Raw genomic sequence first — 288,358 nt, 5'->3', positions numbered from 1 at the left:
GGGACAGAGGGAGCAGTAATTTGGGGTATGCCGCTGTATATCCCTACCGATTAACTCAGTGCCCTTACACTCTAGCCTGACGATATGCCCGTGCACCCACCCAGCCTGCTGGAGCATGAAGCCATGCTCTGCTTATGGGTTTGATTGCTTGTTGTTAGGGACTGTACTGTTGGCCTCAGTGCCTTCTGGGCCAGGGTTGCAGCACCACCTTGCTGCAACGTACGGCAGTGCGGTCACTGGTAAAGGACAGGATTGGGCTCAGGTGTGAAGGCCTCTGTGGTTGAATGTCCTGGCTACACGGCCTTGCGAATGAAGAGTGGCTTGGGGTGGTGTGCCAAGGGGTGAGTCGGTGCCTGGGGAGCTGAAGAGGCAGCAGGGAAGGAGCGGACGGGAACGGACTCTGACCAACCCATTGCTGCAGCTGACTCACTGTGTAAAGAAAGTGAGTTTAAGAAAAGACAAGAGAGAGGAAGGTGGGAGGAGGGTGGAGTGGGGGTGGGGGGGGGGGTGGTGCAAGGGGTGGTTGGGTGAGGGTCCTGAGCTGAGATTGCCCGTTCAGGGGCTTTCCTGTGAGTATGCCACGGGACGTGCTGAGAAACCTCTGCCAATTGGTGAATCAGTTGCTGAGGCTCCGTACCTGCAAGAAGGATCTTACTCTGGAGTGTTTGAACAAGCAGAGGCTTGCTGTGAGTCACAGCCTGTAAGTAGGGATCGCCGCGCTCTCCTGGAGCACACTCCCATAGCCAGGTGCCGAGTGGTAAGTAAACGTTCTCTCTCCTTGCAACACATGAGGCGAACGGAAAATGCTTGTGATGTTTGGCGGAACAGAGTGCAGGGTTTGGGGGCGGGGAGTGGGGACTGCTGAAGTCCAAGGACTGCTACACGAGGTATCTGTGCTGCAGGTTTCCAGAGTCTAACAAAGGGCTGGAAATCAGTTTGCTCCGTCACTGAGTGTGAATCGCTGTGAGTCACGGGCTGGTGTTGGGAGACAGGAATCGCCTGTGTGTAACTGCCCCCTTCATGGGGTCACTTTACACGGCGCAGCAGCGTCAGGCTCCAGGGGAGGGGGCGTGGGGGGGGGGGAGGGGCGGGGGTGTTACTGTACCTCCAGTCAGACACCCTTCAATTGCATTCAGCTATCAGGGGAGGGGAGTGACTCCAACATCATTTTCTGAGAGTGTGTCAGTATTTACAGGGGGTCCCCGGGAGTGTGTCAGTATTTACAGGGTTCCCCAGGAGTGTGTCAGTATTTACAGGGGGTCCCCGGGAGTGTGTCAGTATTTACAGGGGGTCCCCGGGAGTGTGTCAGTATTTACAGGGTGCCCCAGGAGTGTGTCAGTATTTACAGGGGGTCCCCGGGAGTGTGTCAGTATTTACAGAGGGTCCCCGGGAGTGTGTCAGTATTTACAGGAGGTCCCCAGGAGTGTGTCAGTATTTACAGGAGGTCCCCGGGAGTGTGTCAGTATTTACAGGGGTCCCCAGGAGTGTGTCAGTATTTACAGGGGGTCCCCGGGAGTGTGTCAGTATTTACAGGGTGTCCCCGGGAGTGTGTCAGTATTTACAGGGTGCCCCCGGGAATGTGTCAGAATATACAGGGGGTCCCCAGGAATGTGTCAGTATTTACAGGGGCCCCCAGGAGTGTGTCAGTATTTACAGGAGCCCCCAGGACTGTGTCAGTATTTACAGGGGGTCCCCAGGAGTGTGACAGTATTTACAGGAGCCCCCAGGAGTGTGTCAGTATTTACAGGGTTCCCCAGGAGTGTGTCAGTATTTACAGGGGGTCCCCAGGAGTGTGTGTCAGTATTTACAGGAGTCCCCAGGAATGTGTCAGTATTTACAGGGGATCCCCGGGAGTGTGTCAGTATTTACAGGGTTCCCCAGGAGTGTGTAAGTATTTACAGGGGGACATCGGGAGTGTGTCAGTATTTACAGGTAATATGTCTCTACTTATCTCTAGAATAACTCCACAAGGCCTAGTGCTGTCTGGTAATATGTCTCTACTTATCTCTAGAATAACTCCACAAGGCCTAGTGCTGTGTTTTAACTACTTTGACCTTAGTCTCTTTATTGTAACTGAGAGTGAGGCAGCAATGTGGTGACCAGCTTTTTATACCACTCCTGCCTGGGCCTCCCACAGTTACACCCTCTAGTGGTACCAGCATAGTATGTACAGAGTATACATATATGACAACATTCCCTCCCAGAGTCTTTGATGCGAGTTAGTTACAGGTTGAGGCGATCCGGAACTCTGCGCTCCCTGGTTGATTGTCTGAGTGTCACTTCTGGCATGGGTGAGTTGGTCGGGCCACTGCTGTCTTGCAGCGCTGTTGGTCTGACTGGACTGTCGGAGATGGTGGGGTCATTCTCGTGGTTGGCAGCTAGGTCTGTTGTTGATTGGGTGTGTGTAGGTAGATTGTTGAAGGTAAGGTCCTCTCCCAGTAGTTCCTGGTTACCTGTAAATCGCAATTTGGTCTGATCCTAATGCTTTCTGCACGTTTGTCCGTTAAGCAGTTTGATAACAAACACTCTATTCTCCTCCTTGGCTAAAACAGTGCCAGCGACCCATTTGGGACCATGACCGTGATTCAGCACAAACACCGGGTCGTTTACAGCACTGTCGCGTGATACAGCCGTGCGATCATGGTACATGTTTTGCCGATAATGTCTGGTTTTCACCTGATCGTTGAGGTGAGGGTGGACTAAGGAGAGCCTGGTTTTGAGTGCACATTTCATTAGTAACTCCGCAGGGGGGACCCCGCTAAGCGAGTGGGGTCGTGTCCTGTAATTGATCAGCACCTGGGATAGCCGGGTTTGTAAGGAGCCTTCTGTGACGCATTTCAAGCTCTGCTTTATGGTTTGGACTGCCCGCTCCGCTTGGCTGTTGGATGCGGGCATGAACGGGGCAGACCTGACATGCTTGATGCCATGTGGGTCATGAATTCATTGAATTCCGAGCTGGTGAACCAATGACCATTGTCGCTGACCAGAATGTCAGGCAAGCCATGGGTGGCGAACATAGCCCTGAGGCTTTCAACGGTGGCGGTGGACGTGCTGGATTACACGTGCCAGTATTGCACATTCGATCCACTTAGAGTAGGCGTCCACTACAACGAAGAACATTTTTCCTAGAAAGGGGCCTGCATAATCTATGTGGATCCTGGACCATGGTTTTGAAGGCTAAGTGGAGCCTCCCTGGGGGCATTGCTCAATTGTGAGCAAGTGTTACACTGGCGCACACACGACTCCAAGTCCGAGTCAATGCCAGTCCACCAGACGTGGGACTTGGCGATAGCCCTCATCATGACTATGCCTGGGCGGTCACTCTGTAGGTCGCGTATGAAGGTTGCCCTGCCTTTTTTGGCAGGACGATGCGGAGACAATCCGATTGGATGGACATTTCATCTTTACGACGGTGAAACGACTTTATCTCGTCTTGCATTCCTCTTGGGACCGCTGACCAGCCCCCATTGAGGGCGCAACTTTTTACAAGAGATAACACGGGGTCCTGGTTGGTCCAGGTCCTGATCTGGCGGGCCGTTACGGGTGACCCTTTGCTTTCGAAGACGTCCATGACCAGGCACAGGTCTGTGGGCTGCGCCATTTCCAACCCGGTGGTGGGCAACAGTAGCATCGGCGCAGTTCTCAGTGCCTGGCCTGTGGCGGATCATATAATCGTAGGACAACAGTGTTAGTGCCCATCTTTGGATTCACGATGAAGCATTGGTGCTTATGTCTTTGCTTTCCGAAAACAGTAAGATTATGGGCTTGTGGTCGGTTTCTAACTCGAACCTGAGTCCGAACAAATACTGGTGCATTTTTTTTACCTCATAGACACAGGCCAAAGCCTCCTTCTCGACCATACTGTAGGCTCTTTCGGCCTTGGATAGACTTCTAGACGCATATTCAACCAGTTGGAGTTTGCCCGCTACTTTTGCTTGCTGTAAAACACACCCAACACCGTATGACGACGCGTCACATGCTAAAACTAGACGTTTGCCTGGGTCATACAATACAAGCAACTTGTTTGAACACAGCAAGTTTCTGGTCTTTTTGAAGGCAGCCTCTTGATTTTGACCCCAAACCCAGTCGTCTCCTTTGCGTAGCAACTTGTGCAACGGTTCGAGCAAGGTGCTCAACCCTGGAAGAAAGTTACCGAAATAGTTGAGGAGTCCCAGGAACAAGTGCAGCTCCGTTACATTTCGTGGTCTGGGTGCATTCTTGATGGTCTCTGTCTTCAAGTCCGTGGGAATTCTACCTTTGGCGCCAGGAAGACACACTTGGATCGTTTCAACCGGAGTCCGACTCTGTTTAATCAACTTAAAACTTCTTGCAGGTTGTGCAGGTGTTCGGTGATGTCGCTACCAGTGATTAGGATGTCATCCTGAAATATAACGGTGCGTGGAACCGATTTTAACAGACTCTCCATGTTCCTTTGGAAGATGGTTACAGCCAAGCGGATCCTGAACGGGCACCTGTGATACAAAAACAGTCCCTTGTGTGTGTTAATGCACGTTAATTTTTTCAACGACTCAGCCAGCCCCTGGGTTATGTAAGCGGAGGTTAGATCCAACTTGGTGAACGCCTTTCCCCCTGCTAATGTCGCAAAGAGATCATCAGCTTTGGGTAGCGGGTACTAGTCCTGTAATGAAACTTGGTTGATCGTTACCTTGTAGTCGCCGCAGATTCTGACCGTGCCATCGCTCTTAAGTACCGGAACGATCGGGCTGGCCCATTCGTTGAATTCAACTGGTGATATGGTTCCCTCACGTTGAAGTCTGTCCACTTTCTCCCTCATCATGTAAGGGACCGCTCGAGCCTTGTGATGAACAGGTCATGCCTCGGGGACCAAGTGGATCTGTACTTTGGCACCTGTGAAGTTGCCAGTGCCTGGTTCAAATAAGGATGGGAACTTGCTCAGCACTTGAGCACAGGAAGCATCGTCCACTGAAGATAGTTCTCTGACGTCTTCCCAGTTCCACCGAATCTTCCCCATCCAGCTTCTGCCAAGCAGCGTTGGCCCGTCGCCTGGTACAACCCACAGTGACAATTCGTGTATTTCTCCATCATAGGATACTTTTACGTTCGCACTGCCGATAACTGGGATCAGTTCCTTGGTGTAAGCGCGCAGCTTTGTCTGAATCGGGCTCAGCTTGGGTCTTTGTTCTTTGTTGCCCCACAGCCTCTCAAATGCCTTCTGGCTCATAAGTGACTGACTCGCCCCGTGTTCAACTCCATGGAAACAGGAATGCCATTTATCTTGACTTTCATCATCATGGGGGACTTTTGGGAGTGAAGGTGTGCACCCCGTGCACTGCTCCCTCGGGCTGAGTCGCCTCTGTAGCTTGTACTTTATGATTCTTGCTGGATCGGAAACCTCCTGCCGACTCCTCTGCCACGTTTTGAGTCGCAGTTCTTCTGCACATTCGCTGTGGGTGGCCCTTTTGGCCGCAGCCTTTGCACACATAGTGATAGGTCCCCTTACTATACAGTATAAATGTACACGAGGCCCATGCTTGAGAGAAGGTCAGTCTATGACCTGTCCTTTATTCCTTAGCACTCCAAGTGATGAAGGTGGGTGGAGCTTCCCCTTTTGTACCTGAAGGCCCAAGTTAGAAGTGTCTCCCACCTAGTGGTCATTGTTCTCTCAGTGTACAACTTAGGTCAGATTATACATGGGTTACAATGCTGGTTCAATACATGATATCACCTCCCCTCAAAAGTCTTATTGGGATCACAGGTTGAGTCTCTCTGGTGGTTTACGCTCTCTTGTAGACCGCCTGAGTTGGGGCTCCGGATGTTGGGCGCTGGCCTGAGTGTCTGCTGTTTGCGGTGCCTCAGGCCTATCCAGACTGCCCACAGTGACTGGGCTCTCCTCCCTTTGGTTCCTGTGTTCGGTCACCTGTGGTGGAGTGAACTCTACATCGTGTTCTTCCTCTGCTTCTCCTATGGGGTTGCTGAACCTCCTTTTTGTTTGATCCACGTGTTTGCGGCAGATTTGTCCATTGGTAAGTTTAATTACAAGAATCCTATTTCCCTCTTTGGCAATCACAGTGCCTGCGAGCCATTTGGGCCCTGCAGCGTAGTTGAGGACAAAAACAGGATCATTTACATCAATACATCGAGCCCTTGCATTCCTGTCATGGTGTTCATATTGTGGCTGGCGCCTGCTCTCGACAATTTCTTTCATGGTGGGATGTGTAAGGGCTAACCGGGTTTTGAGCGTCCTTTTCATTAGCAGCTCTGTGGGTGGAAACCCTGTGAGCGAGTGTGGTCGGGATCGATAGGACAACAGGAGGCGTGATAAGCGTCTTTGTAGGGAACCCCCTTGGATTCTGAGCATCCCGTTTGATTATCTGCACTGCTCGTTCTGCCTGGCCGTTTGAGGCCGGCTTGAACGGTGCCGTTCTGACATGGTTAATTCCATTGCCTGCCATGAAGTCCTGGAATTCAGTGCTTGTGAAGCACGGGCCATTGTCGCTGACCAAGACGTCCGGTAGACCGTGGGCGGCGAACATTGCCCGTAGACTTTCTACCATGGCAGAGGATGTGCTTGAATTTAAAATGTTACACTCGATCCATTTGGAGTAGGCGTCTACTACAACCAAAAACATTTTTCCCATGAAAGGACCTGCGTGGTCCACATGGATGCGTGACCAAGGCTTGGCGGGCCATGGCCGGGGACTAAGGGGGGCTTCCCTGGGCGCATTGCCCAGCTGGGCACACGTGTTGCACCTGCGAACACAAAGTTCCAGATCTGCGTCCATCCCTGGCCACCAAACGTGTGACCTGGCAATTGCCTTCATCATGACTGTCATGTATCTTACATTATTATATATAACTGTATCCCAACATGCTATACATGACTGTAATAAGATATGACCTGTAACCATCAGCATACCTTACCACCAGGGGTGCACTTGCAAGAGACAGGTATATAAGGACAGGTCTCAGGCAAGTGCAGCATTCCAGAGCTGTGAAATAAAAGGTGCAGGTCCAGAGTGACCTTGACTTCACTACATGCCTCGTGTGAATCTGTACTGAGGGGACAGGACTTTACAGTGGCGACGGGTTACGGGATTACAGAATCCACAGAATGGCGAACAACGGATCAGATGAAAAGTACAATGCGGGAGACAATTGGGAGGACTTTATAGAAAGGCTCCAGCAAAGCTTTGTAACCAAAGACTGGTTAGGCGACGATAAGGCAGACAAGAGAAGAGCCCATCTCTTGACCAGCTGTGGCTCGAAAACACGCTTTAATGAAGGATCTGTTGGCACCTGAGAAACCATCAAGCAAGTCATTTGAAGAATTGAGCACACTGGTAAGAGACCACCTGAAGCCAGCGAGCAGCCTACACAGGTTCTACAACTACAGACACTGTGTGGGCCAGAGCATACCCGACTTCGTGGCGGAACTTCGGAGGTTGGCTAGTTTATGTGAGTTCTCCGATGAACTGAGGAGAGAAATGCTGAGAGACTTTTTCATTGAAGGAATAGGCCACACAGGCATATTCCGAAAGCTCATAGAGACCAAGAACCTGACCTTAGCGGCAGCAGCACTGGTTGCACAGACATTCTTGGTAGGGGAAGAAGAAATGAGGTTGATTTACAATGCAGGTATGACAACTAATGAAATAATGGAACAAGGAGTTCACAGCATTAGAAAAGCTGCTACCTCCACACACAGACAAAACCAGCAGAACAGGCTTTCAACAGCAAGCAGTGGCAACAGAAGCCATCAAGGGCCACAGGAACGGCTGTTCACACCTCATCAACCCACAATGCGAGCAATCAACAACAAACTGAGAGAAGCTCAAGAGAGATCAGCCAGACGCAGCTCATTCTTTGCAAGCAGTCTGTGCTGGAGGTGTAGGGGTGGGCACTCATCAAGGGAATGTCGATTTCAGCAGGCTATTTGCATGAACTGTGAATATACAGGGCATTTGGCCCGCATGTGCAAAACAACGGCAGCTCGGCTGATATACGAATCGGATGGGTCGGAAAGCGGACCAGAAGACGGTGGGGACAGTACCCGAGTCACCGATGTACAGCGGGTCAACACGATCAATGGCCGCTGCTCCTACGACAGGACGCCTCCTATAATGATGAGGGTCCTACTCAACGGGATATCTGTCAACATGGAGCTGGATACAGGAGCGAGTCAATCTCTCATGGGCGCTCAACAATTTGAACAACTGTGGCCGCATAAAAGAGACAGACCAAAACTCACAAGGGTCGACACCAAACTAAGGACCTATACCAAAGAAATCATACCAGTCCTCGGCAGCGCCATGGTCTCTATCACACACAAAGGGACAGTGAACCGACTTCCCCTGTAGCTTGTCCCCGGAGACCCCCCAGCACTGCTGTGGAGAAGCTGGCTGGCAAAACTAAACTAGAAATGGGATGATGTCCATGCCATGTCATTAGAGGAACGGACCTCCTGCTCAACAGTTATAAAGCGATTTGAACATCTCTTTCAGCCAGGTGTGGGCACTTTCAAAGGGGCAAAAGTCAAAATCTACATCACATAGGATGCTAGACCGGTCCATCACAAGGCCAGAGCTGTACCCTATGTGATGAGGAAAAAGATTGAATGCGAACTAGACAGGCTTCTGCGGGAAGGCATTATATCACCTGTGGAATTTAGCGACTGGGCAAGTCCCATCGTCCCAGTCATGAAGCCTGATGGATCCGTACGAATCTGTGGGGACTACACATCTACCATAAACAGAGTCTCCCTACAGGACCAGTACCTGCTGCCCAGAGCAGAGGACTTATTTGCCACATTGGCTGGAGGTAAACTTTTCTCAAAATTAGACCTCACATCTGCGTATATGACGCAAGAATTGACCGAGGAATCCAAGCTACTCACCATCATCAACACACATCGAGGCCTTTTCATGTACATTCGATGCCCATTCGGCATCAGGTCGGCAGCTGCCATATTCCAGCTCAACATGGAGAGTCTGCTCAAGTCCATCCCGGGGACGGTTGTATTTCAAGACGACATACTTATCACGGGCATGGACACCGACTCCCATCTCCATAATTTGGAGGAAGTACTAAAGCGGTTGGATTGGGTAGGCCTACGAGTCAAGAAATCCAAGTGCCTGTTTCTCGCACCCGAGGTTGAATTTTTGGGCAGAAGGATTGCCGCTGATGGAATCCGCCCAACAGAGTCCAAAACAGAAGCAATTCACCTGGCACCCAGGCCCCGGAATTTCTCAGAACTGCGCGACTTTCTCGGGCTACTCAATTACTTTGGGAACTTTATGCAGAACTTAAGCACGCTGCTGGAGCCTCTCCGCGTGCTACTCAGGAAGGGGTGAGATTGGTTTTGGGAGGACGCCTAGGAACACGCCTTCAATAAGGCACGCAACCTTCTGTGTTCCAACAGTGTTTTGACTTTCTTTGACCCAGGTAAAAAGCTAGTTCTCACATGCGATGCGTCAGCGTATGGGGTCAGGTGCATTTTGCAACATGTCAATAGTGCGAGCAAATTACAACCCATAGCTTATGCCTCCAGGTCACTTTCGCGGGCGGAGCACGGGTATGGAATGGTAGAGAAGGAGGCGCTCGCGTGCGTGTATGGTGTCAAAAAGATGCACCAATACCTTTTCGGGGCCAAGTTCGCATTAGAAACCGACCACAAGCCCCTCACGTCCCTCCTATCTGAGAGCAAGACAATAAACGTCAATTCCTCGGCGCGAATTCAATGGTGGGCACTCATGCTGGCGTCCTACGACTATACTATAAGGCACAGACCAGGCACAGACAACAGTGCCGACGCGCTCAGCAGGCTACCCCTGGCAACCAAGGAAGGGTCTGATGAACAGGACTGTGAGATAGTCATGGCAATCAATGCCTTTGAGTCCACAGGTTCGCCCATGACAGCTCGTCAAATCAGAGCCTGGACGGCCAGCGACCCCACGTTATCCTTAGTAAAAAGATGTGTCCTAACCGGTGACTGGGCAGAGGCTCGCATTGCCTGCCCCGAGGAATTAAAACCCTTTCACAGGCGCATGCATGAGCTATCACTACAAGCAGACTGCCTGATGTGGGGCAGCCGAGTAGTCTTGCCTCTGTGAGGCAGAGAGGCATTTATCCGGGAGCTCCACCGCGAGCACCCGGGGATCGTTCTCATGAAGGCCATAGCCAGATCCCACGTCTGGTGGCCTGGTATTGACGCGGACTTGGAGCTCTGCGTCCGAAGGTGCACCATTTGTGCCCAACTCAGCAATGCCCCCAGGGAGGCTCCACTGAGCCCCTGGCCCTGGCCTACCAAACCGTGGTCGCAGGTGCACGTAGACTATGTGGGCCCATTCATGGGCAAAATGTTCCTCGTAGTTGTCGATGCATTTTCAAAGTGGATCGAATGCACCATTTTAAACTCGAGCACAACCTCCACCACTGTGGAGTGCTTCACCAGCGCAGAATTCCAAGACTGTATAAATGACCACGGCATAAATCACGTCAAGACGGCACTGTTCAAGCCGGCCTCCAATGGCCAGGCGGAGAGAGCAGTGCAAATCATTAAACAAGGCATGCTTAAAATCCAAGGTCCCACACTGCAGGGTCGCCTGTCGCGACTGCTGCTGGCATACAGATCTCGTCCGCACTCATTGACTGGGATCCCCCTGCGCAACTGTTGATGAAAAGGACTTTAAAAACAAGGCTTTCATTAATCCTCCCAGACATGCGCGAAATCATTGCGGCAAAGCGCCATAAGCTGACTGAATACCATGACAGAAATTCGAGGGGGAGATGGAATGAGATAGGGGACAAAGTGTTTGTACTAAACTATGGCAGGGGTCCCAAATGGCTTGCAGGGACAGTAACGGGCAAGGAAGGAAACAGGCTACTGGTAGTACAAATGGACAATGGCAAAACCTGCCAGAGGCATGTAGACCAAGTCAAAAGCAGATTTACCAACAACACTGCGGAACCAGAGGCAGACTACAATGTGGAACTCGCACCACACCTGGTGGACAGACAGAGGGAACAATCTGAGGAAAGGGCAATCGCAACAGACAGCCCAGGCGAGTCAACAACAATCACACCAATCGAAACAGGCGAGATACCAGCAACCACACCCAAAGGAAAACAGACACCAAGGCAAACAACTGAACCACAACTCAGACGCTCCACGCGAGAGCGTAGACCACCTGAGAGACTGAACTTATAAAGACAATAAGACCTTGGGGGAGGGTGATGTCATGTATCTTACATTATTATATATAACCGTATCCCAACATGCTATACATGACTGTAATAAGATATGACCTGTAACCATCAGCATACCTTACCACCGGGGGTGCACTTGCAAGAGACAGGTAGATAAGCACAGGTCTCAGGCAAGTGCAGCATTCCAGAGCTGTGAATAAAAGGTGCAGGTCCAGAGTGACCTTGACTTCACTACATGCCTCGTGTGAATCTGTACTGAGGGGACAGGACTTTACAATGACAATTCCCGGGTGCTCATTGTGGAGTTCTCTGACTCCTGGGACACCCTGTAAATACTGACACACTCCCGCGGATCCCCTGTAAATACCGACACACTCCCGGGTATCCCCTGTAAATACTGAAAAACTCCTGGCGACCGCCTGTAAATACTGACACACTCCTGGGACACCCTGTAAATACTGACACAATCCCGGGGACCCCCTGTAAATACTGACACACTCCTGGGACACCCGGTAAATACGGACAGACTCCCGGGGATCCCCTGTGAATACTGACACACTCCCGGGGACACCCTGTGAATACTGACACATTCCTGGGACACACTGTAAATACTGACACACTCACGGGACCTACTGTAAATACGGACACACTCCCGGGGATGCCCTGTAAATACTGACACACTCCCAGGGACACCCTGTGAATACTGACACACTCCTGGGACCCCCTGTGAATACTGACACACTCCCGGGGACACCCTGTGAATACTGACACATTCCTGGGTCACCCTGTAAATACTGACATACTGCCGGAGACCTGTAAATACTGAGACATGCCCAGGGACCCCCTGTAAATACTGACACACTCCTGGGACACCCTGTAAATACTGACACACTCCCGGAGACGCCTTCTAAATACTGACACACTCCCGGGGATCCCCTGTAAAAACTGACACACTCCTGGGACACCCTGTAAATACTGACACACACCCGGAGACCCCCTGTAAAAACTGACACACTCCTGGGACACCCTGTAAATACTGACACACTCCCGGGGACCCCCTGTGAATACTGACACACTCCTGGAGACACCCTGTGAATACTGACACTTTCCTGGGACACCCTGTAAATACTGACATACTGCCGTAGACCCGCAGTAAATACTGACACACTCCCGGGATACCCTGTAAATACCGACACAGTCCCGGAGACCCCCTTTAAATACTGACACACTCCCGGGGATCAACTGTAAATACGGACACACTCCCGGGGACACCCTGTAAATACTGACACACTCCCGGGACCCCCTGTGAATACTGACACACTCCCGGGGACACCCTATGAATACTGACACATTCCTGGGTCACCCTGTAAATACTGACAGACTGCCGGAGACCCCCTGTAAATACTGAGACACGCCCAGGGACCCCCTGTAAATACTGACACACTCCTGGGACACCCTGTAAATACTGACACACTCCCGGAAACCCCTTGTAAATACTGACACACTCCCGGGACACCCTGTCAATACTGACACACTCCCGGGGATCCCCTGTAAATACTGACACACTCCCGGGGACACCCTGTAAATACTGACACACTCCCGGGATACCCTGTAAATACTGACACACTCCCGGCGACCCCCTGTAAATACTGACACACTCCGGGGACACCCTGTCAATACTTACACAATCCCGGAGACCCCCTGTTAATATTGACACACTGCCGGGTACCCCCTGTAAATATTGACACACTCCTGGGACACCCGGTAAATACTGATACATTCCCGGGGATCCCCTGTGAATACTGACACACTCCCGGGGACGACCTGTGAATACTGACACACTCCCGGGGACACCCTGTAAATACTGACACACTCCTTGTCACCCTGTAAAGACTGACATACTCCTGGAGACCCCCTGTAAATACTGACACACTCCCAGCGACCCCCTGTAAATACTGACACACTCCTGGTCAACCTGTAAATACTGACACACTCCCAAAGACCCCTGTAAATACTGTCACGCTCCTGGGGACCCCCTGTAAATGCCATCACAATCCCGGAGGACCCTGATAATACCGTCACACTCCCGGAGATCCCTGTAAATACTGACACACTTCCGGAGACCCCCTATAAATACTGACACACTGCCGGGGACCCCCTGTAAATACTGACACACTCCTGGGACCCCCTGCAAATACTGACACACTAGCGGGGACCCCCTGTGAATACTGACACACTCCTGGGGATCCCCTGTAAATACTGACAAACTCCTGGGACACCATGTAAATACTGACACACTCGCAGGAATCCCCTGCAAATACTGACACACCCCAGGGGAGCCCCTGTAAATACTGACACGCTCCTGGGGAACCCTGTAAATAGTGACACACTCCCGGGGCACGCTGTAAATGCTGAAACACTCCTGGGGACCACCTGTAAATACCATTACACTCCCGGGGACCCCCTGTAAATACTGACACACACCCGGGGATGTTTTGTAAATACTGACACACTCTCGGAGTCTCCCTGTAATTACTGACACACTCCCAGGGATGCCCTGTAAATACTGACACACTCCCGGGGACACCCTGTAAATACTGACATGCTCCCGGGATTCCTGTAAATACTGACACACTCCCGGGGCACCCTGTAAATTCTGACACACTCCCGCGGACGCCCTTTAAATACTGACACGCTCCCGGGATCCCCTCTAAATTCTGACACCCTCCGGGGACCCTCTGTAAATACTGACACACTTCCGGAGACACCCTGTAAATACTGACACACTCCCGGGTCCCCCTGTGAATACTGACACATTCCTGGGACACCCTGTAAATACTGACGCACTCCCGGGGCACCCTGTAAATTCTGACACACTCCCGCGGACGCCCTTTAAATACTGACACGCTCTCGGGATCTCCTCTAAATTCTGACACACTCCCCGGGACCCTCTGTAAATACTGACACACTTCCGGAGACCCCCTGTAAATACTGACAAACTCCCGGGGACCCCCTGTGAATACTGACACATTCCTGGGACACCCTGTAAATACTGACACACTCCCGGAGACCCCCTGCAACTACTGACACACTCACGGGGACCCCCTGTAAATACTGACACACTCCTGGGACACCCGGTAAATACTGACACACACCCGGGAATCCCCTCTGAATACTGACACACTCCCGGGGACCCCCTGTGAATATTGACACATTCCTGGGACACCCTGTAAATACTGACACACTCCCGTGGACCCCCTGTAAATACGGACACACTCCCGGGGACGCCTGTAAAAACTTTCACACTCCCGTGGATCCCCTGTAAATACTGACACACTCCCGGGGACACCCTGTCAATACTGACACACTTCCGGGGATCCCCTGTAAATACTGACACACTCCTGGGGACACCCTGTAAATACTGACACACTGCCGGGGTCTCCCTGTAAATACTGACACACTCCTGGAACACCCGGTAAATACTGACACACTCCCGGGGATCCCCTCTGTATACTGACACACTCCCGGGACCACCTGTAAATGCCGTCACAATCCCGGAGACCCCTGAAAATACCGTCACACTACCGGAGATCCCTGTAAATACTGACACACTCCCGGGACCCCCTGTGATACTGACACACTCCCGGAGACCACCTGTAAATACTGACACACTCCCGGAGACCCCTGAAAATACCGTCACACTCCCGGAGATCCCTGTAAATACTGACAAACTCCCAGAGACCCCCTGTAAATACTGACACATTGCCGGGGACCCCCTGTAAATACTGACACACTCCTGGGACACCCTGTAAATACTGACACAGTCCCGGAGACCCCATGTAAATACTGACACACTCCCGGGGATCCCCTATAAATAGTGACACACTCCTGGGGACACCCTGTAAATACTGACACACTGCCGGGCCCCCCTGTAAATACTGACACACTCCTGGGACACCCGGTAAATACTGACACTGTCCCGGGGATCCCTTGTGAACCCTGACACAGTCCCGGGGACCCCCTGTAAATACTGACACACTCCTGGGACACCCGGTAAATACGGACACACTCCCGGTGACACTTTGTCAATACTGACACACTACCGGGGACCACCTGTAAATACTGACACACTCCCGGGTATCCCCTGTAAATACTGACACACTCCCGGCGACCCCCTGTAAATACTGACACACTCCCGGGAGCACCCTGTCAATACTGACACACTTTCGGGGATCCCCTGTAAATACTGACACACTCCTGGGGACACCCTGTAAATACTGACACACTGCCGGGGACATCTGTAAATACTGACACACTCCTGGGATAACCGGTAAATACTGACACACTCCCGGGGATCCCCTGTGAACCCTGACACACTCCCGGCGACCCCATGTAAATACTGACACACTCCTGGGACACCCAGTAAATACTGACACACTCCCGGGGATCCCCTGTGAATACTGACACACTCCCGGGGACCCCCTGTGAATACTGACACATTCCTGGGACACCCTGTAAATACTGACACTCTCCCGGGGACCCCCTGTAAATACTGACACACTCCTGGGACACCCTGTACATACTGACACACTCCCGGAGACCCCCTGTAAATACTGACACACTACTGGTCACCCTGTAAATACTGACAAACTCCTGGGACACCCTGTAAATACTGACACACTCCCGGAGACCCCCTGTAAATACTGACACACTACTGGTCACCCTGTAAATACTGACACACTCCCAGAGACCCCCTGTAAATACTGATACACTCCCGGAGACCCCTTGTAAATACTGACAAACTCCCGGGACACCCTGTAAATACTGACATGCTCCCGGGATTCCCTGTAAATACTGACACACTCCCGGGGACACCCTGTAAACACTGACACACTCCCAGGGATGCCCTGTAAATACTGACACGATCCCGGGTACACCCTGTAAATACTGACAAACTCCTGGGACACCCTGTAACTACTGACACACTCCCAGGTCTCCCCTATAAATACTGACACACCCCAGGGGAGCCCCTGCAAATACTGACACGCTCCTGGGGAACCCTGTAAATAGTGACACACTCCCTGGACACGCTGTAAATACTGACACACTCCCGGAGACCCCCTGTAAATACTGACACACTGCCGGGGACCCCCTGTAAATACTGACACACTCCTGGGACACCCTGTAAATGCTGACACAGTCCCGGAGACCCCCTGTAAATACTGACACACTCACGGGGACCCCCTGTAAATACTGACACACTCCCGGAGACAACCTGTAAATACTGACACACTCCTGGTCACCCTGCAAATACTGACACACTCCCAGGTATCCCATGTAAATACTGACACACTCCCGGGGACACTTTGTCAATACTGACACACCCCCGGCGACCCCCTGTAAATACTGACACACTCCCGGGGACACCCTGTCAATACTGACACACTTCCGGGGATCCCCTGTAAATACTGACACACTCCTGGGGACACCCTGTCAATACTGACACGCTTCCGGGGATCCCCTGTAAATACTGACACACTCCTGGGGACACCCTGTAAATACTGACACACTGCCGGGGACCCCCTGTAAATACTGACACACTCCTGGGACCCCCTGTAAATACTGACACACTCCCGGGGACCCCCTGTGAATACTGACACACTCCTGGGGACCCCCTGTAAATACTGACAAACTCCTGGGACACCCTGTAAATACTGACACACTCCCAAGGAACCCCTGTAAATACTGACACACCCCAGGGGAGCCCCTGTAAATACTGACACGCTCCTGGGGAACCCTGTAAATAGTGACACACTCCCGGGACACGCTGTAAATGCTGACACACTCCCGGGGACCACCTGTAAATACCATCACACTCCCGGGGACCCCCTGTAAATACTGACACACACCCGGGGATGCTTTGTAAATACTGACACACTCTCGGAGACGCCCTGTAATGACTGACACACTCCCAGGGATGCCCTGTAAATACTGACACACTCCCGGGGACATCCTGTAAATACTGACATGCTCCCGGGATTCCTGTAAATACTGACACACTCCCGGGGCACCCTGTAAATTCTGACACACTCCCGCGGACGCCCTTTAAATACTGACACGCTCCCGGGATCCCCTCTAAATTCTGACACACTCCCGGGGACCTTCTGTAAATACTGACACACTTCCGGAGCCCCCTGTAAATACTGACACACTCCCGGGGCACCCTGTAAATTCTGACACACTCCCGCGGACGCCCTTTAATTACTGACACGCTCCCGGGATCCCCTCTAAATTCTGACACACTCCCGGGGACCCTCTGTAAATACTGACACACGTCCGGAGACACCCTGTAAATACTGACACACTCCCGGAGACCCCTTGTAAATACTGACACACTCCCGGCGACCCCCTGTAAATAATGACACACTCCCGGGGACACCCTGTCAATACTGACACACTGCCGTGGACGCCCTGTAAATACTGACACGCTCCTGAGACACCCGGTAAATACTGACACACTCCCGGGGATCCCCTGTGAATACTGACACACTCCCGGGGACGCCCTGTGAATATTGACACATTCCTGGGACACCCTGTAAATACTGACACATTCCTGGCGACCCGCTGTAAATACTGACACACTCCCGGGGACACCCTGTAAATACTGAAACACTCCTGGTCACCCTGTAAATACTGACACACTCCCGGAGACCCGTTGTAAAAACTGACACACTCCCGGGACACCCTGTAAATACTGACACACTCCCGGAGACCCCCTGTAAATACTGACACACTCCCGGGGATCACCTGTAAAAACTGACACACTCCCGGGACACGCTGTAAATGCTGACACACTCCCGGGGACCACCTGTAAATACTGTCACGCTACTGGGGACCCCCTGTAAATGCCATCACAATCCCGGAGGACCCTGAAAATACCGTCACACTCCCGGAGATCCCTGTAAATACTGACACACTTCCGGAGACCCCCTATAAATACTGACACACTGCCGGGGACCCCATGTAAATACTGACACACTCCTGGGACCCCCTGTAAATACTGACACACTCGCGGGGACCCCCTGTGAATACTGACACACTCCTGGGGATCCCCTGTAAATACTGACAAACTCCTGGGACACCCTGTAAATACTGACACATTTGCAGGAATCCCCTGCAAATACTGACACACCCCAGGGGAGCCCCTGTAAATACTGACACGCTCCTGGGGAACCCTGTAAATAGTGACACACTCCCGGGACACGCTGTAAATGCTGAAACACTCCTGGGGACCACCTGTAAATACCATCACACTCCCGGGGACCCCCTGTAAATACTGACACACACCCGGGGATGTTTTGTAAATACTGACACACTCTCGGAGACGCCCTGTAATTACTGACACACTCCCAGGGATGCCCTGTAAATACTGACATACTCCCGGGGACACCCTGTAAATATTGACATGCTCCCGGGATTCCTGTAAATACTGACACACTCCCGGGGCACCCTGTAAATTCTGACACACTCCCGCGGACGCCCTTTAAATACTGACACGCTCTCGGGATCTCCTCTAAATTCTGACACACTCCCCGGGACCCTCTGTAAATACTGACACACTCCCGGGGCACCCTGTAAATTCTGACACACTCCCGCGGACGCCCTTTAAATACTGACACGCTCCCGGGATCCCCTCTAAATTCTGACACACTCCCGGGGACCCTCTGTAAATACTGACACACTTCCGGAGACCCCCTGTAAATACTGACACACTCCCGGGTCCCCCTGTGAATACTGACAAATTCCTGGGACACCCTGTAAATACTGACACACTTCCGGAGACCCCCTGTAAATACTGACACACTCCCGGGTCCCCCTGTGAATACTGACAAATTCCTGGGACACCCTGTAAATACTGACACACTTCCGGAGACCCCCTGTAAATACTGACACACTGCCGGGGACCCCCTGTAAATACTGACACACTCCCGGGTATCCCCTGTAAATACTGACACACCCCCGGCAACCCCCTGTAAATGCTGACACACTCCCGGGGACAACCTGTCAATACTGACACACTTCCGGGGATCCCCTGTAAATACTGACACACTCCTGGGGACACCCTGTAAATACTGACACACTCCTGGGACCCCCTGTAAATACTGACACACTCCCAGGGACCCCCTGTGAATACTGACACACTCCTGGGGACCCCCTGTCAATACTGACAAACTCCTGGGACACCCTGTAAATACTGACACACTCGCAGGGATCCCCTGTATATACTGACACACCCCAGGGGAGCCCCTGTAAATACTGACACGCTCCTGGGGAACCCTGTAAATAGTGACACACTCCCGGGACACGCTGTAAATGCTGACACACTCCCGGGGACCACCTGTAAATACCATCACACTCCCGGGGACTCCCTGTATATACTGACACACTCCCGGGTCACCCTGTAAATAGTGACACACTCCCGGGACACGCTGTAAATGCTGAAACACTCCTGGGGACTACCTGTAAATACCATCACACTCCCGGGGACCCCCTGTAAATACTGACACACACCCGGGGATGCTTTGTAAATACTGACACACTCTCGGAGACGCCCTGTAATTACTGACACACTCCCAGGGATGCCCTGTAAATATTGACACACTCCCGGGGACACCCTGTAAATACTGACATGCTCCCGGGATTCCTGTAAATACTGACATACTCCCGGGGCACCCTGTAAATTCTGACACACTCCCGCGGATGCCCTTTAAATACAGACACGCTCCCGGGATCCCCTCTAAATTCCGACACACTCCCGGGGACCCTCTGTAAATACTGACACACTTCCGGACACCCCCTGTAAATATTGACACACTCCCGGGTCCCCCGTGAATACTGACAAATTCCAGGGACACCCTGTAAATACTGACACACTCCCGAAGACCCCCTGTAAATACTGACGCACTCCCGGGTATCCCCTGTAAATACTGACACACTCCCAGCGACCCCCTGTAAATACTGACACACTCCCGGCGACCCCCTGTAAATAATGACACACTCCTGAGACACCCGGTAAATACTGACACACTCCCGTCGATCCCCTGTGAATCCTGACACACTCCTGGGACACCCTGTCAATACTGACACATTGCCGTGGACCCCCTGTAAATACTGACACACTCCTGAGACACCCGGTAAATACTGACACACTCCCGGTGATCCCCTGTGAATCCTGACACACTCCCGGTTACCCCCTGCGAATACTGACACACTCCTGGGACACCCTGTCAATACTGACACACTCCCGTGGATCCCCTGTAAATACTGACACACTCCCGGGGACACCCTGTCAATACTGACACACTTCCGGGGATCCCCTGTAAATACTGACACACTCCTGGGGACACCCTGTAAATACTGACACACTGCCGGGGACCCCCTGTAAATACTGACACACTCCTGGCACCCCCTGTAAATACTGACACACTCCCGGGGACCCCCTGTGAATACTGAAACACTCCTGGGGACCCCCTGTAAATACTGACAAACTCCAGGGACACCCTGTAAATACTGACACACTCTCAAGGAACACCTGTAAATACTGACACACCCCAGGGGAGCCCCTGTAAATACTGACACGCTCCTGGGGAACCCTGTAAATAGTGACACACTCCCGGGACACGCTGTAAATGCTGACACACTCCCGGGGACCACCTGTAAATACCATCACACTCCCGGGGACCCCCTGTAAATACTGACACACACCCGGGGATGCTTTGTAAATACTGACACACTCTCGGAGACGCCCTGTAATGACTGACACACTCCCAGGGATGCCCTGTAAATACTGACACACTCCCGGGGACATCCTGTAAATACTGACACACTCCCGGAGACCCCCTGTAAATACTGAAACACTCCCGGAGACCCGTTGTAAAAACTGACACACTCCCGGGACACCCTGTAAATACTGACACACTCCCGGAGACCCCCTGTAAATACTGACACACTCCCGGGGATCCCCTGTAAATACTGACACACTCCCGGGATCCCCTGTAAATACTGACACACTCCCGGGACACGCTGTAAATGCTGACACACTCCCGGGGACCACTTGTAAATACCATCACACTCCCGAGGACCCCCTGTAAATACTGTCACGCTCCTGGGGATCCCCTGTAAATGGCATCACAATCCCGGAGGACCCTGATAATACCGTCACACTCCCGGAGATCCCTGTAAATACTGACACACTTCCGGAGACCCCCTATAAATACTGACACACAGCCGGGGACCCCCTGTAAATACTGACACACTCCTGGGACCCCCTGCAAATACTGACACACTAGCGGGGACCCCCTGTGAATACTGACACACTCCTGGGGATCCCCTGTAAATACTGACAAACTCCTGGGACACCATGTAAATACTGACACACTCGCAGGAATCCCCTGCAAATACTGACACACCCCAGGGGAGCCCCTGAAAATACTGACACGCTCCTGGGGAACCCTGTAAATAGTGACACACTCCCAGGACACGCTGTAAATGCTGAAACACTCCTGGGGACCACCTGTAAATACCATCACACTCCCGGGGACCCCCTGTAAAGACTGACACACACCCGGGGATGTTTTGTAAATACTGACACACTCTCGGAGACTCCCTGTAATTACTGACACACTCCCAGGGATGCCCTGTAAATACTGACATGCTCCCGGGATTCCTGTAAATACTGACACACTCCCGGGTCACCCTGTAAATTCTGACACACTCACGCGGACGCCCTTTAAATACTGACACGCTCCCGGGATCCTCTCTAAATTCTGACACCCTCCGGGGACCCTCTGTAAATACTGACACACTTCCGGAGACCCCCTGTAAATACTGACACACTCCCGGGTCCCCCTGTGAATACTGACAAATTCCTGGGACCCCCTGTAAATACTGACACACTCCCGGGGACACTTTGTCAATACTGACACACTCCCGGGGACCCCCTGTAAATACTTACACACTCCCGGGTATCCCCTGTAAATACTGACACACTCCTGGGGACAACCTGTCAATACTGACACACTTCCGGGGATCCCCTGTAAATACTGACACACTCCTGGGGACACCCTGTAAATACTGACACTTACCTGGGACCCCCTGTAAATACTGACACACTCCCGGGGATCCCTGTGAATACTGACACACCCCAGGGGAACCCCTGTAAATACTGACACGCTCCTGGGGAACCCTGTAAATAGTGACACACTCCCGGGACACGCTGTAAATGCTGACACACTCCCGGGGACCACCTGTAAATACCATCACACTCCCGGGGACCCCCTGTAAATACTGACACACACCCGGGGATGCTTTGTAAATACTGACACACTCTCGGAGACGCCCTGTAATTACTGACACACTCCCAGGGATGCCCTGTAAATATTGACACACTCCCGGGGACACCCTGTAAATACAGACACGCTCCCGGGGATCCTCTGTAAATACTGACACACTTCCGGAGACCCCCTGTAAATACTGACACACTCCCGGGTCCCCCTGTGAATACTGACAAATTCCTGGGACACCCTGTAAATACTGACACACTCCCGGAGACCCCCTGTAAATACTGACACACTCCCGGGTATCCCCTGTAAATACTGACACACTCCCGGTGACCCCCTGTAACTAATGACACACTCCGGGGGACACCCTGTCAATACTGACACACTGCCGTGGACCCCCTGTAAATAATGACACACTCCTGAGACACCCGGTAAATACTGACACACTCCCGTCGATCCCCTGTGAATCCTGACACACTCCTGGGACACCCTGTCAATACTGACACACTGCCGTGGACCCCCTGTAAATACTGACACACTCCTGAGACACCCGGTAAATACTGACACACTCCCGGTGATCCCCTGTGAATCCTGACACACTCCCGGTTACCCCCTGCGAATACTGACACACTCCTGGGACACCCTGTCAATACTAACACACTCCCGGGGATCCCCTGTAAATACTGACACACTCCCGGGGACACCCTGTCAATACTGACACACTCCCGGGGACCCCCTGTAAATACTGACACACTCCCGGGTATCCCCTGTAAATACTGACACACTGCCGGGGACCCTCTGTAAATACTGACACACTCCTGGGACAGCCGGTAAATACTGACGCACTCCCGGGGATCCCCTGTGAATACTGACACACTCCCGGGGACCCCCTGTGAATACTGACACATTCCTGGGACACCCTGTAAATACTGACATATTCCTGGGGACCCGCTGTAAATACTGACACACTCCCGGGGACATCCTGTAAATACTGAAACACTCCTGGTCACCCTGGAAATACTGACACACTCCCAGAGACCCCCTGTAAATACTGACAAACTCCCGGAGACCCGTTGTAAAAACTGACACACTCCCGGGACACCCTGTAAATACTGACACACTCCCGGAGACCCCCTGTAAATACTGACACACTCCCGGGGATCCCCTGTAAATACTGACACACTCCCGGGACATGCTGCAAATGCTGACACACTCCCGGGGACCAACTGTAAATACTGTCACGCTCCCGGGGACCCCCTGTAAATGCCATCACAATCCCGGAGGCCCCTGAAAATACCGTCACACTCCCGGAGATCCCTGTAAATACTGACACACTTCCGGAGACCCCCTATAAATACTGACACACTGCCGGGGACCCCCTGTAAATACTGACACACTCCTGGGGACCCCCTGTAAATACTGACACACCCCAGGGGAGCCCCTGTAAATACTGACACGCTCCTGGGGAACCCTGTAAATAGTGACACACATTCCCGGGACACGCTGTAAATGCTGACACACTCCCGGGGACAACCTGTAAATACCATCACACTCCCGGGGACCCCCTGTAAATACTGACACACACCCGGGGATGCTTTGTAAATAATGAAACGCTCTCGGAGACGCCCTGTAATTACTGACACACTCCCAGGGATGTCCTGTAAATACTGACACAATCCCGGGGACAACCTGTAAATACTGACACACTCCCGGAGACCCCCTGTAAATGCTGACACATTGCCGGGGACCCCCTGTAAATACTGACACACTCCTGGGACACCCTGTAAATACTGACACAGTCCCGGAAACCCCCTGTAAATTCTGACACGCTCCCGGGGACCTTCTGTAAATACTGACACACTTCCGGAGACCCCCTGTAAATACTGACACACTCCCGGGGCACCCTGTAAATTCCTACACACTCCCGCGGACGCCCTTTAATTACAGACACGCTCCCGGGATCCCCTCTAAATTCTGACACACTCCCGGCGACCCTCTGTAAATACTGACACACGTTCGGAGACCCCCTGTAAATACTGACATACTCCCGGGTCCCCCTGTGAATACTGACAAATTCCTGGGACACCCTTTAAATATTGACACACTCCCGGAGACCCCCTGTAAATACTGAAACACTCCCGGAGACCCGTTGTAAAAACTGACACACTCCCGGGACACCCTGTAAATACTGACACACTCCCGGAGACCCACTGTAAATACTGACACACTCCCGGGGATCCCCTGTAAATACTGACACACTCCCGGGACACGCTGCAAATGCTGACACACTCCCGGGGACCAACTGTAAATACTGTCACGCTCCCGGGGACCCCCTGTAAATGCCATCACAATCCCGGAGGCCCCTGAAAATACCGTCACACTCCCGGAGATCCCTGTAAATACTGACACACTTCCGGAGACCCCCTATAAATACTGACACACTGCCGGGGACCCCCTGTAAATACTGACACACTCCTGGGGACCCCCTGTAAATACTGACACACCCCAGGGGAGCCCCTGTAAATACTGACACGCTCCTGGGGAACCCTGTAAATAGTGACACACATTCCCGGGACACGCTGTAAATGCTGACACACTCCCGGGGACAACCTGTAAATACCATCACACTCCCGGGGACCCCCTGTAAATACTGACACACACCCGGGGATGCTTTGTAAATAATGAAACGCTCTCGGAGACGCCCTGTAATTACTGACACACTCCCAGGGATGCCCTGTAAATACTGACACAATCCCGGGGACAACCTGTAAATACTGACACACTCCCGGAGACCCCCTGTAAATGCTGACACATTGCCGGGGACCCCCTGTAAATACTGACACACTCCTGGGACACCCTGTAAATACTGACACAGTCCCGGAAACCCCCTGTAAATTCTGACACGCTCCCGGGGACCTTCTGTAAATACTGACACACTTCCGGAGACCCCCTGTAAATACTGACACACTCCCGGGGCACCCTGTAAATTCCTACACACTCCCGCGGACGCCCTTTAATTACAGACACGCTCCCGGGATCCCCTCTAAATTCTGACACACTCCCGGGGACCCTCTGTAAATACTGACACACGTTCGGAGACCCCCTGTAAATACTGACATACTCCCGGGTCCCCCTGTGAATACTGACAAATTCCTGGGACACCCTTTAAATATTGACACACTCCCGGAGACCCCCTGTAAATACTGAAACACTCCCGGAGACCCGTTGTAAAAACTGACACACTCCCGGGACACCCTGTAAATACTGACACACTCCCGGAGACCCACTGTAAATACTGACACACTCCCGGGGATCCCCTGTAAATACTGACACACTCCCAGGACACGCTGTAAATGCTGACACACTCCCGGGGACCACCTGTAAATACTGTCACGCTCCTGGGGACCCCCTGTAAATGCCATCACAATCCCGGAGGACCCTGATAATACCGTCACACTCCCGGAGATCCCTGTAAATACTGACACACTTCCGGAGACCCCCTATAAATACTGACACGCTGCCGGGGACCCCCTATAAATACTGACACACTCCTGGGACCCCCTGTAAATACTGACACACTAGCGGGGACCCCCTGTGAATACTGACACACACCCGGGGATGATTTGTAAATACTGACACACTCTCGGAGACTCCCTGTAATTACCGACACACTCCCAGGGATGCCCTGTAAATACTGACACACTCCCGGGGACACCCTGTAAATATTGACATGCTCCCGGGATTCCTGTAAATTCTGACACACTCACGCGGACGCCCTTTAAATCCTGACACGCTCCCGGGATCCCCTCTAAATTATGACACACTCCCGGGGACCCTCTGTAAATACTGACACACGTCCGGAGACCCCCTGTAAATACTGACACACTCCCGGGGACACTTTGTCAATACTGACACACTCCCGGGGACCCCCTGTAAATACTGACACACTCCCGGGCATCCCCTGTAAATACTGACACACCAACGGCAACCCCCTGTAAATACTGACACACTCCCGGGGACACTTTGTCAATACTGACACACTCCCGGGGACCCCCTGTAAATACTGACACACTTCCGGGGATCCCCTGTAAATACTGACACACTCCTGGGGACACCCTGTAAATACTGACACACTCCTGGGACCCCCTGTAAATACTGACACACTCCCGGGGATCCCTGTGAATACTGACACACCCCAGGGGAGCCCCTGTAAATACTGACACGCTCCTGGGGAACCCTGTAAATAGTGACACACTCCCGGGACACGCTGTAAATGCTGACACACTCCCGGGGACAACCTGTAAATACCATCACACTCCCGGGGACCCCCTGTAAATACTGACACACACCCGGGGATGCTTTGTAAATAATGACACGCTCTCGGAGACGCCCTGTAATTACTGACACACTCCCAGGGATGCCCTGTAAATACTGATACAATCCCGGGGACAACCTGTAAATACTGACACACTCCCGGAGACCCCCTGTAAATGCTGACACATTGCCGGGGACCCCCTGTAAATACTGACACACTCCTGGGACACCCTGTAAATACTGACACAGTCCCGGAAACCCCCTGTAAATTCTGACACGCTCCCGGGGACCTTCTGTAAATACTGACACACTTCCGGAGACCCCGTGTAAATACTGACACACTCCCGGGGCACCCTGTAAATTCTGACACACTCCCGCGGACGCCCTTTAATTACAGACACGCTCCCGGGATCCCCTCTAAATTCTGACACACTCCCGGGGACCCTCTGTAAATACTGACACACGTTCGGAGACCCCCTGTAAATACTGACATACTCCCGGGTCCCCCTGTGAATACTGACAAATTCCTGGGACACCCTTTAAATACTGACACACTCCCGGAGACCCCCTGTAAATACTGAAACACTCCCGGAGACCCGTTGTAAAAACTGACACACTCCCGGGACACCCTGTAAATACTGACACACTCCCGGAGACCCCCTGTAAATACTGACACACTCCCGGGGATCCCCTGTAAATACTGACACACTCCCAGGACACGCTGTAAATGCTGACACACTCCCGGGGACCACCTGTAAATACTGTCACGCTCCTGGGGACCCCCTGTAAATGCCATCACAATCCCGGAGGACCCTGATAATACCGTCACACTCCCGGAGATCCCTGTAAATACTGACACACTTCCGGAGACCCCCTATAAATACTGACACGCTGCCGGGGACCCCCTGTAAATACTGACACACTCCTGGGACCCCCTGTAAATACTGACACACTAGCGGGGACCCCCTGTGAATACTGACACACACCCGGGGATGATTTGTAAATACTGACACACTCTCGGAGACTCCCTGTAATTACTGACACACTCCCAGGGATGCCCTGTAAATACTGACACACTCCCGGGGACACCCTGTAAATATTGACATGCTCCCGGGATTCCTGTAAATTCTGACACACTCACGCGGACGCCCTTTAAATCCTGACACGCTCCCGGGATCCCCTCTAAATTATGACACACTCCCGGGGACCCTCTGTAAATACTGACACACGTCCGGAGACCCCCTGTAAATACTGACACACTCCCGGGGACACTTTGTCAATACTGACACACTCCCGGGGACCCCCTGTAAATACTGACACACTCCCGGGCATCCCCTGTAAATACTGACACACCAACGGCAACCCCCTGTAAATACTGACACACTCCCGGGGACACTTTGTCAATACTGACACACTCCCGGGGACCCCCTGTAAATACTGACACACTTCCGGGGATCCCCTGTAAATACTGACACACTCCTGGGACCCCCTGTAAATACTGACACACTCCCGGGGACACTTTGTCAATACTGACACACTCCCGGGGACCCCCTGTAAATACTGACACACTCCCGGGGATCCCCTGTAAATACTGACACACTCCCAGGACACGCTGTAAATGCTGACACACTCCCGGGGACCACCTGTAAATACTGTCACGCTCCTGGGGACCCCCTGTAAATGCCATCACAATCCCGGAGGACCCTGATAATACCGTCACACTCCCGGAGATCCCTGTAAATACTGACACACTTCCGGAGACCCCCTATAAATACTGACACGCTGCCGGGGACCCCCTGTAAATACTGACACACTCCTGGGACCCCCTGTAAATACTGACACACTAGCGGGGACCCCCTGTGAATACTGACACACACCCGGGGATGATTTGTAAATACTGACACACTCTCGGAGACTCCCTGTAATTACTGACACACTCCCAGGGATGCCCTGTAAATACTGACACACTCCCGGGGACAACCTGTAAATACCATCACACTCCCGGGGACCCCCTGTAAATACTGACACACACCCGGGGATGCTTTGTAAATAATGACACGCTCTCGGAGACGCCCTGTAATTACTGACACACTCCCAGGGATGCCCTGTAAATACTGACACAATCCCGGGGACAACCTGTAAATACTGACACACTCCCGGAGACCCCCTGTAAATGCTGACACATTGCCGGGGACCCCCTGTAAATACTGACACACTCCTGGGACACCCTGTAAATACTGACACAGTCCCGGAAACCCCCTGTAAATTCTGACACGCTCCCGGGGACCTTCTGTAAATACTGACACACTTCCGGAGACCCCGTGTAAATACTGACACACTCCCGGGGCACCCTGTAAATTCTGACACACTCCCGCGGACGCCCTTTAATTACAGACACGCTCCCGGGATCCCCTCTAAATTCTGACACACTCCCGGGGACCCTCTGTAAATACTGACACACGTTCGGAGACCCCCTGTAAATACTGACATACTCCCGGGTCCCCCTGTGAATACTGACAAATTCCTGGGACACCCTTTAAATACTGACACACTCCCGGAGACCCCCTGTAAATACTGAAACACTCCCGGAGACCCGTTGTAAAAACTGACACACTCCCGGGACACCCTGTAAATACTGACACACTCCCGGAGACCCCCTGTAAATACTGACACACTCCCGGGGATCCCCTGTAAATACTGACACACTCCCAGGACACGCTGTAAATGCTGACACACTCCCGGGGACCTTCTGTAAATACTGACACACTTCCGGAGCCCCCTGTAAATACTGACACACTCCCGGGGCACCCTGTAAATTCTGACACACTCCCGCGGACGCCCTTTAATTACTGACACGCTCCCGGGATCCCCTCTAAATTCTGACACACTCCCGGGGACCCTCTGTAAATACTGACACACGTCCGGAGACACCCTGTAAATACTGACACACTCCCGGAGACCCCTTGTAAATACTGACACACTCCCGGCGACCCCCTGTAAATAATGACACACTCCCGGGGACACCCTGTCAATACTGACACACTGCCGTGGACGCCCTGTAAATACTGACACGCTCCTGAGACACCCGGTAAATACTGACACACTCCCGGGGATCCCCTGTGAATACTGACACACTCCCGGGGACGCCCTGTGAATATTGACACATTCCTGGGACACCCTGTAAATACTGACACATTCCTGGCGACCCGCTGTAAATACTGACACACTCCCGGGGACACCCTGTAAATACTGAAACACTCCTGGTCACCCTGTAAATACTGACACACTCCCGGAGACCCGTTGTAAAAACTGACACACTCCCGGGACACCCTGTAAATACTGACACACTCCCGGAGACCCCCTGTAAATACTGACACACTCCCGGGGATCACCTGTAAAAACTGACACACTCCCGGGACACGCTGTAAATGCTGACACACTCCCGGGGACCACCTGTAAATACTGTCACGCTACTGGGGACCCCCTGTAAATGCCATCACAATCCCGGAGGACCCTGAAAATACCGTCACACTCCCGGAGATCCCTGTAAATACTGACACACTTCCGGAGACCCCCTATAAATACTGACACACTGCCGGGGACCCCATGTAAATACTGACACACTCCTGGGACCCCCTGTAAATACTGACACACTCGCGGGGACCCCCTGTGAATACTGACACACTCCTGGGGATCCCCTGTAAATACTGACAAACTCCTGGGACACCCTGTAAATACTGACACATTTGCAGGAATCCCCTGCAAATACTGACACACCCCAGGGGAGCCCCTGTAAATACTGACACGCTCCTGGGGAACCCTGTAAATAGTGACACACTCCCGGGACACGCTGTAAATGCTGAAACACTCCTGGGGACCACCTGTAAATACCATCACACTCCCGGGGACCCCCTGTAAATACTGACACACACCCGGGGATGTTTTGTAAATACTGACACACTCTCGGAGACGCCCTGTAATTACTGACACACTCCCAGGGATGCCCTGTAAATACTGACATACTCCCGGGGACACCCTGTAAATATTGACATGCTCCCGGGATTCCTGTAAATACTGACACACTCCCGGGGCACCCTGTAAATTCTGACACACTCCCGCGGACGCCCTTTAAATACTGACACGCTCTCGGGATCTCCTCTAAATTCTGACACACTCCCCGGGACCCTCTGTAAATACTGACACACTCCCGGGGCACCCTGTAAATTCTGACACACTCCCGCGGACGCCCTTTAAATACTGACACGCTCCCGGGATCCCCTCTAAATTCTGACACACTCCCGGGGACCCTCTGTAAATACTGACACACTTCCGGAGACCCCCTGTAAATACTGACACACTCCCGGGTCCCCCTGTGAATACTGACAAATTCCTGGGACACCCTGTAAATACTGACACACTTCCGGAGACCCCCTGTAAATACTGACACACTCCCGGGTCCCCCTGTGAATACTGACAAATTCCTGGGACACCCTGTAAATACTGACACACTTCCGGAGACCCCCTGTAAATACTGACACACTGCCGGGGACCCCCTGTAAATACTGACACACTCCCGGGTATCCCCTGTAAATACTGACACACCCCCGGCAACCCCCTGTAAATGCTGACACACTCCCGGGGACAACCTGTCAATACTGACACACTTCCGGGGATCCCCTGTAAATACTGACACACTCCTGGGGACACCCTGTAAATACTGACACACTCCTGGGACCCCCTGTAAATACTGACACACTCCCAGGGACCCCCTGTGAATACTGACACACTCCTGGGGACCCCCTGTCAATACTGACAAACTCCTGGGACACCCTGTAAATACTGACACACTCGCAGGGATCCCCTGTATATACTGACACACCCCAGGGGAGCCCCTGTAAATACTGACACGCTCCTGGGGAACCCTGTAAATAGTGACACACTCCCGGGACACGCTGTAAATGCTGACACACTCCCGGGGACCACCTGTAAATACCATCACACTCCCGGGGACTCCCTGTATATACTGACACACTCCCGGGTCACCCTGTAAATAGTGACACACTCCCGGGACACGCTGTAAATGCTGAAACACTCCTGGGGACTACCTGTAAATACCATCACACTCCCGGGGACCCCCTGTAAATACTGACACACACCCGGGGATGCTTTGTAAATACTGACACACTCTCGGAGACGCCCTGTAATTACTGACACACTCCCAGGGATGCCCTGTAAATATTGACACACTCCCGGGGACACCCTGTAAATACTGACATGCTCCCGGGATTCCTGTAAATACTGACATACTCCCGGGGCACCCTGTAAATTCTGACACACTCCCGCGGATGCCCTTTAAATACAGACACGCTCCCGGGATCCCCTCTAAATTCCGACACACTCCCGGGGACCCTCTGTAAATACTGACACACTTCCGGACACCCCCTGTAAATATTGACACACTCCCGGGTCCCCCGTGAATACTGACAAATTCCAGGGACACCCTGTAAATACTGACACACTCCCGAAGACCCCCTGTAAATACTGACGCACTCCCGGGTATCCCCTGTAAATACTGACACACTCCCAGCGACCCCCTGTAAATACTGACACACTCCCGGCGACCCCCTGTAAATAATGACACACTCCTGAGACACCCGGTAAATACTGACACACTCCCGTCGATCCCCTGTGAATCCTGACACACTCCTGGGACACCCTGTCAATACTGACACATTGCCGTGGACCCCCTGTAAATACTGACACACTCCTGAGACACCCGGTAAATACTGACACACTCCCGGTGATCCCCTGTGAATCCTGACACACTCCCGGTTACCCCCTGCGAATACTGACACACTCCTGGGACACCCTGTCAATACTGACACACTCCCGTGGATCCCCTGTAAATACTGACACACTCCCGGGGACACCCTGTCAATACTGACACACTTCCGGGGATCCCCTGTAAATACTGACACACTCCTGGGGACACCCTGTAAATACTGACACACTGCCGGGGACCCCCTGTAAATACTGACACACTCCTGGCACCCCCTGTAAATACTGACACACTCCCGGGGACCCCCTGTGAATACTGAAACACTCCTGGGGACCCCCTGTAAATACTGACAAACTCCAGGGACACCCTGTAAATACTGACACACTCTCAAGGAACACCTGTAAATACTGACACACCCCAGGGGAGCCCCTGTAAATACTGACACGCTCCTGGGGAACCCTGTAAATAGTGACACACTCCCGGGACACGCTGTAAATGCTGACACACTCCCGGGGACCACCTGTAAATACCATCACACTCCCGGGGACCCCCTGTAAATACTGACACACACCCGGGGATGCTTTGTAAATACTGACACACTCTCGGAGACGCCCTGTAATGACTGACACACTCCCAGGGATGCCCTGTAAATACTGACACACTCCCGGGGACATCCTGTAAATACTGACACACTCCCGGAGACCCCCTGTAAATACTGAAACACTCCCGGAGACCCGTTGTAAAAACTGACACACTCCCGGGACACCCTGTAAATACTGACACACTCCCGGAGACCCCCTGTAAATACTGACACACTCCCGGGGATCCCCTGTAAATACTGACACACTCCCGGGATCCCCTGTAAATACTGACACACTCCCGGGACACGCTGTAAATGCTGACACACTCCCGGGGACCACTTGTAAATACCATCACACTCCCGAGGACCCCCTGTAAATACTGTCACGCTCCTGGGGATCCCCTGTAAATGGCATCACAATCCCGGAGGACCCTGATAATACCGTCACACTCCCGGAGATCCCTGTAAATACTGACACACTTCCGGAGACCCCCTATAAATACTGACACACAGCCGGGGACCCCCTGTAAATACTGACACACTCCTGGGACCCCCTGCAAATACTGACACACTAGCGGGGACCCCCTGTGAATACTGACACACTCCTGGGGATCCCCTGTAAATACTGACAAACTCCTGGGACACCATGTAAATACTGACACACTCGCAGGAATCCCCTGCAAATACTGACACACCCCAGGGGAGCCCCTGAAAATACTGACACGCTCCTGGGGAACCCTGTAAATAGTGACACACTCCCAGGACACGCTGTAAATGCTGAAACACTCCTGGGGACCACCTGTAAATACCATCACACTCCCGGGGACCCCCTGTAAAGACTGACACACACCCGGGGATGTTTTGTAAATACTGACACACTCTCGGAGACTCCCTGTAATTACTGACACACTCCCAGGGATGCCCTGTAAATACTGACATGCTCCCGGGATTCCTGTAAATACTGACACACTCCCGGGTCACCCTGTAAATTCTGACACACTCACGCGGACGCCCTTTAAATACTGACACGCTCCCGGGATCCTCTCTAAATTCTGACACCCTCCGGGGACCCTCTGTAAATACTGACACACTTCCGGAGACCCCCTGTAAATACTGACACACTCCCGGGTCCCCCTGTGAATACTGACAAATTCCTGGGACCCCCTGTAAATACTGACACACTCCCGGGGACACTTTGTCAATACTGACACACTCCCGGGGACCCCCTGTAAATACTTACACACTCCCGGGTATCCCCTGTAAATACTGACACACTCCTGGGGACAACCTGTCAATACTGACACACTTCCGGGGATCCCCTGTAAATACTGACACACTCCTGGGGACACCCTGTAAATACTGACACTTACCTGGGACCCCCTGTAAATACTGACACACTCCCGGGGATCCCTGTGAATACTGACACACCCCAGGGGAACCCCTGTAAATACTGACACGCTCCTGGGGAACCCTGTAAATAGTGACACACTCCCGGGACACGCTGTAAATGCTGACACACTCCCGGGGACCACCTGTAAATACCATCACACTCCCGGGGACCCCCTGTAAATACTGACACACACCCGGGGATGCTTTGTAAATACTGACACACTCTCGGAGACGCCCTGTAATTACTGACACACTCCCAGGGATGCCCTGTAAATATTGACACACTCCCGGGGACACCCTGTAAATACAGACACGCTCCCGGGGATCCTCTGTAAATACTGACACACTTCCGGAGACCCCCTGTAAATACTGACACACTCCCGGGTCCCCCTGTGAATACTGACAAATTCCTGGGACACCCTGTAAATACTGACACACTCCCGGAGACCCCCTGTAAATACTGACACACTCCCGGGTATCCCCTGTAAATACTGACACACTCCCGGTGACCCCCTGTAACTAATGACACACTCCGGGGGACACCCTGTCAATACTGACACACTGCCGTGGACCCCCTGTAAATAATGACACACTCCTGAGACACCCGGTAAATACTGACACACTCCCGTCGATCCCCTGTGAATCCTGACACACTCCTGGGACACCCTGTCAATACTGACACACTGCCGTGGACCCCCTGTAAATACTGACACACTCCTGAGACACCCGGTAAATACTGACACACTCCCGGTGATCCCCTGTGAATCCTGACACACTCCCGGTTACCCCCTGCGAATACTGACACACTCCTGGGACACCCTGTCAATACTAACACACTCCCGGGGATCCCCTGTAAATACTGACACACTCCCGGGGACACCCTGTCAATACTGACACACTCCCGGGGACCCCCTGTAAATACTGACACACTCCCGGGTATCCCCTGTAAATACTGACACACTGCCGGGGACCCTCTGTAAATACTGACACACTCCTGGGACAGCCGGTAAATACTGACGCACTCCCGGGGATCCCCTGTGAATACTGACACACTCCCGGGGACCCCCTGTGAATACTGACACATTCCTGGGACACCCTGTAAATACTGACATATTCCTGGGGACCCGCTGTAAATACTGACACACTCCCGGGGACATCCTGTAAATACTGAAACACTCCTGGTCACCCTGGAAATACTGACACACTCCCAGAGACCCCCTGTAAATACTGACAAACTCCCGGAGACCCGTTGTAAAAACTGACACACTCCCGGGACACCCTGTAAATACTGACACACTCCCGGAGACCCCCTGTAAATACTGACACACTCCCGGGGATCCCCTGTAAATACTGACACACTCCCGGGACATGCTGCAAATGCTGACACACTCCCGGGGACCAACTGTAAATACTGTCACGCTCCCGGGGACCCCCTGTAAATGCCATCACAATCCCGGAGGCCCCTGAAAATACCGTCACACTCCCGGAGATCCCTGTAAATACTGACACACTTCCGGAGACCCCCTATAAATACTGACACACTGCCGGGGACCCCCTGTAAATACTGACACACTCCTGGGGACCCCCTGTAAATACTGACACACCCCAGGGGAGCCCCTGTAAATACTGACACGCTCCTGGGGAACCCTGTAAATAGTGACACACATTCCCGGGACACGCTGTAAATGCTGACACACTCCCGGGGACAACCTGTAAATACCATCACACTCCCGGGGACCCCCTGTAAATACTGACACACACCCGGGGATGCTTTGTAAATAATGAAACGCTCTCGGAGACGCCCTGTAATTACTGACACACTCCCAGGGATGTCCTGTAAATACTGACACAATCCCGGGGACAACCTGTAAATACTGACACACTCCCGGAGACCCCCTGTAAATGCTGACACATTGCCGGGGACCCCCTGTAAATACTGACACACTCCTGGGACACCCTGTAAATACTGACACAGTCCCGGAAACCCCCTGTAAATTCTGACACGCTCCCGGGGACCTTCTGTAAATACTGACACACTTCCGGAGACCCCCTGTAAATACTGACACACTCCCGGGGCACCCTGTAAATTCCTACACACTCCCGCGGACGCCCTTTAATTACAGACACGCTCCCGGGATCCCCTCTAAATTCTGACACACTCCCGGCGACCCTCTGTAAATACTGACACACGTTCGGAGACCCCCTGTAAATACTGACATACTCCCGGGTCCCCCTGTGAATACTGACAAATTCCTGGGACACCCTTTAAATATTGACACACTCCCGGAGACCCCCTGTAAATACTGAAACACTCCCGGAGACCCGTTGTAAAAACTGACACACTCCCGGGACACCCTGTAAATACTGACACACTCCCGGAGACCCACTGTAAATACTGACACACTCCCGGGGATCCCCTGTAAATACTGACACACTCCCGGGACACGCTGCAAATGCTGACACACTCCCGGGGACCAACTGTAAATACTGTCACGCTCCCGGGGACCCCCTGTAAATGCCATCACAATCCCGGAGGCCCCTGAAAATACCGTCACACTCCCGGAGATCCCTGTAAATACTGACACACTTCCGGAGACCCCCTATAAATACTGACACACTGCCGGGGACCCCCTGTAAATACTGACACACTCCTGGGGACCCCCTGTAAATACTGACACACCCCAGGGGAGCCCCTGTAAATACTGACACGCTCCTGGGGAACCCTGTAAATAGTGACACACATTCCCGGGACACGCTGTAAATGCTGACACACTCCCGGGGACAACCTGTAAATACCATCACACTCCCGGGGACCCCCTGTAAATACTGACACACACCCGGGGATGCTTTGTAAATAATGAAACGCTCTCGGAGACGCCCTGTAATTACTGACACACTCCCAGGGATGCCCTGTAAATACTGACACAATCCCGGGGACAACCTGTAAATACTGACACACTCCCGGAGACCCCCTGTAAATGCTGACACATTGCCGGGGACCCCCTGTAAATACTGACACACTCCTGGGACACCCTGTAAATACTGACACAGTCCCGGAAACCCCCTGTAAATTCTGACACGCTCCCGGGGACCTTCTGTAAATACTGACACACTTCCGGAGACCCCCTGTAAATACTGACACACTCCCGGGGCACCCTGTAAATTCCTACACACTCCCGCGGACGCCCTTTAATTACAGACACGCTCCCGGGATCCCCTCTAAATTCTGACACACTCCCGGGGACCCTCTGTAAATACTGACACACGTTCGGAGACCCCCTGTAAATACTGACATACTCCCGGGTCCCCCTGTGAATACTGACAAATTCCTGGGACACCCTTTAAATATTGACACACTCCCGGAGACCCCCTGTAAATACTGAAACACTCCCGGAGACCCGTTGTAAAAACTGACACACTCCCGGGACACCCTGTAAATACTGACACACTCCCGGAGACCCACTGTAAATACTGACACACTCCCGGGGATCCCCTGTAAATACTGACACACTCCCAGGACACGCTGTAAATGCTGACACACTCCCGGGGACCACCTGTAAATACTGTCACGCTCCTGGGGACCCCCTGTAAATGCCATCACAATCCCGGAGGACCCTGATAATACCGTCACACTCCCGGAGATCCCTGTAAATACTGACACACTTCCGGAGACCCCCTATAAATACTGACACGCTGCCGGGGACCCCCTATAAATACTGACACACTCCTGGGACCCCCTGTAAATACTGACACACTAGCGGGGACCCCCTGTGAATACTGACACACACCCGGGGATGATTTGTAAATACTGACACACTCTCGGAGACTCCCTGTAATTACCGACACACTCCCAGGGATGCCCTGTAAATACTGACACACTCCCGGGGACACCCTGTAAATATTGACATGCTCCCGGGATTCCTGTAAATTCTGACACACTCACGCGGACGCCCTTTAAATCCTGACACGCTCCCGGGATCCCCTCTAAATTATGACACACTCCCGGGGACCCTCTGTAAATACTGACACACGTCCGGAGACCCCCTGTAAATACTGACACACTCCCGGGGACACTTTGTCAATACTGACACACTCCCGGGGACCCCCTGTAAATACTGACACACTCCCGGGCATCCCCTGTAAATACTGACACACCAACGGCAACCCCCTGTAAATACTGACACACTCCCGGGGACACTTTGTCAATACTGACACACTCCCGGGGACCCCCTGTAAATACTGACACACTTCCGGGGATCCCCTGTAAATACTGACACACTCCTGGGGACACCCTGTAAATACTGACACACTCCTGGGACCCCCTGTAAATACTGACACACTCCCGGGGATCCCTGTGAATACTGACACACCCCAGGGGAGCCCCTGTAAATACTGACACGCTCCTGGGGAACCCTGTAAATAGTGACACACTCCCGGGACACGCTGTAAATGCTGACACACTCCCGGGGACAACCTGTAAATACCATCACACTCCCGGGGACCCCCTGTAAATACTGACACACACCCGGGGATGCTTTGTAAATAATGACACGCTCTCGGAGACGCCCTGTAATTACTGACACACTCCCAGGGATGCCCTGTAAATACTGATACAATCCCGGGGACAACCTGTAAATACTGACACACTCCCGGAGACCCCCTGTAAATGCTGACACATTGCCGGGGACCCCCTGTAAATACTGACACACTCCTGGGACACCCTGTAAATACTGACACAGTCCCGGAAACCCCCTGTAAATTCTGACACGCTCCCGGGGACCTTCTGTAAATACTGACACACTTCCGGAGACCCCGTGTAAATACTGACACACTCCCGGGGCACCCTGTAAATTCTGACACACTCCCGCGGACGCCCTTTAATTACAGACACGCTCCCGGGATCCCCTCTAAATTCTGACACACTCCCGGGGACCCTCTGTAAATACTGACACACGTTCGGAGACCCCCTGTAAATACTGACATACTCCCGGGTCCCCCTGTGAATACTGACAAATTCCTGGGACACCCTTTAAATACTGACACACTCCCGGAGACCCCCTGTAAATACTGAAACACTCCCGGAGACCCGTTGTAAAAACTGACACACTCCCGGGACACCCTGTAAATACTGACACACTCCCGGAGACCCCCTGTAAATACTGACACACTCCCGGGGATCCCCTGTAAATACTGACACACTCCCAGGACACGCTGTAAATGCTGACACACTCCCGGGGACCACCTGTAAATACTGTCACGCTCCTGGGGACCCCCTGTAAATGCCATCACAATCCCGGAGGACCCTGATAATACCGTCACACTCCCGGAGATCCCTGTAAATACTGACACACTTCCGGAGACCCCCTATAAATACTGACACGCTGCCGGGGACCCCCTGTAAATACTGACACACTCCTGGGACCCCCTGTAAATACTGACACACTAGCGGGGACCCCCTGTGAATACTGACACACACCCGGGGATGATTTGTAAATACTGACACACTCTCGGAGACTCCCTGTAATTACTGACACACTCCCAGGGATGCCCTGTAAATACTGACACACTCCCGGGGACACCCTGTAAATATTGACATGCTCCCGGGATTCCTGTAAATTCTGACACACTCACGCGGACGCCCTTTAAATCCTGACACGCTCCCGGGATCCCCTCTAAATTATGACACACTCCCGGGGACCCTCTGTAAATACTGACACACGTCCGGAGACCCCCTGTAAATACTGACACACTCCCGGGGACACTTTGTCAATACTGACACACTCCCGGGGACCCCCTGTAAATACTGACACACTCCCGGGCATCCCCTGTAAATACTGACACACCAACGGCAACCCCCTGTAAATACTGACACACTCCCGGGGACACTTTGTCAATACTGACACACTCCCGGGGACCCCCTGTAAATACTGACACACTTCCGGGGATCCCCTGTAAATACTGACACACTCCTGGGACCCCCTGTAAATACTGACACACTCCCGGGGACACTTTGTCAATACTGACACACTCCCGGGGACCCCCTGTAAATACTGACACACTCCCGGGGATCCCCTGTAAATACTGACACACTCCCAGGACACGCTGTAAATGCTGACACACTCCCGGGGACCACCTGTAAATACTGTCACGCTCCTGGGGACCCCCTGTAAATGCCATCACAATCCCGGAGGACCCTGATAATACCGTCACACTCCCGGAGATCCCTGTAAATACTGACACACTTCCGGAGACCCCCTATAAATACTGACACGCTGCCGGGGACCCCCTGTAAATACTGACACACTCCTGGGACCCCCTGTAAATACTGACACACTAGCGGGGACCCCCTGTGAATACTGACACACACCCGGGGATGATTTGTAAATACTGACACACTCTCGGAGACTCCCTGTAATTACTGACACACTCCCAGGGATGCCCTGTAAATACTGACACACTCCCGGGGACAACCTGTAAATACCATCACACTCCCGGGGACCCCCTGTAAATACTGACACACACCCGGGGATGCTTTGTAAATAATGACACGCTCTCGGAGACGCCCTGTAATTACTGACACACTCCCAGGGATGCCCTGTAAATACTGACACAATCCCGGGGACAACCTGTAAATACTGACACACTCCCGGAGACCCCCTGTAAATGCTGACACATTGCCGGGGACCCCCTGTAAATACTGACACACTCCTGGGACACCCTGTAAATACTGACACAGTCCCGGAAACCCCCTGTAAATTCTGACACGCTCCCGGGGACCTTCTGTAAATACTGACACACTTCCGGAGACCCCGTGTAAATACTGACACACTCCCGGGGCACCCTGTAAATTCTGACACACTCCCGCGGACGCCCTTTAATTACAGACACGCTCCCGGGATCCCCTCTAAATTCTGACACACTCCCGGGGACCCTCTGTAAATACTGACACACGTTCGGAGACCCCCTGTAAATACTGACATACTCCCGGGTCCCCCTGTGAATACTGACAAATTCCTGGGACACCCTTTAAATACTGACACACTCCCGGAGACCCCCTGTAAATACTGAAACACTCCCGGAGACCCGTTGTAAAAACTGACACACTCCCGGGACACCCTGTAAATACTGACACACTCCCGGAGACCCCCTGTAAATACTGACACACTCCCGGGGATCCCCTGTAAATACTGACACACTCCCAGGACACGCTGTAAATGCTGACACACTCCCGGGGACCACCTGTAAATACTGTCACGCTCCTGGGGACCCCCTGTAAATGCCATCACAATCCCGGAGGACCCTGATAATACCGTCACACTCCCGGAGATCCCTGTAAATACTGACACACTTCCGGAGACCCCCTATAAATACTGACACGCTGCCGGGGACCCCCTGTAAATACTGACACACTCCTGGGACCCCCTGTAAATACTGACACACTAGTGGGGACCCCCTGTGAATACTGACACACACCCGGGGATGATTTGTAAATACTGACACACTCTCGGAGACTCCCTGTAATTACTGACACACTCCCAGGGATGCCCTGTAAATACTGACACACTCCCGGGGACACCCTGTAAATATTGACATGCTCCCGGGATTCCTGTAAATTCTGACACACTCACGCGGACGCCCTTTAAATCCTGACACGCTCCCGGGATCCCCTCTAAATTATGACACACTCCCGGGGACCCTCTGTAAATACTGACACACGTCCGGAGACCCCCTGTAAATACTGACACACTCCCGGGGACACTTTGTCAATACTGACACACTCCCGGGGACCCCCTGTAAATACTGACACACTCCCGGGTATCCCCTGTAAATACTGACACACCAACGGCAACCCCCTGTAAATACTGACACACTCCCGGGGACACTTTGTCAATACTGACACACTCCCGGGGACCCCCTGTAAATACTGACACACTTCCGGGGATCCCCTGTAAATACTGACACACTCCTGGGGACACCCTGTAAATACTGACACACTCCTGGGACCCCCTGTAAATACTGACACACTCCCGGGGATCCCTGTGAATACTGACACACCCCAGGGGAGCCCCTGTAAATACTGACACGCTCCTGGGGAACCCTGTAAATAGTGACACACTCCCGGGACACGCTGTAAATGCTGACACACTCCCAGGGATCACCTGTAAATACCATCACACTCCCGGGGACCCCCTGTAAATACTGACACACACCCGGGGATGCTTTGTAAATACTGACACACTGTCGGAGACGCCCTGTAATTACTGACACACTCCCAGGGATGCCCTGTAAATATTGACACACTCCCGGGGACACCCTGTAAATACAGACACGCTCCCGGGGATCCTCTGTAAATACTGACACACTTCCGGAGACCCCCTGTAAATACTGACACACTCCCGGGTCCCCCTGTGAATACTGACAAATTCCTGGGACACTCTGTAAATACTGACACACTCCCGGAGACCCCCTGTAAATACTGACACACTCCCGGGTATCCCCTGTAAATACTGACACACTCCCGGCGACCCCCTGTAAATAAAGACACACTCCGGGGGACACCCTGTCAATACTGACACACTGCCGTGGACCCCCTGTAAATAATGACACACTCCTGAGACACCCGGTAAATACTGACACACTCCCGTCGATCCCCTGTGAATCCTGACACACTCCTGGGACACCCTGTCAATACTGACACACTGCCGTGGACCCCCTGTAAATACTGACACACTCCTGAGACACCCGGTAAATACTGACACACTCCCGGTGATCCCCTGTGAATCCTGACACACTCCCGGTTACCCCCTGCGAATACTGACACACTCCTGGGACACCCTGTCAATACTAACACACTCCCGGGGATCCCCTGTAAATACTGACACACTCCCGGGGACACCCTGTCAATACTGACACACTCCCGGGGACCCCCTGTAAATACTGACACACTCCCGGGTATCCCCTGTAAATACTGACACACTGCCGGGGACCCTCTGTAAATACTGACACACTCCTGGGACAGCCGGTAAATACTGACGCACTCCCGGGGATCCCCTGTGAATCCTGACACACTCCTGGGACACCCTGTCAATACTGACACACTGCCGTGGACCCCCTGTAAATACTGACACACTCCTGAGACACCCGGTAAATACTGACACACTCCCGGTGATCCCCTGTGAATCCTGACACACTCCCGGTTACCCCCTGCGAATACTGACACACTCCTGGGACACCCTGTCAATACTAACACACTCCCGGGGATCCCCTGTAAATACTGACACACTCCCGGGGACAACCTGTAAATACCATCACACTCCCGGGGACCCCCTGTAAATACTGACACACACCCGGGGATGCTTTGTAAATAATGGCATGCTCTCGGAGACGCCCTGTAATTACTGACACACTCCCAGGGATGCCCTGTAAATACTGACACAATCCCGGGGCACCCTGTAAATTCTGACACACTCCCGCGGACGCCCTTTAAATACTGACACGCTCCCGGGATCCCCTCTAAATTCTGACACACTCCCGGGGACCCTCTCTAAATACTGACACACTTCCGGAGACCCCCTGTAAATACTGACAGACTCCCGGGTCCCCCTGTGAATACTGACAAATTCCTGGGACACCCTGTAAATACTGACACACTCCCGGGGACACCCTGTCAATACTGACACACTCCCGGGGACCCCCTGTAAATACTGACACACTCCCGGGTATCCCCTGTAAATACTGACACACTGCCGGGGACCCTCTGTAAATACTGACACACTCCTGGGACAGCCGGTAAATACTGACGCACTCCCGGGGATCCCCTGTGAATACTGACACACTCCCGGGGACCCCCTGTGAATACTGACACATTCCTGGGACACCCTGTAAATACTGACACATTCCTGGGGACCCGCTGTAAATACTGACACACTCCCGGGGACATCCTGTAAATACTGAAACACTCCTGGTCACCCTGGAAATACTGACACACTCCCAGAGACCCCCTGTAAATACTGACAAACTCCCGGAGACCCGTTGTAAAAACTGACACATTCCCGGGACACCCTGTAAATACTGACACATTCCCGGAGACCCCCTGTAAATACTGACACACTCCCGGGGATCCCCTGTAAATACTGACACACTCCCGGGACATGCTGCAAATGCTGACACACTCCCGGGGACCAACTGAAAATACTGTCACGCTCCCGGGGACCCCCTGTAAATGCCATCACAATCCCGGAGGCCCCTGAAAATACCGTCACACTCCCGGAGATCCCTGTAAATACTGACACACTTCCGGAGACCCCCTATAAATACTGACACACTGCCGGGGACCCCCTGTAAATACTGACACACTCCTGGGGACCCCCTGTAAATACTGACAAACTCCTGGGACACCCTGTAAATAGTGACACACTCCCGGGACACGCTGTAAATGCTGACACACTCCCGGGGACAACCTGTAAATACCATCACACTCCCGGGGACCCCCTGTAAATACTGACACATACCCGGGGATGCTTTGTAAATAATGACACGCTCTCGGAGACGCCCTGTAATTACTGACACACTCCCAGGGATGCCCTGTAAATACTGACACAATCCCGGGGCACCCTGTAAATTCTGACACACTCCCGCGGACGCCCTTTAAATACTGACACGCTCCCGGGATCCCCTCTAAATTCTGACACACTCCCGGGGACCCTCTCTAAATACTGACACACTTCCGGAGACCCCCTGTAAATACTGACAGACTCCCGGGTCCCCCTGTGAATACTGATAAATTCCTGGGACACCCTGTAAATACTGACACACTCCCGGAGACCCCCTGTAAATACTGACACACTCCCGGGTATCCCCTGTAATACTGACACACTCCTGGCGATCCCCTGTAAATAATGACAAACTTCCGGGGACACCCTGTCAATACTGACACACTGCCGTGGACCCCCTGTAAACACTGACACACTCCTGGGACACGCGGTAACTACTGACACACTCCCGGGGATCCCCTGTGAATCCTGACACACTCCCGTGGACACCCTGTGAATACTGACACACTCCTGGGACACCCAGTCAATACTGACACACACCCGGGGATGCCCTGTAAATATGTTCACACTCCCGGGGACCCCCTGTAAATACTGACCCACTCCCGGGTATCCACTCTATATACTGACACACTCCCGGCGACCCCCTGTAAATAATGAGACACTCCCGGGGACACCCTGTCAATACTGACACACTGCCGTGGACCCCCTGTAAATACTGACACACTCCTGAGATACCCGGTAAATACTGACACACTCCCGGGGATCCCCTGTGAATCCTGACACACTCCCGGTTACCCCCTGTGAATACTGACACACTCCTGGAACACCCTGTCAATACTGACACACTGCCGTGGACCCCCTGTAAATACTGACACACTCCTGAGACACCCGCTAAATACTGACACACTCCCGGTGATCCCCTGTGAATCCTGACACACTCCCGGTTACCCCCTGTGAATACTGACACACTCCTGGGACACCCTGTCAATACTGACAGACTCCCGGGGACGACCTGTAAATACTTTCACACTCCCGGGGACCCCCTGTAAATACTGATACACTCCCGGGGACCCCCTGTAAATACCGAAACACTCCCGGGGACACTTTGTCAATACTGACACACTCCCGGGGACCCCCTGTAAATACTGACACACTCCCGGGGACCCCCTGTAAATACTGACACACTCCCGGGGACCCCCTGTAAATACTGACACACTCCCGGGGACACTTTGTCAATACTGACACACTCCCGGGGACCCCCTGTAAATACTGACACACTCCCGGGTATCCCCTGTAAATACTGACACACTCCCGGGGACCCCCTGTAAATACTGACACACTCCCGGGGACCCCCTGTAAATACTGACACACTCCCGGGGACCCCCTGTAAATACTGATACACTCCCGGGGACCCCCTGTAAATACTGACACACTCCCGGGGACCCCCTGTAAATACTGACACCCTCCCGGGGACACTTTGTCAATACTGACACACTCCCGGGGACCCCCTGTAAATACTGACACACTCCCGGGTATCCCCTGTAAATACTGACACACCAACGGCAACCCCCTGTAAATACTGACACATTCCCGGGGACAACCTGTCAATACTGACACACTTCCGGGGATCCCCTGTAAATACTGACACACTCCTGGGGACACCCTGTAAATACTGACACACTCCTGGGACCCCCTGTAAATACTGACACACTCCCGGGGATCCCTGTGAATACTGACACACCCCAGGGGAGCCCCTGTAAATACTGACACGCTCCTGGGGAACCCTGTAAATAGTGACACACTCCCGGGACACGCTGTAAATGCTGACACACTCCCGGGGACCACCTGTAAATACCATCACACTCCCGGGGACCCCCTGTAAATACTGACACACACCCGGGGATGCTTTGTAAATACTGACACACTCTCGGAGATGCCCTGTAATTACTGACACACTCCCAGGGATGCCCTGTAAATATTGACACACTCCCGGGGACACCCTGTAAATACTGACATGCTCCCGGCATTCCTGTAAATACTGACATACTCCCGGGGCACCCTGTAAATTCTGACACACTCCCGCGGACGCCCTTTAAATACTGACACGCTCCCGGGATCCCCTCTAAATTCTGACACACTCCCGGGGACCCTCTCCAAATACTGACACACTTCCGGAGACCCCCTGTAAATACTGACACACTCCCGGGTCCCCCTGTGAATACTGATAAATTCCTGGGACACCCTGTAAATACTGACACACTCCCGGAGACCCCCTGTAAATACTGACACACTCCCGGATATCCCCTGTAATACTGACACACTCCCGGCGATCCCCTGTAAATAATGACAAACTTCCGGGGACACCCTGTCAATACTGACACACTGCCGTGGACCCCCTGTAAACACTGACACACTCCTGGGACACGCGGTAAATACTGACACACTCCCGGGGATCCCCTGTGAATCCTGACACACTCCCGTGGACACCCTGTGAATACTGACACACTCCTGGAACACCCTGTCAATACTGACACACACCCGGGGATGCCCTGTAAATATGTTCACACTCCCGGGGACCCCCTGTAAATACTGACCCACTCCCGGGTATCCACTCTATATACTGACACACTCCCGGCGACCCCCTGTATATAATGAGACACTCCCGGGGACACCCTGTCAATACTGACACACTGCCGTGGACCCCCTGTAAATACTGACACACTCCTGAGATACCCGGTAAATACTGACACACTCCCGGGGATCCCCTGTGAATCCTGACACACTCCCGGTTACCCCCTGTGAATACTGACACACTCCTGGGACACCCTGTCAATACTGACAGACTCCCGGGGACGACCTGTAAATACTTTCACACTCCCGGGGACCCCCTGTAAATACTGACACACTCCCGGAGACCCCCTGTAAATACTGACACACTCCTGGAGACCCCCTGTAAATACTGACACACTCCCAGAGACCCTCTGTAAATACTGACACACTCCTGGGACACCCTGTAAATACTGACACACTCCCAGGGATCCCCTGTAAATACTGACACACTCCCGGGGACACGCTGTCAATACTGACATACTCCCGGGGTTCCCCTGTAAATACTGACAAACTCCCGGGGACAACCTGTCAAAACTGACACACTCCCGGGGACCCCCTGTAAATACTGACACACTCCTGGGTATCCCCTGTAAATACTGACACACTGCCGGGGACCCTCTGTAAATACTGACACACTCCTGGGACAGCCGGTAAATACTGACACACTCCCGGGGACCCCCTGTGAATACTGACACATTCCTGGGACACACTGACACATTACCAGGGACCCGCTGTAAATACTAACACACTCCCGGGGACACCCTGTAAATACTGACCCACTCCTGGTCACCCTGTAAATACTGGCACACTCCCGGAGACCCCCTGTAAATACTGACACACTCCCGGAGACCCCTTGTAAATACTGACACACTCCCGGGACATCCTGTAAATACTGACAGGCTCCCGGGATCCCCTGTAAATACTGACACACTCCCGGGGACACCCTGTAAATACTGACCCACTCCTGGTCACCCTGTAAATACTGACACACTCCCGGAGACCCCCTGTAAATACTGACACACTCCCGGAGACCCCTTGTAAATACTGACACACTCCCGGGACATCCTCTAAATACTGACAGGCTCCCGGGATCCCCTGTAAATACTGACACACTCCCGGGGACACCCTGTAAACACTGACACACTCCCAGGGATGCCCTGTAAATACTGACACACTCCCGGGGACACCCTGTAAATACTGACAAACTCCTGGGACACCCTGTAAATACTGACACACTCCCAGGGATCCCCTGTAAATACTGACACACGCCAGGGGAGCCCCTGTAAATACTGACACGGTCCTGGGGAACCCTGTAAATAGTGACACACTCCGGGGACACGCTGTTAATGCTGACACACTCCCGGGGAGCACCTGGAAATACCATCACACTCCCGGGGACCCCCTGTAAATACTGACACACACCCGGGGATGCTTTGTAAATACTGACACACTCTCGGAGACGTCCTGTAATTACTGACATACTCCCAGGGATGCCCTGTAAATACTGACATACTCCCGGGGACACACTCTAAATACTGACATGCTCCCGGGATCCCCTGTTAATAGTGACACACTCCCGGGGCACCCTGTAAATTCTGACACATTCCCGCGGACGCCCTTTAAATACTGACACGCTCCCGGGATCTCCTCTAAATTCTGACACACTCCCCGGGACCCTCTGTAAATATTGACACACTTCCGGAGACCCCCTGTAAATACTGACAAACTCCCGGGGACCCCCTGTGAATATTGACACATTCCTGGGACACCCTGTAAATACTGACACACTCCCGGGGACCCCCTGTAACTACTGACACACTCACGGGGACCCCCTGTAAATCCTGACACATTGCCGGGGACCCCCTGTAAATACTGACACACTCCTGGGACACCCGGTAAATACTGACACACACCCGGGGATGCCCTCTGAATACTGACACACTCCCGGGGACCCCCTGTGAATATTGACACATTCCTGGGACACCCTGTCAATACTGACACACACCCGGGGACCCCCTGTAAATACGGACACACTCCCGGATACGCCTGTAAAATCTTTCACACTCCCGGAGACCACTTGTAAATACTGACACACTCCCGGGACCCCCTGTGTATACTGACACACTCCCGGGGACACTTTGTCAATACTGACACACTCCCGGGGACCCCCTGTAAATACTGACACACTCCCGGGTATCCCCTGTAAATACTGACACACCAACGGCAACCCCCTGTAAATACTGACACACTCCCGGGGACAACCTGTCAATACTGACACACTTCCGGGGATCCCCTGTAAATACTGACACACTCCTGGGGACACCCTGTAAATACTGACACACTCCTGGGACCCCCTGTAAATACTGACACACTCCCGGGGATCCCTGTGAATACTGACACACCCCAGGGGAGCCCCTGTAAATACTGACACGCTCCTGGGGAACCCTGTAAATAGTGACACACTCCCGGGACACGCTGTAAATGCTGACACACTCCCGGGGACAACCTGTAAATACCATCACACTCCCGGGGACCCCCTGTAAATACTGACACACACCCGGGGATGCTTTGTAAATAATGACACGCTCTCGGAGACGCCCTGTAATTACTGACACACTCCCAGGGATGCCCTGTAAATACTGACACAATCCCGGGGACAACCTGTAAATACTGACACACTCCCGGAGACCCCCTGTAAATGCTGACACATTGCCGGGGACCCCCTGTAAATACTGACACACTCCTGGGACACCCTGTAAATACTGACACAGTCCCGGAAACCCCCTGTAAATTCTGACACGCTCCCGGGGACCTTCTGTAAATACTGACACACTTCCGGAGACCCCGTGTAAATACTGACACACTCCCGGGGCACCCTGTAAATTCTGACACACTCCCGCGGACGCCCTTTAATTACAGACACGCTCCCGGGATCCCCTCTAAATTCTGACACACTCCCGGGGACCCTCTGTAAATACTGACACACGTTCGGAGACCCCCTGTAAATACTGACATACTCCCGGGTCCCCCTGTGAATACTGACAAATTCCTGGGACACCCTTTAAATACTGACACACTCCCGGAGACCCCCTGTAAATACTGAAACACTCCCGGAGACCCGTTGTAAAAACTGACACACTCCCGGGACACCCTGTAAATACTGACACACTCCCGGAGACCCCCTGTAAATACTGACACACTCCCGGGGATCCCCTGTAAATACTGACACACTCCCAGGACACGCTGTAAATGCTGACACACTCCCGGGGACCACCTGTAAATACTGTCACGCTCCTGGGGACCCCCTGTAAATGCCATCACAATCCCGGAGGACCCTGATAATACCGTCACACTCCCGGAGATCCCTGTAAATACTGACACACTTCCGGAGACCCCCTATAAATACTGACACGCTGCCGGGGACCCCCTGTAAATACTGACACACTCCTGGGACCCCCTGTAAATACTGACACACTAGTGGGGACCCCCTGTGAATACTGACACACACCCGGGGATGATTTGTAAATACTGACACACTCTCGGAGACTCCCTGTAATTACTGACACACTCCCAGGGATGCCCTGTAAATACTGACACACTCCCGGGGACACCCTGTAAATATTGACATGCTCCCGGGATTCCTGTAAATTCTGACACACTCACGCGGACGCCCTTTAAATCCTGACACGCTCCCGGGATCCCCTCTAAATTATGACACACTCCCGGGGACCCTCTGTAAATACTGACACACGTCCGGAGACCCCCTGTAAATACTGACACACTCCCGGGGACACTTTGTCAATACTGACACACTCCCGGGGACCCCCTGTAAATACTGACACACTCCCGGGTATCCCCTGTAAATACTGACACACCAACGGCAACCCCCTGTAAATACTGACACACTCCCGGGGACACTTTGTCAATACTGACACACTCCCGGGGACCCCCTGTAAATACTGACACACTTCCGGGGATCCCCTGTAAATACTGACACACTCCTGGGGACACCCTGTAAATACTGACACACTCCTGGGACCCCCTGTAAATACTGACACACTCCCGGGGATCCCTGTGAATACTGACACACCCCAGGGGAGCCCCTGTAAATACTGACACGCTCCTGGGGAACCCTGTAAATAGTGACACACTCCCGGGACACGCTGTAAATGCTGACACACTCCCAGGGATCACCTGTAAATACCATCACACTCCCGGGGACCCCCTGTAAATACTGACACACACCCGGGGATGCTTTGTAAATACTGACACACTGTCGGAGACGCCCTGTAATTACTGACACACTCCCAGGGATGCCCTGTAAATATTGACACACTCCCGGGGACACCCTGTAAATACAGACACGCTCCCGGGGATCCTCTGTAAATACTGACACACTTCCGGAGACCCCCTGTAAATACTGACACACTCCCGGGTCCCCCTGTGAATACTGACAAATTCCTGGGACACTCTGTAAATACTGACACACTCCCGGAGACCCCCTGTAAATACTGACACACTCCCGGGTATCCCCTGTAAATACTGACACACTCCCGGCGACCCCCTGTAAATAAAGACACACTCCGGGGGACACCCTGTCAATACTGACACACTGCCGTGGACCCCCTGTAAATAATGACACACTCCTGAGACACCCGGTAAATACTGACACACTCCCGTCGATCCCCTGTGAATCCTGACACACTCCTGGGACACCCTGTCAATACTGACACACTGCCGTGGACCCCCTGTAAATACTGACACACTCCTGAGACACCCGGTAAATACTGACACACTCCCGGTGATCCCCTGTGAATCCTGACACACTCCCGGTTACCCCCTGCGAATACTGACACACTCCTGGGACACCCTGTCAATACTAACACACTCCCGGGGATCCCCTGTAAATACTGACACACTCCCGGGGACACCCTGTCAATACTGACACACTCCCGGGGACCCCCTGTAAATACTGACACACTCCCGGGTATCCCCTGTAAATACTGACACACTGCCGGGGACCCTCTGTAAATACTGACACACTCCTGGGACAGCCGGTAAATACTGACGCACTCCCGGGGATCCCCTGTGAATCCTGACACACTCCTGGGACACCCTGTCAATACTGACACACTGCCGTGGACCCCCTGTAAATACTGACACACTCCTGAGACACCCGGTAAATACTGACACACTCCCGGTGATCCCCTGTGAATCCTGACACACTCCCGGTTACCCCCTGCGAATACTGACACACTCCTGGGACACCCTGTCAATACTAACACACTCCCGGGGATCCCCTGTAAATACTGACACACTCCCGGGGACAACCTGTAAATACCATCACACTCCCGGGGACCCCCTGTAAATACTGACACACACCCGGGGATGCTTTGTAAATAATGGCATGCTCTCGGAGACGCCCTGTAATTACTGACACACTCCCAGGGATGCCCTGTAAATACTGACACAATCCCGGGGCACCCTGTAAATTCTGACACACTCCCGCGGACGCCCTTTAAATACTGACACGCTCCCGGGATCCCCTCTAAATTCTGACACACTCCCGGGGACCCTCTCTAAATACTGACACACTTCCGGAGACCCCCTGTAAATACTGACAGACTCCCGGGTCCCCCTGTGAATACTGACAAATTCCTGGGACACCCTGTAAATACTGACACACTCCCGGGGACACCCTGTCAATACTGACACACTCCCGGGGACCCCCTGTAAATACTGACACACTCCCGGGTATCCCCTGTAAATACTGACACACTGCCGGGGACCCTCTGTAAATACTGACACACTCCTGGGACAGCCGGTAAATACTGACGCACTCCCGGGGATCCCCTGTGAATACTGACACACTCCCGGGGACCCCCTGTGAATACTGACACATTCCTGGGACACCCTGTAAATACTGACACATTCCTGGGGACCCGCTGTAAATACTGACACACTCCCGGGGACATCCTGTAAATACTGAAACACTCCTGGTCACCCTGGAAATACTGACACACTCCCAGAGACCCCCTGTAAATACTGACAAACTCCCGGAGACCCGTTGTAAAAACTGACACATTCCCGGGACACCCTGTAAATACTGACACATTCCCGGAGACCCCCTGTAAATACTGACACACTCCCGGGGATCCCCTGTAAATACTGACACACTCCCGGGACATGCTGCAAATGCTGACACACTCCCGGGGACCAACTGAAAATACTGTCACGCTCCCGGGGACCCCCTGTAAATGCCATCACAATCTCGGAGGCCCCTGAAAATACCGTCACACTCCCGGAGATCCCTGTAAATACTGACACACTTCCGGAGACCCCCTATAAATACTGACACACTGCCGGGGACCCCCTGTAAATACTGACACACTCCTGGGGACCCCCTGTAAATACTGACAAACTCCTGGGACACCCTGTAAATAGTGACACACTCCCGGGACACGCTGTAAATGCTGACACACTCCCGGGGACAACCTGTAAATACCATCACACTCCCGGGGACCCCCTGTAAATACTGACACACACCCGGGGATGCTTTGTAAATAATGACACGCTCTCGGAGACGCCCTGTAATTACTGACACACTCCCAGGGATGCCCTGTAAATACTGACACAATCCCGGGGCACCCTGTAAATTCTGACACACTCCCGCGGACGCCCTTTAAATACTGACACGCTCCCGGGATCCCCTCTAAATTCTGACACACTCCCGGGGACCCTCTCTAAATACTGACACACTTCCGGAGACCCCCTGTAAATACTGACAGACTCCCGGGTCCCCCTGTGAATACTGATAAATTCCTGGGACACCCTGTAAATACTGACACACTCCCGGAGACCCCCTGTAAATACTGACACACTCCCGGGTATCCCCTGTAATACTGACACACTCCTGGCGATCCCCTGTAAATAATGACAAACTTCCGGGGACACCCTGTCAATACTGACACACTGCCGTGGACCCCCTGTAAACACTGACACACTCCTGGGACACGCGGTAACTACTGACACACTCCCGGGGATCCCCTGTGAATCCTGACACACTCCCGTGGACACCCTGTGAATACTGACACACTCCTGGGACACCCAGTCAATACTGACACACACCCGGGGATGCCCTGTAAATATGTTCACACTCCCGGGGACCCCCTGTAAATACTGACCCACTCCCGGGTATCCACTCTATATACTGACACACTCCCGGCGACCCCCTGTAAATAATGAGACACTCCCGGGGACACCCTGTCAATACTGACACACTGCCGTGGACCCCCTGTAAATACTGACACACTCCTGAGATACCCGGTAAATACTGACACACTCCCGGGGATCCCCTGTGAATCCTGACACACTCCCGGTTACCCCCTGTGAATACTGACACACTCCTGGAACACCCTGTCAATACTGACACACTGCCGTGGACCCCCTGTAAATACTGACACACTCCTGAGACACCCGCTAAATACTGACACACTCCCGGTGATCCCCTGTGAATCCTGACACACTCCCGGTTACCCCCTGTGAATACTGACACACTCCTGGGACACCCTGTCAATACTGACAGACTCCCGGGGACGACCTGTAAATACTTTCACACTCCCGGGGACCCCCTGTAAATACTGATACACTCCCGGGGACCCCCTGTAAATACCGAAACACTCCCGGGGACACTTTGTCAATACTGACACACTCCCGGGGACCCCCTGTAAATACTGACACACTCCCGGGGACCCCCTGTAAATACTGACACACTCCCGGGGACCCCCTGTAAATACTGACACACTCCCGGGGACACTTTGTCAATACTGACACACTCCCGGGGACCCCCTGTAAATACTGACACACTCCCGGGTATCCCCTGTAAATACTGACACACTCCCGGGGACCCCCTGTAAATACTGACACACTCCCGGGGACCCCCTGTAAATACTGACACACTCCCGGGGACCCCCTGTAAATACTGATACACTCCCGGGGACCCCCTGTAAATACTGACACACTCCCGGGGACCCCCTGTAAATACTGACACCCTCCCGGGGACACTTTGTCAATACTGACACACTCCCGGGGACCCCCTGTAAATACTGACACACTCCCGGGTATCCCCTGTAAATACTGACACACCAACGGCAACCCCCTGTAAATACTGACACATTCCCGGGGACAACCTGTCAATACTGACACACTTCCGGGGATCCCCTGTAAATACTGACACACTCCTGGGGACACCCTGTAAATACTGACACACTCCTGGGACCCCCTGTAAATACTGACACACTCCCGGGGATCCCTGTGAATACTGACACACCCCAGGGGAGCCCCTGTAAATACTGACACGCTCCTGGGGAACCCTGTAAATAGTGACACACTCCCGGGACACGCTGTAAATGCTGACACACTCCCGGGGACCACCTGTAAATACCATCACACTCCCGGGGACCCCCTGTAAATACTGACACACACCCGGGGATGCTTTGTAAATACTGACACACTCTCGGAGATGCCCTGTAATTACTGACACACTCCCAGGGATGCCCTGTAAATATTGACACACTCCCGGGGACACCCTGTAAATACTGACATGCTCCCGGCATTCCTGTAAATACTGACATACTCCCGGGGCACCCTGTAAATTCTGACACACTCCCGCGGACGCCCTTTAAATACTGACACGCTCCCGGGATCCCCTCTAAATTCTGACACACTCCCGGGGACCCTCTCCAAATACTGACACACTTCCGGAGACCCCCTGTAAATACTGACACACTCCCGGGTCCCCCTGTGAATACTGATAAATTCCTGGGACACCCTGTAAATACTGACACACTCCCGGAGACCCCCTGTAAATACTGACACACTCCCGGATATCCCCTGTAATACTGACACACTCCCGGCGATCCCCTGTAAATAATGACAAACTTCCGGGGACACCCTGTCAATACTGACACACTGCCGTGGACCCCCTGTAAACACTGACACACTCCTGGGACACGCGGTAAATACTGACACACTCCCGGGGATCCCCTGTGAATCCTGACACACTCCCGTGGACACCCTGTGAATACTGACACACTCCTGGAACACCCTGTCAATACTGACACACACCCGGGGATGCCCTGTAAATATGTTCACACTCCCGGGGACCCCCTGTAAATACTGACCCACTCCCGGGTATCCACTCTATATACTGACACACTCCCGGCGACCCCCTGTATATAATGAGACACTCCCGGGGACACCCTGTCAATACTGACACACTGCCGTGGACCCCCTGTAAATACTGACACACTCCTGAGATACCCGGTAAATACTGACACACTCCCGGGGATCCCCTGTGAATCCTGACACACTCCCGGTTACCCCCTGTGAATACTGACACACTCCTGGGACACCCTGTCAATACTGACAGACTCCCGGGGACGACCTGTAAATACTTTCACACTCCCGGGGACCCCCTGTAAATACTGACACACTCCCGGAGACCCCCTGTAAATACTGACACACTCCTGGAGACCCCCTGTAAATACTGACACACTCCCAGAGACCCTCTGTAAATACTGACACACTCCTGGGACACCCTGTAAATACTGACACACTCCCAGGGATCCCCTGTAAATACTGACACACTCCCGGGGACACGCTGTCAATACTGACATACTCCCGGGGTTCCCCTGTAAATACTGACAAACTCCCGGGGACAACCTGTCAAAACTGACACACTCCCGGGGACCCCCTGTAAATACTGACACACTCCTGGGTATCCCCTGTAAATACTGACACACTGCCGGGGACCCTCTGTAAATACTGACACACTCCTGGGACAGCCGGTAAATACTGACACACTCCCGGGGACCCCCTGTGAATACTGACACATTCCTGGGACACACTGACACATTACCAGGGACCCGCTGTAAATACTAACACACTCCCGGGGACACCCTGTAAATACTGACCCACTCCTGGTCACCCTGTAAATACTGGCACACTCCCGGAGACCCCCTGTAAATACTGACACACTCCCGGAGACCCCTTGTAAATACTGACACACTCCCGGGACATCCTGTAAATACTGACAGGCTCCCGGGATCCCCTGTAAATACTGACACACTCCCGGGGACACCCTGTAAATACTGACCCACTCCTGGTCACCCTGTAAATACTGACACACTCCCGGAGACCCCCTGTAAATACTGACACACTCCCGGAGACCCCTTGTAAATACTGACACACTCCCGGGACATCCTCTAAATACTGACAGGCTCCCGGGATCCCCTGTAAATACTGACACACTCCCGGGGACACCCTGTAAACACTGACACACTCCCAGGGATGCCCTGTAAATACTGACACACTCCCGGGGACACCCTGTAAATACTGACAAACTCCTGGGACACCCTGTAAATACTGACACACTCCCAGGGATCCCCTGTAAATACTGACACACGCCAGGGGAGCCCCTGTAAATACTGACACGGTCCTGGGGAACCCTGTAAATAGTGACACACTCCGGGGACACGCTGTTAATGCTGACACACTCCCGGGAGCACCTGGAAATACCATCACACTCCCGGGGACCCCCTGTAAATACTGACACACACCCGGGGATGCTTTGTAAATACTGACACACTCTCGGAGACGTCCTGTAATTACTGACATACTCCCAGGGATGCCCTGTAAATACTGACATACTCCCGGGGACACACTCTAAATACTGACATGCTCCCGGGATCCCCTGTTAATAGTGACACACTCCCGGGGCACCCTGTAAATTCTGACACATTCCCGCGGACGCCCTTTAAATACTGACACGCTCCCGGGATCTCCTCTAAATTCTGACACACTCCCCGGGACCCTCTGTAAATATTGACACACTTCCGGAGACCCCCTGTAAATACTGACAAACTCCCGGGGACCCCCTGTGAATATTGACACATTCCTGGGACACCCTGTAAATACTGACACACTCCCGGGGACCCCCTGTAACTACTGACACACTCACGGGGACCCCCTGTAAATCCTGACACATTGCCGGGGACCCCCTGTAAATACTGACACACTCCTGGGACACCCGGTAAATACTGACACACACCCGGGGATGCCCTCTGAATACTGACACACTCCCGGGGACCCCCTGTGAATATTGACACATTCCTGGGACACCCTGTCAATACTGACACACACCCGGGGACCCCCTGTAAATACGGACACACTCCCGGATACGCCTGTAAAATCTTTCACACTCCCGGAGACCACTTGTAAATACTGACACACTCCCGGGACCCCCTGTGTATACTGACACACTCCCGGGGACACTTTGTCAATACTGACACACTCCCGGGGACCCCCTGTAAATACTGACACACTCCCGGGTATCCCCTGTAAATACTGACACACCAACGGCAACCCCCTGTAAATACTGACACACTCCCGGGGACAACCTGTCAATACTGACACACTTCCGGGGATCCCCTGTAAATACTGACACACTCCTGGGGACACCCTGTAAATACTGACACACTCCTGGGACCCCCTGTAAATACTGACACACTCCCGGGGATCCCTGTGAATACTGACACACCCCAGGGGAGCCCCTGTAAATACTGACACGCTCCTGGGGAACCCTGTAAATAGTGACACACTCCCGGGACACGCTGTAAATGCTGACACACTCCCGGGGACCACCTGTAAATACCATCACACTCCCGGGGACCCCCTGTAAATACTGACACACACCCGGGGATGCTTTGTAAATACTGACACGCTGTCGGAGACGCCCTGTAATTACTGACACACTCCCAGGGATGCCCTGTAAATATTGACACACTCCCGGGGACACCCTGTAAATACAGACACGCTCCCGGGGATCCTCTGTAAATACTGACACACTTCCGGAGACCCCCTGTAAATACTGACACACTCCCGGGTCCCCCTGTGAATACTGACAAATTCCTGGGACACCCTGTAAATACTGACACACTCCCGGAGACCCCCTGTAAATACTGACACACTCCCGGCGACCCCCTGTAAATAAAGACACACTCCGGGGGACACCCTGTCAATACTGACACACTGCCGTGGACCCCCTGTAAATAATGACACACTCCTGAGACACCCGGTAAATACTGACACACTCCCGTCGATCCCCTGTGAATCCTGACACACTCCTGGGACACCCTGTCAATACTGACACACTGCCGTGGACCCCCTGTAAATACTGACACACTCCTGAGACACCCGGTAAATACTGACACACTCCCGGTGATCCCCTGTGAATCCTGACACACTCCCGGTTACCCCCTGCGAATACTGACACACTCCTGGGACACCCTGTCAATACTAACACACTCCCGGGGATCCCCTGTAAATACTGACACACTCCCGGGGACACCCTGTCAATACTGACACACTCCCGGGGACCCCCTGTAAATACTGACACACTCCCGGGTATCCCCTGTAAATACTGACACACTGCCGGGGACCCTCTGTAAATACTGACACACTCCTGGGACAGCCGGTAAATACTGACGCACTCCCGGGGATCCCCTGTGAATACTGACACACTCCCGGGGACCCCCTGTGAATACTGACACATTCCTGGGACACCCTGTAAATACTGACACATTCCTGGGGACCAGCTGTAAATACTGACACACTCCCGGGGACATCCTGTAAATACTGAAACACTCCTGGTCACCCTGGAAATACTGACACACTCCCAGAGACCCCCTGTAAATACTGACAAACTCCCGGAGACCCGTTGTAAAAACTGACACACTCCCGGGACACCCTGTAAATACTGACACACTCCCGGAGACCCCCTGTAAATACTGACACACTCCCGGGGATCCCCTGTAAATACTGACACACTCCCGGGACATGCTGCAAATGCTGACACACTCCCGGGGACCAACTGTAAATACTGTCACGCTCCCGGGGACCCCCTGTAAATGCCATCACAATCCCGGAGGCCCCTGAAAATACCGTCACACTCCCGGAGATCCCTGTAAATACTGACACACTTCCGGAGACCCCCTATAAATACTGACACACTGCCGAGGACCCCCTGTAAATACTGACACACTCCTGGGGACCCCCTGTAAATACTGACAAACTCCTGGGACACCCTGTAAATATTGACACACTCGCAGGGATCCCCTGTAAATACTGACACACCCCAGGGGAGCCCCTGTAAATACTGACACGCTCCTGGGGAACCCTGTAAATAGTGACACACATTCCCGGGACACGCTGTAAATGCTGACACACTTCCGGAGACCCCCTATAAATACTGACACGCTGCCGGGGACCCCCTGTAAATACTGACACACTCCTGGGACCCCCTGTAAATACTGACACACTAGCGGGGACCCCCTGTGAATACTGACACACACCCGGGGATGATTTGTAAATACTGACACACTCTCGGAGACTCCCTGTAATTACTGACACACTCCCAGGGATGCCCTGTAAATACTGACACACTCCCGGGGACACCCTGTAAATATTGACATGCTCCCGGGATTCCTGTAAATTCTGACACACTCACGCGGACGCCCTTTAAATCCTGACACGCTCCCGGGATCCCCTCTAAATTATGACACACTCCCGGGGACCCTCTGTAAATACTGACACACGTCCGGAGACCCCCTGTAAATACTGACACACTCCCGGGGACACTTTGTCAATACTGACACACTCCCGGGGACCCCCTGTAAATACTGACACACTCCCGGGTATCCCCTGTAAATACTGACACACCAACGGCAACCCCCTGTAAATACTGACACACTCCCGGGGTCACTTTGTCAATACTGACACACTCCCGGGGACCCCCTGTAAATACTGACACACTTCCGGGGATCCCCTGTAAATACTGACACACTCCTGGGGACACCCTGTAAATACTGACACACTCCTGGGACCCCCTGTAAATACTGACACACTCCCGGGGATCCCTGTGAATACTGACACACCCCAGGGGAGCCCCTGTAAATACTGACACGCTCCTGGGGAACCCTGTAAATAGTGACACACTCCCGGGACACGCTGTAAATGCTGACACACTCCCAGGGATCACCTGTAAATACCATCACACTCCCGGGGACCCCCTGTAAATACTGACACACACCCGGGGATGCTTTGTAAATACTGACACACTGTCGGAGACGCCCTGTAATTACTGACACACTCCCAGGGATGCCCTGTAAATATTGACACACTCCCGGGGACACCCTGTAAATACAGACACGCTCCCGGGGATCCTCTGTAAATACTGACACACTTCCGGAGACCCCCTGTAAATACTGACACACTCCCGGGTCCCCCTGTGAATACTGACAAATTCCTGGGACACCCTGTAAATACTGACACACTCCCGGAGACCCCCTGTAAATACTGACACACTCCCGGGTATCCCCTGTAAATACTGACACACTCCCGGCGACCCCCTGTAAATAAAGACACACTCCGGGGGACACCCTGTCAATACTGACACACTGCCGTGGACCCCCTGTAAATAATGACACACTCCTGGGACAGCCGGTAAATACTGACACACTCCCGTCGATCCCCTGTGAATCCTGACACACTCCTGGGACACCCTGTCAATACTGACACACTGCCGTGGACCCCCTGTAAATACTGACACACTCCTGAGACACCCGGTAAATACTGACACACTCCCGGTGATCCCCTGTGAATCCTGACACACTCCTGGTTACCCCCTGCGAATACTGACACACTCCTGGGACACCCTGTCAATACTAACACACTCCCGGGGATCCCCTGTAAATACTGACACACTCCCGGGGACACCCTGTCAATACTGACACACTCCCGGGGACCCCCTGTAAATACTGACACACTCCCGGGTATCCCCTGTAAATACTGACACACTGCCGGGGACCCTCTGTAAATACTGACACACTCCTGGGACAGCCGGTAAATACTGACGCACTCCCGGGGATCCCCTGTGAATACTGACACACTCCCGGGGACCCCCTGTGAATACTGACACATTCCTGGGACACCCTGTAAATACTGACACATTCCTGGGGACCCGCTGTAAATACTGACACACTCCCGGGGACATCCTGTAAATACTGAAACACTCCTGGTCACCCTGGAAATACTGACACACTCCCAGAGACCCCCTGTAAATACTGACAAACTCCCGGAGACCCGTTGTAAAAACTGACACATTCCCGGGACACCCTGTAAATACTGACACATTCCCAGAGACCCCCTGTAAATACTGACACACTCCCGGGGATCCCCTGTAAATACTGACACACTCCCGGGACATGCTGCAAATGCTGACACACTCCCGGGGACCAACTGAAAATACTGTCACGCTCCCGGGGACCCCCTGTAAATGCCATCACAATCCCGCAGGCCCCTGAAAATACCGTCACACTCCCGGAGATCCCTGTAAATACTGACACACTTCCGGAGACCCCCTATAAATACTGACACACTGCCGGGGACCCCCTGTAAATACTGACACACTCCTGGGGACCCCCTGTAAATACTGACAAACTCCTGGGACACCCTGTAAATAGTGACACACTCCCGGGACACGCTGTAAATGCTGACACACTCCCGGGGACAACCTGTAAATACCATCACACTCCCGGGGACCCCCTGTAAATACTGACACACACCCGGGGATGCTTTGTAAATAATGACACGCTCTCGGAGACGCCCTGTAATTACTGACACACTCCCAGGGATGCCCTGTAAATACTGACACAATCCCGGGGCACCCTGTAACTTCTGACACACTCCCGCGGACGCCCTTTAAATACTGACACGCTCCCGGCATCCCCTCTAAATTCTGACACACTCCCGGGGACCCTCTCTAAATACTGACACACTTCCGGAGACCCCCTGTAAATACTGACAGACTCCCGGGTCCCCCTGTGAATACTGATAAATTCCTGGGACACCCTGTAAATACTGACACACTCCCGGAGACCCCCTGTAAATACTGACACACTCCCGGGTATCCCCTGTAATACTGACACACTCCCGGCGACCCCCTGTAAATAATGAGACACTCCCGGGGACACCCTGTCAATACTGACACACTGCCGTGGACCCCCTGTAAATACTGACACACTCCTGAGATACCCGGTAAATACTGACACACTCCCGGGGATCCCCTGTGAATCCTGACACACTCCCGGTTACCCCCTGTGAATACTGACACACTCCTGGAACACCCTGTCAATACTGACACACTGCCGTGGACCCCCTGTAAATACTGACACACTCCTGAGACACCCGCTAAATACTGACACACTCCCGGTGATCCCCTGTGAATCCTGACACACTCCCGGTTACCCCCTGTGAATACTGACACACTCCTGGGACACCCTGTCAATACTGACAGACTCCCGGGGACGACCTGTAAATACTTTCACACTCCCGGGGACCCCCTGTAAATACTGATACACTCCCGGGGACCCCCTGTAAATACTGACACACTCCCGGGGACACTTTGTCAATACTGACACACTCCCGGGGACCCCCTGTAAATACTGACACACTCCCGGGGACCCCCTGTAAATACTGACACACTCCCGGGGACCCCCTGTAAATACTGACACACTCCCGGGGACACTTTGTCAATACTGACACACTCCCGGGGACCCCCTGTAAATACTGACACACTCCCGGGTATCCCCTGTAAATACTGACACACTCCCGGGGACCCCCTGTAAATACTGACACACTTCCGGGGACCCCCTGTAAATACTGACACACTCCCGGGGACACCCTGTCAATACTGACACACTGCCGTGGACCCCCTGTAAACACTGACACACTCCTGGGACACGCGGTAACTACTGACACACTCCCGGGGATCCCCTGTGAATCCTGACACACTCCTGGGACACCCAGTCAATACTGACACACACCCGGGGATGCCCTGTAAATATGTTCACACTCCCGAGGACCCCCTGTAAATACTGACCCACTCCCGGGTATCCACTCTATATACTGACACACTCCCGGCGACCCCCTGTAAATAATGAGACACTCCCGGGGACACCCTGTCAATACTGACACACTGCCGTGGTCCCCCTGTAAATACTGACACACTCCTGAGATACCCGGTAAATACTGACACACTCCCGGGGATCCCCTGTGAATCCTGACACACTCCCGGTTACCCCCTGTGAATACTGACACACTCCTGGAACACCCTGTCAATACTGACACACTGCCGTGGACCCCTGTAAATACTGACACACTCCTGAGACACCCGCTAAATACTGACACACTCCCGGTGATCCCCTGTGAATCCTGACACACTCCCGGTTACCCCCTGTGAATACTGACACACTCCTGGGACACCCTGTCAATACTGACAGACTCCCGGGGACGACCTGTAAATACTTTCACACTCCCGGGGACCCCCTGTAAATACTGATACAGTCCCGGGGACCCCCTGTAAATACTGACACACTCCCGGGGACACTTTGTCAATACTGACACACTCCCGGGGACCCCCTGTAAATACTGACACACTCCCGGGGACCCCCTGTAAATACTGACACACTCCCGGGGACCCCCTGTAAATACTGATACACTCCCAGGGATGCCCTGTAAATACTGACACACTCGCAGGGATCCCCAGTAAATACTGACACACCCCAGGGGAGCCCCTGCAAATAGTGACACGCTCCTGGGGAACCCTGTAAATAGTGACACACTCCCGGGACACGCTGTAAATGCTGACACACTCCCGGCGACCACCTGTAAATACCATCACACTCCCGGGGACTCCCTGTATATACTGACACACTCCCGGGTCACCCTGTAAATTCTGACACACTCCCGCGGACGCCCTTTAAATACTGACACGCTCACGGGATCTCCTCGAAATTCTGACACACTCCCCGGGATCCTCTGTAAATACTGACACACTCACGGGGACACCCTGTAAATCCTGACACACTGCCGGGGACCCGCTGTAAATACTGACACACTCCTGGGACACCCGGTAAATACTGACACACACCCGGGGATCCCCTCTGAATACTGACACACTCCCGGGGACCCCCTGTGAATATTGACACATTCCTGGGACACCCTGTAAATACTGACACATTCCCAGGGACCCCCTGTAAATACGGACACACTCCCGGGGACGCCTGTAAAAACTTTCACACTCCCGGAGACCTCTTGTAAATACTGACACACTCCCGGGACCCCCTGTGAATACTGACACACTCCCGGGACCACCTGTAAATGCCGTCACAATCCCGGAGACCCCTGAAAATACCGTCACACTCCCAGAGACCCCCTGTAAATACTGACACATTGCCGGGGACCCCCTGTAAATACTGACACACTCCTGGGACACCCTGGAAAAACTGACACAATCCCGGAGATCCCCTGTAAATACTGACACACTCCCGGGGATCCCCTGCAAATACTGACACTCTCCTGGGGACACCCTGTAAATACTGACACACTCCCGGCGACCCCCTGTAAATACTGACACATTGCCGGGGACCCCCTGTAAATACTGACACACTCCTGGGACACCCTGTAAATACTGACACAGTCCCGGAGACCCCCTGTAAATACTGACACACTGCCGGGGACACCCTGTAAATACTGACACACTTCCGGGGATCACCTGTAAATACTGACACACTCCTGGGGACACCCTGTAAATCCTGACACACTGCCGGGGACTCCCTGTAAATACTGACACACTCCTGGGATACCCGGTAAATACTGACACACTCCCGGGGATCCCCTCTGAATACTGACACACTCCCGGGACCACCTGTAAATACCGTCACACTCCGGGAGATCCCTGTAAATACTGACACACTCCCGGAGACCACCTGTAAATACTGACACATGGCCGGGGACCCCCTGTAAATACTGACACATGGCCGGGGACCCGCTGTAAATACTGACACACTCCTGGGACACCCTGTAAATACTGACACAGTCCCGGAGACCCCCTGTAAATACTGACACACTCTCGGGGACACCCATGTAAATACTGACACACTCCTGGGGACACCCTGTAAATACTGACACACTTCCGGGGACCCCCTGTAAATACTGACACACTCCTGGGACACCCGGTAAATACTGACACACACCCAGGGATCCCCTGTGAACCCTGACACACTCCCGGGGACCCCCTGTAAATACTGACACACTCCTGGGACACCCGGTAAATACTGACACACTCCCGGGGATCCCCTGTGAATACTGACACACTCCCGGGGACCCCCTGTGAATACTGACACATGCCTGGGACACCCTGTAAATACTGACACACTCCCGGGGACCCCCTGTAAATAAGGACACACTCCCGGGGGCACTTTGTCAGACTGACACACTGCCGGGGACACCCTGTAAATACTGACACACTCCCGGGTATCCCCTGTAAATACTGACACACTCCCGGCGACCCCCTGTAAGTACTGACACACTCCCGGGGACACCCTGTAAATACTGACACACTTCCGGGGATCCCCTGTAAATACTGACACACTCCTGGGGACACCCTGTAAATCCTGACACACTGCCGGGGACTCCCTGTAAATACTGACACACTCCTGGGATACCCGGTAAGTACTGACACACTCCCGGGGATCCCCTCTGAATACTGACACACTCCCGGGACCACCTGTAAATACCGTCACACTCCCGGAGATCCCTGTAAATACTGACACACTCCCGGAGACCCCCTGTAAATACTGACACATGGCCGGGGACCCCCTGTAAATACTGACACACTCCTGGGACACCCATGTAAATACTGACACACACCTGGGGACACCCTGTAAATACTGACACACTGCCGGGGACCCCCTGTAAATACTGACACACTCCTGGGACACCCGGTAAATACTGACACACTCCCGGGGATCCCCTGTGAACCCTGACACACTCCTGGGGACCCCCTGTGAATACTGACACATGCCTGGGACACCCTGTAAATACTGACACACTCCCGGGGACCCCCTGTAAATACGGACACACTCCCGGGGACACTTTGTCAATACTGACACACTCCCGGGGACCCCCTGTAAATACTGACACACTCCCGGGTATCCCCTGTAAAAACTGACACACTCCCGGCGACCCTCTGTAAGTACTGACACACTCCCGGGGACCCCTTGTAAATATTGACAAACTCCCGCGACACCCTGTAAATACTGACATGCTCCCGGGATTCCCTGTAAATAGTGACACACTCCCATGGACGCCCTGTAAATACTGACACACTCGCAGGGATCCCCAGTAAATACTGACACACCCCAGGGGAGCCCCTGCAAATACTGACACGCTCCTGGGGAACCCTGTAAATAGTGACACACTCCCGGGACACGCTGTAAATGCTGACACACTCCCGGGGACCACCTGTAAATACCATCACACTCCCGGGATCTCCTCGAAATTCTGACACACTCCCCGGGACCCTCTGTAAATAGTGACACACTTCCGGAGACCCCCTGTAAATACTGACAAACTCCCGGGGACCCCCTGTGAATACTGACACATTCCTGGGACATCCTGTAAATACTGACACACTCCCGGAGACCCCCTGTAAATACTGACACACTCCTGGGACACCCGGTAAAAACTGACACACACCCGGGGATCCCCTCTGAATACTGACACACTCCCGGGGACCCCCTGTGAATATTGACACATTCCTGGGACACCCTGTAAATACTGACACACTCCCGGGAACCCCCTGTAAATACGGACACACTCCCGGGGACGCCTGTAAAAACTTTCACACTCCCGGAGACCTCTTGTAAATACTGACACACTCCCGGGACCCGCTGTGAATACTGACACACTCCCGGAGACCACCAGTAAATACTGACACACTCCCGGGGATCCCCTGTAAATCCTGACACACAGCCGGGGACTCTCTGTAAATACTGACACACTCCTGGGACACCCGGTAAATACTGACACACTCCCGGGGATCCCTTCTGAATACTGACACACTCCCGGGACCACCTGTAAATGCCGTCACAATCCCGGAGACCCCTGAAAATACCGTCACACTCCCAGAGACCCCCTGTATATACTGACACATTGCCGGGGACCCCCTGTAAATACTGACACAATCCCGGGGATCCCCTGTGAATACTGACACACTCCCGGGGACCCCCTGTGAATACTGACACATGCCTGGACACCCTGTAAAAACTGACACACTCACGGGGACCCCCTGTAAATACGGACACACTCCCGGGGACACTTTGTCAATACTGACACACTCCCGGGGATCCCCTGTAAATACTGACACACTCCCGGGTATCCCCTGTAAATACTGACACACTCCCGGCGACCCCCTGTAAGTACTGACACACTCCCGGGGACCCCTTGTAAATATTGACAAACTCCCGGGACACCCTGTAAATACTGACATGCTCCCGGGATTCCCTGTAAATAGTGACACACTCCCGGGGACACCCTGTAAACACTGACACACTCCCAGGGATGCCCAGTAAATACTGACACACTCCCGGGGATCCCCTGTGAACCCTGACACACTCCCAGGGATCCCCTGTAAATACTGACACACTCGTGGGACACCCGGTAAATACTGACACACTCCCGGGGACACCCTGTGAATACTGACACACTCCCGGGGACCCCCTGTGAATACTGACACATTCCTGGGACACCCTGTAAATACTGACACTCTCCCGGAGACCCCCTGTAACTACTGAAACACTCACGGGGACACCCTGTAAATCCTGACACACTGCCGGGGACCCGCTGTAAATACTGACACACTCCTGGGACACCCAGTAAATACTGACACACACCCGGGGATCCCCTCTGAATACTGACACACTCCCGGGTACCCCCTGTGAATACTGACACATTCCTGGGACACCCTGTAAATACTGACACTCTCCCGGGGACCCCCTGTAAATACGGACACACTCCCATGGACGCCCTGTAAAAACTTTCACACTCCCGGGGACTCGCTGCAAATACTGAAACACTCCTGGGACACCCGGTAAATACTGACACACACCCGGGGATCCCCTCTGAATACTGACACACTCCCGGGGACCCCCTGTGAATACTGACACATTCCTGGGACACCCTGTAAATACTGACACTCTCCCGGGGACCCCCTGTAAATACGGACACACTCCCATGGACGCCCTGTAAAAACTTTCACACTCCCGGGGACTCGCTGCAAATACTGAAACACTCCCGGGGACACCCTGTAAATACTGAAACACTCCCGGAGACCCCTTGTAAATATTGACAAACTCCCGGGGACACCCTGTAAACACTGACTCACTCCCAGGGATGCCCTGTAAATACTGACACACTCGCAGGGATCCCCAGTAAATACTGACACACCCCAGGGGAGCCCCTGCAAATAGTGCCACGCTCCTGGGGAACCCTGTAAATAGTGACACACTCCCGGGACACGCTGTAAATGCTGACACACTCCCGGCGACCACCTGTAAATACCATCACACTCCCGGGGACTCCCTGTATATACTGACACACTCCCGGGTCACCCTGTAAATTCAGACACACTCCCGCGGACGCCCTTTAAATACTGACACGCTCACGGGATCTCCTCGAAATTCTGACACACTCCCCGGGATCCTCTGTAAATACTGACACACTTCCGGAGACCCCCTGTAAATACTGACAAACTCCCGGGGTCCCCCTATGAATACTGACACATTCCAGGGACACCCTGTAAATACTGACACACTCCCGGAGACCCCCTGTAACTACTGACACACTCACGGGGACACCCTGTAAATCCTGACACACTGCCGGGGACCCGCTGTAAATACTGACACACTCCTGGGACACCCGGTAAATACTGACACACACTCGGGGATCCCCTCTGAATACTGACACACTCCCGGGGACCCCCTGTGAATATTGACACATTCCTGGGACACCCTGTAAATACTGACACATTCCCAGGGACCCCCTGTAAATACGGACACACTCCCGGGGACGCCTGTAAAAACTTTCACACTCCCGGAGACCTCTTGTAAATACTTACACACTCCCGGGACCCCCTGTGAATACTGACACACTCCCGGAGACCACCTGTAAATACTGACACACTCCCGGGACCACCTGTAAATGCCGTCACAATCCCGGAGACCCCTGAAAATACCGTCACACTCCCAGAGACCCCCTGTAAATACTGACACATTGCCGGGGACCCCCTGTAAATACTGACACACTCCTGGGACACCCTGGAAAAACTGACACAATCCTGGAGATCCCCTGTAAATACTGACACACTCCCGGGGATCCCCTGCAAATACTGACACACTCCTGGGGACACCCTGTAAATACTGACACACTCCCGGAGACCCCCTGTAAATACTGACACATTGCCGGGGACCCCCTGTAAATACTGACACACTCCTGGGACACCCTGTAAATACTGACACACTCCCGGGGATCCCCTGTGAATACTGACACACTCCCGGGGATCCCCTGTGAATACTGACACACTCCCGGGGACCCCCTGTGAATACTGACACACTCCCGGAGACCCCCTGTAACTACTGACACACTCACGGGGACACCCTGTAAATCCTGACACACTGCCGGGGACCCGCTGTAAATACTGACACACTCCTGGGACACCCGGTAAATACTGACACACACCCGGGGATCCCCTCTGAATACTGACACACTCCCGGGGACCCCCTGTGAATATTGACACATTCCTGCGACACCCTGTAAATACTGACACATTCCCAGGGACCCCCTGTATATACGGACACACTCCCGGGGACACCTGTAAAAACTTTCACACTCCCGGAGACCTCTTGTAAATACTGACACACTCCCGGGACCCCCTGTGAATACTGACACACTCCCGGAGACCACTTGTAAATACTGACACACTCCCAGGACCACCTGTAAATGCCGTCACAATCCCGGAGACCCCTGAAAATACCGTCACACTCCCAGAGACCCCCTGTAAATACTGACACATTGCCGGGGACCCCCTGTAAATACTGACACACTCCTGGGACACCCTGTAAATACTGACACACTCCTGGGGACACCCTGTAAATACGGACACACTGCCGGGGACCCCCTGTAAATACTGACACACTCCTGGGACACCCGGTAAATACTGACGCACTCCCGGGGATCTCCTGTGAACCCTGACACACTCCCGGGGACCCCCTGTAAATACTGACTCACTCCTGGGACACCCCCCGGTAAATACTGACACACTCCCGGGGATCCCCTGTGAATACTGACACACTCCCGGGGACCCCCTGTGAATACTGACACATGCCTGGGACACCCTGTAAATACTGACACACTCCCGGGGACCCCCTGTAAATAAGGACACACTCCCGGGGACACTTTGTCAGACTGACACACTGCCGGGGACACCCTGTAAATACTGACACACTCCCGGGTATCCCCTGTAAATACTGACACACTCCCGGGGACACCCTGTCTATACTGACACACTTCCGGGGATCCCCTGTAAATACTGACACACTCCTGAGGACACCCTGTAAATACTGACACACTGCCGGGGACCCCTGTAAATACTGACACACTCCTGGGATACCCGGTAAATAATGACACACTCCCGGGGATCCCCTGTGAACCCTGACACACTCCCGGGGACCCCATGTAAATACTGACTCAGTCCTGGGACACCCAGTAAATACTGACACACTCCCGGGAATCCCCTGTGAATACTGACACACTCCCGGGAACCCCCTGTGAATACTGACACATTCCTGGGACACCCTATAAATACTGAATCTCTCCCGGGGACCCCCTGTAAATACGGACACACTCCCGGGGACGCCCTGTAAAAACTTTCACACTCCCGGGGACTCGCTGCAAATACTGACACACTCCCGGGGACACCCTGTAAATACTGACACACTCCCGGAGACCCCTTGTAAATATTGACAAACTCCCGGGGACACCCTGTAAACACTGACTCACTCCCAGGGATGCCCTGTAAATACTGACACACTCGCAGGGATCCCCAGTAAATACTGACACACCCCAGGGGAGCCCCTGCAAATACTGACACGCTCCTGGGGAACCCTGTAAATACTGACACACTCGCAGGGATCCCCAGTAAATACTGACACACCCCAGGGGAGCCCCTGCAAATACTGACACGCTACTGGGGAACCCTGTAAATACTGACACACTCCCGGGGATCCCTGTGAATACTGACACACCCCAGGGGAGCCCCTGTAAATACTGACACGCTCCTGGGGAACCCTGTAAATAGTGACACACTCCCGGGACACGCTGTAAATGCTGACACACTCCCGGGGACCACCTGTAAATACCATCACACTCCCGGGGACTCCCTGTATATACTGACACACTCCCGGGTCACCCTGTAAATACTGACACACTCCCGGGGCACCCTGTAAATTCTGTCACACTCACGCGGACGCCCTTTAAATACTGACACGCTCCCGGGATCTCCTCGAAATTCTGACACACTCCCCGGGACCCTCTGTAAATACTGACACACTTCCGGAGACCCCCTGTAAATACTGACAAACTCCCGGGGACCCCCTGTGAATACTGACACATTCCTGGGACACCCTGTAAATACTGACACACTCCCGGAGACCCCCTGTAACTACTGACACACTCACGGGGATCCCCTCTGAATACTGACACACTCCCGGGGAACCCCTGTGAATATTGACACATTCCTGGGACACCCTGTAAATACTGACACACTCCCAGGGACCCCCTGTAAATACGGACACACTCCCGGGGACGCCTGTAAAAACTTTCACACTCCCGGAGACCTCTTGTAAATACTGACACACTCCCGGGACCCCCTGTGAATACTGACACACTCCCGGAGACCACCTGTAAATACTGACACACTCCCGGGACCACCTGTAAATGCCGTCACAATCCCGGAGACCCCTGAAAATACCGTCACACTCCCAGAGACCCCCTGTAAATACTGATACATTGCCGGGGACCCCCTGTAAATACTGACACACTCCTGGGACACCCTGTAAATACTGACACAATCCCGGAGATCCCCTGTAAATACTGACACACTCCCGGGGATCCCCTGTAAATACTGACACACTCCTGGGGACACCATGTAAATACTGACACACTGCCGGGGACCCCCTGTAAATACTGACACACTCCTGGGACACCCCGGTAAATATTGACACACTCCCGGGGATCTCCTGTGAACCCTGACACACTCCCGGGGACCCCCTGTAAATACTGACACACTCCTGGGACACCTCCCGGTAAATACTGACACACTCCCGGGGATCCCCTGTGAATACTGACACACTCCCGGGGACCCCCTGTGAATACTGACACATGCCTGGGACACCCTGTAAATACTGACACACTCCCGGGGACCCCCTGTAAATAAGGACACACTCCCGGGGACACTTTGTCAGACTGACACACTGCCGGGGACACCCTGTAAATACTGACACACTCCCGGGTATCCCCTGTAAATACTGACACACTCCCGGCGACCTCCTGTAAGTACTGACACACTCCTGGGGACACCCTGTAAATACTGACACACTTCCGGGGATCCCCTGTAAATAATGACACACTCCCGGGGATGCCCTGTGAACCCTGACACACTCCCGGGGACCCCATGTAAATACTGACACACTCCTGGGACACCCAGTAAATACTGACACACTCCCGGGGATCCCCTGTGAATACTGACACACTCCCGGGGACCCCCTGTGAATACTGACACATTCCTGGGACACCCTGTAAATACTGACACTCTCCCGGGGACCCCCTGTAAATACGGACACACTCCCGGGGACGCCCTGTAAAAACTGACACACTCCTGGGACACCCTGTCAATACTGACACACACCCGGGGACGCCCTGTAAATACTTTCACACTCCCGGGGACCCTCTGTAAATACTGACCCACTCCCGGGTATCCCCTGTATATACGGACACACTCACGGCGACCCCCTGTAAATAATGAAACACACCCGGGGACACCCTGTCAATACTGACACACTGCCGTGGACCCCCTGTAAATACTGACACACTCCTGAGACACCCGGTAAATACTGACACACTCCCGGGGATCCCCTTTGAATCCTGACACACTCCTGGTTACCCCCTGTGAATACTGACACACCCCTGGGACACCCTGTCAATACTGACACACTGCCGTGGACCCCCTGTAAATACTGACACACTCCTGAGACACCCGGTAAATACTGACACACTCCCGGTGATCCCCTGTGAATCCTGACACACTCCCGGTTACCCCCTGTGAATACTGACACACTCCCGGGACACCCTGTAAATACTGACATGCTCCCGGGATTCCCTGTAAATACTGACACACTCCCAGGGATGCCCTGTAAATACTGACACACTCCCGGGGACACCCTGTAAATACTGACAAACTCCTGGGACACCCTGTCAATACTGACATACTCCCGGTGACGACCTGTAAATACTTTCACACTCCCGGGGACCCCCTGTAAATACTGACACACTCCCGGAGACCCCCTGCAAATACTGACACACTCCTGGGCAACCTGTAAATACTGACACGCTCCCAGAGACCCTCTGTAAATACTGACACACTCCCGGGGCACCCTGCAAATTCTGACACACTCCCGCGGACGCCCTTTAAATACTGACACGCTCCCGGGATCCCCTCTAAATCCTGACACACTCCCGGGGACCCTCTGTAAATACTGACACACTTCCGGAGACCCCCTGTAAATACTGACACACTCCCGGGTCCCCCTGTGAATACTGACAAATTCCTGAGACACCCTGTAAATACTGACACACTCCCGGAGACCCCCTGTAAATACTGACACACTCCCGGGTATCCCCTGTAAATACTGACACACTCCTGGCGACCCCCTGTAAATAATGACACAGTCCCGGGGACACCCTGTCAATACTGACACACTGCCGTGGACCCCCTGTAAATACTGACACACTCCTGGAACACGTGGTATATACAGACACACTCCCGGGGATCCCCTGTGAATCCTGACACACTCCCGGGGACACCCTGTAAACACTGACACACTCCTGGGACACCCTGTCAATACTGACACACACCCGGGGACGCCCTGTAAATACTTTCACACTCCCGGGGACCCTCTGTAAATACTGACCCACTCCCGAGTATCCCCTGTATATACGGACACACTCCCGGCGACCCCCTGTAAATAATGAAACACTCCCGGGGACACCCTGTCAATACTGACACACTGCCGTGGACTCCCTGTAAATACTGACACACTCCTGAGACACCCGGTAAATACTGACACACTCCTGGTTACCCCCTGTGAATACTGACACACTCCTGGGACACCCTGTCAATACTGACACACTGCCGTGGACCCCCTGTAAATACTGACACACTCCTGAGACACCCGGTAAATACTGACACACTCCCGGTGATCCCCTGTGAATACTGACACACTCCCGGTTACCCCCTGTGAATACTGACACACTCCTGGGACACCCTGTCAATACTGACAGACTCCCGGGGATCCCCTGTAAATACTGACACACTCCTGGGACACCCTGTCAATACTGACACACTCCCGGTGACGACCTGTAAATACTTTCACACTCCCGGGGACCCCCTGTAAATACTGACACACTCCTGGGCAACCTGTAAATACTGACACGCTCCCAGAGACCCTCTGTAAATACTGACACACTCCCGGGGATCCCCTGTGAATACTGACACACTCCCGGGGACCCCCTGTGAATACTGACACATGCCTGGACACCCTGTAAATACTGACACACTCACGGGGACCCCCTGTAAATACGGACACACTCCCGGGGACGCCTGTAAAAACTTTCACACTCCCGGAGACCTCTTGTAAATACTGACACACTCCCGGGACCCCCTGTGAATACTGACACACTCCCGGAGACCACCTGTAAATACTGACACACTCCCGGGACCACCTGTAAATGCCGTCACAATCCCGGAGACCCCTGAAAATACCGTCACACTCCCAGAGACCCCCTGTAAATACTGATACATTGCCGGGGACCCCCTGTAAATACTGACACACTCCTGGGACACCCTGTAAATACTGACACAATCCCGGAGATCCCCTGTAAATACTGACACACTCCCGGGGATCCCCTGTAAATACTGACACACTCCTGGGGACACCATGTAAATACTGACACACTGCCGGGGACCCCCTGTAAATACTGACACACTCCTGGGACACCCCGGTAAATATTGACACACTCCCGGGGATCTCCTGTGAACCCTGACACACTCCCGGGGACCTCCTGTAAATACTGACACACTCCTGGGACACCTCCCGGTAAATACTGACACACTCCCGGGGATCCCCTGTGAATACTGACACACTCCCGGGGACCCCCTGTGAATACTGACACATGCCTGGGACACCCTGTAAATACTGACACACTCCCGGGGACCCCCTGTAAATAAGGACACACTCCCGGGGACACTTTGTCAGACTGACACACTGCCGGGGACACCCTGTAAATACTGACACACTCCCGGGTATCCCCTGTAAATACTGACACACTCCCGGCGACCTCCTGTAAGTACTGACACACTCCTGGGGACACCCTGTAAATACTGACACACTTCCGGGGATCCCCTGTAAATAATGACACACTCCCGGGGATGCCCTGTGAACCCTGACACACTCCCGGGGACCCCATGTAAATACTGACACACTCCTGGGACACCCAGTAAATACTGACACACTCCCGGGGATCCCCTGTGAATACTGACACACTCCCGGGGACCCCCTGTGAATACTGACACATTCCTGGGACACCCTGTAAATACTGACACTCTCCCGGGGACCCCCTGTAAATACGGACACACTCCCGGGGACGCCCTGTAAAAACTGACACACTCCTGGGACACCCTGTCAATACTGACACACACCCGGGGACGCCCTGTAAATACTTTCACACTCCCGGGGACCCTCTGTAAATACTGACCCACTCCCGGGTATCCCCTGTATATACGGACACACTCACGGCGACCCCCTGTAAATAATGAAACACACCCGGGGACACCCTGTCAATACTGACACACTGCCGTGGACCCCCTGTAAATACTGACACACTCCTGAGACACCCGGTAAATACTGACACACTCCCGGGGATCCCCTTTGAATCCTGACACACTCCTGGTTACCCCCTGTGAATACTGACACACCCCTGGGACACCCTGTCAATACTGACACACTGCCGTGGACCCCCTGTAAATACTGACACACTCCTGAGACACCCGGTAAATACTGACACACTCCCGGTGATCCCCTGTGAATCCTGACACACTCCCGGTTACCCCCTGTGAATACTGACACACTCCCGGGACACCCTGTAAATACTGACATGCTCCCGGGATTCCCTGTAAATACTGACACACTCCCAGGGATGCCCTGTAAATACTGACACACTCCCGGGGACACCCTGTAAATACTGACAAACTCCTGGGACACCCTGTCAATACTGACATACTCCCGGTGACGACCTGTAAATACTTTCACACTCCCGGGGACCCCCTGTAAATACTGACACACTCCCGGAGACCCCCTGCAAATACTGACACACTCCTGGGCAACCTGTAAATACTGACACGCTCCCAGAGACCCTCTGTAAATACTGACACACTCCCGGGGCACCCTGCAAATTCTGACACACTCCCGCGGACGCCCTTTAAATACTGACACGCTCCCGGGATCCCCTCTAAATTCTGACACACTCCCGGGGACCCTCTGTAAATACTGACACACTTCCGGAGACCCCCTGTAAATACTGACACACTCCCGGGTCCCCCTGTGAATACTGACAAATTCCTGAGACACCCTGTAAATACTGACACACTCCCGGAGACCCCCTGTAAATACTGACACACTCCCGGGTATCCCCTGTAAATACTGACACACTCCTGGCGACCCCCTGTAAATAATGACACAGTCCCGGGGACACCCTGTCAATACTGACACACTGCCGTGGACCCCCTGTAAATACTGACACACTCCTGGGACACGTGGTATATACAGACACACTCCCGGGGATCCCCTGTGAATCCTGACACACTCCCGGGGACACCCTGTAAACACTGACACACTCCTGGGACACCCTGTCAATACTGACACACACCCGGGGACGCCCTGTAAATACTTTCACACTCCCGGGGACCCTCTGTAAATACTGACCCACTCCCGAGTATCCCCTGTATATACGGACACACTCCCGGCGACCCCCTGTAAATAATGAAACACTCCCGGGGACACCCTGTCAATACTGACACACTGCCGTGGACTCCCTGTAAATACTGACACACTCCTGAGACACCCGGTAAATACTGACACACTCCTGGGGATCCCCTGTGAATCCTGACACACTCCTGGTTACCCCCTGTGAATACTGACACACTCCTGGGACACCCTGTCAATACTGACACACTGCCGTGGACCCCCTGTAAATACTGACACACTCCTGAGACACCCGGTAAATACTGACACACTCCCGGTGATCCCCTGTGAATACTGACACACTCCCGGTTACCCCCTGTGAATACTGACACACTCCTGGGACACCCTGTCAATACTGACAGACTCCCGGGGATCCCCTGTAAATACTGACACACTCCTGGGACACCCTGTCAATACTGACACACTCCCGGTGACGACCTGTAAATACTTTCACACTCCCGGGGACCCCCTGTAAATACTGACACACTCCTGGGCAACCTGTAAATACTGACACGCTCCCAGAGACCCTCTGTAAATACTGACACACTCCCGGGGATCCCCTGTGAATACTGACACACTCCCGGGGACCCCCTGTGAATACTGACACATGCCTGGACACCCTGTAAATACTGACACACTCACGGGGACCCCCTGTAAATACGGACACACTCCCGGGGACACTTTGTCAATACTGACACACTCCCGGGGATCCCCTGTAAATACTGACACACTCCCGGGTATCCCCTGTAAATACTGACACACTCCCGGCGACCCCCTGTAAGTACTGACACACTCCCGGGGACCCCTTGTAAATATTGACAAACTCCCGGGACACCCTGTAAATACTGACATGCTCCCGGGATTCCCTGTAAATAGTGACACACTCCCGGGGACACCCTGTAAACACTGACACACTCCCAGGGATGCCCAGTAAATGCTGACACACTCCCGGGGATCCCCTGTGAACCCTGACACACTCCCGGGGACCCCCTGTAAATACTGACACACTCGTGGGACACCCAGTAAATACTGACACACTCCCGGGGACACCCTGTAAACACTGACACACTCCCAGGGATGCCCAGTAAATACTGACACACTCCCGGGGATCCCCTGTGAATACTGACACACTCCCGGGGACCCCCTGTGAATACTGACACATTCCTGGGACACCCTGTAAATACTGACACACACCCGGGGACGCCCTGTAAATACTTTCACACTCCCGGGGACCCCCTGTAAATACTGACACACTCCCGGGTATCCCCTGTAAATACTGACACACTCCCGGCGACCCCCTGTAAATAGTGACACACTGCCGTGGACCCCCTGTAAATACTGACACACTCCTGGGACACCCGGTAAATACTGACACACTCCCGGGGATCCCCTGTAAATGCTGACACACTCCCGGGGACCACCTGTAAATACCATCACACTCCCGGGGACTCCCTGTATATACTGACACACTCCCGGGTCACCCTGTAAATACTGACACACTCCCGGGGCACCCTGTAAATTCTGTCACACTCACGCGGACGCCCTTTAAATACTGACACGCTCCCGGGATCTCCTCGAAATTCTGACACACTCCCCGGGACCCTCTGTAAATACTGACACACTTCCGGAGACCCCCTGTAAATACTGACAAACTCCCGGGGACCCCCTGTGAATACTGACACATTCCTGGGACACCCTGTAAATACTGACACACTCCCGGAGACCCCCTGTAACTACTGACACACTCACGGGGATCCCCTCTGAATACTGACACACTCCCGGGGAACCCCTGTGAATATTGACACATTCCTGGGACACCCTGTAAATACTGACACACTCCCAGGGACCCCCTGTAAATACGGACACACTCCCGGGGACGCCTGTAAAAACTTTCACACTCCCGGAGACCTCTTGTAAATACTGACACACTCCCGGGACCCCCTGTGAATACTGACACACTCCCGGAGACCACCTGTAAATACTGACACACTCCCGGGACCACCTGTAAATGCCGTCACAATCCCGGAGACCCCTGAAAATACCGTCACACTCCCAGAGACCCCCTGTAAATACTGATACATTGCCGGGGACCCCCTGTAAATACTGACACACTCCTGGGACACCCTGTAAATACTGACACAATCCCGGAGATCCCCTGTAAATACTGACACACTCCCGGGGATCCCCTGTAAATACTGACACACTCCTGGGGACACCATGTAAATACTGACACACTGCCGGGGACCCCCTGTAAATACTGACACACTCCTGGGACACCCCGGTAAATATTGACACACTCCCGGGGATCTCCTGTGAACCCTGACACACTCCCGGGGACCTCCTGTAAATACTGACACACTCCTGGGACACCTCCCGGTAAATACTGACACACTCCCGGGGATCCCCTGTGAATACTGACACACTCCCGGGGACCCCCTGTGAATACTGACACATGCCTGGGACACCCTGTAAATACTGACACACTCCCGGGGACCCCCTGTAAATAAGGACACACTCCCGGGGACACTTTGTCAGACTGACACACTGCCGGGGACACCCTGTAAATACTGACACACTCCCGGGTATCCCCTGTAAATACTGACACACTCCCGGCGACCTCCTGTAAGTACTGACACACTCCTGGGGACACCCTGTAAATACTGACACACTTCCGGGGATCCCCTGTAAATAATGACACACTCCCGGGGATGCCCTGTGAACCCTGACACACTCCCGGGGACCCCATGTAAATACTGACACACTCCTGGGACACCCAGTAAATACTGACACACTCCCGGGGATCCCCTGTGAATACTGACACACTCCCGGGGACCCCCTGTGAATACTGACACATTCCTGGGACACCCTGTAAATACTGACACTCTCCCGGGGACCCCCTGTAAATACGGACACACTCCCGGGGACGCCCTGTAAAAACTGACACACTCCTGGGACACCCTGTCAATACTGACACACACCCGGGGACGCCCTGTAAATACTTTCACACTCCCGGGGACCCTCTGTAAATACTGACCCACTCCCGGGTATCCCCTGTATATACGGACACACTCACGGCGACCCCCTGTAAATAATGAAACACACCCGGGGACACCCTGTCAATACTGACACACTGCCGTGGACCCCCTGTAAATACTGACACACTCCTGAGACACCCGGTAAATACTGACACACTCCCGGGGATCCCCTTTGAATCCTGACACACTCCTGGTTACCCCCTGTGAATACTGACACACCCCTGGGACACCCTGTCAATACTGACACACTGCCGTGGACCCCCTGTAAATACTGACACACTCCTGAGACACCCGGTAAATACTGACACACTCCCGGTGATCCCCTGTGAATCCTGACACACTCCCGGTTACCCCCTGTGAATACTGACACACTCCCGGGACACCCTGTAAATACTGACATGCTCCCGGGATTCCCTGTAAATACTGACACACTCCCAGGGATGCCCTGTAAATACTGACACACTCCCGGGGACACCCTGTAAATACTGACAAACTCCTGGGACACCCTGTCAATACTGACATACTCCCGGTGACGACCTGTAAATACTTTCACACTCCCGGGGACCCCCTGTAAATACTGACACACTCCCGGAGACCCCCTGCAAATACTGACACACTCCTGGGCAACCTGTAAATACTGACACGCTCCCAGAGACCCTCTGTAAATACTGACACACTCCCGGGGCACCCTGCAAATTCTGACACACTCCCGCGGACGCCCTTTAAATACTGACACGCTCCCGGGATCCCCTCTAAATTCTGACACACTCCCGGGGACCCTCTGTAAATACTGACACACTTCCGGAGACCCCCTGTAAATACTGACACACTCCCGGGTCCCCCTGTGAATACTGACAAATTCCTGAGACACCCTGTAAATACTGACACACTCCCGGAGACCCCCTGTAAATACTGACACACTCCCGGGTATCCCCTGTAAATACTGACACACTCCTGGCGACCCCCTGTAAATAATGACACAGTCCCGGGGACACCCTGTCAATACTGACACACTGCCGTGGACCCCCTGTAAATACTGACACACTCCTGGGACACGTGGTATATACAGACACACTCCCGGGGATCCCCTGTGAATCCTGACACACTCCCGGGGACACCCTGTAAACACTGACACACTCCTGGGACACCCTGTCAATACTGACACACACCCGGGGACGCCCTGTAAATACTTTCACACTCCCGGGGACCCTCTGTAAATACTGACCCACTCCCGAGTATCCCCTGTATATACGGACACACTCCCGGCGACCCCCTGTAAATAATGAAACACTCCCGGGGACACCCTGTCAATACTGACACACTGCCGTGGACTCCCTGTAAATACTGACACACTCCTGAGACACCCGGTAAATACTGACACACTCCTGGGGATCCCCTGTGAATCCTGACACACTCCTGGTTACCCCCTGTGAATACTGACACACTCCTGGGACACCCTGTCAATACTGACACACTGCCGTGGACCCCCTGTAAATACTGACACACTCCTGAGACACCCGGTAAATACTGACACACTCCCGGTGATCCCCTGTGAATACTGACACACTCCCGGTTACCCCCTGTGAATACTGACACACTCCTGGGACACCCTGTCAATACTGACAGACTCCCGGGGATCCCCTGTAAATACTGACACACTCCTGGGACACCCTGTCAATACTGACACACTCCCGGTGACGACCTGTAAATACTTTCACACTCCCGGGGACCCCCTGTAAATACTGACACACTCCTGGGCAACCTGTAAATACTGACACGCTCCCAGAGACCCTCTGTAAATACTGACACACTCCCGGGGATCCCCTGTGAATACTGACACACTCCCGGGGACCCCCTGTGAATACTGACACATGCCTGGACACCCTGTAAATACTGACACACTCACGGGGACCCCCTGTAAATACGGACACACTCCCGGGGACACTTTGTCAATACTGACACACTCCCGGGGATCCCCTGTAAATACTGACACACTCCCGGGTATCCCCTGTAAATACTGACACACTCCCGGCGACCCCCTGTAAGTACTGACACACTCCCGGGGACCCCTTGTAAATATTGACAAACTCCCGGGACACCCTGTAAATACTGACATGCTCCCGGGATTCCCTGTAAATAGTGACACACTCCCGGGGACACCCTGTAAACACTGACACACTCCCAGGGATGCCCAGTAAATGCTGACACACTCCCGGGGATCCCCTGTGAACCCTGACACACTCCCGGGGACCCCCTGTAAATACTGACACACTCGTGGGACACCCAGTAAATACTGACACACTCCCGGGGACACCCTGTAAACACTGACACACTCCCAGGGATGCCCAGTAAATACTGACACACTCCCGGGGATCCCCTGTGAATACTGACACACTCCCGGGGACCCCCTGTGAATACTGACACATTCCTGGGACACCCTGTAAATACTGACACACACCCGGGGACGCCCTGTAAATACTTTCACACTCCCGGGGACCCCCTGTAAATACTGACACACTCCCGGGTATCCCCTGTAAATACTGACACACTCCCGGCGACCCCCTGTAAATAGTGACACACTGCCGTGGACCCCCTGTAAATACTGACACACTCCTGGGACACCCGGTAAATACTGACACACTCCCGGGGATCCCCTGTAAATGCTGACACACTCCCGGGGACCACCTGTAAATACCATCACACTCCCGGGGACTCCCTGTATATACTGACACACTCCCGGGTCACCCTGTAAATACTGACACACTCCCGGGGCACCCTGTAAATTCTGTCACACTCACGCGGACGCCCTTTAAATACTGACACGCTCCCGGGATCTCCTCGAAATTCTGACACACTCCCCGGGACCCTCTGTAAATACTGACACACTTCCGGAGACCCCCTGTAAATACTGACAAACTCCCGGGGACCCCCTGTGAATACTGACACATTCCTGGGACACCCTGTAAATACTGACACACTCCCGGAGACCCCCTGTAACTACTGACACACTCACGGGGATCCCCTCTGAATACTGACACACTCCCGGGGAACCCCTGTGAATATTGACACATTCCTGGGACACCCTGTAAATACTGACACACTCCCAGGGACCCCCTGTAAATACGGACACACTCCCGGGGACGCCTGTAAAAACTTTCACACTCCCGGAGACCTCTTGTAAATACTGACACACTCCCGGGACCCCCTGTGAATACTGACACACTCCCGGAGACCACCTGTAAATACTGACACACTCCCGGGACCACCTGTAAATGCCGTCACAATCCCGGAGACCCCTGAAAATACCGTCACACTCCCAGAGACCCCCTGTAAATACTGATACATTGCCGGGGACCCCCTGTAAATACTGACACACTCCTGGGACACCCTGTAAATACTGACACAATCCCGGAGATCCCCTGTAAATACTGACACACTCCCGGGGATCCCCTGTAAATACTGACACACTCCTGGGGACACCATGTAAATACTGACACACTGCCGGGGACCCCCTGTAAATACTGACACACTCCTGGGACACCCCGGTAAATATTGACACACTCCCGGGGATCTCCTGTGAACCCTGACACACTCCCGGGGACCTCCTGTAAATACTGACACACTCCTGGGACACCTCCCGGTAAATACTGACACACTCCCGGGGATCCCCTGTGAATACTGACACACTCCCGGGGACCCCCTGTGAATACTGACACATGCCTGGGACACCCTGTAAATACTGACACACTCCCGGGGACCCCCTGTAAATAAGGACACACTCCCGGGGACACTTTGTCAGACTGACACACTGCCGGGGACACCCTGTTAATACTGACACACTCCCGGGTATCCCCTGTAAATACTGACACACTCCCGGCGACCTCCTGTAAGTACTGACACACTCCTGGGGACACCCTGTAAATACTGACACACTTCCGGGGATCCCCTGTAAATAATGACACACTCCCGGGGATGCCCTGTGAACCCTGACACACTCCCGGGGACCCCATGTAAATACTGACACACTCCTGGGACACCCAGTAAATACTGACACACTCCCGGGGATCCCCTGTGAATACTGACACACTCCCGGGGACCCCCTGTGAATACTGACACATTCCTGGGACACCCTGTAAATACTGACACTCTCCCGGGGACCCCCTGTAAATACGGACACACTCCCGGGGACGCCCTGTAAAAACTGACACACTCCTGGGACACCCTGTCAATACTGACACACACCCGGGGACGCCCTGTAAATACTTTCACACTCCCGGGGACCCTCTGTAAATACTGACCCACTCCCGGGTATCCCCTGTATATACGGACACACTCACGGCGACCCCCTGTAAATAATGAAACACACCCGGGGACACCCTGTCAATACTGACACACTGCCGTGGACCCCCTGTAAATACTGACACACTCCTGAGACACCCGGTAAATACTGACACACTCCCGGGGATCCCCTTTGAATCCTGACACACTCCTGGTTACCCCCTGTGAATACTGACACACCCCTGGGACACCCTGTCAATACTGACACACTGCCGTGGACCCCCTGTAAATACTGACACACTCCTGAGACACCCGGTAAATACTGACACACTCCCGGTGATCCCCTGTGAATCCTGACACACTCCCGGTTACCCCCTGTGAATACTGACACACTCCCGGGACACCCTGTAAATACTGACATGCTCCCGGGATTCCCTGTAAATACTGACACACTCCCAGGGATGCCCTGTAAATACTGACACACTCCCGGGGACACCCTGTAAATACTGACAAACTCCTGGGACACCCTGTCAATACTGACATACTCCCGGTGACGACCTGTAAATACTTTCACACTCCCGGGGACCCCCTGTAAATACTGACACACTCCCGGAGACCCCCTGCAAATACTGACACACTCCTGGGCAACCTGTAAATACTGACACGCTCCCAGAGACCCTCTGTAAATACTGACACACTCCCGGGGCACCCTGCAAATTCTGACACACTCCCGCGGACGCCCTTTAAATACTGACACGCTCCCGGGATCCCCTCTAAATCCTGACACACTCCCGGGGACCCTCTGTAAATACTGACACACTTCCGGAGACCCCCTGTAAATACTGACACACTCCCGGGTCCCCCTGTGAATACTGACAAATTCCTGAGACACCCTGTAAATACTGACACACTCCCGGAGACCCCCTGTAAATACTGACACACTCCCGGGTATCCCCTGTAAATACTGACACACTCCTGGCGACCCCCTGTAAATAATGACACAGTCCCGGGGACACCCTGTCAATACTGACACACTGCCGTGGACCCCCTGTAAATACTGACACACTCCTGGGACACGTGGTATATACAGACACACTCCCGGGGATCCCCTGTGAATCCTGACACACTCCCGGGGACACCCTGTAAACACTGACACACTCCTGGGACACCCTGTCAATACTGACACACACCCGGGGACGCCCTGTAAATACTTTCACACTCCCGGGGACCCTCTGTAAATACTGACCCACTCCCGAGTATCCCCTGTATATACGGACACACTCCCGGCGACCCCCTGTAAATAATGAAACACTCCCGGGGACACCCTGTCAATACTGACACACTGCCGTGGACTCCCTGTAAATACTGACACACTCCTGAGACACCCGGTAAATACTGACACACTCCTGGGGATCCCCTGTGAATCCTGACACACTCCTGGTTACCCCCTGTGAATACTGACACACTCCTGGGACACCCTGTCAATACTGACACACTGCCGTGGACCCCCTGTAAATACTGACACACTCCTGAGACACCCGGTAAATACTGACACACTCCCGGTGATCCCCTGTGAATACTGACACACTCCCGGTTACCCCCTGTGAATACTGACACACTCCTGGGACACCCTGTCAATACTGACAGACTCCCGGGGATCCCCTGTAAATACTGACACACTCCTGGGACACCCTGTCAATACTGACACACTCCCGGTGACGACCTGTAAATACTTTCACACTCCCGGGGACCCCCTGTAAATACTGACACACTCCTGGGCAACCTGTAAATACTGACACGCTCCCAGAGACCCTCTGTAAATACTGACACACTCCCGGGGATCCCCTGTGAATACTGACACACTCCCGGGGACCCCCTGTGAATACTGACACATGCCTGGACACCCTGTAAATACTGACACACTCACGGGGACCCCCTGTAAATACGGACACACTCCCGGGGACACTTTGTCAATACTGACACACTCCCGGGGATCCCCTGTAAATACTGACACACTCCCGGGTATCCCCTGTAAATACTGACACACTCCCGGCGACCCCCTGTAAGTACTGACACACTCCCGGGGACCCCTTGTAAATATTGACAAACTCCCGGGACACCCTGTAAATACTGACATGCTCCCGGGATTCCCTGTAAATAGTGACACACTCCCGGGGACACCCTGTAAACACTGACACACTCCCAGGGATGCCCAGTAAATGCTGACACACTCCCGGGGATCCCCTGTGAACCCTGACACACTCCCGGGGACCCCCTGTAAATACTGACACACTCGTGGGACACCCAGTAAATACTGACACACTCCCGGGGACACCCTGTAAACACTGACACACTCCCAGGGATGCCCAGTAAATACTGACACACTCCCGGGGATCCCCTGTGAATACTGACACACTCCCGGGGACCCCCTGTGAATACTGACACATTCCTGGGACACCCTGTAAATACTGACACACACCCGGGGACGCCCTGTAAATACTTTCACACTCCCGGGGACCCCCTGTAAATACTGACACACTCCCGGGTATCCCCTGTAAATACTGACACACTCCCGGCGACCCCCTGTAAATAGTGACACACTGCCGTGGACCCCCTGTAAATACTGACACACTCCTGGGACACCCGGTAAATACTGACACACTCCCGGGGATCCCCTGTAAATGCTGACACACTCCCGGGGACCACCTGTAAATACCATCACACTCCCGGGGACTCCCTGTATATACTGACACACTCCCGGGTCACCCTGTAAATACTGACACACTCCCGGGGCACCCTGTAAATTCTGTCACACTCACGCGGACGCCCTTTAAATACTGACACGCTCCCGGGATCTCCTCGAAATTCTGACACACTCCCCGGGACCCTCTGTAAATACTGACACACTTCCGGAGACCCCCTGTAAATACTGACAAACTCCCGGGGACCCCCTGTGAATACTGACACATTCCTGGGACACCCTGTAAATACTGACACACTCCCGGAGACCCCCTGTAACTACTGACACACTCACGGGGATCCCCTCTGAATACTGACACACTCCCGGGGAACCCCTGTGAATATTGACACATTCCTGGGACACCCTGTAAATACTGACACACTCCCAGGGACCCCCTGTAAATACGGACACACTCCCGGGGACGCCTGTAAAAACTTTCACACTCCCGGAGACCTCTTGTAAATACTGACACACTCCCGGGACCCCCTGTGAATACTGACACACTCCCGGAGACCACCTGTAAATACTGACACACTCCCGGGACCACCTGTAAATGCCGTCACAATCCCGGAGACCCCTGAAAATACCGTCACACTCCCAGAGACCCCCTGTAAATACTGATACATTGCCGGGGACCCCCTGTAAATACTGACACACTCCTGGGACACCCTGTAAATACTGACACAATCCCGGAGATCCCCTGTAAATACTGACACACTCCCGGGGATCCCCTGTAAATACTGACACACTCCTGGGGACACCATGTAAATACTGACACACTGCCGGGGACCCCCTGTAAATACTGACACACTCCTGGGACACCCCGGTAAATATTGACACACTCCCGGGGATCTCCTGTGAACCCTGACACACTCCCGGGGACCTCCTGTAAATACTGACACACTCCTGGGACACCTCCCGGTAAATACTGACACACTCCCGGGGATCCCCTGTGAATACTGACACACTCCCGGGGACCCCCTGTGAATACTGACACATGCCTGGGACACCCTGTCAATACTGACACACTGCCGTGGACCCCCTGTAAATACTGACACACTCCTGAGACACCCGGTAAATACTGACACACTCCCGGTGATCCCCTGTGAATACTGACACACTCCCGGTTACCCCCTGTGAATACTGACACACTCCTGGGACACCCTGTCAATACTGACAGACTCCCGGGGATCCCCTGTAAATACTGACACACTCCTGGGACACCCTGTCAATACTGACACACTCCCGGTGACGACCTGTAAATACTTTCACACTCCCGGGGACCCCCTGTAAATACTGACACACTCCTGGGCAACCTGTAAATACTGACACGCTCCCAGAGACCCTCTGTAAATACTGACACACTCCCGGGGATCCCCTGTGAATACTGACACACTCCCGGGGACCCCCTGTGAATACTGACACATGCCTGGACACCCTGTAAATACTGACACACTCACGGGGACCCCCTGTAAATACGGACACACTCCCGGGGACACTTTGTCAATACTGACACACTCCCGGGGATCCCCTGTAAATACTGACACACTCCCGGGTATCCCCTGTAAATACTGACACACTCCCGGCGACCCCCTGTAAGTACTGACACACTCCCGGGGACCCCTTGTAAATATTGACAAACTCCCGGGACACCCTGTAAATACTGACATGCTCCCGGGATTCCCTGTAAATAGTGACACACTCCCGGGGACACCCTGTAAACACTGACACACTCCCAGGGATGCCCAGTAAATGCTGACACACTCCCGGGGATCCCCTGTGAACCCTGACACACTCCCGGGGACCCCCTGTAAATACTGACACACTCGTGGGACACCCAGTAAATACTGACACACTCCCGGGGACACCCTGTAAACACTGACACACTCCCAGGGATGCCCAGTAAATACTGACACACTCCCGGGGATCCCCTGTGAATACTGACACACTCCCGGGGACCCCCTGTGAATACTGACACATTCCTGGGACACCCTGTAAATACTGACACACACCCGGGGACGCCCTGTAAATACTTTCACACTCCCGGGGACCCCCTGTAAATACTGACACACTCCCGGGTATCCCCTGTAAATACTGACACACTCCCGGCGACCCCCTGTAAATAGTGACACACTGCCGTGGACCCCCTGTAAATACTGACACACTCCTGGGACACCCGGTAAATACTGACACACTCCCGGGGATCCCCTGTGAATCCTGACACACTCCCGGTTACCCCCTGTGAATACTGACACACTCCTGGAACACCCTGTAAATACTGACACACTCCTGGTCAACCTGTAAATACTGACACACTCCCGGGGACCCCCTGTAAATACTGACACACTCCTGGTCAACCTGTAAATACTGACACACTCCCGGAGACCCCCTGTAAATACTGACACACTCCCGGGACACACTGTAAATACTGACACACTCCTGAAACACCCTGTAAATACTGACACACTTCCGGAGACCCCCTGTAAAAACTGAAACACTCCTGGGACACCCTGTAAATACTGACACACTCCCGGGGATCCCCTGTAAATACTGACACACTCCCGGGAACACCCTGTGAATACTGACACACTCCCGGAGATCCCTTGTAAATACTGACACACTCCCGGGGACACCCTGTCAATACTGACACACTCCCAGGACACTCTGTAAATACTGACAAACTCCCGGAGAACCCTTGTAAATGCTGACACACTCCCGGGACACCCTGTAAATACTGACACACTCCTGGGACACCCTGTAAATACTGACACACTCCTGGGACACCCTGTGAATACTGACACACTCCCGGGACACGCTGTAACTGCTGACACACTCCCGGCGACCACTGTAAATACCGTCACGCTCCCGGGGACCACCTGTAAATACCATCACAATCCCAGAGACTCCTGAAAATACTGTCACACTCCCGGAGATCCTGTAAATACTGACACACTCCCGGGGACCCCCTGTGAGTATTGACACACTCCCGGGGACCCACTGTGAATACTGACACACTCCCAGGAACGCTCTGTAAATACTGACACACTCCTGGGACACCCGGTAAATACTGATACACTCCCAAGGCTCCCCTGTAAATACTGACATACTCCCGGGGACACCCTGTCAATACTGACACACTCCCGGAGATCCCCTGTAAATACTGACACACTTCCGGGGACACCCTGTCAATACTGACACATTCCGGGGACACCCTGTAAATACTGACACGCTCCTGGGACACCCTGTAAATACTGACACGCTCCTAGGACACCCTGTAAATACTGACACGCTTCCGGGATCCCCTGTGAATACTGACACACTCCTGGGGACCCCCTGTTAATACTGACACGCTCCTGGGGACCCCCTGTAAATACTGACACACTCCCGGGGAACCCCTGTTAATACTGACACACTCCTGGGGCCCCTCTGTAAATACTGACAAACTCCCGGATACCCCCTATAAATACTGACACGCTCCCGGGGACCCTCTGTAAATACTGACACACTCCCGGAGACCACTGTAAATACTGATACACTCCCAGGGACCCCCTGTAAATACTGACACACTCCCGGAGACCACTGTAAATACTGATACACTTCTGGGGACCCCCTGTAAATACTGACACATTCCCAGGGACCCCCTGTAAATATTGACACACTCCCGAGGACCCGCTGTAAATACTGACACACTCCCGGGGACACCCTGTAAATACTGACACACTCCCGGGGACACCCTGTAAATACTGACACACTCCCGGGACACACTGTAAATACTGACACACTCCTGAAACACCCTGTAAATACTGACACACTTCCGGAGACCCCCTGTAAAAACTGAAACACTCCTGGGACACCCTGTAAATACTGACACACTCCCGGGGATCCCCTGTAAATACTGACACACTCCCGGGAACACCCTGTGAATACTGACACACTCCCGGAGATCCCTTGTAAATACTGACACACTCCCGGGGACACCCTGTCAATACTGACACACTCCCAGGACACTCTGTAAATACTGACAAACTCCCGGAGAACCCTTGTAAATGCAGACACACTCCCGGGACACCCTGTAAATACTGACACACTCCTGGGACACCCTGTAAATACTGACACACTCCTGGGACACCCTGTGAATACTGACACACTCCCGGGACACGCTGTAACTGCTGACACACTCCCGGCGACCACTGTAAATACCGTCACGCTCCCGGGGACCACCTGTAAATACCATCACAATCCCAGAGACTCCTGAAAATACTGTCACACTCCCGGAGATCCTGTAAATACTGACACACTCCCGGGGACCCCCTGTGAGTATTGACACACTCCCGGGGACCCACTGTGAATACTGACACACTCCCAGGAACGCTCTGTAAATACTGACACACTCCTGGGACACCCGGTAAATACTGATACACTCCCAAGGCTCCCCTGTAAATACTGACACACTCCCGGGGACACCCTGTCAATACTGACACACTCCCGGAGATCCCCTGTAAATACTGACACACTTCCGGGGACACCCTGTCAATACTGACACATTCCGGGGACACCCTGTAAATACTGACATGCTCCTGGGACACCCTGTAAATACTGACACGCTCCTAGGACACCCTGTAAATACTGACACGCTTCCGGGATCCCCTGTGAATACTGACACACTCCTGGGGACCCCCTGTTAATACTGACACGCTCCTGGGGACCCCCTGTAAATACTGACACACTCCCGGGGAACCCCTGTTAATACGGACACACTCCTGGGGCCCCTCTGTAAATACTGACAAACTCCCGGATACCCCCTATAAATACTGACACGCTCCCGGGGACCCTCTGTAAATACTGACACACTCCCGGAGACCACTGTAAATACTGATACACTCCCGGGGACCCCCTGTAAATACTGACACACTCCCGGAGACCACTGTAAATACTGATACACTTCTGGGGACCCCCTGTAAATACTGACACATTCCCAGGGACCCCCTGTAAATATTGACACACTCCCGAGGACCCGCTGTAAATACTGACACACTCCCGGGGACACCCTGTAAATACTGACACACTCCCGGGGACACCCTGTAAATACTGACACACTCCCGGGGACACCCTGTAAATACTGACACACTCCCGGGGACACCCTGTAAATACTGACACACTCCCGGGGACACCCTGTAAATACTGACATGCTCCCGGGATCCCCGGTAAATAGTGACCCACTCCCGGGGGAACCATGCTGTGACTGGGTGTGGGTGATCGATAGAAAAGGGGTTCCTAATTGTTCATGGAATAAGCAGCTATGTTGTTCCTGGACTGATTAAATTGAGGAACGGCAGTATACGTGAGTCCAGTTTGAGATCTCTTCACCTTTGACACTGCCTTTAATTTAATATCGATAGTTTTAGTCTTTGTGAAACGAGGCCTCGTGAGCAGAGATGTGTTTGAGTAAAACACCATAGTTCAGTGTTGCCAAATCTTTACAAAGATTATCCCTTTAAATACAACCAGTTTAGAGAAGGGCGGCGGGCCACAAGACAGGGCCAGGGAAAAGGCCAAGGGTCACAGTGCAAGACAGGGCCAGGGAAGGGCCAAGGGTCACAGTGCAAGGGCCAAGGGTCACAGTGCAAGACTGGGCCGGGGGAGGGGCCAAAGGTCACAGTGCAAGACTGGGCCGGGGGAAGGGCCAACGGTCACGGTGCAAGACAGGGGAAGGGTGTCATGTATCTCACATTACTGTATATAACTGTATCTTACCATGCTATACATGACTGTAACTGGATATGACCTGTAACAATAAGCATACCTTACCACCAGGTGCACTTGCAGGAGACACTCCATACCTGTCCCACTGTGGTATATAAAAGGAAGGTCTCAGGCAAGTGCAGCACTGGAGAGCTGGAATTAAAGGTGCAGGTTCTAAGTGACCTTGACTTCAGCATGTGTCTCGTGTAAGTCAGTACATTATAGTCAGGACTTAACAGTGGCAACGAGTTACAGGATCACAGAATCCACAGAATGACTACCAATAGCTCAGATGAGAAATACAATGCTGGAGACAATTGGGATGACTTTATAGAAAGGCTCCAGCAAAGCTTTGTAACCAAAGACTGGCTGGGCGACGATAAGGCAGACAAGAGAAGAGTCCATCTCTTGACCAGCTGTGGCTCGAAACCATACAATTTAATGAAAGACCTGCTGGCACCCGAGAAACTAGCAAGCAAGTCGTTTGAGGAGTTGAGCACACTGGTGAGAGACCACCTGAAGCCAGCGAGCAGCCTACACATGGCCAGACACAGGTTCTACAACTACAGACGCTGTGTGGGCCAAAGCATACCCGACTTCGTGGTGGAACTTCGGAAGCTGGCTAGTTCATGTGAGTTCCCCGATGAACTAAGGAGAGAAGTACTGAGAGGCTTTTTTATTGAAGGAATAGGCCACGCAGGCATATTCCAAAAGCTTATAGAGACAAAGAACTTGACTCTAGAGGCAGCAGCACTGGGCGCACAGACGTTCTTGGCAGACGAAGAAGAAACGAGGCTGATCTATACTTCGGGTACGACAACCAACGAGACATTGTGAAACAAACCGCTACCCCCACACACAGACAAAGGCAGGAGAGCAGGCCTTCAACAGCAGACAGTGGCGCCAGAAGCCATCAAAATCAAGGGCCACATGAACGGCTGATCACACCTCATCAACCCACAATGCGAGCAATCAACTACAGACTGAGAGATCAGCCAGATGCAGCTCATCTTTCGGAAACAATGGAAACGGTCTGTGTTGGAGATGTGGGGGAAGGCACTCAACAAGGGTGTGTCGATTTCAGCATGCTGTTTGTCGAAACTGCAACTACACAGGGCATCTGGCTCGCATGTGCAGAAAAACAGCAGCTCGGCTGGTATACGAATCGGAAGGGTCGGAAAGCGGACCAGAAGATGGTTGAAACAGTGCACGGGACGCCAAGGTACAGCGAGTTACCACAATCAATGTCCACTGTTCTTACACCAAGACGCCTCCAATTATGATGAGGGTTATACTCAACGGGATACCCGTCAACATGGAACTGGACATGGGGGCCAGTCAATCCCTCATGAGCGTTCAACAATTTGAACAGCTGTGGCCGCACAAAAGCAACAGACCAAAACTCACAAAGATCGACACCAAACTAAGGACCTATACTAAAGAAATCGTCCCAGTCCTTGGCAGCGCCATGCTCAGTCACACACACAGGGATGGTACACCGACTTTCCCTGTGGATTGTCCCCGGGGATCTCCCAGCCCTGTTGGGGAGAAGCTGGCTAGCAGAACTTAATTGGAAATGGGATGATGTTCACGCCATGTCGTCAGAGGAACGGACCTCCTGCTCAACAGTTCTAAGCCGTTTTGAACATCTCTTTCAGCCAGGTGTGGGCACCTTCAAAGGGGCTAAAGTTAGAATCTACATCACACACAATGCCAGACTGGTCCATCACAAGGCTAGAGCTGTGCCTTATGTGATGAGGGAAAAGATTGAAAACGAACTGGACCGGCTTCTGCGGGAAGGCATAATTTCTCCCGTGGAATTCAGCGACTGGGCAAGCCCCATCGTCCCCGTCATGAAGCCAGGGACACGACTCTCATCTCCACAATCTTGAGGAAGTACTAAGTCGATTGGATCGGGTAGGTCTAAGAGTTAAGAGATCCAAGTGTCTGTTTCTCGCGCCTGAGGTTGAATTTTTGGGCAGAAGGATTGCCGCTGATGGAATCCGCCCAACAGAATCCAAAACCGAAGCGATTTGCCTGGCACCCAGGCCCCGGAATGTCTCGGAACTGCGAGCCTTTCTCGGGCTACTCAAATATTTTGGGAACTTTATGCAGAACTTAAGCACGCTGCTGGAGCCTCTCCACATGCTACTCAGGAAGGGGTGCGATTGGTTTCGGGGGGACGCCCAGGAACGTGCCTTCAATAAGGCACGCAACCTTCTATGTTCCAAGAGTGTTTTAGCATTTTTTGACCAAGGTAAAAAGTTAGTCCTTACGTGTGATGCGTCAGCGTATGGGGTCGGGTGCGTTTTACAGCACGTCAATGATGCGGGTAAATTGCAGCCCGTTGCTTATGCCTCCAGGTCACTTTCACGGGCGGAGCGCAGGTACGGTATGGTTGAGAAGGAGGAGCTCGCGTGCGTGTACGGTGTCAAAAAGATGCACCAATACCTTTTCGGGGCCAAGTTTGCATTAGAAACCGACCACAAACCCCTCACGTCCCTACTATCCGAGTGCAAGGCAATCAACGCCAACGCCTCGGCGCGCATTCAGCGGTGGGCACTCATGCTGGTGGCTTACGACTACAAGATAAGGCACAGACAACTGTGCCGACGCGCTTAGCAGGCTACCCCTGGCGACCACAGAAGGGTCCGATGAACAGGACTGTGAGATGGTCATGGCAATCAATGCCTTTGAATCCACAGGTTCGCCCATGACGGCTTGCCAAATCAGAGCCTGGACGACCAGTGACCCCACGTTATCTCTAGTTAAAAGATGTGTTTTAACCGGTGACTGGGCAGAGGCTTGCGATGCCTGCCCCGAGGAGGTCAAACCCTTCCCTAGGCGCATGCATGAACTCTCACTACAGGCAGACTGCCTGATGTGGAGCAGCCAAGTAGTTATGTTCTTATGAGGCAGGGAGGCGTTTGTCCGGGAGTTCCATCGTGAGCACCCGGGGATTGTCCTTATGAAGACCATAGCCAGATCTCATGTCTGGTGGCCTGGCATTGACGCGGACTTGGAGCTCTGCGTCCGTCGGTGCACCATTTGTGCCCAACTCAGTAATGCCCCCAGGGAGGCCCCCCTAAGCCCCTGGCCCTGGCCCACCAAACCGTGGTCGCGGGTGCATGTAGACTATGCGGGCCCATTCATGGGCAAAATGTTCCTCGTAGTCGTTGAAGCATTTTCAAAATGGATCGAGTGCACCATTTTAAACTCGAGCACCACCTCCACCACTGTGGAGAGCCTGAGAACCATGTCTGCAACGCACGGCATTCCTGACATATTGGTCAGTGATAATGGTCCATGCTTCACCAGCGCAGAATTTCACGATTTCAAAGTTGACCACGGTATAAATCACGTTAAGACGGCACCTTTCAAGCCGGCCTCCAACGGCCAGGCAGAGCGAGAGTGCAGATCATTAAACAAGGCATGCTTAGAATCCAAGGTCCCGCACTGCAGAGCCGCCTGTCACGACTGCTGCTGGCATACAGGTCTTGTCCGCATTCATTGACTGGGGTTCCCCCCGCGCAACTATTGATGAAACAAACCTTAAAGACCAGGCTCTCGTCAATCCTCCCAGATATGCATGAAATTGTTGAGGCTAAGTGTCAAAAGCTAACTGAGTACCATGACCGAAATTCGAGGGGGAGGTGGAATGAGATAGGGTACAAAGTGTTTGTGCTAAACTATGGCCGGGGTCCCAAATGGATTGCAGGGACAGTAACAGACAAAGAGAGAAACAGGCTACTGGTTGTACAAATGGACAATGGCCAAACCTGCCGGAGGCATGTAGACCAAGTAAAAAGTAGATTCACTTATAACACTGAAGAACCAGAGGCAGACTACAATGTGGAACTCACACCACAACTGGTGGACAGACAGGTGGAACAACCTGAGGAAAGGGCAGTCTCAACAAACATCCCAGGCGAGATACCAGCAATCACACCGAACGAAACAGACAGCCCAGGCGAGATACCAGCAATCACACCGAACGAAAAACAGGCACCAAGGCAAACAACTGAACCACAATTAAGACGCTCCACGCGAGAGTGCAGACCACCTGAGAGACTGAATCTGCGCTGATGCACTCAGCAGGCTCCCACTAGCCACTACCGAGGGGGCTACCGAGCATGCTGCTGAGGTGGTCATGGCTGTTGAAGCTTTTGAAAGCGAAGGCTCACCCATGACAGCCCGTCAGATCAAAGTCTGGACAAGTAGAGACTCGCTACTGTCTTTAGTCAAGAAATGTGTCCTGAATGGGGACTGGGCAGCCACGTATGGGGCATGCCCTGAGGAATTCAAACCATTTCACAGGCGCAAGGATGAACTCTCGATTCAGGCCGATTGCCTACTATGGGGAAACCGAGTAGTCATGCCCCAGATGGGCAGAGAGGTGTTCATCTGAGAACTCCACAATGAGCACCCGGGCATTGTCATGATGAATGCAATTGCCAGGTCACACGTTTGGTCGCCAGGGATAGATGCAGATCTGGAATTTTGTGTTCGCAGGTGCAACACGTGTGCCCAGCTGGACAATGCGCCCAGGGAAGCCCACCTTAACCCCTGGTCCTGGCCCGTCAAGTCATGGTCACGCATCCATGTGAACTACGCAGGCCCTTTCATGGGTAAAATGTTTTTGATTGTAGTAGACGCCTACTCCAAATGGATCGAGTGTGACATTCTCAATTCAAGCACATTCTCTGCCACGGTAGAAAGTCTACGGGCAATGTTCGCCACCCATGGTCTACCGGACGTCTTGGTCAGCGACAATGGTCCGTGCTTTACTAGCATTGAATTCCAGGACTTCAGGCAGGAAATGGTATCAACCATGTCAGAACGGCACCGTTCAAGTCGGCCTCAAACGGCCAAGCAGAACGAGCAGTGCAGATAATCAAACAGGGGATGCTCAGAATCCAAGGGGGTTCCCTACAAAGCCGCTTATCATGCCTCCTGTTGGCCAATAGATCCCGACCACACTCGCTCACAGGGTTTCACCTGCAGAGCTGCTAATGAAAAGGAAGCTCAAAACCCGGCTATACCTTATACACCCCACCATGAGAGAAATTGTTGAGAGCAGGCGCGGGTCACAATGGGATTACCATGACGGGAATGCGAGAGCGTGATGTACTGATGTCAATCACCCTGTCTTTGTCCTCAACTACGCTGCAGGGCCCAAATGGCTCGCAGGCACTGTGATTGCCAAAGAGGGGAATAGGATTCTGATAGTTAAATTTACCAATGAACAAATCTGCCGCAAACACGTGGATCAAACAAAAAGGAGGTTCAGCAACCCCCTGGAAGAAGCAGAGGAAGAACACGATGTAGAGTTCACTCCACCACAGGTGACCAAATACCGGAACCAAGTGGAGGAGAGCCCAGTCACTGTGAGCAGTCCGGACAGGCCTGAGGCACCGCAAACAGCAGACACTCAGGCCAGCGCCCAACAACCGGAGCCCCAACTCAGGCGCTCTACAAAGGAGCGTAAACCACCAGAGAGACTTAACCTGTGATCCCAATAAGACTTTGGGGGGGGGCGGTGATGTCATGTATTCAACTGTCTTTGTAATCCATGTATAAACTGACCGAAGTTGTACACTGTGAGAACACTGACCACTAGGTGGTGAACTTGTGGGAGACACTCCTAACCTGGACTTTCAGGTATAAAAGGGGAAGCTCCACCCACCTTCATCACTTGAGTGCTAACGAATAAAGGTTACTGGTCACAGAGTGACCTTCTCTCAAGTATGGGCCTTGTGTGCATTTGTACTGTATAGTAAGGACATATCAGGGGAAGGGTCGAGAGTCAGAGTGCAGGTTAGGACGAGAAGTCCTGAGCAGAGAATGAGAATTGGGGGTGCAGACTGCAATAAGTCGATAGCCTCCTGGGCCATGGGGACCCCGGCTCTGTATGGAGCCTGCGACTGGCCTTTTCCCAGGTGCCCCAATGGAGGGTGTGCCAGCTCTACTCCCTCACTGTACAGGATGTGGAACCACGGCTAGCGTGAGTCACCCGTGAGCATTTCAGTGAAGCTGGGAGCTGCGTGAGTTGGCAGGATGTAGGTGAGGTAATTGCCGGCTTTCTGCAAGAGCCCAGACTGTGAGGCCTGAGTCATGTGTTGCTAATGTAAGGGAGGTGTGTGCACAGGTACGAATCCTCTTCCAAAACAAATGCACTTGATCGGGACACAGAAAAGGAGTCTCGCATTCAGTGAGCACAAGCCAAAAAATAAACTGCGTGTGGCACTGTGGCCAGGGATTGTAAGTCGAGTATTTTCGACTCTTCAGGGATTAAAGATTAATCTCCCGCTGCATGCAGCCCCGCAGAACGATCATGGGGACAGAAACATAAACCGGGGCCGCTAAATTCTCCGATGCTCCTGGTTTTTTTGGTGCTCCAGGTGCCGTTTTGAGTCCAAAATGAGTTTGGCGCTGCTCAGGCACACTTGTGGTCCGTGTCGCGCTGGATGCCATTTTGGCGATGTTGTTAGCGCGGGGCACCCGGAGCGCGTGGAGCTCTGCAGATCAGGCGGTCCGTGATGCCCGTCGGCAGTACATGCTGATTGGACACCAGCGCTGAGACTTTCGACCCCGACGCTGCAGCGAACACCCTCGCTTAACCTGGCACATCTGGGCAAGCATTGAGCAGCAGGAAGCACCCCTCGCTCACCACCCCCACTCAGCGCAGTCTAAACGGATCACCAACTGCTTTCAGGTTCATTGCTGATTGCTCTGTACCAGCTCTTGCTGAGTTTATGGAAGTGTTTGCTGGCTTGTTGTCTTATTTCAAGTTGCTGAAGTGTGCAGAGTCCGAGCCAGGGTGTCCCTGGAGATGGAGCACGCGGTGTCCACCGGTACGCTCGCGGCCTTCCGCGAGAGGTGGGCGCCGGAGGGACTGGAGTGCATCATCACCCCCGGCAACCAAATTTTAATTTGAACCATTTTTGTTAAAAAGTACATTTATTTAATTTGTCGGTTGTAGTGCCCCTTTAATCAGGGGGCACTTGATCTTTTGTTGAAGTGTGCAGGGCATGGTGTGGCTTCTGTCCAGACCAGTTGTTCACCGACATGGGTGCAGTAACAACAAGAACAACCTGTATTTATATAGCCTGTAACGTCCCAAAGTGCTTCACAGGAGTATTATGAGATAATAATTTGACACCAAGAGGCAGAAGTAGAAATTAGCGGCGGTGACCAAAAGTTTGGTCAAAGAGGTAGCTTTTAAGGAGCGTCTTGAAGGAGGAAAGAGAGATAGAGAGACGGAGAGGTTTAGGCAGGGAGTTCCAGAGCTTGGGGCCTCGGCAACAGAAGGCACGGCCACCGATTGTTGAGCGATTATAATCAGGGATGTTCAGGAGGGCAGAATTAGAGGAGCGCAGACATCTCGGGGCGGGGGGGGGGGGGGGACTGGAGGAGATTACAGAGATAGGGAGGGGCGAGGCCATGGAAGGATTTGAAAACAAGGATGAGAATTTTGAAATTGAGGCGTTGTTTAACCAGAAGCCAATGTAGGTCAACGAGCACAGGGGGGATAGGTGAGCAGGACTTGGTGCGAGTTAGGGCACGGGCTGCCGAGTTTTGGATCAACTCTAGTTTACGTAGGGTAGAATGTGGGAGGCCAGCCAGGATTGCGTTGGAATAGACAAGTCTAGAGGTAACAAAAGCATGGATGAGGGCTTCAGCAGTGGATGAGCTGAGGCAGGGGTGGAGATGGGCGATATTACGGAGGTGGAAATAGGCGGTCTTCGTGATGCTGTGTGCTGCAATGGAAGCTGAGATACGGCTATCAGATGCTGCACCGTTGTTTTTTAGGGTGAAATCTTTATTGTCATAGCTTAGCTCTGGTACAAAAAAGTTCTACTGCGAATTACCAGTAAAAAGTTAAATATCATTTGAACAGTTCCTGCAGATTCACAGCGTTCATCTGGTCAGCTTTCAGCCATTCAGAATTTCTGTCCGAGCTGCGGTAGTAAGGATAGCCAATGGTCGCGTAGTGACCGCGCCAGGCCTGATGGTAAGCCTTCCAGTAATGGGCGGGACTTTCGGACTCAGCGGGCGGAAGGTTCCCGTTTTCGGTCGAAGGGCTGGATGCGCCCGGGCTGCTTGCCTCCGTGACACTGGGAGCTCTGGCCGTCCCACCTGCTCTGATCTTGGGCTCACCCTTGGATCGTTTGGTGCTGCCCCTTGGGAGGCCAGCCTTTAACGGAGGCACTCTAAGGACCTTTCGGAAGGCACATGGCAGAAAGAATTGGAAGCGGCACTGCCTTTGAAGCCCCCTCGGCGGGTGGGGGGCGCGGAGGGGGGCTGGAGGGCACGGAGGCTCTCCACACTCAGGTCGGGGCAGTCCTCATGCTTGGGTCCACAAGGGCGCTGGTTAAGTTGCCCATCCTTTCCCCCGATGGAAAGGATGGGCTCCAAGCTCTGCGCAGAGCCCTGTGAAAGGGTGGTGCCGAACTCGTCCGTGATCCTTGACATTGCACCCGGGCTCCCTGGCAGGCCGCTTGTTGTGCATGCCCATCAGCCTTCTTCTGTAGGCTGCCCTATCAAAGTCCTCATCCGAGTCCTCCGCAGCAGAACCCGTGAGTGACCTCGCCCTCCGGGGAGCTGGTACCTGCGTTACCCTTTCCCCCGTGCCCGGGCTGCAGCCCGCTCATGCCCAGCGTCTCACCACGTGCTAATCCCCCGGCTAATCTCGCTTCTAAAGTACGCGGAGCGTCAGTATCTGCGCTGATGGCTGCGAGTGTGAAGTCGAGTGATGACATGTCTTCAGCATCACTTCCTTCTTGCTCTCGCACTTCCTGCTCCTCCACCACTGCCTGGCCAGGTGGCAGTTCTTGGCTCTGTGAAAGGAGGAAGGCACCAGTGTCAGGTTGTGGTGAGGGCTGGGGGAGGGGAAGCAAGTGGTACATAATTACACCATCTGCAGCTTGTAAATCAGAAGAGATTATAAAAACATAAGAAATAGGAGCAAGAGTTGGCCATTTGGCCCCTCGAGCCTGCTCTGCCATTTAATAAGATCATGGCTGATCTGATCATGGACTCAGCTCCACTTCCCTGCCCGCTCCCCATAACCCTTTACTCTCTTATCGGTTAAGAAACTGTCTATTTCTGTCTTAAATTTATTCAATGTCCCAGCTTCCACAGCTCTCTGAGGCAGCGAATTCCACAGATTTACAACCCTCTGAGAGAAGAAATTCCTCCTCATCTCTGTTTTAAATGGGCGGCCCCTATTCTAAGATCATGCCCTCTATTTCTTGTCTCCCCCATCAGTGGAAACATCCTCTTTTCATCCACCTTGTCAAGCCCCCTCATAATCTTATACATTTCAATAAGATCACCTCTCATTCTTCTGAATTCCAATGAGTAGAGGCCCAACCTACTCAACCTTTCCTCATAAGTCAACCCCCTCATCCCCGGAATCAACCTAGTGAACCTTCTCTGAACTGCCTCCAAAGCAAGTATATCCTTTCGTAAATATGGAAACCAAAACTGCATGCAGTATTCCAGATTGCAGGATGAAGGGAATTGGGATATGAGAAGGAGGATTCGATAATAGGGTATGGTCATCTTGCATTGTTTCAGCCCCGCCGCTGACCACGGGGTTAGGGATGGCCACTTTAATAATCTCCAGAACCCTCTCCTCCAGTGAGGTTAGGTCGGCTGGCGCGCCTGTCTCCATGTGGGTGACCCCCTGCTGCCTGCGGTTAAGACCCACCTTGTCCTGCCAGAGAGAGGGAAGTGTGTCAGTGAGTGTGGTGCAGTGTGATTGGGCAATGTGCCTGTCATGGTTGAATAGCTGGCAGTGTGTGCGAGCTGTGAGGTGTGGGCGTGAGGCTTGCAGCAGTGCTCAGTGTGTGAGGGTGAGGTGAAGCTATCAATGTGAGGTATGCATCGTGACTGATAGAGATTGTTGGTAGATGAGTGAAGAGGAGTGATGAATTGAGCAGTGTCTGAGCCGAGTGGTACAGTTGTAAGGATACGGTATTTGAAAATGAATTCACCAACCTTGACCACTCATGTCAGGTCATTAAATTTCTTGCGGCACTGCATTAAGGTCTTCGGGGCTTCACTGCTGGCATTGACTGCGACAGCTATCTACTCTCATTGCCTTCTCAGAGTTTGTCTGGAGCATGTGCTGGCCTCCTGTGGATGGAGGACTTCTCTCGGACTATCCACTTCCTGCACTCAGCCTTCCAGTGCTGTGTCAGAGAATCTCGGAGCGCGCTCTCTGCACCATCAGTGTCACCGTCTTCCTCACGCTCTCTTCCCCAACCACTTCAGGCATCTGCTGCAGCCAGAAGGACCCTCCCCTTTAAGAGGTGCAGGCTGCCTTGATGCACCGCAGGGCGAACCCGAAGCTAACCACTAGTGTGACAGGAAGGGACAGAGTGTATAAACACAAGAGTGCATCAGAAAGTGGGGTCAGAGTAGGGAAAAATGGTAAAAAGACAAAATTTAAAGCTGTTTATCTGAATGCACTTGACAGTCGTAACAAGATAGATGAGTTGGCAACACAAATAGTAATAAAGGGGTACGATCTGATAGCCAGTACAGAGACGTGGTTGCAAGGTGACCAAGGCTGGGAACTGAATATTCAGGGTATTTGACACTTTGGAAGGATAGGCAGAAGGAAAAAGGAGGTGGGGTAGATCTGTTAATAAAGGATGAGATCAGTGCAGTAGTGAGAAATGATATTGGCTCAGAAGATCAAGATGTAGAATCAGTTTGGGTGGAGACAAGAAATAACAAGAGAAAGAAGTCACTGGTGGGAGTGGTCTACAGGTCCCCTAACAGTAGCCACACTGTAGGACAGAGAACAAACCAAGAAATAATGGAGGCTTGTAAGAAATGTACTGCAATAATCATGGGCAATTTTAATCTTCATATTGATTGGACAAATCAAATTGGCAAAGGTAGCTTGAGGAAGAGTTCATAGAGTGTACGGTTTCGGAGAACAATATATGTGGAACCAACCAGGGAGCAGGCTATTCTAGATCTGGTAATGTGTAACAAGTCTGGATTAATTAATGATCTCGTAGTGAAGGAACCTCTTAGGAAGAGTGATCATAGCATGGTAGAATTTCAAATTTAGTTTGAGGGTGAGAAAGCTAGGCCTCAAACTAGTGTCCTGAACTTAAATAAAGGTAATTACAAAGGTATGAAGGTGGAGTTGGCTAAAGTGGGCTGGGAAAATATATTAAAGGGTAAGATGGTAGAAAAGCAGTGGCAGACATTTAAGAAGATATTTCATAACGCTCATCAAAGATATATTCTAGTGAGAAAGAAAGACTCTAAGAGAAGGATAAACCATCTGTGGCTAACTAAGGAAGTAAAGGATGGTATCAAATTGAAAACAAAGGCATACAATGTTGCGAAGGACAATGGAAGGCCAGAGGATTGGGAAATTTTTAGAAATCAGCAAAGGATGACTAAATAAATAATAAAGAGAGAGAAGATAGATTATGACAGTAAAAGAGCAAGAAAAAAAATAGACAGTAAGAGTTTCTACAGGTATATAAAAAGGAAGAGAGTGGCTAAAGTAAACATTGGTCCCTTAGAGGATGAGACCGGGGAATTAATAATGGGGAACAGGGAAATGGCAGAGACTTTGAACAAATATTTTGTATCGGTCTTCACGGTAGAAGACACTAAAAACATCCCAATAATTGATAATCAAGGGGCTTTGAGGGGAGAGGATTAAAACAATCACTATCACTAGTGAAAAAGTACTAGGCAAACTAATGGTACTAAAGGTGGACAAGTTCCCTGGACCTGATGGCCTGCATTCTGGGGTCTTAAAAGAAATGGCTGCAGAGATAGTGGATGCATTGGTTGTAATCTACCAAAATTCCCTGGATTCTGGAGAGGTCCCAGCAGATTGGAAAACCACAAATGTAACGCCCCTATTTAAAAAAGGAGGGAGACCGAAAGCAGGAATCTATAGACCAGTTAGCCTAACATCTGTTGTTGGGAAAATGCTGGAGTCCATTATTAAGGAAGTAGTAGCGGGACATTTAGAAAATCATAATGCAGTCAAGCAGAGTCAGCATGGTTTTATGAAAGGGAAATCATGTTTGACCAATTTGCTGGAGTTCTTTGAGGATGTAACGAGCAGGGTGGATAAGGGGGGACCCAGTGGATGTGGTGTATTTGGATTTCCAGAAGGCATTCAATAAGGTGCCACATAAAAGGTTACTGCACAAGATAAGAACTCACGGGGTTGGGGGTGATATATTAGTGTGGATAGAGGATTGGTGAACAAACAGAAAACAGAGAGTCGGGATAAATGGGTCATTTTCAGGTTGGCAAACTGCAACTAGTGGGGTGCTGCAGGGATCGGTGCTGGGGCCTCAACTATTTACAATCTATATTGATGACTTGGGTGAAGGGACCGAGTGTAATGTAACCAAGTTTGTTGATGATACAAAGATAGGTGGGAAAGCAAATTGTGAGGAGGACACAAAGAATCTGCAAAGGGATATAGACAGGCTAAGTGAGTGGGCAAAAATCTGTCAGATGGAGTATAATGTGGGAAAATGTGAGATTATCCACTTTGGTAGGAAGAATAAAAAAGCAAATTATTATTTAAATGGGGAGAGATTACAAAATGCTGCAGTACAGAGGGATCTGGGGGACCTTGTGCATGAAACATAAAAAGTTAGTATGCAGGTACAGCAAGTAATCAGGAAGGCAAATGGAATGTTGGCCTTTATTGCAAGGGGGATAGAGTATAAAAGCAGAGAAGTCCTGCTACAACTGTACAGGGTATTGGTGAGGCCACACCTGGAGTACTGCGTACAGTTTTGGTCTCCGTATTTAAGGAGGGATATACTTGCATTGGAGACAGTTCAGAGAAGGTTCACTAGGTTGATTCCCAAGAAGAAGGGATTGTCTTATGAAGAAAGGTTGAGCAAGTTGTGTCTATACTCATTGGAGTTTAGAAGAATGAGAGGTGATCTTACTGAAATGTATAAGATTCTGAGGGGGCTCGACAGGGTAGATGCAGAGAGGATGTTTCCCCTCGTGGGGGAATCTAGAACTAGGGGGCATAGTTTCAGAATAAGGGATTGTCCATTTAAAACAGAAATGAGGAGAAATTTCTTCTCTCAGAGAGCTGTGAAAGCTGGGTCTTTGAATATATTTAAGGTGGAGATAGACAGATTGTTGAATGATAAGGGAGTCAAGAGTTATGGGGAGCGGGCAGTGAAGTGGAGTTGAGGCCAAGATCAGATTAGCCATGATCTTATTAAATGGCGGAGCAGACTCAAGGGGCCGTATGGCCTACTCCTGATCCTATTTCTTATGTTATATTGAGTTGGGAGTGGCTTAGCCAGTCACGTGATGTTCACAGGACTCAATAAAGCCCCAGCCAGTTGGGTTCGGGGGATCCACGATGGGGCAGGTGGTTGTGAGCCTGGTGGATGAACTGGTAATGATTGTTAAACCTTTTGCTTTAAACCCAACTAGTTCTTAATAGCGATGTGTTGCTATGGATTCTTAAGCAAGGAACCCATGAAGCAAGTGCATTACAGGAAGGTTTCAAGGAGCCGACTGCCGCCACTCACTGTGTGTCCCTGCAGTATGAAACGCACAAGGCCGAGCTCTCCTGTAGATCAGGTGTTTTTGGCCAATCGCCGCCGATGGCCATACTTGGGACCCCAGACAGCTGCCCACCGAGGGTCAGAGGTCAGTCCGCCCCTGTGACATAGGGGGCATAGAATAAAGGGCCGCACATTTAAAACTGAGATGAGGAGGAATTTCTTCTCTCAGAGGGTTGTAAATCTGTGGAATTCTCTGCCCCAGAGAGCTGTGGAGGCTGGGTCATTGAATATATTGAATAGATAGACAGATTTTTGAGCGCTAAGGGAGTAACATAGAAACATAGAAAATAGAAGCAGTAGTAGGCCATTCAGCCTTTCGAGTCTGCACCGCATTCAATATGATCATGGCTAATCCTCTATCTCAACACCATATTCCCGCTTTTTCCTTTTGTGTCTAGAAATCTATCTATCTCCCTCTTAAATATATTCAGTGACTTCTGTGGTAGAGAGTTTCACAGGTTCACCACCCTCTGAGGGAAAAAATTTCCTACCCCGTATCCTGAGACTGTGACTCCTTGTTCTAGACTTCCCAGCCTGGGGAAACATCCTCCCCGCATCCAGTCTGTCCAACTCCGTCAGAATTTTATACGTAAAAGGTTATGGGGAGCGGGCAGGGAAGTGGAGCTGAGTCCTTGATCAGATCAGCCATGATCTTATTAAATGGCAGAGCAGGCTCGAGGGGCCGAATGGTCTACTCCTGCTCCTATTTCTTATGTTCTAATGTGACCCTGAGCCCCAAGAGCCGAGGCTACACGTCCAATAGAGACGAGCACACATGGGCGCTCTGTGGTGTTCTCACACAGGTCGGGGCGGCCCACTCCCATGTGCTGAGCACCCCCATGCTGTCAGTGGGACAGTCTACACTTTAACAATCAGCCCCTGTAACCCAGCTCCCGGTTAGTCCCTACGAGGTGTGGCTGCACACCTTTGTCTCCCATTGGCTACCATCAGAGGCAGGCAGCCCGAGGAATGTGAGCACCTGGGTATGTTGCTGGCAGGGCCCAGCCCAAGCTGGACCCGTTCTCCCAACATGTGGCTAACCTCAGCCTCTTCTCGTTGCAGCTTAGCTCCCTGGAACTCCCCGTCACCAGCTCGATATGTGGAAGAAGAGGAAAGCCCACCGACTGGAGATTTCAGCTCCTCTCAACTTCCAGCACCGGGTCCACACTTCCTTCGACCCGCAGGGCCGGACATTCATCGGCCTCCCCCAGCAGTGGCAGGGGCTGGTGGCAGACGGCATGAAACGTCCAAAACCCTTGATAGACCCGTCCATGGTTACACCTGTGGAGCCCACACTGAAGGTAAGGCTAGTGGGCACTGGGGGTGAGGGGCACTAGGGGGAGGGGCACTGAGGGTGAGGGGCACTGAGGGTGAGGGTGAGGGGCACTGAGGGTGAGGGGCAGTGGGGGTGAGGGGCATTGGGGGTGAGGGACATTGGGGTGAGAGGCAGTGGGGATGAGGGTGAGGGGTGAGGGGCACTGGGGGTGAGGGGCAGTGGGGGTGAGGGGCACTGGGGTGAGGGGCAGTGGGGGTGAGGGGCAGTGGGGGTGAGGGGTGCTGGGGTGAGGGGCAGTGGGGGTGAGGGGTGAGGGGCACTGGGGGTGAGAGGCAGTGGGGGTGAGGGGCAGTGGGGATGTGGGTGCTATATATGAATAAAGAGTCTGACTGGATACTGTGAGCTCAAAGTAAAGTGTGACCGTAGTCTTTTATTGCAGGTCTCCAGAGTGCCTCTCCAACCTGTGAGGCCTCCTTAAGTACCTGTGCTCCCAAGGGATTGTGGGATCCCTTAAGACTCCAGGGGATGACCCCTCTTGTGGCTATACAAGGTATATACAGGTTTACATATATAACAACACTCCCCCCCCCCCCCCCCCAAGGTCACCAGTGTAACTATTTACAATGTGAGTCGATCTGGGGCCTTTCTTGCCCTGGTTGATCGTCTCGGTGTGAAAGCTGGTGTTGTTGGATCATTTGTTGGGCCCTCGCTGGGCTGCTGTGCAGCTGGCCTTGCTGGGCTGCCTGGTGTGTTGGGTCCTGCTGGGCTGCTATGGTTGATGGGTTCTGCTTCGTGGTCAACCGTGGTGCCGGTTGCCACTGGTGTGTACGTTGGGGGGGGTCAAAGAAGGTAGGGTCCAAGGTGGGTTGCTCTGGATAGTCCATGAATCTGAGTTTGATTTGGTCCAAGTGTTTCCAGTGAATGAGTCCATTTGAAAGTTTGACCCGAAACACCCTGCTCCCCTCTTTGGCCACGACAGTGCCGGGCAGCCACTTGGGACCTTGTCCATAATTTAATACAAATACACGATCATTGACTTCAATCTCGCGTGACACATTTGCGCTATCATGGTATGCACTTTGTTGAAGCCGCCTGCTCTCTACCTGTTCATGTAGATCAGGATGAACTAACGAGAGCCTTGTCTTAAGTGCCCTTTTCGTGAGTAGTTCAGCAGGTGGAACCCCAGTGAGCGAGTGGGGTCTCATGCAGTAGCTAAGCAGGACTCGGGATAGGCGAGTTTGCAGTGAGCCTTCCGTTACCCTCTTCAAGTTCTGCTTGATGGTTTGCACTGCTCTCTCTGCCTGACCATTGGACGCTGGTTTGAACGGGGCAGATGTGACATGTTTGATCCCGTTACGGGTCATGAATTCTTTGAACTCGACACTGGTGAAACATGGCCCGTTGTCGCTCACAAGGACATCAGGCAGTCCGTGCGTGGCAAACACGGCCCGCAGGCTTTCTGTGGTGGCAGCGGACATGCTAGCCGACATTATCTCATATTCAATCCATTTGGAGTACGCATCTACAACCACAAGGAACATTTTACCCCAAAACGGGCCTGCATAGTCGACATGGACCCTGGACCACGGTTTGGAGGACCAAGACCATAAACTTAGCGGCGCCTCCCTGGGTACATTGCTTAACTGCGAACATGTATTACATCTGTGAACGCAGGACTCTAAGTCCGCATCGATACCGGGCCATCACACGCGGGATCTGGCTATCACTTTCATCATTACGATGCCTGGCTGGGTACTGTGGAGGCCATTGATGAAGGTGTCTCTGCCTTTCTTGGGGACCACTACTCGATTGCCCCACAAAAGGCAGTCTATCTGTATCGACATTTCATCTTTGCGCCGCTGGTACGGCTTTATCTCTTCCTGGCATTTCCACTGGGACACCGGACCAGCTCCCATGAAGCACACAATTTTTTAACTCGGGACAGTAAGAGGTCCTGGCTCATCCAGGTTCTAACCTGTCGGGCGGTGACGGGTGATTGCTCACTCTCGAATGCTTCCATAACCATGACTAAATCTGCGGGCTGTGCCATTTCCACCCCCGTGGTGGGCAATGGCAGCCTACTGAGAGCATCGGCACAGTTTTCTGTGCCTGGCCTGTGGCGGATGGCGTAGTTGTATGTGGACAACGTGAGCGCCCATCTCTGGATGCGGGCCGATACATTCGTATTTATCCTCTTACTTTCGGAAAAAAGGAATATCAGTGGCATATGGTCAGTTTCCAATTCGAATTTTAGCCCAAACAGATATTGATGCATTTTCGTTACCCCATAAACACACGCTAACGCTTCTTTTTCGATCATGCTGTAGGCTCTCTCAGCCTTAGACAGACTTCTGGATGCATAAGCAACCGGTTGCAATTTCCCGGATTCATTAGCTTGTTGCAATACACACCCGACGCCGTACGACGACGCATCACATGCTAGTACCAAACACTTACATGGATCATACAACACAAGCAATTTGTTTGAACATAACAATTTTCTAGCTTTTACAAAGGCATTTTCTTGGCTTTTGCCCCAAACCCATTCGTCTCCTTTACATAGTAAGGTGTACAGTGGCTCTAACAATCTGCTGAGACCCGATAAGAAGTTACCATAGTAGTTCAAGAGTCCAAGAAACGATCGCAGCTCCATCACATTCTGTGGCCTCGGTGCGTTCTCGATTGCCTCAGTCTTCGAATCGGTGGGCCTGATGCCGTCCGCCGCGATTCTTCTCCCCAGAAACTGCACTTCAGGCGCCAGGAAAATGCACTTCGAGCGTTTTAGCCTGAGCCCCACACAATTAAATCGACTAAGAACCTCCTCCAGACTCTGCAGGTGCTCGACTGTGCCCCAACCTGTAACCAAGATGTCGTCCTGGAAGACAACTGTGCGCAGGACTGACTTCATTAAGCTTTCCATGTTTCTCTGGAATATCGCCACGGCTGATCGAATCCCAAACAGGCATCGGTTGTATATGAAGAGACCTTTGTGCGTGTTGATGCAGGTGAGACCTTTCGAAGATTCCTCCAGCTCCTGCATCATGTAGGCCAAGGTGAAGTCCAGCTTCGTGAACGTCTTTCCTCCCACCAGCTTTGCAAAAAGGTCATCAGCCTTTGCTAGTGGGTATTGATCCTGCAGGGAGAAACAATTGATAGTTACTTTGTAATCACCACAGATTCTGACGGTGCCGTCTCCCTTGAGGACTGGAACAATCAGACTGGCCCACTCGTTGAATTCAATCGGCGAAATGATGCCCCCTCGTTGCAGCCGGTCCAGCTCGATCTCCACCCTCTCTCTCATCATGTACGGTACTGCTCTCGCCTTGTGATGGATGGGTGGCATCCCCGGAATTAGGTGGATCTGCACTTTTGCTCCTTGGAACTTCCTGATGCCTGGTTCGAACAGCGAAGGGAATTTGTTTAAGACCTGGGCACACGAAGTGTCGTCAGCAGGCGATAGCGCTCAGACGTCGTCCCAGTTCCAGCGTATCTTTCCCAGCCAGCACCTGCCGAGCAGCATGGGACCATCGCCCGCTACCACCCAGAGTGGTAGCTTGTGCACCACTCCATCGTAGAATACCTTTACAATAGCACTGCCGATTACGGGAATCAGTTATTTGGTGTACATTCTCAGTTTCGTGTGAATGGAAGTCAAGACTGGCCTTGAGGCCTTGAGGCCTTGCTGCACCACAATTTATCAAAAGTCTTTTTGCTCGTAATGGACTGACTCGCGCCAGTGTCCAGCTCCATTGACACCGGGAGTCCATTTAATTCAACCTTCAGCATTATCGGGGGACACTTTGTGGTAAATGTGTGCAGGATAGAGAACTAGTTGGCAGACAGGAAGCAGAAAGTCGAATAAACGGGTCCTTTATCAGAATGGCAGGCAGTGACCATTGGGGTGCCTCAGGGTTCAGTGCTGGGACCCCAGCTATTTACAATATACATCAATGATTTAGATGAAGGAATTGAATGTAATATCTCCAAGTTTGCAGATAACACTAAGCTGGGTGGCGGTGTGAGCTGTGAGGAGGATGCTAAGAGGCTGCAGGGTGACTTGGCCAGGTTAGATGAGTGGGCAAATGCATGGCAGATGCAGTATAATGTGGATAAATGTGAGGTTATCCACTTTTGTGGCAAAATCAGGAAGACAGAATATTATCTGAATGGTGACAGATTAGGAAAAGGGGAGGTGCAACGAGACCTGGGTGTCATGGTTCATCAGGCATTGAAGTTTGGCACGCAGGTACAGCAGGTGGTGAAGAAGGCAAATGGCATGTTGGTCTTCATAGCGAGAGGATTTGAGTATTGGAGCAGGGAGGTCTTAATGCAGTTGTACAGGACCTTAGTGAGGCCACACCTCGAATATTGTGTTCAGTTTTGGTCCCCTAATCTGAGGAAGGACATTCTTCCTATTGAGGGAGTACAGCGAAGGTTCACCAGATTGATTTCTGGGATGGCAGGACTGACATATGAGGAGAGACTGGATCAACTGGGCTTGTATTCACTGGAGTTTAGAAGAATGAGAGGGGATCTCATAGAAACATATAAAATTCTGATGGGATTGGACAGGTTAGAGGCAGGAAGAATGTTCCCATTGCTGGGGAGTTCCAGAACCAGGGGTCACAGTCTAAGAATAAGGGGTAAGCCATTTAGGACTGAGATGAGGAGAAATATTTTCACTCAGAGAGTGGTGAACCTGTGGCATTCTCTACCAGAGAAAGTTGTTGAGGCCAGTTCATTAGATATATTCAAAAGGGAGTTAGATATGGCCCTTACGGCCAAAGGGATCAAGGGGTATGGAGAGAAAGCAGGAAAGGGGTACTGAGGTTGAATGATCAACCATGATTTTATTGGATGTCGGTGCAGGCTCGAAGGGCCGAATGACCTGCTCCTGCACCTAGTTTCTATGCTTCTATGTTACCCTGTACACCTCTGTCTCCTTGGTCTGAGGCTGTGGTTCGTCGTGATCCGCCGTGGATCTGTCTTCCTCTGCAACATGGTGGTTTGCAGGATTAGCAGGATTTGCAGCTCGCCTGCACATATGTTGGAGGTGTCCCATTGTTCCACAGTCTTTGCAAACGTACCCTTTGAAGCGGCATGAATGGAAACGATGATCACCCCTGCAGCGCCAACAAGGTGTTAATGGCCTTGCATTCATCACCATTGATGATGAACTCTGAGACATCTGCGGACATGCAACTATAGGCACCTCCCCTTTTCCTAATCTGTACATTGCAATTTGAAAACAACATCACTTTGTTCACAGTACTTGTAGCAGCACTCATGTGCTGAGAGGTTAGCTTAGTATTGTCACTGGTGGCAATGAACGCCTGGGCTATCGCTATGGCTTTACTCAAGCGAAGTATCACTTCATGGCCAATGCCAAGTACAAAGAAGTCTCTGAGCATGTGCTCAAATGTCCTTCAAATTCGCAATGTCGTCTTAGCTCGGCGACATAACTCGTCACTTCCTGGCCTTCAGACCTTTTGTAGGTATAGAACCGGTACCTCGCCATCAGAACGCTTTCCTTCAGATTCAGATGCTCCCGGACCAGTGTGCACAAATGATCGGACGATCTCTCTGTGGGTTTCGCTGGAGCAAGCAGGTTTTTCATGAGGCCATACGTTGGTGCCCCACAGACGGTAAGGAGAATCGCTCTTCGTTTGGCAGCGTTCGCTTCTCCTTCCAGCTCATTGGCCATGAAGTATTGGTCGGTCGCTCCACGAAGGTTTCCCAATCATCTCTCTCCGAGAATTTCTTCAGAATGCCTACTGTTCTCTGCATCATTGGGTTTGTCATCTGTATCTCGTCGCCAGTTATTATATATAAATAAAGAGTCTGACTTGATACTGTGAGCTCAAAGTAAAGTGTGACCTTAGTCTTTTATTGCAGGTCTCCAGAGTGCCTCTCCAGCCTGTGAGGCCTCCTTAAGTACCTGTGCTCCCAAGGGTTTGTGGGATCCCTTGGGTCTCCAGGGGATGAGCCCTCTTGTGGCTATACAATGTATATACAGGTTTACATATATAATAGAGGGTCACTGGGGGTGAGGATGAGGGGTGAGGGGCACTGGGGGTGAGGGGCACTGTGGGTGAAGGGCAGTGGGGGTGAGGGTGAAGGGTGAGGGGCACCGGGGAGGGCCACTGAGGGTGAGGGGTAGTGAGGTTGAGGGGCAGTGAGGGTGAGGGGCAGTGATGGTGAGGGTGAGGGTGAGGAGTGAGGGGCACTGAGCGTGAGGGTGAGGGGCACTGAGGGTGAGGGCACTGAGGGTGAGGTGTGAGGGGCAGTGGGGGTGAGGGGCACTGGGGGTGAGGGGCACTGAGGGTGAGGGGCACTGGGGGTGAGGGGCAGTGAGGGTCTAAGAGGTGAAGAACTGAAGGAAAGGTCAGGGGCACTGAGGAAGACATGAAGGAAGACACAAGTAACCTTCTAATTGTAGTAGGGGACAGTAGGTCCAGTGAGAAGGATATCCTTATTAGGCGGGAAATTGTGTTAGGGAAACTGATGGGATTGAAGGCCGATAAATCTCCGGGGCCTGATAGTCTGCATTCCAGAATGCTTAAGGAAATGGCCCTAGAAATAATGGATGCATTGGTGATCATTTCCAACAGTCTATCGACTCTGGATCAGTTCCTATGGACTGGAGGGTAGCTAATGTAACACCACTTTTTAAAAAAGGAGGGAGAGAGAAAGCGGGTAATTATAGACCGGTTAGCCTGAGATCAGTAGTGGGGAAAATGTTGGAATCAATCATTAAGGATGAAATAGCAGCGCATTTGGAAAGCAGTGACAGGATCGGACCGAGTCAACATGGACTTATGAAAGGGAAATCATGCTTGACGAATCTTCTGGAATTTTTTGAGGATGTAACTAGCAGAGTGGACAAGGGAGAACCAGTGGATGTGGTGTATTTGGACTTTCAAAAGGCTTTTGACAAGGTCCCACACAAGAGATTGGTGTGCAAAATCAAAGCACATGGTATTGGGGGTAACGTGGATAGAGAACTGGTTGGCAGACAGGAAGCAGAGAGTCGGGATAAACGGGTCCTTTTCAGAATGGCAGGCAGTGATTAGTGGAGTGCCGCAGGGCTCAGTGCTGGGACCCCAGCTCTTTACAATATACATTAACGATTTAGATGAAGGAATTGAGTGTAATATCTCTAAGTTTGCAGATGACACTAAACTGGGTGGCGGTGTGAGCTGTGAGGAGGACGCTGAGATGCTGCAGGGTGACTTGGACAGGTTAGGTGAGTGGGCAAATGCATGGCAGATGCAATATAATGTGGATAAATGTGAGGTTATCCATTTTGGGGGCAAAAACGCGAAGGCAGAATATTATCTGGATGGCGGCAGATTAGGAAAAGGGGAGGTGCAACGAGACCTGGGTGTCATGGTTCATCAGTCACTGAAAGTGGGCATGCAGGTACAGCAGGCGATGAAGAAGGCAAATGGTATGTTGGCCTTCATAGCTAGGGGATTTGAGTATAGGAGCAGGGAGGTCTTACTGCCTCACCTGGAATATTGTGTACAGTTTTGGTCTCCTAATCTGAGGAAGGACATTCTTGCTATTGAGGGAGTGCAGCGAAGGTTCACCAGACTGATTCCAGGGATGGCGGGACTGTCATATGAGGAGAGACCGGATCAACTGGGCCTTTATTCACTGGAGTTTAGAAGGATGAGAGGGGATCTCATAGAAACGTATAAGATTCTGACGGGACTGGACAGGTTAGATGCGGGAAGAATGTTCGCGATGTTGGGGAAGTCCAGAACCAGGGGACATAGTCTTAGGATAAGAGGTAGGCCTTTTAGGACTGAGATGTGGAGAAACTTCTTCACTCAGAGTTGTTAACCTGTGGAATTCCCTGCCGCAGAGAGTTGTTGATGCCAGTTCATTGGATATATTCAAGAGGGAGTTAGAGGGAGCTAAGGGGATCAAGGGGTATGGTGAGAAAACAGGAAAGGGGTACTGAGGGAATGATCAGCCATGATCTTATTGAATGGTGGTGCAGGCTTGAATGGTGGTGCAGGCTCGAATGGCCGAATGGCCTACTCCTGCACCTATTTTCTATGTTTCTATGTTTCTATGACAAACTGACCTAATAAAGCGTATTGTGTAATGAGAGGTAATGTGAATTGTTAGCTGGCCTGTCTGGTATCACCCTCAGGGAACATTTCCATCACCAAGGTCTAATATAGTCAACACCATCCCACTGTTTCCTAATTAACATTCCCGATGTACGGTTGAAAAATTTTGTATCTCACTAGTTAATCCCTTGTAAGCTACATCCAGCCTTTATCGTATTATTCTGACATGAATTGAAACACAATCTCTTCCCGGCCCATAACTGTTACACTCCCATTGATAGAGGGTATGAATGTGTGTGCTTGTGGGTCTGTGTGCGAGTGTATTAAGCATGGGTCTGTGTGCATGCGAGTGTGTGAGCTTACGAGTGCATGAGTGCATACATGTGTCTGTGTGTAAGTGTCTGAGTGTGCAAGAGTGCGAGTGTGCGAACGAGTGAGAGAATGTGAGTGTGTGAGTCAGTGTGCGTGCGTGTCAGTCTGTGAGTGTATGTCTGTGAATATATGAATGAGTGTGTGTGTGTGTGTGTGTGCAAATGGATGTCTGTGCGTATGAGCCAGCGGGTGTGTCAGGGTGTATAAGTGTGTGTGTGTGTGTGTGTGTATCTGTGAATATATGAGTGTGTGTAAGTGAGTCTGCAAATATATGTGCGTATATGTGTGCGAGAGTACATGTGTATGTGCGTGAGTCTGAATGTGTGTGTGTGTGAAACTGCGAGTATGCATGTGTGTGAGTGAACGACGTGTGAATCTGTGTGCCTGAACCTGAATGCATGTGTCAGTCAGTGTGTGTGCATGTGAGTCTGGGAGTGTATGAGTCTGTGTGCACACGTTTGAGTCGATGCAAGCATGTGAGTCTGTGTGAGTGTGCGAGCGAGTGTGTGTGTGTGTGTGTGTGTGTGCAAGTGTGAATCTGCGAGTGTGTGAGTGTCTGTGCGAGTGTGAATCTGCGAGTGTGAGTCTGTGTGAGTGTGCGAGTGTGCGTGCGAGTGTGAGTCTGTGTGAGTGTGCGAGTGTGAATCTGCGAGTGTGTGAGTGTGTGTGTATGTGTGAGTGTGAGTGTATGTGTGTGAGTGTGAATTTGTGAGTGTGACTCTGTGAGTGTGTGAGTGTGAGTCCGTGTGAGTGTGAGTCTGTGTGAGAGTGTGTGTGTGAGTGTGAATCTGTGAGTGTGTGAGTGTGAATCTGCGAATGTGTGAGTATGAGTGTGTGTGAGTGTGTGTGAGTGTGAGTGTGTGCGAGTGTGAATCTGCAAATGTGTGAGTATGAGTGTGTGTGAGTGTGAGTGTGTGTGAGTGTGAGTGTGTGCGAGTGTGAATCTGCGAATGTGTGAGTGTGAGTGTGTGCGAGTGTGTGAGTATGAGTGTGTGTGAATATGTGAGTGTAAGTGTGAGTGTGTGCGAGTGCGAGTGTGTGAGTGTGAGTGTGAATGTGTGTGAGTGTGCGAGTGTGTGAGTGTGAGTGTGTTGATTGATTCTGTTTGGGCTGATGAGATCCCTCCCTCACCGGAAAGGTTTTTGCCCTTATTTGGACACGGTTAGCAGGGAAGCATCCCAGAATGTTGTGTGAAGTCTGCAGTGACTCAGCTTGCTTCATACCTGTGGTAGGAGGATTAGGTAAGGATTGGAGGAATGCTCAAGTACTGACACCTCATTGCTCAGTGTGGGATAGCACAGTGTGAGTATGTGTGTGTGTGTGACAGGCTCCAGTAACGCGACACTTACCCCAGTCCAGGAGCTCGGTCCTGTTTAAGGATCAGTACTGAAGTAAGTAACCTCACTTTTACTCCACGAGCAGGGTGGGCACCTGACAATGTGAGTGTGAGAGGAGTGAGGCCAGGGTGTGCGCAGGACATGTGGTGTTTGAGAATCTGGGTCGTGGCCGTGGAGGGTGAATAGTTAATCGCACCGATCAAATTGGAAATTCGTTACCGCCCATTGTGAGGCGTTAATCCAGGCGGAGCGGTAAGTACAGAGCCTTGAAAGGGTTTGCGGCTCCCACTGAGAATTTTGTTGTAATTGAGCCAATATCTGACAGGGGCGGTAAATCAACTGTTACACACCTGAGCTGCGGGGGGTGGGGGTGTGAGGGGGGGGAGCGGGGGAGACTGCGGGGGGCTAATGAAAAAGCTTGCGTTAAATTCTGAAATCCTGGGAAAAGCCGTGTCTTCAAGGCACGGCGTAGTAATGCACCCAGTGAAGTTTTCAAACCGCGCTGTTATGTCTGTCTGTTGCTGCAAACTGGGAGGCTCATGCACCGCGCTGTGTGTAAACGTTGCACTGACTGTGACCCCTGAGGGATGCACTTCCTCATCCCTTTACGTAGCCCCCAGCTAACGACTGTGGAAGGCCGTACCCACTGGTTTTCCAGACCTGATTAGGGGCAGGCGCTAAACGAGGCGGCCGGGCCGAATTTAGCGAGCGGGGCGTTAATGCGGTCATTGTGCCCGACTGAAGCCACGCTCGGACGGATAGTCAGCAGACAGGCGCGAGCGTTTGGCACCCAGTTAGCCCTCAGTGCAATTTTCCAGCGGGCGCTAAACACTGCATGCCCGATCGCTCAGCTATCACGCACGCTTTAACGCCCCTTCTGGCCATTAACTGAGGCACTATACGAATTTCCAACCCTGTGTGTCCTTACAGGGAGAGAAGGTGCTCTCCGTCCCAATCAAACAGCCTCTCCCTGTGGTGGCGGGGGGGAGTTCTCTGTGGGTCGGAGTGTCTCGTGGATGGCCCTGTGTGACTGACATCTGGCAAAGCAGGAATTAATGGCCCAAACTCACTGGGCACTCTCCTCTGGCCACTGGGCACTCTCCTCTGGTCACTGGGCGCTCCCCTCCTCTGGCCACTGGGCGCTCCTCCCCTGGCCACTGGGTGCTCCCCTCCTCTGGCCACTGGGCGCTCCTCCCCTCTGTTCACTGGGTGCTCCCCTCCTCTGGTCACTGGGCGCTCCTCCTCTGGCTACTGGACACACCCCTCCTCTGGTCACTGGTCGCTCTCCTCCTCTGGCCACTGGGTGCCCTCCTCTGGCCACTGGGCACTCTCCTCCTCTGGCCACTGGGCGCTCCTCCTCTGGCCACTGGACACTCCTCCTCTGGCCACTGGGCACACTCCTCCTCTGGTCACTGGGCAGTCTCCTCTGGCCACTGGGCACTCTCTTTCTCTGGCCACTGGGCAGTCTCCTCTGGCCACTGGGCACTCTCGTCTGGCCACTGGGTGCTCCTCCTCTGGCCACTGGGTGCTCCTTTTCTGGCCACTGGGCACTCTCCTCCTCTGACCACTGGGCACTCTCCTCTGGCCACTGGGCACTCCTCCTCTGGCCACTGGGTGCTCTCCTCTGGCCACTGGGCTCTCCTCCTCTCGCAACTGGGCACTCCCCTCCTCTGGCCATTGGGCATTCTCCTCCGGCCACTGGGTGCTCTCCTCCTCTATCCACTGGGCGCTCCTCCTCTGGCCACTGGGCACTCCTCCTCTGGCCACTGGGCGCTCAGCTCCTAATTTGCTGTCACCCGCCAATAGACACATCACCCTGTCAGCGTCAATCTATCCAATCGGAGAGCCGGATTCTCGGTATTGCCTCATAGACTGGACATGCAAATGCAAACTGCCCCCTGACCTTTTGACAATGATCGGATCAGTCATGATCGTATTAAATGGTGGAGCAGGCTCGAGGGGCCGTTTAGCCTACTCCTGCTCCTATTTCTTATGTTTTTATGTACTATGCACGTTTTCTTCCTGAATTGCTTCAATTGTGTTTTTTTTCCCTGAACAGCCCATCGTCCGTGGAAATGCGTCAGGAATCAACGGTTACATCATGGGGCTGCTGTCCGACCTGCAAAGGGTCTCGGTCAGCAGGTCTAACTCCCTGCGGAGAAACACTGTTTGCTCGCCCCAGGGACAAGAGCGCTCGCTGAGGAGCACCGAGGGGAGCAGCACCCAGGGAATGCCGCACAAGCCCCCGAATGCCCCGGGACGTTGGGGCAGACGCTTCTCAAGAGAAAGGAGTAAAGGGGAGGACGGAGATTTCGCGGTGAGGCCGAGCCTGATGAAGTGTTCGCACCGGCAGCAGAACGGGGGGGAGGTCCACAGGAGCAGCTCCACCTACAACCTGTCCATCCCCTCGTTGGAGTATGAGCGACAGAGGACAAATTCTATCCTTCGATCGCCGGGTCCGTCAGCCCAGCCACAGAACGCCCCCCTCCCACCTGACGGGACCTCAGCGGGCCCTCCCTCTCCGCGCGTGGTCAGCAGGTTGAGGCCTGGCAGAAGGAACAGTGTTGGCTGGAGGCCCATGTCCTGCTTCTTCATCCAGTCCAGTTGGAAGCAGCGGACCCAAGAGCAGGGCTCGGGATCGGGCCCGGGGAGTTCCCATGACGGCACCCCGGGGCACCCACTCATCGCCAGTCCATCAGCACACCCCTCGCCAAAAACATCCACAGGGGTCACATCGCCCAGCCACGCTCAGGTAAGGCGATCTGCAACTGATCATGAACCTCAGTGCATCCATTTACCCAACGGGGCATTCCATCTATATGAGGCAGACTAGGTCCACTTACCCTCCTTTATTTCCCGTTGATCTTATTGAAACGTATAAGATTATGAGGGGCTTGACAAGGTGGATGCAGAGAGGATGTTTCCACTGATGGGGGAGACTAGAACTAGAGGGCATAATCTTAGAATAAGGGGCCGCCCATTTAAAACTGAGATGAGGAGGAATTTCTTCTCTCAGAGGGTTGTAAATCTGTGGAATTCGCTGCCTCAGAGAGCTATGGAGGCCGGGACATTGAATAAATTTAAGACAGAGATTCTTAACCGATAAGGGGATAAGGGGTTATGGGGAGCTTGCAGGGAAGTGGAGTTGAGTCCATGATCCGATCAGCCATGATCGTATTAAATGTTGGAGCAGGCTCGAGGGGTCCTATGGCCTACTCCTGCTCCTATTTCTTATGTTCTTATGTTATGTTTGGACTGAGGCATGAGAAGAGATTGTGGCAGACCAGCAGTTAGGGCCCTGGCAAGTTGAATTCAACAAATTTGGTCATTTGTGGGCACCAGGAAAAATGACTATTGCAGAACTCCAACTGATGGTCTTATATGTGACTCTGGTTCTACAATAACAACAGTTTGTATTTATATAGCACCTTTAATGTAGTGAAACATCCCAAGGCGCTTCACAGGAGTATTATGCGCTAAACATTTGACACCAAGCCGCGTAAGTAGAAATTAGCGCAGATGACCAAAAGCTTGGTCAAAGAGGTAGTTTTAAGGAACGTCTTAAAGGAGGAAAGAGCGGTAGAGAGGCGGAGAGGTTTAGGCAGGGAGTTCCAGAGCTTGGGGCCTCGGCAACATAAGGCACGGCCACCGATGGTTGAGCGATTATAATCAGGGATGCTCAGGAGGGCAGAATTAGAGGAGTGCAAACATCTCGGAGAGTTGTGGGGTTGGAGGAGATTACAGAGGTAGAGAGGGGCGAGGGCCATGGAGAGATTTGAAAACAAGGATGATCATTTTAAAATTGAGGTGTTGCTTAACCGAGAGCCAATGTAGGTCAGCGAGCATAGGGATGATGGGTGAGCAGAACCTGTTGCGAATTAGGACACGGGCAGCCGAGTTTTGGATGAGCTCAAGTTTACGTCGGGTAGAATGTGGGAGGCCAGCAAGGAGAGCGTTGGAATAGTAAAGTCTAGAGGTAACAAAGGTATGGATGAGGGCTTCAGCAGCGGATGGGCTGAGGCAGGGGCGGAGACGGGTGCTGTTACGGAGGTGGAAATAGGCGGTCTTCGTTATGCCTCGTGATTGGCCGAACGAGTCACTCAGCTGTAAGCAATTGCTACAGAGGCCCACCACCCTCTTGGAGCTACAAGCATGGGTAGTAAATATGACCTTGTCGCCCACAGCCCGATTAAAAATAGATATTGAAACTTGCGAATGATACCAAATTAAGGAGGCGGGCAAAGTGCACTGAATACTACAATAGGGGAATGGTTAGTGGAGCGGGCAGCTAGATCACAGGTTCAGCTCAATGCAGAGAATGAGTTTACTCTGACCAGGAAAGAGGCGGATTTAGTTCAGGACATAAAGTGGGACAAGTGGACAATGTCAGGGGAAGGAACAGCGAGCAGGAAATATGACATAAAGAGGGAACCAGCACAGATAAACTGGCGAATGAGACAATGCACCAATGGGAAATGTTCAAACAGGAGATGTTGAGGGTATAGACTAGACATCCTGGAACAGCTCGTGCTGTACCTTGAAGCAGCACGTTTCTCCTCTTATATCTTAATACCGCAAGCCGTTCCAGGAGGGCCACGTTTTCAAGGAGGGCGACTGGGTGACGTCACCAAAACCCAGGTCGCCGATTGGAGCGTGGGCAGGAACTTCAGCTGGGCCCAGGTACAGGAGAGGTGCGGCAAAGGGTCAGGGCGGAGGAGCGGCGAGAGATCGTGGCGGAGGAGCGGCGAGAGATTGTGGCGGAGGAGTGGCGAGAGATCGTAGTGGAGGTGTGGCGAGAGATCGTAGTGGAGGTGTGGCGAGAGATTGTGGCAGAGGAGCGGCGAGAGATCGTAGTGGAGGTGTGGCGAGAGATTGTGGCAGAGGAGCGGCGAGAGATCGTAGCGAAGGTGTGGCGCGAGATCGTGGCGGAGGTGTGGCGAGAGATCGTAGTGGAGGTGTGGCGAGAGATTGTGGCAGAGGAGCGGCGAGAGATCGTAGCGAAGGTGTGGCGCGAGATCGTGGCGGAGGAGCGGCGAGAGATCGCGGCGGAGGAGCGGTGAGAGATCGCGGCGGAGGAGCGGCGAGAGATCGCGGCGGAGGAGCGGCGAGAGATCGCGGCGGAGGAGCGGCGAGAGATCGCGGCGGAGGTGTGGCGAGAGATTGTGGCAGAGGAGCGGCCAGAGATCGCGGCGGAGGAGCGGCGAGAGATCGCGGCGGAGGTGTGGCGAGAGATCGCGGCGAGAGATCATGGTGGAGTTGTGGCGAATGGTCGGGGTGGAGGAGCGGCAAGAGATCATGGCGGAGGTGCGGTGAGAGACCGGGGCCCAGGAGCAACGTGATCGGGGCCCAGAAGAGGCGAGGGCCCAGGGGCAGCACGGGCCAGCCCACACTGCGATATGTGTGCACGCACTGGGTCCGTGCAGCAGAGCTGGTCTCCAGTCGTCTTGGATAACCCTTGCCACTGGACCAAGACCCAACTCTGTCAAGCCCGTGTGGTGGCTGGTGTGCAAAGGTCACCACACGTTAAAAAAGTCCATGCACAGGCATCTCCCACCCTTCAGGATGTAGTTTGGGCCCTGGAATATTAGATCCTTCATTGACACATCTGTGAACTCCTCCCTTTTTGGCGTGGAAGCAAGTCTTCCTTGGTACGAAGGACTGCCAAAGAAGAAGAGACGAGACATGTTCCCACAGAATGTGATGGTGTATGCCAGAAACATGGTATAGAATGACAACACGCATTTATATAGCACATTTAACGCAGGAAAATGGCACAAGGCACTTCAAAGGAATGTAATCAGAACGAAATTGGCAGCAAGCCAAAGAAGTGAAGTTAGGGCAGGTGACTAAAAGCTTAGTCAAAGGTTTTAAGGAACAGCTTAAAAGGTGAGAAGGAGGTTATGAGCTGAAGAGGTTTAAGAAGGGAGTCCCAGAGCTTAAGGCCGAGGCAGCTGAAGGCACGGCCACCAACGATGAGGCGAGGTGAGCAGGGGACGCCCAAAAGGCCAGAATTGGGGGAATGCAGAGTTCACGGAGGGCGAGACGAGATTGTAGCGATGGGAGGGGCGAGGCCAGGGAGCGATTTGTAAACAAGGATGAGAATTTTAAAATCGAGGCGTTGCTGGACCGGGAACCACTGTAGGTCAGTGAGCACAGGGCCGATGGGAGAACGGGACTTGGTGCCAGTTAGGACACGGACAGAAGAGATTTTAATGAGCTGATGTTTAAGGAGAGTAGAAAATGGGAGGCCGGCCAGGGGAGCATTGGAATAGTCGATTCTGGAGGTTAAAAAAACATGCATGAGGGTTCTGGCAGCAGATGAGCAAAAGCAGGGGCGGAGATGGGCGATATTACAGAGATAGAGTAGGCAGTCTTGGTGTTGGATTGGATATGGGGTCACAGGGTCACACAGGATGCCTAGGTTGCGAACAGACTGGTTCAGCCCGAGACAGTGGCCAGAGGGGGGCATGGAATCGGCATCAAGGGAACGGAATTTGTGACGGGGGCTTCGGCCTTCCCAATGTTTAATTGGAGGAAATTGTGTCTCATCCAGTACTGGATGTTGGAGAGACAGCGTGTCAACACAGGGGCCGTCAGGCAAAGGGGATGGTGAGGTAGAACTGAGTGTCGTCAGTGTACATGTGGAGTGTAACCTCCTGTATGGCTCAGAGACATGGACCATGTACAGTAGACACCTCAAGTCGCTGGAGAAATACCACCAACGATGTCTCCGCAAGATCCTGCAAATCTCCTGGGAGGACAGACGCACCAACATTAGCGTCCTAGACCAGGCCAACATCCCCAGCATCGAAGCACTGACCACACTTGATCAGCTCTGCTGGGCAGGCCACATAGTTCGCATGCCAGACACGAGACTCCCAAAGCAAGCGCTCTACTCGGAACTCCTTCACGGCAAATGAGCCAAAGGTGGGCAGAGGAAACGTTACAAGGACACCCTCAAAGCCTCCCTGATAAAGTGCGACATTCCCACTGACACCTGGGAGTCCTTGGCCAAAGACCACCCTAAGTGGAGGAAGTGCATCCGGGAGGGCGCTGAGCACCTCGAGTATCATCGCTGAGAGCATGCAGAAACCAAGTGCAGGCAACGGAAAGAGCGTGCGGCAAAACAGTCCCACCCTCCCCTTCCCTCAAGGACTATCTGTCCCACCTGTGACAGGGTCTGTGGTTCTCGTATTGGATTGTTTAGCCACCTAAGGACTCATTTTATGAGTGGAAGCAAGTCTTCCTCGATTCCGAGGGGCTGCCAATGATGATGATGATGATGATGGCGTGTAATCTTCCAATAGTGTTCTCACTGGGTCCACTCCACGGGACGACGGAAGATCAGCATTGGAGGAGGACGGTGTGCTCGATTGTCAAAGGCAGCAGACATTCCGAGAAGGATGACGAGAGATAGTTTATCACAGTCACAGAGGATGAGACATTAGTAAGGGGCCGCTCCAGTACTGTGGCAGGGGTGGAAACCTGATTGGAGGGGTTCATGTGTGCAGTTGCTGGGAAGGTCGGCACAGGTCTGGGAGGCGACAACTCGTTCAAGGACTTTGGAGAAGAAAGCGAGGTTGGAGATAGGGCGGTAATTTGCAAGGACAGAGTGGGTCAAGGGTGGGTTTTTGAGGCGTGGTTTCCAAACCCCCAAAACCAACTCTCTGGTATTATAATAACAGACTGTTTCCAGATAGCATTGTCTCTTAGCGGGTTTTCTTAGAGTAGATGGTAGAATTTAACGGGACGGGGACATTACCCAAGGAGAGGGAACCATTTACAATGTGAGCTAACATGGGGCACCAGAAGGGAAATTGGGTGGTCAGCAGTTTAGTGGTAATAAGGTTGAGGGAGCAGGAGGTGGCTTTCATGGACAAGGGAGATAGGAGAGAAACTAGAGAAAGATGTGAGTTCAGAGCTAGGGCAGGGAGGAACCTTGGGCTAGCTTGGTCTGGTGGGCAAGGGGAAGGTAGGGATGGAGCAGAGGCAGCTAAATGGATGGTTCCAATCTTAGTGACAAAGAACTCCATGAGCTCCTCGCCCGTATTGCTCGAGGTGAGGGTGCTGGAGGCATAAGGGAGGTGACTTGGGAGAGTATTTTCCAGGGGTGGATACAGGAGGAAGTGGGGTTGGGAGAAGGAAGGAGAGTGTGAGTGGAGAGGGATAGAGGGATACAGTGGAGAAAGGAAGCTGGGGTTGGGGGCGGCAGGGGGAGGGGGCTATCTTTGCATTCCAGGATAATCCTGGAGCAGTGAACAGTGTTGGCAGAGGAGAGCAGGGCCTGATGGTGCTGCATGTTGTCCAACCAGATCTGGTGGTGAATGGGTAAACCAGTGTGTGCCGTGAAGGTTCAAGTCTCCGTCCATTGAACAAGGGAGTGAAGATACCAGGGGCTACAGCCCGGTGGGAGAGATTGTTTTGCTAGGACAAGGGCGTCAAAGTTGGAGGTGAGAGAATGATTGAGAAGATCAATAACTGTGGAAGCATCGTGGTGAATGGAGGTCCAACGGTTGGACAGTTGGGAATTTAATAATGCTGTTGTAGGTGATTTGGGAGAGTTTTCTCCAGGGCCGGACACAGGAGGAAGTGGGATTGGGAGAAGGAAGGAGGGTGTCAGTGGAGAGGGATACAGGGAAGTAATCAAAGATGGCCTTGGCTGTGAAGCAAATGAGAGGGTGGTTCATGAATATGGGTCGGAGAGCTTAAGGGAAGACAGGAGGGCAGTGAATTCAGAGGAATGAGAGCTGGGGGAAATGCGATGGAGATTGAAATCACAGAGGACGGGTTGTCGTCCAGTGCAGAGGCTGAGGGAGGAAAGCAGGGAAGATATCTTGGTGAGAAACTTAGCGGGTACTTGAGTGGGTGGTAGAGAACGAGGATTTTAAAGGAGAGGGGTGGAACAAAATGAAATGCTCAAAGGAGGAGAAGTTGCCAGAGGAGTAGGGGGACAGACCATGGTATTATTTAGTGATAAAGACCACACACTGCCCTGCGATGGTCTTGGTGGGGTAAGTGGTAGTAGGTATAGCCAGGTGGGGGGGCTTCATTTAGTGGGGGAAGTGTCACGACCCATCAGCCAGGTTTCCATCAAGGCCATGACGTCGATGGAATCATCCACGATAAGCTGATGGATGGTAAGAGCCTTGTTCAGAAATCATCATCATCGGCAGTCCCTCGGAATCGAGGAAGACTTGCTTCCACTCTTAACGTGAGTCCTTAGGTGGCTGAACAATCCAATACAAGAACCACAGTCTCTGTCACAGGTGGGACAGATAGTCCTTGAGGGAAGGGGAGGGTGGGACAGATTTGCCGCATGCTCTTTCCGCTGCCTGCACTTGGTTTCTGCATGCTCTCAGCGACGAGACTCGAGGTGCTCAGCAACCTCCTGGATGCACTTCCTCCACCTAGGGCGATCTTTGGCCAGGGACTCCCAGGTGTCGGTGAGGATATTGCATTTTATCAGGGGCTTTGAGGGTGAACGGACATTCTGGAGGGAGATGCAGAGAGGGGCGGTGATAGCTGATCACAGGGGCAGCACTGGGAGGGGCGAGTGGGATGGGAAGGAGGTAGGAAAGATTAGCCCCCAGGGGCATGCTGGGCGGGACAATCGGCGAGACAGTAGGATGGGACAGTCGGGGTTGCTGTGCATAAGGAGGCAGCTATGATGGGCCCTTCGCAGGATGCCAAGAGAGCCACAGAGGGAAGCTGTGGGCTTATTCAAGAGGGAGTCAAGCCTGGGACAGCGGCAGAGGAGCAGGGAGATTGTGGGGTGCTGAAGGGTTGGGGTAGCGATTTACGGAGGGAGAGTCCCTAAGAGGGGAGAAATGAAGGAGGCACGATGGGGTGACAGGAAGGTGGGGAGAGAAGTTCCTAAACGGGATCAAGAGAAGACAGGAAAAGGGAGAAGGAAGTAATGGGCTTGGGTTTGGAGATGCAGCCAAAATGTGTACATGACTAGACACAGGGAGACTCATAGGCATAGCAAAGATTCGGATAGATATGGTGGTAAACAGCGAGGTGACAGTAAGAGCGAGTCCAAAGTTAAAGTCAGAGGACCGATGATGCGATGAAGTTTGGGTCCTAGCGATCTAAGTGGAAAGTTGAACCCAGCATGGGATCAGCTTGGAGCACCAACAGGCCGATGCCCAGGTTTGGGGACAGGTCTGGATGGTGAGTGAGCCCAGGACTGTGTAATGGGCAGAGTGTCCATGGCAACACTGCTGGGGGTTTGCAAATGGACAATGGAGAATTGAGGAATCGACCAGAACCCAGGATAGTTTGTTCCAGGGGTCCAGCATGGTGAGCAGTGGCCTCAGTGACCAATACTGCACACTAACGGATCCAGTATACTAGCGTTCCAGTATATAATGAAACAGTATACCAGCGAGCCAGTATACTAGAAGATCTGGTATACTAGCAATCCAGTATACCAGCAGATCCAGTACATAGAGGATCCAGTATACTAGTGAACCCAGTATACTAGAGATCCAGTATATAGCAGATCCAGTATACTAGCGATCCTGTATACTAGCAGATCCAGTATACAGGTAATAGTGATCCAGTATATAGCAGATCCAGTATACTAGCGCTCCTGTATACTAGCAGATCAAGTATACAGGTAACAGTGATCCAGTATATAGCAGATCCAGTATACTAGCGCTTCCGTATACTAGCAGATCCAGTATACAGGGACTAGTGATCTAGTATATAGCAGATCCAGTATACCAGTGATCCAGTATACTAGCAGATCCAGTGTAATAGCAGATCCAGTTTACTTGCAGATCCAGTGCATGAGTGATCCAGTATGTCAGTAGATCCAGTATATAATGAACCCTGTAGACTAGCAATCTAGTATATTAGCAGATCCAGTATATAGTGCATTCAGTATACTAGTGATCCAGTATACTCATGATCCATTATCTTAGCAGATGCAGTGCATAGTGTTATCGGGTATTCTAGCGATCCAGTCTCCTAGCGATCCACTATACTAGTGATCCAATATCTTAGCAGATCCAGTATATAGTACATTCAGTATACCAGCGATTTAGTATACTCATGATCCATTATCTTAGCAGATCCAGTATATAGTGTATCAAGTATACTAGTATATTAGTGATCCAGTACACTAGCGATCCTGTATACTCAAATTGAGAATACTAGCAGATCCAGTATACTAATGATCCAGTATACAGCGGAACCAGTATAAGAGCGAGCCAGTATAGTAGCAGATCCAGTATACTAGTGATCCAGTATATAGCTGAACCAGTGTACAAGTGATCCAGTATACTAGTGATCCAGTATACTAGCAATCCAGTATATCCACTATTCCGTCAGATTCAAGTTGGTTATGGATAAGGACAAGAATAGGCCTGGAATAAAAGTTTAGAATTGGGGAAAAGCTCATTTTGCTAAGTTAAGGAGAGATTTGGCCATAGTGGACTAGAAACAGCTACTTGTGGGTAAATCAGTGTCAGAGCAGTGGGAGGCATTCAAGGAGGAGATCCGGAAGGCTCAGACCAAACATGTGCCCTTAAAGAAAAAGGGTGGGAATAATAATTCTAGAGCCCTCTGGATGTCTAGGGACTTACAGGGGAGGATAAAGAAAAAAAGGGAAGCTTATGTCATATACCGACGGCTAAATACTGTAGAATCTTTAGAGGAATATAGAAAGTTCAGAGGTAAAATTAAAAAGGATATTAGGAATGCTAAGAGACAGCATGAAAAATTCTTGGCTAGTAAAATTAAGGAAAACCCAAAGATGTTCTACAAATATTTTAAGAGCAAGTGGATAACTAAAGAAAGAGTGGGGCCTATTAGAGACCATGAGGGTAATCTGTGTGTGGAGGTGGAAGATGTTGGTAGGGTTCTTAATGAATACTTTGCATCTGTTTTCACAAAGGAAAGAGGCAATGCAGATACTGCTATCAAGGAGGAGTGTGTTATTCTGGATGAAATAAACAGTGAGAGAGGAAGTATTAAGGGGTTTCGCAGCTTTGTAAGTAGATAAGTCCCCAGGTCCGGATGAAATGCATCCCAGTCTGTTGAGTGAAGTAAAAGAGGAACTAGCAGAGGCCTTGACCATCATTTTCCAGTCCTCTTTGGATATGGGCATGGTGCCGGAGGTTTGGAGGACTGCTAATGTAGTACCCTTGTTTAAGAAGGGAGAAAGGGTTAGGTCGAGTAATTATAGGTCTGTCAGCCTAACCTCAGTGGTGGGAAAATTATTGGAAAAAATCCTGAAAGACAGGATAAATCTACATTTAGAAAGGCAAGGATTAATTAGGGACAGTCAGCACAGATTTGTTAAGGGAAGATTGTGATTGACTAACCTGATTGAATTTTTTGAGGAGGGTCGATGACGGTAGTGCATATATACATTGTGTATATGGAATTTAGCAAAGCTTTTGATAAGGTACAACATGGCAGACTTGTCACGAAGGTAAAAGCCCATGGGATCCAGAGCAAAGTGGCAAGTTGGATCCAAAATTGGCTTGGAGGTAGGAAGCAAAGGGTAATGGTTGATGAATGTTTTTGTGACTGGAAGGATATTTTCAGTGGGGTTCTGCAGGGCTCACTACTGGGTCCCTTGCTTTTTGTGGTATACATCAATGATCTAGATTTGAATATTGGGAGTATGATTAAGAAGTTTGCAGACGACACTAAAATTGGCTGTGTGGTTGATAATGAAGAGGAAAGTCATGGGCTGCAGGAGGATGTCAACCTACTGGTCAGAGCAGTGGCAAATGGAATTTAATTCAAAGAAGTGTGAGGTGATGCACTTTGGGAGGGCTAATAAGGAAAGGGTATACACATTAAACAGTAGGCCACTTAGAAGTGTAGATGAACAAAGGGACCTTGGAGTGCTTGTCCACAGATCCCTGAAAGTAGCAGACCAGGTAGATAAGGTGGTTAAGAAGCCATACAGAATGCTTGCCTTTATTGGCCGAGGCATAGAATACAAGAGCAGGGAGGTTATGCTTAAATTGTATAATACTCTGGTTAGGCCAAGCTGGAGTATTGTGTGTCATTCTGGTCGCCTTATTATGGAAGGACGTGATTGCACTAGATAGGGTGCAGAGGAGATTTACTAGGATGCTAATCAGAATGGAGAATCTTAGCAATGAGGACCGATTGGATAGGCTGGGTTTATTCTCATTGGAACAGAGAAGGCTGAGAGGAGACCTCATTGAGGGGCTTGGATATAGTGGATAGCAAGGGCCTATTTCCTTTGGTGGAGGGGTCAATTATGAGGGGTCATAGTTTTAAGGTGGTTGGTGGAAGGTTTAGAGGGGATTTGAGGGGGGGCTTCTTCACACAGAGGGTTGTCGGGGTCTGGAACTCACTGCCTGGAAGGGTGGTGGATGCAGAAACTCTCACTACATTTAAAAGGTGCTTGGATGGGCACTTAAAGTGCTGTAACCTGCAGGGTTATGGACCTAGAACTGGTAATTGGGATTAGACTGGATAACCTCTTGTTGACTGGCGCAGATACGATGGTAAGTACTGCAGGGAATCGAATTCAGCCAGGGTGATCTCCTGGACTAGTTTTGATCGCCTGGAATTTCCCCCAATTTTTTCCTGAGTTTTTATCTGTTTTTTTGCCTCTCTCATGAGATCACATGGCTCCGGTTGGGGTGGAGTGTAGAATGTTTCAGTGTAAGGGGTGTTGCAGTTGTGTGGGGCCGACTGGTTGGGCTGGGTGCTCTTTACCTTTCCGCCATTGTTCATTGTTCATAGCTTTATTTGTAACCTTCAGGGCTGCTGACCAAGGGCTGTATGGCTCTTTGTCGGCAGGCGTGGACACGATGGGCCGAAATGGCCTCCTTCTGCGCTGTAAATTTCTATGTTTCTACATAGTGGATGCAGTATACTAGCGATCCACTAAACAAGCGATCCAGTATACCAGCGATCCAGTTTTCTAGCAAATCAAGTATTCTAGCGATCTAGTATATAGTGGATCCAGTATACTTGCAGATCCAGTATATTAGCAATCCTGTATACCTGTACTAGCATACTAGCAAATCAAGTATACTAGCGATCCATACTAGCAAATCAAGTATACCAGCGATCCAGTCAACAAGCGATCCAGTATACGAGCGATCCAGTATACGAGCGAATCAAGTATACTAGCGATCCAGTATACTAGCAGATCCAGTATACTAATGATCCAGTATATTAGCGATCCATTATACAAGCAATCCAGTATACTAGCAGATCCAGTATATTAGTTATCCTGTATTCTAGGATTTAGTATATAGTGGATCCAGTATACTAGCAGATCCAGTATACTAGTGATCCAGTATACTAACAATCCAGTATACTAGCAGATCCAGTATACAGTGGATCCAGTATACTAGTGGGGTGCTGCAGGTATCAGTGCTGGGACCCCAACTATTTACAATCTATATTAACGACTTAGAAGAAGGGACTGAGTAGCCAAGTTTGCTGACGATACAAAGATGGGAGGAAAAGCAATGTGTGAGGAGGACACACAAAATCTGCCAAAGGACATAGACAGGCTAAGTGAGTGGGCAAAAATTTGGCAGATGGAGTATAATGTCGGAAAGTGTGAGGTCATGCACTTTGGCAGAAAAAAAATCAAAGAGCAAGTTATTATTTAAATGGAGAAAGATTGCAAAGTGCTGCAGTACAGTGGGACCTGGGGGTAGTTGTGCATGAAACACAAAAGGATAGTATGCAGGTACAGCAAGTGATCAGGAAGGCAAATGGTATCATGGCCTTTATTGCAAAGGGGATGGAGTATAGAAGCAGGGAAGTATTGCTACAGTGACATAAGGTATTGGTGAGGCCACACCTGGAATTGCTGGTTAAAGAGGAGATTAATGCAATAGTTAGGAAAGACATTAGCTTGGATGATGTGGAATCTATATGGGTAGAGCTGCAGAGCACCAAAGGGCAAAAAACGTTAGTAGGAGTTGTGTACAGACCTCCAAACAGTAATAGGGATGTTGGGGAGGGCATCAAACAGGAAATTAGGGGTGCATGCAATAAAGGTGTAGCAGTTATAATGGGTGACTTTAATATGCACATAGATTGGGCTAGCCAAACTGGAAGCAATACGGTGGAGGAGGATTTCCTGGAGTGCATAAGAGATGGTTTTCTAGACCAATATGTTGAGGAACCAACTAGGGGGGAGGCCATCTTAGACTGGGTGTTGTGTAATGAGAGAGGATTAATTAGCAATCTCATTGTGCGAGGCCCCTTGGGGAAGAGTGACCATAATATGGTGGAATTCTGCATTAGGATGGAGAATGAAACAGTAAATTCAGAGACCATGGTCCAGAACTTAAAGAAGGGTAACTTTGAAGGTATGAGGCGTGAATTGGCTAGGATAGATTGGCGAATGATACTTAGGGGGTTGACAGTGGATGGGCAATGGCAGACATTTAGAGACTGCATGGATGAATTACAACAATTGTACATTCCTGTCTGGCATAAAAATAAAAAAGAGAAGGTGGCTCAACCGTGGCTATCTAGGGAAATCAGGGATAGTATTAAAGCCAAGGAAGTGGCATACAAATTGGCCAGAAATAGCAGCGAACCTGGGGACTGGGAGAAATTTAGAACTCAGCAGAGGAGGACAAAGGGTTTGATTAGGGCAGGGAAAATGGAGTACGAGAAGAAGCTTGCAGGGAACATTAAGACAGATTGCAAAAGTTTCTATAGGTATGTAAAGAGAAAAAGGTTAGTAAAGACAAACGTAGGTCCCCTGCAGTCAGAATCAGGGGAAGTCATAACGGGGAACAAAGAAATGGCAGACCAATTGAACAAGTACTTTGGTTTGGTATTCACTAAGGAGGATACAAACAACCTTCCGGATATAAAAGGGGTCAGAGGGTCTAGTAAGGAGGGGGAACTGAGGGAAATCTTTATTAGTCGGGAAATTGTGTTGGGGAAATTGATGGAATTGAAGGCCGATAAATCCCCAGGGCCTGATGGACTGCATCCCAGAGTACTTAAGGAGGTGGCCTTGGAAATAGCGGATGCATTGACAGTCATTTTCCAACATTCCATTGACTCTGGATCAGTTCCTATGGAGTGGAGGGTAGCCAATGTAACCCCACTTTTTAAAAAAGGAGGGAGAGAGAAAACAGGGAATTATAGACCGGTCAGCCTGACCTCAGTAGTGGGTAAAATGATGGAATCAATTATTAAGGATGTCATAGCAGTGCATCTGGAAAATGGTGACATGATAGGTCCAAGTCAGCATGAATTTGTGAAAGGGAAATCATGCTTGACAAATCTTCTGGAATTTTTTGAGGATGTTTCCAGTAAAGTGGACAAAGGAGAACCAGTTGATGTGGTATATTTGGACTTTCAGAAGGCTTTCGACAAGGTCCCACACAAGAGATTAATGTGCAAAGTTAAAGCACATGGGATTGGGGGTAGTGTGCTGACGTGGATTGAGAACTGGTTGTCAGACAGGAAGCAAAGAGTAGGAGTAAACGGGTACTTTTCAGAATGGCAGGCAGTGACTAGTGGGGTGCCGCAAGGTTCTGTGCTGGGGCCCCAGCTGTTTACATTGTACATTAATGATTTAGACGAGGGGATTAAATGCAATATCTCCAAATTTCCGGATGACACTAAGTTGGGTGGCAGTGTGAGCTGCGAGGAGGATGCTATGAGGGTGCAGAGTGACTTGGATAGGTTAGGTGAGTGGGCAAATGCATGGCAGATGAAGTATAATGTGGATAAATGTGAGGTTATCCACTTTGGTGGTAAAAACAGAGAGACAGACTATTATCTGAATGGTGACAGATTAGGAAAAGGGAAGGTGCAACGAGACCTGGGTGTCATGGTACATCAGTCATTGAAGGTTAGCATGCAGGTACAGCAGGCGGTTAAGAAAGCAAATGGCATGTTGGCCTTCATAGCGAGGGGATTTGAATACAGGGGCAGGGAGGTGTTGCTACAGTTGTACAGGGCCTTGGTGAGGCCACACCTGGAGTATTGTGTACAGTTTTGGTCTCCTAACTTGAGGAAGGACATTCTTGCTATTGAGGGAGTGCAGCGAAGATTCACCAGACTGATTCCCGGGATGGCAGGACTGACCTATCAAGAAAGACTGGATAAACTGGGCTTGTATTCACTGGAGTTCAGAAGAATGAGAGGGGACCTCATGGAAACGTTTAAAATTCTGACGGGTTTAGACAGGTTAGATGCAGGAAGAATGTTCCCAATGTTGGGGAAGTCCAGAACCAGGGGTCACAGTCTGAGGATAAGGGGTAAGCCATTTAGGACCGAGATGAGGAGAAACTTCTTCACCCAGAGAGTGGTGAACCTGTGGAATTCTCTACCACAGAAAGTAGTTGAGGCCAATTCACTTAATATATTCAAAAGGGAGTTAGATGAAGTCCTTACTACTCGGGGGATCAAGGGTTATGGCGAGAAAGCAGGAAGGGGGTACTGAAGTTTCATGTTCAGCCATGAACTCATTGAATGGCGGTGCAGGCTAGAAGGGCTGAATGGCCTGCTCCTGCACCTATTTTCTATGTTTCTATGTTTCTATACTGCGTGCAGTTTTAGTTTCCATATTTACGAAAGGATATACTTGCTTTGGAGGCAGTTCAGAGAAGGTTCACTAGGTTGATTCCGGGGATGAGGGGGTTAGAAACATAGAAACATAGAAAATAGGTGCAGGAGTAGGACATTCGGCCCTTCGAGCCTGCACCACCATTCAATATGATCATGGCTGATCATGCAACTTCAGTACCCTATTCCTGCTTTCTCTCCATACCCCTTGATCCCTTTAGCCGTAAGGGCCACATCTAACTCCCTTTTGAATATATCTAACAAACTGGCCTCAACAACTTTCTGTAGTAGAGAATTCCACATGCTCACAACTCTCTGAGTTTCTCCTCATCTCGGTCGTAAATGGCTTACCCCTTATCCTTAGACTGTGACCCCTGGTTCTGGACTTCCCCAACATCGGTAACATTCTTCCTGCATCTAACCTGTCTAAACCCGTCAGAATTTTTTATGTTTCTATGAGATCCCCTCTCATTCTTCTAAATTCCATTGAATATAAGCCTAGTCGATCCAGTCTGTCTTCATATGTCAGTTCTGTCATCCCGGGAATCAGTCTGGTGAACGTTTGCTGCACTCCCTCAATAACAAGAATGTCCTTCCTCAGATTAGGAGACCAAAACTGTACACAATGTTCAAGACCTCCCTGCTCCTATACTCAAATCCTCTCGCTATAAAGGCCAACATGCCATTTGCCTTCTTCATCGCCTGCTGTATCTGTATGCCAACTTTCAATGACTGATGTACCATGACACCCAGGTCTCGTTGCACCTCCCCTTTTACTAATCTGTCATCATTCAGATAATAATCTGTCTTCCTGTTTTTAAAACCAAAGTGGATAACCTCACATTTATCTACATTATACCGCATCTGCCATGTATTTGTCCACTCACCTAATCTGTCCAAGTCACCCTGCAGCCTCTTAGCATCCTCCTCACAGCTCACACTGCCACCCAGCTTAGTGTCATCTGCAAACTTGGAGATATTACATTGAATTCCTTTGTCTAAACCATTAATGTATATTGTAAATAGCTGGGGTCCCAGCACTGAACCTTGACTTATGAGGAAAGGTTGAGTAGGTTAGGCCTCTACTCATTGGAATTCAGAAGAATGAGAGGTGATCTGATTGAAAAGTATAAGATTATGAGGGGGCTTGACAAGGTGGATGCAGAGAGGCTGTTTCCACTGATGGGGGAGACTAGAACTAGAGGGCATGATCTTAGAATAAGGGGCTGCCCATTTAAAATAGAATGGGAAGAAATTTCTTCTCTCAGAGGGTTGTAAATCTGTGGAATTCGCTGCCTCAGAGAGCTGTGGAAGCTGGGACATTGAATAAATTTAAGACAGAAATAGACAGTTTCTTAAACGATAAGGAGATAAGAGGTTATGGGGAGTGGGCAGGGAATTGGAGCTGAGTCCATGATCAGATCAGCCATGATCGTATTAAATGGCGGAGCAGGCTCGAGGGGTCGTATGGCCGACTCCTGTTCCTATTTCTTATGTTCTTATGTTCGAATCCAGCATACTAGCGATCCAGCATATAGTGGATTCAGTATACTAGTGATCCACCATATAGTGGATCCAGTATACTAGCAATCCAGTATACTAGTGACCCAGTATACTCATCATAGGCAGTCCCTCAGAATCGAGGAAGATTTGCTTCCACTCTTAGAATGAATCCTTAGGTGACTGAACAGTCCAATACGAGAACCACAGTCCCTGTCACAGGTGGGACAGACAGTCGTTGAGGGTAAGAGTGGGTGGGACAGGTTTGCCGCATGCTCTTTCCGCTGCCTGCGGTTGTTTTCTGCATGTTCTCGGCGATGAGACTCGAGGTGCTCAGCGCCCTCCTGGATGCACTTCCTCCACTTAGGGCGGTCTTTGGCCAGGGACTCCCAGGTGTCAGTGGGGATGTTGCACTTTATCAGGGAGGCTTTGAGGGTATCCTTGTAACGTTTCCTCTGCCCACCTAGGGCTCGTTTGCCGTGGACAAGTTACGAGTAGAGTACTTGCTTTGGGAGTCTCGTGTCGGGCATGCGAACAATGTGGCCTGCCCAGCGGAGCTGATCAAGTGTGGTCAGTGCTTCAATGCGGGGAATGTTGGCCTGGTCAAGGATGCTAATGTTGGTGCGTCTGTCCTCCCAGGGGATTTGTAGGATCTTGCGGAGACATCATTAGTGGTATTTCTCCAGCGACTTGAGGTGTTTACTGTACATGGTCCACGTTTCTGAGCCATACAGGAGGGCATGTATTACTACAGTCCTGTAGATCATGAGCTTGGTGACAGTTTTGAAGGCCTGGTCTTCGAATACTCTTTTCCTCAGACGGCTGAAGGCTGCATTGGCACACTGGAGGCGGTGTTGAATCTCATTGTCAATGTCTGCTCTTATTGATAAGAGGCTCCCGAGGTATGGGAAATGGTATACTAGCGATCCAGTATAGTTGCAGATCCAGTATACTAGTGATCCAGTATATAGCAAATTCAGTATATAGCAAATCCAGTATATTACTAGATCCAATATAATAGCAGATCCAGTTTACTAGCAGATCCAGTACACTAGGATTCCAGTATATCACGGCTCTAATATACTAGTGATCCAGTATATCGTGGATCCAATATACTAGCAATCCAGCACACTAATGATACGGTATACTAGTGATATAATATATCAGCAGATCCGGTATATTAGTGATTCAGTATAAAGTGGATGCAGAATACTCGTGCTCCAGTATACTAGCAAACCAGTATAAAGTGGATCCAGTATATAGTGGATCCAGTATACTAGCGATCCAGTATACTAGAGGATTCAGTATACCAGCAGATCAAGTATACTAGCAATCCAGTATACCAGCAGATCCTCTTCCTTTCTTAGGCACTCGCGGAGTCGAGGATGACTTGCTTCCACACTAATATGAGTTCTCAGGTGGCTGATGAGACCAATGCGGGATCTACAGTCTCTGTCACTAATGGGGCAGACGGTCCTCTGTAATTACAGATCCAGTAAACTAGAGATCCAATATACCTAAAGATCCAGTATGCCAGCAGATCCAGTATACCAATGATCCAGTATAAATGTGATCCTGCATAATTTGTGGATCCTGTATACAGTGATCCAGTATACTAGCAATCCAGTATATGGGAGATCCGGTATACTAGTGATCCAGTATACAAGTGATCATGTATACAGTGATCCAGTATAATAATAATCCAGTATGTAGGAGATCCAGTATACTAGCAATCCAGTATATTAGAGATCCAGTATACTAGAGATCCAGTCGACTAGCAATGCAGTATATCAGCAGATCCAGTTTACTATTGGTCTAGTATACCAGCAGATCCACTATATAGCAGATCTATGATACCAGCAGATTCAGTATATAGCAGATCCAGTATATTAGTGCACCCAGTACACTAGTGATCCAGTATACTAGTGATCGAGTATAATAGTGATCGAGTATTGTAGCGATCCAGTACATTAGCAATCCAGTACATAGTGGATGCAGTATACGCACGGTCCAGTATATGGTGTATCCAATATACCAGAGATCTAGTATATTCATGATCAAGTATACCAATGATCCTGTATATTTGCAATCCAATAAACTAGTGATCTAGTATATAGCAGAAACAGCATACTAGTGATCCATTATATCAACAATCCACTATATCAGCAGATCCAGTATATGAGCGATCCAATATATTAGAGATCCAGTATACTAGAGATCCAGTCTACTAGCAATGCAGTATATCAGCAGATCCAGTTTACTATCAGTCTAGTATACCAGCAGATTCACTATATAGCAAATCTATGATACCAGCAGATTCAGTATATAGCAGATCCAGTATATTAGTGTACCCAGTATACTAGTGATCCAGTATAATAGTGATCGAGTATAATAGTGATCGAGTATTGTAGCGATCCAGTACATTAGCGATCCAGTACATAGTGGATGCAGTATACTCACGGTCCAGTATATGGTGTATCCAGTATACCAGAGATCTAGTATACTCATGATCCAGTATACCAATGATCCTGTATATTTGCAATCCAATAAACTAGTGATCTAGTATATAGCAGATACAGCATACTAGCGATCCATTATACCAACAATCTACTATATAAGCAGATCCAGTATACGAGCGATCCAGTATATAGTGGATACAATATACTAGCGATCCAGTATACTAGCATTCCAGTATATAGCAGACCCAGTATATTAGCAGATCCAGTATACTAGTGATCCAGTACATAGCAGATCCAGTATACTAGTGATCCAGTATATTAGCAGATCAGGTATACTAGCGATCCAGTATACTAGTGATCCAGTATATAGCATATCCAGTATACTAGTGGATCCAATATACTAGCGATCCAGTATACTAGTGGCCAGTATAGTCGTGATCCAGTATATAGCAGATCCAGTATACTAGCAATCTAGTACACTAGCAATCCAGTACATAGCAGATCCAGTATATAGCAATCCAATTTACTAGTGATCTAGTATACCATAGTTCCAGTATTTAGCATATCCAGTATACTAGTGGATCCAGTATACTAGTGATCTAGTATACTAGCTATTCAGTACACTCGCAGATCCCGTATACTAGTGATCCAGTATACTAGAGTGTTATCTTTATAGAGCTCACTAACAGGCACACACACAAGATGTCTCATATAAAAACTGTCATCATGTGACTTTGCCACATGACCCTTTATTGTTAATACATCAGTAGTTGCATCACATCAATAGTCCACTAGGTGGAGCTCCTCTGTTACATTACTCCCTCCTTATTGAAGAAGTAATCATAACAAAATAATCATTATAGATAACTTGCATGGTATACACAACAAAAGATATGGACGCATGTTTCCATATTTACAAATCAAACTTAACCACTGGTTTTCTGTTTCGAAGAGGATACCTTCACTCTTGAACAGAACTTCCCAAACTTGTTGTAGGACTTAGACTCATTCTAGGCTGAGCCTGAGGAGAGTTTCTCTACAAGGGCTGACCTTGATCTACATTTGGACTCTCTACAACTTCAGACTGTTTGTCTGCCTGACTCAGACCCAGACAAATTCTGATTTTCTCTTTTATGGTGATGGTTCTTCAATTTAACCTTCTGATTCAATTTCACACTTCTCTCTCTTACTCTACGTCTATCATGATTCTCTTTCTGTCTTTATTGTTTCTCTTCTACTGACTGTGCCAAGTTTGGTTTTAACAACGAGAACCGGTTCGTGGCTGTCGTTTGAGAAACAACTCTGCTGGTGTTCTACCAGTAGTTGTATGAGGAGTATTACGATAAGTAATTTGAAAATTTGCTAGTTTATGAACCAACGACAACTGCCATTTCCTCGGATTTGGATCCAACATTTGCTTGATGAAGGCATGTTTTACAATTTGTACTGTGTACTCTGCTGCACCATTTGAAGCAGGGTGTTATGGTGGAACTTTGGTATGTTTCACACTATTTCTGCTCATGAACTGTGCAAATTCTTCTGAACAAAATTGCGGGCCATTATCAGACACAATTTCTTCTGGGAGGTCATATGAAGAAAACAATCTTCGCAAATTGTCTAGTGTTTTACTTGTTATTTTCCATATTGGAACCACCTCGACCCACTTTGAATGACTATCAATCACAATGAACAATTGTTGTCCTTCTAGCTCAGCAAAATCTACATGTAACCTTTGCCACACCCTGGGAGGCCATCTCCATGGCTGTAATGGTACTGACAGTGGTTTCTTGCTTACTGATTGACATGTTGTACACTGACTAACGATGTACTCTATATCTTTATCTAAACCTGGCCACCATAAGTAACTGCGTGCAAAACTTTTGGTCAAGCATATTCCCAGGTGCTGGTCATGAAGATCTCCTAATAATTTGAACAAGAAGGTTCACGTGTTTGATTCCTGAGATGAAGGGTTTGACTTATGAAGATAGGTTGAGTAGGTTGGGCCTATACTCATTGGAGTTCAGAAGAATGAGAGGTGATCTTATTGAAACATATAAGATAATGAAGGGGCTTGACAAGATGGATGCAGAGAGGACACTTCCACTCAGGGGAAACTAAAACTAGGGGACATAGTCTTAGAATAAGGGGCCGCCTATTTAAAACTGAGATGAGGAGAAATTTCTTCTCTCAGAGGGTTGTAAATCTTTGGAATTCTCTGCCCCAGAGAGCTGTGGAGGCTGGGTCATTGAATATATTTAAGTTGGAGATGGACAGATTTTTGAGCGATTAGGGAATAAAGGGTTATGGAGAGCGGGCAGGGAAGTGGAGCTGAGTCCACGATCAGATCAGCCATGATCTTATTAAATGGTGGAGCAGGCTCGAGGGGCCAAATGTCCTACTCCTGCTCCTATTTTTTATGTTCTTATGGACCTGAACTTATTTGGAATAACTAATCTTGCACCCCACAATCTTTATCCATGGATAATTCATTCCTATGAACGAAGTATGGATGAATATCTTTCTCTGATACCTGATTTGTTCATCCATTTGTGACGTAATCATACACCTTTGACATAACTGGGTCACGTTTGGTTGCTCGACCAATCTCTTCAGCTGTGACTGTCAGCTCATCAGTGTACGAAAAATAAAACACTTCTTCCCTATTGGGTGTAACTTGTGATGGGGATGGCAACCTGGACATAGCATCTGCATTATTGTGGTTAGCATAATTTAGACCTACCTCAGATAATGTTCTCAGTTTCTAGTCTTTTGAGCTCTTGCTCAACTTTCTCCTTGAGTGCATATGGTACGGGCGTGACTTGCAGTAAACTGGTCTTGTGTCCTTCTGTACCCTGACACTCGCCTTGAAGTCTTGGATCGGACTGCTTATTTCACAGAACACCTTTGGATACTGCTTGATGACACCATCTTTCGATGCAAAGTTCATTTCCACACAAAAAATCTCATTCAAATCCAGCTTCACTGACCCCTACCGATTAAGGCAGGCTTGTCCCCTGCCACTACAATGAGAGGCAAGCTCTAAAACTGATCCTTGCATTTCACTGGTATGGTGATACGTCCTACAACATGGATTTGCTCTCCTGAATTGCCTAGCTCTATTTTCGATTTCTTCAGTCAAAAATCGCTGAATTTGTCGAGATATTTTGATTCCAGTACTACGCTCATGGATGCACCAGTGTCGATTTCCTGGGTATCCTGGTTCCTGCAGCGTCTATTGGGATGATGATACTTTGCGAATCACTGTTAGATAACCTCGTGCTCCTGATGATGAGTATCTTCAAAAGATGCCCAGTTTTCTTGCAGCAGACACACTCTGGTTGGAGATTTGGATAGGGTACAGTGTGTGTGAGAGGGTGGGAGTTGGATGGGGTACACTGTGTGAGAAGGTGGGGAGTTGGATGGGGTACACTGTGTGAGAGGGTGGGGAGTTGGATGGGGTACAGTGTGTGAGAGGTGAGGAGTTGGATGGGGTACAGTGTGTGTGAGGGTGGGGAGTTTGATGGGGCAGTGTTGGATAGCTTGCATTCCGCGTCACCCCCAGCACCCCCTCCCCTTCCCCCGGCACCTTCGCGTGCAAGCGAGGAAATGCAACACCTGCCCTTTTACCTCCTCCCTTCCCACTATCCAGGGCCCCAAAGACCCCTTCCGGATGAAACAGCGATTGACTTGTACTTACTGTACTGTATTTACTGCTCACGATGTGGTCTCCTCTATATTGGGGAGACCAAGTGTAGATTGGGTGACCGCTTTGCGGAGCACTCCGTTCAGTCCGTAAGTGTGACCCTGAGCTTCCTGTCGCCTGTCACTTTAATTCCCTGCTCCACTCTGGTCACCTGTCACTTTAATTCCCTGCTCCACTCCCACTCTGACCTCTCCGTCCTCGGCCTCCTACACTGTTCCAACGAAGCTCAATGCAAGCTCCAGGAACAGCACCTCATCTTTCATTTAGGCACTTTACAGCCTTCTGGCCTCAACATCGAGTTCAACAATTTCAGAGAATAACCTCTGGCCATCTTTGGCTCCCTTTGTGTTCCCGCCCCTGCTGCCCCCACCCCTGCCATCTTTGTTTTTTTTCTTTTTTTTCTCTTTGTCTATAATGGCAGCTGGTCATTACTCGGCCATTCACACCCTATCCACATTAACCTGTTTCTAACTTCTGCCATTACCATCTCAATTTGGCCCACTATCCCTTTTGTCTCTCCAATCTCTCCTGCCTTCCACCCTATCACAGACCTTCCCTTTTGTTCTTTCTTCCCCTCCCCCTTTCAGTGCTCATTAAAAATCTGTTCTTTTCGAATATTCACCAGTTCTGACGAAGGGTCATCGACCTGAAACGTTAACTCTGTTTCTCTCCACAGATGCTGCCTGACCCGCTGAGATTTCAAGCATTTGTTGTTTTTATTTCAGATTCCAGTATCCACGGTATTTCGCTTATGTTAGTGTTGGATAGCTACCGGGCGCCAACACTGACATAATCACCCACCAGCCCCTGGTGAATGAGGTGCCCTCTGCTGAGCCCACGAACTGCCCGAGGGCTGGCTCTGAGGGGCAGCGGCAGGAGCAATGGTGGGACTAACACCGGGGGGGCAGAAGGTGGGGGGGAGGGATGCGGTGGCAGGCCTGTCACTCAGTGAGAGTTGTTTGGTTTTGAAGACTCTCGCTGACCTGGTGTTTGGATCTTTTCCCAAGGTGAACAGGCGGAACGGCGGAATATTTCCGAGCAACGTTCGGAGCCCGAGACAAACTGCGACGAAGACAATCAAACAGACGGAGCCTGCCGCTGCCTCGGCAACGAGCCCGGACCCCCAACCGACGAGGGAGCCAGTCACCCGAGAGCAGGCCAGTCCGAGGGGGACACCCTGCCACAAACCCAGCCCAGCTCGGCTGCAGCAAGCACAGGCCAGTCCCGCTGCAGGAGCTTGCAGAGTGACCCACGAGCAATTCAAGGCGGTCTTGGCCACAGTGGTCGACCCCAGCGACCCCAGGAAGCAGCTGCAGTCCTTCAATAAAATCGGGGAGGGGTCCACGGGCATCGTGTGCATGGCAACAGAGCAAAACTCGGGCCGAATGGTTGCCGTCAAACGAATGGATCTGAGGACACAGCAACGACGGGAGCTTCTGTTCAACGAGGTAAAGCGCAGGGGTTCCTGAACCCCGGATACTGCATCAGTGTGTACCCCCACACGGCAGGTACAGAGCGGGCACGGTACCTCATCCAACTCCCCACCCCCTCACACACACTGTACCTCATCCAACTCCCCACCCCTCACACACACTGTACCCCATCCAACTCCCCACCTCCTCACACACACTGTACCCCATCCAACTCCCCACCTCCTCACACACACTGTACCCCATCCAACTCCCCACCTCCTCACACACACGGTACCTCATCCAACTCCCCACCCCCTCACACACGCTGTACCCCATCCAACTCCCCACCACCTCACACACACTGTACCTCATCCAACTCCCCACCCCTCACACACACTGTACCCCATCCAACTCCCCACCTCCTCACACACACTGTACCCCATCCAACTCCCCACCTCCTCACACACACTGTACCCCATCCAACTCCCCACCCCATCACACACACTGTACCCCATCCAACTCCCCACCTCCTCACACACACTGTACCACATCCAACTCCCCACCTCCTCACACACACTGTACCCCATCCAACTCCCCGCCTCCTCACACACACTGTACCCCATCCAACTCCCCACCCTCACACACACTGTACCCCATCCAACTCCCCACCCCCTCACACACACACTGTACCCCATCCAACTCCCCACCTCCTCACATACACTGTACCTCATCCAACTCCCCACCTCCTCACATACACACTGTACCCCATCCAACTCCTCACCTCCTCACACACACTGTACCCCATCCAACTCCCCACCTCCTCACACACACTGTACCCCATCCAACTCCCCACCTCCTCACACACACTGTACCACATCCAACTCCCCACCTCCTCACACACACACTGTACCCCATCCAACTCCCCACCTCCTCACACACACTGTACCACATCCAACTCCCCACCTCCTCACACACACACTGTACCCCATCCAACTCCCCGCCTCCTCACACACACTGTACCCCATCCAACTCCCCACCTCCTCACACACACTGTACCCCATCCAACTCCCCACCTCCTCACATACACACTGTACCCCATCCAACTCCCCTCCTCCTCACACACACTGTACCCCATCCAACTCCCCGCCCTTAAACACACTGTACCCCATCCAACTCCACACCTCCTCACACACACTGTACCCCATCCAACTCCCCACCCCCTCACACACACTGTACCCCATCCAACTCCCCACCCCCTCACACACACTGTACCCCATCCAACTCCCCACCCCCTCACACACACTGTACCTCATCCAACTCCCCACCCCCTCACACACACTGTACCCCATCCAACTCCCCACCCCCTCACACACACTGTACCTCATCCAACTCCCCACCCCCTCACACACACTGTACCTCATCCAACTCCCCACCTCCTCACACACACTGTACCCCATCCAACTCCCCACCTCCTCACACACACACTGTACCCCATCCAACTCCCCGCCCTTAAACACACTGTACCTCATCCAACTCCCCACCCCCTCACACACACTGTACCTCATCCAACTCCCCACCTCCTCACACACACTGTACCCCATCCAACTCCCCACCTCCTCACACACACTGTACCTCATCCAACTCCCCACCTCCTCACACACACTGTACCTCATCCAACTCCCCACCTCCTCACACACACTGTACCCCATCCAACTCCCCACCCCCTCACACACACTGTACCTCATCCAACTCCCCACCTCCTCACACACACTTTACCTCATCCAACTCCCACCCCCTCACACACACTGTACCTCATCTAACTCCCCACCTCCTCACACACACTGTACCCCATCCAACTCCCCACCTCCTCACACACACACTGTACCCCATCCAACTCCCCACCCCCTCACACACACTGTACCCCATCCAACTCCCCACCTCCTCACACACACTGTACCTCATCCAACTCCCCACCCCCTCACACACACTGTACCCCATCCAACTCCCCACCCCCTCACACACACTGTACCCCATCCAACTCCCCACCTCCTCACACACACTGTACCCCATCCAACTCCCCACCCCCTCACACACACTGTACCCTATCCAACTCCCCACCTCCTCACACACATTGTACCCCATCCAACTCCCCACCCCCTCACACACACTGTACCCCATCCAACTCCCCACCCCCTCACACACACTGTACCCCATCCAACTCCCCACCACCTCACACACACTGTACCCCATCCAACACCCCACCCCCTCACACACACACTGTACCCCATCCAACCCCCCACCCCCTCACACACACACTGTACCCCATCCAACTCCCCACCCCCTCACACACACTGTACCTCATCCAACTCCCCACCCCTCACACACACTGTACCCCATCCAACCCCCCACCCCCTCACACACACACTGTACCTCATCCAACTCCCCACCTCCTCACACGCACACTGTACCCCATCCAACTCCCCACCTCCTCACACACACTGTACCCCATCCAACTCCCCACCTCCTCACACACACTGTACCCCATCCAACTCCCCACCTCCTCACACACACTGTACCCCATCCAACTCCCCACCTCCTCACACACACCGTACCCCATCCAACTCCCCACCCCCTCACACACACTGTACCCCATCCAACTCCCCACCCCCTCACACACACTGTACCCCATCCAACTCCCCACCCCCTCACACACACCGTACCCCATCCAACTCCCCACCTCCTCACACACACTGTACCCCATCCAACTCCCCACCTCCTCACACACACTGTACCCCATCCAACTCCCCACCCCCTCACACACACTGTACCCCATCCAACTCCCCACCTCCTCACACACACTGTACCCCATCCAACTCCCCACCCTCACACACACTGTACCTCATCCAACTCCCCACCTCCTCACACACACTGTACCCCATCCAACTCCCCACCCTCACACACACTGTACCTCATCCAACTCCCCACCTCCTCACACACACTGTACCCCATCCAACTCCCCACCTCCTCACACACACTGTACCCCATCCAACTCCCCACCCTCACACACACTGTACCTCATCCAACTCCCCACCTCCTCACACACACTGTACCTCATCCAACTCCCCACCCCCTCACACACACTGTACCCCATCCAACTCCCCACCCCCTCACACACACTGTACCCCATCCAACTCCCCACCTCCTCACACACACTGTACCCCATCCAACTCCCCACCCCCTCACACACACTGTACCCCATCCAACTCCCCACCTCCTCACACACACCGTACCCCATCCAACTCCCCATCTCCTCACACACACTGTACCCCATCCAACTCCACCTCCTCACACACACGGTACCCCATCCAACTCCCCACCTCCTCACACACACTGTACCCCATCCAACTCCCCACCTCCTCACACACACTGTACCCCATCCAACTCCCCACCTCCTCACACACACTGTACCTCATCCAACTCCCCAACCCCTCACACACACTGTACCCCATCCAACTCCCCACCTCCTCACACACACTGTACCCCATCCAACTCCCCACCTCCTCACACACACTGTACCCCATCCAACTCCCCACCTCCTCACACACACTGTACCCCATCCAACTCCCCACCTCCTCACACACACTGTACGTCATCCAACTCCCCACCCCCTCACACACACTGTACCCCATCCAACTCCCCACCTCCTCACACACACTGTACCCCATCCAACTCCCCACCCCCTCACACACACTGTACCCCATCCAACTCCCCACCCCCTCACACACACAGTACCTCATCCAACTCCCCACCCCCTCACACACACTGTACCCCATCCAACTCCCCACCCCCTCACACACACACTGTACCCCATCCAACTCCCCACCTCCTCACACACACTGTACCCCATCCAACTCCCCACCTCCTCACACACACTGTACCCCATCCAACTCCCCACCTCCTCACACACACTGTACCCCATCCAACTCCCCACCTCCTCACACACACTGTACCTCATCCAACTCCCCACCCTCACACACACTGTACCCCATCCAACTCCCCACCTCCTCACACACACTGTACCCCATCCAACTCCCCACCTCCTCACACACACTGTACCTCATCCAACTCCCCACCCTCACACACACTGTACCCCATCCAACTCCCCACCTCCTCACACACACTGTACCCCATCCAACTCCCCACCCTCACACACACTGTACCCCATCCAACTCCCCACCCCCTCACACACACTGTACCCCATCCAACTCCCCGCCTCCTCACACACACTGTACCCCATCCAACTCCGCACCTCCTCACACACACACTGTACCCCATCCAACTCCCCACCTCCTCACACACACTGTACCCCATCCAACTCCCCGCCTCCTCACACACACTGTACCCCATCCAACTCCCCGCCCTTAAACACACTGTACCCCATCCAACTCCACACCTCCTCACACACACTGTACCCCATCCAACTCCCCACCCCCTCACACACACTGTACCCCATCCAACTCCCCACCCCCTCACACACACTGTACCCCATCCAACTCCCCACCCCCTCACACACACTGTACCTCATCCAACTCCCCACCCCCTCACACACACTGTACCCCATCCAACTCCCCACCTCCTCACACACACACTGTACCCCATCCAACTCCCCGCCCTTAAACACACACACTGTACCCCATCCAACTCACCACCCCCTCACACACACTGTACCTCATCCAACTCCCCACCCCCTCACACACACTGTACCCCATCCAACTCCCCACCTCCTCACACACACTGTACCCCATCCAACTCCCCACCTCCTCACACACACTGTACCTCATCCAACTCCCCACCTCCTCACACACACTGTACCTCATCCAACTCCCACCCCCTCACACACACTCTACCCCATCCAACTCCCCACACCCTCACACACACTGTACCCCATCCAACTCCCCACCCCCTCACACACACTGTACCTCATCCAACTCCCCACCCCCTCACACACACGGTACCTCATCCAACTCCCCACCTCCTCACACACACACTGTACCCCATTCAACTCCCCACCTCCTCACACACACTGTACCCCATCCAACTCCCCACCTCCTCACACGCACTGTACCCCATCCAACTCCCCACCCACTCACACACACTGTACCTCATCCAACTCCCCACCCCCTCACACACACTGTACCCCATCCAACTCCCCACCTCCTCACACACACTGTACCCCATCCAACACCCCACCCCCTCACACACACTGTACCCCATCTAACTCCGCACCCCCTCACACACACAATACCCCATCCAACTCCCCACCCCCTCACACACACTGTACCTCATCCAACTCCCCACCCCCTCACACACACTGTACCCCATCCAACTCCCCACCCCCTCACACACACTGTACCCCATCCAACTCCCCACCTCCTCACACACACGGTACCTCATCCAACTCCCCACCTCCTCACACACACACTGTACCCCATTCAACTCCCCACCTCCTCACACACACTGTACCTCATCCAACTCCCCACCTCCTCACACACACTGTACCCCATCCAACTCCCCACCTCCTCACACACACTGTACCTCATCCAACTCTCCACCCTCACACACACTGTACCCCATCCAACTCCCCACCTCCTCACACACACTGTACCCCATCCAACTCTCCACCTCCTCACACACACTGTACCCCATCCAACTCTCCACCTCCTCACACACACTGTACCCCATCCAACTCCCCACCTCCTCACACACACTGTACCCCATCCAACTCCCCATCCCCTCACACACACTGTACCTCATCCAACTCCCCACCTCCTCACACACACTGTACCCCATCCAACTCCCCACCTCCTCACACACACTGTACCTCATCCAACTCCCAACCCTCACACACACTGTACCCCATCCAACTCCCCACCCTCACACACACTGTACCTCATCCAACTCCCCACCTCCTCACACACACTGTACCCCATCCAACTCCAAACATCCTCACACACACTGTACCCCATCCAACTCCCCACCTCCTCACACACACTGTAGCTCATCCAACTCCCCACCCCCTCACACACACTGTACCTCATCCAACTCCCCACCCCCTCACACACACACTGTACCCCATCCAACTCCCCACCTCCTCACACACACTGAACCTCATCCAACTCCCCACCCCCTCACACACACTGTACCCCATCCAACTCCCCACCCCCTCACACACACTGTACCCCATCCAACTCCCCACCCCCTCACACACACTGTACCCCATCCAACTCCCCACCTCCTCACACACACTGTACCTCATCCAACTCCCCACCTCCTCACACACACTGTACCCCATCCAACTCCCCACCTCCTCACACACACTGTACCCCATCCAACTCCCCACCCCCTCACACACACTGTACCTCATCCAACTCCCCCCACCCTCACACACACTGTACCCCATGCAACTCCCCACCCCCTCACACACACTGTACCCCATCCAACTCCCCACCCCCTCACACGCACTGTACCCCATCCAACTCCCCACTCCCTCACACACACTGTACCCCATCCAACTCCCCACCTCCTCACACACACTGTACCTCATCCAACTCCCCACCCTCACACACACTGTACCCCATCCAACTCCCCACCTCCTCACACACACTGCACCCGATCCAACTCCCCACCTCCTCACAAACACTGTACCCCATCCAACTCCCCACCCCCTCACACACACTGTACCTCATCCAACTCCCCACCCCCTCACACACACTGTACCTCATCCAACTCCCCACCTCCTCACACACACACTGTACCCCATCCAACACTTCACCTCCTCACACACACTGTACCCCATCCAACTCCCCACCCCCTCACACACACTGTACCCCATCCAACTCCCCACCCCCTCACACACTGTACCCCATCCAACTCCCCACCTCCTCACACACACTGTACCTCATCCAACTCCCCACCTCCTCAGACACACTGTACCTCATCCAACTCACCACCTCCTCACACACACTGTACCTCATCCAACTCCCAACCCTCACACACACACTGTACCCCACCCAACTCCCCACCTCCTCACACACACTGTACCTCATCCAACTCCCCACCTCCTCACACACACACTGTACCCCATCCAAGACTTCACCTCCTCACACACACTGTACCTCATCCAACTCCCCAAACCCTCACACACACACTGTACCCCATCCAACTCCCCACCTCCTGACACACACTGTACCTCATCCAACTCCCCACCCCCTCACACACACTGTACCTCATCCAACTCCCCACCCCCTCACACACACTGTACCTCATCCAACTCCCCACCCCCTCACACACACTGTACCTCATCGAACTCCCCACTCCCTCACACACACTGTACCCCATCCAACTCCCCACCCTCACACACACTGTACCCCATCCAACTCCCCACCCCCTCACGCACACTGTACCCCATCCAACTCCACACCTCCTCACACACACTGTACCTCATCCAACTCCCCACCTCCTCACACACACTGTACCTCATCCAACTCCCCACCTCCTCACACACACTGTACCCCATCCAACTCCCCACCCTCACACACACTACCTCATCCAACTCCCCACCTCCTCACACACACTGTACCCCATCCAACTCCCCACCCTCACACACACTACCTCATCCAACTCCCCACCTCCTCACACACACTGTACCTCATCCAACTCTCCACCCTCACACACACTGTACCTCATCCAACTCCCCACCCTCACACACACTGTACCCCATCCAACTCCACACCCCCTCACACACACTGTACCCCATCCTACTCCCCACCCCCTCACACACACTGTACCCCATCCAACTCCCCACCCCCTCACACACACTGTACCCCATCCAACTCCCCACCTCCTCACACACACTGTACCTCATCCAACTCCCCACCTCCTCACACACACTGAACCTCATCCAACTCCCCACCCCCTAACACACAATGTACCCCATCCAACTCCCCACCTCCTCACACACACTGTACCCCTTCCAACTCCCCACCTCCTCACACACACTGTACCCCATCCAACTCCCCACCTCCTCACACACACTGTACCTCATCCAACTCCCCACCCTCACACACACTGTACCTCATCCAACTCCCCACCTCCTCACACACACTGTACCTCATCCAACTCCCCCCACCCTCACACACACTGTACCCCATGCAACTCCCCACCCCCTCACACACTCTGTACCCCATCCAACTCCCCACACCCTCACACACACGGTACCCCATCCAACTCCCAACCCCCTCAGACACACTGTACCCCATCCAACCCCCTACCTCCTCACACACACTGTACCCCATCCAACTCCCCACCTCCTCACACACACTGTACCTCATCCAACTCCCCACCCTCACACACACTGTACCTCATCCAACTCCCCACCCCCTCACACACACTGTACCCCATCCAACTCCCCACCCCCTCACACACACTGTACCTCATCCAACACCCCACCCCCTCACACACACTGTACCCCATCCAACTCCCCACCTCCTCACACACACTGTACCCCATCCAACTTCCCACCTCCTCACACACACTGTACCCCATCCAACTCCCCATCCCCTCACACACACTGTACCTCATCCAACTCCCCACCTCCTCACACACACTGTACCCCATCCAACTCCCCACCTCCTCACACACACTGTACCTCATCCAACTCCCAACCCTCACACACACTGTACCCCATCCAACTCCCCACCCTCACACACACTGTACCTCATCGAACTCCCCACCTCCTCACACACACTGTACCCCATCCAACTCCCCACATCCTCACACACACTGTACCCCATCCAACTCCCCACCTCCTCACACACACTGTACCTCATCCAACTCCACACCCCCTCACACACACTGTACCTCATCCAACTCCCCACCCCATCACACACACACTGTACCCCATCCAACTCCCCACCCCCTCACACACACTGTACCTCATCCAACTCCCCCCACCCTCACACACACTGTACCCCATGCAACTCCCCACCCCCTCACACACACTGTACCCCATCCAACTCCCCACCCCCTCACACACACTGTACCCCATCCAACTCCCCACCCCCTCACACACACTGTACCCCATCCAACTCCCCACCTCCTCACACACACTGTACCTCATCCAACTCCCCACCTCCTCACACACACTGTACCTCATCCAACTCCCTACCCTCACACACACACTGTACCCCACCCAACTCCCCACCTCCTCACACACACTGTACCCCATCCAACTCCCCACCCTCTCACACACACTGTACCTCATCCAACTCCCCACCTCCTCACACACACTGTACCTCATCCAACTCCCGACCCTCTCACACACACTGTACCTCATCCAACTCCCCACCTCCTCACACACACTGTACCTCATCCAACTCCCCACCTCCTCACACACACTGTACCTCATCCAACTCCCAACCCTCACACACACACTGTACCCCATCCAACACCCCACCTCCTCACACACACTGTACCCCATCCAACTCCCCACCCTCTCACACACACTGTACCTCATCCAACTCCCCACCCCCTCACACACACTGTACCTCATCCAACTCCCCACCTCCTCACACACACTGTACCCCATCCAACTCCCCAGCTCCTCACACACACACTGTACCCCATCCAAGACTTCACCTCCTCACACACACTGTACCTCATCCAACTCCCCACCCTCCTGACACACACTGTACCTCATCCATATCCCCACCCCCTCACACACACTGTACCTCATCCAACTCCCACCTCCTCACACACACTGTACCTCATCCATATCCCCACCCCCTCACACACACTGTACCTCATCCAACTCCCCACCCCCTCACACACACTGTACCCATCCAACTCCCCACCCCCTCACACAAAATGTACCTCATCGAACTCCCCACCCCCTCACACACACTGTACCCCATCCAACTCCCCACCCTCACACACACTGTACCCCATCCAACTCCCCACCCCCTCACGCACACTGTACCCCATCCAACTCCACACCTCCTCACACACACTGTACCTCATCCAACTCCCCACCTCCTCACACACACTGTACCTCATCCAACTCCCCACCTCCTCACACACACTGTACCCCATCCAACTCCCCACCCTCACACACGCTACCTCATCCAACTCCCCACCTCCTCACACACACTGTACCTCATCCAACTCTCCACCCTCACACACACTGTACCTCATCCAACTCCCCACCTCCTCACACACACTGTACGCCATCCAACTCCCCACCTCCTCACACACCCTGTACCTCATCCAACTCCCCACCCTCACACACACGGTACCTCATCCAACTCCCCACCTCCTCACACACACTGTACCTCATCCAACTCTCCACCCTCACACACACTGTACCTCATCCAACTCCCCACCTCCTCACACACACTGTACCTCATCCAACTCCCCACCCCCTCACACACACTGTACCCCATCCAACTCCCCACCCCCTCACACACACTGTACCTCATCAAACTCCCCACCTCCTCACACACACTGTACCCCATCCAACTCCCCACCTCCTCACACACACTGTACCTCATCCAACTCCCAACCCTCACACACACTGTACCCCATCCAAGTCCCCACCCTCACACACACTGTACCTCATCCAACTCCCCACCTCCTCACACACACTGTACCCCATCCAACTCCCCACCCCCTCACACACACTGTACCCCATCCAACTCCCCACCTCCTCCCACACACTGTACCCCATCCAACTCCCCACATCCTCACACACACTGTACCCCATCCAACTCCCCACCCCCTCACACACACTGTACCTCATCCAACTCCCCACCCCCTCACACACACTGTACCCCATCCAACTCCCCACCTCCTCACACACACTGTACCTCATCCAACTCCCCACCCCCTCACACACACTGTACCTCATCCAACTCCCCACCCCCTCACACACACTGTACCCCATCCAACTCCCCACCTCCTCACACACACTGCACCTCATCCAACTCCCCACCTCCTCACACACACTGTACCCCATCCAACTCCCCACCGCCTCACACACACTGTACCTCATCCAACTCCCCACCTCCTCACACACACTGTACCACATCCAACTCCCCACCCCCTCACACACACACTGTACCCCATCCAACTCCCCACCCTCACACACACTGTACCTCATCCAACTCCGCACCTCCTCACACACACTGTACCTCATCCAACTCCCCACCCCCTCACACACACTGTACCTCATCCAACTCCCCACCTCCTCACACACACTGTACCTCATCCAACTCCCCACCCCCTCCCACACACTGTACCTCATCCAACTCCCCACCTCCTCACACACACACTGTACCTCATCCAACTCCCCACCTCCTCACACACACTGTACCCCATCCAACTCCCCACCCCCTCACACACACTGTACCTCATCCAACCCCCCACCCTCACACACAATGTACCTCATCCAACTCCCCACCCTCACACACACTGTACCCCATCCAACTGCCCACCCCCTCACACACACTGTACCTCATCCAACTCCCCACCCTCACACACACTGTACCCCATCCAACTCCCCACCCCCTCACACACACTGTACCCCATCCAACTCCCCACCCCCTCACACACACTGTACCCCATCCAACTCCCCACCCTCTCACACACACTGCACCTCATCCAACTCCCCACCCTCACACACACTGTACCCCATCCAACTCCACACCCCCTCACACACACTGTACCCCATCCTACTCCCCACCCCCTCACACACACTGTACCCCATCCAACTCCCCACCCCCTCACACACACTGTACCCCATCCAACTCCCCACCTCCTCACACACACTGTACCTCATCCAACTCCCCACCTCCTCACACACACTGAACCTCATCCAACTCCCCACCCCCTCACACACACTGTACCCCATCCAACTCCCCACCTCCTCACACACACTGTACCCCATCCAACTCCCCACCTCCTCACACACACTGTACCCCATCCAACTCCCCACCTCCTCACACACACTGTACCCCATCCAACTCCCCACCTCCTCACACACTCTGTACCTCATCCAACTCCCCACCCTCACACACACTGTACCTCATCCAACTCCCCACCTCCTCACACACACTGTACCTCATCCAACTCCCCCCACCATCACACACACTGTACCCCATGCAACTCCCCACCCCCTCACACACACTGTACCCCATCCAACTCCCCACCCCCTCACACACACTGTACCCCATCCAACTCCCCACCCCCTCAGACACACTGTACCCCATCCAACTCCCCACCTCCTCACACACACTGTACCCCATCCAACCCACCACCCCCTCACACACACTGTACCCCATCCAACTCCCCACCCTCACACACACTGTACCCCATCCAACTCCCCACCCCCTCACACACACTGTACCTCATCCAACTCCCCACCCCCTCACACACACTGTACCCCAGCCAACTCCCCACCCCCTCACACACACTGTACCCGATCCAACTCCCCACCTCCTCACAAACACTGTACCCCATCCAACTCCCCACCCCCTCACACACACTGTACCTCATCCAACTCCCCAACCCCTCACACATACTGTACCCCAGCTAACTCCCCACCCCCTCACACACACTGTACCCGATCCAACTCCCCACCTCCTCACAAACACTGTACCCCATCCAACTCCCCACCCCCTCACACACACTGTACCTCATCCAACTCCCCACCCCCTCACACACACTGTACCTCATCCAACTCCCCACCTCCTCACACGCACACTGTACCCCATCCAACACTTCACCTCCTCACACACACTGTACCCCATCCAACTCCCCACCTCCTCACACAAACTATACCTCATCCAACTCCCAACCCTCACACACACTGTACCCCATCCAACACTTCAACTCCTCACACACTCTGTACCTCATCCAACTCCCCACCCCCTCACACACACTGGACCCCATCCAACTCCCCACCTCCTCACACACACTGTACCCCATCCAACTCCCCACCTCCTCACACACTCTGTACCTCATCCAACTCCCCACCCCCTCACACACACTGTACCCCATCCAACTCCCCACCTCCTCACACACACTGTACCCCATCCAACTCCCCACCTCCTCACACAAACTATACCTCATCCAACTCCCAACCCTCACACACACACTGTACCCCATCCAACTCCCCACCTCCTGACACACACTGTACCTCATCCAACACCCCACCCCCTCACACACACTGTACCTCATCCAACTCCCCACCCCCTCACACACACTGAACACCATCCAACTCCCCACCCCCTCACACACACTGTACCTCATCCAACTCCCCACCCCCTCACACACACTGTACCCCATCCAACGCCCCACCCTCACACACACTGTACCCCATCCAACTCCCCACCCCCTCACACACACTGTACCCCATTCAATTCCCCACCTCCTCACACACACTGTACCTCATCCAAATCCCCACCTCCTCACACACACTGTACCTCATCCAACTCCCCACCTCCTCACACACACTGTACCCCATCCAACTCCCCACCCTCACACACACTACCTCATCCAACTCCCCACCTCCTCACACACACTGTACCTCATCCAACTCCCCACCTCCTCACACACACTGTACCCCATCCAACTCCCCACCCCCTCACACACACTGTACCCCATCCAACTCCCCACCCTCACTCACACTGTACCCCATCCAACTACCCACCCTCACACACACTGTACCTCATCCAACTCCCCACCTCCTCACACACACTGTACCTCATTCAACTCCCCACCTCCTCACACACACTGTACCACATCCAACTCCCCACCCCCTCACACACACACTGTACCCCATCCAACTCCCCACCCCTCACACACACTGTACCCCATCCAACTCCCCACCTCCTCACACACACTGTACCCCATCCAACTCACCACCTCCTCACAAACACTGTACCCCATCCAACTCCCCGACCCTCACACACACTGTACCTCATCCAACTCCCCACCCCCTCACACACACTGTACCTCATCCAACTCCCCACCTCCTCACACACACACTGTACCCCATCCAACACTTCACCTCCTCACACACACTGTACCCCATCCAACTCCCCACCTCCTCACACACACTGTACCTCATCCAACTCCCCACCCCCTCACACACACACTTTACCCCATCCAACTCCCCACCTCCTCACACACACTGTACCTCATCCAACTCCCCACCTCCTCACACACACACTGTACCCCATTCAACACTTCACCTCCTCACACACACTGTACCTCATCCAACTCCCCACCTCCTCACACACACACTATACCCCATTCAACTCTCCACCTCCTCACACACGCTGTACCCCATCCAACTCCCCACCTCCTCACACACACTGTACCTCATCCAACTCCCCACCGCCTCACACACACACTGTACCCCATCCAACTCCCCACCCCCTCACACACACTGTACCCCATCCAACTCCCCACATCCTCACACACACTGTACCTCATCCAACTCCCCACCTCCTCACACACACTGTACCTCATCCAACTCCCCCCACCATCACACACACTGTACCCCATGCAACTCCCCACCCCCTCACACACACTGTACCCCATCCAACTCCCCACCCCCTCACACACACTGTACCCCATCCAACTCCCCACCCCCTCAGACACACTGTACCCCATCCAACTCCCCACCTCCTCACACACACTGTACCTCATCCAACTCCCCACCCCCTCACACACACTGTACCCCATCCAACTCCCCACCACCTCACACACACTGTACCTCATCCAACTCCCCACCCCCTCACACACACTGTACCCCAGCCAACTCCCCACCCCCTCACACACACTGTACCCGATCCAACTCCCCACCTCCTCACAAACACTGTACCCCATCCAACTCCCCACCCCCTCACACACACTGTACCTCATCCAACTCCCCAACCCCTCACACATACTGTACCCCAGCCAACTCCCCACGCCCTCACACACACTGTACCCGATCCAACTCCCCACCTCCTCACAAACACTGTACCCCATCCAACTCCCCACCCCCTCACACACACTGTACCTCATCCAACTCCCCACCCCCTCACACACACTGTACCTCATCCAACTCCCCACCTCCTCACACGCACACTGTACCCCATCCAACACTTCACCTCCTCACACACACTGTACCCCATCCAACTCCCCACCTCCTCACACAAACTATACCTCATCCAACTCCCAACCCTCACACACACACTGTACCCCATCCAACTCCCCACCCTCTCTCACACACTGTACCTCATCCAACTCCCCACCCCCTCACACACACTGTACCTCATCCAACTCCCCACCCCCTCACACACACTGAACCCCATCCAACTCCCCACCCCCTCACACACACTGTACCTCATCCAACTCCCCACCCCCTCACACACACTGTACCCCATCCAACGCCCCACCCTCACACACATTGTACCCCATCTAACTCCCCACCCCCTCACACACACTGTACCCCATTCAATTCCGCACCTCCTCACACACACTGTACCTCATCCAACTCCCCACCTCCTCACACACACTGTACCTCATCCAACTCCCCACCTCCTCACACACACTGTACCCCATCCAACTCCCCACCCTCACACACACTACCTCATCCAACTCCCCACCTCCTCACACACACTGTACCTCATCCAACTCCCCACCTCCTCACACACACTGTACCCCATCCAACTCCCCACCCCCTCACACACACTGTACCCCATCCAACTCCCCACCCTCACTCACACTGTACCCCATCCAACTACCCACCCTCACACACACTGTACCTCATCCAACTCCCCACCTCCTCACACACACTGTACCTCATTCAACTCCCCACCTCCTCACACACACTGTACCCCATCCAACTCCCCACCCCCTCACACACACACTGTACCCCATCCAACTCCCCACCCCTCACACACACTGTACCCCATCCAACTCCCCACCTCCTCACACACACTGTACCCCATCCAACTCACCACCTCCTCACAAACACTGTACCCCATCCAACTCCCCGACCCTCACACACACTGTACCTCATCCAACTCCCCACCCCCTCACACACACTGTACCTCATCCAACTCCCCACCTCCTCACACACACACTGTACCCCATCCAACACTTCACCTCCTCACACACACTGTACCCCATCCAACTCCCCACCTCCTCACACACACTGTACCTCATCCAACTCCCCACCCCCTCACACACACACTTTACCCCATCCAACTCCCCACCTCCTCACACACACTGTACCTCATCCAACTCCCCACCTCCTCACACACACACTGTACCCCATTCAACACTTCACCTCCTCACACACACTGTACCTCATCCAACTCCCCACCTCCTCACACACACACTATACCCCATTCAACTCTCCACCTCCTCACACACACTGTACCCCATCCAACTCCCCACCTCCTCACACACACTGTACCTCATCCAACTCCCCACCTCCTCACACACACACTGTACCCCATCCAACTCCCCACCCCCTCACACACACTGTACCCCATCCAACTCCCCACATCCTCACACACACTGTACCTCATCCAACTCCCCACCCCCTCACACACACTGTACCTCATCCAACTCCCCACCCCCTCACACACACTGTACCCCATCCAACTCCCCACCTCCTCACACACACTGCACCTCATCCAACTCCCCACCTCCTCACACACACACTGTACCCCATCCAACTCCCCACCCCCTCACACACACTGTACCTCATCCAACTCCCCACCTCCTCACACACACTGTACCACATCCAAATCCCCACCCCCTCACACACACACTGTACCCCATCCAACTCCCCACCCTCACACACACTGTACCTCATCCAACTCCCCACCTCCTCACACACACTGTACCCCATCCAACTCCCCACCCCCTCACACACACTGTACCTCATCCAACCCCCCACCCTCACACACAATGTACCTCATCCAACTCCCCACCCTCACACACACTGTACCCCATCCAACTCCCCACCCCCTCACACACACTGTACCTCATCCAACTCCCCACCTCCTCACACACACTGTACCCCATCCAACTGCCCACCCCCTCACACACACTGTACCTCATCCAACTCCCCACCCTCACACACACTGTACCCAATCCAACTCCCCACCCCCTCACACACACTGTACCCCATCCAACTCCCCACCCCCTCACACACACTATACCCCATCCAACTCCACAGCCCCTCACACACACTGCACCTCATCCAACTCCCCACCCTCACACACACTGTACCCCATCCAACTCCCCACCCCCTCACACACACTGTACCCCATCCAACTCCCCACCCCCTCACACACACTGTACCCCATCCAACTCCCCACCCCCTCACACACACTGTACCCCATCCAACTCCCCACCTCCTCACACACACTGTACCTCATCCAACTCCCCACCTCCTCACACATACTGAACCTCATCCAACTCCCCACCCCCTCACACACACTGTACCCCATCCAACTCCCCACCTCCTCACACACACTGTACCCCATCCAACTCCCCACCCCCTCACACACACTGTACCCCATCCAACTCCCCACCTCCTCACACACACTGTACCCCATCCAACTCCCCACCTCCTCACACACACTGTACCCCATCCAACTCCCCACCTCCTCACACACCCTGTACCTCATCCAACTCCCCACCCTCACACACACTGTACCTCATCCAACTCCCCACCTCCTCACACACACTGTACCTCATCCAACTCCCCCCACCCTCACACACACTGAACCTCATCCAACTCCCCACCCCCTCACACACACTGTACCTCATCCAACTCCCCACCCCCTCACACACACTGTACCTCATCCAACTCCCCACCCCGCTCACACACGCTGTACCCCATCCAACTCCCCACCCCCTCACATACACTGTACCCCATCCAACTCCCCACCCCCTCAGACACACTGTACCCCATCCAACTCCGCACCTCCTCACACACACTGTACCCCATCCAACTCCCCACCCCCTCACACACACTGTACCCCATCCAACTCCCCACCCCCTCACACACACTGTACCCCATCCAACTCCCCACCCCGCTCACACACGCTGTACCCCATCCAACTCCCCACCCCCTCACATACACTGTACCCCATCCAACTCCCCACCCCCTCACACACACTGTACCCCATCCAACTCCCCACCCCCTCACACACACTGTACCCCATCCAACTCCCCACCCCCTCAGACACACTGTACCCCATCCAACTCCGCACCTCCTCACACACACTGTACCCCATCCAACTCCCCACCCCCTCACATACACTGTCCCCCATCCAACTCCCCACCTCCTCACACACACTGTACCCCATCCAACTCCCCACCCCTCACACACACTGTACCCCATCCAACTCCCCACCCTCACTCACACTGTACCCCATCCAACTCCCCACCCTCACACACACTGTACCTCATCCAACTCCCCACCTCCTCACACACACTGTACCCCATCCAACTCCCCACCTCCTCACACACACTGTACCCCATCCAACTCACCACCTCCTCACAAACACTGTACCCCATCCAACTCCCCCACCCTCACACACACTGTACCTCATCCAACTCCCCACCCCCTTACACACACTGTACCTCATCCAACTCCCCACCTCCTCACACACACTGTACCTCATCCAACTCCCCACCTCCTTACACACACTGTACCCCATCCAACTCCCCACCTCCTCACACACACTGTACCCCATTCAACACTTCACCTCCTCACACACACTGTACCTCATCCAACTCCCCACCTCCTCACACACACACTATACCCCATTCAACTCTCCACCTCCTCACACACACTGTACCCCATCCAACTCCCCACCTCCTCGCACACACTGTACCTCATCCAACCCCCCACCTCCTCACACACACACTGTACCCCATCCAACTCCCCACCCCCTCACACACACTGTACCCCATCTAACTCCCCACATCCTCACACACACTGTACCTCATCCAACTCCCCACCCCCTCACACACACTGTACCTCATCCAACTCCCCACCCCCTCACACACACTGTACCCCATCCAACTCCCCACCTCCTCACACACACTGCACCTCATCCAACTCCCCACCTCCTCACACACACACTGTACCCCATCCAACTCCCCACCCCCTCACACACTGTACCTCATCCAACTCCCCACCTCCTCACACACACTGTACCACATCCAACTCCCCACCCCCTCACACACACACTGTACCCCATCCAACTCCCCACCCTCACACACACTGTACCCCATCCAACTCCCCACCCCCTCACACACACTGTACCTCACCCAACCCCCCACCTCCTCACACACACTGTACCCCATCCAACTCCCCACCCTCACACACACTGTACCCCATCCAACTGCCCACCCCCTCACACACACTGTACCCCATCCAACTCCCCACCCCCTCACACACACTGTACCCCATCCAACTCCCCAACCCCTCACACACACTGTACGCCATCCAACTCCACAGCCCCTCACACACACTGCACCTCATCCAACTCCCCACCCTCACACACACTGTACCCCATCCAACTCCCCACCCCCTCACACACACTGTACCCCATCCAACTCCCCACCCCCTCACACACACTGTACCCCATCCAACTCCCCACCCCCTCACAAACACTGTACCCCATCCAACTCCCCACCTCCTCACACACACTGTACCTCATCCAACTCCCCACCTCCTCACACACACTGAACCTCATCCAACTCCCCACCCCCTCACACACACTGTACCCCATCCAACTCCCCACCTCCTCACACACACTGTACCCCATCCAACTCCCCACCTCCTCACACACACTGTACCCCATCCAACTCCCCACCTCCTCACACACACTGTACCCCATCCAACTCCCCACCTCCTCACACACACTGTACCCCATCCAACTCCCCACCTCCTCACACACTCTCTACCTCATCCAACTCCCCACCCTCACACACACTGTACCTCATCCAACTCCCCACCTCCTCACAGACACTGTACCTCATCCAACTCCCCCCACCCTCACACACACTGTACCCCATGCAACTCCCCACCCCCTCACACACACTGTACCCCATCCAACTCCCCATCCCCTCACACACACGGTACCCCATCCAACTCCCCACCCCCTCAGACACACTGTACCCCATCCAACTCCCCACCTCCTCACACACACTGTACCCCATCCAACTCCCCACCCCCTCACACACACTGTACCTCATCCAACTCCCCACCCTCACACACACTGTACCCCATCCAAATCCACACCTCCTCACACACACTGTACCCGATCCAACTCCCCACCTCCTCACAAACACTGTACCCCATCCAACTCCCCACCCCCTCACACACACTGTACCTCATCCAACTCCCCACCCCCTCACACACACTGTACCTCATCCAACTCCCCACCTCCTCACACGCACACTGTACCCCATCCAACACTTCACCTCCTAACACACACTGTACCCCATCCAACTCCCCACCCCCTCACACACACTGTACCCCATCCAACTCCCCACCTCCTCACACACACTGTACCTCATCCAACTCCCCACCTCCTCACACACACTGTACCTCATCCAACTCCCCACCTCCTCACACACACTGTACCTCATCCAACTCCCAACCATCACACACACACTGTACCCCATCCAACTCCCCACCTCCTCACACACACTGTACCTCATCCAACTCCCCACCCCCTCACACACACACTGTACCTCATCCAACTCCCAACCCTCACACACACACTGTACCCCATCCAACTCCCCACCTCCTCACACACACTGTACCTCATCCAACTCCCCACCCCCTCACACACACACTGTACCTCATCCAACTCCCCACCCTCTCTCACACACTGTACCTCATCCAACTCCCCACCTCCTCACACACACTGTACCTCATCCAACTCCCCACCCCCTCACACACACTGTACCCCATCCAACACCCCACCCCCTCACACACACTGTACCTCATCCAACTCCCCACCCCCTCACACAAACTGTACCCCATCCAACTCCCCACCTCCTCACACACACTGTACCTCATCCAACTCCCCACCCCCTCACACACACTGTACCCCATCCAACTCCCCACCCCCTCACACACACTGTACCTCATCCGAATTCCCACCCCCTCTCACACACTGTACCCCATCCAAATCGACACCCTCACACACACTGTACCCCATCCAACTCCCCACCCCCTCACACACACTGCACCCCATCCAACTCCCCACCTCCTCACACACACTGTACCTCATCCAACTCCCCACCTCCTCACACACACTGAACCTAATCCAACTCCCCACCCCCTCACACACACTGTACCACATCCAACTCCCCACCTCCTCACACACACTGTACCCCATCCAACCCCCCACCTCCTCACACACACTGTACCCCATCCAACTCCCCACCTCCTCACACACACTGTACCCCATCCAACTCCCCACCTCCTCACACACACTGTACCCCATCCAACTCCCCACCTCCTCACAGACTCTTTACCTCATCCAACACCCCACCCTCACACACACTGTACCTCATCCAACTCCCCACCTCCTCACACACACTGTACCCCATCCAACTCCCCACCCCCTCACACACACTGTACCACATCCAACTCCCCACCTCCTCACACACACTGTACCCCATCCAACACCCCACCCTCACACACACTGTACCTCATCCAACTCCCCCCACCCTCACACACACTGTACCCCATGCAACTCCCCACCCCCTCACACACACTGTACCCCATCCAACTCCCCACCCCCTCACACACACTGTACCCCATCCAACTCCCCACCTCCTCACACACACTGTAACCCATCCAACTCCCCACCCCCTCACATACACTGTACCCCATCCAACTCCCCACCTCCTCACACACACTGTACCCCATCCAACTCCCCACCCCCTCACATACACTGTACCCCATGCAACTCCCCAACCCCTCAAACACACTGTATCCCATCCAACTCCCCACCCCCTCACACACACTGTACCCCATCCAACTCCCCACCCCCTCACATACACTGTACCCCATCCAACTCCCCACCTCCTCACACACACTGTACCCCATCCAACTCCCCACCCCCTCACATACACTGTACCCCATGCAACTCCCCAACCCCTCAAACACACTGTATCCCATCCAACTCCCCACCCCCTCACACACACTGTACCTCATCCAACTCCCCACCTCCTCACACACACTGTACCTCATCCAACTCCCCACCCCCTCACACACACACTGTACCTCATCCAACTCCCCACCCCCTCACACACACTGTACCTCATCCAACTCCCCACCTCCTCACACACACTGTACCTCATCCAACTCCCCACCCCCTCACACACACACTGTACCTCATCCAACTCCCCACCCCCTCACACACACTGTACCTCATCCAACTCCCCACCTCCTCACACACACACTGTACCCCATCCAACACTTCACCTCCTCACACACACTGTACCTCATCCAACTCCCCACCTCCTCACACACACTGTACCCCATCCAACACTTCACCTCCTCACACACACTGTACCCCATCCAACTCCCCACCTCCTCACACACACTGTACCTCATCCAACGCCCCACCCCCTCACACACACTGTACCCCATCCAACTCCACACCTCCTCACACACACTGTACCTCATCCAACTCCCCACCTCCTCACACACACTGTACCTCATCCAACTCCCCACCCCCTCACACACACACTGTACCTCATCCAACTCCCCACCCCCTCACACACACTGTACCTCATCCAACTCCCCACCTCCTCACACACACTGTACCTCATCCAACTCCCCACCCCCTCACACACACACTGTACCTCATCCAACTCCCCACCCCCTCACACACACTGTACCTCATCCAACTCCCCACCTCCTCACACACACACTGCACCCCATCCAACACTTCACCTCCTCACACACACTGTACCTCATCCAACTCCCCACCTCCTCACACACACTGTACCCCATCCAACACTTCACCTCCTCACACACACTGTACCCCATCCAACTCCCCACCTCCTCACACACACTGTACCTCATCCAACGCCCCACCCCCTCACACACACTGTACCCCATCCAACTCCACACCTCCTCACACACACTGTACCCCATCCAACTCCCCACCTCCTCACACACACTGTACCTCATCCAACTCTCCACCTCCTCACACACACTGTACCCCATCCAACTCCCCACCCTCACACACACTGTACCCCATCCAACTCCCCACCTCCTCACACACACTGTACCTCATCCAACTCCCCACCCCCTCACACACACTGTACCTCATCCAACTCCCCACCCTCACATACACTGTACCCCATCCAACTCCCCACCGTCACACACACTGTACCTCATCCAACTCCCCACCCCCTCACACACACTGTACCCCATCCAACTCCCCACCCCCTCACACACACTGTACCTCATCCAACTCCCCACCTCCTCACACACACTGTACCCCATCCAACTCCCCACCTCCTCACACACACTGTACCACATCCAACTCCCCACCTCCTCACACACACTGTACCTCATCCAACTCCCCACCCCCTCACACACACTGTACCACATCCAACTCCCCACCCCCTCACACACACACTGTACCCCATCCAACTCCCCACCCTCACACACACTGTACCTCATCCAACTCCCCACCTCCTCACACACACTGTACCCCATCCAACTCCCCACCCCCTCACACACACTGTACCTCATCCAACCCCCCACCCTCACACACAATGTACCTCATCCAACTCCCTACCCTCACACACACTGTACCCCATCCAACTGCCCACCCCCTCACACACACTGTACCTCATCCAACTCCCCACCCTCACACACACTGTACCCCATCCAACTCCCCACCCCCTCACACACACTGTACCCCATCCAACTCCCCACCCCCTCACACACACTGTACCCCATCCAACTCCCCACCCTCTCACACACACTGCACCTCATCCAACTCCCCACCCTCACACACTGTACCCCATCCAAGTCCACACCCCCTCACACACACTGTACCCCATCCTACTCCCCACCCCCTCACACACACTGTACCCCATCCAACTCCCCACCCCCTCACACACACTGTACCCCATCCAACTCCCCACCTCCTCACACACACTGTACCTCATCCAACTCCCCACCTCCTCACACACACTGAACCTCATCCAACTCCCCACCCCCTCACACACACTGTACCCCATCCAACTCCCCACCTCCTCACACACACTGTACCCCATCCAAATCCCCACCTCCTCACACACACTGTACCCCATCCAACTCCCCACCTCCTCACACACACTGTACCCCATCCAATTCCCCACCTCCTCACACACACTGTACCCCATCCAACTCCCCACCTCCTCACACACTCTGTACCTCATCCAACTCCCCACCCTCACACACACTGTACCTCATCCAACTCCCCACCTCCTCACACACTCTGTACCTCATCCAACTCCCCCCACCCTCACACACACTGTACCCCATGCAACTCCCCACCCCCTCACACACACTGTACCCCATCCAACTCCCCACCCCCTCACACACACTGTACCCCATCCAACTCCCCACCCCCTCAGACACACTGTACCCCATCCAACTCCCCACCTCCTCACACACACTGTACCTCATCCAACTCCCCACCCCCTCACACACACTGTACCCCATCCAACTCCCCACCCCCTCACACACACTGTACCTCATCCAACTCCCCACCCCCTCACACACACTGTACCCCAGCCAACTCCCCACCTCCTCACACACACTGTACCCGATCCAACTCCCCACCTCCTCACAAACACTGTACCCCATCCAACTCCCCACCCCCTCACACACACTGTACCTCATCCAACTCCCCACCCCCTCACACATACTGTACCTCATCCAACTCCCCACCTCCTCACACGCACACTGTACCCCATCCAACACTTCACCTCCTCACACACACTGTACCCCATCCAACTCCCCACCTCCTCACACGCACACTGTACCCCATCCAACACTTCACCTCCTCACACAAACTATACCTCATCCAACTCCCAACCCTCACACACACACTGTACCCCATCCAACTCCCCACCTCCTCACACACACTGTACCCCATCCAACTCCCCACCCTCTCTCACACACTGTACCTCATCCAACTCCCCACCTCCTCACACACACATTGTACCCCATCCAACACTTCAACTCCTCACACACTCTGTACCTCATCCAAATCCCCACCCCCTCACACACACTGTACCCCATCCAACTCCCCACCTCCTCACACACTCTGTACCTCATCCAACTCCCCACCCCCTCACACACACTGTACCCCATCCAACTCCCCACCTCCTCACACACACTGTACCCCATCCAACTCCCCACCTCCTGACACAAACTATACCTCATCCAACTCCCAACCCTCACACACACACTGTACCCCATCCAACTCCCCACCTCCTGACACACACTGTACCTCATCCAACACCCCACCCCCTCACACACACTGTACCTCATCCAACTCCCCACCCCCTCACACACACTGAACCCCATCCAACTACCCACCCCCTCACACACACTGTACCTCATCCAACTCCCCACCCCCTCACACACACTGTACCCCATCCAACGCCCCACCCTCACACACACTGTACCCCATCCAACTCCCCACCCCCTCACACACACTGTACCCCATCCAACTCCCCACCTCCTCACACACACTGCACCTCATCCAACTCCCCACCTCCTCACACACACACTGTACCCCATCCAACTCCCCACCCCCTCACACACACTGTACCTCATCCAACTCCCCACCTCCTCACACACACTGTACCACATCCAACTCCCCACCCCCTCACACACACACTGTACCCCATCCAACTCCCCACCCTCACACACACTGTACCTCATCCAACTCCCCACCTCCTCACACACACTGTACCCCATCCAACTCCCCACCCCCTCACACACACTGTACCTCATCCAACCCCCCACCCTCACACACAATGTACCTCATCCAACTCCCCACCCTCACACACACTGTACCCCATCCAACTGCCCACCCCCTCACACACACTGTACCCCATCCAACTCCCCACCCTCACACACACTGTACCCCATCCAACTCCCCACCCCCTCACACACACTGTACCCCATCCAACTCCCCACCCCCCCACACACACTGTACCCCATCCAACTCCCCACCCTCTCACACACACTGCACCTCATCCAACTCCCCACCCTCACACACACTGTACCCCATCCAACTCCACACCCCCTCACACACACTGTACCCCATCCTACTCCCCACCCCCTCACACACACTGTACCCCATCCAACTCCCCACCCGCTCACACACACTGTACCCCATCCAACTCCCCACCTCCTCACACGCACTGTACCTCATCCAACTCCCCACCTCCTCACACAGACTGAACCTCATCCAACTCCCCACCCCCTCACACACACTGTACCCCATCCAACTCCCCACCTCCTCACACACACTGTACCCCATCCAACTCCCCACCTCCTCACACACACTGTACCCCATCCAACTCCCCACCTCCTCACACACACTGTACCCCATCCAATTCCCCACCTCCTCACACACACTGTACCCCATCCAACTCCCCACCTCCTCACACACTCTGTACCTCATCCAACTCCCCACCCTCACACACACTGTACCTCATCCAACTCCCCACCTCCTCACACACACTGTACCTCATCCAACTCCCCCCACCCTCACACACACTGTACCCCATGCAACTCCCCACCCCCTCACACACACTGTACCTCATCCAACTCCCCACCTCCTCACACACACTGTACCCCATCCAACTCCCCACCCCCTCACACACACTGTACCTCATCCAACTCCCCACCTCCTCACACACACTGTACCTCATCCAACTCCCCCCACCCTCACACACACTGTACCCCATGCAACTCCCCACCCCCTCACACACACTGTACCTCATCCAACTCCCCACCTCCTCACACACACTGTACCCCATCCAACACTTCACCTCCTCACACACACTGTACCCCATCCAACTCCCCACCTCCTCACACACACTGTACCTCATCCAACGCCCCACCCCCTCACACACACTGTACCCCATCCAACTCCACACCTCCTCACACACACTGTACCCCATCCAACTCCCCACCTCCTCACACACACTGTACCTCATCCAACTCTCCACCTCCTCACACACACTGTACCCCATCCAACTCCCCACCCTCACACACACTGTACCCCATCCAACTCCCCACCTCCTCACACACACTGTACCTCATCCAACTCCCCACCCCCTCACACACACTGTACCTCATCCAACTCCCCACCCTCACATACACTGTACCCCATCCAACTCCCCACCCTCACACACACTGTACCTCATCCAACTCCCCACCCCCTCACACACACTGTACCCCATCCAACTCCCCACCCCCTCACACACACTGTACCTCATCCAACTCCCCACCTCCTCACACACACTGTACCCCATCCAACTCCCCACCTCCTCACACACACTGTACCACATCCAACTCCCCACCTCCTCACACACACTGTACCTCATCCAACTCCCCACCCCCTCACACACACTGTACCACATCCAACTCCCCACCCCCTCACACACACACTGTACCCCATCCAACTCCCCACCCTCACACACACTGTACCTCATCCAACTCCCCACCTCCTCACACACACTGTACCCCATCCAACTCCCCACCCCCTCACACACACTGTACCTCATCCAACCCCCCACCCTCACACACAATGTACCTCATCCAACTCCCCACCCTCACACACACTGTACCCCATCCAACTGCCCACCCCCTCACACACACTGTACCTCATCCAACTCCCCACCCTCACACACACTGTACCCCATCCAACTCCCCACCCCCTCACACACACTGTACCCCATCCAACTCCCCACCCCCTCACACACACTGTACCCCATCCAACTCCCCACCCTCTCACACACACTGCACCTCATCCAACTCCCCACCCTCACACACTGTACCCCATCCAACTCCACACCCCCTCACACACACTGTACCCCATCCTACTCCCCACCCCCTCACACACACTGTACCCCATCCAACTCCCCACCCCCTCACACACACTGTACCCCATCCAACTCCCCACCTCCTCACACACACTGTACCTCATCCAACTCCCCACCTCCTCACACACACTGAACCTCATCCAACTCCCCACCCCCTCACACACACTGTACCCCATCCAACTCCCCACCTCCTCACACACACTGTACCCCATCCAAATCCCCACCTCCTCACACACACTGTACCCCATCCAACTCCCCACCTCCTCACACACACTGTACCCCATCCAATTCCCCACCTCCTCACACATACTGTACCCCATCCAACTCCCCACCTCCTCACACACTCTGTACCTCATCCAACTCCCCACCCTCACACACACTGTACCTCATCCAACTCCCCACCTCCTCACACACTCTGTACCTCATCCAACTCCCCCCACCCTCACACACACTGTACCCCATGCAACTCCCCACCCCCTCACACACACTGTACCCCATCCAACTCCCCACCCCCTCACACACACTGTACCCCATCCAACTCCCCACCCCCTCAGACACACTGTACCCCATCCAACTCCCCACCTCCTCACACACACTGTACCTCATCCAACTCCCCACCCCCTCACACACACTGTACCCCATCCAACTCCCCACCCCCTCACACACACTGTACCTCATCCAACTCCCCACCCCCTCACACACACTGTACCCCAGCCAACTCCCCACCTCCTCACACACACTGTTCCCGATCCAACTCCCCACCTCCTCACAAACACTGTACCCCATCCAACTCCCCACCCCCTCACACACACTGTACCTCATCCAACTCCCCACCCCCTCACACATACTGTACCTCATCCAACTCCCCACCTCCTCACACGCACACTGTACCCCATCCAACACTTCACCTCCTCACACACACTGTACCCCATCCAACTCCCCACCTCCTCACACGCACACTGTACCCCATCCAACACTTCACCTCCTCACACAAACTATACCTCATCCAACTCCCAACCCTCACACACACACTGTACCCCATCCAACTCCCCACCTCCTCACACACACTGTACCCCATCCAACTCCCCACCCTCTCTCACACACTGTACCTCATCCAACTCCCCACCTCCTCACACACACATTGTACCCCATCCAACACTTCAACTCCTCACACACTCTGTACCTCATCCAAATCCCCACCCCCTCACACACACTGTACCCCATCCAACTCCCCACCTCCTCACACACTCTGTACCTCATCCAACTCCCCACCCCCTCACACACACTGTACCCCATCCAACTCCCCACCTCCTCACACACACTGTACCCCATCCAACTCCCCACCTCCTCACACAAACTATACCTCATCCAACTCCCAACCCTCACACACACACTGTACCCCATCCAACTCCCCACCTCCTGACACACACTGTACCTCATCCAACTCCCCACCCCCTCACACACACTGAACCCCATCCAACTACCCACCCCCTCACACACACTGTACCTCATCCAACTCCCCACCCCCTCACACACACTGTACCCCATCCAACGCCCCACCCTCACACACACTGTACCCCATCCAACTCCCCACCCCCTCACACACACTGTACCCCATCCAACTCCCCACCTCCTCACACACACTGCACCTCATCCAACTCCCCACCTCCTCACACACACACTGTACCCCATCCAACTCCCCACCCCCTCACACACACTGTACCTCATCCAACCCCCCACCCTCACACACAATGTACCTCATCCAACTCCCCACCCTCACACACACTGTACCCCATCCAACTGCCCACCCCCTCACACACACTGTACCTCATCCAACTCCCCACCCTCACACACACTGTACCCCATCCAACTCCCCACCCCCTCACACACACTGTACCCCATCCAACTCCCCACCCCCTCACACACACTGTACCCCATCCAACTCCCCACCCTCTCACACACACTGCACCTCATCCAACTCCCCACCCTCACACACACTGTACCCCATCCAACTCCACACCCCCTCACACACACTGTACCCCATCCTACTCCCCACCCCCTCACACACACTGTACCCCATCCAACTCCCCACCCCCTCACACACACTGTACCCCATCCAACTCCCCACCTCCTCACACGCACTGTACCTCATCCAACTCCCCACCTCCTCACACACACTGAACCTCATCCAACTCCCCACCCCCTCACACACACTGTACCCCATCCAACTCCCCACCTCCTCACACACACTGTACCCCATCCAACTCCCCACCTCCTCACACACACTGTACCCCATCCAACTCCCCACCTCCTCACACACACTGTACCCCATCCAATTCCCCACCTCCTCACACACACTGTACCCCATCCAACTCCCCACCTCCTCACACACTCTGTACCTCATCCAACTCCCCACCCTCACACACACTGTACCTCATCAAACTCCCCACCTCCTCACACACACTGTACCTCATCCAACTCCCCCCACCCTCACACACACTGTACCCCATGCAACTCCCCACCCCCTCACACACACTGTACCCCATCCAACTGCCCACCCCCTCAAACACACTGTACCCCATTCAACTCCCCACCCCCTCAGACACACTGTACCCCATCCAGCTCCCCACCTCCTCACACACACTGTACCTCATCCAACTCCCCACCCCCTCACACACACTGTACCCCATCCAACTCCCCACCCCCTCACACACACTGTACCTCATCCAACTCCCCACCCCCTCACACACACTGTACCCCAGCCAACTCCCCACCTCCTCACACACACTGTACCCGATCCAACTCCCCACCTCCTCACAAACACTGTACCCCATCCAACTCCCCACCCCCTCACACACACTGTACCTCATCCAACTCCCCACCCCCTCACACATACTGTACCTCATCCAACTCCCCACCTCCTCACACACTCTGTACCTCATCCAACCCCCCACCCTCACACACAATGTACCTCATCCAACTCCCCACCCTCACACACACTGTACCCCATCCAACTGCCCACCCCCTCACACACACTGTACCTCATCCAACTCCCCACCCTCACACACACTGTACCCCATCCAACTCCCCACCCCCTCACACACACTGTACCCCATCCAACTCCCCACCCCCTCACACACACTGTACCCCATCCAACTCCCCACCCTCTCACACACACTGCACCTCATCCAACTCCCCACCCTCACACACACTGTACCCCATCCAACTCCACACCCCCTCACACACACTGTACCCCATCCTACTCCCCACCCCCTCACACACACTGTACCCCATCCAACTCCCCACCCCCTCACACACACTGTACCCCATCCAACTCCCCACCTCCTCACACACACTGTACCTCATCCAACTCCCCACCTCCTCACACACACTGAACCTCATCCAACTCCCCACCCCCTCACACACACTGTACCCCATCCAACTCCCCATCTCCTCACACACACTGTACCCCATCCAAATCCCCACCCCCTCACACACACTGTACCCCATCCAACTCCCCACTTCCTCACACACACTGTACCCCATCCAACTCCCCACCTCCTCACACACACTGTACCCCATCCAACTCCCCACCCCCTCACACACACTGTACCCCATCCAACTCCCCACCTCCTCACACACACTGTACCCCATCCAACTCCCCACCCCCTCACACATACTGTACCCCATCCAATTCCCCACTTCCTCACACACACTGTACCTCATCCAACTCCCCACCTCCTCACACACTCTGTACCTCATCCAACTCCCCACCCTCACACACACTGTACCTCATCCAACTCCCCACCTCCTCACACACTCTGTACCTCATCCAACTCCCCCCACCCTCACACACACTGTACCCCATGCAACTCCCCACCCCCTCACACACACTGTACCCCATCCAACTCCCCACCCCCTCACACACACTGTACCCCATCCAACTCCCCACCCCCTCAGACACACTGTACCCCATCCAACTCCCCACCTCCTCACACACACTGTACCTCATCCAACTCCCCACCCCCTCACACACACTGTACCCCATCCAACTCCCAACCCCCTCACACACACTGTACCTCATCCAACTCCCCACCCCCTCACACACACTGTACCCCATCCAACTCCCCACCTCCTCACACGCACACTGTACCCCATCCAACACTTCACCTCCTCACACACACTGTACCCCATCCAACTCCCCACCCCCTCACACACACTGTACCTCATCCAACTCCCCACCCCCTCACACATACTGTACCTCATCCAACTCCCCACCTCCTCACACGCACACTTTACCCCATCCAACACTTCACCTCCTCACACACACTGTACCCCATCCAACTCCCCACCCCCTCACACACACTGTACCCCATCCAACTCCCCACCTCCTCACACAAACTATACCTCATCCAACTCCCAACCCTCACACACACACTGTACCCCATCCAACTCCCCACCTCCTCACACACACTGTACCCCATCCAACTCCCCACCCTCTCTCACACACTGTACCTCATCCAACTCCCCACCCCCTCACACACACTGTACCTCATCCAACTCCCCACCTCCTCACACACACACTGTACCCCATCCAACACTTCAACTCCTCACACACTCTGTACCTCATCCAACTCCCCACCCCCTCACACACACTGTACCCCATCCAACTCCCCACCTCCTCACACACACTGTACCCCATCCAACTCCCCACCTCCTCACACACTCTGTACCTCATCCAACTCCCCACCCCCTCACACACACTGTACCCCATCCAACTCCCCACCTCCTCACACACACTGTACCCCATCCAACTCCCCACCTCCTCACACAAACTATACCTCATCCAACTCCCAACCCTCACACACACACTGTACCCCATCCAACTCCCCACCTCCTGACACACACTGTACCTCATCCAACACCCCACCCCCTCACACACACTGTACCTCATCCAAATCCCCACCCCCTCACACACACTGAACCCCATCCAACTCCCCACCCCCTCACACACACTGTACCTCATCCAACTCCCCACCCCCTCACACACACTGTACCCCATCCAACGCCCCACCCTCACACACACTGTACCCCATCCAACTCCGCACCCCCTCACACACACTGTACCCCATTCAACTCCCCATCTCCTCACACACACTGTACCTCATCCAACTCCCCACCTCCTCACACACACTGTACCTCATCCAACTCCCCACCTCCTCACACACACTGTACCCCATCCAACTCCCCACCCTCACACACACTACCTCATCCAACTCCCCACCTCCTCACACACACTGTACCTCATCCAACTCCCCACCTCCTCACACACACTGTACCCCATCCAACTCCCCACCCCCTCACACACACTGTACCCCATCCAACTCCCCACCCTCACTCACACTGTACCCCATCCAACTACCCACCCTCACACACACTGTACCTCATCCAACTCCCCACCTCCTCACACACACTGTACCTCATCCAACTCCCCACCTCCTCACACACACTGCACCCCATCCAACTCCCCACCCCCTCACACACACACTGTACCCCATCCAACTCCCCACCCCTCACACACACTGTACCCCATCCAACTCCCCACCTCCTCACACACACTGTACCCCATCCAACTCACCACCTCCTCACACACACTGTACCCCATCCAACTCCCCACCCCCTCACACACACTGTACCTCATCCAACTTCTCACCACCTCTCACACACTGTACCCCATCCAAATCGACACCCTCACACACACACTGTACCCCATCCAACTCCCCACCTCCTCACACACACTGTACCTCATCCAACTCCCCACCCCCTCACACACACTGTACCTCATCCAACTCCCCACCCTCACATACACTGTACCCCATCCAACTCCCCACCCTCACACACACTGTACCTCATCCAACTCCCCACCCCCTCACACACACTGTACCCCATCCAACTCCCCACCTGCTCACACACACTGTACCTCATCCAACTCTCCACCTCCTCACACACACTGTACCCCATCCAACTCTCCACCTCCTCACACACACTGTACCTCATCCAACTCCCCACAGCCTCACACACACTGTACCTCATCCAACTCCCCACCCCCTCACACACACTGTACCCCATCCAACTCCCCACCTCCTCACACACACTGCACCTCATCCAACTCCCCACCTCCTCACACACACACTGTACCCCATCCAACTCCCCACCCCCTCACACACACTGTACCTCATCCAACTCCCCACCTCCTCACACACACTGTACCACATCCAACTCCCCACCCCCTCACACACACACTGTACCCCATCCAACTCCCCACCCTCACACATACTGTACCTCATCCAACTCCCCACCTCCTCACACACACTGTACCCCATCCAACTCCCCACCCCCTCACACACACTGTACCTCATCCAACCCCCCACCCTCACACACAATGTACCTCATCCAACTCCCCACCCTCACACACACTGTACCCCATCCAACTGCCCACCCCCTCACACACACTGTACCTCATCCAACTCCCCACCCTCACACACACTGTACCCCATCCAACTCCCCACCCCCTCACACACACTGTACCCCATCCAACTCCCCACCCCCTCACACACACTGTACCCCATCCAACTCCCCACCCTCTCACACACACTGCACCTCATCCAACTCCCCACCCTCACACACACTGTACCCCATCCAACTCCACACCCCCTCACACACACTGTACCCCATCCTACTCCCCAACCCCTCACACACACTGTACCCCATCCAACTCCCCACCCCCTCACACACACTGTACCCCATCCAACTCCCCACCTCCTCACACACACTGTACCTCATCCAACTCCCCACCTCCTCACACACTCTGTACCCCATCCAACTCCCAACCCTCACACACACACTGTACCCCATCCAACTCCCCACCTCCGCACACACACTGTACCCCATCCAACTCCCCACCCTCACACACACTGTACCCCATCCAACTCCCCACCTCCTCACACACACTGTACCCCATCCAATTCCCCACCTCCTCACACACACTGTACCCCATCCCACTCCCCACCTCCTCACACACTCTGTACCTCATCCAACTCCCCACCCTCACACACACTGTACCCCATCCAACTCCCCACCTCCTCACACACACTGTACCCCATCCAACTCCCCACCCCCTCACACACACTGTACCCCATCCAACTCCCCACCTCCTCACACACACTGTACCCCATCCAACTCCCCACCTCCGCACACACACTGTACCCCATCCAAATCCCCACCTCCTCACACACACTGTACCCCATCCAACTCCCCACCTCCTCACACACACTGTACCCCATCCAACTCCCCACCCCCTCACACACACTGTACCTCATCCAACTCCCCCCACCCTCACACACACTGTACCCCATGCAACTCCCCACCCCCTCACACACACTGTACCCCATCCAACTCCCCACCCCCTCACACAGACTGTACCCCATCCAACTCCCCACCCCCTCAGACACACTGTACCCCATCCAACTCCCCACCCCCTCACACACACTGTACCCCATCCAACTCCCCACCCTCACACACACTGTACCTCATCCAACTCCCCACCCCCTCACACACACTGAACCTCATCCAACTCCCCACCTCCTCACACACACTGAACCTCATCCAACTCCCCACCTCCTCACACACACTGAACCTCATCCAACTCCCCACCCCCTCACACACACACTGTACCCCATCCAACTCCCCACCCTCACACACACTGAACCTCATCCAACTCCCCACCCCCTCACACACACTGTACCTCATCCAACTCCCCACCTCCTCACACACCCTGTACCTCATCCAACTCCCCCCACCCTCACACACACTGTACCCCATGCAACTCCCCACCCCCTCACACACACTGTACCCCATCCAACTCCCCACCCCCTCACACACACTGTACCCCATCCAACTCCCCACCCCCTCAGACACACTGTACCCCATCCAACTCCCCACCTCCTCACACACACTGTACCTCATCCAACTCCCCACCCCCTCACACACACTGTACCCCATCCAACTCCCCACCCCCTCACACACACTGTACCTCATCCAACTCCCCACCCCCTCACACACACTGTACCCCAGCCAACTCCCCACCTCCTCACACACACTGTACCCGATCCAACTCCCCACCTCCTCACAAACACTGTACCCCATCCAACTCCCCACCTCCTCACACACACTGTACCTCATCCAACTCCCCACCCCCTCACACACACTGTACCCCATCCAACTCCCCACCCCCTCACACACACTGTACCTCATCCAACTCCCCACCCCCTCACACACACTGTACCCCATCCAACTCCCCACCTCCTCACACACACTGCACCTCATCCAACTCCCCACCTCCTCACACACACACTGTACCCCATCCAACTCCCCACCCCCTCACACACTCTGTACCTCATCCAACTCCCCACCCCCTCACACACACTGTACCCCATCCAACTCCCCACCTCCTCACACACACACTGTACCCCATCCAACACTTCAACTCCTCACACACTCTGTACCTCATCCAACTCCCCACCCCCTCACACACACTGTACCCCATCCAACTCCCCACCTCCTCACACACACTGTACCCCATCCAACTCCCCAACTCCTCACACACTCTGTACCTCATCCAACTCCCCACCCCCTCACACACACTGTACCCCATCCAACTCCCCACCTCCTCACACACACTGTTCCCCATCCAACTCCCCACCTCCTCACACAAACTATACCTCATCCAACTCCCAACCCCCTCACACACACTGTACCTCATCCAACTCCCCACCCCCTCACACACACTGAACCCCATCCAACTCCCCACCCCCTCACACACACTGTACCTCATCCAACTCCCCACCCACTCACACACACTGTACCCCATCCAACGCCCCACCCTCACACACACTGTACCCCATCCAACTCCCCACCCCCTCACACACACTGTACCCCATCCAACTCCCCACCTCCTCACACACACTGCACCTCATCCAACTCCCCACCTCCTCACACACACACTGTACCCCATCCAACTCCCCACCCCCTCACACACACTGTACCTCATCCAACTCCCCACCTCCTCACACACACAGTACCACATCCAACTCCCCACCCCCTCACACACACACTGTACCCCATCCAACTCCCCACCCTCACACACATTGTACCTCATCCAACTCCCCACCTCCTCACACACGCTGTACCCCATCCAACTCCCCACCCTCACACACAATGTACCTCATCCAACTCCCCACCCTCACACACACTGTACCCCATCCAACTGCCCACCCCCTCACACACACTGTACCTCATCCAACTCCCCACCCTCACACACACTGTACCCCATCCAACTCCCCACCCCCTCACACACACTGTACCCCATCCAACTCCCCACCCCCTCACACACACTGTACCCCATCCAACTCCCCACCCTCTCACACACACTGCACCTCATCCAACTCCCCACCCTCACACACACTGTACCCCATCCAACTCCACACCCCCTCACACACACTGTACCCCATCCTACTCCCCACCCCCTCACACACACTGTACCCCATCCAACTCCCCACCCCCTCACACACACTGTACCCCATCCAACTCCCCACCTCCTCACACACACTGTACCTCATCCAACTCCCCACCTCCTCACACACACTGAACCTCATCCAACTCCCCACCCCCTCACACACACTGTACCCCATCCAACTCCCCACCTCCTCACACACACTGTACCCCATCCAACTCCCCACCTCCTCACACACACTGTACCCCATCCAACTCCCCACCTCCTCACACACACTGTACCCCATCCAATTCCCCACCTCCTCACACACACTGTACCCCATCCAACTCCCCACCTCCTCACACACTCTGTACCTCATCCAACTCCCCACCCTCACACACACTGTACCCCATCCAACTCCCCACCCCCTCACACACACTGTACCTCATCCAACTCCCCACCCCCTCACACACACTGTACCCCAGCCAACTCCCCACCTCCTCACACACACTGTACCCGATCCAACTCCCCACCTCCTCACAAACACTGTACCCCATCCAACTCCCCACCCCCTCACACACACTGTACCTCATCCAACTCCCCACCCCCTCACACATACTGTACCTCATCCAACTCCCCACCTCCTCACACGCACACTGTACCCCATCCAACACTTCACCTCCTCACACACACTGTACCCCATCCAACTCCCCACCCCCTCACACACACTGTACCCCATCCAACTCCCCACCTCCTCACACAAACTATACCTCATCCAACTCCCAACCCTCACACACACACTGTACCCCATCCAACTCCCCACCTCCTCACACACACTGTACCCCATCCAACTCCCCACCCTCTCTCACACACTGTACCTCATCCAACTCCCCACCCTCTCACACACACTGTACCTCATCCAACTCCCCACCTCCTCACACACACACTGTACCCCATCCAACACTTCAACTCCTCACACACTCTGTACCTCATCCAACTCCCCACCCCCTCACACACACTGTACCCCATCCAACTCCCCACCTCCTCACACACACTGTACCCCATCCAACTCCCCACCTCCTCACACACTCTGTACCTCATCCAACTCCCCACCCCCTCACACACACTGTACCCCATCCAACTCCCCACCTCCTCACACACACTGTACCCCATCCAACTCCCCACCTTCTCACACAAACTATACCTCATCCAACTCCCAACCCTCACACACACACTGTACCCCATCCAACTCCCCACCTCCTGACACACACTGTACCTCATCCAACACCCCACCCCCTCACACACACTGTACCTCATCCAACTCCCCACCCCCTCACACACACTGAACCCCATCCAACTCCCCACCCCCTCACACACACTGTACCTCATCCAACTCCCCACCCCCTCACACACACTGTACCCCATCCAACGCCCCACCCTCACACACACTGTACCCCATCCAACTCCCCACCCCCTCACACACACTGTACCCCATTCAACTCCCCACCTCCTCACACACACTGTACCTCATCCAACTCCCCACCTCCTCACACACACTGTACCTCATCCAACTCCCCACCTCCTCACACACACTGTACCCCATCCAACTCCCCACCCTCACACACACTACCTCATCCAACTCCCCACCTCCTCACACACACTGTACCTCATCCAACTCCCCACCTCCTCACACACACTGTACCCCATCCAACTGCCCACCCCCTCACACACACTGTACCTCATCCAACTCCCCACCCTCACACACACTGTACCCCATCCAACTCCCCACCCCCTCACACACACTGTACCCCATCCAACTCCCCACCCCCTCACACACACTGTACCCCATCCAACTCCCCACCCTCTCACACACACTGCACCTCATCCAACTCCCCACCCTCACACACACTGTACCCCATCCAACTCCACACCCCCTCACACACACTGTACCCCATCCTACTCCCCACCCCCTCACACACACTGTACCCCATCCAACTCCCCACCCCCTCACACACACTGTACCCCATCCAACTCCCCACCTCCTCACACACACTGTACCTCATCCAACTCCCCACCTCCTCACACACACTGAACCTCATCCAACTCCCCACCCCCTCACACACACTGTACCCCATCCAACTCCCCACCTCCTCACACACACTGTACCCCATCCAACTCCCCACCTCCTCACACACACTGTACCCCATCCAACTCCCCACCTCCTCACACACACTGTACCCCATCCAATTCCCCACCTCCTCACACACACTGTACCCCATCCAACTCCCCACCTCCTCACACACTCTGTACCTCATCCAACTCCCCACCCTCACACACACTGTACCCCATCCAACTCCCCACCCCCTCACACACACTGTACCTCATCCAACTCCCCACCCCCTCACACACACTGTACCCCAGCCAACTCCCCACCTCCTCACACACACTGTACCCGATCCAACTCCCCACCTCCTCACAAACACTGTACCCCATCCAACTCCCCACCCCCTCACACACACTGTACCTCATCCAACTCCCCACCCCCTCACACATACTGTACCTCATCCAACTCCCCACCTCCTCACACGCACACTGTACCCCATCCAACACTTCACCTCCTCACACACACTGTACCCCATCCAACTCCCCACCTCCTCACACACACTGTACCCCATCCAACTCCCCACCCCCTCACACACACTGTACCACATCCAACTCCCCACCTCCTCACACAAACTATACCTCATCCAACTCCCAACCCTCACACACACACTGTACCCCATCCAACTCCCCACCTCCTCACACACACTGTACCCCATCCAACTCCCCACCCTCTCTCACACACTGTACCTCATCCAACTCCCCACCCCCTCACACACACTGTACCTCATCCAACTCCCCACCTCCTCACACACACACTGTACCCCATCCAACACTTCAACTCCTCACACACTCTGTACCTCATCCAACTCCCCACCCCCTCACACACACTGTACCCCATCCAACTCCCCACCTCCTCACACACACTGTACCCCATCCAACTCCCCACCTCCTCACACACTCTGTACCTCATCCAACTCCCCACCCCCTCACACACACTGTACCCCATCCAACTCCCCACCTCCTCACACACACTGTACCCCATCCAACTCCCCACCTCCTCACACAAACTATACCTCATCCAACTCCCAACCCTCACACACACACTGTACCCCATCCAACTCTCCACCTCCTGACACACACTGTACCTCATCCAACACCCCACCCCCTCACACACACTGTACCTCATCCAACTCCCCACCCCCTCACACACACTGAACCCCATCCAACTCCCCACCCCCTCACACACACTGTACCTCATCCAACTCCCCACCCCCTCACACACACTGTACCCCATCCAACGCCCCACCCTCACACACACTGTACCCCATCCAACTCCCCACCCCCTCACACACACTGTACCCCATTCAACTCCCCACCTCCTCACACACACTGTACCTCATCCAACTCCCCACCTCCTCACACACACTGTACCTCATCCAACTCCCCACCTCCTCACACACACTGTACCCCATCCAACTCCCCACCCTCACACACACTGTACCTCATCCAACTCCCCACCTCCTCACACACACTGTACCTCATCCAACACCCCACCTCCTCACACACACTGTACCCCATCCAACTCCCCACCCCCTCACACACACTGTACCCCATCCAACTCCCCACCCTCACTCACACTGTACCCCATCCAACTACCCACCCTCACACACACTGTACCTCATCCAACTCCCCACCTCCTCACACACACTGTACCTCATCCAACTCCCCACCTCCTCACACACACTGTACCCCATCCAACTCCCCACCCCCTCACACACACACTGTACCCCATCCAACTCCCCACCCCTCACACACACTGTACCCCATCAAACTCCCCACCTCCTCACACACACTGTACCCCATCCAACTCACCACCTCCTCACCAACACTGTACCCCATCCAACTCCCCGACCCTCACACACACTGTACCTCATCCAACTCCCCACCCCCTCACACACACTGTACCTCATCCAACTCCCCACCTCCTCACACACACACTGTACCCCATCCAACACTTCACCTCCTCACACACACTGTACCCCATCCAACTCCCCACCTCCTCACACACACTGTACCTCATCCAACTCCCCACCCCCTCACACACACACTTTACCCCATCCAACTCCCCACCTCCTCACACACACTGTACCTCATCCAACTCCCCACCTCCTCACACACACACTGTACCCCATCCAACTCCCCACCCCCTCACACACACTGTACCCCATCCAACTCCCCTCCTCCTCACACACACACTATACCCCATCCAACACTTCACCTCCTCACACACACTGTACCCCATCCAACTCCCCACCTCCTCACACACACACTGTACCTCATCCAACTCGCCACCCTCACACACACTGTACCCCATCCAACTCCCCACCTCCTCACACACACTGTACCTCATCCAACTCCCCACCTCCTCACACACACTGTACCTCATCCAACTCCCCACCTCCTCACACACACACTGTACCCCATCCAACTCTCCACCCTCACACACACTGTACCCCATTCAACACTTCACCTCCTCACACACACTGTACCTCATCCAACTCCCCACCTCCTCACACACACACTATACCCCATTCAACTCTCCACCTCCTCACACACACTGTACCCCATCCAACTCCCCACCTCCTCACACACACTGTACCTCATCCAACTCCCCACCTCCTCACACACACACTGTACCCCATCCAACTCCCCACCCCCTCACACACACTGTACCCCATCCAACTCCCCACCTCCTCACACACACTGCACCTCATCCAACTCCCCACCTCCTCACACACACACTGTACCCCATCCAACTCCCCACCCCCTCACACACACTGTACCTCATCCAACTCCCCACCTCCTCACACACACTGTACCACATCCAACTCCCCACCCCCTCACACACACACTGTACCCCATCCAACTCCCCACCCTCACACACACTGTACCTCATCCAACTCCCCACCTCCTCACACACACTGTACCCCATCCAACTCCCCACCCCCTCACACACACTGTACCTCATCCAACCCCCCACCCTCACACACAATGTACCTCATCCAACTCCCCACCCTCACACACACTGTACCCCATCCAACTCCCCACCCCCTCACACACACTGTACCTCATCCAACTCCCCACCTCCTCACACACACTGTACCCCATCCAACTGCCCACCCCCTCACACACACTGTACCTCATCCAACTCCCCACCCTCACACACACTGTACCCCATCCAACTCCCCACCCCCTCACACACACTGTACCCCATCCAACTCTCCACCCCCTCACACACACTGTACCCCATCCAACTCCACAGCCCCTCACACACACTGCACCTCATCCAACTCCCCACCCTCACACACACTGTACCCCATCCAACTCCCCACCCCCTCACACACACTGTACCCCATCCAACTCCCCACCCCCTCACACACACTGTACCCCATCCAACTCCCCACCCCCTCACACACACTGTACCCCATCCAACTCCCCACCTCCTCACACACACTGTACCTCATCCAACTCCCCACCTCCTCACACACACTGAACCTCATCCAACTCCCCACCCCCTCACACACACTGTACCCCATCCAACTCCCCACCTCCTCACACACACTGTACCCCATCCAACTCCCCACCTCCTCACACACACTGTACCCCATCCAACTCCCCACCTCCTCACACACACTGTACCCCATCCAACTCCCCACCTCCTCACACACACTGTACCCCATCCAACTCCCCACCTCCTCACACACTCTGTACCTCATCCAACTCCCCACCCTCACACACACTGTACCTCATCCAACTCCCCACCTCCTCACACACACTGTACCTCATCCAACTCCCCCCACCCTCACACACACTGTACCACATGCAACTCCCCACCCCCTCACACACACTGTACCCCATCCAACTCCCCACCCCCTCACACACACTGTACCCCATCCAACTCCCCACCCCCTCAGACACACTGTACCCCATCCAACTCCCCACCTCCTCACACACACTGTACCCCATCCAACTCCCCACCCCTCACACACACTGTACCCCATCCAACTCCCCACCCTCACTCACACTGTACCCCATCCAACTCCCCACCCTCACACACACTGTACCTCATCCAACTCCCCACCTCCTCACACACACTGTACCCCATCCAACTCCCCACCTCCTCACACACACTGTACCCCATCCAACTCACCACCTCCTCACAAACACTGTACCCCATCCAACTCCCCCACCCTCACACACACTGTACCTCATCCAACTCCCCACCCCCTTACACACACTGTACCTCATCCAACTCCCCACCTCCTCACACACACTGTACCTCATCCAACTCCCCACCTCCTTACACACACTGTACCCCATCCAACTCCCCACCTCCTCACACACACTGTACCCCATTCAACACTTCACCTCCTCACACACACTGTACTTCATCCAACTCCCCACCTCCTCACACACACACTATACCCCATTCAACTCTCCACCTCCTCACACACACTGTAACCCATCCAACTCCCCACCTCCTCGCACACACTGTACCTCATCCAACCCCCCACCTCCTCACACACACACTGTACCCCATCCAACTCCCCACCCCCTCACACACACTGTACCCCATCCAACTCCCCACATCCTCACACACACTGTACCTCATCCAACTCCCCACCCCCTCACACACACTGTACCTCATCCAACTCCCCACCCCCTCACACACACTGTACCCCATCCAACTCCCCACCTCCTCACACACACTGTACCCCATCCAACTCCCCACCTCCTCACACACACTGTAACTCATCCAACTCCCCACCTCCTCACACACACTGTACCCCATCCAACTCCCCACCCCCTCACACACACTGTACCCCATCCAACTCCCCACCCCCTCACACACACTGTACACCATCCAACTCCACAGCCCCTCACACACACTGCACCTCATCCAGCTCCCCACCCTCACACACACTGTACCCCATCCAACTCCCCACCCCCTCACACACACTGTACCCCATCCAACTCCCCACCCCCTCACACACACTGTACCCCATCCAACTCCCCACCCCCTCACACACACTGTACCCCATCCAACTCCCCACCTCCTCACACACACTGTACCCCATCCAACTCCCCACCTCCTCACACACACTGTACCCCATCCAACTCCCCACCTCCTCACACACTCTGTACCTCATCCAACTCCCCACCCTCACACACACTGTACCTCATCCAACTCCCCACCTCCTCACAGACACTGTACCTCATCCAACTCCCCCCACCCTCACACACACTGTACCCCATGCAACTCCCCACCCCCTCACACACACTGTACCCCATCCAACTCCCCACCCCCTCACACACACTGTACCCCATCCAACTCCCCACCCCCTCAGACACACTGTACCCCATCCAACTCCCCACCTCATCACACACACTGTACCCCATCCAACTCCCCACCCCCTCACACACACTGTACCTCATCCAACTCCCCACCCTCACACACACTGTACCCCATCCAAATCCACACCTCCTCACACACACTGTACCCGATCCAACTCCCCACCTCCTCACAAACACTGTACCCCATCCAACTCCCCACCCCCTCACACACACTGTACCTCATCCAACTCCCCACCCCCTCACACACACTGTACCTCATCCAACTCCCCACCTCCTCACACGCACACTGTACCCCATCCAACACTTCACCTCCTAACACACACTGTACCCCATCCAACTCCCCACCCCCTCACACACACTGTACCCCATCCAACTCCCCACCTCCGCACACACACTGTACCCCATCCAACTCCCCACCCCCTCACACACACTGTACCTCATCCAACTCCCCACCTCCTCACACACACTGTACCTCATCCAACTCCCCACCTCCTCACACACACTGTACCCCATCCAACTCCCCACCCCCTCACACACACTGTACCCCATCCAACTCCCCACCCTCACACACACTGCACCCCATCCAACTCCCCACCTCCTCACACACACTGTACCTCATCCAACTCCCAACCCTCACACACACACTGTACCCCATCCAACTCCCCACCTCCTCACACACACTGTACCTCATCCAACTCCCCACCCCCTCACACACACTGTACCCCATCCAACTCCCCACCTCCTCACACACACTGTACCCCATCCAACTCCCCACCTCCTCACACACACTGTACCCCATCCAACTCCCCACCCCCTCACACACACTGTACCCCATCCAACTCCCCACCTCCTCACACACACTGTACCCCATCCAACTCCCCACCTCCTCACACACACACTGTACCCCATCCAACACTTCACCTCCTCACACACACTGTACCCCATCCAACTCCCCACCCCCTCACACACACTGTACCTCATCCAACTCCCCACCCCCTCACACACACTGTACCCCATCCAACTCCCCACCTCCTCACACACACTGTACCTCATCCAACTCCCCACCCCCTCACACACACTGTACCACATCCAACTCCCCACCCCCTCAGACACACTGTACCCCATCCAACTCCCCACCTCCTCACACACACTGTACCCCATCCAACTCCCCAACCCCTCACACACACTGTATCCCATCCAACTCCCCACCCCCTCACACACACTGTACCCCATCCAACTCCCCACCCCCTCAGACACACTGTACCCCATCCAACTCCCCACCTCCTCACACACACTGTACCGCATCCAACTCCCCACCTCCTCACACACACTGTACCTCATCCAACTCCCCACCCTCACACACACTGTACCCCATCCAACTCCCCACCCCCTCAGACACACTGTACCCCATCCAACTCCCCACCTCCTCACACACACTGTACCGCATCCAACTCCCCACCTCCTCACACACACTGTACCTCATCCAACTCCCCACCCTCACACACACTGTACCCCATCCAACTCCCCACCTCCTCACACACACTGTACCCGATCCAACTCCCCACCTCCTCACAAACACTGTACCCCATCCAACTCCCCACCCCCTCACACACACTGTACCTCATCCAACTCCCCACCCCCTCACACACACTGTACCCCATCCAACTCCCCACCCCCTCACACACACTGTACCCCATCCAACTCCCCACCCCCTCACACACACTGTACCTCATCCAACTCCCCACCTCCTCACACGCACACTGTACCCCATCCAACACTTCACCTCCTCACACACACTGTACCTCATCCAACTCCCCACCCCCTCACACACACTGTACCCCATCCAACTCCCCACCCCCTCACACACACTGTACCTCATCCAACTCCCCACCTCCTCACACGCACACTGTACCCCATCCAACATTTCACCTCCTCACACACACTGTACCTCATCCAACTCCCCACCCCCTCACACACACACTGTACCTCATCCAACTCCCCACCCCCTCACACACACACTGTACCTCATCCAACTCCCCACCCTCTCTCACACACTGTACCTCATCCAACTCCCCACCCCCTCACACACACTGTACCCCATCCAACTCCCCACCCCCTCACACACACTGTACCTCATCCAACTCCCCACCTCCTCACACACACTGTACCTCATCCAACTCCCCACCCCCTCACACACACTGTACCCCATCCAACTCCCCACCCCCTCACACACACTGTACCTCATCCAACTCCCCACCTCCTCACACACACTGTACCCCATCCAACTCCCCACCCCTCACACACACTGTACCCCATCCAACTCCCCACCCCCTCACACACACTGTACCCCATCCAACTCCCCACCCCCTCACACACACTGTACCTCATCCAACTTCTCACCACCTCTCACACACTGTACCCCATCCAACTCCCCACCCTCACACACACACTGTACCCCATCCAACTCCCCACCTCCTCACACACACTGTACCTCATCCACCTCCCCACCCCCTCACACACACTGTACCTCATCCAACTCCCCATCCTCACATACACTGTACCCCATCCAACTCCCCACCCCCTCACACACACTGTACCCCATCCAACTCCCCACCTCCTCACACACACTGTACCTCATCCAACTCCCCACCCTCACACACACTGTACCTCATCCAACTCCCCACCCCCTCACACACACTGTACCCCATCCAACTCCCCACCTCCTCACACACACTGTACCCCATCCAACTCCCCACCCCCTCACACACACTGTACCCCATCCAACTCCCCACCTCCTCACACACACTGTACCTCATCCAACTCTCCACCTCCTCACACACACTGTATCCCATCCAACTCCCCACCTCCTCACACACACACTGTACCCCATCCAACTCCCCACCCCCTCACACACACTGTACCCCATCCAACTCTCCACCTCCTCACACACACTGTACCTCATCCAACTCCCCACCCCCTCACACACACTGTACCTCATCCAACTCTCCACCTCCTCACACACACTGTATCCCATCCAACTCCCCACCTCCTCACACACACTGTACCCCATCCAACTCCCCACCGCCTCACATACACTGTACCTCATCAAACACCCCACCCCCTCACACACACTGTACCCCATCCAACTCCCCACCTCCTCACACACACTGTACCCCATCCAACTCCCCACCCTCACTCACACTGTACCCCATCCAACTCCCCACCCTCACACACACTTCCTCATCCAACTCCCCACCCCCTCACACACACTGTACCTCATCCAACTCCCCACCCCCTCACACACACTGTACCTCATCCAACTCCCCACCCCCTCACACACACTGTACCTCATCCAACTCCCCACCCCCTCACACACACTGTACCCCATCCAACTCCCCACCCACACACACACACTGTACCCCATCCAACTCCCCACCCCCTCACACACACTGTACCTCATCCAACTCCCCACCTCATCACACACACTGTACCTCATCCAACTCCCCACCTCCTTACACACACACTGTACCCCATCCAACGCCCCACCCTCACTCACACTGTACCCCATCCAACTCCACACCCCCTCACACACACTGTACCCCATCCAACTCCCCACCCCTCACACACACACTGTACCTCATCCAACTCCCCACCTCCTCACACACACTGTACCCCATCCAACTCCCCACCTCCTCACACACGCTGTACCCCATCCAGTACTTCACCTCCTCACACACACTGTACCCCATCCAACTCCCCACCCCTCACACACACACTGTACCTCATCCAACTCCCCACCACCTCACACACACTGTACCCCATCCAACTCCCCACCCCCTCACACACACTGTACCCCATCCAACTCCCCACCCCCTCACACACACTGTACCTCATCCAGCTCCCCACCCCCTCACACACACTGTACCCCATCCAACTCCACACCCCCTCACACACACTGTACCTCATCCAATGCCCCACCCCCTCACACACGCTGTACCCCATCCAACTCCCCACCCTCACACACACACTGTACCCAATCCAACTCCCCACCTCCTCACACACACTGTACCTCATCCAACTCCCCACCCCCTCACACACACTGTACCTCATCCAACTCCCCCCCCTCACACACACTGTACCCCATCCAACTCCCCACCCCCTCACACACACTGTACCTCATCCAACTCCCCACCTCCTCACACACACTGTACCCCATCCAACTCCCCACCCCCTCACACACACTGTACCCCATCCAACTCCCCACCTCCTCACACACACTGTACCTCATCCAACTCCCCACCTCCTCACACACACTGTACCCCATCCAACTCCCCACCCCCTCACACACACTGTACCTCATCCAACTCCCCACCTCCTCACACACACTGTACCTCATCCAACTCCCCACCCTCACACACACTGTACCCCATCCAACTACCCACCCTCACACAAACTACCTCATCCAACTCCCCACCCCCTCACACACACTGTACCTCATCCAACTCCCCACCCCCTCACACACACTGTACACCATCCAACTACGCACCCCCACACACACACTGTACCCCATCCAACTCCCCACCCCCTCACACACACTGTACCCCATCCAACTCCCCACCCCCTCACACACACTGTACCCCATCTAACTCCGCACCCCCTCACACACACAGTACCCCATCCAACTCCCCACCCCTCACACACACTGTCCCCCATCCATCTCCCCACCCCCTCACACACACTGCACCCCATCCAACTCCCCACCCCCTCACACACACTGTACCCCATCCAACTCCCCACCTCCTCACACACACTGTACCTCATCCAACTCCCCACCCCCTCACACACACTGTACCCCATCCAGCTCCCCACCCCCTCACACACACTGTACCCCATCCAACTCCCCACCCCCTCACACACACTGTACCCCATCCAACTCCCCACCCTCACACACACTGTACCTCATCCAACTCTCCACCCTCACACACACCGTACCCCATCCAACTCCCCACCTCCTCACACACACTGTAACTCATCCAATTCCCAACCCTCACACACACTGTACCCCATCCAACTACCCACCCACTCACACACACTGTACACCATCCAACTCCCCACCTCCTCACACACACTGTACCCCATCCAACTCCCCACCCCCTCACACACACTGTACCCCATCCAACTCCCCACCCCCTCACACACACTGTACCCCATCCAACTCCCCACCCCCTCACACACACCGTACCTCATCCAACTCCTCACCCCCTCACACACACAGTAACCCATCCAACTCCCCGCCCTCTCTCACACATACTGTACCCCATCCAAATCCCCCCCCTCACACACACTGTACCTCATCCAACTCCCCACATCCTCACACACACTGTACCTCATCCAGCTCTCCACATCCTCACACACACTGTACCTCATCCAACTCCCCACCCCCTCACACACACTGTACCCCATCCAACTCCCCACCTCCTCACACACACTGTACCCCATCCAACTCACCACCCCCTCACACACACTGTACCCCATCCAACCCCCCACCCCCTGACACACACTGTACCACATCCAACTCCCCACCCCCTCACACACACTGTACCCCATCCAACTCCCCACCCCCTCACACACACTGTACCCCATCCAACTCCCCACCTCCTCACACACACTGTACCTCATCCAACTCCACACCCTCACACACACTGTACCCCATCCAACACCCCATCTCACCACACACACACTTTACCCCATCCAACTCCCCACCCCCTCACACACAATGTACCCCATCCAACTCCCCACCTCCTCACACACACTGTACCTCATCCAACTCTCCACCCTCACACACACGGTACCTCATCCAACTCCCCACCCTCACACACACTGAACCTCATCCAACTCCCCACCTCCTCACACACACTGTACCCCATCCAACTCCCCACCTCCTCACACACACTGCACCTCATCCAACTCCCAACCCTCACACACACTGTGCCTCATCCAACTCTCCACCTCCTCACACACACTGTACCCCATCCAACACCCCACCCTCAAACACACTGTACCCCATCCAACTCCCCACCTCCTCACACACACTGTACCTCATCCAACTCCCCACCTCCTCACACACACACTGTACCCCATCCAATTCCGCACCCCCTCACACACACTGTACCTCATCCAACTCCCCACCTCCTCACACACACTGTACCCCATCCAACTCCCCACCCCATCACACACACACTGTACCCCATCCAACTCCCCACCTCCTCACACACACTGTACCTCATCCAACTCCCCACCTCCTCACACACACTGTACCCCATCCAACTCCCCACCTCCTGACACACACTGTACCTCATCCAATTCCCCACCTCCTCACACACACTGTACCCCATCCAACTCCCCACCCCCTCACACACACACTGTACCCCATCCAACTCCCCACCTCCTCACACACACTGTACCTCATCCAACTCCCCACCTCCTCACACACACTGTACCCCATCCAACTCCCCACCTCCTGACACACACTGTACCTCATCCAACTCCCCACCCCCTCACACACACTGTACCCCATCCAACTCCCCACCCCCTCACACACACACTGTACCCCATCCAACTCCGCACCTCCTCACACACACACTGTACCTCATCCAACTCCCCACCTCCTCACACACACTGTACCCCCTGCAACTCCCCACCCCCTCACACACACTGTACCCCATCCAACTCCCCACCTCCTCACACACACTGTACCCCATCCAACTCCCCACCCCCTCACACACACTGTACCCCATCCAACTCCCCACCCCCTCACATACACTGTACCCCATCCAACTCCCCACCCCCTCACACACACTGTACCCCATCCAACTCCCCACCCCCTCACACACACACTGTACCTGATCCAACTCTCCACCTCCTCATACACACTGTGCCTCATCCAACTCCCCACCCCCTCACACACACACTGTACCCCATCCAACTCCCCACCCTCACACACACTGTACCTCATCCAACTCCCCACCTCCTCACACACACTGTACCACATCCAACTCCCCACCCCCACACACACTGTACCTCATCCAACTCCCCACCCCCTCAAACACACTGTACCTCATCCAACTCCCCACCCTCACATACACTGTACCCCATCCAACTCCCCACCCTCACACACACTGTACCTCATCCAACTCCCCACCCCCTCACACACACTGTACCCCATCCAACTCCCCACCTCCTCACACACACTGTACCTCATCCAACTCTCCACCTCCTCACACACACTGTACCCCATCCAACTTCCCACCCCCTCACACACACTGTACCTCATCCAACTCCCCACCTCCTCACACACACTGTACCCCATCCAACTCCCCACCTCCTCACACACACTGTACCTCATCCAACTCTCCACCTCCTCACACACACTGTACCCCATCAAACTCCCCACCCCCTCACAAACACTGTATCCCATCCAACTCCCCACCTCCTCACACACACTGTACCCCATCCAACTCCCCACCCCCTCACATACACTGTACCTCATCCAACTCCCCACCCCCTCACACACACTGTACCCCATCCAACTCCCCACCCTCACTCACACTGTACCCCATTCAACTCCCCACCCTCACACACACTGTACCTCATCCAACTCCCCACCCCCTCACACACACTGTACCTCATCCAACTCCCCACCCCCTCACACACACTGTACCTCATCCAACTCCCCACCTCCTCACACACACTGTACCCCATCCAACTCCCCACCCCCTCACACACACTGTACCTCATCCAACACCCCACCTCATCACACACACTGTACCCCATCCAACACTTCACCTCCTCACACACACTGTACCCCATCCAACTCCCCACCTCCTCACATACACTGTACCCCATCCAACTCCCCACCCTCACTCACACTGTACCCCATCCAACTCCCCACCCTCACACACACTGTACCTCATCCAACTCCCCACCCCCTCACACACACTGTACCTCATCCAACTCCCCACCCCCTCACACACACTGTACCTCATCCAACTCCCCACCTCCTCACACACACTGTACCCCATCCAACTCCCCACCCCCTCACACACACTGTACCTCATCCAACTCCCCACCTCCTCACACACACTGTACCCCATCCAACACTTCACCTCCTCACACATACTGTACCCCATCCAACTCCCCACCCCCTCACATACACTGTACCCCATCCAACTCCCCACCCTCACTCACACTGTACCCCATCCAACTCCCCACCCTCACACACACTACCTCATCGAACTCCCCACCCCCTCACACACACTGTACCTCATCAAACTCCCCACCCCCTCACACACACTGTGCCTCATCCAACTCCCCACCCCCTCACACACACTGTACCTCATCCAACTCCCCACCCCCTCACACACACTGTACCTCATCCAACACCCCACCCCCTCACACACACTGTACCCCATCCAACTCCCCACCCACACACACACACTGTACCCCATCCAACTCCCCACCCCCTCACACACACTGTACCCCATCCAACTCCCCACCCCCTCACACACACTGTACCCCATCCAACTCCCCACCCTCACACACACTGTACCCCATCCAACTCCCCACCTCCTCACACACACACTGTACCACATCCAACTCCCCACCTCCTCACACACACACTGTACCACATCCAACTCCCCACCCTCACTCACACTGTACCCCATCCAACTCCACACCCCCTCACACACACTGTACACCATCCAACTCCCCACCCCTCACAAACACACTGTACCTCATCCAACTCCCCACCTCCTCACACACACTGTACCCCATCCAACTCCCCACCTCCTCACACACGCTGTACCCCATCCAATACTTCACCTCCTCACACACAGTGAAACTCATCCAACTCCTCACCCCCTCACACACACTGTACCCCATCCAACTCCCCACCCCCTCACACACACTGTACCTCATCCAACTCCCCAACCCCTCACACACACTGTGCCCCATCCAACTCCCCACCCTCACACACACACTGTACCCCATCCAACTCCCCACCTCCTCACACACACTGTACCTCATCCAACTCCCCACCCCCTCACAAACACTGTACCTCATCCAACTCCCCACCCTCACACACACTGTACCCCATCCAACTCCCCACCCTCACGCACACTGTACCTCATCCAACTCCCCACCTCCTCACACACACTGTACCCCATCCAACTCCCCACCTCCTCACACACACTGTACCCCATCCAACTCCCCACCCCCTCACATACACTGTACCTCATCCAACTCCCCACCTCCTCACACACACTGTACCCCATCCAACTCCCCACCCCCTCACACACACTGTACCCCATCCAACTCCCCACCTCCTCACACACACTGTACCCCATCCAACTCCCCACCCTCACACAAACTACCTCATCCAACTCCCCACCTCCACACAAACAGTGTACCTCATCCAACTCTCCACCTCCTCACACACACACTGTACCCCATCCAATTCCCCGCCCTCACTCACACTGTACCCCATCCAATTCCACACCCCCTCACACACACTGTACCCCATCCAACTCCCCACCCCTCACACACACTGTACCCCATCCAACTCCCCACCCCCTCACACACACTGTACCCCATCTAACTCCGCACCCCCTCACACACACAGTACCCCATCCAACTCCCCACCCCTCACACACACTGTACCCCATCCAACTCACCACCCCCTCACACACACTGTACCCCATCCAACCCCCCACCCCCTGACACACACTGTACCACATCCAACTCCCCACCCCCTCACACACACTGTACCCCATCCAACTCCCCACCCCCTCACACACACTGTACCCCATCCAACTCCCCACCTCCTCACACACACTGTACCTCATCCAACTCCACACCCTCACACACACTGTACCCCATCCAACACCCCATCTCAACACACACACACTGTACCCCATCCAACTCCCCACCCCCTCACACACACTGTACCCCATCCAACTCCCCACCTCCTCACACACACTGTACCTCATCCAACTCTCCACCCTCACACACACGGTACCTCATCCAACTCCCCACCCTCACACACACTGTACCTCATCCAACTCCCCACCTTCTCACACACACTGTACCCCATCCAACTCCCCACCTCCTCACACACACTGCACCTCATCCAACTCCCAACCCTCACACACACTGTGCCTCATCCAACTCTCCACCTCCTCACACACACTGTACCCCATCCAACACCCCACCCTCACACACACTGTACCCCATCCAACTCCCCACCTCCTCACACACACTGTACCTCATCCAACTCCCCACCTCCTCACACACACACTGTACCCCATCCAATTCCGCACCCCCTCACACACACTGTACCTCATCCAACTCACCACCTCCTCACACACACTGTACCTCATCCAACTACCCACCCCCTCACACACACACTGTACCCCATCCAACTCCCCACCTCCTGACACACACTGTACCTCATCCAATTCCCCACCTCCTCACACACACTGTACCCCATCCAACTCCCCACCCCCTCACACACACTGTACCTCATCCAACTCCCCACCTCCTCACACACACTGTACCTCATCCAACTCCCCACCTCTTCACACACACTGTACCCCATCCAACTCCCCACCTCCTGACACACACTGTACCTCATCCAACTCCCCACCCCCTCACACACACTGTACCCCATCCAACTCCCCACCCCCTCACACACACACTGTACCCCATCCAACTCCCCACCTCCTCACACACACACTGTACCTCATCCAACTTCCCACCTCCTCACACACACTGTACCCCATCCAACTCCCCACCCCCTCACATACACTGTACCCCATCCAACTCCCCACCCCCTCACACACACTGTACCCCATCCAACTCCCCACCCCCTCACACACACACTGTACCTCATCCAACTCCCCACCTCCTCACACACACTGTACCTCATCCAACTCCCCACCTCCTCACACACACTGTGCCTCATCCAACTCCCCACCCCCTCACACACACACTGTACCCCATCCAACTCCCCACCCTCACACACACTGTACCTCATCCAACTCCCCACCTCCTCACACACACTGTACCACATCCAACTCCCCACCCCCACACACACTGTACCTCATCCAAATCCCCACCCTCACACACACTGTACCTCATCCAACTCCCCACCCCCTCACACACACTGTACCCCATCCAACCCCTCACCCCCTGACACACACTGTACCACATCCAACTCCCCACCCCGTCACACACACTGTACCCCATCCAACTCCCCACCCCCTCACACACACTGTACCCCATCCAACTCCCCACCTCCTCACACACACTGTACCTCATCCAACTCCACACCCTCACACACACTGTACCCCATCCAACACCCCATCTCACCACACACACACTTTTCCCCATCCAACTCCCCACCCCCTCACACACACTGTACCCCATCCAACTCCCCACCTCCTCACACACACTGTACCTCATCCAACTCTCCACCCTCACACACACGGTACCTCATCCAACTCCCCACCCTCACACACACTGTACCTCATCCAACTCCCCACCTCCTCACACACACTGTACCCCATCCAACTCCCCACCTCCTCACACACACTGCACCTCATCCAACTCCCAACCCTCACACACACTGTGCCTCATCCAACTCTCCACCTCCTCACACACACTGTACCCCATCCAACACCCCACCCTCACACACACTGTACCCCATCCAACTCCCCACCTCCTCACACACACTGTACCTCATCCAACTCCCCACCTCCTCACACACACACTGTACCCCATCCAATTCCGCACCCCCTCACACACACTGTACCTCATCCAACTCACCACCTCCTCACACACACTGTACCCCATCCAACTACCCACCCCCTCACACACACACTGTACCCCATCCAACTCCCCACCTCCTCACACACACTGTACCTCATCCAATTCCCCACCTCCTCACACACACTGTACCCCATCCAACTCCCCACCTCCTGACACACACTGTACCTCATCCAATTCCCCACCTTCTCACACACACTGTACCCCATCCAACTCCCCACCCCCTCACACACACACTGTACCCCATCCAACTCCCCACCTCCTCACACACACTGTACCTCATCCAACTCCCCACCTCTTCACACACACTGTACCCCATCCAACTCCCCACCTCCTGACACACACTGTACCTCATCCAACTCCCCACCCCCTCACACACACTGTACCCCATCCAACTCCCCACCCCCTCACACACACACTGTACCCCATCCAACTCCCCACCTCCTCACACACACACTGTACCTCATCCAACTCCCCACCTCCTCACACACACTGTACCCCATGCAACTCCCCACCCCCTCACACACACTGTACCCCATCCAACTCCCCACCTCCTCACACACACTGTACCCCATCCAACTCCCCACCCCCTCACACACACTGTATCCCATCCAATTCCCCACCTCCTCACACACACTGTACCCCATCCAACTCCCCACCCCCTCACATACACTGTACCCCATCCAACTCCCCACCCCCTCACACACACTGTACCCCATCCAACTCCCCACCCCCTCACACACACACTGTACCTCATCCAACTCCCCACCTCCTCATACACACTGTGCCTCATCCAACTCCCCACCCCCTCACACACACACTGTACCCCATCCAACTCCCCACCCTCACACACACTGTACCTCATCCAACTCCCCACCTCCTCACACACACTGTACCACATCCAACTCCCCACCCCCTCACACACACTGTACCCCATCCAACTCCCCACCTCCTCACACACACTGTACCACATCCAACTCCCCACCCCCTCACACACACTGTACCTCATCCAACTCCCCACCCTCACACACACTGTACCTCATCCAACTCCCCACCCCCTCACACACACTGTACCCCATTCAACTCCCCACGCCCTCACACACACTGTACCTCATCCAACTCCCCCCCCCTCACACACACTGTACCCCATCCAACTCCCCACCCCCTCACACACACTGTACCCCAGCCAACTACACACCCCCTCACACACACTGTACCCCATCCAACTCCCCACCCCCTCACACACACTGTACCCCATCCAATTACACACCCCCTCACACACACTGCACCTCATCCAACTCCCCACCCTCACACACACTGTACCCCATCCAACTCCCCACCCCCTCACACACACTGTACCCCATCCAACTCCCCACCTCCTCACACACACTGTACCCCATCCAACTCACCACCTCCTCACAAACACTGTACCCCATTCAACTCCCCAGCCCTCACACACACTGTACCTCATCCAACTACCCACCCCCTCACACACACTGTACCTCATCCAACTCCCCACCTCCTCACACACACACTGTACCCCATCCAACTCCCCACCCCCTCACACACACTGTACCCCATCCAACTCCCCACCTCCTCACACACACTGTACCTCATCCAACTCCCCACCTCCTCACACACACACTGTACCCCATCCAACTCCCCACCCCCTCACACACCCTGTACCTCATCCAACTTCCCACCCCCTCTCACACACTGTACCCCATCCAACTCCACACCCTCACACACACACTGTATCCCATCCAACTCCCCACCTCCTCACACACACTGTACCTCATCCAACTCCCCACCCCCTCACACACACTGTACCTGATCCAACTCCCCACCCTCACATACACCGTACCCCATCCAACTCCCCACCCTCACACACACTGTACCTCATCCAACTCCCCACTCCCTCACACACACTGTACCCCATCCAACTCCCCACCTCCTCACACACACTGTACCTCATCCAACTCTCCACCTCCTCACACACACTGTACCCCATCCAACTCCCCACCTCCTCACACACACTGTACCCCATCCAACTCCCCACCCCCTCACATACACTGTACCTCATCCAACTCCCCACCTACTCACACACACTGTACCCTATCCAACTCCCCACCCCCTCACACACACTGTACCCCATCCAACTCCCCACCCTCACTCACACTGTACCCCATCCAACTCCCCACCCTCACACACACCGTACCTCATCCAACTCCCCATCCCCTCACACACACTGTACCTCATCCAACTCCCCACCCCCTCACACACACTGCACCTCATCCAACTCCCCACCTCCTCACACACACACTGTACCCCATCCAACACTTCACCTCCTCCCACACACTGTACCCCATCCAACTCCCCACCCCCTCAAACACACTGTACCTCATCCAACTCCCCATCCCCTCACACACACTGTACCTCATCCAACTCCCCACCCCCTCACACACACTGTACCTCATCCAACTCCCCACCTCCTCACACACACACTGTACCCCATCCAACTCTCCACCTCCTCACACACACTGTACCCCATCCAACTCCCCACCCTCACACACACTGTACCCCATCCAACTCCCCACCCCCTCACATACACTGTACCCCATCCAACTCCCCACCCCCTCAAACACACTGTACCTCATCCAACTCCCCATCCCCTCACACACACTGTACCTCATCCAACTCCCCACCTCCTCACACACACTGTACCTCATCCAACTCCCCACCTCCTCCCACACACTGTACCCCATCCAACTCCCCACCCCCTCACACACACTGTACCTCATCCAACTCCCCACCTCCTCCCACACACTGTACCCCATCCAACTCCCCACCTCCTCACACACACTGTACCTCATCCAACTCCCCACCCCCTCACACACACTGTACCTCATCCAACTCCCCACCCTCACACACACTGTACCCCATCCAACTCCCCACCCTCACACACACTGTACCCCATCCAGCTCCCCACCCTCACTCACACTGTACCCCATCCAACTCCCCACCCTCACACACACTGTACCTCATCCAACTCCCCACCCTCACACACACTGTACCTCATCCAACTCCCCACCCTCTCACACACACAGTACCTCATCCAACTCCCCACCTCCTCACACACACTGTACCCCATCCAACTCTCCACCCTCACACACACTGTACCCCATCCAACTCCCCACACCCTCACACACACTGTACCCCATCCAACTCCCCGCCCTCTCTCACACACACTGTACCCCATCCAACTCCCCAACCCCTCACACACACTGTACCCCATCCAACTCCCCGCCCCTAACACACACTGTACCTCATCCAACTCCCCACCTCCTCACACACACTGTACCCCATCCAACTCCCCACCTCCTCACACACACTGTACCCCATCCAACTCCCCACCCCCTCACACACACTGTATCCCATCCAACTCCCCGCCCTCTCTCACACACACTGTACCCCATCCAACTCCCCACCCATCACACACACTGTACCTCATCCAACTCCACACCTCCTCACACACACTGTTCCCCATCCAACTCCCCACCCCCTCACACACACTGTATCCCATCCAACTCCCCGCCCTCTCTCACACACACTGTACCCCATCCAACTCCCCACCCCCTCACACACACACTGTACCCCAACCAACTCCCCGCCCCTAACACACACTGTACCTCATCCAACTCCCCACCTCCTCACACACACTGTACCTCATCCAACTCCCTACCTCCTCACACACACTGTACCCCATCCAACTCCCCGCCCTCACACACACTGTACCCCATCCAACTCCCCACCTCCTCACACACGCTGTACCCCATCCAACTCCCCACCCTCACACACACTGTACCTCATCCAACTCCCCACCCCCTCACACACACTGTACCTCATCCAACTCCCCACCCCCTCACACACACTGTACCTCATCCAACTCCCCACCCCCTCACACACACTGTACCCCATCCAACTCCCCACCTCCTCACACACGCTGTACCCCATCCAACTCCCCACCTCCTCACACACACTGTAACTCATCCAACTCCCCACCTCCTCACACACACTGAACCTCATCCAACTCCCAACCCCCTCACACACACTGTACCCCATCCAACTTCCCACCTCCTCACACACACTGTACCCCATCCAACTCCCCACCTCCTCACACACACTGTAGCCCATCCAACTCCCCACCTCCTCACACACTCTGTACCGCATCCAACTCCCCACCCTCACACACACTGTACCTCATCCAACTCCCCACCTCCTCACACACACTGTACCTCATCCAACTCCCCCCACCCTCACACACACTGTACCCCATGCAACTCCCCACCCCCTCACACACACTGTACCCCATCCAACTCCCCACCCCCTCACACACACTGTACCCCATCCAACTCCCCACCCCCTCAGACACACTGTACCCCATCCAACTCCCCACCTCCTCACACACACTGTACCCCATCCAACTCCCCACCCCCTCACATACACTGTACCCCATCCAACTCCCCACCTCCTCACACACACTGTACCCCATCCAACTCCCCACCCCCTCACATACACTGTACCCCATGCAACTCCCCACCCCCTCACACACACTGTACCCCATCCAACTCCCCACCCCCTCACACACACTGTACCCCATCCAACTCCCCACCCCCTCAGACACACTGTACCCCATCCAACTCCCCACCTCCTCACACACACTGTACCCCATCCAACTCCCCACCCCCTCACACACACTGTACCTCATCCAACTCCCCACCCTCACACACACTGTACCCCATCCAACTCCCCACCCCCTCACACACACTGTACCCCATCCAACTCCCCACCTCCTCACACACACTGTACGCGATCCAACTCCCCACCTCCTCACAAACACTGTACCCCATCCAACTCCCCACCCCCTCACACACACTGTACCTCATCCAACTCCCTACCTCCTCACACACACTGTACCCCATCCAACTCCCCGCCCTCACACACACTGTACCCCATCCAACTCCCCACCTCCTCACACACGCTGTACCCCATCCAACTCCCCACCCTCACACACACTGTACCTCATCCAACTCCCCACCCCCTCACACACACTGTACCTCATCCAACTCCCCACCCCCTCACACACACTGTACCTCATCCAAATACCCACCCCCTCACACACACTGTACCCCATCCAACTCCCCACCTCCTCACACACGCTGTACCCCATCCAACTCCCCACCTCCTCACACACACTGTAACTCATCCAACTCCCCACCTCCTCACACACACTGAACCTCATCCAACTCCCCACCCCCTCACACACACTGTACCCCATCCAACTCCCCACCTCCTCACACACACTGTACCCCATCCAACTCCCCACCTCCTCACACACTCTGTACCTCATCCAACTCCCCACCCTCACACACACTGTACCTCATCCAACTCCCCACCTCCTCACACACACTGTACCTCATCCAACTCCCCCCACCCTCACACACACTGTACCCCATGCAACTCCCCACCCCCTCACACACACTGTACCCCATCCAACTCCCCACCCCCTCACACACACTGTACCCCATCCAACTCCCCACCCCCTCAGACACACTGTACCCCATCCAACTCCCCACCTCCTCACACACACTGTACACCATCCAACTCCCCACCCCCTCACATACACTGTACCCCATCCAACTCCCCACCTCCTCACACACACTGTACCCCATCCAACTCCCCACCTCCTCACACACACTGTTGCCCATCCAACTCCCCACCTCCTCACACACTCTGTACCTCATCCAACTCCCCACCCTCACACACACTGTACCTCATCCAACTCCCCACCTCCTCACACACACTGTACCTCATCCAACTCCCCCCACCCTCACACACACTGTACCCCATGCAACTCCCCACCCCCTCACACACACTGTACCCCATGCAACTCCCCACCCCCTCACACACACTGTACCCCATCCAACTCCCCACCTCCTCACACACACTGTACCCCATCCAACTCCCCAACCCCTCACATACACTGTACCCCATGCAACTCCCCACCCCCTCACATACACTGTACACCATCCAACTCCCCACCCCCTCACATACACTGTACCCCATCCAACTCCCCACCTCCTCACACACACTGTACCCCATCCAACTCCCCACCCCCTCACATACACTGTACCCCATGCAACTCCCCACCCCCTCACACACACTGTACCCCATCCAACTCCCCACCCCCTCACACACACTGTACCCCATCCAACTCCCCACCCCCTCAGACACACTGTACCCCATCCAACTCCCCACCTCCTCACACACACTGTACCCCATCCAACTCCCCACCCCCTCACACACACTGTACCTCATCCAACTCCCCACCCTCACACACACTGTACCCCATCCAACTCCCCACCTCCTCACACACACTGTACGCGATCCAACTCCCCACCTCCTCACAAACACTGTACCCCATCCAACTCCCCACCCCCTCACACACACTGGACCTCATCCAACTCCCCACCCCCTCACACACACTGTGCCTCATCCAACACCCCACCTCCTCACACGCACACTGTACCCCATCCAACACTTCACCTGCTCACACACACTGTACCCCATCCAACTCCCCACCCCCTCACACACACTGTACCCCATCCAACTCCCCACCTCCTCACACACACTGTACACCATCCAACTCCCCACCCCCTCACACACACTGTACCTCATACAACTCCCCACCTCCTCACACACACTGTACCTCATCCAACTCCCCACCCCCTCACACACACACTGTACCTCATCCAACTCCCCACCCTCTCTCACACACTGTACCTCATCCAACTCCCCACCCCCTCACACACACTGTACCTCATCCAACTCCCCACCTCCTCACACACACACTGTACCCCATCCAACACTTCACCTCCTCACACACACTGTACCTCATCCAACTCCCCACCTCCTCACACACACACTGTACCCCATCCAACTCCCCACCTCCTCACACACACTGTACCTCATCCAACTCTCCACCTCCTCACACACACTGTGCCCCATTCAACTCCCCACCTCCTCACACACACTGTGCCCCATTCAACTCCCCACCTCCTCACACACACTGTACCTCATCCAACTCCCCACCCCCTCACACACTCTGTACCTCATCCAACTCCCCACCCTCACACACACTGTACCTCATCCAACTCCCCACCTCCTCACACACACTGTACCTCATCCAACTCCCCACCCCCTCACATACACTGTACCCCATCCAACTCCCCACCTCCTCACATACACTGTACCCCATGCAACTCCCCACCCCCTCACATACACTGTACACCATCCAACTCCCCACCCCCTCACATACACTGTACCCCATCCAACTCCCCACCTCCTCACACACACTGTACCCCATCCAACTCCCCAACCCCTCACATACACTGTACCCCATGCAACTCACCACCCCCTCACATACACTGTACACCATCCAACTCCCCACCCCCTCACATACACTGTACCCCATCCAACTCCCCACCTCCTCACACACACTGTACCCCATGCAACTCCCCACCCCCTCACACACACTGTACCCCATCCAACTCCCCACCTCCTCACACACACTGTACCCCATCCAACTCCCCAACCCCTCACATACACTGTACCCCATGCAACTCCCCACCCCCTCACATACACTGTACACCATCCAACTCCCCACCCCCTCACATACACTGTACCCCATCCAACTCCCCACCTCCTCACACACACTGTACCCCATCCAACTCCCCACCCCCTCACATACACTGTACCCCATGCAACTCCCCACCCCCTCACACACACTGTACCCCATCCAACTCCCCACCCCCTCACACACACTGTACCCCATCCAACTCCCCACCCCCTCAGACACACTGTACCCCATCCAACTCCCCACCTCCTCACACACACTGTACCCCATCCAACTCCCCACCCCCTCACACACACTGTACCTCATCCAACTCCCCACCCTCACACACACTGTACCCCATCCAACTCCCCACCTCCTCACACACACTGTACGCGATCCAACTCCCCACCTCCTCACAAACACTGTACCCCATCCAACTCCCCACCCCCTCACACACACTGGACCTCATCCAACTCCCCACCCCCTCACACACACTGTGCCTCATCCAACACCCCACCTCCTCACACGCACACTGTACCCCATCCAACACTTCACCTGCTCACACACACTGTACCCCATCCAACTCCCCACCCCCTCACACACACTGTACCCCATCCAACTCCCCACCTCCTCACACACACTGTACACCATCCAACTCCCCACCCCCTCACACACACTGTACCTCATACAACTCCCCACCTCCTCACACACACTGTACCTCATCCAACTCCCCACCCCCTCACACACACACTGTACCTCATCCAACTCCCCACCCTCTCTCACACACTGTACCTCATCCAACTCCCCACCCCCTCACACACACTGTACCTCATCCAACTCCCCACCTCCTCACACACACACTGTACCCCATCCAACACTTCACCTCCTCACACACACTGTACCTCATCCAACTCCCCACCTCCTCACACACACACTGTACCCCATCCAACTCCCCACCTCCTCACACACACTGTACCTCATCCAACTCTCCACCTCCTCACACACACTGTGCCCCATTCAACTCCCCACCTCCTCACACACACTGTGCCCCATTCAACTCCCCACCTCCTCACACACACTGTACCTCATCCAACTCCCCACCCCCTCACACACTCTGTACCTCATCCAACTCCCCACCCTCACACACACTGTACCTCATCCAACTCCCCACCTCCTCACACACACTGTACCTCATCCAACTCCCCCCACCCTCACACACACTGTACCCCATGCAACTCCCCACCCCCTCACACACACTGTACCCCATCCAACTCCCCACCCCCTCACACACACTGTACCCCATCCAACTCCCCACCCCCTCAGACACACTGTACCCCATCCAACTCCCCACCTCCTCACACACACTGTACCCCATCCAACTCCCCACCCCCTCACATACACTGTACCCCATCCAACTCCCCACCTCCTCACACACACTGTACCCCATCCAACTCCCCACCCCCTCACATACACTGTACCCCATGCAACTCCCCACCCCCTCACACACACTGTACCCCATCCAACTCCCCACCCCCTCACACACACTGTACCCCATCCAACTCCCCACCCCCTCAGACACACTGTACCCCATCCAACTCCCCACCTCCTCACACACACTGTACCCCATCCAACTCCCCACCCCCTCACACACACTGTACCTCATCCAACTCCCCACCCTCACACACACTGTACCCCATCCAACTCCCCACCCCCTCACACACACTGTACCCCATCCAACTCCCCACCTCCTCACACACACTGTACGCGATCCAACTCCCCACCTCCTCACAAACACTGTACCCCATCCAACTCCCCACCCCCTCACACACACTGTACCTCATCCAACTCCCTACCTCCTCACACACACTGTACCCCATCCAACTCCCCGCCCTCACACACACTGTACCCCATCCAACTCCCCACCTCCTCACACACGCTGTACCCCATCCAACTCCCCACCCTCACACACACTGTACCTCATCCAACTCCCCACCCCCTCACACACACTGTACCTCATCCAACTCCCCACCCCCTCACACACACTGTACCTCATCCAACTCCCCACCCCCTCACACACTCTGTACCCCATCCAACTCCCCACCTCCTCACACACACTGTACCTCATCCAACTCCCCACCCCCTCAGACACACTGTACCCCATCCAACTCCCCACCTCCTCACACACACTGTAACTCATCCAACTCCCCACCTCCTCACACACACTGAACCTCATCCAACTCCCCACCCCCTCACACACACTGTACCTCATCCAACTCCCCACCTCCTCACACACACTGTACCCCATCCAACTCCCCACCTCCTCACACACACTGTAGCCCATCCAACTCCCCACCTCCTCACACACTCTGTACCTCATCCAACTCCCCACCCTCACACACACTGTACCTCATCCAACTCCCCACCTCCTCACACACACTGTACCTCATCCAACTCCCCCCACCCTCACACACACTGTACCCCATGCAACTCCCCACCCCCTCACACACACTGTACCCCATCCAACTCCCCACCCCCTCACACACACTGTACCCCATCCAACTCCCCACCCCCTCAGACACACTGTACCCCATCCAACTCCCCACCTCCTCACACACACTGTCCCCCATCCAACTCCCCACCCCCTCACATACACTGTACCCCATCCAACTCCCCACCTCCTCACACACACTGTACCCCATCCAACTCCCCACCCCCTCACATACACTGTACCCCATGCAACTCCCCACCCCCTCACACACACTGTACCCCATCCAACTCCCCACCCCCTCACACACACTGTACCCCATCCAACTCCCCACCCCCTCAGACACACTGTACCCCATCCAACTCCCCACCTCCTCACACACACTGTACCCCATCCAACTCCCCACCCCCTCACACACACTGTACCTCATCCAACTCCCCACCCTCACACACACTGTACCCCATCCAACTCCCCACCTCCTCACACACACTGTACGCGATCCAACTCCCCACCTCCTCACAAACACTGTACCCCATCCAACTCCCCACCCCCTCACACACACTGGACCTCATCCAACTCCCCACCCCCTCACACACACTGTGCCTCATCCAACACCCCACCTCCTCACACGCACACTGTACCCCATCCAACACTTCACCTGCTCACACACACTGTACCCCATCCAACTCCCCACCCCCTCACACACACTGTACCCCATCCAACTCCCCACCTCCTCACACACACTGTACACCATCCAACTCCCCAACCCCTCACACACACTGTACCTCATACAACTCCCCACCTCCTCACACACACTGTACCTCATCCAACTCCCCACCCCCTCACACACACACTGTACCTCATCCAACTCCCCACCCTCTCTCACACACTGTACCTCATCCAACTCCCCACCCCCTCACACACACTGTACCTCATCCAACTCCCCACCTCCTCACACACACACTGTACCCCATCCAACACTTCACCTCCTCACACACACTGTACCTCATCCAACTCCCCACCTCCTCACACACACACTGTACCCCATCCAACTCCCCACCTCCTCACACACACTGTACCTCATCCAACTCTCCACCTCCTCACACACACTGTGCCCCATTCAACTCCCCACCTCCTCACACACACTGTACCTCATCCAACTCCGCACCCCCTCACACACACTGTACCCCATCCAACTCCCCACCTCCTCACACACACTGTACCTCATCCAACTCCCCACCCCCTCACACACACTGTACCCCATCCAACTCCCCACCCCCTCACACACACTGTACCTCATCCAACTTCCCACACCCTCTCACACACTGTACCCCATCCAAATCGACACCCTCACACACACACTGTACCCCATCCAACTCCCCACCTCCTCACACACACTGTACCTCATCCAACTCCGAACCTCCTCACACACACTGTACCTCATCCAACTCCCCACCCTCACATACACTGTACCCCATCCAACTCCCCACCCTCACACACACTGTACCTCATCCAACTCCCCACCCCCTCACACACACTGTACCCCATCCAACTCCACACCTCCTCACACACACTGTACCCCATCCAACTCCCCACCCCCTCACACACACTGTACCTCATCCAACTCTCCACCTCCTCACACACACTGTATCCCATCCAAATCCCCACCCCCTCACACACACTGTACCCCATCCAACACTTCACCTCCTCACACACACTGTACCCCATCCAACTCCCCACCTCCTCACACACACTGTACCCCATCCAACTCCCCACCTCCTCACACACTCTGTACCCCATCCAACTCCCCACCCCCTCACACACACTGTACCTCATCCAACTCCCCACCCCCTCACACACACTGTACCTCATCCAACTCCCCACCCCCTCACACACACTGTACCTCATCCAACTCCCCACCCCCTCACACACACTGTACCCCATCCAACTCCCCACCCACACACACACACTGTACCCCATCCAACTCCCCACCCCCTCACACACACTGTACCTCATCCAACTCCCCACCTCCTCACACACACTGTACCCCATCCAACTACCCATCTCCTCACACACACACTGTACCCCATCCAACTCCCCACCTCCTCACACACACACTGTACCCCATCCAACTACCCACCCCCTCACACACACTGTACCTCATCCAACTCCCCACCTCCTCACACACACTGTACCCCATCCAACTCCCCACCCCCTCACACACACTGTACCCCATCCAACTCCCCACCCACACACACACACTGTACCCCATCCAACTCCCCACCCCCTCACACACACTGTACCTCATCCAACTCCCCACCTCCTCACACACACTGTACCCCATCCAACTACCCACCCCCTCACACACACTGTACCCCATCCAACTACCCACCCCCTCACACACACTGTACCCCATCCAACTCCCCACCCCCTCACACACACTGTACCCCATCCAACTCCCCACCCACACACACACACTGTACCCCATCCAACTCCCCACCCCCTCACACACACTGTACCTCATCCAACTCCCCACCTCCTCACACACACTGTACCCCATCCAACTACCCATCTCCTCACACACACACTGTACCCCATCCAACTCCCCACCTCCTCACACACACACTGTACCCCATCCAACTACCCACCCCCTCACACACACTGTACCTCATCCAACTCCCCACCTCCTCACACACACTGTACCCCATCCAACTCCCCACCCTCACTCACACTGTACCCCATCCAAATCCACACCCCTCACACACACACTGTACCTCATCCAACTCCCCACCTCCTCACACACACTGTACCCCATCCAACTCCCCACCTCCTCACACACGCTGTACCCCATCCAATACTTCACCTCCTCACACACACTGAACCTCATCCAACTCCCCACCCCCTCACACACACTGTACCCCATCCAACTCCCCACCCCCTCACACACACTGTACCTCATCCAACTCCCCACCCCCTCACACACACTGTACCCCATCCAACTCCACACCGCCTCACACACACTGTACCTCATCCAACGCCCCACCCCCTCACACACGCTGTACCCCATCCAACTACCCACCCTCACACACACACTGTACCCCATCCAACTCCCCACCTCCTCACACACACTGTACCTCATATAACTCCCCACCCCCTCACACACACTGTACCTCATCCAACTCCACACTCTCAAACACACTGTACCCCATCCAACTCCCCACCCTCACGCACACTGTACCTCATCCAACTCCCCACCTCCTCACACACACTGTACCCCATCCAACTCCCCACCTCCTCACACACACTGTACCCCATCCAACTCCCCACCCCCTCACATACACTGTACCTCATACAACTCCCCACCTCCTCACACACACTGTACCCCATCCAACTCCCCACCCCCTCACACACACTGTACCCCATCCAACTCCCCACCTCCTCACACACACTGTACCCCATCCAACTCCCCACCCTCACACAAACTACCTCATCCAACTCCCCACCCCCTCACACACACTGTACCTCATCCAACTCCCCACCCCCTCACACACACTGTACACCATCCAACTCTGCACCCCCACACACACACTGTACCCCATCCAACTCCCCACCCCCTCACACACACTGTACCTCATCCAACTCCCCACCTCCACACAAACAGTGTACCTCATCCAACTGCCCACCTCCTCACACACACACTGTACCCCATCCAATTCCCCGCCCTCACTCACACTGTACCCCATCCAACTCCACACACCCTCACACACACTGTACCCCATCCAACTCCCCACCCCTCACACACACTGTACCCCATCCTACTCCCCACTCCCTCACACACACTGTACCCCATCTAACCCCGCACCCCCTCACACACACAGTACCCCATCCAACTCCCCACCCCTCACACACACTGTACCCCATCCAACTCCCCACCCCCTCACACACATTGCACCCCATCCAACTCCCCACCCCCTCAAACACACTGTACCCCATCCAACTCCCCACCCCCTCACACACACTGTACCCCATCCAACTCCCCACCCCTCACACACACACTGTACCTCATCCAACTCCCCACCTCCTCACACACACTGTACCCCATCCAACTCCCCACCTCCTCACACACGCTGTACCCCATCCAATACTTCACCTCCTCACACACACTGAACCTCATCCAACTCCCCACCCCCTCACACACACTGTACCGCATCCAACTCCCCACCCCCTCACACACACTGTACCTCATCCAACTCCCCACCCCCTCACACACACTGTACCCCATCCAACTCCACACCGCCTCACACACACTGTACCTCATCCAACGCCCCACCCCCTCACACACGCTGTACCCCATCCAACTCCCCACCCTCACACACACACTGTACCCCATCCAACTCCCCACCTCCTCACACACACTGTACCTCATCCAACTCCCCACCCCCTCACACACACTGTACCTCATCCAACTCCCCACCTCCTCACACACACTGTACCCCATCCAACTCCCCACCCTCACGCACACTGTACCTCATCCAACTCCCCACCTCCTCACACACACTGTACCCCATCCAACTCCCCACCTCCTCACACACACTGTACCCCATCCAACTCCCCACCCCCTCACATACACTGTACCTCATCCAACTCCCCACCTCCTCACACACACTGTACCCCATCGAACTCCCCACCCCCTCACACACACTGTACCTCATCCAACTCCCCACCCCCTCACACACACTGTACCCCATCCAACTCCCCACCTCCTCACACACACTGTACCTCATCCAACTCCCCACCCCCTCACACACACTGTACCCCATCCAACTCCCCACCCCCTCACACACGCTGTACCCCATCCAACACCCCACCTCCTCACACACACTGTACCCCATCAAACTCCCCACCTCCTCACACACACTGTACCTCATCCAACTCCCCCCACCCTCACACACACTGTACCCCATGCAACTCCCCACCCCCTCACACACACTGTACCCCATCCAACTCCCCACCCCCTCACACACACTGTACCCCATCCAACTCCCCACCCCCTCAGACACACTGTACCCCATCCAACTCCCCACCTCCTCACACACATGTGTACCCCATCCAACTCCCCACCCCCTCACATACACTGTACCCCATCCAACTCCCCACCTCCTCACACACACTGTACCCCATCCAACTCCCCACCCCCTCACATACACTGTACCCCATGCAACTCCCCACCCCCTCACACACACTGTACCCCATCCAACTCCCCACCCCCTCACACACACTGTACCCCATCCAACTCCCCACCCCCTCAGACACACTGTACCCCATCCAACTCCCCACCTCCTCACACACACTGTGCCCCATCCAACTCCCCACCCCCTCACACACACTGTACCTCATCCAACTCCCCACCCTCACACACACTGTACCCCATCCAACTCCCCACCTCCTCACACACACTGTACCCGATCCAACTCCCCACCTCCTCACAAACACTGTACCCCATCCAACTCCCCACCCCCTCACACACACTGTACCTCATCCAACTCCCCACCCCCTCACACACACCGTACCTCATCCAACTCCCCACCTCCTCACACGCACACTGTACCCCATCCAACACTTCACCTCCTCACACACACTGTACCCCATCCAACTCCCCACCCCCTCACACACACTGTACCCCATCCAACTCCCCACCTCCTCACACACACTGTACCTCATCCAACTCCCCACCTCCTCACACACACTGTACCGCATCCAGCTCCACACCTCCTCACACACACTGTACCTCATCCAACTCCCCACCCCCTCACACACACACTGTACCTCATCCAACTCCCCACCCTCTCTCACACACTGTACCTCATCCAACTCCCCACCCCCTCACACACACTGTACCTCATCCAACTCCCCACCTCCTCACGCACACACAGTACCCCATCCAACTCTCCACCTCCTCACACACACTGTACCCCATCCAACTCCCCACCCCCTCACACACACTGTACCCCATCCAACTCCCCACCTCCTCACACACACTGTACCCCATCCAACTCCCCACCCCCTCACACACACTGTACCCCATCCAACTCCCCACCTCCTCACACACACTGTACCCCATCCAACTCCCCACCCCCTCACACACACTGTACCTCATCCAACTCCCCACCCCCTCACACACACTGTACCCCATCCAACTCCCCACCTCCTCACACACACTGTACCCCATCCAACTCCCCAACTCCTCACACACACTGTACCTCATCCAACTTCCCACCCCCTCTCACACACTGTACCCCATCCAAATCGACACCCTCACACACACACTGTACCCCATCCAACTCCCCACCTCCTCACACACACTGTACCTCATCCAACTCCCCATCCCCTCACACACACTGTACCTCATCCAACTCCCCACCCTCACATACACTGTACCCCATCCAACTCCCCATCCTCACACACACTGTACCTCATCCAACTCCCCACCCCCTCACACACACTGTACCCCATCCAACTCCCCACCTCCTCACACACACTGTACCTCATCCAACTCTCCACCTACTCACACACACTGTACCCTATCCAACTCCCCATCCCCTCACACACACTGTACCCCATCCAACTCCCCACCCTCACTCACACCGTACCCCATCCAACTCCCCACCCTCACACACACTGTACCTCATCCAACTCCCCACCCCCTCACACACACTGTACCCCATCCAACTCCCCACCCACACACACACACTGTACCCCATCCAACTCCCCACCCCCTCACACACACTGTACCTCATCCAACTCCCCACCTCCTCACACACACTGTACCTCATCCAACTCCCCACCTCCTCACACACACACTGCACCCCATCCAACTCCCCACCCTCACTCACACTGTACCCCATCCAACTCCCCACCTCTCACACACACACTGTACCTCATCCAACTCTCCACCTCCTCACACACACTGTACCCCATCCAACTCCCCACCTCCTCACACACGCTGTACCCCATCCAATACTTCACCTCCTCACACACACTGAACCTCATCCAACTCCCCACCCCCTCACACAAACTGTACCCCATACAACTCCCAACCCCTCACACACACTGTACCTCATCCAACTCCCCACCCCCTCACACACACTGTACCCCATCCAACTCCACACCCCCTCACACACACTGTACCTCATCCAACGCCCCACCCCCTCACACACGCTGTACCCCATCCAACTCCCCACCCTCATACACACACTGTACCCCATCCAACTCCCCACCTCCTCACACACACTGTCCCTCATCCAACTACCCACCCCCTCACACACACTGTACCTCATCCAACTCCCCACCCTCACACACACTGTACCCCATCCAACTCCCCACCCTCACGCACACTGTACCTCATCCAACTCCCCACCTCCTCACACACACTGTACCCCATCCAACTCCTCACCTCCTCACACACACTGTACCCCATCCAACTCCCCACCCCCTCACATACACTGTACCTCATCCAACTCCCCACCTCCTCACACACACTGTACCCCATTCAACTCCCCACCCCCTCACACACACTGTACCCCATCCAACTCCCCACCTCCTCACACACACTGTACCCCATCCAACTCCCCACCCTCACACAAACTACCTCATCCAACTCCCCACCCCCTCACACACACTGTACCTCATCCAACTCCCCACCCCCTCACACACACTGTACACCATCCAACTCCGCACCCCCACACACACACTGTACCCCATCCAACTCCCCACCCCCTCACACACACTGTACCCCATCTAACTCCGCACCCCCTCACACACACAGTACCCCATCCAACTCCCCACCCCTCACACACACTGTACCCGATCCAACTCCCCACCTCCTCACAAACACTGTACCCCATCCAACTCCCAACCCCCTCACACACACTGTACCTCATCCAACTCCCCACCCCCTCACACACACCGTACCTCATCCAACTCCCCACCTCCTCACATGCACACTGTACCCCATCCAACACTTCACCTCCTCACACACACTGTACCCCATCCAACTCCCCACCCCCTCACACACACTGTACCCCATCCAACTCCCCACCTCCTCACACACACTGTACCTCATCCAACTCCCCACCTCCTCACACACACTGTACCTCATCCAACTCCCCACCCCCTCACACACACTGTACCCCATCCAACTCCCCACCCTCTCTCACACACTGTACCTCATCCAACTCCCCACCCCCTCACACACACTGTACCTCATCCAACTCCCCACCTCCTCACGCACACACTGTACCCCATCCAACTCTCCACCTCCTCACACACACTGTACCCCATCCAACTCCCCACCCCCTCACACACACTGTACCCCATCCAACTCCCCACCTCCTCACACACACTGTACCCCATCCAACTCCCCACCCCCTCACACACACTGTACCCCATCCAACTCCCCACCTCCTCACACACACTGTACCCCATCCATCTCCCCACCCCCTCACACACACTGTACCTCATCCAACTCCCCACCCCCTCACACACACTGTACCCCATCCAACTCCCCACCTCCTCACACACACTGTACCCCATCCAACTCCCCACCTCCTCACACACACTGTACCTCATCCAACTTCCCACCCCCTCTCACACACTGTACCCCATCCAACTCCCCACCTCCTCACACACACTGTACCTCATCCAACTCCCCATCCCCTCACACACACTGTACCTCATCCAACTCCCCACCCTCACATACACTGTACCCCATCCAACTCCCCATCCTCACACACACTGTACCTCATCCAACTCCCCACCCCCTCACACACACTGTACCCCATCCAACTCCCCACCTCCTCACACACACTGTACCTCATCCAACTCTCCACCTACTCACACACACTGTACCCTATCCAACTCCCCATCCCCTCACACACACTGTACCCCATCCAACTCCCCACCCTCACTCACACCGTACCCCATCCAACTCCCCACCCTCACACACACTGTACCTCATCCAACTCCCCACCCCCTCACACACACTGTACCCCATCCAACTCCCCACCCACACACACACACTGTACCCCATCCAACTCCCCACCCCCTCACACACACTGTACCTCATCCAACTCCCCACCTCCTCACACACACTGTACCTCATCCAACTCCCCACCTCCTCACACACACACTGTACCCCATCCAACTCCCCACCCTCACTCACACTGTACCCCATCCAACTCCCCACCTCTCACACACACACTGTACCTCATCCAACTCTCCACCTCCTCACACACACTGTACCCCATCCAACTCCCCACCTCTCACACACACACTGTACCTCATCCAACTCTCCACCTCCTCACACACACTGTACCCCATCCAATACTTCACCTCCTCACACACACTGAACCTCATCCAACTCCCCACCCCCTCACACAAACTGTACCCCATCCAACTCCCAACCCCTCACACACACTGTACCTCATCCAACTCCCCACCCCCTCACACACACTGTACCCCATCCAACTCCACACCCCCTCACACACACTGTACCTCATCCAACGCCCCACCCCCTCACACACGCTGTACCCCATCCAACTCCCCACCCTCACACACACACTATACCCCATCCAACTCCCCACCTCCTCACACACACTGTCCCTCATCCAACTACCCACCCCCTCACATACACTGTACCCCATCCAACTCCCCACCTCCTCACACACACTGTCCCTCATCCAACTCCCCACCCCCTCACACACACTGTACCTCATCCAACTCCCCACCCTCACACACACTGTACCCCATCCAACTCCCCACCCTCACGCACACTGTACCTCATCCAACTCCCCACCTCCTCACACACACTGTACCTCATCCAACTCCCCACCCTCACACACACTGTACCCCATCCAACTCCCCACCTCCTCACACACACTGTACCCCATCCAACTCCCCACCCCCTCACATACACTGTACCTCATCCAACTCCCCACCTCCTCACACACACTGTACCCCATTCAACTCCCCACCCCCTCACACACACTGTACCCCATCCAACTCCCCACCCTCACACACACTGTACACCATCCAACTCCGCACCCCCACACACACACTGTACCCCATCCAACTCCCCACCCCCTCACACACACTGTACCCCATCTAACTCCGCACCCCCTCACACACACAGTGCCCCATCCAACTCCCCACCCCTCACACACACTGTACCCCATCCAACACCCCACCCCCTCACACACACTGCACCCCATCCAACTCCCCACCCCCTCAAACACACTGCACCCCATCCAACTCCCCACCCCCTCACACACACTGTACCCCATCCAATTCCCCCCCCCCTCACACACACTGTACCCCCTCCAACTCCCCACCTCCTCACACACACTGTACCTCATCCAAATCCCCACCCCCTCACACTCACTGTACCCCATCCAACTCCCCACCCCCTCACACACACTGTACCTCATCCAACTCCCCACCCCCTCACACACACTGTACCCCATCCAATTCCCCCCCCCCTCACACACACTGTACCCCCTCCAACTCCCCACCTCCTCACACACACTGTACCTCATCCAACTCCCCACCTCCTCACACACACTGTACCCCATCCAACTCCCCACCCCCTCACACACACTGCACCCCATCCAACTCCCCACCCCCTCACACACACTGTACCCCATCCAACTCCCCACCCCCTCACACACACTGTACCCCATCCAACTCCCCACCCCCTCACACACACTGTACCCCATCCAACTCCCCACCTCCTCACACACACTGTACCTCATCCAACTCCCCACCCCCTCACACACACTGTACCCCATCCAACTCCCCACCCCCTCACACACACTGTACCCCATCCAACTCCCCACCCCCTCACACACACTGTACCCCATCCAACTCCCCACCCCCTCACACACACTGTACCTCATCCAACTCCCCACCCCCTCACACACACTGTACCCCATCCAACTCCCCACCCCCTCACACACACTGTACCCCATCCAACTCCCCACCCACTCACACACACTGTACCCCATCCAACCCCCCACCCCCTGACACACACTGTACCACATCCAACTCCCCACCCCCTCACACACACTGTACCCCATCCAACTCCCCACCCCCTCACACACACTGTACCCCATCCAACTCCCCACCTCCTCACACACACTGTACCTCATCCAACTCCACACCCCCTCACACATACTGTACCCCATCCAACTCCCCACCTCCTCACACACACTGTACCCCATCCAACACCCCATCTCACCACACACACACTTTACCCCATCCAACTCCCCACCCCCTCACACACAATGTACCCCATCCAACTCCCCACCCTCACACACACTGTGCCTCATCCAACTCCCCACCTCCTCACACACACTGTACCCCATCCAACTCCCCACCTCCTCACACACACTGCACCTCATCCAACTCCCAACCCTCACACACACTGTACCTCATCCAACTCCCCACCTCCTCACACACAATGTACCCCATCCAACTCCCCACCCTCACACACACTGTACCTCATCCAACTCCCCACCTCCTCACACACACTGTACCTCATCCAACTCCCCACCTCCTCACACACACTGTACCTCATCCAACTCCCCACCTCCTCACACACACTGTACCCCATCCAACTCCCCACCCCCTCACACACACACTGTACCCCATCCAACTCCCCACCTCCTCACACACACTGTACCTCATCCAACTCCCCACCTCATTCACACACACTGTACCCCATCCAACTCCCCACCTCCTGACACACACTGTACCTCATCCAACTCCCCACCCCCTCACACACACTGTACCCCATCCAACTCCCCACCCCCTCACACACACACTGTACCCCATCCAACTCCCCACCTCCTCACACACACACTGTACCTCATCCAACTCCCCACCTCCTCACACACACTGTACCCCATGCAACTCCCCACCCCCTCACACACACTGTACCCCATCCAACTCCCCACCTCCTCACACACACTGTACCCCATCCAACTCCCCACCCCCTCACACACACTGTACCCCATCCAACTCCCCACCTCCTCACACACACTGTACCCCATCCAACTCCCCACCCCCTCACACACACTGTACCCCATCCAACTCCCCACCTCCTCATACACACTGTGCCTCATCCAACTCCCCACCCCCTCACACACACACTGTACCCCATCCAACTCCCCACCTCCTCACACACACACTGTACCTCATCCAACTCCCCACCTCCTCATACACACTGTGCCTCATCCAACTCCCCACCCCCTCACACACACACTGTACCCCATCCAACTCCCCACCCTCACACACACTGTACCTCATCCAACTCCCCACCTCCTCACACACACACTGTACCCCATCCAACTCCCCACCCCCTCACACACACTGTGCACCATCCAAATCCCCACCTCCTCACACACACTGTACCTCATCCAACTCCCCACCTCCTCACACACACACTGTACCCCATCCAACTCCCCACCCCCTCACACACACTGTACCTCATCCAACTTCCCACCCCCTCTCACACACTGTACCCCATCCAACTCCACACCCTCACACACACACTGTATCCCATCCAACACCCCACCTCCTCACACACACTGTACCTCATCCAACTCCCCACCCCCTCACACACACTGTACCCTATCCAACTCCCCACCCCCTCACACACACTGTACCCCATCCAACTCCCCACCCTCACACACACCGTACCTCATCCAACTCCCCATCCCCTCACACACACTGTACCTCATCCAACTCCCCACCCCCTCACACACACTGTACCTCATCCAACTCCCCACCTCCTCACACACACACTGTACCCCATCCAACACTTCACCTCCTCACACACACTGTACCCCATCCAACTCCCCACCCCCTCACACACACTGTACCTCATCCAACTCCCCATCCCCTCACACACACTGTACCCCATCCAACTCCCCACCCCCTCACACACACTGTACCTCATCCAACTCCCCATCCCCTCACACACACTGTACCTCATCCAACTCCCCACCCCCTCACACACACTGTACCTCATCCAACTCCCCACCTCCTCACACACACACTGTACCCCATCCAACTCCCCACCTCCTCACACACACTGTACCCCATCCAACTCCCCACCCTCACACACACTGTACCCCATCCAACTCCCCACCCCCTCACATACACTGTACCTCATCCAACTCCCCACCCCCTCACACACACTGTACCTCATCCAACTCCCCACCCCCTCACACAAACTGTACCTCATCCAACTCCCCACCCCCACACACACACTGTACCGCATCCAACTCCCCAACCCCTCACACACACTGTACCTCATCCAACTCCCCACCTCCACACAAACACCGTACCTCATCCAGCTCCCCACCTCCTCACACACACACTGTACCCCATCCAACTCCCCACCCTCACTCACACTGTACCCCATCCAACTCCACACCCCCTCACACACACTGTACCCCATCCAACTCCCCACCCCTCACACACACTGTACCCCATCCAACTCCCCACCACCTCACACACACTGTACCCCATCTAACTCCGCACCCCCTCCCACACACAGTACCCCATCCAACTCCCCACCCCTCACACACACTGTACCCCATCCAACTCCCCACACCCTCACACACACTGCACCCCATCCAACTCCCCACCCCCTCACACACACTGTACCCCATCCAACTCCCCACCCCCTCACACACACTGTACCCCATCCAACTCCCCACCCCCTCACACACACTGTACCCCATCCAACTCCCCACCCCCTCTCACACACTGTACCCCATCCAACTCCCCACCCCCTCACACACACTGTACCTCATCCGACTCCCCACCCCCTCACACACACTGTACCTCATCCATCTCCCCACCTCCTCACACACAGTGTACCTCATCCAACTCCCCACCTCCTCACACACACTGTACCCCATCCAACTCTCCACCCTCACACACACTGTACCTCATCCAACTCCCCACCTCCTCACACACACTGTACCCCATCCAACTCCCCACCCCCTCACACACACTGTACCCCATCCAACTCCCCGCCCTCTCTCACACACACTGTACCCCATCCAACTCCCCACCCCCTCACACACACTGTACCCCGTCCAACTCCCCGCCCCTAACACACACTGTACCTCATCCAACTCCCCACCTCCTCACACACACTGTACCTCATCCAACTCCCCACCCCCTCACACACACTGTATCCCATCCAACTCCCCGCCCTCTCTCACACACACTGTACCCCATCCAACTCCCCACCCATCACACACACTGTACCTCATCCAACTCCCCACCTCCTCACACACACTGTACCCCATCCAACTCTCCACCCCCTGACGCACACTGTATCCCATCCAACTCCCCACCCCCTCACACACACTGTACCCCGTCCAAGTCCCGACCCCCTCACACATACACTGTACCCCAACAACTCCCCACCCCCTCACACACACACTGTACCCCATCCAACTCCCCGCCCCTAACACACACTGTACCTCATCCAACTCCCCACCTCCTCACACACACTGTACCCCATCCAACTCCCCGCCCTCACACACACTGTACCCCATCCAACTCCCCACCTCCTCACACACGCTGTACCCCATCCAACTCCCCACCCTCACACACACTGTACCTCATCCAACTTCCCACCCCCTCACACACACTGTACCTCATCCAACTCCCCACCCCCTCACACACACTGTACCTCATCCAACTCCCCACCCCCTCACACACACTGTACCCCATCCAACTCCCCACCTCCTCACACACACTGTACCCCATCCAACTCCCCACCTCCTCACACACACTGTACCCCATCCAACTCCCCATCCTCACACACACTGTACCCCATCCAACTCCCCACCTCCTCACACACACTGTACCCCATCCAACTCCCCACCCTCTCACACACTGTACCTCATCCAACTCCCCACCCGCTCACACACAATGTACCCCATCCAACTCCCCACCCCCTCACACACACTGTACACCATCCATCTCTCCACCCTCACACACACTGTACCCCATCCAGCTCCCCACCCCCTCACATACACTGTACCCCATCCAACTCCCCACCCCCTCACACACACTGTACCACATCCAACTCCCCACCCCCTCACACACACTGTACCCCATCCAACTCCCCACCTCCTCACACACACACTGTACCCCATCCATCTCCCCACCTCCTCACACACACACTGTACCCCATCCAACTCCCCACCTCCTCACACACACTGTACCTCATCCAACTCCCCACCTCCTCACACACACCCTGTACCTCATCCAACCCCCCACCCTCACTCACACTGTACCCCATCCAACTCCCCACCTCCTCACACACACTGCACCTCATCCAACTCCCCACCTCCTCACACACACACTGTACCTCATCCAACTCTCCACCCTCACACACACTGTACCTCATCCAACTCCCCACCCCCTCACACACACTGTACCTCATCCAACTCCCCACCTCCTCACACACACTGTACCTCATCCAACTCTCCACCCTCACACACACTGTACCTCATCCAACTCCCCACCCCCTCTCACACACTGTACCCCATCCAACTCCCCACCCCCTCACACACACTGTACCTCATCCAACTCCCCACCCCCTCACACACACTGTACCTCATCCAACTCCCCACCTCCTCACACACACTGTACCTCATCCAACTCCCCACCCCCTCACACACACTGTACCTCATCCAACTCCCCACCCTCATACACACTGTACCTCATCCAACTCCCCACCCCCTCACACACACTGTACCTCATCCAACTCCCCACCATCACACACACTGTTCCTCATCCAACTCCCCACCCCCTCACACACACTGTACCCCATCCAACTCCCCTCCTCCTCACACACACTGTACCCCATCCAACTCCCCACCCTCACACACACTGTACCTCATCAAACTCCCCACCCTCACACACACTGTACCCCATCCAACTCCCCACCCCCTCACACACACTGTACCCCATCCAACTCCCCACCCCCTCACACACACTGTACCTCATCCAACTCCCCACCCTCACACACACTGTGCCCCATCCAACTCCCCACCTCCTCACACACACTGTACCTCATCCAACTCCCCACCCCCTCACACACACTGTACCTCATCCAACTCCCCACCCCCTCACACACACTGTACCCCATCCAACTCCCCACCCTCACACACACTGTACCTCATCCAACTCCCCACCCCCTCACACACACACTGTACCTCTTCCAACTCCCCACCTCCTCACACACACGCTGTACCCCATCCAAATCCCCAGCTCCTCACACACACTGTACCTCATCCAACTCCCCACCCCCTCACATACACTGTACCCCATTCAACTCCTCACCCCCTCACACACACTGTACCTCATCCAACTCCCCACCCTCACACACACTGTGCCCCATCCAACTCCCCACCTCCTCACACACACTGTACCTCATCCAACTCCCCACCCCCTCACACACACTGTACCTCATCCAACTCCCCACCCCCTCACACACACTGTACCCCATCCAACTCCCCAACCCCTCACACACACTGTACCTCATCCAACTCCCCACCTCCTCACACACACTGTACCCCATCCAACTCCACACCTCCTCACACACACTGTACCCCATCCAACTCCCCACCCCTCACACACACTGTACCCCATCGAACTCCCCACCTCCTCACACACACTGTACCTCATCCAACTCCCCACCTCCTCACACACACTGTACCTCATCCAACTCCCCACCCCCTCACACACACTGTACCTCATCCAACTCCCCACCTCCTCACACACACTGTACCTCATCCAACTCCCCACCCTCACACACACTGTACCCCATCCAACTCCCCACCTCCTCACACACACTTTACCTCATCCAACTACCCACCTCCTCACACACACTGTACCTCATCCAACTCCCCACCACCTCACACACACTGTACCTCATCCAACTCCCCACCTCCTCACACACACTGTACCCCATCCAACTCCCCACCTCCTCTCACACACTGTACCTCATCCAACTCCCCACCCTCGCACACACTGTACCCCATCCAACTCCCCACCCCCTCACACACACTGTACCCCATCCAACTCTCCACCCGCTCACACACACTGTACCTCATCCAACTCCCCACCCCCTCACACACACTGTACCTCATCCAACTCCCCAACCCCTCACACACACTGTACCTCATCCAACTCCCCACCTCCTCACACACACTGTACCCCATCCAACTCCACACCTCCTCACACACACTGTACCCCATCCAACTCCCCACCCCTCACACACACTGTACCTCATCCAACTCCCCACCTCCTCACACACACTGTACCTCATCCAAATCCCCACCCCCTCACACACACTGTACCTCATCCAACCCCCCACCTACTCACACATACTGTACCTCATCCAACTCCCCACCTCCTCACACACACTGTACCCCATCCAACTCCCCACCCCCTCACACACACTGTACCCCATCGAACTCCCCACCTCCTCACACACACTGTACCTCATCCAACTCCCCACCTCCTCACACACACTGTACCTCATCCAACTCCCCACCCCCTCACACACACTGTACCTCATCCAACTCCCCACCTCCTCACACACACTGTACCTCATCCAACTCCCCACCCTCACACACACTGTACCCCATCCAACTCCCCACCTCCTCACACACACTTTACCTCATCCAACTACCCACCTCCTCACACACACTGTACCTCATCCAACTCCCCACCCCCTCACACACACTGTACCTCATCCAACTCCCCACCTCCTCACACACACTGTACCCCATCCAACTCCCCACCTCCTCTCACACACTGTACCTCATCCAACTCCCCACCCTCGCACACACTGTACCCCATCCAACTCCCCACCTCCTCACACACACACTGTACCCCATCCAACTCTCCACCCTCACACACACTGTACCCCATCCAACTCTCCACCCCCTCACACACACTGTACCCCATCCAACTCCCCACCCCCTCACATACACTGTACCCCATCCAACTCCCCACCCCCTCACACACACTGTACCCCATCAAACTCTCCACCCTCACACACACTGTACCTCATCCAACTCCCCACCCCCTCACACACACTGTACCTCATCCAACTCCCCACCTCCTCACACACACTGTACCCCATCCAACTCCCCACCCCCTCACACACACTGTACCCCATCCAACTCCCCACCCCCTCACACACACTGTACCCCATCCAACTCCCCACCCCCTCACACAACACTGTACCTCATCCAACTCCCCACCTCCTCACACACACACTGTACCCCTTCCAACTCCCCACCCCCTCACACACACTGTACCCCATCCAACTCCCCACCCCCTCACACACACTGTACCCCATCCAACTCCCCACCCTCACTCACACTGTACCCCATCCAACTCCCCACCCCCTCACACACACTGTACCCCATCCAACTCCGCACCCCCTCACACACACTGCACCCCATCCAACTCCCCACCCCCTCACACACACTGTTCCTCATCCAACTCCCCAACTCCTCACACACACTGTACCCCATCCAACTCCCCACCCCCTCACACACACTGTACCTCATCCAACTCCCCACCCCCGGACACACACTGCACCCCATCCAACTCCCCACCCCCTCACACACACTGTTCCTCATCCAACTCCCCAACTCCTCACACACACTGTACCCCATCCAACTCTCCACCCCCTGTCACACACTGTACTCCATCCAACTCCCCACCCTCACACACACTGTACCCCATCCCTCTCCCCACCTCCTCACACACACTGTACCTCATCCAACTCCCCAGCTCCTCACACACACTGTACCTCATCCAACTCCCCACCTCCTCACACACACTGTACCTCATCCAACTCCCCACCCCCTCACACACAGTGTACCCCATCCAACTCTCCACCCCCTGTCACACACTGTACCTCATCCAACTCCCCACCTCCTTACACACACACTGCACCCCATCCAACTGCCCACCCCCTCACACACACTGTACCCCATCCAACTCCCTACCCTCACACACACTGTCCCCCATCCAACTCCCCACCCCCTCACGCACACACTGTACCCCATCCAACTCCCCACCCCCTCACACACAGTGTACCCCATCCAACTCTCCACCCTCACACACACTGTACCCCAGCCAACTCCCCACCCCCTCACACACACTGTACCCCATCCAACTCCCCACCCCGTCACATACACTGTACCCCATCCAACTCCCCACCCTCACACATACCCTGTACACCATCCAACTCCCCACCCCCTCACACACACTGTACCCCATGCAACTCTCCACCCTCACACACACTGTACCCCATTCAACTCCCCTCCCCGTGACGCACACTGTACCCCATCCAACTCCCCACCCCCTTTCACACACTGTACCCCGTCCAAGTCCCGACCCCCTCACACATACACTGTACCCCAACAACTCCCCACCCTCTCACACACACACTGTACCCCATCCAACTCCTCAACCCCTCACGCACACTGTACCCCATCCAACTCCCCACCCCCTCACACACACTGTACCCCATCCAACTCCCCACACTCACACACACTGTACCTCATCCAACTCCCCACCCCCTCACACACACTGTACCTCTTCCAACTCCCCACCTCCTCACACAAACTGTACCCCATCCAACTCCCCACCTCCTCACACACACTGTACCCCATCCAACTCCCCACCTCCTCACACACACTGTACCTAATCCAACTCCCCACCTCCTCACACACACACTGTACCCCATCCAACTCCCCACCTCCTCACACACACTGTACCTCATCCAACTCCCCACCCTCACACACACTGTACCTCATCCAACTCCCCACCTCCTCACACACACTGTACCCCATCCAACTCCCCACCCCCTCACACACACTGTACCCCATCCAACTCCCCTCCTCCTCACACACACTGTACCCCATCCAACTCCCCACCCTGACACACACTGTACCTCATCCAACTCCCCACCCTCACACACACTGTACCCCATCCAACACCCCATCTCACCACACACACACTTTACCCCATCCAACTCCCCACCCCCTCACACACAATGTACCCCATCCAACTCCCCACCTCCTCACACACACTGTACCTCATCCAACTCTCCACCCTCACACACACGGTACCTCATCCAACTCCCCACCCTCACACACACTGTACCTCATCCAACTCCCCACCTCCTCACACACACTGTACCCCATCCAACTCCCCACCTCCTCACACACACTGCACCTCATCCAACTCCCAACCCTCACACACACTGTGCCTCATCCAAATCTCCACCTCCTCACACACACTGTACCCCATCCAACACCCCACCCTCACACACACTGTACCCCATCCAACTCCCCACCCCCTCACATACACTGTACCCCATCCAACTCCCCACCCCCTCACACCCACTGTATCCCATCCAACTCCCCACCCCCTCACACACACTGTACCCCATCGAACTCTCCACCCTCACACAACTGTACCCCATCAAACTCCCCACCCCCTCACACACACACTCTACCCCATCCAACTCCCCACCCCCTCACACACACTGTACCCCGTCTAACTCCCCACCCCCTCACACATACACTGTACCCCATCCAACTCCCCACCCCCACACACACACTGTACCCCATCCAACTCCCCACCCCCTGACACACACACTGTACCCCATCCAACTCCCCACCCCCTCACACACACTGTACCCCATCCAACTCCCCACCTCCTCTCACACACTGTACCTCATCCAACTCCCCACCCTCACACACACTGTACCCCATCCAACTCCCCACCTCCTCACACACACACTGTACCCCATCCAACTCTCCACCCTCACACACACTGTACCCCATCCAACTCTCCACCCCCTCACACACACTGTACCTCATCCAACTCCCCACCTCCTCACACACACTGTACCTCATCCAACTCTCCACCCCCTCACACACAATGTACCCCATCCAACTCCCCACCCTCACACATACACTGTACCCCATCCAACTCCCCACCCTCACACATACACTGTACCCCATCCAACTCCCCACCCCCACACACACACTGTACCCCATCCAACTCCCCACCCCCTGACACACACACTGTACCCCATCCAACTCCCCACCCCCTCACACACACTGTACCCCATCCAACTCCCCACCCCCTCACACACACTGTACCCCATCCAACTCCCCACCCCCTCACACACACTGTACTCCATCCAACTCCATTGCCACAAAAAAAATTGCAAATGTAACGGGGAATAGTGCTTTTGATACGCGTTTAAGCAAGATAAGGGTTCATAGGGTTGGGGGGTAATATATTAGGAAGGATAAATGATTGGTTAACAGACAGAAAACAGAGAGTAGGGATAAACGGGTCATTTTCAGGTTGGTTAGCTGTAACTGGTGGGGTGTCACAGGGATCAGTGCTGGGGCCCAACTATTTACAATCTATATCAATAACTTTGATGAAGGGACCGAGTGCATTTTGTCCAAGTTTGCTGATGATACAAAGCTAGGTGGGTCAGTAAGATGTGAGGAGGATGCAATGAGCCTGCAAAGGGATTATAGACAGGTTAATTGAGTGGTCAGTAAGGTGGCAGACGGAGTATAATGTGTGGAAATGTGAGGTTAGTCACTTTGGTAGGAAAAGCAGAAAAACAGAATATTTTTTTAAATGATGAGTAACTATTAACTGTTGGTGTGCAGAGGGATTTGGGGGTCCTTGTACAAGAAACACAGAAAGCTAGCATGCAGGTACAGCAAGCAATAAGGAAGGCAAATGGCATGTTGCCTTTATTGCAAGGGGGTTGGAGTATTACAGTAAGGAAGTCTTGCTACAATTGTACAGGGCCTTGGTGAGACCACACCTGGAGTACTGTGCACAGTGTTGGTCTCCTTATCTGAGGAAGGATATACTTGCTTTGGAGGCGGTACAACGAAGGTTCACTGGACTGATTCCTGGGAAGAGAGGGCTGTCTTATGATGAGCGATTGAGTGGATTGGGCCTATACACTCTGGAGTTCAAAAGAATGAGAGGTGATCTCATTGAAACAGATAAGAATCTGAGGGTGATTGACAGGGTAGATGCTGAGAGGCTGTTTTCCCCTGGCTGGGGAGTCTAGAACTAGGGGGCACAGTCTCAGGATAAGGGGACGGCCATTTAGGACTGAGATGAGGAGAAATTTCTTCACTCAGAGTGCTGTGGATCTGTGGAATTCACTGCCCCACTCGCTGCCCCAGAGGGCTGTAGATGCTGAGTCTCTGAATATATTCAAGGCTGAGACCGATAGATTTTTGCACTCCAGAGGAATTAAGGAATGCAGGAATAGGACAGGAAATTGTAGTTCAATCCGATGATCCGCCGTGATCTTCCTGAATGCGGGGTGCAGCGGGGCGGGTGGCGGGGGTGTTACCTACTCCTACTCGTCATTAATATGGTCATATGTTAGTACTTTACAGGGAGTATCTGTGAGTTAGCGGTTTGGTGAGGGGAGAATCTGAGGTTTGAGGTACACTGAGTGGGGTATCAGTAGGGGTGACAGTGAGGGGGTATCAGTAGGGGCGAGGTACAGTGAGGGGGAATCAATAGGGGTGATACAGTGAGGGGGTATCAGTAGGGGTGATACAGTGAGGGGGTATCAGTAGGGGTGATACAGTGAGGGGGTATCAGTAGGGGTGATACAGTGAGGGGGTATCAGTAGGGGTGATACAGTGAGGGGGTATCAGTAGGGGCAATACAGTGAGGGGGTATCAGTAGGGGTGATACAGTGAGGGGGTATCAGTAGGGGCGATACAGTGAGGGGGTATCAGTAGGGGCGATACAGTGAGGGGGTATCAGTAGGGGTGATACAGTGAGGGGGTATCAGTAGGGGCGATACAGTGAGGGGGTATCAGTAGGGACGAGGGTGAGGGGGTATCAGTAGGGGTGATACAGTGAGGGGGTATCAGTAGGGGTGATACAGTGAGGGGGTATCAGTAGGGGCGATACAGTGAGTGGGTATCAGTAGGGGTGATACAGTGAGGGGGTATCAGTAGGGGCGATACAGTGAGGGGGTATCAGTAGGGGTGATACAGTGAGGGGGTATCAGTAGGGGCGATACAGTGAGGGGGTATCAGTAGGGACGAGGGTGAGGGGGTATCAGTAGGGGTGATACAGTGAGGGGGAAGCAGTAGGGGCAATACAGTGAGGGGGTATCAGTAGGGGCGAGGGTGAGGGGGTATCAGTAGGGGCGATACAGTGAGGGGGTATCAGTAGGGGCGAGGGTGAGGGGTTATCAGTAGGGGTGATACAGTGAGGGGGAATCAGTAGGGGTGATACAGTGAGGGGGTATCAGTAGGGGTGATACAGTACGGGGTATCAGTAGGGGTGATACAGTGAGGGGGTATCAGTAGGGGTGATACAGTGAGGGGGTATCAGTAGGGGTGATACAGTGAGGGGGTATCAGTAGGGGTGATACAGTGAGGGGGTATCAGTAGGGGTGATACAGTGAGGGGGTATCAGTAGGGGTGATACAGTGAGGGGGTATCAGTAGGGGTGATACAGTGAGGGGGTATCAGTAGGGGTGATACAGTGAGGGGGAATCAGTAGGGGCGAGGGTGAGGGGTTATCAGTAGGGGTGATACAGTGAGGGGGTATCAGTAGGGGTGATACAGTGAGGGGGTATCAGTAGGGGTGATACAGTGAGGGGGTATCAGTAGGGGTGATACAGTGAGGGGGTATCAGTAGGGGTGATACAGTGAGGGGGTATCAGTAGGGGTGATACAGTACGGGGTATCAGTAGGGGTGATACAGTGAGGGGGTATCAGTAGGGGTGATACAGTGAGGGGGTATCAGTAGGGGTGATACAGTGAGGGGGTATCAGTAGGGGTGATACAGTGAGGGGGTATCAGTAGGGGCGATACAGTGAGGGGGTATCAGTAGGGGTGATACAGTGAGGGGGTATCAGTAGGGGTGATACAGTGAGGGGGTATCAGTAGGGGTGATACAGTGAGGGGGTATCAGTAGGGGTGATACAGTGAGGGGGTATCAGTAGGGTCGAGGGTGAGGGGGTATCAGTAGGGGTGATACAGTGAGGGGGTATCAGTAGGGGTGATACAGTGAGGGGGTATCAGTAGGGGTGATACAGTGAGGGGGTATCAGTAGGGGCGATACAGTGAGGGGGTATCAGTAGGGGTGATACAGTGAGGGGGTATCAGTAGGGGTGATACAGTGAGGGGGTATCAGTAGGGGTGATACAGTGAGGGGGTATCAGTAGGGGTGATACAGTGAGGGGGTATCAGTAGGGGCGAGGGTGAGGGGGTATCAGTAGGGGCGATACAGTGAGGGGGAATCAGTAGGGGTGATACAGTGAGGGGGTATCAGTAGGGGCGATACAGTGAGGGGGTATCAGTAGGGGTGATACAGTGAGGGGGTATCAGTAGGGGTGATACAGTGAGGGGGTATCAGTAGGGGCGATACAGTGAGGGGGTATCAGTAGGGGTGATACAGTGAGGGGGTATCAGTAGGGGTGATACAGTGAGGGGGTATCAGTAGGGGTGATACAGTGAGGGGGTATCAGTAGGGGCGAGGGTGAGGGGGTATCAGTAGGGGCGATACAGTGAGGGGCAATCAGTAGGGGCGATACAGTGAGGGGTTATCAGTAGGGGTGATACAGTGAGGGGTTATCAGTAGGGGTGATACAGTGAGGGGGAATCAGTAGGGGTGATACAGTGAGGGGGTATCAGTAGGGGTGATACAGTGAGGGGGAATCAGTAGGGGCGAGGGTGAGGGGTTATCAGTAGGGGCGATACAGTGAGGGGGAATCAGTAGGGGCGAGGTACAGTGAGGGGGTATCAGTAGGGGTGATACAGTGAAGGGGTATCAGTAGGGGTGATACAGTGAGGGGGTATCAGTAGGGGCGAGCTACAGTGAGCGGGGTATCAGTAGGGGTGATACAGTGAGGGGGTATCAGTCGAGGCGAGGGTGAGGGGGTATCAGTAGGGCGATACAGTGAGGGGGTATCAGTAGGGGCGATACAATGAGGGGGTATCAGTAGGGGCGAGGGTGAGGGGGTATCAGTAGAGACGTTACAGTGAGCGGGGTATCAGTAGGGGCGAGGGTGAGGGGATATCAGTAGGGGCGAGGTACAGTGAGGGGGGTATCAGTAGGGGCGAGGGTGAGGGGGTATCAGTAGAGACGTTACAGTTAGGGGGTATCAGTAGGGGCGAGGTACAGTGAGGGGGTATCAGTACTGCTGCAACTGTATAGGGTATTGGTGAGGCCGCACCTGGAGTACTGCGTGCAGTTTTGGTCACCTTACTTAAGGAAGGATATACTGGCTTTGGAGGGGGTACAGAGACGATTCACTAGGCTGATTCCGGAGATGAGGGGGTTACCTTATGATGATAGATTGAGTAGACTGGGTCTTTACTCGTTGGAGTTCAGAAGGATGAGGGGTGATCTTATAGAAACATTTAAAATAATGAAAGGGATAGACAAGATAGAGGCAGAGAGGTTGTTTCCACTGGTCGGGGAGACTAGAACTAGGGGGCACAGCCTCAAAATACGGGGGAGCCAATTTAAAACCGAGTTGAGAAGGAATTTCTTCTCCCAGAGGGTTGTGAATCTGTGGAATTCTCTGCCCAAGGAAGCAGTTGAGGCTAGCTCATTGAATGTATTCAAATCACAGATAGATAGATTTTTGACCAATAAGGGAATTAAGGGTTATGGGGAGCGGGCGGGTAAGTGGAGCTGAGTCCACAGCCAGATCAGTCATGATCTTGTTGAATGGCGGAGCCGGCTCGAGGGGCTAGATGGCCTACTCCTGTTCCTAATTCTTATGTTCTTATGTTCTTATGAGTGTGAGGGGGAATCAGTAGGGACGATACAGTGAGCGGGGTATCAGTAGGGGTGAGGTACAGTGAGGGGGTATCAGTAGCGGTGAGGATAACGGGGTATCAGTAGATGCGAGGGTGAGGGGTATCAGTAGGGGCGAGGGTGAGCGGGGTATCAGTCGGGGCGAGGGTGAGGGTGAAGGTGAATCAGTAGGGGTGAGGATAAGGGGGTATCAGTAGGGGCGAGGGTGAGGGGGTATCAGTAGGGGCGAGGGGGTATCAGTAAGGACGAGGGCGAAGGGATGCCAGTAGGGGTGAGGGTAAGGGGGTATCCGTAGGGGCAAGGGTGAGGGGGTATCAGTAGGGGTGAACTTAACTGGGGTATCAGTAGGGGTAAGGGTGAGGGGCGGTGTGAGCTTCGAGGAGGATGCTAAGAGGCTGCATGGTTGACTTGGACAGGTTAGGTGAGTGGGCAAATGCATGGCAGATGCAGTATAATGTGGATAAATGTGAGGTTATCGACTTTGGTGGCAAAAACACAAAGGCAAAATATTATCTGAATGGCGGCAGATTAGGAAAAGGGGAGGTGCAACGAGACCTGGGTGTCATGGTTCATCAGTCATTGAAAGTGGATATGCAGGTACAGCAGGCGGTGAAGAAGGCTATTTTAAATACAGGAAATATTTATGTATTATGGCCTTCATAGCTAGGGGATTTGAGTATAGGAGCAGGTAGGTCTTACTGCAATTGTACAGGGCCTTGGTGAGGCCTCACCTGGAATATTGTGTTCAGTTTTGGTCTCCTAATCTGAGGAAGGACATTCTTGCTATTGAGGGAGTGCAGCGAAGGTTCACCAGACTGATTCCAGGGATGGCAGGACTGACATATGAGGAGAGACTGGATCAACTGGGCCTTTATTCACTGGAGTTTAGAAGGATGAGAGGGGATCTCATAGAAACGTATAAGATTCTGACAGGACTGGACAGGTTAGATGCACGCAGAATGTTCCCAATGTTGGGGAAGTCCAGAACCAGGGGTCACAGTCTAAGGATAAGGGGTAGGCCATTTAGGACTGAGATGAGGAGAAATTTCTTCACGCAGAGAGTTGTTAACCTGTGGAATTCCCTGCCGCAGAGAGTTGTTGATGCCAGTTCATTGGATATATTCAAGAGGGAGTTAGATATGGCCCTTACGGCTAAAGGGATCAAGGGGTATGGAGAGAAAGCAGGACAGGGGTACTGAGGGAATGATCAGCCATGATCTTATTGAATGGCGGTGCAGGCTCGAAGGGCCGAATGGCCTACTCCTGCACCTATTTTCTATGTTTCTATGTTTCTATCAGTAGGGGTGAGGGTGAGGGGGTATCAGAAGGGGCAAGGGTGAGGGGGTATCAGTCGGGGCGAAAGTGAGGGGGTATTAGTAGGGGCGAGAGTGAGGGGGGGTATCAGTAGGGGTGAGGGTGAGGGGGGTATCAAAAGAACATAAGAACATAAGAATTAGGAACAAGAGTAGGCCATCTAGCCCCTCGAGCCTGCTCCGCCATTCAACAAGATCATGGCTGATCTGGCAGTGGACTCAGCTCCACTTACCCGCCCGCTCCCCATAACCCTTAATTCCCTTATTGGTTAAAAATATATCTATCTGTGATTTGAATACATTCAATGAGCTAGCCTCAACTGCTTCCTTGGGCAGAGAATTCCACAGATTCACAACCCTCTGGGAGAAGAAATTCCTTCTCAGCTCGGTTTTAAATTGGCTCCCCCGTATTTTGAGACTGTGCCCCCTAGTTCTAGTCTCCCCGACCAGTGGAAACAACCACTCTGCCTCTATCTTGTCTATCCCTTTCATTATTTTGAATGTTTCTATAAGATCACCCCTCATCCTTCTGAACTCCAACGAGTAAAGACCCAGTCTACTCAATCTATCATCATAAGTTAACCCTCTCATCTCCGGAATCAGCCTAGTGAATCGTCTCTGTACCCCCTCCAAAGCCAGTATATCCTTCCTTAAGTAAGTGATCAAAACTGCACGCAGTACTCCAGGTGCGGCCTCACCAATACCCTGTACAGTTGCAGAAGGACCTCCCTGCTTTTGTACTCCATCCCTCTCGCAATGAAGGCCAACATTCCATTCGCCTTCCTGATTACCTGCTGCACCTGCAAACTAACTTTTTGGGATTCATGCACAAGGACCCCCAGGTCCCTCTGCACCGCAGCATGTTGTAATTTCTCCCCATTCAAATAATATTCCCTTTTACTGTTTTTTTTCCCAAGGTGGATGACCTCACATTTTCCGACATTGTATTCCATCTGCCAAACCTTAGCCCATTCGCTTAACCTATCTAAATCTCTTTGCAGCCTCTCTGTGTCCTCTACACAACCCGCTTTCCACTAATCTTTGTGTCATCTGCAAATTTTGTTACACTACACTCTGTCCCCTCTTCCAGGTCATTATGTATATTGTAAACAGTTGTGGTCCCAGCACCGATCCCTGTGGCACACCACTAACCACCGATTTCCAACCCGAAAAGGACCCATTTATCTCGACTCTCTGCTTTCTGTTAGCCAGCCAATTCTCGATCCATGCTAATACATTTCCTCTGACTCCGCGTATCTTTATCTTCTGCAGTAACCTTTTGTGTGGCACCTTATCGAATGCCTTTTGGAAATCTAAATACACCACATCCATCGGTACACCTCTATCCACCATGCTCGTTATATCCTCAAAGAATTGCAGTAAATTAGTTAAACATGATTTCCCCTTCATGAATCCATGTTGCGTCTGCTTGATTGCACTATTCCTATCTAGATGTCCCACTATTTCTTCCTTAATGATAGCTTCTAGCATTTTCCCCACTACAGATGTTAAACTAACTGGCCTATAGTTACCTGCCTTTTGTCTGCCCCCTTTTTTAAACAGAAGCATTACATTAGCTGCTTTCCAATCCGCTGGTACCTCCCCAGAGTCCAGAGAATTTTGGTAGATTATAACGAATGCATCTGCTATAACTTCTGACATCTCTTTTAATACCCTGGGATGCATTTCATCAGGACCAGGGGACTTGTCTACCTTGAGTCCCATTAGCCTGTCCAGCACTACCCCCCTAGTGATAGTGATTATCTCAAGGTCCTCCCTTCCCACATTCCCGTGACCAGCAATTTTTGGCATGGTTTTTGTGTCTTCCACTGTGAAGACCGGAGCAAAATAATTGTTTAAGGTCTCAGTCATTTCCACATTTCCCATTATTAAATCCCCCTTTTCATCTTCTAAGGGACCAACATTTACTTTAGTCACTCTTTTCCGTTTTATATATCGGTAAAAGCTTTTACTATCTGTTTTTATGTTTTGCAAAAGTTTACTTTTGTAATCTATCTTTCCTTTCTTTATTGCTTTCTTAGTCATTCTTTACTGTCGTTTAAAATGTTCCCAATCTTCTAGTTTCCCTCTAACCTTGGCCACCTTATACGCATTGGTTTTTAATTTGATACTCTCCTTTATTTCCTTGGTTATCCACGGCTGGTTATCCCTTCTCTTACTGCCCTTCTTTTTCACTGGAATATATTTTTGTTGAGCACTATGAAAGAGCTCCCTTAAAGTCCTCCACGGTTCCTCAATTGTGCCACTGTTTAGTCTGTGTTTCCAGTCTACTTTAGCCAACTCTGCCCTCATCCCACTGTAGTCCCCTTTGTTTAAGCATAGTACGCTTGTTTGAGACACTACTTCCTCACCCTCAATCTGTATTACAAATTCAACCATACTGTGATCACTCATTCCGAGAGGATCTTTTACTAGGAGATCATTTATTATTCCTGTCTCATTACACAGGACCAGATCTAAGATAGCTTGCTCCCTTGTAGGTTCTGTAACATACTGTTCTAAGAAACAATCCCGTATGCATTCTATGAATTCCTCCTCCAGGCTACCCCGTGCGATTTGATTTGACCAATCGATATGTAGGTTAAAATCCCCCATGATTACTGCCGTTCCTTTTTCACATGCCTCCATTATTCCCTTGATTATTGTCCGCCCCACCGTGAAGTTATTATTTGGGGGCCTATAAACTACGCCCACCAGTGACTTTTTCCCCTTACTATCTCTAATCTCCACCAACAATGATTCAACATTTTGTTCATTAGAGCCAATATCGTCTCTCACAACTGCCCTGATATCATCCTTTATTAACAGAGCTACCCCACCTCCTTTCCCTTCTTGTCTATCTTTCCGAATTGTCAGATACCCCTGTATGTTTAATTCCCAGTCTTGGCCACCCTGCAACCACGTTTCTGTAATGGCCATCAAATCATACCATTTGTAATGATTTGTGCCGTCAACTCATTTACTTTATTTCGAATGCTGCGTGCGTTTAGGTAGAGTGTTTTAATACTAGTTTTTAAACCATGATTTTTAGTTTTGACCCCTCCTGCAGCCTCTTTATATTCATACATATTGTCCCTTCCTATCACCTTGTGTTTACATTTACCCCAGTGCTACTCTGCTCTGTTGCCTCCTGCCTTTTGCATTCTTTCTTAGGGTCCTGTTCAGTAGGGGTGATGGTGAGGGGGTATCATTAGGGACGAGGTACAGCGAGTGGATATCAGTAGGAGTGAGGTACAGTGAGGGGGTATCAGTAGCAGCGAGGGTGAGGGGGTATCAAGTGGCGAGGGTGAGGGGGTGTCAGTAGGGGAAGGGTGAGGGGGTATCAGTAAATGCGAGGGCGAGGGGGTACCAGTAAGGGCAAGGGTGAGGGGGTATCAGTAGGGGCAAGGTACAGTGAACGGGGTATCAGTAGGGGTGAGGGTGAGGGGGTATCAGTAGGGGCGAGGCTGAGGGGGTATCAGTAGGGGTGAGGCTGAGGGGGTATCAGTAGGGGCGAGGGTGAATGGGCTATCAGTAGGGGCGAGGCTGAGGGGGTATCAGTAGGGGTGAGGATGGGGTCTATCAGTAGGGGCAAGGGTGAGGGTGAGAGGGGTATCAGTAGGGGCGAGGGTGAGGAGGGTATCAGTAGGGGTGAGGGTGAGGGGGTATCAGTAGAGGTGAGGGTGAGGGTGTATCAGTAGGGGCGAGGGTGAGGGTTAGAGGGGCATCAGTAGGGGCGAGGATGAAGGGGTATCAGTAGGGGCGAGGGTGAGGGGGTATCAGTCGGGGCGAGGGTGAGGGGGTAGCAGTAGGGGCGAGGGTGAGGGGGTATCAGTCGGGGCGAGGGTGAGGGGGTATCAGTCGGGGCGAGGGTGAGGGGGTAGCAATAGGGGCGAGGGTGAGGGGGTATCAGTCGGGGCGAGGATGAGGGGGTATCAGTCGGGGCATGGGTGAGGGGGTATCAGTCGGGGCGAGGGTGAGGGGGTATCAGTAGGGGCGAGGGTGAGGGGGTAGCAGTAGGGGTGAGGGTAAGGGGGTATCAGTCGGGGCGATGGTAAGGGGGTAGCAGTAGGGGTGAGGGTGAGGGGGTATCAGTAGGGGCGAGGGTGAGGGGGTATCAGTAGGGACGAGGGTGAGGGGGTATCAGTAGGGGTGAGGGTGAGGGGGTATCATTAGGGACAAGGGTGAGGGGGTATCAGTAGGGGCGAGGGTGAGGGGGTATCAGTAGGGGCGAGGGTGAGGGGGTATCAGTAGGGGTGAGGGTAAGGGGGTATCAATAGGGACGAGGGTGAAGGGGTATCAATAGGGACGAGGGTGAGGGGGTATCAGTAGGGGCGAGGGTGAGGGGATATCAGTCGGGGCATGGGTGAGGGGGTATCAGTAGGGGCGAGGGTGAGGGGGTATCAGTAGGGGTGAGGGTAAGGGGGTATCAATAGGGACGAGGGTGAGGGGGTATCAATAGGGACGAGGGTGAGGGGGTATCAGTAGGGGCGAGGGTGAGGGGGTATCAGTAGGGGCGAGGGTGAGGGGGTATCAGTAGGGGTGAGGGTAAGGGGGTATCAGTAGAGGCGAGGGTGAGGGGTTATCAGTAGGGGTGAGGATGAGGGGGTATCAGTAGGGGCGAGGGTGAGGGGGTATCAGTCGGGGCGAGGGTGAGAGGGTATCAGTAGGGGCGAGGATGAGGGGGTATCAGTAGGGGCGAGGGTGAGGGGGTATCAGTAGGGGCGAGGGTGAGGGGGTATCAATAGGGGCGAGGGTGAGGGGGTAGCAATAGGGGCGAGGGTGAGGGGGTAGCAGTAGGGGCGAAGGTGAGGGGGTAGCAATAGGGGCGAGGGTGAGGGGGTAGCAGTAGGGGCGAGGGTGAGGGGTTAGCAATAGGGGCGAGGGTGAGGGGGGTATCAGTCGGGGCGAGGGTGAGGGGGTAGCAGTTAGGGCGAGGGTGAGGGGGGTATCAGTCGGGGCGAGGGTGAGGGGGTATCAGTCGGGGCGAGGGTGAGGGGGTATCAGTCGGGGCGAGGGTGAGGGGGTAGCAGTAGGGGCGAGGTACAGTGGAGTTGGAGCCCATCACTGAGACAGCTCTGTGTTGATTGATTCCGCAGGTTGTGATAATGAGAGACTATCACCACGATAACGTGGTGGAGATGTATAGCTGCCACCTGGTGGATGACGAGCTGTGGGTGGTGATGGAGCTCCTCCAGGGCGGTGCGCTTACCGACATCATCTCCCAGACCAGGTACTCTCTCAACATCCTCTCCACCGACCACACTGTGTGTGTATCCCCATCGCGGGACCAGACTGTGTGTCCATCCCCATCGCGGGACCAGACTGTGTGTATATCCCCATCGCGGGACCAGACTGTGTGTATATCCCCATCGCGGGACCAGACTGTGTGTATATCCCCATCGCGGGACCAGACTGTGTGTACATCCCCACTGTGGGGCCAGACTGTGTATATCCCCATCACGGGACCAGACTGTGTGTATATCCCCATCGTGGGACCAGACTGTGTGTACATCCCCACTGTGGGGCCAGACTGTGTATATCCCCATCGGGGGACCAGACTGTGTGTATATCCCCATCGTGGGACCAGACTGTGTGTACATCCCCACTGTGGGGCCAGACTGTGTATATCCCCATCGCGGGACCAGACTGTGTGTATATCCCCATCGTGGGACCAGACTGTGTGTACATCCCCACTGTGGGGCCAGACTGTGTATATCCCCATCTAGGGAACAGACTGTGTGTATATCCCCATCGTGGGACCAGACTGTGTGTACATCCCCACTGTGGGGCCAGACTGTGTATATGCTCATCGCGGGACCAGACTGTGTGTATATCCCCATCGCGGGACCAGACTGTGTATATCCCCATCGCGGGACCAAACTGTGTCTATTTCCCCATTGCGGGACCCGACTGTGTATATCCCCATCGCAGGACCAGACTGTGTGTATATCGCCATCGCGGGACCAGACTGTGTGTATATCCTCATCGCGGGACCAGACTGTGTCTATATCCCCATCGCGGGACCAGACTGTGTATATCCCCATCGCGGGACCAGACTGTGTATATCCCCATCGCGGAACCAGACTGTGTGTATATCGCCATTGCGGGGCCAGACTGTGTATATCCCCATCGCGGGACCAGACTGTGTATATCCCCATCGCGGGACCAGACTGTGTGTATATCCTCATCGCGGGACCAGACTGTGTATATCCCCATCGTGGGACCAGACTGTGTGTATATCCCCATCGCGGGACCAGACTGTGTGTATATCCTCATCGCGGGACCAGACTGTGTATATCCTCATCGCGGGACCAGACTGTCTATATCCTCATCCCGGGACAAGACTGTGTCTATATCCTCATCGCGGGACCAGACTGTGTATATCCCCATTGTGGGACCAGACTGTGTATATCCCCATCGCGGAACCAGACTGTGTGTATATCGCCATTGCGGGGCCAGACTGTGTATATCCCCATCGCGGGACCAGACTGTATCTATATCCCCATCGCGGGACCAGACTGTGTATATCCCCATCGCGGGACCAGACTGTGTGTGTATCCCCATCGCGGGACCAGACTCTGTGTATATCCTCATCGCGGGACCAGACTGTGTATATCCCCATCGCGGGACCAGACTGTGTGTATATCCTCATCGCGGGACCAGACTGTGTATATCCCCACCGCGGGACCAGACTGTGTGTATATCCTCATCGCAGGACCAGACTGTGTATATCCTTATCGCGGGACCAGACTGTCTATATCCTCATCGCGGGACAAGACTGTGTCTATATCCTCATCGCGGGACCAGACTGTGTATATCCCCATTGCGGGACCAGACTGTGTATATCCCCATCGCGGGACCAGACTGTGTATATTATCATCGTGGGACCAGACTGTGTGTATATCCCCATCGCGGGACCAGACTGTGTGTATATCCTCATCGCGGGACCAGACTGTGTGTATATCCTCATCGCGGGACCAGACTGTGTATATCCCCATCGCGGGACCAGACTGTGTGTATATCCCCATCGTGGGACCAGACTGTGTATATCCCCATCGCGGGACCAGACTGTGTGTATATCCTCATCGCGGGACCAGACTGTGTATATCCCCATCGCGGGACCAGACTGTGTGTATATCCTCATCGTGGGACCAGACTGTCTATATCCCCATCGCGGGACCAGACTGTGTGTATATCCTCATCGCGGGGCCAGACTGTGTATATCCCCATCGCGGGACCAGACTGCGTATATCCCCATTGCAGGACCAGACTGTGTATATCCCCATCGCGGGGCCACACTGTGTGTACATCCCCACTGTGGGGCCAGACTGTGTATATGCTCATCGTGGGACCAGACTGTGTGTATATCCCCATCGCGGGACCAGACTGTGTATATCCCCATCGCGGGACCAAACTGTGTCTATTTCCCCATCGCGGGACCCGACTGTGTATATCCCCATCGCGGGACCAGACTGTGTGTATATCGCCATCGCGGGACCAGACTGTGTGTATATCCTCATCGCGGGACCAGACTGTGTGTATATCCTCATCGCGGGGCCAGACTGTGTATATCCCCATCGCGGGACCAGACTGCGTATATCCCCATTGCGGGACCAGACTGTGTATATCCTCATCGCGGGGCCACACTGTGTATATCCCCATCGCTGGGCCAGACTGTGTATATCCCCATTGCGAGGCCAGACTGTGTATATCCCCATCATGAGGCTAGGCTGTGTGTGTATATCCCCATCGCGGGGCTACACTGTGTATATCCCCATCATGAGGCTAGACTGTGTATACCCACATCGTGGGGCCGGACTGTGTGTATATCCCCATTGCAGGGCCAGACTGTGTGTATATCCCCATCCCAGGGCCAGACTGTATGTGTATATTCCTATCGCGGGGCCAGACTATGTGTATATCCCCATCGCGGGGCCATACTGTGTGTATATCCCCATCGCGGGGCCAGACTGTGTGTGTATATTCCTATCGCGGGGGCAGACTGTGTGTATATCCCCATCGCGGGGCCAGACTGTGTGTATATCCCCATCGCGGGGCCAGACTGTGTGTATATTCCTATCGCGGGGCCAGACTATGTGCAACCCGATAGTGGAAGGTAAACAGTGGTGTTCCCCAGGGGTCGGTTCAGGGACCACTGCTTTTCTTGATGTATATTAATGGTTTGGACGTGGGTGTACAGGGCACAATTTCAAAATGCGTAGTATGTTGAACAGTGAGGAGGATAGTGATAGACTTCAGGAGGACATAGACAGGCTGGTGGAATGGGCGGGCACGTGGCAGATGACATTTAATGCAGAAAAGTGTGAAGTGATACATTTTGGTGAGAAGAACGAGGAGATGAAATATAAACTAAAAGGGTGCAATGTTAACGGGGGTGCCTGGACTGAGAGACCCGGGGGTGTATGAGCACAAATCGTTGAAGGTGGCAGGGCAGGTTGACAAAACAGTTTGGAAGGTTTATGGGATCCTGGGCTTCAAAAATAGAGGCATAGAGCACAAAAGTGTGGAAATTAATATGAACCTGTATAAAACACTGGTTCGGCCCCATCTGGAGTATTGTGTCCAATTCTGGGCACCGCACTTTCATCATAGGCAGTCCCTCGGAGTCAAGGAAGACTTGCTTCAACTCTAAAAGTGAGTTCTCAGGTGACAGTACAGTCCAATACGAGAGCCACAGTCTCTGTCACAGGTGGGACAGATAGTCGTTGAGGGAAGGGGTGGGTGGGACTGGTTTGCCGCACGCTCCTTCCGCTGCTTGCGCTTGTTTTCTGCATGCTCTCGGCGATGTGACTCGAGGAGCTCAGTGCACTCCTCCACTTAGGGTGGTCTTGGGCCAGGGACTCCCAGGTGTCGGTGGGGATGTTGCACTTTATCAGGGAGGCTTTGAGGGTGTCCTTGAAATGTTTCTTCTGCCCACCTGGGGCACTTTAAGAAGGATGTGAAGCCCATGGAGAGGGTGCAGAGGGGATTTACCAGAATGGTTCCAGGGATGAGGGACTTCAGTGATGTTGATAGACTGGAGAAGCTGGGATTGTTCTCCTTAGAGCAGAGAAAGTTGAGAGGAGATTTAAAATCATGAGGGCAGAGTAGATTGAGAGAAACTGCTCCCATTGGTGGAAGGGTCGAGAACCAGAGGTCACAGATTTAAGGTGATTAGCAGAAGAACCAAAGGTGACGTAAGAAAAAACCTTTTTACGCAGCGAGTGGTTAGGATCTGGAATGCACGGCCTGAGAGGGTGGTGGAGGCAGACTCAATCTTAGCAGGTCAGGCAGCATCTGTGGAAAGGAAGCAGAGTTAAGGTCGGGTCGATGATCCTGCGTCAAAAAGGATTTGGATAAGTACCTGACGGAAAACAATAGCAGGGCTACGGGAAAAGGGCGGGAGAGTGGGACGGGCCGATTGGGTCCGTCGAGCCTGTGCCGGCTCTCTGCAAGAGCACCTCAACTAGTCCCGCTCCCCTGCCCTTTCCCCAGAGTCCTGCCTTCCTCTGTGCAGTAACTGTTATGTATGTAACTATGTAATACTTGCCACCAGAGGGCGCGACTGTTGGAGTCCTAATGGTCACCTGCACACATGTGCAGGGCCAGTATAAAAGATTGGCTGCGATGTTGTTTAGGCACTCTGGAGTTGTAATAAAGAAGACTAAGGTCACACTAAGTTTAGCTCACAGTACTCAGCCTCGTAGAGTTCTATACACTACAACTGGCGACGAGTAACAGAATATGAACCTTCATGCAACCATGGCTACTGTTGGAATATTAGAGAGATTCGTAGAGGGTGATGATTGGGAAGCCTTCATCGAGCGTCTCAACCAGTACTTCGTGGCCAATGAACTGGAAGGAGACACTAACGCAGTCAAGCGCAGGGCGGTTCTCTTCACCCTCTGTGGGCCTAAAATATACGGCCTCCAAGAATCTGCTCGCACCAACAAAACCAACGTAGAAAGAATATACAGAGCTGTGCAGGCTGGTTCGGGACCACCTCAAGCCGAAGGAGAGTATCCTCATGGCCAGATATCGTTTTTACATGCACCATCGCTCCAGGGGCCAGGATGTGGCAGATTATGTCGCCGACCTGCGATGCCTCACGGGACCTTGCGATTTTGGAGCTGCGTTGGGGCAAATGCTGCAGGACTTTTTCATGCTGGGCATCAGCCACGAGATCATTCTTCGAAAGCTGCTGGCTACCAAAACTCTTGACCTGAGCAGGGCCATCGCGATCACCCAGGCATGCATGGCCATGGACAATAACACCAAACAGATATCTTCTCAACATCGAAGCTCACTGGCAAGTACTGTGCATAAAATGACATCGCTAGCAGGCCATACTGCATAGGGCAGGGCCTACATGTCTGCGGCTGCAAGACCTGTGATGGCTCAGAGTTCGCCATTGGGGGTGAATGTGAATCCATTAGCACCGTGTTGGCACTGTGGAGGTAATTATCGGGCCCATCAATGTCGATTCAAGCACTACGTGTGCAAAGGCTGCGTAACAATGGGGCACCTCCAGCGAATGTGCAAACGTGCTGCAACATACCACGTGGCAGAGGATGATCGATCCGGCGCGGATCACGCAGTACAGGCAACTCAACCCGAGGAAGAAGTGTATGGGGTACATACCTTCATGATCTCGTGGTTGATGCCCAGCACGAAAAAGCCCCACAGCATTTGCCCCAATGCAGCTCCAAAATCGTAAGGTCCCATGAGGCGTCTCAGGTTGGCGACATAATGCTGAACGTCAAATTAAATGGAGTTCCAGTGTCCATGGAGTTGGACACGGGTGCGAGTCAGTCAATAATGAGCCAGAAGGCTTTCGAGAAACGGTGGGGCAATAAAGCACAAAGGCCCAAACTGAGCCTGATTAATGCAAAGCTGCATACCTACACCAAAGAGCTCATACTTGTAATTGGAAGTGTGGCAGTGAAGGTATCGTATGATGGAGCTGTGCATGACCCATCATTGTGGATTGTTCCAGGCAATGGCCCAACGCTGTTCAGCAGAAGCTGGCACTGTTTTGGCCATGGAAGGGAATAGGGTGTTTATGATTAAACTGTTAAATGGTCAAATGTGCAGAACGTATTTAGATCAGACCAAATTGCAATTTACTGACAACCAGGAACGACTTGAAGAGGACATCACCATCGACGATCCACCAACACACACCCAACCAGCAATTGACCTCGCTGTCAATCCCGAGGGTGAACCCACCATTCCTGACAGTCCGGTCAGACCAGCCGCGGTGCAGTGCAGCAATAGTCCGTCCGACCAACTCACACACGCCAGGGTTTGAACTTAGACGATCAACCAGGGAGCAAAGGGCTCCGGATCGCCTCAACATGTAAATAACTTGTACTGAAGACTTTGGGAGGTGGGGGGCAGTGATGTTATGTATATAACTATGTAATACTTGTCACCAGAAGGCGTGACTGTTGGAGTCCTAATGGTCACCTGCACACATGTGCAGGGCCAGTATAAAAGGTTGGCTGCCATGTTGTTTAGGCACTCTGGAGTTGTAATAAAGAAGACTAAGGTCACACTAAGCTTAGCTCACAGTACTCAGCCTCGTGGAATTCTTCTATACACAACAGTAACCATTCTAGGATTCTATGAATGTAAGCTCAGCACGCAAGGACGCCAGCAGTCACACAGACAACGTCCCATCTCGTGCTTGTGCATTGCGGCTTGAGCTGTTTACTGTTCCCCAGTCAGTTCACTACGGTGTCAGCACTTACTTATCTTCCCAGACATTACTCACACTCAATCATCTCCTTCCTGAGTTACCACCATCTGCACAGACAAACCGGCACCTGGCTCCCTGTGCCAGCATTATATTCCAAACACTCAAAGTCAACCCTATCATTATCACTAATGCAATTCGACCTCACTTAGTATTCCTAATAACTAGGTTGCTGCCTTGTACAAGGCAGTGCAAATATGAAGAAAGACTTGATAAACTGGGACTGTTTTGCTGAAACAGACAAGGTTATAAGGTGATTTGATAAAGATGTTAACAGTTATGAGGAGCTGACAGTAACTGGACAGTATTAGAGCGTTTCTCGTGTTTGACAGGCGAGCCATTTGGTCATGTGGAAGATAAACACACAATAGATGGGTAGAATTTCAATGTAGATAAATGTAAACGTATCTCCGATTCAGTCACACTCTGTCTTCTTACAGGTATCAGTCTAACACGGTCACAGTCTGACCTCTACACCCTGACCCAGTCACACTCTGACCCTTACACTGTGACCCAGTCACACTCTGACATCTACATTGTGACCCAGTCACACTGTGACCCCTACAGTGTGACCCAGTCACACTCTGACCCTTACATGTGTCACTCCGACCCAATTATTTTCTGTCCACCTACAGGAGTCTCACTGATGCCGCTCAGTAATTGTCCTGCTTTGAATTGTTTTACAGGATGGATGAGGAACAGATTGCCACGGTTTGCCTGTCAATATTGAAGGCTCTGGCCTACCTCCATTCCCATGGTGTGATCCACAGAGACATCAAGAGTGACTCCATTCTGCTCACACTGGACGGCCGGGTAAGAGACAGCACTGCGTGAAGTAGAAGCTGTATCCTCCGCAGCGCAATGGTTGCTAGATTTAGGCCCGAGTGTGGTACTGAGGCCCAGTCAGAGCCGGAGAGGCCCAGGCTCCATGCCCGGCCTGTTCTGGTCTCGGGTGGTCGAGGGTTCGGGTGGACTTGGCTGGGTTTTCCGTTCTGCTGATTTCGGGGCGGTAATGGCGGCAGGGCGGTAAAGTCTGCGCCCGGGAACAGTTTTCACCTCAGTCAGCAAAATTGGTCAGCTGGGCCCTGAGTGTGGGGCGGGGCGCTAAGGGAGGTGTTCCTCTCTCAGGGCGCTAGGCCGGCTAAGCAAGGGAAAATCCCGAGCTAAACAGCCGCCTTGCAGTGCCCTGAGAGGCCAGGGGTTTGGGGGGGAAACCCTGAAAAACACCCAAAACATTCCCAATCCATAGCCCACACCACCTCAACATAAATTGCAAAAAAATAAAATAAAACCAACCACACTTACCTGAGGTGGACATTACTGACCTCACTGCGGCCGGTATAGGTCGGACTGCCCGCTTTCCCAGGTGGTCCCAGCAGGGGGCGCTGCGGGGCGTACGGGTCGGGCGGGAGTCACAAACCGAGCCGGTGTCACAACCAGGGGCGTTACACACCGGCTCGCCTCTCCCGGGCGGTAATGCTCCACGCCCCACCGACACCGGCCCCGAAAACCCCGGTGGGGCGCTGGGACCTGGCCGCCCGCCCGAAACAGCTCACCGCCGCCATTTCCGCCCCTCCGGGGCACAAACAGAGGCAGACAGGATTGGGAAATCCAGCGTAGATCTGGGCGAAGGTGGGCAAACACTGCTTACGGCCCAGTGACCTCTGCTGGTGAGGCTGTGAGGAAGCGCAGGCCAAGGCTGGGCTGCGAATGCTCAGAGGGAACCAGCTCCTCACACTGCGAATGAACGTTGATCCCCAGAAATGGATGGGTTTGGCTCAGGCGGAATGTAAAAATGTAAAAAACTCTGACCCGCCTCGAAACCGTCCACTTTCCTCTCTCGGGGTGGGGGGGGGGAGGGGAGGGGGGGCGGGGGAGATCTCACATCTGGGGTACCATTCTCTCTCTGTCTATCTCTCCCTCTCTATCTCTTTCTCACTCTCTCACTCACCCAATCACTCACTCTCTCACTCTTTCTCACTCTCTCTCTCAACCTCTCACACTCTCTGTCTCTCTCTCTCTCACTTTCTGTCTCTCTGTCTATCTATCTCACCCCTCTCCCTTTCTCTCACACACGCTCTCTCACTCTTTCTCACTATTTCACACTCTCTCACTCTCATTCTCCATCTCTCTCTCTGTGTCTCTCACAAATTCTCTCTCACATCATCATCAAAGGCAGTCCCTCAAAATTGTGCGTTCTCAGGTGACTGTACAGTCCAATACGGGAATTACAGTCTCTGTCACAGGTGGGACAGACAGTAGTTGAAGGAAAGGGTAGGTGCGGAGTCTGGTTTGCCGCAAGTTCCTTCTGCTGTCTGCGCTTGCTTTCCGCATGCTCTCGGCGACGAGACTCGAGGTGCTCAGCACCCTCCTGGATGCTCTTCCTCCACTTAGGGCAGTCTTGGGCCAGGGACTCCCAGGTGTCGGTGGGGATGTTGCACTTTATCAGGGAGGCTTCGAGGGTTTCCTCTGCCCACCTGGGGCTCGCTTGCTGTGTTGGAGTTCCAGGTAGAGTGCTTGCTTTGGGAGTCTCGTGTCGGTCATGTGGACGATGTGGCCCGCCCAACGGGGCTGGTCGAGTGTGGTCAGTGCTGCAATGCTGGGGATGTTGGCCTGGTCGAGGACGCTAACGTTGGTGCGTCTGTCCTCCCAGGGGATCTCTCTCCCACTTGATCTCTCACACTCTCTCATTCTGTTTCTCCGTGTCTCAGGTTAAGCTCTCAGACTTTGGGTTTTGTGCCCAAGTGAATGAGGAGATCCCGAAACGGCGATCTTTGGTTGGGACACCATACTGGATGGCGCCGGAAGTGATTGCCCGCTTACCGTATGGACCTGAGGTAAATCTGCTGTGTGAGACGGTGTCGGTGAGGGTGAGGTTGAGTGAGGTTGGTTGCTGGAGCTCAGGGGGCTGGGGATCCGGAGCAGAAGGAGAGATGGGTGGGGGGGGGGGTGGACGGGGTGTGCAGAGGGGGAAGCGTAGCTGGGGGCCAGGCATCACTGAGGACCAGTGTATCACCAAGCATGAGCCAAGTTTCAGTCGAAGCCAGGATGTCTCTACAGTGGTCCACAATAAGGTTGTGGATGCCAGGGGCCATGTTCAGCAGCGAAGGGACATTCTGGAGAGAGATACAGAGAGGGACGACGGTTTCATAGAATCAGAGACATTTACAGCATGGAAGGAGGCCATTCGGCCCATCGTGTCTGCACCGGCCGACCAAGAGCTACCCAGCCTAATCCCACTTTCCAGCTCTTGGTCCGTAGCCCTGTAGGTTACGGCACTTCAAGTGCACATCCAAGTATCTTTTAAATGTGGTGAGGGTTTTTGCTTCTACCATCCTTTCAGGCAGTGAGTTCCAGACCCCCAAAAGAAATTTCCCCTCAAATCTCCTCTAAACCTCCTACCAATTAATTTAAATCTATGCCCCCTGATTCTTAACCCCTCTGCTAAGGGAAATAGGTCCTTCCTACTTACTCTATAAGAACATAAGAAATAGGAGCAGGAGTAGGCCATAAGGCCCCTCGAGCCTGCTCCGCCATTCAATAAGATCATGGCTGATACGATCATGGACTCAGCTCCACTTCCCTGCCCGCTCCCCATAACCCCTTATCCCCTTATCGTTTAAGAAACTGTCTATTTCTGTCTTAAATTTATTCAATGTCCCAGCTTCCACAGCTCTCTGAGGCAGCAAATTCCACAGATTTACAACCCTCTGAGAGAAGAAATTCCTCCTCATCTCTGTTTTAAATGGGCGGCCCCTTATTCTAAGATCATGCCCTCTAGTTCTAGTCTCCCCCATCAGTGGAAACATCCTCTCTACATCCACCTTGTCAAGCCCCCTCATAATCTTATACGTTTCGATAAGATCACCTCTCATTCTTTTGAATTCCAATAAGTAGAGGCCCAACCGACTCAACCTTTCCTCATAAGTCAACCCCCTCATGGCTAGAATCAACCTAGTGAACCTTTTCTGAACTGCCTCCAAAGCAAGTATATCCTTTTGTAAATATACAAACCAAAACTGCACGCAGTATTCCAGGTGTGGCCTCACCAATACCCTGTATAGCTGTAGCAAGACTTCCCTGCTTTTATACTCCATCCCCTTTGCAATAAAGGCCAAGATACCATTGGCCTTCCTGATCACTTGCTGTACCTGCATACTAACCTTTTGTGTTTCATGCACAAGTACCCCCAGGTCCTGCTGTACTGCAGCACTTTGCAATCTTTCTCCATTTAAATAATAACTTGCTCTTTGATTTTGTTCTGCCAATGTGCATGACCTCACATGTTTCGACATTATACTCCATCTGCCAAATTTTTGCCCACTCACTTAGCCTGTCTATGTCCTGTTGCAGATTTTTTGTGTCCTCCTCACACATTGCTTTTCCTCCCATTTTGTATCGTCAGCAAACTTGGCTACGTTACAATCAGTCCCATCTTCCAAGTCGTTAATATAGATTGTAAATAGTTGGGGTCCCAGCACAGATCCCTGCGGCACCTCACTAGTTACTGATTGCCAACCAGAGAATGAACCATTTATCCCAACTCTCTGTTTTCTGTTAATTAGTCAATCTTCTATCCATGCTAATATATTACCCCCAACCCCATGAACTTTTATCTTGTGCAGTAACCTTTTATGTGGCACCTTGTCAAATGCCTTCTGGAAGTCCAAATACACCACATCCACTGGTCCCCCTTTATCCAACCTGTTCGTTACATCCTCAAAGAATTCCAGCAAATTTGTCAAATGTGATCTCCCCTTTCATAAATCCATGCTGCCTCTGCCTGACCGAATTTTGCTTTTCCAAATGTCCTGCTACTGCTTCTTTAATAACGGACACCAACATTTTCCCAACCACAGATGTTAGGCTAACTGGCCTATAGTTTCCTGCTTTTTGGAGGACCCTCTAGTACCCTCATAATTTTATACACCTCAATAAGGTCCTCCTGTGTTCCAAAGAAAACAACCCAGCCTATCTGATCTTTCCTCATAGTTAAAATTCTCCAGTCCAGGCCACATCCTTGTAAATCTCCTCTGTACCCTCTCCAGTGCAATCACATCTTTCTTGTAATGTGGTGACAAGGACTGCACACAGTACTCCAGCTGTGGCCTCCCTGCTCTTGTATTCTATGCCTTGGCCAATAAAGACAGGTATTCCATATGCCTTCTTAGCCACCTTATCTACCTGGCCTGCTACCTTCAGGGATCTGTGGACAAGCATTCCAAGGACCCTTTGTTCCTCTACACTTTTCAGTGTCATACCATTTAATGTTTATTCCCTTTCCTTGTTAGCCCTCCCCAAATGCATTACCTCACACTTAGAAACATAGAAGCATAGAAACATAGAAATTTACAGCGCAGAATGAGGTAATTTCTGCCCATCGTATCCGCGCCGGCCGACAAAGAGCCACATGGCCCTCGGTCAGCAGCCCTGAAGGTTAGATATAAACTTTTGAACAATGAACAACGGCGGCAAGGTAAAGAGCATCCAGCCCAACCAGTCCGCCTCACACAACTGCGACACCCCTTGCACTGAAACATTCTACACTCCACCCTAATCGGGGCCATGTGATTTCCTGGGAGAAGCAAAAACCAGATAAAAACCCAGCCCAATTTAGGGAGAAATAAATCTGGGAAAATTCCTCTCCAGCCCATCCAGGTGATCGAAACTAGCCCAGGAAATCACTCTGGCCGTATTCGATGCCCTGCAGTACTTACCGTTATATCTGCGCGACCAACTAAAGGTTATCCAATCTAATCCCAATTACCAATTCTAGGTCCGTAACCCTGCAGGTTACAGCACTTCAAGTGCCCATCCAACCATCTCTTAAAAGTGGTGAGGGTTTCTTCATCTACCACTCTTCCAGGCAGCGAGTTCCAGATCCCCACAACCCTTTGCGAAAAGAAGCCCCCCCCTCAAATCTCCTCTAAACCTTCCACCGACCACCTTTAAACTATGCCCCCTCATAATAGACCCCTCCACCAATAGAAATAGGCCCTTAGTATCCACTATGTCCAGGCCGCTCAATATTTTGTACACCTCAATGAGGTCTCCTCTCAGCCTCCTCTGTTCCAATGAGAACAAACCCAGCCTATTCAATCTGTCCTCATAACTAAGATTCTCCATTCCAGGCAGCATCCTAGTAAATCTCCTCTGCACCCTCTCTAGTGCAATCATGTCCTTCCTATAATACGGTGACCAGAACTGCACGCAGTACTCCAGCTGTGGCCTAACCAAAGTATTATACAATTTAAGCATAATCTCCCTGCTCTTATATTCTATGCCTCGGCCAATAAAGGCAAGCATTCCGTATGTCTTCTTAACCACCTTATCCACCTGGCCTGCTACTTTCAGGGATCTGTGGACATGCACTCCAAGGTCCCTTTGTTCATCTGCGCTATTAAGTGGCCTACCGCTTAATGTGTATACCCTTTCCTTATTAGCTCTCCCAAACTTCTCCGGATTGAATTCCATTTGCCACTGTTCTGCCCACCTGACCAGTTTGTGATCTACTCGGGGATAGTGGTGGGTGGGCAGAGTTGGACAGGATGAAGGTGGGTGAGGTTAGACCCGAGCAGGCAAGCTTGGAAGGAAGATCGTGGAGGGCACAGGGCAGGTGGAGTTACTGCTTGTCAGGAGGCAGAAACCTCATTGGCCCTTCAGAGAATGGCAAGGCAGGTGCCGAGGATACCCACGGTGAACAGAGTGTGGGCAGGAGATTGGAAGGAAGAGGCGCAGTGCTGGGCTGGGGCAGCGGGCGAGGGCAAAGTGCCCGGGCAGTGAGCAACGAAAGGTGACGTGACTGGGTGACAGGAAGGGGAGGAGCCAAGGGAGAAGGGCCCAAGACATGGCAGTAATAGGCTGGACCACTGTGCCAGCCAGCGTGCGAACACAACTGGGCACAAAGGGAATTCAGGTTACAGAGGCATGGCAGATATTGGGAGAGACCTGTTCTGGTCATGAGCAGAGAGCTGGGAGGAGACCATATGAGATGGTTTAATGTTAAAGTCTGCGGCCCTATGATGGGACGAAGTTGACTTGTGTCCAGGTGTGGAGAGAGAGGAGTGAGCTGCAGCCTTGGCCTCGCCATGTTTGAGCTGGTGCGCTGGCCTAATGCGTCCTCCTGCCCGGCTCCAGTGACTGTTTTCGGTGCGACCTGAGGTTGGGGGCAGAGAGTGAGGTCTTCGGCCGCCTGAGGAAAAGAGTGTTCGAAGACCAGGCCCTCAAATCTGCCACCAAGCTTATGGTCTACAGGGCTATAGTGATACCCGCCCTCCTGTATGGCTCAGTGACGTTGACCATGTACAGTGGACACCTCAAATCGCTAGAGAAATACTGCTAATACTGTCTCCGCAAAATCCTGCAAATCCCCTGGGAGGACAGATGCACCAACGTTAGTGTCCTTGATCAGGCCAACACCCCCAGCATTGAAGCACTGACCACACTTGATCAGCTCCGCTGGGCAGGACACATTGTTCGCATGCCTGACACAAGACTCCCAAAGCAAGCGCTCTACTCGCAACTCCTACACGGCAAGCGAGCCCCAGGTGGGCAGAAGAAATGTTTCGAGGACACCCTCAAAGCCTCCTTGATAAAATGCAACATCCCCACCGACACCTGGGAGTCCCTGGCCAAAGACAGCCCGAAGTGGAGGAAGTGCATCCGGGTGGGCGCTGAACACCACGAGTCTCATCGCTGAGAGCATGCAGAAATGAAGCGCAGGCAGCGGAAGGAGCGTGCGGCAAACCAGTCCCACCCTCCCTTACCCTCAACGGCTATCTGTCCCACCTGTGACAGGGACTTTGGTTCTCGTATTGGACTGTTCAGTCACCTAAGGACTCATTTTTGGAGTGGAAACAAGTCTTCCTCGATTCCGAGGGACTGCCTATGATGATGATGATGATGTTCCTTCATGTTGCAGGTGGATATCTGGTCATTGGGCATCATGGTGATAGAGATGGTGGACGGAGAGCCTCCCTACTTCAGTGACTCTCCTGTGCAAGCCATGAAGTCGCTCCGAGACAACCCGCCTCCCAGATTCCAGCTGGAACACAAGGTCAGTGCTTCATCTCCCCCGGCACCCGGGCCCCAGGATCGGCTCAGTGAGGATAGGGCCCCCTCTACAGAGCCTGACAGGAGACACCTGCCTGCTCCCCCACCCCACAGGCCTCCCGCAGAGCCTGGCTGTACTCCAGGCCCAGATCCAACCCCTTGTTTGGGCCTTACACAAGAAGATCGTGGAGCACATCGGAGCATGGTGGCCCGGTGAGAGGGGTTTATACCATTAGCGTAGATACTGCCGTGGTGTGGCCCATATCACCAATTACACCTTGTCTCTCTCCCGACCTCTCTGCTACCACCTTCTCCTGTGAACGCCTCGTCTCCTTCCACCCCCTCACCTCTCCTTTAAATCCTCATTCCCTACAGTCCCCCGCCCACCCCGTGTTTCTCCTCTCAATAGCCCTCCCTCAGCCTCTGCATTCGGTGACTCCTCATCCTTGGTCATTTTAATCTTCACCTGAATTCTTGCCCTCTCTCCTCGAAATTTGCTGTCCTCCCATATTGATGACCGAGTGTAACGTACCCAAGTCTGCTGCTGATACAAAGTTAGGTGGAAAAGTAAGCTGTGAGGAGGATGCAAAGAGGTTGCAGAGAGATACAGACAGGTTGACTGAGCGGGCAAGAACATGGCAAACGGAATACAATATGGGAAGTGTGAAGTTATCCACTTTGGTCAGAAAAACAAAAAGGTAGAATATTTTGAATAGTGAGAGACTGGGAATTGCTGGCATTCAGAGGGACCTGGGAGACCTCATACATGAATCACAGAAAGTTAACATGCAGGTACAGCAAGCAATTAGGGCATGGTATGTTAGCTGTTGTTCCAAAGAGATTAGAGTATAAGAGTAAAGAAATCTTACTACATTTATCCAGGGCGTTGGTGAGGCCACAGCTGGAGTACTGCGTACAGTTCTGGTTTCTTTACCTAAGGAAAGATGCATTTGCCTTAGAGGGAGTGCAACAAAGGTTCATCAGACTGGTTCCTGGGATGAGGAGATTGTCCTCCGAGGAGAGATTGAGTAGACTAGGCCTATATTCACTAGGGTTTAAAGAATAAGAAGTGATCTAATTGAAACATAGAAAATTCTTATGGGGCTTGGCAGGGTTAATACTGAGAAAATGTTTTCCCTGGCTGGGGAATCTATAATATAAGAACATAAGAAATAGGAGCAGGAGTAGGCCATTCGGCCTCTCAAGCCTGCTCCGCCATTCAATAAGATCATGGCTGATCCGATCATGGACTCAGCTCCACTTCCCCACCCGCTCCCCATAACCATTTACTCCCTTATCGTTCAAAAATCTATCTGCACCTTAAATATATTCAATGACCCAACCTCCACAGCTCTCTGGGGCAGAGAATTCCACAGATTTACAACCCTCAGAGAAGAAATTTCTCCTCATCTCAGTTTTAAATGGGCGGCCCCAGTATTCTGAGACTATGCCCCCTAGTTTTAGTCTCCCCCATGAGTGGAAATATCCTCTCTGCATCCACCTTGTCGAGCCCCCTCATTATCTTATATGTTTCAATAAGATCACCTCTCATTCTTCTGAACTCCAATGAATAGAGGCCCAACTTACTCAATCTATTTTCATAAATCATCCCCCTCATCTCCGGAATCAACCTAGTGAACCTTCACTGAACTGCTTCCAATGCAAGTATATCCTTCCTTAAAACATATAAGATTCCGAGGGGCCTTGACAGATGCAGAGAGGATATTTCCCCTTGTGGGGGAATCTAGAACGAGGGGGCATAGTTTCAGAATAAGGGGTCACCCATTTAAAACATAAATGAGGAGGAATTTCTTCTCTCAGAGGGTCGTGAATTTTTGGAATTCTCTGCCCCAGAGAGCTGCGGAGGCTGGGTCATTGAATATATTTAAGGCGGAGATAGACAGATTTCTGAATGATAAGAGAGTAAAAGATTATGGGGAGCGGGCAGGGAAGTGGAGTTGAGTCCATGATCAGATCAGCCATGATCTTATTGAATGGCGGAGCAGGCTCGAGTAGCCAGGTGGTCTTCTCCTGCTCCTATTTCTTATGAAACTTCCTGTTGAGCTGTCTCTACTGGTTTCCCTCCCCACCCCCACACCTCCCTCCCCTACCCCCTCACCCGCCTTTATCTTACTCACCAAGCCCGATGTCATGTATCTTACATTATTATATATAACTGTATCCCAACATGCTGTACATGACTGTAATAAGATATGACCTGTAACCACCAGCATACCTTACCACCAGGGGTGCACGTGCAAGAGACAGGTATATAAGGACAGGTCTCAGGCAAGTGCAGCATTCCAGAGCTGTGAAATAAAGGTGCAGGTCCAGAGTGACCTTGACTTCACTACATGTCTCGTGTGAATCTGTACTGAGGGGACAGGACTTTACAGTGGCGACGGGTTATAGGATTACAGAATCCACAGAATGGCAAACAACAGATCAGATGAAAAGTACAATGCGGGAGACAATTGGGAGGACTTTATAGAAAGGCTCCAGCAAAGCTTTGTAACCAAAGACTGGTTAGGCGACGATAAGGCAAACAAGAGAAGAGCCCATCTCTTGACCAGCTGTGGCTCGAAAACATACGCTTTAATGAAGGATCTGTTGGCACCTGAGAAACTAATAAGCAAGTCGTTTGAAGAATTGAGACACTGGTAAGAGACCACCTGAAGCCAGCGAGCAGCCTACACATGGCCAGACACAGGTTCTACAACTACAGAAGCTGTGTGGGCCAAAGCATACCCGACTTCGTGGCGGAACTTCGGAGGTTGGCTAGTTTATGTGAGTTCTCCGATGAACTGAGGAGAGAAATGCTGAGAGACTTTTTCATTGAAGGAATAGGCCACGCAGGCATATTCCAAAAGCTCATAGAGACCAAGAACCTGACCTTAGAGGCAGCAGCACTGGTTGCACAGACATTCTTGGTAGGGGAAGAAGAAACGGAGTTGATTTACAATGCAGGTACGACAACTAACGAAATAATGGAACAAGGAGTTCACAGCATTAGAAAAGCTGCTACCCCCACACACAGACAAAACCGGCAGAACAGGCTTTCGACAGCAAGCAGTGGCAACAGAAGCCATCAAGGGCCACAGGAATGGCCGTTCACACCTCATCAACCCACAATGCGAGCAATCAACTACAAACTGAGAGAAGCTCAAGAGAGATCAGCCAGATGCAGCTCATTCTTTGCAAGCAGTCTGTGCTGGAGGTGTGAGGGTGGGCACTCATCAAGGGAATGTCGATTTCACAGGCTGTTTGCAGGAACTGTGAATATACAGGGCATTTGGCCCACATGTGCAAAAAAACGGCAGCTCGGCTGGTATACGAATCGGATGGGTCGGAAAGCGGACCAGAAGACGCTGGGGACAGTACCCGGGACACCGATGTACAGCGGGTCAACACGATCAATGGCCGCTGCTCCTACGACAGGATGCCTCCTATAATGGTGAGGGTCATACTCAACGGGATATCTGTCAACATGGAGCTGGATACAGGAGCGAGTCAATCTCTCATGGGCGCTCAACAATTTGAACAACTGTGGCCGCATAAAAGAGACAGACCAAAACTCACAAGGGTTGACATCAAACTAAGGACCTATACCAAAGAAATCGTACCAGTCCTCGGCAGCGCCATGCTCTCTGTCACACACAAAGGGACAGTGAACCAACTTCCCCTGAGGATTGTCCCCGGAGACCCCCCAGCACTGCTGGGGAGAAGCTGGCTGGCAAAACTAAACTAGAAATGGGATGATGTCCATGCCATGTCATTAGAGGAACAGACATCCTGCTCAACAGTTATAAAGCGATTTGAACATCTCTTTCAGCCAGGTGTGGGCACTTTCAAAGTGGCCAAAGTCAAAATCTACATCACACAGGATGCTAGACCGGTCCATCACAAGACCAAAGCTGTACCCGATGTGATGAGGGAAAAGATTGAACATGAACTAGACAGGCTTCTGCGGGAAGGCATTATATCACCTGTGGAATTTAGCGACTGGGCAAGTCCCATTGTCCCAGTCATGAAGCCTGATGGATCCGTACGAATCTGTGGGGACTACAAATCTACCATAAACAGAGTCTCCCGACAGGACCAGTACCCGCTGCCCAAGCGGAGGACTTATTTGCCACATTGGCTGGAAGTAAACTTTTCTCAAAATGAGACCTCACATATATGACGCAAGAATTGACCGAGGAATCCAAGCTACTCACCACCATCAACACACATCGAGGCCTTTTCATGTACAATCGATGTCCATTCGGCATCAGGTGGCAGCTGCCATATTCCAGCGCAACATGGAGAGTCTGCTCAAGTCCATCCCGGGGACGGTTGTATTTCAAGACGACATACTTATCACGGGCAGGGACACCGACTCCCATCTCCGTAATTTGGAGGAAGTACTAAAGCGGTTGGATCAGGTCAGCCTACGAGTCAAGAAATCCAAGTGCCTGTTTCTCGCACCCGAGGTTGAATTTTTGGGCAGAAGGATCGCCGCTGATGGAATCCGCCCAACAGAGTCCAAAACAGAAGCAATTCGCCTGGCATCCAGGCCCCGGAATGTCTCAGAACTGCGCACCTTTCTCGGGCTACTCAATTACTTTGGGAACTTTATGCAGAACTTAAGCACGCTGCTGGAGCCTCTCCACGTGCTACTCAGGAAGGGGTGAGATTGGTTTTGGGAGGACGCCTAGGAACACGCCTTCAATAAGGCACGCAACCTTCTGTGTTCCAACAGTGTTTTGACTTTCTTTGACCCAGGTAAAAAGCTAGTTCTCACATCCGATGCGTCAGCGTATGGGGTCGGGTGCGTTTTGCAACATGTCAATAGTGCGAGCAAATTACAACCCATAGCTTATGCCTCCAGGTCACTTTCACGGGCGGAGCGCGGGTACGGAATGGTAGAGAAGGAGGCGCTTGCGTGCGTGTACGGTGTCAAAAAGATGCACCAATACCTTTTCGGGGCCAAGTTCGCGTTAGAAACTGATCACAAGCCCCTCACGTCCCTCCTATCCGAGAGCAAGGCAATAAACGCCAACGCCTCGGCGCGAATTCAACGGTGGGCACTCATGCTGGTGTCCTACGACTATACCAGAAGGCACAGACCAGGCACAGATAACTGTGCCGACACGCTCAGCAGGCTACCCCTGGCGACCACGGAAGAGTCTGACGAACAGGACTGTGAGATAGTTATGGCAATTAATGCCTTTGAGTCCACAGGTTCGCCCATGACGGCTCGCCAAATCAGAGCCTGGACGGCCAGCGACCCCACGTTATCCTTAGTAAAAAGATGTGTCCTAACCGTTGACTGGGCAGAGGCTCGCGATGCCTGCACCGAGGAATTAAAACCCTTTCACAGGCGCATGCATGAGCTATCACTACAAGCAGACTGCTTGATGTGGGGCAGCCGAGTAGTCATGCCTCTTCGAGGCAGAGAGGCATTTGTCCGGGAGCTCCACCGCGAGCACCCAGGGATCGTTCACATGAAGGCCATAGCCAGATCCCATGTCTGGTGGCCTGGTATTGACGCGGACTTGGAGCTCTGCGTCCGAAGGTGCACCATTTGTGCCCAACTCAGCAATGCCCCAAGGGAGGCTCCACTGAGCCCCTGGCCCTGGCCTACCAAACCGTGGTCGCGGGTGCACGTAGACTATGCGGGCCCATTCATGGGCAAAATGTTCCTCGTAGTTGTAGATGCATTTTCAAAGTGGATCGTATGCACCATTTTAAACTCGAGCACAACCTCCACCACTGTGGAGAGCCTCGCAACCATGTTTGTAATGCACGGAATCCCTGACATATTGGTCAGTGACAATGGTCCGTGCTTCACCAGCGCAGAATTCCAAGACTTTATAATTGACCACGGCATAAATCACGTCAAGAAGGCACCGTTCAAGCCGGCCTCCAACGGCCAGGCGGAGAGAGCAGTGCAAATCATTAAACAAGGCATGCTTAAAATCCAAGGTCCCATGCTGCAGGGTCACCTGTCGCGACTGCTGTTGGCATATAGATCTCGTCCGCACTCACTGACTGGGATCCCCCCCGCACAACTGTTGATGAAAAGGACTTTAAAAACAAGGCTCTCATTAATCCTCCCAGACATACACGAAATCGTTGAGGCAAAGCGCCGTAAGTTGACTGACTACTATGACAGACATTCGAGGGGGAGATGGAATGAGATAGGGGACAAAGTGTTTGTACTAAACTATGGCAGGGGTCCCAAATGGCTTGCAGGGACAGTAACGGGCAAGGAAGGAAACAGGCTACTGGTAGTACAAATGGACAATGGCAAAACCTGCCGGAGGCATGTAGACCAAGTCAAAAGCAGATTTACCAACAACACTGCGGAACCAGAGGCAGACTACAATGTGGAACTCGCACCACACCTGGTGGACAGACAGAGGAAACAACCTGAGGAAAGGGCAATCCCAACAGACAGCCCAGGCGAGTCAACAACAATCACAGCAATCGAAACAGACAGCCCAGGCGAGATACCAGCAACCACACCCAAAGAAAAACAGACACCAAGGCAAACAACTGAACCACAACTCAGACGCTCCACGTGAGAGCGTAGACCATCTGAGAGACTGAACCTATAAAGACAATAAGACCTTGGGGGAGGGTGATGTCATGTATCTTACATTATTATATATAACTGTATCCCAACATGCTATACATGACTGTAATAAGATATGACCTGTAACCACCAGCATACCTTACCACCAGGGGTGCACTTGCAAGAGACAGGTATATAAGCACAGGTCTCAGGCAAGTGCAGCATTCCAGAGCCGTGAAATAAAGGTGCAGGTCTAGAGTGACCTTGACTTCACTACATGCCTCATGTGAATCTGTACTGAGGGGACAGGACTTTACACCCACCCACCCCTAACCCTTTCACCCTCTCCTCCAACAACAAGTGACGACCACATGGACTGCCTTGTCACTGAGTCTGAGACCACCATTGAAATGCCTATGTTGCTTATTCCTCTTCTCCTTGCCCACCGAGCCAAACCTCCTCCCAGGCTCCCCCTAACCCAGCTCTGAGACCGTATCTCTCCTATCTCCCCTTCGTTCCTGTTATGTTTTCGATACGACCTCGCAAACACACAGGCTCTAAGATGGCTGATAACTTCAGGAAGCCAGTCACGTGACTCCCTCTTTATTGTTGTAAACAGCAATGGCTGCCATGCCCCACTAGTCCACTGGGTGGAGCTATATATATTACAGCTCACTCTGTCCACGAGAGGTTTATCTCCACCACCGGCAGCAGATCAGGTCACGTAGCTATAGGCCCAGAAATCTCGGCCTCCCTGGGTCCGTACGGAGTGTGTACGGACCCGGGAAGGCATCGGAAAAGTCGTTTATCAGCGCATAATGCGTATGCGCTGAAAACCAGCTTTTCCGATCTGTCAAATTTCTGGTTTGACAGCTCTCGCGTATCGCGACAGCCAGGACATTGTGCAAGGGCAAGATTGGGGTATTTACCCATATCTTGCTCAGTAAATGTCCTCAAAATCTTTGCGCCTGATAAAAGCAGGGGTATAGCCTACTGTTCGAGGTGTAAGAGTTTTAAAACTCACAAACACATTGTAAAATAATATTTTTAAAACACGGATTATTGTTAAATACCCTCCCCACTACGGTAAGTTTATTTGAAACCATCATTAAAAAACTTTATTTGAAAATTCGGAAAAATATATTTGTTTTAAATACATAAATAACTTTAATTTAAATTAATAAAAATATGTTGTGCATTTCTCTATCTTTTATTATTGCATATTACTGTTTGGCAGCGGGTGGGGGGGTTCTCATTCATAATATTGGGAACTTCAACTTACCGGCATGTAATGTTTCTACAGGTCTCCCCAATCCTGCGGGATTTCCTGGGCCGGATACTGATCCACGAAGTGACACAGAGAGCTACATCTACTGACCTGTTGGCCCATCCATTTCTGCTCCAGGCCGGGCCTCCTGACTGCATGCTTTCTCTGATCCGGGAGAGCAGGCAGCGATGATGTGATGGAAAAATTTATGGTTCACCGGGGACTGTGAATAAAATGGTGCCCAAACAGAGAGGCTTCACCCTGTCCTGGGAGTGCAATGGCCCAGGTCCCAGCTCAGTGCTGAGACAAGACGTGGAGGATTGGACAGCTGACTGAGAATGCATGGTGACTCCAGCTCCATATTGGGTACAGACCGAGCAGCGGACACACTCCCAGCAGGCAACCAGAGGCCTGAACCGAAATAGTGCTGATCCCCTGGGCCTCATCGAATATCTCACCTAGGTTGGTGGGTATAGTCGTGATGGAATATCAGGGGGAGCCCAGCACAGCATTGCCCCAGCACACAGCTTGAGACACTGGAGTCCATACTGGGGTACTGGTCCCACACACACTGACTCTCACTGGGGTACAGTACCACACACACGGACTCTCACTGGTGTACGGGTCCCACACACTCTGACTCTCACTGGGGTACGGGTCACACACACACTGATTCTCACTGGGGTACGGTTCCATACACACTGAAACTCACTGGGGTACGGCTCCAACACACACTGACTCTCACTGGGGTACGGGTCCCACACACACTGAGTCTCACTGGGGTACCGGTCCCACACACACTGACACTCACTGGGCTACGGGTCCCACACACACCGACTCTCATTGGGGTACAGTCCCACACACTCTGACTCTCACTGGGGTACAGTCCCACATACTCTGACTCTCATTCGGGTACGGGTCCCACACACACCGACTCTCACTGGGGTACAGTCCCACACACAGTGATTCTCACTGGGGTACGGGTCCCACACACATTGACTCTCACTGGGGTACGGGTCCCACACACTCTGACTCTCACTGGGGTATGGGTTCCACACACATTGACTCTCACTGGGGTATGGTTTCCACACATATTGACTCTCACTGGGGTACGGGTCCCACACACACTGACTCTCACTGGGGTATGGGTGCCACACACACTGACTCTCACTGGGGTACGGGTCCCACACACTCTGACTCTCACTGGGGTATGGGTTCCACACACATTGACTCTCACTGGGGTATGGGTTCCACACATATTGACTCTCACTGGGGTATGGGTTCCACACATATTGACTCTCACTGGGGTACGGGTCCCACATACTCTGACTCTCACTGGGGTATGGGTTCCACACACATTGACTCTCACTAGGGTACGGGTCCCACACACTCTGACTCTCACTGAGGTATGGGTTCCACACATATTGACTCTCACTGGGGTATGGTATCCACACATATTGACTCTCACTGGGGTATGGGTTCCACACATAATGACTCTCACTGGGGTATGGGTTCCACACATATTGACTCTCACTGGGGTACGGGTCCCACACACTCTGACTCTCACTGGGGTATGGGTTCCACACACATTGACTCTCACTGGGGTACGGGTCCCACACACTCTGACTCTCACTGGGGTATGGGTTCCACACACATTGACTCTCACTGGGGTATGGGTCCCACACACTCTGACTCTCACTGGGGTATGGGTTCCACACACATTGACTCTCACTGGGGTATGGTATCCACACATATTGACTCTCACTGGGGTATGGGTTCCACACATATTGACTCTCACTGGGGTATGGTATCCACACATATTGACTCTCACTGGGGTATGGTATCCACATATATTGACTCTCACTGGGGTATGGGTTCCACACATATTGACTCTCACTGGGGTATGGGTTCCACACATATTGACTCTCACTGGGGTACGGGTCCCAAAACTCTGACTCTCACTGGGGTATGGGTTCCACACACATTGACTCTCACTGGGGTACGGGTCCCACACACTCTGACTCTCACTGGGGTATGGGTTCCACACACATTGACTCTCACTGGAGTACAGGTCCCACAGACATTAGGCTGGATTTTGGGCTTTTTGCATTTCAGGGCATTAATCGCGACGGGGCCTTAAAGTTCGCGAGCTGAATATAGTTTGCTCCTCCGACTGCAAGTTTGGGTGAAAATGTAAGTTGGAGCAGCGTTGGCGTTAAGTCAGGCATTGCACAACGGACATTGTGCGCCGAGCCGAAACTTTCGGTTTCACAGAAAATGGGTTGATTCCAGGGATCAGGGGGTTGACTTATGAGGAAAGGTTGAGTTAGTCGGGCCTCTACTCATTGGAATTCAGAAGAATGAGAGGTGATCTTATCGAAACATATAAGATTATGAGGGGGCTTGACAAGGTGGATGCAGAGAGGATGTTTCCACTGATGGGGGAGACCAGAACTAGAGGGCATGATCTTAGAATAAGGGACCGCCCATTTAAAACTGAGATGAGGAAAAATGTCATCTCTCAGAGGGTTGTAAATCTTTGGAATTACCTGCCTGAGGGAGCCTTGGAAGCTGGGACATTGAATAAATTTAAGACAGAAATAGATAAGGAGATGAGGGGTTATGGAGAATGGGCGGGGAAGTGGAGCTGAGTCCATGATCAGATCAGCCATGATCTTATTAAATGGTGGAGCAGGCTCGAGGGGCCGTATGGCCTACTCCTGCTCCTATTTTTCAAGCTCTTATGTTCTTATGTAAAGAAGTTTCATTATTCAGTGCACTGCAACATAACGTTGTATATTGGATTGTTTTATTTTGGTGGGGGTGTTTTCGTGACTTTGGTGCAGTAAAATATATGACTCAATCATTTGCCATTGGTGTCTTGTGTATCATTCCAACGTTCACCGGAGAGGTGCCTTTATGGGGGCACATAGTGTCCAGTATTATCTCCATCCCTTAATTTCTGCCACATAGGAGCCGGTCCATTACGAGCCGATGAGCGAGTGTTGGTCCGGGAGCATCTCCCACTGCCTCCCCGTGGTTGGGGTAGCTATCCAATGGGGGCCCCGCCAGGCTCCCCTTCATCATCCTCCCCCTCCTGAGGTGGGCCTGCAATCCCCACTGGCAATGTTTGGCCCCTCATGATGGCCAAGTTGTGCAACATGCAGCACACCACAATGAATTCAGATACCTGTTGAGGGGAGTATTGAAGACTGCCTCCAGAGTGGTGCAAGCATGGGTCTGCCTGTAGGAGATAGCATATCTCTGCCTTTCAGAAGTGCAGCCTTCTTACACACTGCTCCTCAGAGAGTTGGAGGGATGAGCGTTGGTGCCTGTAAAGCCGTGGGGGGGGGTGGTAAGCCCTCCTCCCCAGATGTCTTCGGCCTCTCCTCCTCCGTGGGCCGACATGGCCAAGAGCCCTTCTTCTAGCTTGACGCCGCCTGGCAATAGCATGCAGCATGATACACTGGTGAACTAGTAATGCTCCCATTAAATTCTCTCACTCACCTCGTAAGGGCACTGTAATGGCAGATAAAAGCGACGTTTGCAGGTTGGAGCTTCACACAGCGTGATGTGAGCAACCCTTGCAGTCAATGTGACCTGTGATGTGGGATCCTCATCCCTCCGTTTAAATATACTGCCAATACCGCCTGCCGCACGGCATTTCCTGGGCGGGCGTTAAATGAGGCGTTAAAGCGCAGTGATGCACAACGATTGACGTTAACATCACGCTAAAAACGGATGGCGGGGCGGTAAGTATTTGCGGCACCGCAAACCAATAGCCGAATCTTCCAGCCAGGCGCTAAATCCTGAACACCCGGCATAACTCCCAGAAATAGCATTTAATGCCCCACTGGGGCGCGAACCAAGGCACAAATGAGCTGAAAATCCGGCCCCAACTCTTAGTGGGGTACAGGTTCCACACACACTGATTCTCACTGGGGTAAGGGACCCACACACACTGACTCTCACTGGGGTACGGGTTCCACACACACTGACTCTCACTGGGGTACGGGTCCCACACACACTGACTCTCACTGGGGTACGGGTCCCACACACACTGATTCTCACTGGGGTACGGGTCCCACACACACTGACTCTCACTGGGGTACAGGCTCCACACACACTGACTCTCACTGGGGTACGGGTCCCACACACACTGACTCTCACTGGGGTACGGGTCCCACACACACTGATTCTCACTGGGGTACGGGTCCCACACACACTGACTCTCACTGGGGTACAGGCTCCACACACACTGACTCTCACTGGGGTACGGGTTCCACACACACTGACTCTCACTGGGGTACGGGTCCCACACACACTGACTCTCACTGGGGTACGGGTCCCACACACACTGATTCTCACTGGGGTACGGGTCCCACACACACTGACTCTCACTGGGATACGGGTCCCACACACACTGACTCTCACTGGGGTACGGGTCCCACACACACTGATTCTCACTGGGGTAAGGGACCCACACACACTGACTCTCACTGGGGTACGGGTCCCACACACACTGACTCTCACTGCGGTACGGGTCCTACACACACTGACACTCACTGGGATACGGGTCCCACACACATTGACTCTCACTGGGGTACGGGTCCCACACACACTGACTCTCACTGGGGTACGGGTCCCACACACTGACTCTCATTGGGATACAGTCCCACACACACCGACTCTTACTGGGGTATGGGTTCCACACACTGACTCTCACTGGGGTACAGTTCCACACACACTGACTCTCACTGGGGTACAGTTCCACACACACTGACTCTCACTGGGGTACAGTTCCACACACACTGACTCTCACTGGGGTATGGGTTCCACACACACTGACTCTCACTGGGGTACGGGTTCCACACACACTGACTCTCACTGGGGTACAGTTCCACACACACTGACTCTCACTGGGGTACAGTTCCACACACACTGACTCTCACTGGGGTATGGGTTCCACACACACTGACTCTCACTGGGGTACGGGTCCCACACACACTGACTCTCACTGGGGTACGGGTCGCACACACACTGACTCTCACTGGGGTACGGGTCCCACACACACTGACTCTCACTGGGGTACGGGTCCCACACACACTGACTCTCACTGGGGTACGGGTCGCACACACACTGATTCTCACTGGGGTACGGGTTCCACACACACTGACTCTCACTGGGGTACGGGTTCCACACACACTGACTCTCACTGGAGTACGGGTCTCACACACACTGACTCTCACTGGGGTACGGGTCCCACACACACTGACTCTCACTGGGGTATGGGTCCCACAAGTGCAGGATGCCATCTGTTGTGTGTTATCTCTGTGCCCACAGGTTATTTTCAGTGTGTTGTGTATGCAATAACTGTTAGACCGAGTACTGTTTAACTCCAAGAGGTGTGACCTTGGCTCTGCTTTATTAAGGCACAAAGTGACTAATGTACAAAATGGCTGGCCTTTTATACTTGGGCTGCACAAATGGGCTCCAACAGTGACGCCATCTAGTGGCTAGTGATTCCAAAAGTACATACATGACAATACCCCCCTCTGAGATATTAGCACAGTTTTTTACAAATTGAGACTGTCCGGTGTTTTATGCTCCCAGGTTGACCGTCTTAGTTCAACTCCAGCCTTGGGTGAGTGTTCAGAGTCTGTTGTGGCTGGGTGGCTGACCTGGTGGGAGTGGCAATGGCCATGTCAGGGATTGAAAGTCCATTTTCATTGAACATGTCAGGGATTGAAAGTCCTGATTCACTGATGACCACTGAGTCCTCTGATGACAGGGGGTAGGTTGGTTGGTCGTCGATTGTCTCTTCCTCCGACTGTTCCGGTTCGTCTGTGTACCACAGCTTTGTCTGATCCATATGTTTCCTGCATGCTTGCCCATTTTTAAGCTTGACAATAAATACTCTGTTGCCCTCCTTGGCCATGACAGTACCAGCGATCCACTTGAGACCCTGATCATAATTTAGAACATATACAGGATCATTTACAGAAATATCGCGTGACACAGCTGCGCGATTGTGATACCCTTGCTGACTTTGTCTTCTATATTCAACATGATTATTCAAGTCTGGGTGTACAAGAGCTAGCTTGGCCTTAAGACCTTTCTTCATCATTAGTTCAACAGGTGAAACCCGATGAGCGTGTGTGGTCTTGTCCTGTAAATAAGCAGTATGCATGACAGGCAGGTCTGCAGTGACCCTTGGGTTACTTGCTTCATACTCTGCTTTATGATTTCGACAGCGTGTTCTGCTTGTCCATTGGACGCAGGTTTGAACGGTGCTGACCTGACATGTTTGATACCATGGAGTTTCATGAACTCTTGAAACTCCTGACTGGTGAAGCACGATCCGTTGTCGCTAACAACGATGTCAGGCAGACCATGTGTCGCGAACATGACACTGAGATTCTCAATGGTAGCTGTGGATGTGCTGGATGACATGATTATACACTCTATCCACTTCGAATATGCATCCACCACAACTAAAAACATCTTACCCAGGAAGGGACCTGCAAAGTCTATGTGGATCCTGGACCATGGTTTGGACAGCCACGACTACAGATTCAGCGATGATTCCGCTGGTGCTTTGCTGAGCTGCATACAAACATAGAAACATAGAAAATAGGTACAGGAGTAGGCCATTCGGCCCTTCGAGCCTGCACCACCATTCAATAAGATCATGGCTGATCATGCATCTTCAGTACCCCATTCCTGCTTTCTCTCCATACCCTTTGATCCCTTTAGCCGTAAGGACCACATCTAACTCCCTTTTGAATATATCTAACGAACTGGCCTCAACAACTTTCTGTGGTAGAAAATTCCACAGGTTCACCACTCTCTGAGTGAAGAAGTTTCTCCTCATCTCGGTCCTAAATGGCTTACCCCTTATCCTTAGACTGTGACCCCTGGTTCTGGACTTCCCCAACATTGGGAACATTCTTCCTGCATCTAACCTGTCCAATCCCATCAGAATTTTATATGTTTCTATGCAATCCCCTCTCAATCTTCCAAATTCCAGTGAATATAAGCCTAGTCGATCCAGGCTTTCTTCATATGTTAGTCCTGCCATCCCGGGAATCAGTCTGGTGATCCTTCGCTGCAGTCCCTCAATAGCAAGAATGTCCTTCCTCAGATTAGGAGACCAAAACTGAATACAATACTCAAGGTGTGGTCTCACCAAGGCCTTGGACAATTGCAGTAAGACCTCCCTGCTCCTATACTCAAATCCTCTCGCTATGAAGGCCAGCATGCCATTTGCTTTCTTTACTGCCTGCTGTACCTGCATGCCTACCTTCAATGACTGATGTACCATGACACCCAGGTCTCGTTGCACCTCCCCTGTTACTAAGCTGCTTTCCTGTTTTTGCCACCAAAGTGGATAACCTCCTATTTATCCACATTATACTGCAGCTGCCATGCATTTGCCCATTCACCGAACCTGTCCAAGTCCCCCTGCAGCCTACCAGCATCTTCCTCGCAGCTCGCACTGCCATCCAGCTTAGTGTCATCTGAAAACTTGGAGATATTACATTCAAATCCTTCATCTAAATCATTAATGTATATTATAAATAGCTGGGGTCCCAGCACTGAACCCTGCGGCAACCCACTAGTCATTGCCTGCCATTCTCAAAAGGACCTGTTTATTCCCACTCTTTGCTTCCTGTCTGCCAATTAGTTCTCTATCCACGTCAATACATTACCCCCAATATCATGTGCTTTAATTTTGCACACTAATCTCCTGTGTGGCACCTTGTCAAAAGCCTTTTGAAAGTCCAAATACACCATATCCACTCGACTAGTTACATCCTCAAAAAACTCTAGAAGATTTGTCAAGCATGATTTCCCTTTCATAAATCCATGCTGACTTGGACTGATCCTGTCACTGCTTTCCAAATGCGCTGCTATTACATCTTTAATAATTGATTCTAGCATTTTACCCACGACCGATGTCAGGGTAACCGGTCTATAATTCCTTGTTTTCTCTCTCCCTCCTTTTTTAAAAAATCGGGTTACATTAGCTACCCTCCAATCCATAGGAACTGAACCAGAGTCCATGGAATGTTGGAAAATGACCATCAATGCATCCACTATTTCTAGGGTCACTTCCTTAAATACTCTGGGATGCAGACTGTCAGGCCCTGGGGATTTATCGGCCTTCAATCCCATCAATTTCCTTCCCATCAACATTCCATTCACCTTCCTGATTACCTGCTGCACCTGCAAACTAACTTTTTGGGATTCATGCACAAGGACCCCCAGGTCCCTCTGCACCGCAGCATGTTGTAATTTCTCCCCATTCAAATAATATTCCCTTTTACTATTTTTTTTCCCCAAGGTGGATGACCTCACACTTTCGACATATTGGTCTAGAAAACCATCCCTTATGCACTCCAGGAAATCCTCCTCCACCGTATTGCTACCAGTTTGCTTAGCCCAATCAATATGTAGATTAAAGTCACCCATGATAACTGCTGTACCCTTATTGCACGCGTCCCTAATTTCCTGTTTGATGCTATCCCCAACCTCCCTACTACTGTTTGGTGGTCTGTACACAACTCCCACTAGCGTTTTCTGCCCTTTGGTATTTCGCAGCTCTACCCATGTCGATTCCACATCATCCAAGCTAATGTCCTTCCTAACTATTGCATTAATCTCCTCCTTAACCAGTAACGCTACCCCACCTCCTTTTCCTTCCTGTCTGTCCTTCCTGAATATTGAATACTCCTGGATGTTGAGTTCCCAGCCTTGGTTACCTTGGAGCCATGTCTCCGTAATCCCAATTACATCATATCCGTTAACAGTTATCTGCGCAGTTAATTCATCCACCTTATTACGAAGGCTCCTCGCCTTGAGACTCAGAGCCTTCAGGCTTGTTTTTTTAACACTCTTTGTCCTTTTAGAATTATGTTTTAACGTGGCCCTTTTTGATTTTTGCCCTTGATTTCTCTGCCCTCCACTCTTGCTTTTCTCCTTCCTACCTTTTACTTCTGCCCCCTTTTTACTTCCCTCTGCCTCCCTGCATAGATTCCCATCCCCTTGCCATTTTAGTTTAAATCCTCTCCAACAGCACTAGCAAACACTCTGCCTAGGACATCGGTTCCAGTCCTGCCCAGGTGCAGACCGTCCGGTTTGTACTGGTCCCACCTCCCCCAGAACCGGTTCCAATGTCCCAGGAATTTGAATCCATCCCCCTTGCACCATTCCTTAAGCCACGTATTCTTCTGAACTATCCTGCGATTCCTACTCTGACTAGCACATGGCACTGGTAGCAATCCTGAGATTACTATCTTTGAGGTCCTACTTTTTAATTTAACTCCTAGCTCCCTAAATTCAGCTTGTAGGACCTCATCCCGTTTTTTACCTATATCGTTGGTATCTATATGCACCACGACAGCTGGCTGTTCATCCTCCCCCTCCGGAATGTGCTGCAGCCGCTCCGAGACATCCTTGACCCTTGCACCAGGGAGGCAACATATCATCCTGGAGTCTCGTTTGCGGCCGAAGAAATGCCTATCTATTCCCCTTACAATAGAATCCCCTATCACTATAGCTCTCCCACTCTTTTTCCTGCCCTCCTGTGCAGCAGAGCCACCCATGGTGCCATGAACTTGGCTGCTGCTGCCTTCCCCTGATGAGCCATCTCCCCCAACAGTACCCAAGGTGGTGTATCTGTTTTGGAGGGAGATGACCGCAGGGACCCCCTGCACTACCTTCCTTCCACTGCTCTGCCTAATGGTCACCCATTCCCTATCTGGCTGTGTAACCTTTACCTGCGGTGTGACCAACTCACTAAACGTGTTATTCACGACATCCTCAGCATCGCGGATGCTCCACAGTGAATCCATTCGCAGCTCCAGTGCCACAATGCGGTCTGTCAGGAGCTGCAGCTGGATACACTTCCTGCACATGTAGTTGTCAGGGACACTGGAAGCGTCCCTGACTTCCCACATAGCATAGGAAGAGCATGACACGGGTCTGGGCTCTCCTGCCATGACTTAACCCTTAAATTAGCCTAATTGGTAACAACGCCAAAGGTTTCTTACTGATAAGAAAAGAAAAAGAAAAAGAAATAGATTAAATACTCACCAATCCACCAGCCAATCACTTACCCGCTTGGCTGTGACGTCACACTTCGATTTCTTTTTGCTTCTTTGTTTACCTTCTGCCCCTGCACCAGCTGGGTTCTCCCGCCTTCTGGGCCCCTTTTATGGGCATTGCTGCTCCCAACCTGCTCTGCTGCGACCTCCACAAGTGTTGCACTGATGCACACATGATTTCAGCTCAGAGTCAATTCCCGGCCACCATACATGAGACCTGGCGATGGCTTTCATCATTACAATGCCGGGATGTGTGCTATGTAGCTCACGTACAAATTTCTCTCTCTCTTTCTTGGGCATAACAACACGATTGCCCCACAGTATACAATCCGACCGAATAGACAGTTCGTCTTTGCGACGAATGTACGGTTTGGTCTCCTCACACATTTGCTTGGGTATGGCAGACCAATCACCTTTGAGGATGCAATTCTTCACCACCGATAAAATCGGGTCCTGGCTGGTCCAGGTCTTAACTTGTATATCCCTTTCATTATTTTAAATGTTTCTATAAGATCACCCCTCATCCTTCTGAACTCCAACGAGTAAAGACCCAGTCTACTCAATCTATCATCATAAGGTAACCCCCTCATCTCCGGAATCAGCCTAGTGAATCGTCTCTGTACCCCCTCCAAAGCTAGTATATCCTTCCTTAAGTAAGGTGACCAAAACTGCATGCAGTACTCCAGGTGTGGCCTTACCAATACCCTATACAGTTGCAGCAGGACCTCCCTGCTTTTGTACTCCATCCCTCTCGCAATGAAGGCCAACATTCCATTTGCCTTCCTGATTACCTGCTGCACCTGCAAACTAACTTTTTGGGATTCATGCACAAGGACCCCCAGGTCCCTCTGCACCGCAGCATGTTGTAATTTCTCCCCATTCAAATAATATTCCCTTTTACTGTTTTTTTTTCCAAGGTGGATGACCTCACATTTTCCGACATTGTATTCCATCTGCCAAACCTTAGTCCATTCGCTTAACCTATCTAAATCTCTTTGCAGCCTCTCTGTGTCCTCTACACAACCCGCTTTCCCACGAATCTTTGTGTCATCTGCAAATTTTGTTACACTACACTCTGTCCCCTCTGCCAGGTCATCTATGTATATTGTAAACAGTTGTGGTCCCAGCACCGATCCCAGTGGCACACCACTAACCACCGATTTCCAACCCGAAAAGGATCCATTTATCCCGACTCTCTGCTTTCTGTTAGCCAACCAATTCTCGATCCATGCTAATACATTTCCTCTGACTCCGCGTACCTTTATCTTCTGGGGCTTTACGCACCCTTTTCGATCATCTCGGTACAAATGCGGGTGTGGGTGGGTTGGTCAGTTCTTCACTGGGCTGTTGGGCAGCTGGCCTTGCCAGGCTGCTGGGAATGATGAGTTCGGTTTCGTGGTCAACCATGATGTCAGTTGCCACTTGTGTGTATGTTGGAGGGTCAAAGTTGGCGGTGTCCTCTTAGGGTTGTTCGTAGCTGTTGGTGAACCGCAATCTAATTTGGTCCAAATGTTTTCTGTGCGTTAATCCATTGGCCAATTTGACCTGAAACACCCTACTCCCCTCTTTGGCTGTGACCCCGTGCCAGTGAGCCATTTGGGACCATGTCCATAATTGAGCACAAACACAGGATCATTGATCTCAATATCGCGTGACAAATTTGCGCGGTCATGGTACACACTTTGTTGATGCCGCTTGCCCTCCACGTGACCATGGAGATCAGGGTGGACAAGAGAGAGCCTTGTTTTAAGCGGCCTTTTCATGAGCAGCTCGGCTGGGGGAACCCCGGTGAGTGAGTGGGGTCTGGTGCGGTAGCTGAGCAGCACTTGGGACAGGCGGGTCTGCAGGGAGCCTTCCGACACACGTTTCAAGCTTTGCTTGATGGTCTGAGCTGCCCATTCTGCCTGGCCGTTGGATGCGGGCTTGAACGGGGCAGATGTGACGTGGTTGATCCCGTTGCGGGTCATGAATTCCTTGAATTTAGCACTGGTGAAGCACGGCCCATTGTTGCTGACTAGGACATCGGGCAAGCCGTACGTAGCAAACATGGCTCGTAGGCTTTCAATGGTGGCCGTGGACGTGCTTACAGACATTATTGCACATTCAATCCATTTTGAGTAAGCGTCCACCACAACCAAAAACATTTTTCCTAGAAATGGGCCTAGCATAGTCTACATGGATCCTCGGCCATGGTTTTGAGGGCCACGACCACAAACATAGCGGTGCTTCTCTGGGTGCATTGCTCAGCTGAGAGCAAGTGTTGCACTGGCGCATGCATGACTCTCAATCTGAGTCGATGCCGGGCCACCACACATGGGATCTGGCTATGGCTTTCATCATTACGATGCCTGGGTGGGTGCTGTGCAGTTCACATACGAACGTGTCTCTGCCTTTCTAGGGCAAGACCACGCGATAGACAGTCCGCTTGCAGGGACAACTCGTCTTTGCTTGTGTGGAACTGATTAATCGCCTCCTGCATCTCCACTGGGACACCGGACCAGCTCCCATGGAGGACAGTTTTTTTTACCAAGGACAGTAAAGGATCCTGGCTGGTCCAGGTCCTGATCTGGCGGGCCGTAACAGGGGACTTCTCATTCTCGAATGCTTCCATGACCATGAGAAAATCCGCTGGCTGTGCCATTTCCACCCCGGTCGTGGGCAACGGCAGTCGACTGAGAGCATCTGCGCAGTTCTCTGTGCCCGGTCTGTGGTGGATTACATAGTTGAATGCCGACAGCGTGAGCACAGAGGCATTGGTATTGAACCCTTTGCTCTCAGAGAACAGCGATATGAGCGGCTTGTGCTCAGTTTCAAGCTCAAACTTGAGGCCAAATAAGTACTGGTGCATTTTTTTTACCCCGTAGATGCATGCCAGAGCCTCTTTTTCAATCATGCTGTAGGCCCTTTCTGCCTTGGACAAACTCCTGGACGCATAAGCGACCGGTTGCAAAATCCCCGATTCATTAGCCTGTTGTAACACACACCCGACCCCGTATAACGACGCATCGCAAGCTAGCACTAATCGTTTACAAGGGTTGTATAGGACAAGCAGTTTGTTAGAACACAACAAATTCCTGGCTTTCTTAAAGGCAGCCTCTTGTGAATTCCCCCATATCCAATCATATGGCAGGGGGATGGGAACCTATGCAGGGAGATAGAGGGAAACAAAAAGGAGGCAAAAACAAAAGACAGAAAGGAGATGAGGAAAAGTGGAGGGCGGAGAAACCCAAGGCAAAGAACAAAAAGGGCCATTGTACAGCAAAATTCTAAAAGGACAGAGGGTGTTAAAAAAACAAGCCTAAAGGCTTTGTGTCTTAATGCAAGGAGTATCCGCAATAAGGTGGATGAATTAACTGTGCAAATAGATGTTAACAAATATGATGTGATTGGGATTACGGAGACGTGGCTCCAGGATGAGCAGGGCTGGGAACTCAACATCCAGGGGTATTCAACATTCAGGAAGGATAGAATAAAAGGAAAAGGAGGTGGGGTAGCATTGCTGGTTAAGGAGGAGATTAAGGCAATAGTTCGGAAGGACATTAGCTTGGATGATGTGGAATCTATATGGGTAGAGCTGCAGAACACCAAAGGGCAAAAAACGTTAGTGGGAGTTGTGTACAGACCTCCAAACAGTAGTGATGTTGGGGAGGGCATCAAACAGGAAATTAGGGGTGCGTGCAATAAAGGTGCAGCAGTTATAATGGGTGACTTTAATATGCACATAGATTGGGCTAACCAAACTGGAAGCAATACGGTGGAGGAGGATTTTCTGGAGTGCATAAGGGATGGTTTTTTAGACCAATATGTCGAGGAACCAACTACGGGGGAGGCCATCTTAGACTGGGTGTTATGTAATGAGAGAGGATTAATTAGCAATCTCGTTGTGCGAGGCCCCTTGGGGAAGAGTGACCATAATATGGTGGAATTCTGCATTGGGATGGAGAATGAAACAGTTAATTCAGAGACCATGGTCCAGAACTTAAAGAAGGCTAACTTTGAAGGTATGAGGCGTGAATTGGCTGGGATGGATTGGCGAATGATACTTAAGGGGTTGACTGTGGATGGGCAATGGCAGACATTTAGAGACCGCATGGATGAACTACAACAATTGTACATTCCTGTCTGGCATAGAAATAAAAAAGGGAAGGTGGCTCAACCGTGGCTATCAAGGGAAATCAGGGATAGTATTAAAGCCAAGGAAGTGGCATACAAATTGGCCAGAAATAGCAGCGAACCTGGGGACTGGGAGAAATTTAGAACTCAGCAGAGGAGGACAAAGGGTTTGATTAGGGCAGGGAAAATGGAGTATGAGAAGAAGCTTGCAGGGAATATTAAGACGGATTGCAAAAGTTTCTATAGATATGTAAAGAGAAAAAGGTTAGTAAAGACAAACGTAGGTCCCCTGCAGTCAGAATCAGGGGAAGTCATAACGGGGAACAAAGAAATGGCGGACCAATTGAACAAGTACTTTGGTTCGGTATTCACGAAGGAGGACACGAACAACCTTCCGGTTATAAAAGGGGTCGGGGGGTCTAGTAAGGAGGAGGAACTGAGGGAAATCCTTATTAGCCGGGAAATTGTGTTGGGGAAATTGATGGGATTGAAGGCCGATAAATCCCCAGGGCCTGATGGACTGCATCCCAGAGTACTTAAGCAGGTGGCCTTGGAAATAGTGGATGCGTTGACAGTCATTTTCCAACATTCCATTGACTCTGGATCAGTTCCTATGGAGTGGAGGGTAGCCAATGTAACCCCACTTTTTAAAAAAGGAGGGAGAGAGAAAACAGGGAATTATAGACCGGTCAGCCTGACATCGGTAGTGGGTAAAATGATGGAATCAATTATTAAGGATGTCATAGCAGTGCATTTGAAAAGAGGTGACATGATAGGTCCAAGTCAGCATGGATTTGTGAAAGGGAAATCATGCTTGACAAATCTTCTGGAATTTTTTGAGGATGTTTCCAGTAGAGTGGATAAGGGAGAACCAGTTGATGTGGTATATTTGGACTTTCAGAAGGCGTTCGACAAGGTCCCACACAAGAGATTGATGTGCAAAGTTAGAGCACATGGGATTGGGGGTAGTGTCCTGACATGGATTGAGAACTGGTTGTCAGACAGGAAGCAAAGAGTAGGAGTAAATGGGTACTTTTCAGAATGGCAGGCAGTGACTAGTGGGGTACCGCAAGGTTCTGTGCTGGGGCCCCAGCTGTTTACACTGTACATTAATGATTTAGATGAGGGGATTAAATGTAGTATCTCCAAATTTGCGGATGACACTAAGTTGGGTGGCAGTGTGAGCTGCGAGGAGGATGCTGTGAGGCTGCAGAGCGACTTGGATAGTTTAGGTGAGTGGGCAAATGCATGGCAGATGAAGTATAATGTGGATAAATGTGAGGTTATCCACTTTGGTGGTAAAAACAGAGAGACAGACTATTATCTGAATGGTGACAGATTAGGAAAAGGGGAGGTGCAACGAGACCTGGGTGTCATGGTACATCAGTCATTGAAGGTTGGCATGCAGGTGCAGCAGGCGGTTAAGAAAGCAAATGTCATATTGGCCTTCATAGCAAGGGGATTTGAGTACAGGGGCAGGGAGGTGTTGCTACAGTTGTACAGGGCATTGGTGAGGCCACACCTGGAGTATTGTGTACAGTTTTGGTCTCCTAACCTGAGGAAGGACATTCTTGCTATTGAGGGAATGCAGCGAAGGTTCACCAGACTGATTCCCGGGATGGCGGGACTGACCTATCAAGAAAGACTGGATCAACTGGGCTTGTATTCACTGGAGTTCAGAAGAATGAGAGGGGACCTCATAGAAACATTTAAAATTCTGACGGGGTTAGACAGGTTAGATGCAGGAAGAATGTTCCCAATGTTGGGGAAGTCCAGAACCAGAGGTCACAGTCTAAGGATAAGGGGTAAGCCATTTAGGACCGAGATGCAGAGGAACTTCTTCACCCAGAGAGTGGTGAACCTGTGGAATTCTCTACCACAGAAAGTTGTTGAGGCCAATTCACTAAATATATTCAAAAAGGAGTTAGATGAGGTCCTTACTACTAGGGGGATCAAGGGGTATGGCGAGAAAGCAGGAATGGGGTACTGAAGTTGCATGTTCAGCCATGAACTCATTGAATGGCGGTGCAGGCTAGAAGGGCCGAATGGCCTACTCCTGCACCTATTTTCTATGTTTCTATGTTTCTATCTCCCTTGCACAGTAGCACATGTCGGGGTTCTAGCAGAGTGCTTAACCCAGGCAGGAAATTACCAAAGTAGTTAAGGAGTCCCAGGAACGACCGCAGCTCCATCACTTTCTGTGGTCGCAGCACGTTCTTGATGGCCTCCGTTGGTGGGTCTGATGCCATCTGCTGCGATTCTCCTTCCCAAGAATTCGATGTCCTGTGCCAGGAAAACACACTTCAAGTGTTTCAACCTGAGCCCCATGCGATCCAACCGACTAAAAACCTCCTCCAGATTTTTAAGTGCTCCATGGTATCCCGACCTGTAACCAATATGTCGTCCTAGAAGACCACTGTGCAAGGAACCGACTTTAGCAAGCTCTCCATGTTCCGCTGGAAGGTCGCCTCGGCTGACCGAATCCCGAACGGGCACTGGTTGTAGATAAACAGATCTTTGTGCGTGTTGATGCAGGTGATGCCTTTCAAAGACTCCTCCAGCTCCTGCGTCATGTAGGCCGAGGTCAGGTCCAGCTTGGTGAACTTCTTCCCTCCAGCCAGAGTTGCAAATAGGTTGTCTGCCTTGGGTAGCGGGTACTGGTCCTGCAGCAAAAAATGGTTAATCGTTACTTTATAGTCCCTACAAATTCTAACCGTGCCGTCCTCCTTGAGTTCGGGACAATCGGACTAACCCAGTTGTTGAATTCCAATAGGAACTCTCAGTAGGAAGCAATTAGCAGCTAGTTAAAACCAGTTCTGTAAACAACTGACCAGTAGTGAGTCATCTGACCTAGATACAGTTTAAAAAGAGGCAGCTTGTGCAGAGCACGGAATGCAGCAGCAAAGAGTGGCATTCGTGAGTTTGGTAAGTGGGTGAGTTCGGGCAAGTGGGGGTGGCAGGTGCTATTTTGTCTTGTTTTTCCTACCAATGCTGACACTAGAGCAGCTGATAAGGAGTGCGAGAGTAGGAGAAGGAGGCCCAGAGACCAGCCCAACCTGCTGCAGACAAAGATAGAGAGGTGCGAAATCGAGAGGTGACATCACAGCCAAGCTGGTAAGTGGTTGGCTGTTCGACTGGTAAGTATAACTCTCATTTAGACTGACTTTTAGATTGGTTTAATTGGCAGCGAACTACTAAGTAGCTGTTTGGTGTTTAAGCAAATTTTAGTAAGTAAATTAATTTAAGGGTTAAGTCATGGCAGGAGAGCTCGGACCTGTGCCATGCTCCTCCTGTGCTATGTGGGAAGTGGTGTCCCTACTACTACGTCTGCGGGAAGTGTGTCTAGCTGCAGCTCCTGACAGACCGCATGATGGCACTGGATCTGCGGATGGACTCACTCTGGAGCATGCGCGATGCTGAGAATGTTGTGGATAGCACATTTAGTGAGTTGGTCACACCGCAGGTAAGGGTCAGGACAGATAGTGAATGGGTGACCAAGAGACAAGGCAAGAGCAGGAAGGTAGTGCAGGTGTCCCCTGCGGTCATCTCTCTCCAAAACAGATATACCGTTTTGGATACTGTTGGGGGAGATGACTTACTAGGGGAAGGTACCAGCAGCCAGGTTCATGGCACCATGGCTGGCTCTGCTGCACAGAAGGGCGGGAAAAAGAGTGGGAGAGCTATAGTGATAGGGGACTCTATTGTAAGGGGAATAGATAGGAGTTTCTGCGGCCGGAACCGAGACTTCAAGATGGTATGTTGCCTCCCTGGTGCAAGGGTCAAGGATGTCTCGGAGCGGCTGCAGAGCATTCTGGAGAGGGAGGGTGAATAGCCAGTTGCCGTGGTACATGTAGGTACCAACGATATAGGTAAGAAGCGGGAAGAGGTCCTACAAACTGAATTTAGGGAGCTAGGTGTTAAATTAAAAAGTAGGATCTCAAAGGTAGTAATCTCTGGATTGCTACCAGTGCCACGTGCTAATCCGAGTAGAGGGAGCAGGATAGTTAGAATAAATACGTGGCTTGAGCAGTGCTGCAAGAGGGAGGGATTCAAATTCCTGGGACATTGAAACCAGTTCTGGGGGAAGTGGGACCTGTACAAAAGGGACGGTCTGCACTTGGACAGGACTGGAACTGATGTCCTGGGGGTAACATTTGCTAATGCAGTTCGGGGGCGTTTAAATTAATATGGCAGCGGGATGGGAACCTATGCAGCGAGATAGGGCGAAGTAATATGGAGTCAGAAACAGATGGTAGAAAGGTAAAAAGCAATAGTGGAAGGCCGAGTAAACAAAGGCAAGAAATAAAAAGGGCCACACTACATCATAATTCTAAAAGGACAAAGGGTGTAAAAAAAACAAGCCTGAAGGCTTTGTGTCTTAATGCAAGGAGTATCCGTAATAAGGTGGATGAATTAACTGTGCAAATAGATGTTAACAGATATGATGTGATTGGGATTACAGAGACGTGGCTCCAGGATAATCAGGACTGGGAACTCAACATCCATGGGTATTCAACATTCAGGAAGGATAGAATAAAAGGAAAAGGAGGTGGGGTAGCATTGCTGGTTAAAGAGGAGATTAATGCAATAGTTAGGAAGGACATTAGCTGGGATGATGTGGAATCTATATGGGTAGAGCTGCAGAACATCAAAGGGCAAAAAACATTAGTGGGAGTTGTGTACAGACCTCCAAACAGTAGTAGTGATGTTGGGGAGGGCATCGAACAGGAAATTAGGGGTGCATGCAATAAAGGTGCAGCAGTTATCATGGGTGACTTTAATATGCACATAGATTGGGCTAACCAAACTGGAAGCAATATGGTGGAGGAGGATTTCCTGGAGTGCATAAGGGATGGTTTTCTAGACCAATATGTCGAGGAACCAACTAGGGGGGAGGCCATCTTAGACTGGGTGTTGTTTAATGAGAGAGGATTAATTAGCAATCCCATTGTGCGAGGCCCCTTGGGGAAGAGTGACCATAATATGGTGGCATTCTACATTAGGATGGAGAATGAAACAGTTAATTCAGAGACCATGGTCCAGAACTTAAAGAAGGTATGAGGCGTGAATTGGCTAGGATAGATTGGCGAATGATACTTAAGGGGTTGACAGTGGATGGGCAATGACAGACATTTAGAGACCGCATGGATGAACTACAAAAATTGTACATCCATGTCTGGCGTAAAAATAAAAAAGGGAAGGTGGCTCAACTGTGGCTATCAAGGGAAATCAGGGATAGTATTAAAGCCAAGGAAGTGGCATACAAATTGGCCAGAAATAGCAGTGAACCCGGGGACTGGGGGAAATTTAGAACTCAGCAGAGGAGGACAAAGGGTTTGGTTAAGGCAGGGAAAATAGAGTACGAGAGGAAGCTTGCAGGGAATATTAAAATGGACTGCAAAAGCTTCTATAGATATGTAAAGAGAAAAAGGTTAGTAAAGACAAACGTAGGTCCCCTGCAGTCAGAATCAGGGGAAGTCATAACGGGGAACAAATAAATGGCAGACCAATTGAACAAGTACTTTGGTTCAGTATTCACTCAGGAGGACACAAACAACCTTCCGGATATAAAAGGGGTCAGAGGGTCTAGTAAGAAGGAGGAACTGAGGGAAATTCTTATTAGTCGGGAAATTGTGTTGGAGAAATTGATGGTATTGAAAGCCGATAAATCCCTCGGGCCTGATGGTCTGCATCCCAGAGTACTTAAGCAGGT

The 288,358-nt window shown here is 53.3% G+C and overlaps 1 protein-coding gene across 1 annotated transcript; it reads left to right on the top strand.

The window, feature by feature from the left end:
- The first annotated feature begins 109,557 nt into the window (after window positions 1–109,557).
- On the top strand, window positions 109,558–269,156 carry LOC139262239 (serine/threonine-protein kinase PAK 4-like). The gene is made up of 8 exons (XM_070877383.1): window positions 109,558–109,761; window positions 121,589–122,281; window positions 145,755–146,195; window positions 245,884–246,017; window positions 253,232–253,358; window positions 255,257–255,382; window positions 260,467–260,601; window positions 268,460–269,156. The coding sequence occupies exons 1-8, from the start codon at window positions 109,558–109,560 to the stop codon at window positions 268,613–268,615; spliced, it is 2,016 nt and encodes a 671-aa protein (XP_070733484.1). The 3' UTR covers window positions 268,616–269,156.
- Window positions 269,157–288,358: the final 19,202 nt, after the last annotated feature.

The sequence above is a fragment of the Pristiophorus japonicus genome, chromosome 4 (genome assembly GCF_044704955.1).
Source record: "Pristiophorus japonicus isolate sPriJap1 chromosome 4, sPriJap1.hap1, whole genome shotgun sequence".
NCBI classification, from domain to species: Eukaryota; Metazoa; Chordata; class Chondrichthyes; family Pristiophoridae; genus Pristiophorus; species Pristiophorus japonicus.
Note: the sequence above shows the minus strand (reverse complement) of the source record. Positions and strands in the feature narration are given on the sequence as shown.

Coding starts and splice junctions, on each gene's coding strand:
- LOC139262239 (XM_070877383.1), top strand. CDS start 109,558: ATGTGGAAGAAGAGGAAAGCCCACCGACTGGAGATTTCAGCTCCTCTC. Junction 246,018..253,231: donor GACATCATCTCCCAGACCAG/GTACTCTCTCAA, acceptor ATTGTTTTACAG/GATGGATGAGGAACAGATTG. Junction 260,602..268,459: donor GATTCCAGCTGGAACACAAG/GTCAGTGCTTCA, acceptor ATGTTTCTACAG/GTCTCCCCAATCCTGCGGGA.